The sequence below is a fragment of the Aotus nancymaae genome, unplaced genomic scaffold (assembly GCF_030222135.1).
Source record: "Aotus nancymaae isolate 86718 unplaced genomic scaffold, 86718_ANA_hifiasm-v0.15.2.pri h1tg000011l, whole genome shotgun sequence".
Taxonomy (NCBI): Eukaryota; Metazoa; Chordata; class Mammalia; order Primates; family Aotidae; genus Aotus; species Aotus nancymaae.
The window spans coordinates 19,757,966-20,010,165 of NW_026988422.1; the positions used below are offsets into that span (position 1 = coordinate 19,757,966).

The 252,200-nt window shown below is 37.8% G+C and overlaps 1 protein-coding gene across 3 annotated transcripts; it reads right to left on the reverse strand.

Moving 5' to 3' along the window:
• Positions 1–46,549: 46,549 nt before the first annotated feature.
• IGSF11 (immunoglobulin superfamily member 11) lies at positions 46,550–183,755 on the reverse strand. 3 transcript variants are annotated; one of them, XM_064374652.1, is made up of 7 exons: positions 183,431–183,755; positions 69,981–70,144; positions 68,360–68,567; positions 65,930–66,085; positions 51,622–51,672; positions 50,606–50,756; positions 46,550–48,892 (listed from the first exon to the last, which is right to left on the reverse strand). In XM_064374652.1, the coding sequence occupies exons 1-7, from the start codon at positions 183,480–183,482 to the stop codon at positions 48,451–48,453; spliced, it is 1,224 nt and encodes a 407-aa protein (XP_064230722.1). In that variant the 5' UTR covers positions 183,483–183,755; the 3' UTR covers positions 46,550–48,450. The 3 variants fall into 3 exon arrangements, with proteins under 3 accessions (XP_064230722.1, XP_012319382.2, XP_064230723.1); XM_012463959.2 differs by having other exon boundaries at positions 51,550–51,672; XM_064374653.1 differs by lacking the exon at positions 65,930–66,085 and having other exon boundaries at positions 51,550–51,672; positions 183,431–183,504.
• Positions 183,756–252,200: the final 68,445 nt, after the last annotated feature.

Here is a 252,200-nt window from a genome sequence, read left to right on the forward strand (position 1 = left end):
AAAACCGTTTCCTCATCTACAAAATGGGTTGTTGTAAGGATTAAACACACCTGTGAAGTATTTGAGAAATAGTAAGTATTCAATAAATTGAATATGCTATTAACTTCCATATTCCAACCATCATTAAAACCTTTGCCCAGATTGTTATTTGTAATCAAGCATTCTCTGGATTCCCATAAATCCTGATCGTCTGACCTAGAGCAGCTACTGAAGCACCAGTTACTGAGGCTCCGCTGGCCACCGACCCCAGAGAGGGCTTCAGTGTTAACACCTTCCATTCCAGACCCGATCCTTCTTAGCTGGTTTTGCAGACTCTCAGTAAGCTAAAGATCATTCCCCTGTATCACTGCTTTGTTTTCTGGGTTCCCAGGGTCTTGCCTAGGTTGTCTCAGCTCAGATATCCCTGCCCTAGAAGTAAGTGACTTCTGATGACCCAGGTTATCATCCTGAAGAAGGGGTAGCTCTTGATGGGAACCATTGTATAAGGCAGGATTCCTGTGATCCTTTTTCACAGAGGGTCCAGGAAACTGCAAAGGCTCATGTCTTTTTCTATATTCTGGTAAAGTCTATGCGTCTCAAGGGTTCCTATATTGACCTTGTCTTAGAATCCTCACTACAGTTCCAAGCACAAGCTCAGGTAAGATTTTATATCAGTTAAAGTACAATCAGGAGACAGAATGCAGAGAAGAAATGTGAATAGAGCAAATTTAATATAAAGAATGGTATAACGCTACTAACCAAGAAACATAAAGAATGAAAGAACATTAAGGTATTATGGAGGCAGCAACTGCAGGAAACAGCTATCATCTCTAGGGCTGGAAGAACAAAGGAGTTTGTAATTATTAAAACTTAATGAAGGAAAAAAAATTACAGGAGGGACACAGACCTTTGCAGGGGGCAGGGGTGCCAGCTGACCAGTGCTACTATCTCTGAGGGGATATAATAAAACTGATCTTACTGGAAAATCTGTAAACCAAATTCAGGTACTGCTACAAAAAGGAACTGCTGCTGCCAGCGTGAAGAAGCTTTACTGAGTGATGCCCAAAGGAATAAAAAGCAAACAGAAAGGAGTTAAGTCACTTCTTTCTTTAGCCTGTCAGTCTCCCTCTTAGGGCCTCCTACTGGCAACATGAATAAGGAACCAACCTGCAAAGCATAAATGTTATTGGCAGAGTATCACAAAGCCAAGTGTAGGAGGGTGGCTTTGGAGGTAAGACACAGTAGCCTAATGACTGACACAAAGCCCCATCCCTCCCCTTGACCTGAGGTTTTCCACACTGGAAAATTACGGAGGTTCAGAGACTTCCACTATGCTCTTTCCTATCTCAAAGGACCCCCAACATTCAGCCCCAGTAGCCCCTGAAGAAAACAGGGATTTCCCAAGAATATAAAAGGCATAAGGGGCCTCTTAAAACTGCCCAGACTAGATCTAGGCCCTAGGTTATAAATCCTATTAAAAATGAGAGCAACTAAGAGAAACAGCCAAGTCTCTAATATCCATAAATGCCTAAATACGGTCTTCTATGACCCTCACCCCACTGCTCCAGCAAGCTTCCTAAGATGATTGATAGATAGAACAAAGTCAAAAACGCAAGATTTTTATTACCATGAATTGTTTACCCCAATCCCAGTGTGGTCCTTGTTGACCAGACTCAACCATATGGAAGACCCCTTTTGCCTAAGAGGCATATAAACACAGCAAACTCAGAGACCTCCTAGGTCCCTTTCCCATAAGCTGACACTCACATCTTAATCCTCTGTATATTACCACTCTAATGGGAAGGAAAAGCAATTCCAAGGAAAAGCACACCAAGAAAAAGGAAGGAAATCATTTCTTCCTACCATCCAAGCTTATACACCAAGGCAGGTAAGCTCTTCCCAGGAGGGAAAAAGAAGCAAAGGAATAGGCTTACCCTTACTCCTCTCACCAAGGCCAACTTCAGGTAATATGGGCCAGTCAATGCCCTTAGACCTGACTGTTTACTCATGTTTGAACACAAAGCAAGGGAAGAAAAAATGGTTCCAAGATGAGTCATGAGCTCCCAATAGACTAAAATTACCCTGATTATTATTTTTATCTAGTATGTTTGTTCTTCCTCAAAAGAATATTCCAGTAGTATATCCCAAAAAACTCAGTCTTTTATAAAGCCACCTTTCCCATCCTTGTTCCAAATTTTATAAATAGAATTAAAATCTAAGAGATGACTAGTTTAGCTCCTCAAAACTATTGCCTACAAGAACATCTGAGATGGGTTAAAGCAAGACATTAAGTTGTCACCAAGGACATATATTACATAAGGCCATATTATTCCATGTTGCACTGTTATAGCAAAATACCACAGACTGGGTAATTTGTAATGAACAGAAATGTATTGGTTTATGGTTCTAGAGGCTGGGAAGTCCAAGATCAAGGGACCAGCATCTTATGAGGGCCTCCTTGCTGTGTCAACCCATAGGAACATAGCTAAGAGACAATAAGAGAGAGCAAGAGAGAACAAAACTCATTCTTTCATAAGGAACCCACTCCCTCAATAATGACATTAATCCATTCATAAAGGCAGAGCTCTTATGGCCTAATTACCTACCATTAGGGCCCTCCTCCCAACACTGTTTCACTGAGGATTAAGTTTCAAATACATGCTCTTTGGGGAACACATTCAAATCAGAGCAAAAGCTACTATCACTCTTTATTTTACTTACTACGTTTTCCATACCAAATCACTAGAAATTATTGATCAATGAGCACTAGGCAATGGCCCACTTAATACAACACTAGAAGTATAAAATGCCCCAAATGTGCCCCCATCCTCTAAGATAAAAGTCTTCCTTTGTTCCCAGGTTAACAACTGAAATATGTACATACATTTTATTGCCATTTATTTTCTTTAAAATTCTATTCTCATTGCCCTTGGTACTTTTGTGCAAAATCAACGTGGGCTTTTTCAAGCTTCCATAAGAAGAGGGAGTCTGAGATCACGGCAACCTGGTACATGTCTCCCTTCTCCTCCCAAATTTATGCGATCTGCTCTGTTCCTGCCCTAATCAGTTGCAGGGGCAGATAGTTGAGTGCCAGAAGGTATTGGTATACAATCCATGTCCAATGGGGAAAGCTCAGGGGACATCTAAAGACCAAGGTCAAAGAGCTGGGGCAATAATTGTGTCCTTGAAGTAGCTTGGTCCCCAGAGATTTTCACCCCCTGCTATGATTTGAATATTTGTCCCCTCCAAAACTCATATTGAAACTTAATTCCCAATGTGGCAGAATTGACAGGCAGGTCCTTTAAGAAGTGATGGGATCATGAGAGGTCTGCCTCTGCTTTTATAAATAGATTAATCCATTTATGGATTAATGGTTCATCATGGGAGATAAACTGGTTACTTCCTAAGAAGAGAGAATGAGATCTGAGCTGGCATGTTAGCACACCCTGTCCCTTGCCAGGCGTGATATTCTGTGCTGCCTCAGGACTTGTAAGAGCTTCCACCAGCAAGAAGGCTCTCACCAGATGTGACCCCTTGACCTTGGACTTACCAGGCTCCATAACTGTAGGAAATAAATTCATTTTCTTTACAAATAACCCAGTTTCAGGTATTCTGTAATAAACAATAGAAAACAGATTAACACACCTCCCTAAGCATAAGGTCAACACTGGCTTCTTGTGAGAGAACTCTCAAGTCCCCCAAGAAGCTGAGATGTGCTGAACTATGGGGCTGAGGTATCCCCACCACTCTTTAAGGAGCGTTTGAAAGTTTTGGGAAAGGGTAACTTTCTTCAGAGGTTCTAGACTCCTATTTCTATTCCATCATCTCACAACATAGAGGTGGCGCCAGCTCTCACTACCAGCAAGACTGTCACCATTTAGGATACTCCAGTAATTAGAGCTGAGTCCCAAAGACATGCACAGTAAAGCAACAACACACCTAATGGTTCCACAGGGGGCAAGACCAAACAAGCTATGCACCCGGCAAAATGGTACTTTCAGAGGAGACACGTGACAGCTGACCAAAGCCTACCACTAGCACTTCATAAATTTAAGCACAGTATACCCACATCCACAAAAGATCACTAGAGACTGGAAACATTGATTTTTGAACCAAATATCTCTGTAAATTAATTGATAGAGAAGCGGTTAGCAGCGAGACCCAAATTAATTCCCTGGGACGCCAATTATAAGAACGACCTCAAAGCACAGAAAAAGAAAAATGGTTAGAGGAAAGATGAAAGACTTAAAGGATAAATTCAAGAGAACCAAAATACCAATAATAGGAGCTCTAGAAATCACAGATGAAATACAGGGATGAGAAGAAATAATTAAAGTTAAAAAAAAAAAAATAAAAGACTTCCTGACATGAAGGAAAACTCAAAATTTCAGATTAAAAGTATACAATAAATTATAGACAAATTTGACTGAAAAAGATATATTGTTGAGCATATCCTGTTAAAACTGCTGAATTCCAAGGATAACAGAAAATAGTATCAGTTTCTAAAAAGAAGAATTTATTATCTACTGAACTAGTATAAAACTCCTTATCAACCACATTGGAAACTAGATGTTGGTGTATTATCTATAAAACTACTAAGAGGAAAGAATTGCAACCCAAGAATTCTGTATCCAACCCTGATATTATTTAACTGGCAGAAGGAAAAAATAACAATTTGCAAATATGCATGTCATTCATATTTCACCAGAATAAAATGCTCAAGAAAGCACTATAATAAAAAAATGAATCATAACAGAAAACTCAATACGTAACATAATGAAGAGGAGAGGAAACAATAATGAATATCAAGATTTGTGGCCTGTGTGTGTGTGAGAGAGAGAGAGAGTGAGACAGAGAGACAGACAGACAGACAGACAGATACAGAGAAAACAATAAATGGATACTGATAAACTATGGGAACAAGTGATGTAGGCACTAAATAAGGATTATTAAAATAGAAGAAACAAACATCGAAAATTTTAATAATGCCTAAGAATAAAAAGTACTAAACTATTTCACTAAAATGTTAAGGTCAGTAGTACAGACAGCAAAGAGAATGTTGATGTATTCCAAAGTGTCACTTGGGTTGGGGCTGGGAATTTATTACATGATGAAAGTTAACGTATTCTTAAAGTGTTATTTTATTGGCATAATGGTGAGAAAATAAAAGAGGGGATAAGGGGATACAGGGTCTCGATAAGGGAAATAGGCAAAATGTTTAAAATTAAATAGTAGAGAAATATGTGTATGAGTTTGAATAATACAAAAGAGAATGATAAAGAATAGTAGAACTTCCAAATTAAAAAGAGGAGACAAATAAAATAAATATCAACTTTAACAAACCAGCAAAAACTTTAAAAGAATACTCATTTGGATTTTTTAAATACTTTCAGTATTCTATTTTATCCATTGGTTAATAAATTAATGCTGATTCTACCCACCCTACAAATTTTATAAAAGTTGTTGCTAACAACCAAGCCAGTTGAGGTCATGGAGATTATAGCATTTTTCAAATTATGAAGTATCATGCAAGCATAGGATTTCTGTAAGAAAATGTATCCAAGTAGCAATCAACTGAACTCATAAAAAGACTTTAGAAAAAACAAAAAGGCTTTAGAAATACAATTCTTCCTTTTTGGGGGTCTGCCTGTACATGTATGCAAAGATCTTTTCAAAGAAATCCAGAAAAGCCATTCATACTTGGAACAGTAGAAGCTGTAGCAACTAACAATGATAACTTGTTACTCACTCACAACTAATGAGGAGTAAAAGTCCCTCAGATAGGCGCTACTTAAATATTTGATGACTAATAAATTAAATGTTAATTAAATAGTTCAGTGATTTTCTTCCCTGACCAGCATATAATTAACATTTAATTTGTTATAAAATATTTAAAGTTATGAAATAATCTATGGCATCAAAATGTCTCCATCGTCAAATCATCTTGGGACAATGTGTCAAGGGCACAAGAGGTTAGACTGGCTTTTAAACCTCAGGAGACGGAACATAAAAAGTGCCTTTTGTGATTTTCTCACATAACGAAACTGAGAATGAGATAAGGGAAATCTCATTTTCCAATTGAATTTAACCATAGAATGTATAACTAAGTGCTACTAAGGTGTAAAGGATGAAATAGAAATGAGATACCCTTCCAAAACTAAACCTACATTGCCTCATGAATGTAGCAACCGCCTTAGTGAAAACAGAATTAAAAGTTGCTTAGGAAAAAAGCATCATTCTCTTTGGCTTCTTTGAACTTGAAATACATGTAGAAGAACAAATGTTTGGAGGAGATAGACTGGATAGGATAGTTATCTAGTAGGACAAGAGGTGTCATGAGAGAGGTGTCCTACTCCTAACGTCCCCACGGGGCTGGCTGAAAGTCCCAGACAGAATTGCATCTTCCATATGGGTTTGAAGCTAATCTTAGAAAGTACATTATGAGCCTGGGCTTATAATAAGGAAAGAAGGGCTGATAGGGCAGACATTGCTGTGGAAAGACATCTAGATAATAAGGATAGAGGGATTTGAGGTCCGGGGGTATGAACATCTGCACTGTTAGTCTTTAAGACCATGCACAATAGTCACCTGACCAAGAGAAACAACATCTCTTGTGGATCATCAGTAGAGTTATGTGATGAACCAGGTTAAGAGCAATCCCCCCAAAGAAGGATCCCCTGACACATACCTACAACATCAAAGGGAACAGGTGGGTTTCTCCATAAAAGACCATGAGTTGGGGATGCAGTCTCTCCCCTCCCATCCTTTCATGACCCACTTGCGTGAATGGTCTTCAACACCAACCCCAGTTCAGTGATTCAGAATACACATGTGTTCTATCAGAAGTGAGATCAGTGTGACATTCACACCAGACCCTAAACCTTGGCCAGTTCCAAGAGCTTTCCAACTCCCCTAAATTCCTATTACCATAGGTATGATGATAAGACTACCTATTCAAACTCATTGATTCAACTCACTTCTACCTCATGTTTAAAGAAAGTATAACTTCATCTCCAGTCCCCCAGCCCCAACGAATATATACTGCTCAGCACAATACATGCCAGTAATAAAAATATCATTTCACTTCAGTGATTGATTTAGGAGAAAAAAGGGACCTAGTTCTTGCCAAAGAAATATGAGAAGAGGTGTACTGGGATCTCTCTATGAAGAAGCAGAACCTAGAAGAGCTACTTCTTACAATCTCCTTCTGGTGGTTATGTCTGTACACAACTATGGAACAGTGACAAACATCTTGTCATGATGGTAATGGTAACCCTGAAGATCAAGCATCCCACTAAAGAAGAAGATGAAAAGAATGAAAGAAGCTGGCCATTCTTGACATTAGTGAGCTACTGAATTAATCTCCTCTGGGGACGCTCCACCTCTGGATTTCTTAAACTGTTACTTTTCTTTCTTTTTTTAATATTCCTTCTTCTCTTCCATTATGCAGCCTTCCATTATTACTAACTTCTATTTTCTCAATATTCCTACCATTTTTAAAAACTAATATTAATTCCCCCCAACCAATTCACACAGAACTCCTACTTGGTCAAGTTACAGTCTTCTCATATATTGGTCTAGCTCAATTCAACAAACATAAATTTAGTGCCCACTGTGTGCTGGTTACTAGGATTTGAGTTAGTAGTAAAGTTCATACTGGCTCCATATGCGTCTAAAATCTAAACTGCAATATGATTGCAGCTGTCTCTTCCAGACAGCAGTGCTTCTGAGTTGTCCTGTAATTTTAGATACAGGAGATATCCAAAATTGCATAAATATTGTGTCTACACCAGAAATTGACCTTCTTTTGTTCCTTTAGCTTCCATCCCACCTTCTGCTCCACAAAGTTGTTTCAGTCACTGCAACCTGTAGGTCCAGAGGCAGCCATTCCAGGGAAGAGATTTGAGATTAACCAAAAAGCTCTATAAACTTCTGGGACTGAACATGGCTTCATTAGACACCACCATCCTGCAGCTGCCTTATAACCCTTGGTTTTCTTGTTTGCTTTCTCTACCTCTTCTTTTTCTGCAGAAGTTTAAGTCCCACCCTTTTCCTGGATGGTATACTACGTGCATTGCTTTGCTTTTCAGGAAAGTGTGGCCCAAATCAGACTTGCCTACGTGGTTTCTTACCCGCTCTGTGGCATGTTTCTCATCCTAGCTCTATGCTGCAAGCTTCAGATTAATCACTGACCTGTTGCATAAGAAAAGCTGCTGCCCATTACCCAGAATGACAGATGTAGTCACAGCTCTAAGAAATATCAGCAAGGGTGAGGAAAATATGTACAAAATATTGTGAAATACATTATCCTATGGATATAAGCCAGGCCAAGAGACAGGTAATTTTTCAGTGGGAAGGTGATAAAGCAATAAAGGAAAATTACAGAAGGATAATGTCATATGAACTAAATAAGAATACAGGCATACTTTGTTTTATTATGCTTCATGTTATTACGCTCTACAGATATTGCATTTTATACAACTGAAGGTTTGTGCCAAACCTGCATCTAGTAATTCTATTAGCTCTATTTTTCCATCAGCATCACTCGCTTCATGTTTTCATGCCACATTTTGGTAACTCTCACAATATTTTAAACTTTTTCATTATTATTATTATATCTGTTATGGTAATCTGCATTCTGTGATCTTTGTTGTGACAATTCTAATTGTTTTGGAGCACCACTGACTGTGCCCATATAAGATAGCCAACTTAATCAAAAACTGTTACGTGTGTTCTGACTATTCCATTGACTAGTCATTCCCCTGTCTCTACCCTTTTGCTTGGACATCCCTATTCCCTGAGGCAAAATAATATTGAAATTAGACCAATTAGTAACCCTACAATGACCTCTTAGTGTTCAAGTGAAAGGAAGAGTCACACATCTTCCATTTCAAATCAAAAGCTAGAAGTGATTAAGCTTAATGAGGAACACATGTCAAAGCCAAGATATGCCTAAAGCTAGGCCTCTTGTAACATCAGTTAGCCAAGTTGTGAATGAAAAGGAAAAGCTAGTGAAGGAAATTAAAAGTACTACTCCAGTGGAAACACAAATGATGAGAAAGGGAAACAGCCTTGTATCAGTCAATTTTCACACTGCCATAAAGAAATACCTGAGACTGGGTAATTTATAAAGGAAAGAGGTTCAATTGACTCACAGTTCCACATGGCTGGGAAGCAAGGCACATCTTACATGATGACAGGAGCGAGAAAGAGTGAAGGGCAAACCGATACTTTTAAACCATCAGATCTTGTGAGAACTCACTCACTATCACAAGAACAGCATGATCCAGTCAACTCCCAACAGGTCCCTCCCTTGACATCTGGGAATTAGAATTTGAGATGAGATTTGGGTGGGGACATATCTAACCTTATTGCTAACATGGAGAAAGTTTTAATGGTCTGGATAAAAGATCAAATCAGCAAATATTTCCTTAAGCCAAAGCCTAATCTAGAATAAGACCATAGCTCTCTTCAGTTTTATAAAGGCTGAGAGAGGTGAGAAGGCTAAAGAAGAAAAGTCTGAAGCTAGTAGAAGTTGCTTGATAAGTTTCATGAAAAAGTGATGTCCCATAACATAAAAGTGCAAAGTGAAACAGCAAGTACTGATGGAGAAGCTGTAGCAAGTTATATAGAAGATATAACTCAGATCATTAATAAAGGTGGCTACACTCAACAACGGATCTTCGATGTAGCTGAAACAGCCTTCCATTGAAATGAGATGCCATCAAGGATTTCCATAGCTAGAAAGGAGAAGGCAAAACCTGGCTTTAAAGCTTCAAAAAACAAGCTCTCCTGTTAGGAGCTAATGTAGCTAATGACTCTAAAGTTGAAGCCACTGTTCAGTTATCACTTCAAAAATTCTTTTTTTTTTTTAATAGTACTTTAGGTTCTGGGGTACATGTGCAGATCATGCAGGATTGTTACATAGGTACATACATGGCAATGTGGTTTGTTGCCTCCATCCCCCATCACCTATATTTGGCATTTTTCCCCATGTTATCCCTCCCCAACCTCCCTACCCCTTGCTGTCTTTCCCTTAGCACCCCCCTGCAGACGCCAGTGTGTGATGCTCCCCTCCCTGTGCTCATGTGTTCTCATTGTTCAACACCCATGAGCAAGAACATGTGGTATTTGGTTTTCTGTTCTTGTGTCAGTTTGCTGAGAATGGTTTCCAGATTCATCCACGTCCCTATAAAGGATACGAACTCATCATTTTTAATGGCTGCATAGTATTCCATGGTGTATATGTCCCACATTTTCCTTGCCCAGTCTATCATTGACAGGTATTTGGGTTGGTTCCAGGTCTTTGCTATTGTAAACAGTGCTGCAATGAACATACATGTGCATCTGTCTTATAATAAAATGATTTATAATACTTTGAGTATATACCAAGTAATGGGATTGCTAGGTCAAATGGAATTTCGATGTCTAGATCCTTGAGGAAGCGCCACACTGTCTTCCACAATGGTTGAACTAATTTACACTCCCACCAACAGTGTAAAAGTGTTCCTATTTCTCCACATCCTCTCCAGCATCTGTTGTCTCCAGATTTTTTAATGATCGCCATTCTAACTGGTGTGAGATGGTATCTCAATGTGGTTTTGATTTGCATTTCTCTAATAACCAGTGATGATGAGCATTTTTTCATATGTTTGTTGGCCTCATATATGTCTTCTTTTGAAAAGCGTCTGTTCATATCCTTTGCCCACTTTTGGATGGTTTTTTTTTTTTCTTGTAAATCTGTTTTAGTTCTTTGTAGATTCTGAATATTAGCCCTGTCAGATGGGTAGATTGCAAAAATTTTTTCCATTATGTTGGTTGCTGGTCTGAAGAATTCATGTGGGAAAATTCAAAATCAAATCTTCTAGCAATTTAAAAATAAACAACAAATTGTTAATTATAGTCACCCTATAGCGCTACAAAACACTAAAACTTACTCCTCTTATCTGGCTGTACATTTGTATTCATTAACCAACCTACGGCTACCCTTTCCTACCCCCACTCTTCCCTACCTCTGGAAACCACTATTCTACTCACTACTTCTATGAGATCAACTTTTTTAGCTTCCACATATGAAATATTTGTCTTTCTGTCCCTGGCTTATTTCACTTAATGTAATGTCCTCCAAGTCCATCTGTGTTGTCACAAATGCCAGAATTTTGTTCTTTTTACAGCTAAATAATATTTCCATTGTGTATATACACCACATTTTCTTTATTAGTTTATCTGTTGATGGACACTTAGGTTGATTCCATATCTTGGCTATTGCAAATAGTACTGAGATAAACATGGGAATGCAGATATCTTTTTGACATACTGACATTCTGTCCTTTGGATATATGCCCAGTAATGGGATTGCTGGATCATATGGTAGTTCTATTTTTAGTTTGTTGAGGATTCTCCATAATGTTTTTCATAATGACTGTAACAACTTACATTTTCACCAACAGTGTATGAGTTCTCCTTTCTCTACATTCTCACTAGCTTTTTTTTTTTTTTTTTTTTTGGTCCAAAAGACCAAAAAAAAAAAAAAAATGCTTTCTAACTAGGGTGAGATGATAGCTCATTATGTCTTTGATTTGAATTTCCCTCATAAACCTTTTCTCATATGCCTGTTAGTATACATCATTTGTATGTTTTCTTTTAAGAGATGTCTATTCAGCTCATTGGCCCATTTTTTAATCAAATTACTTCTTTTTTTTATATTGAATTGTTTGAGTTCTTTGCATATTCTAAATATTAATCCCTTGTTGGAAGAATAGTTTGCAAATATTTTCTTTAACTCTGCATGTTGTCTCTTCACTTAGTTGATTTTTTGCTTGTTTGTTTTGCTGTGCAAGAAGCATTTTACTTTGATAGACCCACATTTGTATTTGTATTTGTTTTTGTTGCCTACACTATTGAAGCCCTACCCATAAAAACTTTTGCCTAGACCAATGTCCTGAAGCATTTCTCCCGTATTTTCTTTAACATTTTTGTAAGTGCAAAGTAGGGGATATGTTTGGCTCTGTGTCTCCACACAAATCTCGTCCTGAATTGTACTTTCATAATTCCCACATGTTGTGGGAGGGACTCCATGGGAGATCATTTGAATCATGGGGACAGTTTCCCCTATACTGTTCTCATTGTAGTGAGTACGTCTTATAAAAGCTGTAGCTTTTATCAAGGGTTTCTGCTTTTGTATCTTCCTATTTTCTCTTGCCACTGCCATGTAAGAAGTGCCTTTTGCCTCCCGCCATGATTCTGAGAACTTCCCAGCCATTTAGAACTATAAGTCCAATCAAACCTCTTTTTTCTTCCCAGTCTTGTGTATGTCTTTATCAGCAGTGTGAAAGCAGACTAATATAGAAGGTGTATGTATTTATGGGGTACATGAGATGTTTTGATACAGGCATCCAATGTGAAATAATCACATCATGGAGAACAATGTATCTATCCCCCCAAGTGTTGCACTCCAGGACTGTTTTTTCTATCTCTTCAGTGCCTCTTTCAGTAATACAGAGTTAAAACCAAGTACCATGAGGGCTAACTGATTTTTTGTTATTATGAAGGTGTAGATAGTTGTTAAATTGGTGTCCTTGAAGGAAGGATGATTGGTGAATCCTTCTATTCTACCATTTTGCTCCTGACAAATCTCTCTCCTATGTTTTTTTCTAGTAGTTTCATCACTTCAGGTTTCACAATTAAATCTTTAACTCATTTTGGTTAATTTTTGTGTGTGTTGAGAGACATGAGTCTAGTTTCATTTTTATGCCTACGAATGTCCAATTTTGCCAGCACCATTTATTGGAGATATTGTTCCTTCTCCAATGTATGTTCTTGGCAACTTTATCAAAAATTGGTTATCTGAAAGCAAATGCATTTATTTCTGGCTTCTGTATTCTGTTCAACTGGTCTGTGGGCCTATTTTTATTCCAGTACTATGCTATTTAGTTGACTATAGCTTTGTAGTATATTTTAAAGTCTGATAGTATGAGGCCTCCTAGTTTATTCTCTTTATTAGAATTTCTTTGGCTATTCAAGGTCTTTTGTGGTTCCATATAAATTTTAAGATTGTTTTTTATATTTCTGTGAAGACTGTCAGTAGTATTTTTATAGAGAGTCCATTGAATCTATAGATCACTTTTGGTAGTATGGTCATTTTCACGATTTTCTTCCAATCTATAAATATGATATATCTTTCCATTTTTTGTTTTGTGTGCTCTTCAATTTCTTTCATCAGTGTTTTATAGTGTTCCTTGTAGAAACCATTCACCACCTTTGTTAAATTTATTTCTAGGTATTTAATTATTTTTTGTAATTATTACAAATGAGATTGCTTTCTTAAAATTTATATGGAACCACAAAAGACCCTGGATAGCTAAAGCTGCAAGAGACCCCAGTGGTGAGGTCTGTAGGTATCCAAGGTGTTGATGGGGGTTACTGGGATTATCTTGCTTACCTCATCACCATAGGGAGAAGTTCCTTCTCATTGCCAACTGATCCTGTTTGGGAAATAGGGTCATGGAGGCCCAGCATTTCCTTCTCTTTTCTGTGTGACCATCTCAAGTTTCTGTACTTATTAGGGATTTTTCTCTTCTGATATACTCCAGCACTCTCTCTGTCATTTTTATTAAAATAAAGTTGTTCTGGTGATCTTTGTGAAGGGGATGAATTCAAGGGTCTTCTAGTCAGTCATTGTGCTGATGTCACTGTGGTCTCTATTCTAAGGGCAATAATCCCAATCTTGAGGGTTCTGCCTTTAAAATCTAATCACCTCCCAAAGACTCCACCTTCTGTTACCATCACCTTGGGGATTTGAATTTTAAAATATGAATTCTGGAGGAAGACACAAACATTCAGACTACAACATCATGTGATTTACAATTTCAGAGGTCATATTAACTAAGTCAGAATGCAGAGCACCTAGATTAATATTGTTTTTAGAGGAGGAACTTTCATTTTTGTTATACTTATACCCATGGGTGATTCAACAGAGGAGCTGAACACAACAGATAGTGTTTATCAGATACTACTGAAGCAAATGGCAGATCTAGCAGTCTCATGCTGTCAGAAATTACATGAACCTCACATAAGGTTATACAGCAACATCAGCTTTGGTAATGGCTAAAACTTTGCTTACAGTGTCAGATGTTTTCATGGTGGAACAGCTTTCAGCCATGCCATTTAACTCTCCAATGAGTCTGCCACAGTGATAAAGCTCTTCAGATCCCTAGACTGGCAGGGAACATCAGCATCACACATAATTATCATCCTCAGAGAAAAGAGTCCATTAATGATCTGGGCTGAAACAGCATCTGAATACTAATGAAAGGGTGGCCTTCTAGGATATTAATTAGGGGTGACACTTTCAGGGCAAGTTTGACTTTTCTTTTTCAGATTCCAGTTGAAACTGTGCATTGGATATGAGCAAAATGCAGATCGGAATGAGAAAAGAAGAAACAGCAGAGAATTGGGGAAAAAAAAGGTAAAATTACCATGAAAAGCACATCAAGAAAATGTCAATCCTAAAACACAAAATGTAATTCAGGTGCTTATAACTCAGGTATTGGCTTCCCTCTCCCTGTAATTTGAGAGTTGGTAAAAGCGGCTCTACCCTTCTTTCATGAGCTCTGTGGGTAGTCTAATACTTTACTGCAAGATATCTGAGAATCTCTAAGATTTATGCTCTCAAAGTTTTTTGGATTCGAAGTTTCTCAATCTACTGAACATGATGTTTTTCCTGCATTTCTCGAGCCTGTGATTCTTGCCTCTCTCCTTAACAGTTGAAGTGTGGTCTTGAGAGTGGCATATTGGTAACACCTGGGTCTTGTTAATAATGCAGACTCCTCAACCCTAGACCTACTAGATCAAAATCTGCAAGTTTAAGAAGATCCCCAGTGATTTGCATGCATATTAAAGTTTAAGAAGCTCTACTATAATCAATGCAGACAATGTAGATAGGGAACTCAGTTTCTCCTTGGTTTTCCAGAAAAAGCATGGTAGGAATAATGGGTTCTATTACAGATTTGATAATGTGGAGGGGTTTATACAGAAGCAATGCCTATACTTTATAATTGCATATTAGCTGCCCCTAAACTTAAAAGTCTTTGGACCATTTTTTTGTTTGTTTGTTTTGTTTTGTTTTGTTTTGTTTTAAGACAGGGTCACTCGGTCACCTAGACTGGAGTGCAGTGGCAGAATCTTGGCTCACTGCAACCTCCACCTCCTGGGTTCAAGCAATTCCCCAACTCAGCCTCCCAAGTAGCTAGGACTACAAGTATGCACCAACCACCACACCCAGCTAATTTTTGTATTTTTTTGAAAGAGACAGGGTTTCACTATGTTGGCCAGGCTGGTCTCAATCTCCTGACCTCAAGTGATCTGCCAGCCTTGGCCTCCCAAAGTGCTGAGATTACAGGCATGAGCCACCATGCTCAGTCTCTTTGGACCATCTTGACTGTTGCTGACTACCTTTTATTCCCAAATCTCACATCTCAGTTCTTCTCATTTCAGTTTTCAGACTAATTTAGTTCTCCACCCACAACCAGGCTCTATGCTCACATTTGCATGTATAAAAATTAATCCATGTCCTCCAATAAAAGTTACTCTCGCTCTCAACCTTTGGTACCCCAGAAAAACTTGCAGCAACTTTGAAGTTTCATCCATTCCTGTCTTTCTTCCCTTCTGGCTTCTGTGAGTAGAAGGAAGTTGTACAGACATCTAATTTTTCTGATATGAAGTACGTCATCTCTACACCACTTGAAAGACAGAAACTGCTATAGTCGCTTTGAATTTTGAAACAATCTTTTTTATCCAACTACATGCCTAAATCTCAATTATTCATTGTAAAGCAAGATAAGAATAACTTGGGTCATTCAAATCCACAGAGTCTAAACACCATATATGAGAAACCGCTTTCAAATATTTTAACAGAATTACAGACAGAGAATGAGAATTATTCTAAGAAGAAGTTCTAATTGGTTTTTCTTTATTTGATCATTCTCTTTTGTCGAGACCAGTTATTATTTCAGACTCATGACTCTGGCCGGAGTAACCATTGACTGCTTGTGGGTTTTAGGGCAGTGTCTCTCTGGGATTGGTTACAGTCTGTAACTGGACATTACTAAACATTCCTCACCAAGATAGATGTTTAATATGGGTTGTCTCTGCGTTCCCACCCAAATCTCATGCTAAATTGGACTCTCCAATGTTGGAAGAGGGACTGGGTGGGAGGTGATTGGATCATAGGGATGGATTTCCCCCTTGGTGTTCTCATGATAGTGGGTGAGTCCTCAGGGATCTGGTTGTTTAAAAGTGTGTATCACCTCCCCTTTGCTCTCTCTCTCCTGCTCTGCCATGACAAAATGTACTTGTTTCCTCTTCACCTTTCACCGTGGTTTTAAGTTTCCTAAGCCTCCCAGCCATGCTTCCGATACAACCTGTGGAACTGTGGCTCAATTAAACCTCTTTTCTTCATAAATTATGGAGTCCCAGGTAGTTTTTTATAGCAGTGTTAGAACAGACTAATAGAGAAAATTGGTACCAGAGAAGTGGGCATTGCTATAAAGATACCTGAAAATATGGAAGTAACTTTGAAACCGGGTAACAGGCAGAGGTTGGAACTGTTCAGAGGGCTCAGAAGAAGACAGGAAGATGAGAAAAAGTTTGGAACTTCCTAGAGACTTGTTGAGTGGTTGTGACCAAACAATGATAGTGATATGGACAATGAAGTCCAGGCTGAGGTGATTTCAGGTGGAGATAAAGATCTCATTGGGAACTGGAGTAAAGGTCACTCTTGCTATGCTTTAGCAAAGAGACTGGTGACATTGTGCCCTGCTCTAGGGATCTGTGGAACTTTGGACTTGAGAGGGATGATTTAGGGTATCTGACAGAAGAAATTTCTAAGCAGCAAAGTGTTCTGGCCTGGCTGCTAACAACATACATTCGTATGCATTAACAAAGAAATGGTCTGAAATTGAAACTTACATTTAAAAGGAAAGCAGAGCATAAAAGTTAAAAAAATGTGCAGCCTGACCATGTGGTAGAAAAGAAAGATCCATTTTCTGGGGAAAAATTCAAGGCTGCAGAAGTTTGCATAATAAAGAGGAGCCAAAGTTTAATAGCCAAAGCAATGGGGAAAATGCCTCCAGGTCATTTCAGAGGCCTTTGTGATAGCTTCTCCCATCACAGACCTGGAGGCCTAGGAGGGAAAAACAGTTTTCTGGGCCAGGCCCAGGGCCCCACTGCTCTGTGAATTTTAGGACATGGTGCTCTACATCCCAGCTGCTCCAGCTCCAGCCATGGCTTAGAGGGGCCAAGGTACAGTTAGAGCCATTACTTCAGAGGGTGCAAGCCCCAAGCCTCAGTGGCCTACACGTGGTGTTGGGCCTGTGGGTGCACAAAAGACAAGAGTTGAGGCTTGGGAGCCACCACCTAGATTTCAGAGGATATATGGAAATGCCTGGATGTCTAGGGGCAGAGCACCTCATGGAGAACCTCTACTAGGGAAGTACAGAGAGGAAATGTGACGTTGGAGCCCCCACACAGAGTCCTCACTGGGGCCCAGCCTAGTGGAGCTGTGAGAAGAGGACCACCAGACCCCAGAATGGTAGATCCAGTGCTGAAGCCATAGGCTCACAATGCCAGCTCATGAAAGCAACCAAGGGGACTGCACCTTGCAGAGCCATGGGGGCAGAGCTGCCCAAGTCCTTGCAAGCCAACCCCTTGCATCAGTGTGCCCTGGATGTAAGACATGAGTCAAAGGAGATTATTTAGCAACTTTAAGATTTAATGACTGCCCTTCTGTGTTTTAGACTTGCATGGGGCCTATAGCCCCTTTGTTTTTGGCCAATTTCTCCCATTTGAGATGAGAGCATTTGCCCAATGCCTGTACCTCCACTGTATCTTGGAAGTAACTAAATTGTTTTTGATTTTACAGGCTCGTAGACATAAGGGACTTGCCTTATCTCAGATTAGACTTTGGACTTGAATTTTGGGTTAATGCTGGAATGAGTTAAGACTTTGTGGGACTGTTGGGAAGGCATAATTGGTTTTGAAATGTGAGAAGGACATGAGATTTGGTGTGTGTGGTGGGGCAGCGGGGGTGGGGAACCAAGAGCAGAAAGCTCTGTGTTTCCACCCAAATCTCATGACAAATTAGAATCCCAGTGTTGGGGAAGGGACCTGGTAGGAGCTGATTGGATCACAAGGGGCTGATTTCCCCCTTGTTGTTCTCATGACAGCGGGTGAGTTCTCATGAGATCTGATGGTTAAAAGTGTGACATTTTCCCCCTTCTCTCCTGCTCTGCCATGGGAAGATGTGCCTTGCTTCCCCTTCATCTTCTACCATGACTATAAGTTTTCTGAGGCCTCCCAGTCATACTTTCTATACAGCGTGTGGAACTGTGAGTCAACTAAATCTCTTTTCTTCATAAATTACTGTCTCAGGTAGTTCTTTAAAACAGTGTGAGGATTGACTAATAGAGTGTTTCCTGGGGATCAGATGACCAGGAACATGGCAAGTCATCAGACTTACTGAAAGAATGAAAAGAGAAAAAGTTTCACCTAGCTCCACATAAAGTGGAAGGAAGAGAATGTTTTACACCTGGTAGATTGGAAGGATAGACTGGGTAGGTGGCCTACATGACCAATAACACATCAGAGTAATTTGTTTTATCGTCAGCAACTTCTAGTATATACTATCAACTTTGATCAATAGAAGAGCTGATATCCAGAATTTACAACGAACTAAAACAGATTTACAAGAAAAAAACAAACAAGCCCATTCAAAAGTGGGTGAAGGATATGAACAGATCCTTTACAAAAGAAGACATACATGAGGCCAACAAGCATATGAAAAAATGCTCATCATCACTGGTCATTAGAGAAATGCAAATCAAAACTACATTGAGATACCATCTCACGCCAGTTAGAATGGCAATCATTAAAAAATCTGGAGACAACAGATGCTGGAGAGGATGTGGAGAAATAGGAACACTTTTACACAGTTGGTGGGAGTGTAAATTAGTTCAACCATTGTGGAAGACAGTGTGGCGATTCCTCAAGGACCTAGAAATAGAAATTCCATTTGACCCAGCAATCCCATTACTGGGTATATATCCAAAGGATTATAAATCGTTCTACTATAAGGACACATGCACACGAATGTTCATTGCAGCACAGTTTACAATAGCAAAGACCTGGAACCAACCCAAATGCCCATCGATGATAGACTGGACAGGAAAAATGTGGCACATATACACCATGGAATATTATGCAGCCATCAAAAACGATGAGTTCGCGTCCTTTGTAGGGACATGGATGAACCAGGAAACCATCATTCTCAGCAAACTGACACAAGAACACAAAATCAAACATCGCATGTTCTCACTCATAGACGGGTGTTGAACAATGGGAACGCATGGACACAGGGAGGGGAGCACTATACACGGGGGTCTGTTGTGGGGGAGTAGGGGGGACAGTGGGGGGTGGGGAGTTGGGGAGGGATAGCATGGGGAGAAATGCCAGATATAGGTGAAGGGGAGGAAGGCAGCAAATCACACTGCCACATATGCACCTATGCAACAATCTTGTATGTTTTTCACATGTACCCCAAAACCTAAAATGCAATAAAAAAAAAAAACAGTCCTGAGTTCAAGAGCGTTCCAATATTCAGATCCACAAACATTTTTTTAGCATCTACTATGTGCCATGTGTGAGGCCTGGAAAAGCATAAATAATTAAAAAATAGTTCCCACCTTCAAGAAGCATAGTCACAGGACAAAATTAACTTGAATATGATATGATATTCAAATAATAAGTATACAGTATCTTATATAATCACAGAAGATTTATTTTCCTGTCTCAGGCAATCAAGGAACGCTTCAGGAAAATATATCACCTAGGAAGAGATTTTTCTATTCTTCTGTAGTGGAGATTCCCTATCTTATTTTCATCATATCCTTTCACCGTGAAAGTTAGGGTTCTAAGGTAAGCAACATAACTCTCCTGAAATTTTGTCTCAGAGCTATTAAAATAGAGATGCTGAAAGAGTCAACAAAGCTATAATGTGGATGTGAAGATCTATGGAAAATTGATGCTAGATTGTGAACTTCTGGCATAAAATAATTTGGAAGGTGATTACTTGAGAACATTTCAAGCTATGGTGACCTTAGAAACTTATTGCCCAAATTAAGACACTCTGAGAGTAATCGATGGACACGATTAATAATTCCTAGGCTACATATACAAACTGAGACTAATCTGAGTGTGCTGGTATTAGGGTCACTCTAGTGTAAGGCCGTATTTCCAGTCATGTGGAAAATAGTAAAACTTCTAACAACATACTTTATAATGACCATTGGTCTTCCTGTATCATATTGAGGTTAAACTGCTTGTGAGGGATTTTTGAATAATATTCTGAAACTTAAGATTAATTTTTGGCCTTGAAATTAAGCAACTTTTAAATTGTAAGTGCTATTGCCTGCATGTTTTTCAGAATTCAGTGTTGAAACTTAATCCCCATGGTGGTGGTGTTATGAGGTGGGGACGTTAGGAAGATGATTAACCATGAGGGTTCTCCTCTCATAAATGGATTAGTGCCCTACAGAAGATCTGAAGGGAAATGGCTTAGGGTCCTTTTGCCTTTTTGGCCCTAAAACTGTGAGAATACAGCAAGGAGGTCCTCGCCAGACACTGAATGCCAGTGCCCTTATCTTGAACTGCCCAGCCTCCAGAACTGTAAGAAATAAATTTCTATTGTTTATAAATTATCCTGTCTGTTGTATTTTGTAATTAGCAGAACAAAGGGACTAAAACAATGAGACTAGGATCACATCTGAATGGACTATTACTTAAAACAGGATGTGACCAGAGAGGAGAGTCCAGGAGAGCACTCAGCACAGCTACAGGGGACAGGCACTTGGGGAAACTGAATCAACCACTAATGCCAACGAAACTTCCTAATCTATAGCACTCTTAAATCTCAGCCCATGTAAATACTCACCAGTGGCTGGGAGAGAAAGAGGAGGAGGAGCACAGGTAAAATCAGAGGCTATCTCAATTGGTAGGCAGAGACCATCAAAACAGAATACAGGGTAGGTAAGACTCAGCAAACCAGGTAAGGAATGCAATATCTAGATGGTATTAAATCCAGTCACAGACTTGGGTTCTGCCTGGAGAGACCTAAATCACAATTCAGTTAGTGGTACTGTGGCACTGGGGGAATGCAATGGTCTTAAATACAATGTCGACTTTGAACGCATTTAAAAATATGTATTTATAACAATGAGACCTTTCAAATAATAGTGATAATGGCCAGTGTGCATTGAATAATGTTTCAGTGACTGTTCTAAGAGCTTCACATCTTAAATGCTGTAAACTATTATCTTCATTTTGCTCTTGAGAAATGGAAGTACTAAGATATGAGCTGTGAAGTCTTGGAGGACACAGGAAGCAATTAATTTACCATTTTTGCAATTTTGTGACTTAAAAGGTAGGCTTGGGCAGATGAGGAATACAGATCTTTTAAGGCAATGTCATTTACTTAAGCAGCATATAATGAAATGAAAGATTTGAGAGTGTCTCAAGGGGTAAGAAGATTTTTTAAATTCTTCCAAAAATAGTGAGAATTTTCCTGTCCATTTACACAATGCTAAGCTTGGCACATTATTACAAATGCCCACTTTAATTAATACAATAGTACAATGTAGTTCACCTAGAATTAATGGATGAGGGAGGAAGCAAGCTTGCTCCTATTTCTCAAAGAGATGTGGACAGAAACAGAAGTTAGGGAAAACTTTCTAATAAAATAAAATCACCTGTTGCAATTAAAGAAGCTTTAGCAAGAACCAACCTGCTGAGAACCAATGGCAAATTAGGAGAGGGTAACTAGGCAGTGGGCTCCTAAAAAGAGATCTACCACCCAGAAACTCAGATTGGAATTTAATAACCTTCTTCTTCTGAGAAACATCAGATTATTGTTAAAGCACATCCCAATAAACTAGAGCTCCTGTTTGGCTTAGGATGAATGTTTTTAATTTTGAATACTACTCTGAATTGCTTATCATGAAAATGTTTAATAATGCAATGTGACTACAACATAGGAATGCACCGTAAAAAGGGGCAGAAGCTGAATAATTGGGTAAAACAATCTCGATTTAAAATGAGCAGGGCAGCTGGTTCGTAAAAGAAATACTGCATACACAAGTGGAAGAAAGTAGCTGGAGAAAAACAAAAGAATCAAAAATAGTGTAACACATAAAAAGGAACTGCAGTTCCTTTCTAAGTCCTAAATAGAAAGCCATGTGATGTAAGCAGTGGGTTTCTGTATTACCCAGGGGCCCAAACAACAACTGAAGATCTAAAGATGTGCTTTTGGCAGTAGAGCTGGAGTAAAAAATAGATTCCAGATGACTTAGATTATGCCCCTCACAGAGGCCCAGAAAATATACGCTAAGGCGTCAGCCACGTGGACAAGGTAAAGAACATCGCAGCTGGCCACACAAGACATTTGGGCCTCTATATGAAATTAATGTTTGCTGTGTGTTGTTTCCAAGTTAAATTTCAAATTAACTATTTCTTTGATAAGAAATCACCATAGTTCTTAGAGTGCTGAAAGGGAGAAAATGAACCAACTATATTCATGTGCAGTGAAATTAATTGCCTGAGAATTTTCTGTAAAAGGGCTCTGGATTAGGTCACAACACACTTATGTTAAATGCTGTGTGAGATATGCTCCAAAAACCGTCCTAAATGGAGCCTAGATCTCCTGGCACTATCATATAAGGAGTTCTTCTGATGGGACTAAATTGAATAAATAACAGTTATCTGCTAGAAAGGTGTAGCTTGGTCTTTTTGTACCCTTTCCCGAAGAAAGACTGTATATCTTCCATGAGAGAGAAAAGTATGTACCATCTGTAAATTCTTGCGAAGAGCCATAACACATAAAAATCACCCTTATTCTCTCCTTTGATATGTAGATTTCTATAAATAGAAAGAAGCTAAGCCTTTGGTAAGCCAAAAAAGACAAAATAAAATTGTGACTGGATGTCACTCTGAGCCCAGTTTCAGCCTAAATAAAATGAATCGGTATCTCTATGCCTCTTTGCTAGAACAGTTGCACATTTTCACCAGGCTGCCTGGTCGAGGAGAAAAGAAGGCTAGGGATGGAGATGCTGTCTTTGTAAAGGCTTTGGAAAGAGGATCGCAGCATGGCAGTGAGAAACCATGTTGGTTCTCTATGGGACTAAGCAGATGCACTGTAGAAATCTATAATTCCAGGGAAGTGACAGCATTATTGCTGCAAAGGGTAGAAGCCTCAGAGGGGCAGTCACTATTAATCCCTATGTGGTTTGCTGCAAAGGATGCGCTGTCAGAAACAACACCCCCGAGGGTTGCTGGCTTGAATTCTCAGGCCTTGTTCACGTGAACTTGAGTGTCTTTGAATCCTACAGTGACTCTAGAGACTGGTGGTGCTTATATCTCTCATTCTATTCTATGAAGAACTGAATCCTGCCTCAGCTGATACTATTCCCAAACACAAGGACGAGACAGGGTTCAGCTGTGGCAAAGGTTTTAGGTGTGGGTCCGAGATTACAGAGCGAAGTCAGGCCAGGATAGAATCCCTCCAGAGTTGAGGGTCAACATAACAAGCTCAGAAGCAAATGTAACAAGCTGCCAGATCTCCAAGGTAAAATGTGGTAACTGAGATAGTTTAGAGAGGTGAGATTCTGTAGTAATAAGAACATATTTGAAGCCAACTCCACAGATAAGGACTTCAGGATCTGGGATATTGAAAGCAGGATGGGTTTTTCTGTTTGGGTTCTTTTTTTTAAGCTACTATTGTATTAATGGTATGTCTGAGAATATTTTTTATTATTTAGTTATTTATTTTCAAATTTTGTAGCTATATATTCAGTGTATATATTTATAGAGTACATGAGAAATTTTGATACAGGTATACAATCCATAATAATTACATCAGGGTAGATGGGGTATCCATCACCTCAAGCATTTATCCTTTGTATTATAAACAATGCAATTATACTTTTAGTTACTTTAAATATAAATAAGTTACTATTTACTATAGTCAACTGTTATGCTATCAAATGCTAGATCTTATTCATTCTAACTACATTTTTGTGCCCATTAACTATATCCACTCCAACTCTTCCACCCACTACCTTTCCCAGCCTCTGGTAACCATTATTCTACTCTGTATTATTTGTAAGCCTCATGGTAACCATAAAATTTAAAACGACAGATATGCAAAAAATAAAAATAAATAAAAAGCAAGAAATTAAAGCATACTAATAGAGAAAAACACCTGCACTAAAAGGAAGACAGGAAGGAAGAAAAGAAAGAAGACCACAAACCAACCAGAAAAGAAATAAAATGGCATTAAGTCCTCACTTAATAGTAATAACATTGAATGCAAATAGACTAAACTCTCCAATCAAAAGACACAGAGTGGCTCAATGGATTAAAAAGCAAGGCCCATTGATCGGTTGCCTATAAGAAACACACTTCACCTATAAAGACACACACAGATTGAAAATACAGGGATGGAAAAAGATGTTCCATGCAAGTACAAACAAAAAAAAGAGCTGAAATAGCTATACTTATATGGTCTTGAAAGATATATTTCAAGACAAAACTTTAAAAAGAGACAAAGAAGGTCACTATATAATGATAAAGCAGTAAATTCAACAAAAGGATATAACAATTATAAATACATATCCAACACTGGAGCACCCAGATATATAAAGCAAATATTAGAGATAAAGATAGAGATAGACCCTAATTCAATAATAGCTGGAGACTTCACCCCACTTTCAGCATCGGACAGATATCTAGACTGAGAAATGACAAAGAAATAGTTCATGATATCCCTACTTCTATTTTTACCTGGGAAACTTTCTGAGACTCATTTTATAAGTAGGGTACAGTTGGAGTTAAATTGTTCCATCACGCCCATATTTGCAAGATAGAGGCATGTAATCTTAGTGTTTGATGTTTCTATTGATGAACAACAGGGAGCACACTTAAAGCACCCGTCAGTAACTCTTTCCAAAAGGGCTTTCAAATGCTGATTGATCAGGAATACATACCACTTCTTATCAAGGGTCAAAACCTAGTGAGCCACAAAATTAAAAAAAAAAAAAAAAAGAATTTGAGACAGGTTCTCACTCTGTGGCCCAGGCTGGAGGGCAGTGGTGCAATCATAGTTCACTGCAACCTCCACATCCTGGGTTCAAGCAATCCTCCCACCTCAGCTTTCTGAGTAGCTGAGGTGCACCACCATGCCTGGCTAATTTTTGTGTATTTTATAGAGATGAGGTTTCACCATGTTGCTCAGGCTGATCTTGAACTCCTGGGCTCAATTCATCTTCCCACTTCAGCCTCCTAAAGTTGGGAATACAGGTGTGAGCCACTGTGCCCAACCAAAATATATTTAACTTTAATTTTTAAGTTTCTCACATCTCTCTTGGTAATTATGGAATATAGGCTGTTCTGGTGACGGCATCAGGTAAAGAAGAGAGTAATTTTTTTAATGTTGTACATTAGGACTCAGCAAACTATAGCCTGTGTGCTGAATCCAGCCAGCTCCCTGTTTTTGTAAATAGAGTTTTATTGGGACATAACCATGTTCATGCATTTACATATTGTTTATGGCTACTTTGTTAGAAATGAGTTGTTGCAACAGAAACTGGTCCACAAAGCCTAAACTATTTTCACCTGGTCCTTTACAAAAAGGGTATGCCAACTACTACCCTAAAGTAAAAAAAAAAAAAATAGTGAACTTTGTAAAATTCCACGACAGTTTAGTTCTGTGAGCAGGTCCTGATGAATTGCTTCTCATGCAGTATAAGTAAGTAACAAAAGGTCAGTTGCGTCTCTGGGGTTGCTGCGATTGTAAGGCAAAGGCAGAACCATCTGCCTGCAGAATCTCAGGAGACAAGTGTCTTCAGAGGCACCAGCCACAATTTCAGAGACCCTGGACTGGCTGCTAGTTTCATAAGGAGTTGTGGCACATGGAGTGTGACTCAGAGGCACGTTAACCTTGAAACTCTGAACACTGCTATAGCCATCTTAACAACCACTACAACTAATTGTCATAAACCTTGCAAAAAAATAACCTTCTCCCCAAAGTATTAAGCTTTCAACTCTATCTCAGACAAAGCAACAGCAACAAATGGACTTTGGGAAGGTGAGAACCCTGGGAAGCAGACAGTCCGGGAAAGAAGAGCTCAGCTTCTCCTCTGAGCTCACTGACCACTAAGGCAGAAAGGCTGTTTCTGCTTTTCACATTTGAACAAGACAGCTTCTCTGAAATACCTGACACCGATTCCTTACTCTCTCGTGGAAATCTCTAAAATCCTGTTTCTTCCACCTGCTGGCTCAGCTCTGCAGTAGCTCTTAGCCACTTGGATGCAAACCCTCCACAGAGTACAGTGGATTACTCTGGCCATTCTGCTACTGAACAGGCTTTGCTTACCTTCTAGCTCATGGGTCTGCACATGAGGGAGGGAAGAGACAAGCCTTAGGGGTGTCCACGAGTTATCTTGTTGCAGATATGCTGCACTTCCGAAAATTTCCTGCTGCCTCTTCTCCTATCCATGCCTCGGTTAGTGGCTACTGCCAGGAGACGCTGAACTCTGAAACTGGCCTGGGTGTGCCTCCTTTCTAAATGGCTTAGGCAGGACCTTCAAAGTGTTTGAACTTAAATGGCAACTTGATTATTTTCACCAGTTCTCAGCCCCTTTGTGGTCTCTCCTCTTCCAATTGCAAAAAAGCCCAGCCTCTCTTGAGTGTGAGCTCCTGGTCACCATCTGCTTCTCCTCTTCTACCAACTGTATCTGATACGTAATCACACTAATTATAATTCTGCTCCATTACATTCCTCACAGGTTTAAACAGAGGCTGGTTCCTGGATACATTTGGAACTAACCACTTCTCACCGTGAGAGGGTCCTCCAGCTGGTTTTCTGCCAGCTTCACTGAATCACGAGTGAATGCAGAGGAACTCCCAGTCCTAAAAGTAGATCCCAGCCTTTGGTTCAATGCTATCTGTATCTCAGGGCCGAGGATCAAGAGCCACAGTTCCCCCCACACTGTGACTGGGAAAACACCACCTGGCGTTAGGGACTTTAACAGTGCTAAACCAGAAGGCCAGGTGATGAAGATTCTCCGCTATGGAAAGTACCTCAGGCTCATTAGCATAGCTCCGTGAGGCTCATCTGTGTGTGCTGAGGGGGCACAGCTGTGGTCAGGGGGGCATGGTTGGCTCTTTCTCTCTCTCCTACTCATCCTTGGCTAATCCTCGCCTGTCTATCAGCCCCCATCACTTGTAAAGTAAACAAACAGCAAGTGATGGGGGCCGATAGCGAGGACTGAAGCAGACTAGGAGACAAAAAGATAGTGGTGCGGAAGATGCTCTCTCACAAGCCTGAGAAAGGTTTGCACAATTTTTAACACAAAACTAAGCCTCTGCCAGAGAAAGAACTTAGTTGTGAAAACGCTAGTGCCACATTCTGTCAGAGCTCCTCCCTTTCCATGACAGAGCTCTTGAGTGGTCATTGTGCTTAAGAGTCACTATAAGTTCATTTTTTTTTTTTTTGAGACGGAGTTTCGCCGTTTCCCAGGCTGGAGTGCGATGGCGCGATCTCGGCTCACCGCAACCTCCGCCTTCTGGGTTCAGGCAATTCTCCTGCCTCAGCCTCCTGAGTAGCTGGGATTACAGGCACGCACCACCGTGCCCAGCTAATTTTTTTGTATTTTTAGTAGAGACGGGGTTTCACCATGTTGACCAGGATGGTCTCGATCTCTTGACCTCGTGATCCACCCGCCTCGGCCTCCCAAAGTGCTGGGATTACAGGCGTGAGCCACCGCGCCCGGCTATAAGTTCATTTTATGGTAGCGGAGAAAATTCCACCTCTGAACCCTCCCAGGCTGAAGTTACCCTGCTCTTCCTATCACTATTGCATGGCAGATAATGTGAGGAACTGACCATGTCCGAAGTAGCAGACCTCGTCCCCCCAGCCACCTCCTCCAGCCCCTTGCTACCTACTTGTCACATCCCTCCATCCCCTGGTGTTTTGCTGCTCTTTCCTGTGCCGGCCACACCGTGGAGGTGGGAGAGACTTTCTCACCACAAAGGTTCCGATGTTCTAACATGGTCCCTGGTGTGAACTAAATTGTACACCCCCTGCCTCAATTCATATGTAGAAGCCCTACCCCAAATGTGACTGTATTTGGAGATAGAACCTTTAAGGAGGTAATTAAGGTTAAATGAAGTCATAAGGGTGGGCCCCTACTCTGATAGGACTCGTGTCTCTACAAGAAGAGGAAGAGACCCTGGAGATCACTCTCCTTCCACGTGCATACAGAAGGAAGGCCATGAGAAGCACAGGAGAAGGCGGCCACATGCAAGTCGGGAAGAGAGGCCTCCCAGAAACCAACCCTGCTGGCACTTTGGTGTTGGACTTCCAGCCTCCAGAACTGTGAGAAAATTAATTTCTGTTGTTTAAGCCACCAAGTCCATGGCAGATAGTTATGGCAGCTGGAGCTGACAACTGTGTTCCGACACAGGAGGGACGTGCTTTGTCACCGGCTTCTAGCGCACCCTTCCATCGGTAACCTCCATCCTCCATCTCTCACAGCGCTCCCTACAGGAAGTTTAGAGACAGCCCTTTGGCACTAAGTCTCAGGAGCTATGAGAGGGAACATCAAGTTGTACTGGAAACCGTCTACCCTGCTCTGCCCGCCTAGCTTTGTCCAGAATCTGACTGTAATTTCCCTAAGTTGTCTTTACAATTTCCCTCAGCAGGACCATTTATTTAGTCACCACCCAAAAAGGACCCCCAGCCCTTATCTTGACCCTCTAGAAATCTTGGGAAGACAGCACTGGCCTCTGCAGTGACTACTTTTTTTCATCTAAAGGTTTCTTTTCCTGTGTGTCTCTGTGCATCTCACGGCATCTTTCCTTGTCTCTCTCTTTTGAAAATATCCTTTTGTTATTCTTTCTCTGTCTCACTCTTGAGGTCTGTCCTCATCTCTTACTCCTCATTTCTTTCTTCTCTTCACTCTTAACTTTGAAGTAGAAACTATCTTTAACTTATTGAATATGGCTTGTTCTCTAATACTAATTTAAGTAAATGAGTCCAATGTTACATACCTCTTCTTGCATAACAATAAATAAGCAAACAGAGATAAAATAAATATAGCTTCTCTAATCCTTGACTCCACTTTTCCTGGGTTTCTCTGCTCAGCACTACTAACCGACATTTGTGGGTGCCACAAGGGGGCAGTACGATCAAGCAGATTATTTAACCCAAGCGGCTATAAAAGAAGTCAGAGGGAGGTAGGGGAGAGGTAGAGGGAGAAATGAAGAAATTGCCTGCTTCTGTCACTGGGGAAGGGCCATGGCAGGCAAAGAGCGTGGAGAATGATTCCACTGGCTTTCTGACTCATCAGTTTTTATATCTATGAAATGAGATTATACCCAACTAGAGGAAATTAAAGTTCATCCTGGCACAAAAGTCTGTTTTGATTGAAAATCAAAAGGCAGGGGAGGGTGGTGAAGTCAAGGATGACTGAATCTTTGAGTACAGTTGACCAGAGGGACGTGGAGGCCTGCTTATGCACATATGGACTGTGTGGTGGTGGAATGGATAAAGGGAAAGATCTAGCCGGCATCTGGAAATTTTTGCCCAGAACTCAGAAGAAAAGTGAGGAAAAGCAATGTGATTTTGGAGGTCACAAAAGCCACGTACGTGGAGAGCCAAGTGTTCTGCGGCCTCCACCTGATGACTTAGGCAGGACTCTGCTTACCAGTCCTGTGTCTTCCTAACCTCCCAAGCTGGGACCCAATATGTGCCTGTCCTAACTCTGGCATTTGCAAGTGACAAAAACTCAAATCAAATTGGAATCAGTAAAAAAAGGCAACTGCCTCTTGTATCTGAAGTCTAGAGAAGCACTAACCAATATAGTGTGAGACACACATGTAATTTAAAAAGTGTTAGTACACACATTTTAAAAAGTTGAAACGTCAAGGTAAAATTAATTTTAGGAATATATTTTTAAATTGTTTATCCAAAATTATTCTACTTTCAACATGTAATCAGAATGTTAAAATTGAGATATTTGAAAATATGTGCATGAAATCTTCAAAATGTGGTACGTATTTTACATTTCCAGCCATCTCAACTTGGCCTAGCTATATTTTATGAGTTCAATAGCCACATGTGCTAATGGCAATCATATTAAGCATTGCAAATCTAAAGATAAACCCTCGACATAGGGCTGGATCCAGGAACACACATAGTGTGGTGTGTGTTATGTTTTGCATTTCCTTGTATGTTGGGCTCATCCTATCCACAAAGATACTTTAATTTGACTAGGGAAGATGGCTCACATGTAGTTGCAACTTATTTTGTGCTTACACCTCACAGTCACAGAAGAAAAGACAATGCAATTTCAATAGCTTTGAATGGCCCTGATGATGTCACATGATTATCCGTGAATCAATTACTGAGGTCAGGGGAATGGAATCAACTCTAATCAACATTGTTTTCAATAGCTCAGGCAAACAAAGCTCTGATTGCCCAGGCCTGGCCATATGCACCTCTCTGGACCTGAGGGTGGAATGAGGAGGCTGCTCAGCCCCACCTGAGCCACACAGCATCAAGGAAAACGGGTCTCCAAAAGAAGGGATGTGGTACACATCATGTACATCCATTTAACTGCCACTTTTAGATTTAAACAGCCCAGAGACCCTGGATTCCATGCAATTCCAAGGCAAGGGAGATTAGAAAGGTTGGTATTAATAGCTGTCAATCTAGTCACACCTTGACGACCAGTTCTTTTTCTACTTACACCATAATCATAGTGTCACAGGAGTGAAATTCCACTGGATTCCCACTTCTGAATCTGTAAGTCCATTTAACCAGCTTCTCAATGCCTGTGGCCAGATCCCTGCCAGTGTGAGATTCCTCTGAGGGTCTAACCCTGTTCCTCTCTCAAGCCCCTTGGAGCTTAGATTTAATTTTATCCATGTGCCCTTTCCGTTTTTTCCCTTGTGGAGCTCACATTTTCTCTGAAGCTCAGGATTAGTAATCTCAGGCTCCGCTCCTTCATTCAACTATAGTTGCCTTGGAGAGGCAACCTCAGTCCTCATGGCACTTTCCTGACACTGAACTCTGATAATAATAGCAATAAAAAATAACACAGAGAGATTGTATACTGTAAAGGAAAACAACATAGACTCTGGAGCCATATTGAAGCTGGGATTCAAATCCAGCTCAGCCACTTAGTGGCTCTGTGATGTTGGACCAATTACATAATCTTCCTATGCTTTCTTTTGTCTTTAACATATGGATAAAATATAACTTATTTACCAGGCTTGTTGTGTAAGATCTATAAATATATGCAAAACACTTAGAGGAGTCCCTATAAGTGTGTATCATAAAGGGTAGATCAGGGAGCAGAACCAGAATGCGGATCTATAGTAAGGGTTTTCATGGTGGGAAAGGTAAAAATCTGCAAGGGGAAAGCTGGAGGAGGATTAGAGAAAAGTCACTAATCAGGGGCCACAAAGGGGAGCTGGGTGAAGTCATAGGCCTAGTTACTGCTTGACTCCAACAAATTCGAATCGCATAAGCAACAACAGCATGAGCTGCAGTGAACCTGGAGTCCTACACCAACTTTCTGAGTGTAAGAAATTGCTGTTTCACTTCTGCCTTCCAAATATTGCATGAATTTCTCTTGTGGCCAACCCTAACACAGAACCACAAAAGAAGAAATCCTGAGAAATGGTCCCAGCTTAGCTACATTGTCACAGTGTAAAACCACCTCAAAGAATTAGCTGTTATTATTGTTACTGCTACCAATATTGTGCATAAGTTTTATGTGGTTATCATGTATTGCTTATATTACACTCCACTAGAGTGGAAGGTCCCTGAAGATATCTTAGTAAAACCACTTAATGCACAGAGTTCATAGAGTTTTTACCTACATGATAGTTAATCCACATAACAACCCAATTGTGTAGGCAAGGTCGGGTTTGTGACCCACAGGAAAGTTAGAGAGCTAGAGAGTGGCAGGGCTACAACTCCGTTTCTGGCAATCTGATCATTCCAATCCAGTGCACCACCCAGTCTTCCCATTGCCTCCTTCACCACCAGGGGGCAGCACACGGCACAGTGTGAGCCCTCAAAGATACTTCATAACTGGCTTTCCATTTACAGGTGTACATCAATTTAAGAAGAATGAGTATTCCGTGGCACAGTGAAACTGATTTTCATGACGGGCTTTTAGTATCTGTCATTACTAATTCAACACACTTCAAATATTCAACCCAAATGTTGAATTTTTAAGGGCTGCAGTTTCATAGAATTTGCAGTAAGTGTCACCCTACAGCTACTCAACAATCCATGCACCAGATCTAAAAGTATCAAGAAAGTGAAAAAGTGTAATGCATGTCATATAACATCGTCTACATTTTAACCTAAATAAAACAACACGAAACAAAGGGAAAAAAACATTGCACCATTTCATGCTACATTGCAGATGACTGTTTCTGTGGCGTATTTCTCCCCACTGCATCCTCTTGACTCCCTATTCATTAGGAAGTGTCTTTGTGACATGGTTATGTGCTAATTGCTGCAGAGTGGCAGACTGTTAAAGTAGAATTTTCAAAAGTGTTACTTGTTCTGTTGTTTTGACATCCCCCAAGTCCTTATGACTATCCCTCAGAGTATGATCTTCTTGATGCAAAGCTGTCCCTAACTGTCCTCTCCCTAGCTTCTTTGCTCCTTCCCGGGTCAACAACCATAATGAACATGCTTGATTTTATAGCTGGACAAGCGTTTTTTTAGGACTATTTAAAAACATGGGGGATAATAGTAACCTAGTATTTGTTGTACTCCTTGTACTTTTCAAAGAAATTTTTAAAAATATCTGTGATCTTATTTGAAATTTCTAACTACCTGGTATAATGAATAGGGCAGATATTGTCCTCATTTTAGAAAAGTGGAACTAGGCTAGAGAGGTTAAGTCAATTGACTAAGATTACACAGTTGGTCAGCTGAAGGAAGTACAGTATTTCCCAGATCCATTCCCAGAACACATTCTGCTATTGTTAAAGAGGAACCAGGGTCTAATATACATATTAGCATAACTTATATGTGTTCCATACTATGTAGATTTTGACTGAAAGAGGATAATCAGCCTCCATAGTCTCAATGGCCGCCAAATCATAATCTCCCATTAATCTACAGTCTAGAATGGGAAAGAACAGAACTTTCTGTTTGCGAGTGCCACACACATATCTATGATTTGAAACTGCTTGACTTATGTTAGGGTTTCTAGAAGGCAAGTTTGAGGAGACAGACTTTGGTCTGCTTCTGCATCTCCAGCATCTGGAACGGTCCCAGGCATATAGTAAGTACTTCATTTGTAATTAGTTTTAAATATTTAAAAATTTTAAATATTTGCTGAAAAAATAATAAAATCCTGAGAAAAGCAAAGTGGAAAGGAAGAATAGTGAAAATGTGTGCACTGTGGCGTTGCATTCCTGCATTTTCCCTGAGCCCTTGTTATTTCCCCAGTTTTCATAAATTTCATATTCAAATATTAAAGTCATTCATGGTCCTCCAAATCAGAATCTTCAATCCACACTCAAAAGGATTTCCTGCCCCCACTCTCATCCCGCAGGAGAGTTAAGTTTCCAAATTTTGTCCATCAGAAATGGCTCTCTGAGTTTAGAGAAGAATATGCTGTAGTTTTTAAAGTATGTTTTGCAATGGCCCTATACTTGGATTGTGTCCCATCCCATCCCATGATCAAATTGCTCCAGAAATTCCACCAGACCCAGGCTATCAGAGGATTTCAACCACTGCTTGGGGCTAGAGGCTAGGAGAGTACTCTGGAGTCTCATGGAGTGTACTGGGCAGTTTGTCCTCTGATTTCTCCATTGGAAAGCAAGACTGGGTTCCCGGGCACATGTAGTTATTGCCTGAATTATTGAAATAATCTTCCAGCTGGTTTATGAAACTTAGTTTCTCCTCCATTTTGTCGTTCTGTGATATGGGGCTTACCTGACCACTCCACTTTCTGCTTTTAAACCTTATGGTGCTTCAGTTCCCAAGAATAAAGGACAAAAACTTAGCAGTGCATGTAAAACCTCTGAACTCTAGCCCTCAAGTATGTGACTATATTACCGCTCTCTTTCACCAACTATCCATGAACAACACTACCTGCTATAATCAAAGTTAATAAACACTTTCATCAACTCCATCTCAATTCCTTGATTATTCTGGTTTCTCTGCCCCGGAATGTGCATTCCTCCCTCCTCTAATGCCTGAGAATGCTCACTAGTCAGGGCCCAATACTGAAAAATTCACCTGAGCACATATGATGTTGCTGGTAGTATAACTTGCTGTAATCTTTCTAGAAAATCATTTGGCAATAGATATCAGAAGACTAAAAGCTCATATTCTCTGGCCCAATTATTTGTTCTATCTATCCTTTCTAAGGAAACAAACAAGAAATTGTTCACTGGGAAATCCATTGCAGTGTTATTTATAATAGTAAAACATACAATGACCTAAATCTCCTCCTGTTGCAGCATGTTTTAAACAGCAACTTTCAAACTTTTTTGACTATGATCCTCAATAGGAAATAAAAGGTGTATTATAACCCAATTGCACCTTTTATTTATATTCACACAGCAAATATGTATTTATGTGTGTGTGTCTGTGTGGAGAGACCTGACATAAAACCTTCATGAGACAATACATAATTTTTTTAAGATGGAGATTCACTCTTGTTGCCCAGGCTGGAGTGCAGTGGGGTGATCTGGGCTTACCATAACCTCTGCCTCCCAGGTTCAAGCGATTCTCCTGCCTAAGCCTCCTGAGTACCTGGGATTGTAGGTGTGCACCACCATGCTCGACTAATTTTGGACAATACATATTTTTAACCACATATAATGCGTACAATTTCATTTTTTTAAATGTTGATCACAACTCACTAAACCTACCAATTAATGGATTGTGAGCCACTATTTGAAAAACACAAGATTAAAAATATGATAATATAATGGAATATTATTTAGCTACCTAAGTATTTCTTAATAATCACACAAGAATGTATTAATACAACGGTGATATAAAGCAAGGTACCGATTGTCTACAGAGTCTAATTTTAATATTTTCTAAGGTATATGTGCATTGGGATGGTTCTCTGGGGCCACCGCTAAGACAAAGGGTGCTCTACTGTGGTCAACAATTTGCCTAATATTGCTATGTCGCAGTTTCTTGCAGGGAGCATGGCAGAAGAGCATGCGATCCAGACAATCCTGGAGTCCTGTATACCCTTGGATTAATTGTGAAATGTATTTATTTTATTTGGCTGGGTGCAGTGGCTCATGCCTGTAAACCTAGCACTTTGGGAGGCCGAGACAGGCAGATCACTTGTGTCCAGGAATTCGAGACCGTCCTGGGCAACATGGTAAAACTCCATATCTACAAAAAATGCAAAAATTAGCTGGGCACTGTGGCACACGCCCGTAGTCCCAGCTACCTGGGGAGCTAAAGTGGAATGATCGCTTGAGCCTCAGAGGTCAAGCCAAGATCACACCACTGCATTCCAGCCTGGGTGACAAAGTGAGACCCTGTCTCATTTAAAAGAAAAATAAAAGTATTCATTTTATTCAATAAACACCATTGGCTATAAATACTGTGTGCTCAGAACTATAAAATATGAAGGTGCTCCAAACCTATCATGTGAAGGCAGATATTTGAACAAATAAATGCACTAGTGTTGCAGATGATGGACAGATGATGTACAATGGGGGCCAAAAAAGAGACAGTGCTCATTTCTATTGGGAGATAATGCCTGAGCTGAGGCTAAAGATGGGTTTCCACCAGGAAGTCACGGAAGAAAAGTAGAGCAGTTCAGATAGAAAGAAGGCACATAGAGAAGGGTGAACCTTCGTGGTAAATTCAGGACTTAGCAGGCATACTGCCATGATGCGAGCATAAGATAAGGTGAGGTGGGGCTGAAAAGTGAGTCTGGAGAACTGAGTGCAGGCGAAATCATGGAGGGCCTTGTGTGCAGTGCCAAGGAGGCTGGACACTCTGGGCCACACATAGCCTGTGCAGCTTTAAAGACAACAGATGGCTAGCTCACCCCCAGTAACACTAATTAGCTGGCCCTCGATGAGATTTGCCATGTTTTATTTTTTAACTCAACCTCTTTGTGTAGGCAGTGAGGAGCCACTTAAGGAATGCAGTAAGCAGAGGTGTAGTATCACATTTTCAATCAGCTACAGTGTGGAGAATGGATTGGAAGTGGGCAAGATTGAAAGCGAGAGATCCAGCTAAAGGAACCATCACGGTGGTCCAAGTGAATAAGGGCAAAACAGGCTAGAGGAAAAGCAGGTGGAATGCAGAGGCGAGGAAGGATATTGAAATGTCAAGTACACAGTCCGGACTTAATATGTAGGCAGGGATGGTGCAAAAGGGTGGTTTGGATCAGGGAGTTGAACCTCCCATGATCTCCTGCATCCTTCCTAAATGCATAGGTTAAATAAAAAGATACTGTCTGTGCTAAAAGAATCATAGGAAAAATCCTCCACCTTTCCTTCCTCCATCCTGAACTTTCCATTAGATTGTTGTCTCTAAGTAGTTCTTCTTTCTAAAGTCGTAATTAGTGTCTGGGGGCAAAGAAATGAGACATAGAGGTGGAAGGGAATTAAGAATGACTGCCTATTCCAACACTTCAGGAAAAATAATACCTCATGGAGTTGAAGTGAGAATAAATAAGATAATGTACGGATTCTGTCTGGCACATGGTAGGCTCTCAAAAATCATTTCCTTTCCCTGGAAGTGAGCGACTAAAGCCCAAGCCCTCCCCTTGTCTGAGCAAAATTTCTACCCAGCTCTGTTTTCCCCTCAAACATATTTGTAAGTTTTCTAGTACAAGACTAAAATGACAAGTTTTCACTTTCTTTTTCAGATAAGAGAGGAACTTTCTTTCATCCTATGAAATAAAGTCAGAACTGGGTGAAAGATTTTCCCCTTTCGGCTGTATTCCATCAATCGAGAAGAAACTCTCTTTCCTGATAATCCTCTCTGAAATGTAGTATTTTTTTCACTCTTATACTCAATGGGGAAAAAAAAGTGCTAGCAGCAACACTTCTGAAGATTCCTTGTACCCATCTAAAAGTTAACTCCTCCTCAGAGCTTTGCAAGTAACCAGAAACACTACACTTAAAAAAAAAAAAAAAAAGCTGCAGAGGATTCTAAGAATGCTGTTCTTTTTATAAAAGTGTGGTAACAAATCAATGCATTGTTATTGAAGAGTTTCCTCTATAGAACCCTAGAGTTATGTGGAGACTCAAGACTTGCTTATGACTTCTCGCTGCGGGGAGGGGTGGGCTGAGAGTTTACACAATGGGGGCTTTCAGCTCCATTGACTTCAGAAGAGCTTTGCCCAAGAAGGCTGATGAGAGAACTGGCCTTTTCCCTCTTTCCAAAATGTAAGTCCAGATTGTTTCGAGAACTAGGGAGAGTAGTGTACTTATCTAAATCATCGAAATACTCCTAAAAAATGTAAAATGACCAGAAATGCACCTTTTCTTTTTCTTCTGAAAGCACAAACATTAGAAAATACTATATAACAATTACGAGCCAGGTTGCCTACATTTGAATCCAGGTCCCAGGTCTGCCCATATTACCTTAGGCTAGTTACTTATCACTTGTACCTGTGTTATCATCTGCAAAATGGGACACTATTTGTACCTATCTCACAGAGCAGTTGTGAGGATTAAAATGATTTAATAGATGTAAAGTGCTTAGAACAGCACTTGGCATGTAGTTTGTTACCAGATACTACTCAGAAAAGGAGCGCTCCAAGCTGGATCCAACCCATGACGCAGCTGGAAACAAGTCTGCTCTGTAACAGAGATTCTAAGACTGGACCACAGGCCACGTAGATCCACCTGCATGTATAAGCAAGCAGAATTTAACTTTTAAAAAAATTCATTGCCAACATATACAATCCAAGAGTGACACAAATCAGCATTTCTGGCTTCTCTTGAAGATTCAAGAGACCTGGCCATCCTGACCCAACTCCTACCGACCACTCTTGGTGGGAGCTGAGTAGCTGCTAACCTCTTTGGGTGGGGCATAAAAGTCAAGTCACCATACTCCCCATCTGGCCCAGTTCTCTCATTTACTTTACCTTTACAGGCATTTCAGGATGTGATCTCTATGCGAAAAGGACTGGGGTGCAGAAATCACAGCCTCTACTCACATCATAACATAGGATCGGCACTGTGAAGTTGGAGGGGTAAACACACCTTGATTTCTGAATGACTGGGAGAAGGGAGGTGAAGAAAAGAATTACAAGCTGGTTGTATATGAGACTCAGGTCTTCTCTAATCTCTCTGGTGGAACATCCTTTTTTCTCCTTATAAAATTCAAATACATGACTTAAGCAAACCAGTAACAGCTACAATTTATCTATAATTATGCCATTTTATATACATTATCTAACTGAATCCTCAGACCTATGATGTAGGAATTATAATCCCCATTTCATATCCCCAGAGAGGCTAAACAGCTTGCCTAGAGTCAGTTAGAAGGGACGGAGTGGGGACTGAAGGGCAGGCCCAGGGTAGCACAAGGCATCCTTCCGGGTAGCAATTTCCTCTAAATTCACCATGTCTTCAGAGAAGACCTCTGTATCCACCTCAAAACTTCTTGCCTACGACAATTTCCTCAAACCCACCCTCCCCTGGCAATAGCTCTGACTATTGAGCTGAAGGTGGTAAGGGAACTAGTGTTTTATGCAAATTGTGAATGCCCTAGGAAAGGGATGAGAAAGAATTAAACAGCTGTGAGACTCCCCGGTGTGTAGAAATTAAGAGGAGGAAAGCTCAAAAAGCTTGACTGCATGGAAAAAAATTCTAATAGTCTTAGAAGTCAGAGATGGAAATTTTATTAAATAATTTCTTAATGGGCAAAGAATGACTAGAAAGAATAAAGAGCTCTGTCTATGCCAGGCCAAATTTGAGGCAGTACCAAGAACTTCACTATTTATTAGCTATCTTAATAGAAGGAGAGTATATGGCAACGGAGGAACAACATCCTTGGCTCTAGATCTTACAGGCTTTATGACCTTGAGCAAGTACTTAACCCATGAAAGCCTATTCCTTCATCTGTACAATTAGCATAATACAGCATTGAACTTGAAAGTGTTGATTATATGGGATATACACAAAGTGACCAGTATGCTGTCTAGCATAGAGTAGGTGCTCTATAAATTTTGATGTTTTCCCACCTTCTTAAATTATCCTCAGTGATTTGAAATTGATAGTAATCAGAACTTAAGTGTGTTATTTTGGAATAAAATGTGAGAAAAAGGGAAACACAAGAAAGGATTTGGATAGATAATAATTACCATGTCATCTCCTTTCTCTTAAATAAAAAATGTCCCAAAGTGCTATTTTACATGCAGTAGCACTCAAATAGTACTTCTGGCAAAAACAGCTGGAACACTGAGTAGGTGTAAATTACATAGCTATTGCCGAGAAAGTTAAAACTTCTGAACTACTACTAATGGCATTATCAAGTGTTTACTATTACCAGACACCATGCTATTCATTTTATGTACATTATTTCATTTAGTACTCACAACCTCAAATATAACTATTATTATTTCTATTTTGTAGATGAAACTGAGCCTTAGAGAATTTTGTAGTTTGTCCAATGTAATGGACAACTGAAACTCATTTATATATATATATATATATTTATATATAGGCATACAATCTTGTCCAAGCCCCAAATGCAAAACTGCTGCAAATCTGATAAACTGAGAGAGCAACTGATGGATGATACAGAAAAATAGCTTTAATGTAAGTTATAATAAGTCAAATTATCTATTCGAAACTGACCTACTAAAATTAATCAGGTATCAACTGACTTCATTGTGTTAAAATACATAGTAGGCACCTATACTTATTGCTTGACTAAATTTGTCTCTATCATTAATGTCTTATGATTAAGTCAGCATTTTGTGCCCTGCCTTTACCTAAAATAGGGAAATAATTCCTTCTTCACAAGGATGCTGTGAGGAAAAGCTATAAATATCTATATACACATAGAATTTACAAGTCAACTCTTCTTTGGATTGCATTTATCTTCTTAGCATTTTTTTCTGTAAAGTTGAGTATTACCTTACTTAACACAAGCGATTTGTCCAAAAGAGGGCTATTAGAAGGCAAAACAACTAGGATCCCAGATATTTATTTTTAGACACTGGTTTTGTCAGATAGAAATACCTATGGAGAAAAGCAACTGACAGATTACTGACTAGTCAGGGAAAATTGTTTAACCACTCTTAGCCTCAGTTTCTGGACTTATAAAATATGAGTGATATCTTCTAAGTAGGATTGTGATGAGATTAAATTAGTACTTGAAATGCATTTTTTCACATACTGCCATGTAGTAAGCACAACAAATATTATTTTTACACAAAACCCTTCATAATTACTTAAGATTCTTCCAAACCACTGCATTAAGTATGTTATCTCCACAGCTTTTCCAACGAATACTGCATCTCTAATACAACATGAAATGCCCCCAGGGAACTGGCATAATCATTTGCCACCTGGGTAAATGACTCTGATGTGGACTTGCTTTGGGAATATTCTAATATTTGATTGCTACTTTTAACACTGAAGTTAAGTGGCCAAATCATATGTTTTCGGTTTCCTTAATTTAGCATATCCTTCAAGCACTTTCTCTGAATAAAGCAATGTGCTAAGTGTTGTGACCACAACCAAGACAGATACAGAAGTAGCCCCACTTGCTTGAACTTGTAAACATCCACTCACATACGACTTGCAACTACGTGCTGCTCACAGATCTGGATCCCTCCTGCAATATGGACTTTCTGAGGATATGGCTGCAGCTACTTCTCTGTTTTTACTTTCAACACCCAGAACGATGTTTAGCACATTAAGGATCAAAAATGATTGTGGAATAATTCATTTACAGTCCAGCAGGAGGGATCAATCATGTGCACAAATACAGAAATATAATACAATACAAACTATGGCAATTCTCTTACAGGTAGTAAATGCTATAGCTCATTAGAGAGGGCAATCACTTCTTATTAGACTGAAAAAGAGAATTTATAGAGGACAATATATTTGAATTGTATTTGCAGTACCATTGGGGTGGAGATTATAGCTGGAAGGTGTAGGGGGAAAAATTAAAAAGAAGAAATTTACTTCAAGGGAAGGCGAACAGGTCTGGAGCAAAGTTTGCATGTAGAGTAGAATGAAAACGAGAACGGATGAGAATGAAAAAGGCAGTGAACTATTTGTGGAAGAAACTGAGTAAGTCAAGGCAAGGAGTAACAATTTTATTTAATACACAACTGAGAATCCTTAAAGTTTGCAAATAGTAGGATACTATGAGATTTGTTTAACTGATGATTATTTCAAAAAGTAATGATTCAGGATTTCTGGTTCCAGCCAAGATGGAATAGGCCCATTACAAACTCCATTTTAAGATGGTCTTGCCTCCTACAATTAATACAAAGTTGACATAACACAACAAGCAAGCATGGGAAGACCCTAAAGAGCAGAAAGAAGGTGGACTTCCTCAGAAGTTGGGATTCCCCCAGTGGGGAGCTGAGCCACTAACACTTAGCATTACAGTGGAAAGAGCTGGTGTAAGGCAGGGCAGGTGACACTGCTTCCTCCTTCCCCTGGTTCCTGCCAATGCAAAGATAAGCCTCCACCTCCACCTACCATCAATAAGCCCAAATGACGTGGCACTCCACCTCCCTCCCCTGCTCCACTGGTGTCAGCAGGGAAGCATGACATTGAGTTTCTACCCCCGCCCTATAGCAACAAGTGGTGTGGAGTCACCAGGGCCCAGTTTGTATTTCCTCTTAGAAGTAACAATGTGGTGCAACTTGGTGCCACACTTTCACCAAGAAGGTATAAACAGAGCCAGGGGAGAAGCTATCCTTCTACCCTGTTCATCTGCACTGAGGCAGTATAAACAGTCCACTTCTGAGGGGGTACTGTCAGTGAGACCCAATTGTAGACTCAACATATACAGATCCAGAGTCCAGTAATATCCAAAATGTCAAAGAGAAAATAGTCACCCCAAGAACTAGAAAAATTGCCTGAGAAAGAACAATCCATATCTGCCAACATCAAGATCAGATGTTTAAAGTATCTGACAAGATATTTAATGCAGCCATAAAATTGCTTCACCAATTATAAATTCTCTTAAACTGAAAAAATTATAAAATGGCAGTAAATAGAAATGAAATGATATATGGATAAATGTAAAAAAATTATGCTAAGTGAAATAAGCCACACACACATACACACATAAAAACAAAACTCACATATTATATAATACAATTTATAAGAAATGTCCAGAATAGGCAAATCTACAGAGACAGAACGTAGGTTAGTAGTTTCTGGGGCTAAAGGTGGCATGGAATAAGGACTGTCTGTTAGTGGGTACAGTTCTCTTTCTGGGGTATTAAAAATGTACAAATATTAGATAATGGTGATGTTTCTATAACTCTGCATACATACTAAAAACTACTGAAATGTATAGTTTATTTGAATGAACTTTATGGCATGTAAATTATATCTCAGTGTAATTTAAATTAGTAATTACATTTTGTCTACAAAAGGAATGTCATCAAACTAAAAAATTCAATAACTCAAATAAAACCTTGCTGCCTGGGCTCAACAGCATAATGGAAATGACAGAGGAGAGAATTAGTAAATCTGAAGTCAGCTCAATAGAATTTATACAGTCTGAACAACAGAGATAGAATAGACTGAAAAAAACAAACAGAGATAACAACAAAGATCCATCATTAGACTGAGGAAAGATACAAGAGAGTATTTTAAAAGATAATGGCTGAACAATCCCAAATTTTTCAACTGCTGAAAGAAAAGAATTGTCAACCATGATTGCAATATCCAGTGAGGGATGAAGGTGAAACAAAGACATTCTCCAACACAGAAAGACTAACAGAATTTGTTGCCAGTACATCTATTTTTAAAGATCGGCTGAAGGGTTTTTCTTCAAAGGAAATGGCAGAAAAAGGAATCTCAGACAATTAGGAAAGAAGGAAGAACAAAATATTAACAAATCAAATCCAGCCATGCTTAAAAAGAATGACCAAATGGGATTTATTCCATGGTATGCCAGGCTGCTTCATTCAAACATCAATCAGTATAACTCAGACTATCAACACACCAGAAAAAAAAAAATCATATAATTATGTAAATAAATGCAGAAAAAGCATTTAACAAAATTCAACACCCATTCATGACTAAAACTCTCAGAAACTAATAGAGTGAAACATCCTCAATTGATTAAAAAGCATCTACCAAAACCTACACCTAACATCATATTTAATGGTGAAAGAATGAATGCCTATCCCCTAAGACTGGAAAAAGGTTACGCCACTTTTATCTAGCATAGTACTGTTAATTTCTAGTCATTGCAAGATGGTAAGAAAAAGAAATAAAAGGCGCATAGTTTGAAGAGGAAGAAACAAGACTACACCTATTTTCAAATGACATGATATTGTAGGTAGAAAATCCCAAGTAATCTATAAAGAAGTTTAAAAAAAAAAAAAACCTCAGAAGAAATAAATCAGCAAGGTTGCAAAATACAAAATTAAATATTTGATTAGTAAAACAACAAATATATAGAAACCAATATTTAAAAAACAATAATTTACAATTGCTTCATAAAATGAAATATTCATGTATAAGTCCAATAAAACATGTATCATATCTGTATCATAAAAGTTATAAAATGCTAATCAAATAAAATTAAAGAAGACTTAATGAATGAAGAGACATTGTGTTCACGGATAAGAAACCCCAACATCGTAAAGATGTCAATTCTTCCCAAAATGGATTCTATGGGCTTCAATGTAATTCATATGAAAATGGCAAGGTGTTTTGTAGACACACACCACCTTATTTCTAAAATTTATAAAGGCACAGGACCTAGAATAGGTAATGTAACTTTGAAAAAATAGAAGCAAGTGGGAGAAACCGCTCTACCAGATGTTAAGGCTAACTAAATAGCTGCCATTATCAGCACAGTATTGGTGGAGGGACTGACACACACACAAAATTAATGGAAGAGCCAGAGGACTCTGAAAGAGATTCACACAATTATGTCTAAGTGGTTTTTTTACAAAGGTGCAAAAGCAATTCGCTGAAGGAAGGACAGGCTTCAACACATGCTGCTGGAGCAACTGGGCATCCGTAGATGAAAATATGAACCTCAACCTAAACCTTATGATTTAAAAAATTAACTAAAAACGGATCACAGAATTAAATGTAAAACTATAAAACTTTCAGGAAAAAAACAACAGGTGAAAATCTTCAGGACCCAGGCAGGTCCAGGTAAAAAGTTTAGACTTGACATCAAAGGCACAATCCACAAAAGGAAAAATTAAATCGTGTCTCATCAAAATTTAAAATTTTTGCTTTATGAAAAACTGAAGAGAATGAAAAGACAGGCTATACACTGGAAGAAAATATTTGCAAACAATATATTCAATAAAGGATCTGTATCTAGAATATGTAAAAACCTCTCCAAATTCAACTTTTGTCAACAGTAAAAAACAAACAAACGAAAAAAGCATTCTGGTGAGGTTTTTTTTTTTTTGGAAGATGGGCAGAAGACACAAGCAGGTATTTACTGAAGAGGGCATAGAGATGACAAGCACATGAAAAGATGTGCTTAGCCATCAGGGAAGTGTGAATTTAAACCATTATCCCAAAGTTCACATGTTCTCACTCATTGGAGTCAAAATGAGCTAAAAATTAAAACGATTGTTCTCAGAAAGACAGAAAGTAGAATGATGATGATCAGAGGCTAGGAAGGGTAGCAGGTAAGTGGGGGAAAGTGGAAATGGTTTAGGTGCAAAAATATAGTTACAATGAGTAAGATCTGGTATTTGATAGCACAGCAGGTTGTCTATAATCAACAATAATTTACGGTTATCTTTTAAAATAACTAAAAAAGAATAGAATTGGAATGTTCTTAACACAAAGAAATAATAAATCCTTGAGATGATGGATACCCCAATTACCCTGATTTGATTATCATACATTGTGTGCTTGTATCAAAACATCACATGTACCCTATAAATATGTATAACTATTATGTACCAATAATTAAAAATACACTTTTAAAACCACTATAAGATATGGTATCACTACATACCTATCAAAATGGCTACATTTAAAAATATTGATAATACCAAATGCTGTCAAGTATTCAGGAAAACTGGATCACTCAGACTACTGGAAGAAATGTAAAATTAAATGGCCACCCCAGAAAAGGGTATGTCATTTTCTTTCAAAATTAAACATGTACTTACCACATGCAACCCAGAAACTGCACTCCTGGACATTTATCCCAGAAATATGAAAACATGTTCACACACAAACTTATTCACAAATGTTTATAGCAAATTTATTCCTAACAGCCAAAAACTAGAAACAACCCAAATATCCTTAATATCCTCCAATGGGTAAAATAAACTGTGATACCTCTTCTGTACCAAGGGAAATCACTCATCAATAAAATGGAACAAATTATTGATACATACTACAACTTGGATGGATCTCAAAGAAATTATTCTGAGCAAAAAAAAATTTTTTAAAGCAAAAGCCAGTCCTCATACTGCATTCCATTTATACAGCATTCTCAAAAAGACAAGACTGGAGAGATGAAGAACAGACAGTGATTGGGAGGAATCAGGAACTTGGGAAGGAGGATGGTGGCTATGACTGTGAAAGGACAGCATAAGGGATCCTGTATCCTAACTCTGGTATTGGTCACATGAAATCTACACATGTGATAAAACTGTATATAACTAAATGTGCACACACATACACACGAGTGCATGTACAAGTGTTGAACTCTCAATATGGTTGATAGATTATATCCATCAACTTGTGATACTGTACAATAATTATGCAAGATGTTACCATTGGGAGAAATTAGGTAAGAGGTATATGAGATCCCTGTTATTTCTTACAACTGCATGTAAAAGTATAATTATCTCAAGACAAAAAGTTAAAACAAATGAATGATCTAGTACACATCAAGAGCTACAATCATGCTCATAACTTGACTTAGCAATTTCAATTCAGAAATCAGCATTTATCTACTCAACACCCACATAAGGCACTGTGGTAGATGACAGAGATTCAGTGGTGAAAAAGGCACGCATAGAGACTGTCTTCATGAACTTTCAGTCTAGGAAATGGGAAAACAGCTCAATCTATGAAGAGGGTCACTACATCTTTAGTCATATGGGTAAAAACTGGAATCAGACTAAATTTCTAATAGAAAAAGGTTAAGTAATTTTTGGAATACCATATGCCTATTAAAATGACTATAAATATTATTTAATAGGATGGAGAAAAGCTTGTAACATTAAGGAGAACATTAAGTTTTAAAATGACATACTCATTAGTATTGACAATTAATGACAACTTGTCTTATATGAATAAAATTTTATTGAATTTTAGATAATTAGAAAGAATAAAGAAATGCAAGATAAATGCTTTCTAAACAGCATCTGATAGCATCATCTTTTCAGTGTCATAGTATTTTCACTTTTCTTTATAAAAAGTATAGACATTCATTTATTTAAATTTTTACAAAGTAAGAACCATCAAATGGAAAAAAAATAAGTAATGCTAAAGTAAATTCAGCTTTTTATCAATATTGAAATGGCAATGGTTAGGTTCTGAGTGTAGCCTTCTTGGAAAAACAGTGTCTGCAGCAGCTGTTGGTTTCCATTCATTCAAATAACTGAAAAAAAAAATGTCAGGAGGCCAATCCCTGTGAAGACTACGCTTGCAGGAAAAGAGAACAAAAAGCATGGTAGTAAGAGGAAGTGAGAGAACATATACAGAAAGAAAAGACACTCTTACTGAGACATGGGATATCATAAATAACCTAGAAAACAAATCTGGAAAGACATTTGTGGGTTGCTTAAAGTGTGGTTAAGGCAAGACAGTCACCAATACAAGTACGGCCAGATCTACATAGCACAAAATAAAGTGGGGGAGTTTGTAAATTAATCTGGTGAACCACAAGTCCAGCCAAGCCAGGTAGTAACCACAAAAGGAGTCTCTTTACAGTGGTATAAAATGCATTTGGGCAACAGTGCGACCCTGAGCTGACAAAAATGGAGGGCAGACACTCCCAGGAGCACACCAGAAGATATATATTTTGTCTCAGTGTTACCTCTTTTGCAAAAAGAACTATTTTGAAAAAAAAAAAAAAAAAAAAAAAAACGAAAACAAAACAACTTCTGCCCTCCATGACAAGTTAACTTTTACTTGTCAAATAAGGAGAAGGTTATCTATCCCAATACAAAAGGCATCAGGTGCTGCCCTCATTAAGACTAACCTACTGTAATAGCAAGGGAGATCTGAACAACCTTGCTCTGTTAGGCTGCTCAGCAAGGCCACAACCCCTTAGCTCTACCTTCCTGCCCACACAACCTAGCTCGTTCATGATATGATGGACCTCTATGGGCTCACTAAATACAACCATTGAACAAGGTGTTATACAACAGCTTTTTCTTTCTTAACCCAATGCCTCTCATGTATTTTAAAAAAAAAAAATCTTTTATAAAAAAATATTTTTCCAGGAAAAAATAAACAGTAATTGCCATGGACCTGTAACAGATCCTAGAATAACATAGACAGGCAAGAATCTGTCAATATAGCAATATTCCAAATATGAAATTCATGGTTCAGGAAGGGATAGCTAAATAAATAAATATGAAGGGGCTTCTCAAAGAAGTTTCCTTTGTTTTCCCCATTTCTTACTGAATTTTGTTCGTGTAAAAAGTTTTGATTATATGATAGAAGAGTCAGCCCTGTTGGGACCAATATTAACCATTTATACCATTAAGCCCTCTACATAACGAGGGAATTGGGAGAGACTGAACATATCACAGGGTTGCTCATTATTTTCTTAAAGACACCTACCTTTTAAAATAATTTCAATAAACTCCATCTGGCACTTTAGTCCTCTTAAAAATTATTAAGTTAGGCATGAAGAACAAGTCCATCTGGGCAGCAGTTTGGATTTTAAGTGCTATTCTGCTCTTATATCTTTTTCCTTGGCTTGGCACATCTTTGAGATCCAGCTTTTTAAACAGAATCCTAGGACATCTTTGGTGGGGAAGCAAGTCTTCATGATGGATCATTCCAGTCCATTTTACACATCTTAGTGGCCAAGTAACAGCATTGCCTTCTTCTTTGTGCATTTTACTAATATAAGAAAGTATTTCTTTCCCAGCACTCGCCCACCCTACCCTCCCCATTGTATGAGGGCATTCCATTTATTCATTTCTGAACACAACAATTCCTTACGTCCTATACCAAGGACCCAGCCCGACTCTGGGCAGGTACCATGACAGGTACTGCACCAATTCGCTCCAGCGTTGCGTGGCTTATAGTGTAGGAATGAGTGTGTGGAGGCCGAGGCTTTCTACTGACTGAACCATTGCTCCTGGGCATCACCTGTGGTGATGAACCCCTGTTGGCTGTCACTACCAGAGTCTTATGTTGACCCAGGACCAGATGGCTCCCATTAGCATAAATGGACGGTATGTTGGCATTGCCTGAGTGGAGGGAGAAAGACTGGCCCAAGTCACTGAAGTGGTTGAATGACTCTGCATTTCTATGAACTTTTGGATTGTTGCTCCAGTATCGACTGTTGTAGGTATTGGAAGAGGTTAGCGTGTTGTTGTCCGAGGAGGATATCTCAGTGTGAAATGCTTTGGCAGAAGAACTCTTGGGTGGAAGATCATCCTCTCTGAAAGGAACAAAATAAAGTTGTCATTAGGATTTACTTCAGGTTACCTCCTACCCTGGAATCTTTCTTTTCATGTTAAGGCTTATACATCTGAAAAACAAATCCAGGAGAGACTACTCCATTGTGAAAGCGAACACGGGGCAACCCTGGATGGCCTCAGCTTGCCATCCATTCCCTTTGAACAACAGTCAAGAAAATCTCTCCTCAGCTTCTCAGTCTCCAACAGTAGAAAAGGAAATCTCAGATCTCTTGGAGAATATCTCTTCCAATACAACTTCTAAATATATGTATGTAAATAAAATTCACATAAATATCTATCATATGGTAAATATATATTTAACAAATCCTGCTTTTTATATATTTATAGTAAATATATAATATCTTGCTTTATGCATATTTAAAGCAAATATTTATATATAGTAAACATATCTTTATTCACACATATATATTTACTATAAGTAGGAAATTAGTCCAAGAAGAAATCTACTACACTAGGTGCCATAAAATAGCTGGGAAATCAAACTATAAGTAGCAGAACTTCAAGAAATAATTAGAGTTGGCCTGATTTTATTGCCCTTTGGAGTTTGAGAAATCACTGTGGTGTGTGGATGGAGGCTTTCCTCAGTAATTTTATCCTGGGGTAGACTCTATCCCTGCATATGGCCCAAATTCTTAAGAATTACAAGAGGCTAAAAGAAGTCATTTATTTAAGATGTTAATATTAATAATTTAGATATTAATATTTATTTAATATTTATTGAGCACACTTTACAACATATTTCATATAAAACAGACATAAGCCCTACACCTAAGAAATCTATAGTCAATGAGGGTAGTAATCAATGCAAGAATTTCACAAGTCTGAAAGGTTAGGCAAGGGCTAAAGACAACATATGTGAGGAGGTGCTGTCTGGCCTAATCTAGACTCAGATCAAGGAATTTAGTAAAGAGATGGATCAAATGAGAGGCATGGTCCAGAAAGAAAGCAGGGGCTTGTGCAAAAGCCCTGAGCAAAGGGAAAACGCGAGACAGGCTGAGAGTGGTAAGAGAGAAGATAAGCAGGCAAGGATCAGACCCTGAAAGGCTGTGGTATGTCTCACTATGGAGACTACAGTCATTATAGCCTTTTCATAAAGGATATGCCATGATAAAATCTGAGACTGGGCCTGAACCCTCAAATTTCCCCAATATGGCAGGAGTCACTTTTCTTTAAAGATCATTTTGGCATTTTCTTAAAATGTTCATATTCTTATCTGAACTAACCTTTCTGAGCCAAACTGCCTTTCTGAGCCATAGTGCTGTGGCCTGTCTGTATACAGGCACTGGTATGTCCTTGTGGTGTTCCTTCCTGCTCTATCTTCACGTCTATTACAAATGTCAATAGTAAACACATGTTTTAGACACGTTTTATCTTTCCCATTGTGGCAGCCACCTAACCCTGCCTACCCTGGAGATACAGAAGAGAAGGGGAATTCTTCATTTGTATCCTCCTAGTTGGGCACATGCTGGACATTCCGCTCCTTCACAATCCATTGAAGAAAGTTGAATAGTACCATGAAGAAAAGTGACATACAAGAAAGTATCATTTAGGCACTTTAATTATCGTGGCCATCAAAGTTTTATGATTAGCAGATATATCTTAACTGCCAAAAATGAATAGAAATACACATTGGCTATTCAGGACCAATAAAAAAAAAAATCTGACACACAAACCTTATTTCATTAGGAATTTCTTCTTCTTCCTCCTCTTTATTTTTGCTTCTCCAGTAAAAGAATGCCCCTAAAATTAGTGCAATGCAAAAAATGATAATAACTGCACCAGTGCCAATGGCTCCAGCTATTAGTCCAATGTTCCTGGGCTGGGCTGTAAAATATATTTAAGGGATATTTAAAGAAAAGAGAAATCAAGAAATAGCATATACCCATGCAATTGTAATAAGAACATAAGTTTCCTAAAGAATCTGCTTAAAATGTATCAAACTGTCTAAAATCTTTCATCTATATAAAGTTAAACCTCAATTAACTTTCTACATTGTTAGTGGCTAGGACTAACATATAGTAGGCTCTGAACATACTTTGAATGAATAAACAATTACATGGCTTACACATTTTAGTAGAACAATACCTATATTAGGAAATAGCATCAATCTAACTTGCCTGATCCACCCTAAATGAATGCTAAAAATTAGGGGATATCTTTCTATCTCAACCCAGTCAGATAACTTCCTTTTGCAACCAGAATTCAAATATCCCAGAATTCTCAACTAAAGAAAAGTTTTCTACACTGCCATTTATAACCTAGACACCCAAAAATTATGCAGATATAAGAAATTAGAAAGAAACACAAGAAGGTCTTGCTATAACCCATAAGATTATTATAGTTTTTACAATGTCTGTAACATTATACAATAAGAACCAGTTCAATTCTAACAATCCTCAGGAGAAAGATACTTTGCCTTAAAGATTACCATATTGCTGAGGCTAGAAAGCATCATATTGCTGACACATTTACAAACTATTTTCAATAAAACCAAAATAATTTCTATTTAATCTTCAGACAACCTTAAGACAATTCAGTAGAACGCTTCATTTTCTGGTTTAACAAAGATCTTAGAGTTTCAGACCCAGAGTTGATATCAGAATTTCCATAAGCTTACGTGAAATAACCTGGAGATCCAGAAGACAGGTGCTGGTTCCAATAGCATTAGAAGCCACGCACTGGTACAAACCTGAAGACAGGACACTGATGTTCCGGATGGTGACTGTTCCCTGCACCTGGTCTGTCACAAAAATAATAATTGAGTGAGGATTTGGCAGGAATAATAGCAAAACCAAAGAAATCAGCAGAAGACTATAAAAACAGATGAACACTTGAGGCCTATCAATAAATTTCTTTTGCGGGGGTAGGGTGAGATATTATTGGTTCATAAACATTAAAGACTAAAATTATTATCTCACTTTAAAGACCTGTAACTTTGGAGGACTGTCCTAAATAAGAACAATCTTAAAACTGAATCTGCAGGTTAGCATGTAAAGTCCTAAGTGTTAGCAGACTTCCTTGAGGAAATGGTGGCTAGTACTTAACCTAGAGAATTTAAGGTAACATCAAACTCTAGTTCTGAGGAACTGCAATAACATAAAGATCATGTTAAACTTATATAATAATTTTAACTTCATGGTTGATGAAGAAAATATCAAATCTGTGCTCTAAGGTATAGACGGTTACACCCTAACAACATCTATTTACAGCTGTTTGTGTTAGTTCAGAGCCTCCAAGAAGCAGGCCCCAAGACAAGCATGAGGTTTACTGGAGGAAATACCAGCAAATGAAATGTGAAAGGAAGATGCAGAAGGCAGGGAGAGCCTCAGACTTTGGTGTAGGTCTCACCATTCACTGTCAAAAGGAGAGGGAAGCAAGGAAGATTGGGTAAGAAGAGTCTTGAGCTGCAACACACTTTTATGGAAGTGTCCACCAGGCAGATGGGAAGTCCTTGAGCCAAAGTCACCTGTTAAGGGAGTCCCATGCTTTACAGAAATAGGCCTGCACTAGTAGCCCTACTGTGGCTCATCACTGGCTAGGAAGAGCCCAGGTGAAGCTTGGCCTTGGTGAGAAGCAGTGGTGGATCTAGAGGGGAAGCAGCAGGGCTTTTAGTCAATTATGTTCCCCACATCAGGAGTTTGAACAACACATTTTCAATGCCACTGCACTGGTATTGCCAAGAAATGATTCAATAGTTCACATTTTAGTAATTCATCAATATTAGCATAATTTGATTATTCATTCCTATAAAATATAAATGACTTACAGGAATAATTTTTAAAAGTTAATAGTTACTAATATGTATCAAGCATTTGGTAAGCTTGTATATGCATTATTTCAATCTTTACAAATAATCCTGAGGTATTTTTATTATTAATCTCATTGAACAGTCAAGGAGACCGAAGCTTTAGATGTGTAATAATATTATACAGCTAGTTGTTAGGAAATTCAGTTGGATGAAGGCGCTGTCTTACCTCTAAGCTCTAGGCTTCATTGCCTCCCTTATACAGGAAAGATAACACATTCAGTCATCTCAACCATTCAAAATAGCTGCAAATTTAGAAGTAAACAGAAAAGCCTTCTAATAGGACAAGTAAAAAACTATTCTGACACAAAGTCCAAGCATGCCTGGGGCAACACCTGGAGCTATCCCCACCCTGGGTTACTTATTTTTAGATGGAACTAAGATTTAGTTAACTGGTTTCTGCTGGCAACCATCATCTCTATCAAGATAAAAGGCAGAAGCAGAGAGGAGGGGTCAGCAATGTGTGCATGCATTTAATTCATTCATTTAATAAATAAATATGTATTGAGCATCTTCCTTTGTGCTTGGTTTTCTGAGGATGGTGATACAATAATGAACAAGACAGGCCCAGTCACTTGCCCTAATGAGACAAGTATGCACACAATTACAATAAATGGGGTAAGTGCCAGCCAGGGCTAGAGGACAGAGCGTGATAGGGGAACAGACAGGAGAGACATCTAATGAGGACTGAGAAATCAAAGAGGCTACAGGGGAGGAGAAAAAAATTGCTGTCTCAGAAATTACCAGGCACACAGAAAGGTGCTTAATAAATAAATGTCATCAACAAATAAAAGGGTTGTCTACTCTTTAGTGTCTGTTGTGTACCACATACACTGTACTAACAGCATTAAATGTGCTTCATTTAATCTTCATAACAAGCTAACATTCTATATTCCCTACTTTACAAAGGTGAGACAGCTCAGAGAAGCCATGCAATTTGTCCAAGATCACAAAATACACAAGTAGCAGCAACCTATAAAATGAGGTTTGTCCAAGTCCAAAGTTTATACTCACCATACATACGCTTGGCAATCTAGAAAGGCACTTAAAGCCATATTATTCTACAGGGTGCGGCTATAGAATATCTCCTGACTAATAAATGTTACAATGCTGTATTTATAAACTAAGCCATCTGCCTAGCTCCCTCTTCAACACATGTTCTAATATCATCAATGCAAGAAAATCATAATCTCCTGCAAATCAACCATACAATTTGTGTTCCTGGGGTTTTTGTTGGTAGTGGTGAGGTTTCTTTCCCCCTAAGTTCTGGAATTCTAAAAATTTGATGAGCTCACATCAAACCAGTAATTTTGTTGACATTTCCAGAGACAATCTGGGAAATCTTAAACAGCTCCTCTACACAGCATTCTGCCATGTAGAAAGAGGTAAACTCTAAAGATTCTTGCTTTAAAACGTTATTTTTAAAAGGTTGAAGTCATTGTTCTTCCTTTTGTCTCTATAGACGCCAACACCATGAGCATGTTTCTATAAGAGAGTATTATTAAATGAGGTTGATATACTATGGTAGAGTTAACTCGGAATATAATCAGGGAATGAAACAGGTACATTGATAAGAGAAGATTAACCAGAACAAAATAGCCCTGTTTATGTAGACAAGGCAAAATGAAGATGGGAGCAACTCCAGCAAACAGCAGACTGTTTGCAGCCACAAAGCACACAGCCCTTCCTGAAACTAACAGGCTAATTCCTCAATCTGTCATTTCACTTGGACTGTCCGGGCAGGAAAGTAGTTTTCTGAAATATAGTTAAGAGAATAAATATTCTTTTGAACTTCTTTTAAAGCGTAGGGAAAGTTCAATGGTATGAAACCACATAACTTGGGAAGCTCAAAGGACATCACACCCCACTGTTTCAGTTCACAGCAACTATGCACCTGGTTCAGCAGCTACGTAACTGGCATAGAAGGCCCTTCTGAATTACAGAAACCCAAATGTTAGTGTACACATTTCCAGTTCCATCCTTTCTCCTTAGGTCCAGAATGCCGCCTCTGGGTGCCTAGTAGATGATGCTAAGAGCATGTTTTCCAATTAGACAGCCTAAGTTTGAATCTATTCTATCTCCTACTAGTCATGGTCTTGAGTGTGTTACCTGTTTTCCTTCATACATTTTAGTTTCCTCATCTGTAATATGGAGCTACCAAAGTGCCTACATATGGTAGGTTACTGAGAGGACTAAATGAGAGGTTACTATAGTACCTGAGAATGTTTCCATGTGGGAATTCCTTCCTGGCACTTCTAGGGGAACTGATATATGTTTCTGAATCATAAAAAATATTCAGTCAAGATATATGAAAAATGTCTAGTGTCTCCCAATAGATATTAATTCCCAACAGATACCGATCTTCTGGATTTGAAGAGTGACAGATAAGAATTCTTAAATCATAAATTATATTTTTCATAGGATTTCTATATTTTAAATGAGTGACTATAATAAACTGAACATATATAAAAGTTTCAGAAGTATTCTGTAGACTATATAACAGTGGATGTATACTTTAATATTTGAATGAATATATTACATGAAAATTATATTTCAATAATATGTAAAAATTATCCTAACCTGAAAAAGATATTTGTTAATTTTTTTTAAATGGTAAATAAAGGGAAAATTAATACAAAATAAATTACAAATTAAAATCTGTGAAAAAAACTTAAAGATAACATCACAGCTACTTAATTTTAAACACTATTACTCTTAAATTTAAAATATGACATTGGACACAGAACATTTTATTTCATTTTGTGTTGATGCTGGCTGAATTAAGACAGACAAAAGGAGGTGGAACAGGGAAAGAACCTGTTCCCATTAATAGAATGTCCAAGGGCACCTGCTCGATGGATATCAGGATACATACTGCTTCACAGCAGCTCAGTTTTTTTGGTCAATGATAAAAATATTTTGTCTGTTTGCCCTGATTTTGGTTTTGCCATTGAAATAGATATTGCTTTTGCCAAATCAGATTTTAAATTCATTTCTGATCTCATGTTAGTACATTTCAGAGCAATATTCTCATCCTCTTCTATTTGCATTTCTGCCATTCAAGTATTCACAAAGAGCTGAAGGCTACAGTAAATATTCAAACTTGTGAAAATACCAATGAACATTACTCAGCAACATTTGAATAATGCAGTGTGTACAAATACATTAGTATTTCCTTGCAAGAATGATTCACCATTAGCAACATACAAGACATACAAGACTTGGTGGGGCTATATATACTCATCACATGGCAAAAGCTACAAGCAAGACCAATTAGATTTTGACTGCTTCTCTCCTACCCACTTCTGTTGATACTGCTTTTACTTTTAAATGGACATTAATAGATTCTTCTGAATCAGTATATCTCTATGTTGACTGCTGCTCCTTAATTCGCAACAAATGGCACAGGGTGCTCAAGAAATGTTACCATTATCAGTATTTCAAACCCCATCTAGAGGTCCCAGGAGACCACTAATTCACTACCCTTCCTCAAGCAAACCTCTACAAATTCCCCTTCTGAGTTAAGATGGTTACTGTTGCTTCAGTGGCCCACAACAGGAATCTGAGTTAACTCTGACTCTTCTGAGTTCAAACATCTAATCAAGCTCAACATACTGTAATTTTTTCCTCAATCTCTCTCAAGTCTTACCCTTCCCCACTGTACCTTCTCCATCCCTGTCACTAGAGACTTAGTTGAGGTCCTCTTCATTTCTTGGTGGGGCTATTATCAAAGCCTTCCATTCATGACTAGCTGACAATCTTTCAGCCTGATTACTGACAGTTTTTAAAATGCACATCTGGTGATCTTCTCTTCTTTATAAATGTCAGTACATCTCTATAGATAGAGATAACATCCAAACTCCTTGCATATTACATAAAACCTTTCACGATCTGGACTTCACCTTTTCAAGCTCCTCTCTGGAGAAACCTCCATGAACCTTTATGTCAGCTTCACAGATCTTCACACTTAAAAATATCAAACTTTCACACTTGCAAGATTTTGAGAGCATGGTTCCCTGTAAAACCCACTTTTACCTAGTAAAACTTCTAACCATTATTTAAGATCCCTTTCCTGCTTAGGAACCCTTTTCCCTATAAGTTCTTCCTGGACTCCTCAGGGACAAGTAATATTTCTATAATTTAAATTTTATGGCACTGCATACATTTTTGTAGCATTAAATATGTAGTACTATGACTGTCTCTTTAAAACTGTCTCCTCCATTAGGCAGTGAGCTCTAGGACAGAGATATGTCTCTTTGTATTTCTCCACCTTCCCCAACACTCTGCTCTGAAGCAGTTGCACAGAATAAGGTGTGTGTTTATGTGTGTGTGTGCATACACAAGCATTTAAAAATAAATGAATATATAAACAAATTAATATAGTTATAACTGTTGGCATTCAATCTTTTAAAACAGAGGAAATACAGAACATTATATAGGATTTGTTTCTTTACGTCAAAGGGCAAAAATAAGGGAAAAAACTCATCTTCAGTTAGTATAACATCTTGATGAAGCAGAAATTAGCACTCATTTATTCAGCACCTTTAGTGGGTGAAAATTTTTCTGCTCCCCATGAAAAAAATGTATGGAAGCACTCTTCCTGGAAAGGGAAACAGCACTGTCAGTTCAAGAAACAGAATCAGGCTGTGTGTGGTGGCTCACACCTATAATCCCAGCACTGTGGCAGGCCAAGGCATTTGAGACCAGCTTGGTCAACATAGCAAGGCCCCATTTCCACTGTACGTATATAAAATTTGTTAGGCATGCTGGCATCTGCCTGTAGTCCTAGCTACTCAGGACACCAAGGCAGGAAGATAACTTGAGCCCAGGAGTGTGAGGTTATGGCAAGCTGTCATCATGTCACTGCACTCCAGCCTGGATAACAGAGCAAGACCTTGTCTCTGAAAAATGAGAGAGGAGAGAGAAGAGGAAAGAGAGAATAGAGATGGGGGGCACGGTGGGGGAGAGAGAGAGAGAGAATATCAAGATTCCTGAGTGTTACAAGCACGCCAAAAGAGCTGTAGTCCTTCTTAGCAGTTCTGGGCAAACCTAGTCTTTTCTTGGAGCCTCAGTCTTCTACCTTTAACATGAGAGTGGAACTATGGTGATATTTAAGATACTCTCCTGCTACAGCTATGATCTCTAAAGATATACACAGAGTTCTCAGTCAAGCAGGAGAGTTAATGATCTCTCTTCACTGTATTAAATTATGAAAGGATGAGGAAAACAGAGGATTTCTTACAAACCATGAAAGAAAAATGTACAATCTGGATTCAGAAAATGTGAACCATTAATAATAAAAATAATCACATCATACTTTATATTTACCAAGATAAAGAATGGCTAGAAAATTGATTGCCATTATTTACACATAATTTTTAAAAACACATTTTAAAGTTCTCTGTGCATCTTTAAAGTGTGAAGGTTATTCTCCCCTTTAAGTCAGAAAGGAGGTGTTTTTTCCCTAATTATCCCTCAGCTTTCCTTGCTGAGTTCAAGTTTTACTGAACCATCGTGAGAAACAACTGTGCTAATCTCCATCCATGGTTGCCAAGAAACTGCAGGCTTGGAGAGTGGGTGTCACTCCAGAAAGGAATCCCAGTCTATGGCTTGATATGCAGTTCCTGTGAGCTAGCTCCAGCCCTGGATTTTCAATTGCTGCAGGACAAACCCCATGGTGCCTCACATCTCCAATCATCTCACTCAACATCACAGGGCCCAGCCGCCCGACCACCCTCACTGTATTGACAATCATCCCTTTCTTGTTTTGCTCATCCCTTCATCTTCCCAAAACCTCTAGAGATGTTGGCAGAAACAAATAGAAAATATAACTCACAGTTTTAGAGAAACTACAAAAGAACAATCCAGGTGAAAAGTTTACATGAGGACAACAGAAAAGGGATGTCACCATGAAGAAAAGTTAACTACACAACAAACAGGAGGATTAGCATACAAAGAGCATCAAGTTATGTGACAGTGACTATAAAATTACTATGCTTAAAATTATTAATACAGAACAGTCACCATAATAAAAGACCCAAAGTAACACAGAAATAGCCAGGTGCTGTGACTCACACCTATAATCCCAGCTACTCGGGAGGCTGGGGTAGGAGGATTGCTTAAGGCCAAGAGTTTGAAGCTGCAGTGAGCTGTGACGGTGCCACTGCACTGTAGCCTGGATCACAGAATAAGACTCCATCTCTTAAAAAAAAGAGAGGAAAGAAAATAAGAAAATAAATTTTAAAATTCAGGGATAGGCTGAACAGCCATCAGAGCAGAAGAAAGAACTGGTGATCTGGAAAAATAAAAAACAAAAACAAAAAATAACCAGAATGCCGCACAGAAAGGTAAAGAAATTTACTGATAAGCAAAGGGTTAAAAGACACGGTGTACAGAATTAAAAGAGTAAACCAAGAGCTAGTAGGAGAGAAAAGGCTAATATTCAAAAATACAAGGACAGAGAATTTTCCAGAAGTGACAAAAAACACAATCTCTCAATTTAAGAATAACCACAAGCCCATAGCAGAATTAATAAAAATTAACACATACCTAAACTATATTCTAGGATCTACAGAACACCAAGTCCAAAAAAAATGCAAAAAGCAAAGGAAGGAAAATGCAAATGCCTATAGATTACCAGCAGATTTCTCAATAGAAACAAGAAAGGCTGGAAGAAAATGGAACATTTTCAAATTCTTGAGGAATGATAACTAATAATCTAGCGTTCTATACTAACTAAACTGCATTCAAGAGTGTAGGGAAAAAATATATTTTCAGAAAAACGAACCTAAGAACAACTTAACACTCATAGATCAGTGCACTTCAATATAAGAAAATGGAACAGAGAAAAACTGACTGTGATGAAAGAAGCAATGCTGAGCCAAAAAAACTGGCAGACTTTGGGGTAAATCTAAATAAAACTGAAATGTCCGTAAATAACAACAAAAATAAGGATGATTAATAAGGAGAAAAGTTAAAAATAAGGTGGAATATACTAAAGCCAAGAAAATAACTAAAATGCAGACAATAAAAGTACAGAACTTAAACATATGAGAGAGAAGTTGAGAGTCATGATGGATAGAATAAAAATATCCAAAAAATGGCTAATAGGAGACAAGAGAGAGAACTAATGAGATGAAATATTCACACAGAGTAGGGGAAATGGAAGAAATAAAGCTTTCTATGGTCCTATTATTTGGATAGGCAGTAGAGTTTTTTTTTACTTCTAGACTACATTAAATCAAGTATATATTTAAGAACTTCAAGAATAGGCACTAAGAGAAATACACTTATAACTTCAAAAGTAGAGGAGAAAAAATATTATTATAAATAATATTTGAATAATCAGTAGAAGCTATGGGAAGAGGGGACATAAAGAAAAAACCTTAATAAATAGAAAATCTCAAATAAAATACTAGAAATTGAACTATACCCATAATCATTAATATAAATGAATTCAAAGGACAGAAGCTCTCAAGATTATGGATTGAAAACCAAACTAAATCCAGATATATGCTGTCTATAAGTAATACATCAAAACACAAAGCATGGAAAACTGAAAGCCAATGAACCATATAATAGAAATGTGCCAACAAGAATTAGCCAAAGAATGCCACTGTAGCTTTTTAAACATAGAGAAACAATGAGGTATAACAAATCTGTAAGCACCTAATGACACACTAAAAACAGATAAAGAAAAACTGGCATAACTGTAAGAACAAATTGACAAATCCACAGTCTTACAGTGTGATTTTTAAACACAAATTTCTCATAAAATCAGAGCCAATGCATGTAAAATATTGCTCAAGATATAGAATACTGAATAACACAATTACCACACTTCATATGCAATGCATGTACAAATACATACCCTAACACCTGCAACTGAACATAATGGCTCTTAAATTCTCCACCTTGCTGGCTCCACTATAAACACACTGGCCTCTTTGATATTCATCAAATGCATGAGCACATGTCCACCTCGAAGCCTTCATATGTCCATTCCCTCTGCCTAGAATGCTCTCCAGTCCCCATATCCACATGGCTCATTCTTTCATTATCTTTAAATATTTGCTAGAATATAATGAGGCTTACCTAAGCACCTTACTCAAAATTGTTGTTCCTCATCCCCTAATCTATTTTACCCTGATGTAATCTTTCCCCACAGAACGTTGCACCTTATCACAAATTCTGCAATTTACTGATTATATTTCATCTCCACCCATTAGAATGTAAGCTCTACAAAGAGAAGAATATCTATTCTGTTCACCAATGTATCTTCAGCACCTAGAACAGTTTCCAGCACCTGATAGGTGCTTAACAAACATTTGTTGAATGAATGAATGAATGAGTGAATGAAGTACAGAAATTTATGCAAGTTACAAGAGGTTAGATAAAATCAAAATCTGGGTTTAGCAAGATAGATTTTAAAAATAGAGGAAAGGCAAATATAAACAGTATTAGGAATGAAAAGGGGACTAAATACAGAGTTTAAAACTTCGTAAGAGAATAATAATGATGGTAATTTAAATATTAATATTTAAGTAAGGGCTTACACATGCCAGCTGCTGTTCTGTACATCTTCCATGCTTATTCATTTAATCTTTGTCCAACCATAAGTTAGTTACAATGATTGTCTCCATTTTACAAATAAGAAAACTAAGACACTAGGTCACGTACCCAGTGATTCCTGGATTCAAGACTCAAAACTATGTCCACTGATTCCAGAACTTACACTCTTAAATACGTTATTCTGTTTCTGTACAGAGAATTCTATGAACATCTTGATGGTGATATGTATAACTTGGACAAAAAAGACTTTTCCAGAAAAATATGGAAGATACAGAAAATCTGTACCATTAGAGAAACTAAATCAGTAGTCAAAAATCTACCAACAAAACATAAGAGCTAGGCAAACTTTCATAGGCAAATTCTATAGAATCATTGTGATGTTCAGCTTATTCATACTAGTCCAAAGAATAGAAAAAAAGAAAAGCTACAAAACTAATTTTATAAGATTATTTGGTATTATATGACACTAAAATTGAACTAGGATGATAGAAGACAGAAAAAAAACCTATAGGCCATTCTCATTGTGATCATTGATACAAATATTTTCTTAAAATATCAGCAAACCTCATGGAACAATTTATGTTTTTAAATCTCAATCAAGGAGACTTTATTCCATAAATGCAGGGATGTTTTAACAATAGAAAATGCTAAACGTAATTTATTTATTGAAATTTGGGCCCAGATAATTCTTTGTTGGGAGGGCTTTCCTTGTGCATTATACAATTGCTTTTTCTTTTTTCACCAGCTTTACTGAAGCACAAATGACTAATGAAAATTGTGTATATTTATGGCATATGATATGATATTTTGATATACATATATACTGTGAAAAGATTACCACAACCAAGCTAATATGTCAATCACACCACATAACTACCTGTATATGTGTATGTGGTTGGGAACAATTAAGATCTACTCTCTGCAAATTTCTAGTGTACTATACAGTAATGCTAAATATAGCCATCATACTGTACATTAGATCTCCATAATTTATTCATCCTGAATAACTGAAACTTTGTACCATTTAACCCACATCTCCCCATTTCCCCCACTTCCCAGCCCTTGGAAACCACCATTTTATTTTATGTTTCTACAAGTTCAACTACTTTAGACTCCTCATTGTCTTAGTTTGTTTAGGCTGCTATAACAAAATACCATAGACTGGGTACTTTATAAGCAACAGAAATTTATTTCTCATAGTTCTGGAGGCTAGGAAGTCCAAAATTAAGGCCCCTGTGGATTCAGTGTCTGGTAAGAGCCCATTTCCTGGTTTCTAGATGATGATGTCTTCTTGCTGTGCCCTTACAGGACAGTTCTTTGGGTGGTCTGGAATCAACTCAGTTCTTCCCATTTTCTTGCTCGCTGTTCTCAAGAATAACTATAGAACATGCTAGGAAAACAATATCCTGAGTTAAGGAGGAACTGACTGGAACACCTCAGGCTCTGTTCCAGATCCTTCTAAAAACAGGATGCCCTTCAACACTTTAGCGCAGTGACACTTGGGTACAAAACTCAGGTTGAGCTGCTTTCTGGGTTCTCTCAGCTGATATGCAAGAGGGAAGGTGCAGACTAGACTCTATCTGCTCCAGGCAGCTTTTCTGAGCCTTGTGGAACTGGCTTTCAATGAATGCTAGGCTTCTGTTGTCCTCTGCTGCCTGTTAAGTAATAAATCCACTTCATGAAACTCATTTTGTGTATGAATGTACTGTCTCACGAGTCTCGGGCAAGTAACCAGTGCAGAGTGAATTTGCTTCACAGTCCTTACTTGGTGAAAGGGACTAGCTAGTGCACTGGGTCTCTTTTATAAGGTTGAGGACATCATGCCTTTTTACCACTAAGTACTTTAGTGAATCCTTTCTAAAAACAAAGACAGGTTTTATATCATCACAGTACATGCATCAAAGTCGAGAAATTTAACTCTGATCTAACAGCATTCACTAATCTATAGTTTATATTCAGTTTCATCAGTTATCTGAACAATGTCTTTTATAGCTATTTATTTCCCTGTTCAGATGGTAAGCCAATATTCTTCATTACATCTAGTCATCTTAACCCATTTATGCCCAGTGTTCCATTACTGGAACGCTAAGCATGTGGGAGTAATTTATATCCTACTGCTCAAGGTCATTGCCAAGGTCTGATTGCAAAAAAAATCACAACCTCAGGCATAAATGAGTTAACTCCCTAGTCTTTTTCAATATGGAGAGTTTGGCCTTCACATTTGTTTGCGGTTTCCTCATGATAAGATTTAGGTTATGTGTTTTTGACAGTAATATCACAGAAATGATGTGTCCTTCTCAGTACATATATTAGGAGGTACGTGATATCAGTTTGTCACAATATTGGTGAAGTTTACTTTGATCACTTGGTTAAAGGGGTATCCAACAGGTCTCTCCCTTATAAAGTTACTTTTTTGTCATTAATAAGCAATTTGTGGGGACATACTTTGTAACTAAATAGCCTGTTTCCCATCAAACTTTTGCTCACTGTTTCCACCTCAATGACAATTTTCTAACTCCATTATTCCTTGTATACACATTAGTTGGCATCAGACTCTGGGGAAAAAAAATGCTTGCTCTTTGACTCCATTTATTTATGTTTATCTGTAGGGATTTGGTGATTCATATTTTATTCTATGGACTATATATTTATTTTAATGTTCAAATTGTCCCAGATTTGGCCAGAGGGCGTTCCCTCAAGCTAGTCCCTATATATAAAAGAAATTCTAATCTCAAAATATTGTTCCCTTGTCACCAACCAGACTTCTGGGATGCACTTTCCTGCTGTCAAAAATTCTTTTTTCAGAGAATGCATCATGAGTTTATATTAAGCAACTGTAAACATAATTAGTAAAGTAAATCCTCTGCAAAAAAATTTAAGTTATTTTGGGGTAATATTCTATTTTGAGATCTACTTTATTAATATGGATATCAAGAGATAAATTTGAATTAAAAATATTACAATTTAATGTACATGATTATGATAGATATGGTTATCCAAAGTAATTGTGATAATCAATCCAGAGTTTAAATTATAAAAGACAAAGTTTTCATCCTTGTCATTCAAGGTCACTTTTATACCTAAAGTTGCAGAGTATTCAAGTTGAAAAGAGGATATTGTATCAAGAAATCTGACTGATATATACTTATCCAGAAATAAAAAGGTTACGGAAGGCTCTTTGTACAGCTATTTCTCAACTTACATATAAATAACCATTGTCAACTCTTGATTTAAAATTCCAAATTCCATCCAATATTCCACAGAGATATTATAAATAAAAAAACAAAATGCTGCCACAGAGGACCTTGAAGTTATTGTTAACCCATTTAAAAAAAAAAAAAAAAAAAAAAAAAAAAAGCAACATGAGCCCAGAGAGGTGAACTGTACAGAAATACTAGAAAGTCGAAAATCTGAATACCATTTTCAACAGTCAAGACAAGAGCTATTTCAATCATGCCATTTACAATGGTGAGATTGACAAACCAGTCCACAAAAGCAGCGATTTAGCCAACAGTGTGTCTGAAACATCTAGCAATGAACAACAGTATTGCAGCAATCATTTTTAAAGTAATAAAAAGTTATTATGTTGAAAAGAAGTTTTTTTAAAAATGATGAATTTGAGGCTAGGTTAATTAAAAGATGATGGGAAAGTCCATCAATATTAGTTGGGATTATTAGTGGAAATTTATAGGCTCTTTAGAGGCTTGTGGCACTGGCTCGTTAATATGAATAATTTTACTACAACTTAGGACTTTCCTTTTCCATGACAGATGTGGACCAACAATATAATTCAGACTTATCAGGCATAATTAAGGTGGTTTGGGGCCTCTCCATTAACTGCTAACACTTTACGTTTAAATTTCAGATTTGTAAATCTACCCTGAGAATACTACAAGAAACATTTTCTGTATTAGAGATATAATAACCAAATACAATAACCAAAGCTGCTAAATTTTATTTTCTTGAACCAGAGTATTTTATAATATGATTCTGTATCTTCCCCTCATTTTATCTGACAGAATCTCTTCAATTTTTTAAGGATGTCCTCTTTTAAATTAAATTTAAAGAGCTGGGTTTACATGTAGAAATCATCCATGATACTCAGGCTTCCTCCATTATTACCTGTCTGGGCTGACCAATTCCTGGATCTGTTGTGACCTGAGGCCTTTTCCTTTACTCTTTCCTTTCCTCCTCCTCTAACCAGATTTGAGGCTGAAAACAGAAGGATCAACCCTCTTGACACTATGCTCATGTTTCCCCTAGTAAAACAGGCAGCTCTACCTCAAGCAGGAAGTGTATTCTTAGATATAAACTTAAAGAATTATCTTACAGTTAATGCAAAGAAGCTATCATTTAGATACTTTAAATCTTCACATGAATGGAACCAGAGTTTCCATATATAGTTACCACTGGATGAAATACATTTCATAAAGGCAACATAGAGAAGAGAGAGTAAATTTTTTATTCACTTTAAAGCTGAAAACACAAAACGATCCAGAAAGCTTTTTCAGCAGTTATAGGTGTTATTTTTCAAACCTATTAAAGTTAATTACTTTTTTAATCTTAGAATCAGAATTGTCCATGATAACTAATAAAATGGGTAAAGCAGCACTGTACATACCCTGAGTGGCTGTTGGAGGTAGTTTGAGGGTATTGTCTAACTTCTCCCAAAGGTAAGTTGGTCGAGGAATGCCTTCCTCTGAGCTACAGAGCAGGATGACATCGCTGCCAATATCCTGGGATCCTTGGATTTGGCAGTGTGGGGCAGAAGGGGGAACTATAATAGGAAGAGTAAGCAATAAAGTACACATTTTACTGTGAGCCAAGTGATGACGGAGGAGATATCAACATTCAGTACACTGGACCCTTAGATTACATTGTTTTGGGAACGTAGGAGACAGACAGCCTCACGTCTGAAACCAGAGGAGTCATGTACCCATTCACAAGTCTTAGGCACAGGTGCAGGCCTGCAACTTGGGTAAACAGGGGGAAAATATGTACTAAGGACCTTCACCCTTTGATTGTATTTTCAAGATATCTTAAGATCTTCCTTTCACTCTGCTTCATCTAAAGAAGAATTCTTAAGATCCATTGTGTCATCATGTTGCTTTTAAAAACATTGCTGAAAGAGGCCACATTTAGAGATTTGGCAGGGCAAGGGAAAAGCCACTTTTAGAGTTGGCAGGGTAAGGGAAAAGCAACCCTTACCCTGCCAACTATTCTCCAGCTAAGACCACCTTAACAAGGTCCTTCGTTCCTTTCCAAACAAAAACTGGACAGACCCACTTTATACCAAATTCTGCTTTATGGTGGGGAAAGTTAAACTAAGGTTCAAGTAAAAGCAAAGTTGATGATAATGCAGTGGACATTTCATGATCGTTAAGACAGGACATAAAAAATATGGAACAAAAATTACCAAAAAGAACACTAAAGGAAGAAGGTGGTGATATATAGTAACAAGAAAAAAATAATTATAAACTAAGCCCATAGCTTGAAGTTTCATACTGGGGAATGCAGACAGTAGTGTTTAAATCCAATTTATGATTTATTTGTAATGCTAATGACTTTTCAGTAAATATGTTCACCCTTTCTAAAATGAATAAATGAATGAAAAAAATGAATGCAGAGTATACAGAGGAATCAGAAATAAAGAGTAGGTAGGGGAAGAGAGAACAATAAAAGGGTATAGGTAGGAAGAGTAAAAATCCTAGAGAATCCTAACTACTGTGGTGGGGCAAATCAATCTTTGGCTGCCTTTGTCATTGCCACTGTGATGCCAGGAAGAGAAACCCGAAATAATTCTTTGGCGGTAGTGCTAATTATAAAATAAATTAAGGGCTTCTGTCTTCTTTAAAAAAAAAAATGATGCTGAGAAGTCTGGACAAACAAAAAAGAAGTAAGGTTGGATAATATGGAAAGCCAGTCACCTAACTTACAGGTATAAGTAACAGAATATTTAATTCCATTAGAACTCTGTACTCAGTACTCAGAGTATTTTAGGATCTATACAATCTTTAATATAATACAGTGAATATGATTCTGAGAACAGAAATCCCCAACTTGGTCATTACTTTTCTTATTCTGTTTGAAGGCTGGGAGAAAAAAGCACTAGGGGCTATAGCGTATTCTTAAAGAAGGAAAATGACAGGAATTCACAACACCTTTATTCTTAAATGACTCAACAATGAAGGAAAAAGAAAGGAGGGTGGAGTTTGACAAGGACTACAGCAGCAGGTTCTGAGACTTGAGCAGGATGGAGAATCAAGAACATCAATCTTCTCTAAGTACTTTTTCCATCTCCCCAGATGAACTGAGTTTAGCCACCTCTACCACAAATATTCATTTAGAAAGCAGTATTTCATATTATAGACAGAAGAATTGAAAAATAAAACATGTTTATGATGGATATAATTTAGTATGAGATAGTCTAACAACATGGTGCAATGGAAAGAGTGCTGGTTTGAGTAAGAAGAGCTAAATTTTAATATAAACTTTGCTGTTTATTTTCTACATATTCTGTGGGAAAAACCCTAAATCTATTGGTCTCAGTATTAAGGTGATAATGTGATTTATTCTTCAAATAAGGATACTTGTGGGAGGAAAAGGTATTACAATTACATCAGGACAACAGGTGCAAGCCAAGAACTGTGGTGAACCTACTCAGTGTTACATAGATAAGAAGTAATAGTATTATTCTCACACGTGCTAAAACTTCTGCTGTGCACTCAAGTAATTCTTGATTAAATTTGCTCTCAACAGTAAGTTCTGCCCTGTAGAAGCTTAAGAAAAGTGAGAGATCACTTCTGAGAGTATTTGATACCATCTTTCTTCACCTTCAGAAAATGTCATTAAAGAAAAGTTTTAGAGACCACCAGAAAGGAGTGGGGAGACTATCTGTAGGAAACACAGAGAAGCAGAGAAGAGGCAGAACTGAGAGAAGACAGAAAAAGGACATAAGAGGACTGAGGGGGTAGAAGGAAGGGCAGAGTAAGTATGCTTGACTAGATGCATAAGTAAAGCCCGAGCCGCCCAGGACTCTTTTGTCACTCACCTAACACCGTGAGACCGGTGACCCCAATGTTCCTGCCCCCTCTGTCTGGAAGGTTGTTGACCAGACACTGGTAGGTGCCTGTATCTGATAATTGAGTGTTATTAATGAAGATAGAGACATTGGTAGCTGGCATGGTGCCTGTAAATCCTACCCTACCATGGAACCGGGGGGCACCGTCAAACGTCTGTCCACCCTGATACAGGATGACCTGCAAAAGAAAGCAAAATAAATAAATTGGCCATTGTATCCTCTCTTAGACACCAAACAATAACTATATGGTGGACAGCACCAAACGTTAGAAAATTTTATTTCTAATATGAGAGTTATCACCAACTTTTTTTTAACTGTACTTGTTCATAGGTATCTTGGAGTTTTAAATTCTCACATACCAAATTAGAATAATATTTTTTCCTTACCTAACTCATCAGAACATAGAAAACGTCTTTGATGCTACCCACCCTACTATTAATTCATAAATATTTTTACCAGTTCAAAAAATTGATTCCAAAATAAAAATTTTAAAATATTAGCACTGCCATTCTCATGCTTACTAGTTCACACAATGATAGATTATAGGTGTAGACTGAATGTAAGTAAATGTCACAAAAGGGAAGAAGAGTTACAAGTCCATGATTGCTGTTCTTATGTCAGCCTCTTATTATCAAAGTTAGGTCTTCATGGAAGACTCAGAATGACTTAACAAACAGCCCTTTGGGCTGTGAATGAAGGACTCGGTTCTATTCAAGCTCTACCTGTAATGTGTTTAGTAACTCTAGACAAGTTCTTTCTTTGCTTCTTTAGCTCCATCCTTGCCTCCTAAAATAATAAGGTTGAATGATCTTGAAGACTGAGTCTAACTACAAAAATTCTATAAAGAAACAAAGGAAGCTTCTATTGAATTTCATATCAGAAAATTTAGCTTATAAAATATTCTGAAGTAATAATAAGCTTACTGAAGGAAGAAGGTAGTGATATATAGTAACAAGGAAAAAAAAATCCATTATCATTGTAAATAAACGTGTAACTGTTATCACAATTCATTAATTTCCTGAGCATTATATTCTGCAGTGAGTTCTACTAATTATGGGTCTTTTTCCTGTAATAGAAACAGCTTACTGGGGAGTAGCTTCCATTTTCATGTACATTCTTTCATGTACACATTCTATTAATAATTTATATGAGACTATTCACACTGGCTAACATGGCTAATCATGTTTTACTTTGAAATACTAGTGAAATTAACTTTTAAAAAATCAAGTAGTACAACCTAATATTACTTCCTCACTATTATCACTATCTTTTCAAAGTACACTCTCAACCATCTGTGTTGATGCCAGTCCCTTCTGGCTACAATTGCCTGTTAGCAATGTTTTTGATAAAATTCCAGGATCCTACATAAACTCTCAGAAGGATACTCTTAACATCTGTTACCTTTTTAAAAAGAGGATAGCCTCTTCTGATAGTTGACTGATAAGGCAGAGGAGTAGGCCTTAAAAGAGCAGAGGCATACTGGAAATGCCACTTTATTCTTGAAACCAAAGATGTACTCAGGATGTTTCCCTACCCAACTCCTCTGAAAATATTAACCTTTTAGAGGTAGCACAGGATGGAACAGAAGTACCTGTTCAGGTTGGTTGGCATTGGAGAGAGGAATGACCATCCAAATGACATTGAGGTTAATGAGGGCAGCGCTGGTAGTGAAAGTGCAGGGCAGAACTGCTGTCTGACCCCGGGCCACCTGGATACTCCCAGGGCTCTCTGACACTTCCAGGGATGCTGCAACACCTACAGAAGAAGGAACAGGAAGGTTATATGCTCACCTTTTCCCCACAGTCCAAACTCCTTCAGGAAGGTTTGTGTGTTTTATGTTATCACATTATTATTGATCATGGTTGAGTAGACTGACATGATAGTCATACTAAACAATGGCTGACCACTGAGTCAAAATAATAAAAACGGTTCACCCCTTTACCTGTTGGAAACTACAATAGAAAAATATTACAAGCCATTCATTTACTCTCTTTTGGAAGATGCTATCTGATATGTGGCCAGATTTAAATATGACACAGATGAAGTTAACTGATGGGGTTCAAGCAAAATTTGCAATGGTGATGGAAGATTAGAAATAAATGGAATTTTCAAAGTGTTGTTTCATTAGCACACTGCAAAATTAAATGCTTACTTATAAATCTAACAAAATACATACAGCACTCATACACGGAAATGTATACAATGCTCATATAAGAAATCAGTAAGACTAAACAAATTCAGAGATATATAACATTCATGAATCGGAAAAGTCAATCTTAAGATGCCAACTGTCCCTAAACTGATCTATAGATTCAGACGTAGCCCAATCAAAATCCCAGTAGTCTTTTCTGCAGATACTGACAAATTCTAAAACATACAGAAAGACAAAGGCATAGAATAGCCAAAAGAATACTGAAAAAGGAGAAAAAAGATGGAGAATTCACACTACCTAATTTTAAAACTTGCTATATAGCTGTAGTAGGACAGTATGGTACTAGCCTTTTAAGGACAGACATACAGATAAATGTCACAAGGTTGAGAGCACTGAAATAAATCTTTGTATTTATTGTCAAATGCTTCTCAATAAAGGTACAAGAAAATTATACGGGGCAAAAATAGTCTTTTCAACAAATGGTGCTGGGATAATTGGATAGTAATATGCCAAAAATTAAATATTCAGAATATAAAATCAACAGAAAATGATCATAGACCTAAATAAAAATCAACAGAAAATGTTCACAGGCCTAATCAACCAAAAATGTTCATAGATCTAAATAAAAGAGCCAGACTATGAAATGTCTGCAAGCAAACATAGAGAAAAATCTTAATGATCTTGGGTTAGTCAAAGAGATTTTAGATACGTAACCAAAACCATGAATCATAAAAGAAAACAATATATTGGACTTGGTTAAAATTTTTAAACTTTTATGCTTCAAAATACTTAAGAAAATAAAAAGTCAAGATTCAGACTGGGAGAAAATATTACAAATCATATATATGATAAAGGACTTATATCCAGAATATATAAAGAACTATTACAACTTGATAATTTAAAAGACAACCTAATTTTAAAATGAGCAAAAGATTTGCATTTAAGCATTTCAACAAAGGCTTAAAAGCACATGGAATGATACTCAATATCACTACTCAGTAGGAAAATATATATTAAAGCCACAATAAGACACCACTACACATCCACTGGAAAGGCTATAATCAAGACAAGTCCAAGTACTGACAAGGTTGTTGAGAAACTGCAATCTCATACGTTGCTACTGAGAATGTAAAATGGTGTAGCCACTTTGGAAAACTGTTTCTTAAAAAGTTAAACATAATCATAACATACAAATAGCAATTTCATTTACTAGCAATCTACTCAAGTAAAATGAAAATACACGTCCACACAAAGACTTGTCCATGAATGTTCATAGCGGCATTATTCATATCATGTCCTGAAAAGGAAATAATACAAATATCCATCAACTAGTGAATGGACAAACAAAATGTGATATATCCATACAACAGAATACTGTTCAGGAACAAAAAGCATCAAACTACTAATACATTTTACAACACGCACGAGCCTCCCAAAACACATTTCTCAAAGAAGCCAGATGCAAAACACTGCATAATATGATTCCACACATATGAAATGTCTAGAAAAGGCAAATCTATAGAGACAGAAAGTAAAACAGTACCACCCGGGGATACACAGGATGGCGTAGGGACTTGTGAATAGACTCAATGGGACTTTTTAGTGATGGAAAACTAAAACTAGATTCCTGTGATGGTTGTACAACTCTGCAAGTTTAGTAGAAGTCACTGAATTTTATACTTCAAAGGAATTAATTTTATGGAATATAAATTATATGTCAATAACATTTAAAATTCTAAAAGAGAAAAACTGATTCACCAGAGCCAACTCATGGGAAGTCAAAATAACTGTTATCTCTTCTGCAAAGAATGCCTCCTTCCTGGTACAATGGAACAGAATGGAAATAACAGGGGATCAAAATAGGCCATGGAGACCCTACAAAGAAGTTATTTTGATCATGAAAAATACATTAAGTCTTTGACAGTATCTCAAACTGTTTTACTTTGAAGTGATAGTATCTCTCCCATAAAAGTAACACAATAACATACTGTTACGATTACAATTAGTTTAAAAAATAAACACACCTAACACCTTCCTTCTATAGAACTTCATGTTCTTCACATACAGCCTGATGATATTCTCAGGAGTTAAATTGGCAGAATAAAATGTTTTACAAATTGTCTGTGATATAATATAAGGCACTTGATGACATCAGGAAAAGTTTCTAAAATAAATAACATTAGGGGAAGTCTCTAAATTTTTAAAAAGAAGTTGAAAGAACCTCAGGAATTAGCAGCAGAAAGGGAAGGTTATTTGATCATGGAGCAGGCAATGAATAGAATAAGCTATCTCATAAGGTAGAAGTGGGTTAGGGAATGTATTTGTTATAATGTTATGATAAATTTACAATAAGTGCTGATAGAAATGTTTTTAAGAATAAATGTAGAAGCCAGACTGGTGCCAGAACCTCCAGCACTGCATTCTTCAGGCAATACTCCAAGGAAGAGGTAAACGGAATATGATCCCACCTTAATCTGTCCAGGATTGTAAGTACCCTCCACTAGCAATTCACTAATTTCAAGCTTAACTCAAATAATGTTTGATATGAATTTTTTTAATGGCCAATATGAACTAAGAATGAAAGAGAAAGAGAAAGCAACTACAATAGGGTGAGCAGAGGACAACGAGCTGTGCAGGACAGGGCTGGGAGTCAGGGAAGCAGCAGGACTGCTGGCATAGAGCAAGCCTTCGGGGCAGCAGAAGCTGTGAAAGGCCAACTTCACTTACTTCACGTTTTCACATAAGGTCAACCCTAAAATCTCACATTCTGAAATAGCTGCAGAAGAAATATTGTAGATGAGCTGCTTCTAGACTTTGCAAAGGTGTAGGTTTGAAGCTGTACAGATCAGGTTTGACATGTGGTTCTTTCATCTACTTAGCTGCATGGCCCTAAACAAGGAACTTAATCTCTAAGTCAGTTGCTTCATCTGTAAAACAGAGCTAAATATTATCATCACATTATACAAGGTGTATGATGAGGACAGTACCAGATGCTGAGGATGACAACCACTACTACTGCTAGTTAACATTTAGCGCACACTGACAACACCAAGTCCACGTTAAGTTCTCTCTACATATAACATATTTTATATATATAATGTATATTATATACACACACACACATACACACACACAAACTCATTTAATCCTATAAGGTACTTACTGACATTATTTTCATTTTACAGAAGAATAGAAAAACAGAGAATTAAAAATACAGCTCAAGGTCACACAGTCATAAAGCTAGGAGGTGGTAAGGTCTAGATTCAAACCCAGGCAGTCTATAAGCTCACACATTTTACTACTACACACAACTCAACACACAGAAATCACTCCATATGTGTTTGTTATTACTATCACTACCATATTATATGATGACGAAAATTAAAACTAGAATGGACTTTTACCTAAAGCTATTAGAAACTCCTTCTACTTCCTGCTTCTAAATCTGCAAATGAGTTTCACTCTGCCTCACCCTCATCTCCCTCTCTCCTGACAGATTAGGAGTTTATCTAGGACCAACTCCATATGTGAGCTTTAAATACCATCTGCTTGGCCCCCTTAGTGACCTTATCATAGACTGCCTTCTTCTGTAACTTCAACCCCTTTCTCTGCACTGGAGACTTCCTGATAGCATTTAAACATCCTCAAGTATTTAAACTGAAAACAAAATTCTTAACTCCCTACACCCCACAGTCCTCACCAGGGAAGCCCTAGCTCTCTGATACTTCATGTTAACCTTTCTGGAAGCACTGTCTATACTCTCTCCACAGAATCTTTTCCTACTCCAAAGTTTTCAATCTACTTCTGCCCCAATCACTTCTTAAAAACAATTTTCCCTAGACTTCCCAGAGACTGCCTGTGGCTGTATAACACTTGTAATCATTCTTGGACTCTCGTAAACATCTGACAGAGATGACCCTTCCCTCCTCCTTGAAATACACCTTTCCCTTAGCTTCAGTGATGTTAATATAATTCACTTCTGGTTTTCTTCCTAACTCTCTGGACACTTGTCACTTTCTCTTGCTGTTTTACTCTTTTCCACATAGTTATTAAATGTTGGTATTTCTGAAAGTGTTTAATGTCTTATTCTAAACTATCTCCCCACAGAATTTCATTTACCATCACAAATTCAATTCTCATACAAATGCTAATGGCTTTCAAATTTATATCTCTAATCCAACCCTCTCCTCTTATATCTAATTGCCTCCTAGACTTCACCATGTGGCTACCTCAAAGACACCTCAAAAGTCAGCTTGTTCAAGATCAAACTATTCCTTTGCATGTCCACCTCCCAAATATATTCTGGCTCCTTCCTGACATTCCCTATAGTTGTGAATGGCTCAAACAGCACCAAGCTGGACAAGCCAGACATTTAGAAATCTTTAAGTCTACTCTTTTACCATCTCCCAAACCATGATGATCAAATCTGGTACATTTTACCGATTAAATTTCTCTTGACACCTGGAATCAGAGCCTTTGCTCTGTTCTCTGCCTTTCCTCTGTCAGGTTTGCTTTGTTCCAAACTTCAACTTCTTTACTTAGTGACCTACTTATAAACCCCAACATCTTTACTTAGTAACCTACTCATCCTTCACAATAGCTCAAGTGTTACCTTCTCACAAGAAAAGCCTTCCCTGACCTCTCAGTCTAGGTCAGGGTCTCACAAAGAAGTGTTAGAACACCATCAAGTTTTTAATGATAACCAAGCTGTGGTACACTGTAAGACTCACTCATTAGTGTGATTATTTAACAAATCCTCATCAGTATACTGTATGGTCTAAGAAAGCACACCATGAGAACTCAACAGATACATGTTGCTAAATTGATCTAATTCAATTCCTTCAATTTCCACGTGAAAAAAATCAGGGTCTAAAGAGACAGGTTTGCCTAAGGTCCTAACATTAGGATTCCATCTTCTGACTTCTTTTTTACTATACCAAACTCTTCCACAGATCATGTGTCAGAAAAAAAGTGATGAAGATATTGTGAAAGGACATTTCTTTACCAGTAGAACTGATACTGAGCAATAAAAAATTTATTTGTAAATACACTGCTCCGTTCTATCTAATGTAGACAGAAACATTTAACATTTATAAAAGCTATTATTCTCTTTTGTAACCAGAATTCTCTACAGGATTTTAAAAGAAAGCCATCCAAGACTCTTAAGACATGACATATCAGATACCAAAGAGAATTTTAAGACAAACTACCCTGAAGAATTTGCACAAGGAAGATGGCTGAAAAGTGGTTTATATAACTTTGAGGACTACAGAAAGGGAATAAATAAAGAGGCTTTGTGGAGAGAACTTTTAAGTTAGAGCTATGGTACACTATAAGACCCACTCACCCTATTTCTCTCCTGTAGGTCAAGGATGTCTGAGTATTCAACGGGTCAGAGGTGAACACACATGAAAGCTGGTGCCGAGTCATCTCAGACTCTAACAAGAGGGCTCGCTGATGGGACCTCAGTAGAGGACAGCTGAAGCCAGATATCTGGACTCCTAGAGGGTGTATCACTGGCAGTCAGGGAACCAAACATACAATTCTGTATATAAATGAAGATTTTCTTGTTTTGTTTCATTTTTTAAATTCAAAGTAATCAGAATAGTTGTGTGACCTGGTTTGTTCTCATCTAGGGAAAGAACTGACTCATGAATAAACTTAAAGGTCTGCAGAAGACAAAATTAAGTTGTTCTGTGATTGTGTCTCATGGTTCCTCTTTAACATATTGATAGAACTATGTGTAACAAAAAGGTTCTTAGTGTAAGAAGGACGGAAATGTGTGTTGTTGTTGTTGTTTTTGCATTTTTGATGCTTAATTTTTTTCTATCCTACTTAAAAAAAAAAAAACCCTATTTCCTTTTAAAGTATACTCCCATGTTTGAAATTCTAGGCAAGAATTTAAATTTGAATGCTAAATATTAGATTAAAAATTCACTTAGGCCAGGTGCAGTGGCTCACGCCTGTAATCCCAGAACTTTGGAAGGCCGAGGCAGGCAGATAACTTGAGGTCAGGAATTCAAGACCAGCCTGGCCAACACAGTGAAACCCTATCTCTACCAAAGATACAAAAATCAGCCGGGCGTGGTGGCGGCCACTTGTAGTCCCAGCTACTAGGGAGGCTGAGACAGGAGAATTGCTTTAACCTGGGAGGTGGAGGTTGCAGTGAGCGGAGATTGTGCCACTGCACTCCAACCTGGGCGACAGAGTGAGATTCCATCTCAAAAAAAAAGAAAAGAAAAAACTACTTAAAACATCTTACAGTTTGCAATGTTTACATGTAAAATGCATAATTTAAGAGTCAAATTGACAGCATTTTGCACTTGAATCTTCTTTGTACTTGCACCCCCAAAAAAATTAAGTCAACTCATGAATTCTGAATGACTCTCAGCAATTACATAAAAAAGACATAAAGTACATGGTCATATGTCCTCTGAGGAGTTAGCCATAAATACAGTTATCTATAATCTTTCTTTAGTCTCCTGTTTTCTAAGATTTAAAGCAGAAAGGCATTCACATTATCTCAAACCTCTTGGTACAAGTTAGAGGAAATGAAGCTGGCAACAAAGAATCCTTAAAAATCCTAGGAGGTACCATCCATACTACACAGCCAAGAGAACAGACAAAGGACATTTCACAGTAATCTGCCTACTGCTGGACTCAAATGGCATGAAATCTCCCCTGCAAACGCATCAGAGATAGAACATCGGAAGTTCACAACCAAGCAATCCAATGGAGATTTCACAATAGTGTTTTCTGATGTCTATGGAGCAATTACTCATGTTTCAGAATCAGCCCAACTGCCAGAACACCCTCTGGGAATATAATCAGCAAAGCATCAAAAAGACCTTACGGGCACTTATGTTACCCTTCTGCCTAAAATTTTAATATCAGCGGTCACAAAATGCTTATTGGTTTATATCATCCCATATGATCTCACAACTATTTCTTACATATAAGACATGTAATACAAATTTATTTAACCTATCAAATTAAGTTTTATGGTTTATCAGACTGAAATGAATTCAAAAAGTAAAATTCCTACATTATGCTACTTGTTTTCTAAAGGAAACTAAGGAATATCACAATTTGCTGGTATTGTAGTAATTTTTTTTCTTTTTAGACGAAGTCTTACTCTGTCACCCAGGCTGGAGTGCAGTGGTGCAATCTTGGCTCACTGCAACCTCCACCTCCTGAGTTCAAGAGATTCTCCTGCCTCAGCCTCCAGAGTAGCTGGAATTACAGGCACACACCACCACACCCTGCTAATTTTTGTATTTTTTTAGTACAGATGGGGTTTCACCATGTTGGCCAGTATCAAACTCCTGACCTCATGATCTGCCCATCTCAGCCTCCCAAAGTGCTGGGATTATAGGCATGAGCCACCATATCCAGCCTGTAGTAACTTGTTAAACAAATCACTCTCCCTTCATATTTTAACCAAATCTTAGATGAAATAACCTACCTTTACACTTAATCATATAATCTTTTTACAAACTGCCATCTCAACTGAAAAAAAAAGTTTGTGTTAGCTGAAATTCAATTATATTTTGGCCATTTACTCAGTGCTAAGTGAAATGAAGAGTAATATCTGACTAATTTATCAACATAGATGGCTCTATTACATATTGGTCATCTACATTAATCAATTTACAGGATTACTTCCAAATTTCTACATCATTTTATGCCATATCACACAATATATTTTATGGTTAGTATATGATGGCAAGCTACCATAAAATTATATGTCTTCATTTTCTGGCTGAAGCATTAAACATTCATTACATAGTCTATGTAATATGTAATAGTCTGGCTGGAATATGTAATTGTATTCTATTTCTATGGTACTGCAGTTTCCCTTTAGACATAATTTCAGTGCTTTCTCATTGACTTCTGCCTTTCAACCACAAACATTCCTCAGGGACCATCCCAAGGGCAAACAGCATGCCTTATACTGAACTAATGTACACTCTAAATTATCTCTTTTCAATAGATCTCTCTCTCTACATATATATACGTGTGTGTGTCTATATGTATATATGTGTGTACGTATGTACATATGTATATATGTGTATATACATATGTGTGTATACATGCTTGACTCCTACATGCCACGGCATATACATTACGGGGGTGGCATTAACTTAGCAATATCTCCTAAAACTTGGTGTAAACTTTATCAGAATTTTCTTCAGCAAGTTTCCTATTATCACTTCCTCCTGATTTCTGTCTGGCTATCAGCTTATGTATTCTATTCCATCTGAGAATCCCGTTGCGGAGCAGGGTAGGGGGCAGTTAGTAACACCAGGCTTGCATTTCTCATGGCAATTGATTAGTGCTGCCCCTTTAGACAAAGCACGAGGTTTCCACATTGGGAGCAGGGTAGGGGGCAGTTAGTAACACCAGGCTTGCATTTCTCATGGCAATTGATTAGTGCTGCCCCTTTAGACAAAGCACGAGGTTTCCACATTGTCAGAATCCCCACCCACTTCCTGTTATTCCACAATATAACCCACTTTACTCAGTCATGTTACCTCCATGACTCCTATGGGTATATTTATGTTTGTAACCCCTTATTTAAAACTAAGCAAGTAATGTGATTATAATTAGCTATAAAGAACCAAGGCACAAAAGCAGAACCAGGTTTTGCAGTGTGATGATGGATATGATACTATGGTTGCTACTACACTCAAAACTGACTTCAGAAAAAGGAGAAAGAAGCAATTCCTTAAACCTCAGTCACTATGGTTTATGACACAGGATCTTATTCACATCCTGGCTACAAGTAATACTACCAGGAATCAGCATTTGACTAAGGAGAGGCTGGACAGCTAATTATGAGGTAACTATTATTATATAATACAGCTTGGGAAAGCAAAAAGTTTGGAAAAGTAGTAGCATGTGAAGATAGAAGAGTCAGATAACTAAAACAGGCATAAAGAGGGATACTACATAATGATAAAAGGGCAGGCTGATTCATCAAGAACTTAAAAGTCCTGCGCATGCACCAAACAGCAGAACTTGAAAGTGCATGAAACAAACACTGACAGAACTAAAAGGAAAAAAAGTGGAAAAGATGCAATTATGGTTGGTGATTGCAACACGTCTTCATCCTCAATTCATAGAACAGATAAACAGTAAAAACACAGAAGACCAGAACAATGAACTTAATATAAATGAAAACTTTAGAACCTTCTACCTAACATCATAGAATATACATTATTTTAAAGTAGACATGGAACATGCACCAAGGCAGAACATATTCTGGACTATAAAATGAACTTTAAAACTTTTTAAATAATTAAAGTTATACAAAGAACATGAGTTAAACTAAACTCAATTAACAGGAAGAAATCTAGAAAATCATCACGTATTTTTTTAAAAATCACTTCTGGACGAGCACAGTGGCTCATGCCTATAATCCCAGAACTTTGGGAGGTCGAGGCGGGTGGATCATCTGAGGTCAGAAGTTCAAGACCAGCCTGGCCAACATAATGAAACCCCATCTCTACTAAAAATACAAAAATTAGCCAGGTGTGGTGGCATGGACCTGTAGTCTCAGCTACTCGGGAGGCTGAGGCAGGAGAATTGCTTGAACCCCGGAGGCGGAGGTTGCAGTGAGCAAAGATCGCACCACTGTACTCCAGCCTGGCTGACAGAGAGAGACTCTTGTCTCAAAAAAAAAAAAAAAAAAAAATCACTTCTAAATAATTTACAGGTCAAAGAAGAAATCACAAGGAAGATTAGAAAATATTTTTAATTATGTGAATATGAAAACACAACATATCAAAATTTATGGGGAAGCAACCAAAGCATTACTTAGAGAAAAGTAATAATAGAATCTGAATGTGCATATTAGAAAAGAAGAAAGGTTTATAATCAATGACCTAAGTTTCCACTTTAAGAAACTAAGAAAAGTAATATAAATTAAATCAAATGCAGGTATACAGAAGCAAAGTATCAATATAAAGTAGAATTCAATAACAACGAACACACACACAAAAAGGCTAATTCAATAAAATCAAAATTTAGTTCTCTGAAGTCAATAAAATGTATAAATCTCTAACCAGACTGACCAAGAATAAAGAGAAAACACACAAATTATCAATATCAGATATGAAAGAGGGGACATAATTACAGATCCTACAGATATTAAAAGAAGAACAAAGAGATATTATCAGTACCAATAACTCAGACAGCTAACATACTTAATGGTAAAATATTTTCCTCCTATGATAAGGAACAAGGTGAGGATGTCTGCTCTTGATACTTCAACACGGAAATCATAGCCACTGCAATAAGGCAAGAATAAGAATTAAAAGACATATAAATTGAAAATTTAACAGTAAAATTGTATTTATTTTGCAGGTAACACAAATATCTACATTAAAAATTCTTACAAGTCTACAAAACTACAACTAATTCTAATAAATGAGTTTAGCAAGGTTTCAGAAATCAAGGTCAATATACAAATATCAACTCTTTTTCTATATAGTAGCAATGAATATTTGGAAATTAAAATCTAAAATGATGCCACTTATAATAGCATCCAAAACATGAAATATTTAGGGATAACTCTAAGAAAGGATCTGTAAGATCTGTGCAATGAAAATTACAAAATTTTCCTGAGAGAAATTTAAAGACTTTACTGCATGGAGAGACAAACTGTGACCATTAGTCAAAAGACTCAATACTGTTAAGAGGTCAAGTCAACCAAAATTTATCTTTAGATTTAATAGAATCCAAATCAAATTTTCAGTAAGCTGTTTTGTATAAATAGCCAAATGACTTCTGAAATGTATGTACAAAAGTGAATATTAGAATAGGCAAATTTGCAAAAAGAAAGTAAGTTATAAAGAAATATAGATAAAGTAGCACTGCCATAAGGACATACAGAGAGTCCAGAAATAGATTCATACATAAATGGGCAATTTATTTCCAAAAAAAGGTGGCAAAGTCATTCGGTGGGAAAAGATTTCTCTTTGTGCAAAACAGTACTTTGGGGAAAAATAATCTCCATGTGAAAAAAAAAAAAAAAGGAAGGAACTCTAACTTTATCTAATACTTTATATAAAAATTAACTCAAAATAGATTTAAAATTTTAAAAGTATCAATAAAAACCATAAAATTTCTGGGAAAAAAACACAGAAGACATTCTTTATAACTTTAGGTTAGAAAAAGCCTTCTGGGCAACAGAGGCTGGAGAGGATGTGGAGAAACAGGAACACTCTTACACAGTTGGTGGGAGTGTATATTAGTTCAACCACTGTGGAAGACAGTGTGGCGATTTCTCAAGGATCTAGAAATAGAAATTCCATTTGACCCAGCAATCCCATTACTGGGTATATACCCAAAGAACTATAAATCATTCTACTATAAAGACACATGCACACGTATGTTTACTGCAGCCCTGTTTACAATAGCAAAGACCTGGAACCAACCCAAATGCCCATCAATGATAGACTGGACAAAGAAAATGTGGCACATATACACGATGGAATACTACACAGCCATAAAAAATGATGAGTTCATGTCCTTTGTAGGGACTTGGATGAATCTGGAAATCATCATTTTCAGTAAACTGACACAAGACCAGAAAAACAAACATCGCATGTTCTCACCCATAGGCGGGTGTTGAACAATGACAACACATGGACTCAGGGAGAGGAGCATCACACACTGGGGACAGTTGGCAGGGGGGCTAGGGAGGGACAGCGGAGGGTGGGAAGGGTGAGGAGGGATAACATGGGGAGAAATGCCAGATATAGTATGCATCTATGCAACAAATCTGCATGACCTGCACATGTACCCCAGAACCTAAAGTAAAATAAGAAATAAAAAAATAAAATAAAAATAAAAATAAAAGAAAGAAAAAGCCTTCTGGAATAGAATACAAAATGCACTAACCATTTAAAAATTGATAAATTAATACCTCATCAAAATTAACAGTTTCTTGTCTTCAAAAGCCACTATTAAAAAAATAAAAAATACAAGCCATAGTTTGGGAGAAAATATTTTCAAAACACATGTTCTTATATTTATAATACATAAAAACTCTTAAAAATCAAGAAAACAAGCAGCCTAGTTTTTTAAATGCACAGAAGATGTGAACAGACACTTCACTACAGAAAGCACACAAATGAGTAATAATATCCTGAGAAGACACTCCATTTCATTAGTCAACAGGGAACCTAAAATCATGCTGAGATAGTACAGAATATCAACTAGAATAAATTATATTAACATGACAATGCTAAGTGTTGATGAGAATCTAGAACAACTCTAACTCTCATACATTTCTGGAGGAAATGAAAGGTAGTATGGTCATTTGGAAACATTTTCAGTTTCTTACAAAATTAAATGTACACTTAACTATACAAGCTAGCAATTCCAATTCTAGATACTTATGCAAGACAAGATACAGATCCATAGTAAGATCTATATGCAAATGTTCACTGCATCTTTATTTATAATAGCCAAAATACCAGACACAACTCAAATGCCCATCAACTTGCAAATGGATAAAACAATTGTGACAGAGCCATTTAATGAAATATTACTTATGAACATAAAAACCCCACAAAATTCTGATATATGCAAAATGACTAAATATTAAAGGTATTGTGCTAAGTGAAATAATCCAGAAACAAATGGCTAAATACTGCATGCATCTATTTTAAAAAAAAATCTATGGTGGAGGCAAAACTGTACAGGCGGAAAACAAAGCAGCAGTTGCCAGATGCTGGGACTGGGACTGAGGGTTACAGTGGGGCAGAGAATACTACAAAGGGGTATAAGAGAACTCCTTGGAGCGATAGAAATATTGTACGTCATGGTTATGGTAGTGAACACAAGATGAAACATTTGTCAAAACACAGCAAATTATCTACCTAAAAAGAGGAATTTTATTGTATGTAAATTATATAAATCTGATTTTTTAATTTTTTTTTGTTTTGTTTTAGAAAAAGGTGCATTGGGAAGAATCATGGATGCTTTGAGAAATACAATAAGAGCTAATCTTCCAGGAAAACAGTCAAAACTATACTATAAAACTGGTTTGATAAGAAAATTGCTGCAAGTGTCCCTGTCACCAAACCCTAAATGCCAGAACTTTACTGCAACTATGAATGATGTCCCAGTGCTGTATCAGGCACTTAACACTACAACACTATCATCCTGCAAAGCGATTACTCTTATGCTGCTATCTATGCTGGCAATAGAAGTTCAACATAAAGCTTGTTCTGTCATGTTTCTTCTTTCAAGTTTCTTCTTTCTTTTTTTTTATTGTACATAGAAGGGGTACATGTGCAGATCATGCAGGTTTGTTGCACAGGTACTTACATGGCAAGGTGGTTGGCTGCCTCCATCCCCCATCACCTATATTCAGCATTTCTCCCCATGTTATCCCTCCCCAACCTCCCCACCCCCTGCTATCCCTCCCCTAGCTCCACCAAGAGACCCCAGTGTGTGATGCTCCCCTTCTTGTGACCATGTGTTCTCATTGTTCAATACCCACCTATGAGTGAGAACATGCAGTGTTTGATTTTCTGCTCTTGTATCAGTTTGCTGAGAATGATGATTTCCAGATTCATCCATGTCCCTACAAAGGACATGAACTCATCATTTTTGATGTCTGCATAGTATTCCATGGTATACTATGGAATAGTATGTGCCACATTTTCCTTGTCCAGTCTATCATCGATGAGCATTTGGGTTGGTTCCAGGTCTTTACTATTGTAAACAGTGCCACAAGGAACATACGCATGCATGTGTCTTTATAATAGAATGATTTAGAATCCTTTGGGTATACACCCAGTAATGAGATTGCTGGGTCAAATGGAATTTCTATTTCTAGATCCTTGAGAAATCGCCACACTGTCTTCCACAATGGTTGAACTAATTTACATTCCCACCAACGGTGTAAAAGTGTTCCTATTTCTCCACATCCTCTCCAGCATCTGTTGTCTCCAGATTTTTTAATGATCACCACTCTAACATTGAGATGGTATCTCAATGTGGTTTTGATGTGCATTTCTCTAATGACCAGTGATGATGAGCATTTCTTCATTGTTTGTTGGCCTCATATGTTTTCTTTTGAAAAGTGTCTGTTCATCTCCTTTGCCCACTTTTTGATGGGATTGTTTGTTTTTTTCTTGTAAATCTGTTTTAGTTCTTTGCAGATTCTGGATATTAGCCCTCTGTCACATGGGTAGATTGCAAATATTTTTTCCCATTCTGTTGGTTGCCAGTTCATTCTAATGATTGTTTATTTTGCTGTACAGAAGCTCTGGAGTTTAATTAGATCCCATTTGTCTATTTTGGCTTAGGTTGCCAAAGTGTTTGATGTTTTAGTCATGAAGTCCTTGCCTATGCCCATGTCCTGAATAGTTATGCCTAGGTTTTCTTCTAGGGTTTTTATGGTGTTAGGTCTTATGTTTAAGTCTTTAATCCATCTGGAGTTAATTTTAGTGTAAGGTATCAGGTAGGGGTCCAGTTTCTGCTTTCTGCACATGGATGGCCAGTTATCCCAACACCATTTATTAAACAGGGACTCCTTTCCCCACTGCTAGTTTTTGTCAGGTTTGTCAAAGATCAGATGGTTGAGATGTGTGGCGTTGCCTCTGAGGTCTCTGTTCTGTTCCATTGGTCTATATCTCTGTTTTGGTACCAGTACCATGCTGTTTTGATTATTGTAGCCTTGTAGTATAGTTTGAAGTCAGGTAGTGTGATGCCTCCAGCTTTGTTCTTTTTGCTTAGGATTGTCTTGGCTATGCAGGTTCTCTTTTGGTTCCAATAAGAAGTTTAAGGTGGTTTTTTTCCAGTTCTGTGAAGAGGGTCATAGGTAGCTTGATGGCAATAGCGCTGAATCTATAAATTACTTTAAATGTTTAAGGTGGTTTTTTTTCCAGTTCTGTGAAGAGGGTCATAGGTAGCTTGATGGGGATAGCGCTGAATCTATAAATTACAAGTTTAAGGTTGTTTTTTTCCAGTTCTGTAAAGAGGGTCATAGGTAGCTTGATGGGGATAGTGCTGAATCTATAAATTACTTTGGGCAGTATGGCTATTTTCACAATATTGATTCTTCCTAACCATAAGCATGGAATGTTTCTCCATCTGTTTGTGTCCTCTCTTATTTCCTTGAGCAGTGGTTTGTAGTTCTCCTTCAAGAGGTCCTTTATATCCTTTGTTGTATTCCTAGGTATTTTATTCTCTTTGTAGCAATTGTGAATGGGAGTTGGCTCTTGATTTGGCTGTTAGTCTGTTATTGGTGTATAGAAATGCTTGTGATTTCTACAAACAACTCTATGCACATAAACCAGTAAACCTGGAAGAAATGGATACATTCCTGGACATTTGCACCCTCCCAAGACTAAACCAGGAAGAAGTTGAAACCCTGAATAGACCAATAACAAGGGCTGAAGTCAAGGCAGCAACTAATAGCCTACCAACCAAAGAAGTCCAGCTCCAGATGGGTTCACAGCCAAATTCTACCAGACGTACAAAGAGGAGCTGGTACCACTCCTTCTGAAACTATTCCAAACAAATACAAAAAGAGGGAATCCTTCCCAAATCATTTTATAAGACCAACATCATCATGATACCAAAACCCAGCAGAGACTCAACAATAAAAGAAAACTTCAGGCCAATATCCATGATGAACATAGATGCAAAAATCTTCAATAAAATACTGGCAAACCAATTGCAACAGCACATCAAAAAGCTTATCCATCACGATCAAGTAGGAAGCATCTGGGGATGCAAGGCTGGTTCAACATATGCAAGTCTATAAATGTAATTCACCACATAAACAGAACCAAATCCAAAAACCACATGATTATCTCATAGATGCAGAGAAGGCCTTTGACAATATTCAACAGCCCTTCATGCTAAAAACTCTCAATAAAGTAGGTACTGACGGAACATACCTCAAAATAATAAAAGCTATTTATGACAAACCCAAAGCCAGTATCATACTGAATGGGCAAAAATTGGAAGCATTCTCTTTGATATCTGGCACTAGGCAAGGATGCCCTCTCTCACCACTCCTATTCAATATAGTATTGGAAGTTCTATCCAGTGCTATCATGCAAGAAAAAGAAATAAAGGGTATTCAATTAGGAAAGGAGGAAGTCAAACTGTCTCTATTTGCAGACAACATGGTTGTATATTTAGAAGACCCCATCGTCTCAGCCCAAAATCTCCTTAAACTGATAAGCAACTTCAGCAAGGTATCAGGATACAAAATCAATGTGCAAGTTTCTTCTTTCAAGTCAGGGCCAGCGACTCGCTACATGAATCTGACTAAAGGGCCGCAGTTCAAGATACACAAGAGGCCAGAAATTTAAGTTCTCATTTCTAACACTGGGGAGGCAGACTCATAATGTGGGAATTCCTCCAAATAGAAATACTATGCAAAATATGATAGCCTGCCATGAATACAACTATGCTGACTATAGCAAGCAATAAATGAAAACATTAAAAAGTATGTCTTTCTCCTTTCTGTCTCCTACCTTTTCTAAGCCTATCTTTGTCAAGCCCTCTGTGTATTCCTTTATCTTGTGGGCTTTGCAGAGTGGAAACTTGACACTACTGAGACCAACAGGCTTCCTGTCTTTTGTGAAGCCTGTGCTTACTGAGGACACTACACTGGGCCAGAGGAGGTGGGAGGGGCTGCCTTTGAGCCTGATAAAGGAGGAAAAAAAGACTACTGGGAGGGGAATGGAACTTGGCAAACTTCCTTGACAAGAGGAGCTCCATGCTCTACTTTGCTCAGAGGACAAAGGAAATAAAGTGCCTCAAAGAGGATGGCTGTCCTGGATACTGGGGCTCTGTCATCACAACATTCCATGTGTCCTACAAGGCACAGAAGCTGCAGAGCAACAAGACTTCAAAGGATCCTGTAGGCTTCAACAAGGGGCTTGAACAAAAAGCAGTTACTCCACAGAAGACCAGAGGGGTCCTCCCAGCATTCTGGCTCTATGAGAGAGACTGTAGCATATAGAAGGTAGTCTCAATAATTGATAATTATCACACTGATTTTCTTTTTTAAAACAGGGTCTTACTGGACAAGGAAAATGTGACACATATACACCATGGAATACTAGGCAGCCATAAAAAACAATGAGTTCCTGTCCTTTGTAGGGACATGGATGAATCTAGAAGCCATCATTCTCAGCAAACTGACACAAGAACAGAAAATCAAACATCGCATGTTCTCACTCATAGGCGGGTGTTGAACAATGAGAACACATGGACACAGGGAGGGAAGCATCACACACTGGGGTCTGTTGTGGGGGGCTAGGGGAGAGACGGTGGGTGGTAGGGAGTTAGGGAGGGATAACATGGGGAAAAATGCCAGATATAGGTGACAGGGGGATAGAGGCAGCAAACCACATTGCCATGTATGTACCTATGCAACAATCCTGCATGTTCTGCACATGTACCCCAGAACCTAAAGTGCAATAATATACATACATACACACACACACATACACACACACACACACACACACACACACACACACACACAGTGTCAGATTTGAATTCAACTTGATATTTTTAAAAAACAGGTGGACATTTCTTACAAAACTTTGTGGAGCCTAGAAATGATAAAGTTTAAAAATAAATCTTAATTCCCCAAGCATTAGATAAAGACTTAAAAAAATCTCTGTGCTTTCAAATTTCAAAAATCATAGTTTAAAGACAAGGCAGGGAATGGACAGAGAAAACTGACAGGATCTAGGGGCTAGTTTTTCACTATTTCAGGATTGTCTTTTATTACAATGATAACCCTCTAGCCAAATCTGAACTTACATGTGACCGGCCTTCTTCAGGGAAAATAAAATAAAAATTCCTTGCTGCTTAGCTTTCTAAAGGACTTGTAAAAATTTATGCTTTTAACTTGGATAATGCATAGGGTGAGAAAAATGTATTTTTCTTTCCTGTATACAGAGCACTTTATATTTTGGTAGGCCTTTCTGACATTGTGATGCTATAGCTGCATGTCCTTATCAGTCTGGTTACTACATTGAGATTTATATTGGGAAATGCTATCTAGAGTTTCCAGATGGCAAAAGGCCAGAAAAAGGGCCTTTGCTGTTGAATACAAGCATGTACTCTCAACTTCACCACTTGGTTGAATATAGCTCTACTTGGCTATAACGAGCAAGCTTCATTTGTTTAATGAAGCATTCATATGACAAAAGTGGCTAAATCAACAAGTAGAGTTATTTATGAACAAATAAAGCCATCTGAAACCATCAGGAAGGATGTTACATTCTGAAACCAATTAAATTCTTTTTAAAAATGGCTCAATCGAAATATTTTATTCTTGTTCACAGTAACACTGCTTCTTTCCAAATTAAACACTATTTTAAAAATTGTTCTTGATTTTTAGATATGTTTGTGTTAGTATTAACTTTTAATTAGTTTAAAGCATTCTTCAGTCTTTAACACGCAAATACTTTAAATGTGGAAGTAGAGTGTTTGGTCATCCTTTTAGAAGTTCTCTTGAAGTCTAGGAATATAGATAGAGGTAATATGGCATCATCATTAGGTTCTGACACAATGCATCTAAGATTACTTTCCATGACCTTCAAGGCTCTACTTAATCTGACCTTTGCCTATCTTTCCAGCGAGTCTCATAGTACTTTCTTCCACTGTGGACTTTTCTCAGGTCCAGCAACACACTGTGCTCTCCCATCTCAAGATTTGTATGGTCTATTGTCTTAGCTTGAAAAACACACACACACACACACACACACACACACACACAATTCCTCTAATGTCTACCCATCCTTCAGATTTCAAAATTCTGCTGACCTCCAGAACAGACTACCTTTCCCTATCCTTCCTTGATACAGTCCTGACACTTCAAATTATCTTAATAGAGGCCTTTCTCAATTTGATTCTAAGTAGAACCTATATGCTCAGGTCTCAGCACACAAAGACCATAATACAGTAAATGTTCAATATATTTGATGCTCAATGTTATTTGATGCTATTCATCAAGAATTATGTGCCGAGTATTGTTTTAAGCAATTTATATAAAGCTTAATAACAAGACTTGGTGGTGACATGATTATTAATCATATTTACAGATGAGGAAACTGAGACCCAGAGATGGAGCTGGGATTCAAAACAATGCCTAGTGTGACTCCAAAGGCTTTCCTAAATCCTGCCCCTTACAGCCTCCAAGTAATGCTGAAAAGGGCACAGGACTTAGAATCCAGGTACAGCTACTGACCAATTAATTGTGTAGCCTGGGTCATGTTACTTAAACTTGTTGAGCCTTAGTTTTTGTTTTTGTTTTGTTTGGTTTTGAGACAGAGTCTCCCTCTGTTGCCAGGCTGGAGTACAGTGGTGCAATCTCAACTCACTGCAACCTCCACCTCCTGCATTCAAGCGATTCTCCTGCCTCAGTCTCCCAAGTGGCTGGGACTACAGGTGTGCACCACCATGTCCAGCTATTTTTTTTTTGTATTTTTAGTAGAGATGGGGTTTCACCATGTTGACCAAGATGGTCTCGATCTCTTGACCTCGTGATCTGCCTGCCTTGGCCTCCCAAAGTGCTGGAATTACAGGCATGAGCCACTGCGCCTGGCTTGAGCCTTAGTTTTTTGGCATCTTTAAGAAAAGGCATAAAAATATCTGCCTCACAAGATCACTTTGAAGAAATACATATTAAAGTGCCTTGCACAAAGGAGGTTTCTAATAATTAGCAACTGAATTTGATCTCAAAATATAACGTAATGTACAGGGAAAAAAACAGAAAACAGAGGAAAGAAAATAGCACATATTCACAGACTCATATAATCATCCCAGTAGCATGAAACTTCTCAAGAAAATTGTGATCATACTCTTATTTTGACACAGACCCACAACTGTGATTATTAAAAGTACTACAAAGTTACTCTTCAGCATATATCGGAAGAAGCTTCTTTTGGCATATGAGTTATTACATATCTATGCTTTCCACCCTGCCACCTCAGAGGTAAAAAGTCAAAAAACTTCCCATGATGAAGCAGTGGTGAAATTCAAAAGTGAAATGTAAAGTAGGAAAGAAATATTAGAAAAACAAAAATTGGTAGGAAATGAAAAGATAAAACTAAATGAAACCACAGAGTGCAGGAAGAATAAGCAAGGCAAGAATAGAGGAAGATAATGGGGATAGAAGGCACTGTATTGTTGACAGCATCTGATCTAGAGATTAGTGTTATTTCTAAGCAGATTAACCACATCCCAACTGTTCCACATCAGGTCCCTTCTCTAAGCTTTTCTTACCTCATATCAGCAAATTAAAAATAAATAAAATTTTAAACACACAAGTGAAATTAAAGGAAAAAACTACCCACACAAACCAGAAATGTCCCAGGTTGACAATTCATCCTAATATGCTTATCGTCTCCTTCCGTTCCGTGCCTAGACTAAAATGATGAAAGTGATAAACCTTAAAAGAAGCAAACAAGAAGAGAATTAGCTCCTCTGTGTAATTTTTTAAATATAGCATCAAACCATCTACCCGTCAGCAACAGGCACTGCAGTATTTAAGATCATCACATGAGGGTAGAGGGCGTAAAAAAGGATGGTGTGGTGGGAGATTGTTATTTCTGTCCCAGATACAGAGAAGAACTTTTAACCTTATTGTGCTTTTCCTTATCATAACCTTCTCCATAGCAACCATAGAACTGCAGTAGCAAGAAATAGATGGGAAAACAAAAAATATACGGACATTATTAACCATTGGCTACACACACACACACACACACACACACACACACACACACACCTTGAAAAACTGCTGAATTCAGTAATGATTTTTTTTTAAATCACGTAACTTCCCCTGAAATTTCATATTGCTATGGAAGACCAATCACTAAAAAACTAGGCTAGCATAGTATTATTGTAATTTTTCTATAGCTTGTATATTTGCAACATATTTATAGCACTTTACAATAGATTTCATCTCTAAAATGAGCCTATTTTGCTAAAAAAGAATAAGAAGAAGGAGGAAGGAGGAGGAGGAAGGGAAGGAGGAGGACGGGAGAGAGGAAGGGAGGAAACAAAGGAACGAAGGAAATGGAAGGAAGGAAGGAAGGAATCTTTTGAGGTCCAACAGATTTTTCAATGTTTAGTCTAGAAGAAGGGGCTTTTACCTCACTTACTACTGAATAACTAAGACCGATACAGCAGTCATGTTATAGGATTATAACTTTTGTCCAAAGTATGTCCTATTGCTGGTGAAAAGCACTTGTTATCCTAATTAGTCATTCTCCTGAGTTTAAAACTAGAACACCTAGAAAGGGTCACCACCAACAAGCATTTTTATGACAGGTAAAAACAATAAAAGAGTACAGTCACTCTTTGGGCACAACTCTCCCTAGTCTGTTATCACTGGTCCTTTATTTTGGCTTAATGATTTTAACTACTTTACAAATGCACATAAAATATAAGATTCCTGCATCAAGAAGTTCTGCCACAAGATGAGTATAAGGGAGCATAATTTCCTCAGGAAAATCACAGCACCCTCGCAGCATCGCTTAACACTAAAGAAAACAATCTCCAAGGGTTGAGATGGCAATGACAACATTAGAAGAATGTGTTTCCTTGGATACCTAATATTTTGAGGGACAGACTATTATACATCTTCTCATTGTTTTCATTCCTAACCTCTGGGTGCCTAGGGACCATCTTAGAAGGTGCTAACCATCTGTTAGAAGCCTACACTAGGGCATCCCCATAGGGGATTTTGAGATGTTCACTGCTAACTTACTTATATATTTTGGCAACCCAGATTTCTCACTAAATGATGAAGTCTTATTACTGGTTCAGCTGAATATACTTAATTCTTTTCAGAAATGGTCAGGGAACTGAGGCCTGGTCACAGTTGTGTATGTGGTGGTTTGAGAGAGGGGGAAGGAGGAAGGAAGAGGCAGCAATGGCTAGAGGCCAAGGGTCTGGGATCACACACTCATTCTCCTGCTTCAGCCACCTGTTTATGTGGGCCCAGGTCAATCCAATTTTACACTTACGCAGGCCAGGCACTGGTAATGGAGTGGCAAATCTGAGATGCAGTTCTTGCCCTCATGGAACTTATAATCTAATGGAAATATAGATCTTAACTGAGTAAATACATGGTAAAAGATGTCATGCAGAAGATAAGCACTTTTACTTCTCTTTTCTTCAGATGAGGTACTTTTGAATGTGAAATTTGGTTATAATTTGAGGGGCATTCGCTAATCAGTATGGCTACTAGAACCATTGGCCTGTTAACAAACTACTGAGTCCTCAGGTCCCAGGAAAAATCACATGGAACCAAGGTCTGTAACCTAGTTAGTGGTCAGTGACCCAACACAAGGGCCCAGTGGGGGAGTTGCAGGAGGCACCTCTTCCCAGGAGTCCTAGGACTCTGAGCCTCGGCACAGAGGGTCCATGGACTCCCACACCACTTACACTGCCCTGCCAATGCCATCTGAGTTTTAGAGGGAATTTCACTTAAACCTTGAGCATACTGATCTTCAGAGACACTGGTGGAAGATGACTTTTATGGCATGAGAAAAAAATGACAATGAACTGGAGACACCAAGAAGGACAGATAAAACTGTCCATGCAGTTGCCATTTTTCTGCAAAAATTTGGCTGCTCTCTGCAACAGTCTGATTGATGGTTTGGGAGTGAAAATTATCCATCTCTACTTTAGTCACAGTGAAAAAAGCTGTGTACAATAAAATGTGTGCTTCCACCAACTTTTGAGTTAAAGGGCTAAGAAAATATATATAAAGAATTTAAGGTACTACAACCACTTAAACAATATTAGTAATTTCCTTCCAAATAATTTGTAAAGTTATTCTCTTCTTTTCTCTCCTCCTAAAACAACTACCAGAAGCAGCAGAAGTCCCAGACACCATCCACAACTTTTCCTTCGCACAGTGCACACCATATATACTAAACCCAAGGCCTATCTTCCAGTCCAATAAGAACTAGAGAGACAATCTCACAGCATTCCAATTTAATTCTTCAGAAAACTCACTACTCTTCAAAGTTGTCTGTGGTTTTGTGATAAAGATATTATTAGGTGCAAAATGGCTTGCAACTAATCAACAATCACAGAAGCATCCAACAAATGTATACATGTACAATCTGAGGATTTAAGAGATGAAATCAGTTATGCGGGTTAGATATCAACAAAAGAGCAGTAATTATAAAGTTTCATGAAGAAAGTGGCTGTTGAGGTTTGGGTTATGAGAATAAGACTGACAAATAACAAGAAATAATTCTGTTATAATCAAGAAGTGAAACTAAAAAATGTTCTTTAAACTGATGGATAAATAAGAAAGACTTTATTTACTACAGTAAACAAATCCAATACTTATTATAAATAAGATAAAGTTAGCTATAATTTCACATTTTTATGTGAACATTTTGAAGTATAAGTACATAAAGAAAAAAACACACAACTCAAGTATACTTCTCAATAATTTCTCATAAAGAACACACCTTTGTCATCAGCACATGGTATAATACCAGAAACAGAACATTACCAGATTCCTACATAAGCCTTCTTAGTGTCCCTTTTAGTCACTACCTTCTCCCACACTTTAGTTTTGCCTATTATTTACTTGATATAAATATAATCATACTGTATATATTTGTGTGTGTTTGGCTTCTTCTGCTCTAACTTTTGTTGGTAAGATTTATACAGATTTTTAAACATAACTGTAGTTCATTTATTTCTATTACTATGTAGTATACTTGGATTCAGGAATACACCATAACTTAATCATCCATTCTATTGTTGACTGGCATTTGGGTTATAAGCACATGCACAGTTGTAGATAACCACTTTTTAAAAGTGGTTTGGCAATTTTCTAAACATATGGAAATTCTATGAACCAGCAAATCTATCCCATGTATGTGTATACATACACATGTTAAATATATACATAGAAACATGCTGTGAAAGTGCTTTGCAAATGGTAAAATATAAAATGTAAGGAATGTTACCAAAAAGCTGAAAATAAGGTATTGTCACTGTTGACCTCAGAAATTACTGTAAGAATTCAAGGACTGTGGAAGGAAAAGGCAGAGAAGTACTCATCTGCAGGAAATCTGCTGGGACAGGGAAGGCCACAGGGGCTTGTGTCTATGTGAAAACTTGAGACTTGTGAAAGAAGTGGATATGAAAGCAGCATGTTGAGCCCCAAAACACAAGAAATGAAGTTCCCACAAAATGGGAGGTTACATAATCCTTAAGGCCTTTCAGCCAGTGCCTGAGGTGACCAGAAACTCAAGCTAAGCAGGGAACAGGTCTGCATGCTAAAGTTTTGGCCCGGGAAACAGGGTGGTGACCATTAACGAGAAGGATCATTGTTGGGTGTTATAGCACATACAGCCATTTGTTGTCCTGTTCTCTAGCTCAAACGCAGGGAATTCATTCCTAGTTCCTCACAAGAAACTGGAAGAACCTTAAAAAGCAAGCATTACGTTTAAAGGCAGAACTTTTTTTACAGAAAGATAAAGAAAGCAAAGACATCCTGATAAATCTCATAAAATACTCTCATAGGAAAAGGGATATTTTTGGGCCCTGGCTCAACCACGGTAGCATAGAGGACAAAGGGCACAAGAGGCACCAGAGAGTTCACAGAAAATGTCAACAGCCACCAAGACCATCTGTCCCAAGAAACCAAAAAAAAGAACAAAGATTTTTACCATTCCATTATTGGAGCAGAAAGTCACAACTGCTTAACTTCTCTGTTACTATTACACATGCACTGTCTCACTAGGATTGCTGTAGCCACCTGAGGAAAAAAAAAATTATACTCTGCCTCAGAGTTGCCCAGAAGCTTAAAAAAACCTACGGGTAGTATGACCATTCACATCGTTGAAAAGAAATACAACACATAAACATACACAGACGCAAAACCCACACAAACACCACTTCAAGAACGATAAGATTCTTCTGAAATCTAAACAGACTCCACAGTGGTTAACATCTGAGAGGCATTTACAATGAAGCGTACATAGCTGAAATGTGATGAAACCTGAACCTGAGATCTGTTATCTTTTCTCTGAGGGCTCTAAGCAGTTTCACTTTTGCATGCATTATTCTCAACATTCTTGTAAATTAGGTGGACATTGCTGCTGTTACCTTCATTTTACACACAAAATAAGGAACCTCTGGAGTGATAAAGTAGCTTGCATAAAGTAATCCAAAAAATTTATCAAAGCCAAGACTAAAATTCAAGTCTCATGATGTTTGATAGCATTTACCCATATCAGAAATTCTTTCAAAATTGCAGTCAGTTCTCTCAAATCATGCCATTTTATCAACTAAATTTATATAATATTCTAAATCCTTTGTTGTCACTTCAATGTTCTTCACAATATCTTCACCAGGAGTAGATTCCATCTCAAGAAACCATTTTCTTTGCTCATCCACAAGAAGCAACTCCTCATCTCTTAAAGTTTTATCATAAGATTGCAACAATTCAATCACATCTTCAGGCTCCATTTTTTTAAAGATAGAATAAGCTTTTAATAAAGATGATTGAGCATTTGTCAAACTAGCATATAAATATTACTGGAATTTCCCATGATTTGTTCAGAAAACTTGTGGATATGCAAAAATGAGAAGTAAAAATGAGATCTTAAAACTGAAATATGACCCATAAAACATAAGCAGTTAAAGGAATCATATTAATAATGTTTTGAATGCACTGATCAAATGGTAAAGTCACTTCATTTGGAAAAACTCCCATTTTTATGTTATTTTTCCTGAGATCTTATTTTTTAATTTTATTTATTTTTTATTTCCACAGGTTTTGGGGGAACAGGTGGTGTTTGGTCACATGGATAAGTTCTTCAGTGGTGATCTGTGAGATTTTGATACACCCATCACCCAAGCAGTATACACTGTACCCAATATGTAGTCTTTTATCCCGCACTCCCCTTCCAATGTTTCCCCCATCCCCAAAGTCCACTGTATCATTCTTATGCCTTTGCACCCTCACAGCTTACCTCCCATCTGTGAGTGAGAACACATGATGTTTGGTTTTCCATTTCTGAGTTACTTCACTTAGAATAATGGTCTCCAATTCCATCCGGGTTGCTGTGAATGTCATTATTTCATTCCTTTATATGACTGAGTAGTACTTCATGATATATATGAATAGATACCACAATTTCTTTATCCACTTGTAGATTGGTGGGCATCTGGGCTGGTTCCATATTTTTGCAGCTGCAAATTGTGCTGTTATAAACATGCATGTGAAAGTATCTTTTATGGAAAAGAGAACCATGTAGGAGAGATCCAAGATGGGCAGTTAGGAGGAGCTCAGGATTGCAGGTCAGAGTGAAAGTGCAGAGGGCGAGTGGATGCCGCATTTCCACATGGATTTTTACTGCCCACAGACCAGGAGGTTCACAGGCGGAGGAGCCCCATGGGTCGCCAGCGTGGCTGTTTTGGCTGGCACGGCTGTTTGGCCTGTGCCCTGGCGCAGGGGTTCCCAGTGCAGAGTAAACTAGACTGTGTCCCCTCTTAGCCAGCAAGGGGAGCTGAAACAGGGAGCCAGGCCAGGAGATTCCCGGGCAAAAAAGCGCCATGAATCTCAGCCGCGGTTTCAGCCAGCGCAGCGGCTCCCGGTGCAGAGTAAACGAAACTGTGTCCCCTCTTAGCCAGCAAGGGGAGCTGAAACAGGGAGCCAGGCCAGGAGATTCCCGAGCATAAAAGCGCCATGAATCTTACAGCCGCGGTTTCAGCCGGCGCAGCGGCTCCCGGTGCAGAGTAAACAAGACTGTGTTCCCTCTTAGCCAGCAAGGGGAGCTGAAGCAGGGAGCCAGGCCAAGAGATTCTCGGGCAAAAAAGTGCCACGAATCTCAGAGCCGCAGTTTCAGCTGGCGCAGTGGGTCGCTGCATGGGAAATCACACAGATCCTAGCACCTATTCAACAGGCGACCAGGTCACCTGGTAGAGAGCCGACCGTTCAACTAAAAAACAAAAGGCTCTGAGGCAGGGAGCCAGGTGACCAGGCCCAGCTGGTCCCACCCTCACAAAAACAAAAACAAAAAAACAGCAATTGGAAATGCTCTGGGTTGAGACTTTCACGGCAAGCACAACTGAACCCGGGACGGTCCAGCTCTGTGGAGGAGGGGTGTCCGCCATTATGGAGGCAGCCTGAAGTTCCCGAGGCAACCTGCCGTCGCCAAGGCAACCCACCATTACAGAGAGAGTCCGTCACTACACAGGTGGGCCAACATAGTGGAAGCAGTTCTAACTACACCCATATAAACAGGACGGCAGGAAAGTTCACACGGCAGCTGGGTGGAGCCCACAGCCGCTCAGCGAAGCCTCTGCATGCTGAGAGTGACTAGGCTGCCTCCTTGTGGACAGAGAAAATGGCAGCAGCACAGCGGAAACTCATAAAGTCCTAACTCCCTGGGATAGAACACCTGGGAAAAAAAAAAAAAGGGGTTCATGAGTTCTGCTGCTGCAGACATAAACTTACCAAAATCAGAAAGTCAACAACTGCAAAGTTGACAGGTGGATAAATCCACAAAGATGGGAAAAAAACAGTGCAAAAAGGATGAAAACACCCAAAACCAGAACACCTCTCCTCCTACAAGGGATTACAACTCCTCACCAGCAAGGGAACAAGACTGGATGGAGAATCAGTGTGATGAAATGACAGAATCAGCCTTCAGAAAGTGGATAATAAGAAACTTCCATGAGCTAAAAGAACATGTTCTAACCCAATGCAAAGAAACTAAGAACCTTGAAAAAACACTTGACGAAACGCTAACGAGAATGGACAACTTAGAGAGGAACATGAGTGAATTGATGGAGCTGAAAAACACAACACGAGAACTGCATGAAGCAAGCACAAGTTTCAACAGTCGAATTGACCAAGCAGAAGAAAGGATATCAGAGGTCAAAGATCAACTCAATGAAATAAAACGAGAAGGCACAATTAGAGAAAACAGGGTAAAAAGGAATGAAAAAAGTCAACAAGAAATATGGGACTATGTGAAAAGACCTAATCTACATTTGATATGTGTACCTGAATGTGATGAAGAGAATGCATCCAAGCTGGAAAATACTCTTCAGGATATTATCCAGGAAAACTTCCCCAACCTAGCAAGGCAGGCCAATATTCAAGTCCAGGAAATACAGAGAACACCACAAAGATATTCCTCTAGAAGAGCAACCCCAAGGCACATAATCGTCAGATTCACCAGGGTTGAAATGAAGGAGAAAATACTAAGGGCAGCCAGAGAGAAAGGTCGGGTTACCCACAAAGGGAAGCCCATCAGAATCACAGTAGATCTCTCAGCAGAAACCCTACAAGCCAGAAGAGAGTGGGGGCCGATATTCAACATCCTTAAAGAAAAGAACTTTCAACCCAGAATTTCATATCTAGCCAAACTAAGCTTCATAAGTGAAGGAAAAATAAAATCCTTTGTGAACAAGCAAGTATGCAGATTTCATCACCACCAGACTGGCTTTACAAGAGCTCCTGAAAGAGGCACTACACATAGAAAAGAACAACCAGTACCAGCCACTCCAAAAACACATGAAATGGTAAAGAGCATCAACACAATGAAGAATCTACATCAACCAATGGGCAAAACAGCCGGCTAGCATCAAAATGACAGTATCAAATTCACACTTAACAATATTAACCCTAAACGTAAATGGACTAAATGCCCCAATCAAAAGACATAGACTGGCAAATTGGATAAAAAGCCAAAACCCATCAGTGTGCTGTATCCAGGAAACCCACCTCACATGCAAGGATACACAAAGGCTCAAAATAAAGGGATGGAGGAAGATTTACCAAGCAAATGGAGAGCAAAAAAAAAGCAGGAGTTGCAATTCTCATCTCTGATAAAATAGACTTTAAAGCAACAAAGATCAAAAGAGACAAAGAAGGACATTACATAATGGTAAAAGGATCAATGCAACAAGAAGAGCTAACGATCCTAAATATATATGCACCTAATACAGGAGCACCCAGATACATAGGGCAAGTTCTTAATGACTTACAAAGAGACTTAGACTCCCACACAATAATAGTGGGAGACTTCAACACACCATTGTCAATATTAGACAGATCAACGAGACAGAAGATTAACAAGGATATCCAGGACTTGAACTCAGACCTGGAACAAGCAAACCTAACAGACATTTACAGAACTCTCCAGTCCAAATCCACAGAATATACATTCTTCTCAGCACCACATCACACCTACTCTAAAATTGACCACATAATTGGAAGTAAATCACTCCTCAGCAAATGCAAAAGAATGGAAACCATAACAAACAGTCTCTCCGATCACAGTGCAATCAAGTTAGAACTCAGAATTCAGAAACCAACCCAGAACTGCACAGCTTCATGGAAACTGAACAACTTTCTCCTGAATGTTGACTGGATAAACAATGAAATGAAGGCAGAAATAAAGATGTTCTTCAAAACCAAGGAGAACGAAGACACCACATACCAGAAACTCTGGGACACATTTAAAGCAGTCTCTAGAGGAAAATATATAGCAGTAAGTGCCCACATGAGAAGAAAGGAGAGATCTAAAATTGACACCCTATCATCAAAATTGAAAGAGCTAGAGGAGCAAGATCAAAAAAACTCAAAACCTAGCAGAAGACAAGAAATAACTAAGATCAAAGCAGAATTGAAGGAGACAGAGACACGAAAAACCCTTCAAAAAATCAATAAATCCAGGAGCTGGTTTTTTGAAAAGATCAACAAAATAGACAGACCACTAGCCAGATTAATAAAAAAGAAAAGAGAGAATAACCATATAGATGCAATAAAAAATGATAAAGTGGATATCACCACCGATTCCACAGAAATTCAAACCATCATCAGAGATTATTACAAACAACTCTATGCACATAAACTAGAAAACCTGGAAGAAATGGATAAATTCCTGGACAGGTGCCTCCTTCCAAGTCTAAACCAGGAAGAAGTCGAAACCCTGAATAGAACAATAACAAGGTCTGAAGTCGAGGCAGCAATTAAGAGCCTACCACCCAAGAAAAGCCCAGGTCCAGATGGGTTCACAGCCGAATTCTACCAGACATACAAAGAGGAACTGGTACCATTCCTTCTGAAACTATTCCAAATAATCCAAAAAGAGGGAATCCTTCCCAAATCATTTTATGAGATGAACATCATCCTGATACCAAAACCCGGCAGAGACTCAACAAGAAAAGAAAACTACAGGCCAATATCCATGATGAACATTGATGCAAAAATCTTCAATAAAATACTGGCAAGCTGATTACAACAGCACATCAAAAAGCTTATCTACCATGATCAAGTAGGATTTATCCCGGGGATGCAAGGCTGGTTCAATATACACAAGTCTATAAATGTAATTCACTACATAAACAGAACCAAAGACAAAAACCACATGATTATCTCAATTGATGCAGAGAAGGCCTTCAACAAAATTCAACAGCGCTTTATGCAAAAAACCCTCAATGAACTAGGTATCGACGGAATGTACCTCAAAATAATAAAAGCTATTTATGACAAATGAGCAAAAACTGGAAGCATTCCCTTTGAAATCGGGCACTAGACAAGGATGCCCTCTCTCACCACTCCTATTCAATATAGTACTGGAAGTTCTAGCCAGAGCAATCAGGCAAGAAAAAGAAATAAAGGGTATTCAATTAGGAAAGGGGGAAGTCAAATTGTCTCTATTTGCAGACGACATGATTGTATATCTAGAAGACCCCAACGTCTCAGCCCAAATTCTCCTGAAACTGATAAACAACTTCAGCAAAGTCTCAGGATACAAAATCAATGTGCAAAAATCACAAGCGTTCCTATACACCAATAACAGATTTAAAGAGAGCCAAATCAAGAACGAACTGCCATTCACAATTGCTACAAAGAGAATAAAATACCTAGGAATACAACTAACAAGGAATGTAAAGGACCTCTCAAGGAGAACTACAAACCACTGCTCAACGAAATAAGAGAGGACACAAACAGATGGAGACACATTCCATGTTCATGGTTAGGAAGAATCAATATCATGAAAATGGCCATACTGCCCAAAGTAATTTACAGATTCAATGCTATCCCCAACAAGCTACCAATGACCTTCTTCACAGAACTGGAAAAAACCACCTTAAACTTCATATGGAACCAAAAGAGAGCCCGCATAGCCAAGTCAATTCTAAGCAAAAAGAACAAAGTGGGAGGCATCACACTACCGGACATCAAACTCTACTACAAGGCTACAGTAATCAAAACAGCATGGTACTGGTACCAAAACAGAGATATAGACCAATGGAACAGAACAGAGGCGTCGGAGGCCACACAATTTATCTGCAACCATCCGATCTTTGACAAACCTGATAAAAACAAGCAATGGGGAAAGGATTCCCTGTTCAATAAGTGGTGTTGGGAAAACTGGCTAGCCATATGCAGAAAGAAGAAAATGGACCCCTTCCTGACACCTTACACTAAAATTGACTCCAGATGGATTAAAGACTTAAACATAAGATGTAACACCATAAAAACCCTAGAAGATAACCTAGGCAAAACCATTCAGGACATAGGTGTAGGCAAGGACTTCATGATCAAAACACCAAAAGCATTGGCAACAAAAGCCAAAATAGACAAATGGGACCTAATCAAACTCCACAGCTTCTGCACGGCGAAAGAAACAGTCAATAGAGTGAATCAGCAACCAACAGAATGGGAAAAAGTTTTTGCAGCCTACCCATCTGACAATGGGCTGATATCCAGAATTTACAAAGAACTAAAACAGATTTACAAGAAAAAAACAAACAAGCCCATTCAAAAATGGGTGAAGGATATGAACAGACACTTTACAAAAGAAGACATACATGAGGCCAACAAGCATATGAAAAAATGCTCATCATCACTGATCATTAGAGAAATGCAAATCAAAACTACATTGAGATACCATCTCACGCCAGTTAGAACAGCAATCATTAAAAAATCTGGAGACAACAGATGCTGGAGAGGATGTGGAGAAATAGGAACACATTTACACTGTTGGTGGGAGTGTAAATTACTTCAACCATTGTGGAATACAGTGTGGCGATTCCTCAAGGACCTAGAAATAGAAATTTCATTTGACCCAGCAATCCCATTACTGGGTATATATCCAAAGGATTATAAATCGTTCTACTATAAGGACACATGCACACGAATGTTCATTGCAGCACAGTTTACAACAGCAAAGACCTGGAACCAACCCAAATGTCCATCGATGATAGACTGGACAGGAAAAATGTGGCACATATACACCATGGAATATTATGCAGCCATCAAAAACGATGAGTTTGCGTCCTTTGTAGGGACATGGATGAACCTGGAAACCATCATTCTCAGCAAACTGACACAAGCACACAAAATCAAACATTTCATGTTCTCACTCATAGACGGGTGTTGAACAATGGGAACACATGGACACAGGGAGGGGAGCACTATACACTGGGGTCTGTTGGGGGGGAGTGGAGGGGGACAGCGGGGGGTGGGGAGTTGGGGAGAGATAGCATGGGGAGAAATGCCACATATAGGTGAAGGGGAGGAAGGCAGCAAATCACACTGCCACATATGCACCTATGCAACAATCTTGCATGTTTTTCACATGTACCCCAAAACCTAAAATACAATTAAAAAAAAAAAAGAAAGTATCTTTTTTGCACAATAACTTCTTTTCTTCTGGGTAGACACCCTGTAGTGGGACTGCTAAATCAAATCGTAGTTCTACTTTTATTAATAGTTCTTTAAGGAGTCTCCACACTGTTTTCCATAATGGTTGTACTAGTTTACACTTTCACCACATCCATGCCAACATCTATTATTTTTTTAATTTTTGATTATGGCTATGATTGAAGAAGTGAGGTGATAGCACATTGTGGTGTTGATTTGTATTTCCCTGATCATTAGTGATGTTGAGCATTTTTTCATATGTGTGTTGGCCATTTGTATGTCTTCTTTTGAGAATTGTCTATTCATGTCCTTAGCCCACTTTTTGGCTGGATAGTTTGTCTTTTCCTTGCTAATTTGAGTTCCTTGTAGATTCCACATATTAGTCCTTTGTCAGATGTACAGATTGTGAATATTTTTTTCTCCCCTTCTGTAGGTTATCAGTTTACTCTGCTGGTTGTTTCTTTTGCTGTGCAGAAGCTTTTTAGTTTAATTAGGTCCCATCTATTTATCTTTGTTTTTGTGATTGTGGATTGCTTTTGTTTTTGTTTTTGCTTTTTGTTTTTGTGTTTGTGGATTGCTTTTGTTTTTGCTTTGTTTTTGTTTTTGCTTTTGGATTCTTGATTATGAAGTCCTTCCCTAAGCCAATGTCTAGAAAGGTTATTCCAGTGTTATCTTCTAGAATTTTTATGGTTTCAGGTCTTAGATTTAAGTCATTGATCAATCTTAAGTTGATTTTTGTATAAGGTGAAAGATGATTCCGTTTCATTCTTCCACATATGGCTTGCCAATTATCCCAGCACCTTTGTTGAACAGGGTATTCTTTCCTCACTTTACCTTTTTGTTGCTTTGTCAAAGATCAGTTGGCTGTAAGTATTTGGCTCTATTTTTGGGTTCTCTATTCTGTTCCATTGGTCCATGTGCCTATCTTTATACCACCACCATGCTGTTTTGGTGACTATGGCCTTCTATGTGATGTCTCCAGATTTGTTCTTTTTGCTTAGTCTTGCTTGGTTATGAAGGCTTTTTTGGGGTTCCACATGAATTTCTAATTCTAATTATTTTGCTATTTCCAGCACATCTGCAGTGACTTCCTCTTCTGAAGTCTTGAACACCTTCAAGTCATGCATGGGAGTTGGAAAAACTTCTTACAAATTCCTGTTAATGTTAATATTTTGATCTCCCCCGATGACACAAATGTTCTTAATGGCATGTGGAATTGTGAGTCCTTTCCAAAAGGTTTTCAATGAACTTTGCCCAGATCCATCAGAGGAATCACTATCTATGGCAGTGATAAAATACATCAAAGAGCCAAATTGTGAATGAAAAGGGTAAGTTGTGTGTTCACTGGAATACCATTTTAATTTCCTTCAATACTTATGAAATGTATTTCTTAAATAAGACTTGATAGTTGAAGTTATTCCTTGATTGATAGACCACAGAATGAATAAATGTAGGTAAATGCTATCAAATGGTAAAATCACTTCAAAACCACAATGTGATATCACCTTACTCCTGCAAGAATGGTCATAATACAAAAATAATAGATGTTGGAATGGATGAGGTAGAAAGAGAACAATTTTACACTGCTGGTGGGAATGTAAACTAGTACAACCACTATGGAAAACAGTGTGGAGATTCCTTAAGTAACTATTAATAAAAGTAGAACTACCATTTGATCCAGCAATCCCATTACTGGGTGTCTACCCAGAAGAAAAGAAGTCATTATATGAAAAAGATACTTGCACATGCATATTTATAGCAACACAATTCACAATTGCAAAAATATGGAACCAGCCCAAATGCCCATCAATCAATGAGTGGAAAAAGAAACTGTGGTATATATATACCATGTAATACTACTCAGTCATATAAAGGAATGAAATAATGGCATTCACAGCAACCCGGATGAACCTGGAGACCATTATTCTAGGTGAAGTAACTTTGGAATGGAAAATCAAATATGTGTTCTCACTCATAAGTGGGAGCTAAGCCATAAGGGTTATCGTCTATAATTTTTATGGTTTCAGGTCTTAGATTTAATCTTGATCCATCTTGAGTTGATTGATGGTTTCAGGTCTTTGATCCATCTTCAGTTGATTTTTCTATAAGGTGAGAGATGAGGATCCAGTTTCATTAGCTGTCATGAAAACAACATTAATCTCCTCGTACATCTCCATCAGTGCTCTTGGGTGGCTAAATGCATTGTCAATGAGCACTAATATTTTGAAAACAATCTTTTTTTTTTAAGCAGTAGGTCTCAACAGGGGGCTTAAAATTTTCAGTAAACCCCTATAAAGAGATGTGCTATCACCCAGGCTTTGTTATTCCATTTACAGAGCACAGGTAGAGCAGATTTAGCATAATTCTTAAGGGCTCAAGAATTTTCAGGAGGGTAAATGGGTACTAGCTTCTACTTAAAGTCATCAGTTGCATTAGCTCCTAACAGGAGATTTAGCCTGTTCTTTGAACCTTTGGATCCACTGACTTCTCTCTAGCTATGAAAGCCCTAGATGGCATTTTCATCCAATAGAAGGCTCTTTGTCATCTCCACTGAAAATCTGTTGTTTAGTGTAGGCACCTTCATCAATGATCTTAGATCTTCTGCATAACCTGCCGCAGCTTCTAAATCAGCACTTGCTGCTTCACCTTGTACTTAAATGTTATGAAGACTACTTCTTTCCTGAAACCTCATGAACCAACCTCAGCTAGCTTAAAACTTTTTTCCTGTGCCTTCCTCACCTCTCTCAGTCTTCATAGAATTGAAAGGATTGGGGATTACTCTAGGCTAGGTTTTGGCTTAGAGAAATGCTGTGGCTAGTTTTACATTTTATGCAGACCAGTAAAACTTTCTCCATATCAGTCATAAGACTGTTTCACTTTCTTACAAGTTGTGTGTTCACTGAAGTAGCACTTTTAATTTCCTTCAAAAACTTTTCCTTTTCATTCACAGTTTTGCTGTTTAATACCAAAGGCTTAGTTTTTGGCCTTTCTAGGCTTTCAACATGCCTTCCTCACTAAGTTTAATCATGTCTAGCTTTTGATTTAAAGTGAGAGATGTGTAGCTCTTCCCTTTCACTTCAATACTTTGAGGCTATTATAGGGTTATCAACTGGCCTAATTTCAATATCGTTTTGTCTCAGGGAACAGGGAGGATAAACAAGAGAAACACTGATGGGCAAACAGCTAATCAGTGGAGCAATCGGAACACACACAGCATTTACTAAGTTTGCCATCTTATATGGGCAGTTTGTGGCACCCCAAAACAATTACAACAGTAATATCAAAGATCACTGATCACTGCAAAGCTGCAGAGTTCAGAAAAAAAAGAGATCACTGATCATAGATCATAATAACAGATAGAATGAAAAAGTTTGAGATACTGTGAAAATTACCAAAATGTGACAAAGAAATACAAAATCAGCAAATGTCACTGGGAAAATGGTGCTGACAGACTTGCTAGATGCAGGTGCCTTAAAACTGTAATGCATGAAAAATGTAGTATCTGTGAAGCATAATACACTGGAGCACAATAAAACAAGGTGAGCATGTTTTATTGTGGGGGGGAGGTGGTTTATTATGAGAAACTGGCTCACTACATTACAGAGGCTGAGAAGTCCCATGATTTGCCATCTACAAGTAGGAGTCCCAGGGAATCTTGCATATAATTCAGTCCAAGTCTGAGGGCCTAAGAACCAGTGGACCTGATATAAATCCCTGTCCAAGGGCAGAAGATGAGATAAGAACTGTCAACTTAGGCAGTAAGGCAGGAAAAAAAGGTGAATTTCTCCTTCTTTCATTTTTTGTTCTATTTAGGCTCTCAGCTGACTAGATGATGCATGCTCACACTGGGGAGCACAACTACTTTTCTCAATCCAACTATACAAATGCTAATCTCAGCTAGAAAGACCCATAGACACACTCAGAAAAAAAATGTTTAAGCTAGGTAACCACAGCCCACTCAAGTTTATGCATAAAATTAACCACAGTTAATTATCAATTCAATTTCTTTAACAGACACAGGCTTGTTTAAATTATTTCTTCTTGTGTGAGTTCTGGAAATTTGCTTTTTTTTTGAGACGGAGTTTCGTTCTTGTTACCTGGGCTGGAGTGCAATGGCGCGATCTCGGCTCACCGTGCTTTTTTTTTTAATTGCATTTTAGGTTTTGGGGTACATGTGAAGAACATGCAAGATTGTTGCATGGGTACACACATGGCAGTGTGATTTGCTGCCTTCCTCCCCTTCACCTATATCTGGCATTTCTCCCCATGCTCTCTCTCCCCAACTCCCCACCCTGCACTGTCCCTCCCCTATTTCCCCCCAACAGACCCCAGTGTGTGATGCTCCCCTCCCTGTGTCCATGTGTTCTCATTGTTCAACACCCACCTATGAGTGAGAACATGCAGTGTTTGATTTTCTGTTCTTGTGTCAGTTTGCTGAGAATGATGGTTTCCAGGTTCATCCATGTCCATACAAAGGACGCGAACTCATCGTTTTTGATGGCTGCATAATATTCCATGGTGTATATGTGCCACATTTTTCCTGTCCAGTCTATCATCGATGGGCATTTGGGTTGGTTCCAGGTCTTTGCTATTGTAAACTGTGCTGCAATGAACATTTGTGTGCATGTGTCCTTATAGTAGAACGATTTATAATCCTTTGGATATATACCCAGTAATGGGATTGCTGGGTCAAATGGAATTTCTATTTCTAGGTCCTTGAGGAATCGCCACACTGTCTTCCACATGGTTGAACTAATTTACACTCCCACCAACGGTGTAAAAGTGTTCCTATTTCTCCGCATCCTCTCCAGTGTCTTTTAAATAATTGGTCCATTTTGCCTAAGTTATCAAATTTGTTGACATAGAGTTGTTAATAGTATTCCCTTATCAGAACCAAATTTTGAATATAAGAAGTCTGCTCCCAGAGCCCATGCATGCTCTTAACCACCACACTCTCCACTCCTTGTAGGCTAGCTTATTTTCTCCAATCATCATTTAATTCACAAGCAACATATTTTAAACATAATTTTTTCAATGTAATTACTAGTCCCCATTTACCTCTGTTTTGAGGTAAAGTAATTCCTACTTTGAAAGAGCAGTCAACTGCCAGCAGAGCCTTCAGCAGAAAGTGCTCTGTCTATAGGCTAAATGTTGGAACACCTGGTTTTGTTATCAACTTGACCAAGGGTAAAGTAACTAGCATTCCTTTCTTTGCCTCCCAAAAGGACATCAACCCCTAAACTTCTATCTTTCCTACTTTCTCTGGGCCACCAAACTTGTTACATATTTCCAATTTGATTAGGAAGACATTAGCAAAATAAGCTAGGTTTACAGCAGCTGAAAAGCCCTCCTAAAATCAAAGGTGCTAAAATACAAAAGTGGAAGTTCAGAAGAAAAAGAAATCTTAAACTGCTTATTCTAGAATCACTTGAAAATTACATTTTCTCTTGTATTTCTCAGAATTACCGAAACTGCCCAAACTTCTGTATAGTATTTCAGAGGAGACAGGAAAAAATTCAAAGTCTACTGAAAGAAAAGTTAAATAAATTTCACAATTAGCCTTGCCAATGATGAACATCATTACTGTCCTTCCATAAAAGAAGCAAGAAATACATGAAAGTTGACAAATAGGGCAATAAACTAGAATCCAGAAACCACTGTTATTACCATTACTCTGATCACCATTTATTTATGCTTTAAAGTGAAAAGGAAGGGGAACATAGGCATATTTTGACACTAAATTTGTTAATTTTTCCCTTTCCTTGTCACATTGTATTCAGAGATGCTTATATGAAGACTATAACCAGGAATCTTGTAGCCATGCATTTCATTAGTCTCCAAATTTCCCTAGTCAGTGGAAGAAAATGGGAAATGTTATAAGCAGCAAATAAAAAAATATTATAAAGGGATGCATGCATATTCACTATAAAACTTCAAGAAATATAAACATTTGATAGTTGTGATTGTTTCCACCACTAGAATGAATTCTAAAATGAAGAATGCTAGATTTACTTGCAATGAGTAAAAAGCTGATATAATGACAAGGTCAGTCTGTGACATGAAGGATTAATAAGTGTGTTTTATAATAGATGTTCTTCAATACTTAATTATCACCAAAGGCATTATTATAATAATATGATGAAACAGAAGTACAGACAAACAGAGAACAACTATTTATTAAGGGCAAGTTTTGCTCTTAGCATTGAGTGAAACATTGTGGGGAACACAAAAGCAGCAAATGAGATTCTCAACACTAATAGAAGTCATCATTTCATTTAACAAATTCCAAGTACAGACTCCCCCTCTTTCCTTCTGGCAGAAATTCTACTTCTGCTGAATTCTATGGACTGGAGAAGGCTGTTTCGCTCATATATAAAGTTGGCATCAAATTTTATTAGATGCTAAAGCTGCACTTTAGAGGTGCTGTACGGATTAGGTAAGGAGTACAAATAGAAAGCCCACTCTGCAATGCGTGTAGAAGAGTTTTCTTTAGACAGAGGTCCATTATGATGCTCCCTACCATGAATTGTGGACCAAAATCTGCTTAGAGAAAATACAAGCCTCTAATAAGATTCCTGATTGAGACTGCATGTGCTACTGGATGTCAGAAGAGACAGACATGGCTTGGCTCAAAAGGGAAAGACTATGGACAGTTTGAGTAGTGAGATATGGAAAAACAGGAAGAAGAATAATTAAACAGCAAGTAAGTAGTACCACACTCTAGACAAAGGAAACTGCAATAAATTCCTTACAGAGAGATATGCCAAGGGTCATTCATGACAGAATAATAGGTAAGTAATAACACTCATAGATAACGTGACTCCACCAAACACAGGACTACCAAAGCCATTCTTACAACCAGTTGTCACTGTTGAATTCACAGAAGGAAAGCAACTACTATGCTATGAATAATAAGTGATTTTCCTCAAAGAAAACAGACAATAGGTATCCTAAATTTTTAGGGGAGCGTGGCCTGAGGAAGTCTTCATTAGATAGAACAGCTCCGTATGTGTACGCATGTGTGTTTAATTACTGCTGCTGCTATAAGAAATAACAAATGTATTGAACAAAAAGGTTATACACCCAGGTAATAATGTAGCTCAGTCCTTAAAGTTAAGGCTCTCAAAGGATCACTGAACATTAAAACTGTCTAATATCTAAAACTTGGAAAATGTTCCTATTATCTATCCCAGTAATTCTATTTCAAGGAATATATACCAACGAAACAATCAAATATGCCAAGATTTCCAAAGAAATGTGTGTAGTACAGCATTACTTCAGATGGTGAAATTTTAAAAAGAACCCAGATGTCCAGCAACAGAGAAATAATTCATCAAAAAACTATTATATGGCTATTTTTAACTGCTTTTGAAAAACTGGGAAAAGGGAAACTGATCATGTTATAATATTAGGTGATGAAAAAACAGGATATAAAATTCTATAAGATGTATTTTATCATATAGGTATGTATAAAATGTATACTATACAGGTGTGCAATGATGCAAATATATCCAATAAAAATTACTTTTTGCCAGTTGATTATTATTCTTTAATAGTAATTGTTTCTCCTAGCTACAACATATATAATTTACTTCAGACAATTTAAGGTGAAAAAAAAAACAGAAAAATAAAGTAAAAATCACCTATAATATCACCTCTAAGAGATGGAGACTGTTGGTATATTTAATATATTACTTTTATAATCACATAGTAAGGCTACAAATCTTTTTGGCAGGGGTTAATTTTTGTGGTAAAATATTACAAATTTACTTTTGAAACATTCATCTGTGTAAGGAAAATGCAGCTTCTTTCATTTATACAGTTGATTTAATCATCCTTAGGAACCTCATCCTAGTGGATAGAGGGAAAACAGAGTTGCTAATCAGCAATATTTCAAGGTTTTCCGGCTTAGACAATCATTTGGTTTAAACATTCACTTATTTGTAATCTGACCTGCCAAAACAGCTGGTTTAAATGATCCCCTTTGGATGACTCAGGGACTTCAAGACAGTCCTTAGAACTCCACTCCCACCCAGGAAGACTAAAAGACACAATCCATAAGGAGGCTCACAAGAGCCTTCTGGTGATGGGGAGGGCTTTGGTCCAGCTGCTGTCCCTAGGCAACACTGCTATTGTCAGCTACAAAGTGGCCCTCTTCCTGGGGCCGCTTTCCGCTGAAATGTGGCTGGTCCCAGGCTTTTTTGGAGAAACTTGCTGGCACCTGCACTGGAGCCTGTGGTCATAGACAATTGACTGTGCTCACAAAATCCCTTCATAGAGCTTGCTCTACTCCAAAGCCAGGCTTCTGCAAGTTCACAGGCTCTTTCACACATCCACACTATACTCATTCCTTAAAACCCAGGGCACCATGTAATACACAAAGGGGCAATTTTCCTATATAAAAATTATACCTCAGAAAAGCTATTTTTTACAGTAGTAAAGGGAAATTTGTTTAAAATGCTCACATTAACAAAAAGAAAAGTCTCAAGATAAATGACTTAACCACACAATGAAGAAGTTACAAATTGCATAGTAAAATAAAGTCCAAAAACATAGAAGAAAAGGAATTTTTTAAATGATTCTATGGAGTTCTTGGCCTAAGGTGAGTGTGTAAATGGTGGGATCCAGTGGCGAGATCCAGTGGATACTAAGGGCATAGGAGTGAGTTCATACAATAATGGGGTGCACTGTTTGCAATCAATTTAAAAATAATAGTATAGCTCACCAAAAGTCAGTTTGCTTCTTGTTGTCACTATGAAATAGCAACAATGTCATTAATAAATTACTCCCTGTTAAAATGTATTGGTCTATGTGCTCAATAATTGCCATGGTTACTGTTAAGTTTTAGTTATAACTACGTAATCTATGCGTAAATTTTGAACTGACACATTCTCATTTCTTATACTTTAATAAATGTGGTATGCCACATGAAAGTTATTTCAGAAAGAACACTAACTATTAATGGGATTTACAGAGAGGTAATTATATGGCCTGGCCTCTGATACATGTTTGTTGGAAAGAACTGGAGCTCATTTCAGGTGTAGTTTCTGTCTCCGACCCAGATATGTCTCCAGCTACATATTCCTGTGCTTAAAGATTAGATTCTAAATAAACAGTGAAAGAAAGAAACACAATTTGAGATATTTCCATTTTGTTGTTCTACCTGCAAATCACTTTCTGAAATGTGCAGAGTTCACTCTTTTGGAAGTTTCTTCACAAGTTCTCCCCTACCTTTTGTCAATTATTACATTATTATAATTACATGACTATAATTTATAAGTTGCCTTTTTTGTACTATAATATTTACATTGTTGCTGATATGATTTTACACATACAGATTTCCATAATAAAAAGTACTTTCTGGCCATTATTACTATTTGTTTCATTTCATTATTATTACTGAAAATAATTTTGTTGTATAGGAAATGTAAGTGTTAAAAAGCAATCTACTCTGGTTGTCAAGCACTCTGGAGAGGTCACTGGCGGGATCATTTACTAAAATGGGAAATACAGGTGGAGGCAGTATTTGGGGGAAGATGACTTTGGGTTCAATTTTAGACACTGAGTTTGAAGGTTCTAATGGACAGACAGGTGAAAATGCCCAGTATGTAGCCATAAATAAAGGTAAAGAGCAAGATCTGGAAATTTAAGGAAAAAAAAAAAAACAAGTGGGCTGTTAAGGTCATGAAACTGAACAAGAGATCATCCCAGTAAAAGACAAAAATAAAAGCTAGAATTCTGTGGGCATACTTGTGAATGAGGGGTAGGCAGAGGAAGGGGAACTGGTGAAAGAGAATAAGAAGGAATGACTGGAATTCTGGGCAAAACAAGCACCTAGATAAGGGAGAAACAGGGAAGAAAAAAGTAATCACAGGTATAAAAAGCTATAAAAATCAATTTGTATGTGTAAGTCAGTTTATCATGAAGCTTGCAAGCCAGTTGTACCGGATTTGGCTACCAGGAGGTCTCTGATAGTTTTTGCAAAAGCAGTTGTCAAAGAGTAGTACACCTGGTCACTCTGCTGACACACAGGATTGCACAATTAGAAGCCCACATTGCTCACCCTAGGTGGGCCTTAGTGGGATTCTCTGGGCTCTGGTGAACTATAGAATGAGGTCCCCGAACCACATGCATCAGGATTATCTGTCGTACCTGCTTAAAATGCTGACTCAAGGACCCTACTTCAGATACTGAAATCAGAATCTCAGAGGTAAAACTCAACGCTATGTATCCTAAGTACCCCAGGTAATTCTTATGCATGCTAAAATTTGAGGGCTGCAGTATATTTTCTTCAAGGTCCATTCTATCTTTGACATTCTGAACTTCAATGGATTGTCTCTTTCTGAAAATAGGATGTGAAATCATGATTATTAAAATCAATGTAGAAGTCAGCAATTACAGGATAAACATGCAATAATCAGAGGTACTAAGGGCAAAAATAATACTTTTTATTTACATCAATTCATTTTGATCATGTGATACCTTCATTCTAATGAGGGTTGAGATGCTATAGTCCTGAGGGATAATTATGTTCATAAATAGCTAAGAGACTCATGGAGATAGGATTATGGGCCAGGAAAACTGTGAAACAAGAATTTAAAAAAAGAAAAAGTTCTGTTTAGTACTACTGAGGTGCTGAAAAGAAGTCAGAGAACCTAAAAGCACTAGATTACTACTGTTAAATGTATTCAGAAATATTTATTTTCTTCCTTTTGGTTGGGAAAAGAACCATATTTCTATTTATCTCTATATTGAAATAAAGAGTCAATGTTTCAAATCTATATATAGAGACAGAGAATCAATGTTTTTTCCTTAGGGAGGCTACAATTTTAATTAATATTCTCTAATTGACATTGACTTTAATCGACTGGTGACAGTCTTATGATGGGCCTCACTGCCAAGCTTCCTGAGTGAGAACCACAACGAGCTCCATTATGAAGAGAAGCCTTTTGTTCTCGGGGATCTCTGCCTAAGCAATGTTTTTTAGGTCTCAAAATATCAGAGCCAGAAAGATCCTTGAGAGACCATTTAGTTCAACCGTCTATATCTTATTTTCTCAAATCATTACACCTACCCACCCCCACCCCCAACGTCTAAAGGATCTGCTCACTTCAGTTCTTCCACAGATATGTCCTTTTGACTCATCTACAGCATCCTATACATTGGATTACCTTAGAAAAAATGGTACTCAGGTATACATTACATTGTGGGTTTGCATATTTTGTTCTAAAGAGTTTTTTAAAATAAAAGAATAAGCGAAAAAAATATCAAGAAAGTTGGGTGGGTTAAATCCGTACATGTGTACTAATCATAGTGTTCCACAGACAGTTAACCAACATGCAGACAATGAATGCAAGTCAGAGGATGGGATGAAGAATGTGCAGAGCTAAAAAGGAAAGATAGGGGTCAGGACAGAAGCCTTCCCACCAGTGTGTCACAAGCTAAGAAGGGGGTCTGAAGATACTAGCTTTAGGTAAGTACACACTTCCCAGCAAATACACAAATTATTTGCAGGAAGAAAAGCAGGGAGAGGGAAGGAGATACAGATAGAAAGAAGGGAAGACATTTTACACTTTTAACTACATATTAGGATTTCTTAGACTCTGAGTATATGGAATAGTTCACAGGTAATGAAAATTGTTTTAAATTCAAATAATCACTTCTAAAGTACTTAATTCAAATAAAAATCTTATCAAATTTATGATAAGACTATCACACAAACTCATTCTAATGTTTGAAATTCCTATTAGGAAATGTCTACCAAATCTATCATATAGTCTACTAAATCTAGATTGGTATAATTAAACTTTAATTTTCATTCAAGAGTTTAAAGCAGTATTTACTTTAAATACTTTAAATGCACAAATAACTCCTGTTTCCAGAGAGGTTATGTACCTTGCCCAGAGTTGACAAGAATTCAAGGGCTTGGCCACAAGCAGATCTTAGATTCAGATCCTGAATCTTTTTTCTGGTCACAGAATAATTTAAAAATCTGATAAAACTCACAGGCTGATTCTCTTCCCAGAAAAATAAACATATAAAATATGCTTTACAATATAATTTTAGAAAATGTAAATAATCCCATATCAGGAGACTTCAATTTAGATAAAGCATGTCTTCTAAGGGACCATACTCAAACTCTAACACGAGCTACATAAGGCACCCCAAGGAGACCCGGTGAGACTCTACTCCTTAGCTAAATGTACGAGCTGTAAGGAGTATAAAAAAATAAAAAGAGGGAAAAGTAAGAAGAAATGAAGATAAAATTAACTATTAGATGAGCATCTAAAATGTGTCAGGAATTACTAAATAAAAGAGCTCTTCTCTTTCCTAATGCATGCTTTGTTGCTTCTTTTTTGGCTCAAAAACAAATCAATGTTAATCAACATTAGTAAATATAATCATCTTATGCCAGATAGAGGTAAAAAAAAATTACAATTCTTGAGGAAAATTAATTCAAAATTATCATAGATTATAAATAAATATGGTGCTGATCTCCTAAATCTAACAAACACATGTGAGTTGCACTGAAAATCCAAACATTTGCAAAATAATTTTTTAGGAGCTAGAACAGATAAATTAAAAATCTAGCAGAAGTAAGCTCCAGGTGCTAAGCATCAGGGTAATTTAAATTTTCTTCTTTGTACTTGTCCTCCACTTCTAAAACCTCTGCAAAATATATATTCTGTTTGGAATTAGTGAAGCATCTATTAAAACATGTTTACTACATAGCAATATAAGTGTCATTTTAGAGAGATGAAAGAAAGATGAGGAAGAGCCAACTTATTTTATATTCAGTAGCTGCATGGATGAGTTTTGGGTGTGGAGCAGTTCATAAGGTTCAGAAAAGACCAGACAAGATTAAGCAAAGGTAAGAAAAAGTATCAGAAAGGAGAAAAAAAATAGAAGAGTAAAAAGAATTGTGTGAACAAAACCACAACAGTAGTTAATCAAAGAACCTAGTGTGATGCAAATGTAATCAAAACGCATGTCAGTGCACAAAAATACTATCTCCTTTTTTATACAAAATGTGTAATGAGTAATACAAAACCAATACCAAGTACATACTCACTTGGTAAATTTCACTTTACTACATACCACCAGCCTTTATGCTCAGGGTTCATTTCAGTTTCATCAAGCAATCTATGCATGCCAACTCTGCTGCGTTTTCAGCATCATTCATGTGATCACAGAGGCTCTCTTCCACATATCCTGCTCTGGTGGACTGACCCCAACTTCATCAACTTGCGTCGCAGCCAAACCAGATGATTCTCATGTTGCCTGATCACACATCATCCAGCAAGGTGGCAGTACAGTCTGGTTCCTGTCCTGTGGTCCAGTCAGAGGCAGGCCCCTGTGAGTGACCTCTGACCACTGAATTAAAGCATGATGCAGAAATGGCACTGCTAATGCTACTCAAACAACACATGAGGCAGCTATAAAGGATTCAGGTCGCACAGCTGCTGAACTGTGAACTGCTCAAAGGCAGGGGCTGGGACTGTCTTGCTCAGCATAACCCTGCACATAATAGATGTATGATCAACAATTATTTAATTAAATTCATCTGAAGATTAGGGACCACATGTGTGTGGAGCACTTTCACATGTATGGTCTTCTTCACAAATGCCCCTAATAAGGTAGGCATTATCTCCATTTCATAGATGAGCAAACAGCTCAGAAAGCTTATATGTTTTCAGTCTAAAGTCACATGGCTCTTTTGTGGCAGAACTGAGGTGTTAAAAGGCCCCTGGCTCCATGTTGCTTTTTTTCTACACAACAGCAACTTTACAAGCTTGATTATTTGTTTATTTTAATTATATTCTACATTAGCTAAATATCAGAAGAGTACGGTAAGTTTACCAAAAGACATCTAGCTTTCTGATTTGCATTTCCCTATCAAGCATTTAACAATATGCTTACTAGGGACTGAAATTTTAAAAAGTAACTTTCATCTCCATATTATGTATCTTCAGTGACGATTATAAGGATCTCCAGGTTCAGGCTAGCACAAAGGCAGCATTAAGACAGTATATCAAACATTATATATTTACCCAAATAAAAAGCAGTCAGATCACTTTAATAAGGGTCAGGTTTGGATTTAAGTTTAGGAGAGGCAAGGGAAAAACCATTTGTCACTTCTTATTCTTTATATCTAGCTTATCCTTTCACAAACTGAATTAGCTTAGCCAAGCCAATCTTCCTCTCCCTTTGTCTAGTTTCTATTCCCAGGACATGTTTGGAAGGTACAGGGCTCTGCCCGCACAGGAGGTGGTAACACAGCACCACATTTAGAAGAGACAACTGCTCCTACCACTTTCTGTAATTCTACCTAAAAGATAAGCTAAGAAAGGAAAAGGAGAAGAAAAAAAAAAGATATACTTTCCAAAGTAAACTCCGGATTTTGACGGAGGGCTCTAATTTAAATATACTGTTATATTTTCAAGGGAGAAAAGCTATAAAAGGTACCTTAACATACGGGGATGCTAAATAAACTGAGCTTCAAGAACTGATGCCAAAAAACACCCAAAAGGCTAGCTACACACACACATGCACACATATATATACACACGGGGGGTTGGTGGCGGGGAGGGGCGGGGGGAGAGAAAGAGAGAGAGAGAGAGAGAGAGAGAGAGAGAGAGAGAGAGAGAGAGAGAATCTTTTAAGTAAATGCCCAGATATAACATTCATAACTTGAGTAAAAAAGTTTATAAACGTCACTGACCACATGGCATGATCTGCATTAAATTTTAAATCTCAATCTTTCTTTACATTCTCTGTTAATATTTAGATATAACTTCACAGGATTATGCTGTTTCAACTACATTAACTCTTCAAAACAAACTATTTCACTTTCCACAGCTATTTGCCAATCAAGAGCCCAAGAAGCATCTTTCAAAAATTAAACATAGGCATTTCCAAATGAAGCTACTTCCATCTCCTGCCATTCTCCCCCTATTGCTGTGCCATGTTGTCTAGCCTTCAGGTCCTCCAACCTACCTGGCTATTTTCAACCTCATGGTAACAATCTCTTCAATTCTTTTGCTCTTTAATTCCTACTGACTTCTCAGTAGGAACTTCTACTAGTCAGTAGGAATTCAGCTTAGAAATGCAGTAGGTCTCAGCTTAGAAATTACTTTAAGAACCCTTCTCATAAAGGACCGCCCCCCCACCTGTCCATTTATTTGCATGGTACCCTGGGCCTTTTCTTCTCTGCACTTGTCAAATAAATAAGCAAATGAGACAGCAAGTGAATACATACAGTTGTATTGTTTTCCTTTTTGTAGGAGCTTTTCTATCTTAATTTATTTTTTATTATGCATTGGCAAGCAGTGCCACTGAATAGGGTGGGAATTCCTCCCAAAGTCGATGCATATTCTTCCTTATTCTCACAACAAGGACACATTCACCAACAACTTTAATGTGACACAGGGTAGTTTCAGGCTCACTCCAGTAGGAAACGGGGGGAGAGAGAGAGAGAGAGTGAGTGTGAGTGTGAGTGTGTGTGTGTGTGTGTATTTTTGAGATCTTAACCAAAATGTACCTCAGATAAAGGTGACGTATAAGCAGGGTATCGCAAAGCTCAAATGATTTATAAGGTGCCATCTGAGATTTTTTTAAATATCAGATGCATTATAAATTTTTATGTGTGAAAAATAATACATATTTTACAGGTCATCCCTAAGGAGAAGCGTATGGCCTACTTCTGCAAAATGGGTTTTCTGTTCTTCTCTGGATCTGGGGAATCCAATGCACAACTAGGGGAAGGGGCTGAAGGGGAACAGAACGGCGTTCCTGTGTGCCTGAGGCCTCTCAGGTTTCTGTTCCTTCCTTCTCAGGTCTCTTGCCTGCTTTGGGTCCCCAGGGAATTATACATAATAGTCAGAGAAATAACATGAGAAAAGAAGATCTAGCCTCTCTAAAACCTAATGGGGAAGAATTCTTTTGGGAAAAGGTCCTTAATATTTAATTAAAAAATAAAGTACAGGACAGAGAAAGTAAAGTCCAGAACAGGAAAGGAAATTTATCCAAGCACATAAATGAAACACTGAACTAGAATTTAGGACAAAGCATTCTTCTGAAGCTACATCAAAAAGGGGATCCTAATTAACAACAGAAAACTCAGCAATTAAAAAATATTACACAAGACAGAGCAATAACTCTCTTTATCCCCTTGATACTTTGAGCAAGCGTGAACTAAAGATGTTAAACCTGTGATGCCCATATTCCAGAGGCCCCTTTAGAAAATTATACCATTGCATTAAAAACACTCAGAGGACTTATTTAGCTACCTATTTTTAAGTGACATTTGAAAAATTAACACCATCAAGCTTTCTAAAAATAGAGCAAGTCAGCTTTGTTGTACTTGTCAGAGATGGGAACAGTGCATCCACCCACTGCTTGCTTCTTTAACTGCTAGTGTGGTAGAGATATAGAAATACATAAAGAATAAAACAGATAAAGATAAAATTCATCTCTTACACATAATGTAAATAGCAATGGCTTCCACCCCATTAATTAACAAGTAATTTTTCAGTATCTGCTCTATGCCCACCATATGGTAGCATTCAAGAGAACACAAGAAAAACACAGGGTATGGCCCATGTTCCTAAGAAGCTTATCATCGAGTTGGAGAAAAAAAACTAACAGCCATAGGACAAAAATCAAGAAACAAAAAGCACTATGTAAGTGCTAAGTGGTAAATATTAAAATAATAATGGTAATAATTCAACACTGTTGTGACTATAAAAATAAAGAACGTTCTTAAAATGGCAGCTCAGTCAGGGCTAAACCATGAAAACTGGTAAGATGTAGACTGGCAACAAAAGAGGAAGAGGACAGCTCAAGTCTGAATGTAAGTGGGAAAAATATACACAAAGAAAAAGCAGTTGGGCAGGAAGCTGAGAATTCTCCTGGTAGAAACAAGGCTATGAGGGTGTCTGAGCCGCCTAAAGGAGAGGTTCAGGTTGGAAAACAGTGGGAACAACCAGGTGGACCCAGATTATGAAGAATCAATATGTCCAGGCCGTGTACTGCCAACAGCCATGGTAGCTTCCCCCATGAAAGCAGCAAGATTAGAGAGGCTTCACTGCAAAGGAACTCGTGCAGCAGGTACTAGGGCAAAGCACAAACTCAGATGTGCAAGCAATTGGGAGTTTATTTCTGTATAACTGAACTGAATTTCTGTTTTGAAACTACTATTCTGCCAAATGCTAAAAATTAAATTTGTTAAGTCGGGGTAATCTCAACTTCTGGTTTCCCCTTCCTCATGGGCTGCATCTAAATTCCAAAGGATTATAAAATGCTAGATTTTCGTGGTAGAGGAAAGGAAGCAAGGGTGGAGGTCATTACAGTTTATCCGCAAACATCTGTAGCTCTCCTATCAGCAGGTCTACCTAGATCCTTAGGTCCTTCCCTCATCTTCCTCATCTCTGCCACAAGCCTTCTGCAAGTCTGGCTTTCTGTTGGCTACATCCATGCCATTCTGGGCATACAGGTATCTCCTCATCACCTCCTAATTAATCCTTGCCATGGGAAATTTGCAAAATTCCACAGGTCCATCTAACTAGACAGCTATCTCTACTATTCTCCAGCCATGCTGGGCACAGGAGAGCTGCATGCCACCACCTGTAGCTCCACTTTTTTGAGGACAGAAAGAACTAATTTTAATTCTTCCACAACAGTTCCCTTCATGCCTGGAACCTGACTTATAAAATTCGTAAGTCAAGAATTCAAATCTTTTGTAGTATGAGACATGCTACATTTATCTTTTCCTGAAAAAGTAATTCGGATCTCCAAACAACAGGGAAGGGTAAGTATAATAGGAAATAATAATAGGGAGGGACACTGATTAAAACTCCAATTGTTACCACATCAAAATAAACTAGACATAAAGAGGTCCTGAACTAAGGAAGATTTGGAAATGAAATAAATATGTATGTCTAGAGATATTAAATGGAAAAACTGGCAAGAATGTTCCATGGAAGTAGGGGATACAACATAAGCAAGCAAATAAAATAAATTCATGGTTTCCTGCTTTTAAGAATATCAGAATTCTGGCATGATCAAAACAGAAGCCAGTTTGAAGTGGAAAGGTTTTGAATCTGGTTTTGAATTACATTCACATATTTTCTTCATTTCAGGTGATGATTTAAAATAGCAGCAAAAAGAATACATTCTAGGAGTTGGTACTATTGCATTCTCAGTAATACATTCATTACTGTGGTTTTCAAATACTATTAGCTTTCAAACAGCTACACAGTTTTACAAAAAAAGAAAACACAACTAATTTTAAAAGTTTTTAAAATCTTAAAACATTAAAATCTGCTTTTCTCTTCCAGCTTCTCTATTAAACGGGCTTTTCCACTGTAGAAATAGGTACATAAGTTACTGATTCTTTAGTTTAAAAAAAAAAATGTTTAGCTAAAAGAAGACCGAAAATAGTTTTGTGGTGTCACAGCAGTATTGGCAGCTGATGCAAAACAGGCAACAATAAAACTGGCAATAATGAGGTGCCAGCCCCAGCTTCACATGCCCTGCCAAAGCCCAGAGGTGAATCCTGCTGAGCTTTGGAACTCACAGATGCGCCTCAGGCTCTCTTATGAACTAACACTCTGCCCAGATGATAACCTGAAGAAAAATAAGAGGCAATTACAGTATCAAAGAGCAAAAAGCACTAGAATAACTGAAGCACACAATGGGCATTTACGGCACGCTATGTTTACAGGGGCAGAAAGCAGAGAGACATTTTTACATTCTATACATTATTAGGTCAGCTTCCATCAGATTAGCAAACTTCAGGGAGTGACAATCTAGTAACAGAAAATAAATACCAAAGGGAAAACATTTTAGGTTTCTGTGTAAACATGAAAAACAGAACATCAAAATTCAGGATTAAGCCAAAATAAGGAAACACACCTTAAAATTAAAATCAATGTGGTTTGATTTTAATTTTAAGGTGTGTTTCCTTATTTCAGTAACATTAATTATCCTGAAGTTACTGGAAGAAAAAGGGAAAATAAATGACATGAAAGTATAGTTGGGCCAGACATGGTGGCTCTCGTCTGTAAGTCCAGCACTTTAGGAGGCCCAGGCAGGTAGATCACGAGGTCAGGAGTTCAAGATCTCCTTGGCCAAGCTGGTGAAACCCCGTCTCTACTAAAAACACAACAACAAAAAAAAGCCAGGCATGGTGGCAAGCGCCTGTAATCCCAGCTACTTGGGAGGCTGAGGCAGAGAACTGCTTGAACCTGGGAGGTGGAGGCTGCAGTGAGCCAAGACTGCACCAATGCACTGCAGCCTGGGCAACAGAGTGAGACTCTATCTCAAAAAAAAAAAAAAAAAGAAAAGAAAAGAAAGGAAAAGAAAAGTATAAGTTGGTGGATAGAAGAAACTTCTGCTCCAGTACCTTCCGAAGCCTTGACTCATACCTGAAGATTTTAGTTTATGATTAAGAAGAATGGAATGTTTAAGATAACATATTCCCAACATCATATTTAAATCTATTTAATACAAAGATATTCAACCAAAACCATCTAAAATTTAAATTATTATTGCTTTACATTGAAGACAAATATTATAACAAAAAGCAGTTCTATCTTAAAGAAGAAACTCCCAAGTTCATAAGAACAGAAGGGAAGAACTCAAGGATCTGCTCTGTTTTGGGGGTTGCTCTCACTACATTTTGATCTGGACTTGAAATCTGGAGGTTTATTCCTGTCCTTCTCTCCAATTCCCAAATGGTGAGAACTAAATGGCCAATTATTCCTGTAGGATCCAGACAGATACAAGGATTTGAATGCCTGTTTCCTTTAAGTTCCATGATCTAAAATACAAATGGAAAATACTACCCTATATTTAATCTCGTTCATGTATTTTCAACTCATGCTCGTACCACTTTTTCTGTTTTCCAATGTACTTATTACTTCCTAACCCACTTATTAGGAGCATTATTCTTATTATGCTTCATGTCTGTTGTCTTCTCTCCTGGCTAAGCTGTAGGTTCCGTAGGGGCAAGGATCTATTTTTTCAGTTTTTCAGAGAATATCACTCGATAGTTGCTGAATGGATGATTTTGCATAGTCTATGCAAACTCTGACACCCTATTAATTTGCCATTTTGAAACAGTAAAATCCCTATGCCTCAAACATAACACATGCGTACAGGGCTGGACAGACAGATCCTTGTTATTCTGGGCAGACACCATTATTAAATTTGTAGAAGCTATAGCTTAATGCTTGGGAGGTATAATTCAAGAATAAATGAAACATTTTCAGATATGTAGCCCAGGGTTTCACTGTATAAATGAAAAACAAATTAAAGAGTTAAGTAGCCCCTGAAGAACTAAAGTACAGACATTTTCAATAAAGAATTAACATCTCCAAGTAGCACTGGGATAAAGCATAGGCCATACCATAAATGAATAGAGTTGGAGTCAGTGACCTTCAGGTAATGCTAGGACCTGGGTAAATTCTAGACAAAGATGCACACACTGAGAAAGATATTATGACCCTGCTCTTCGTGACTGTTTCCATGGGCAATATAGATACCAATTCCCTCTACTATTAATATCTCCTTTTATATCTGTTCTAACTGCTTACTTGCAGTCTCTCATTCCCAGTGTTTTGTTCTCTCTGCTGCTCTCTCACCCAGGATCTCTCACCCAGGGATATGCTCCACCCAAGAGGGAGCAAAGCTTGTCATATGCAGACAGAAGCCAGCCCTCTCTTGCCCACAAACACATGCCAAGCTCAGCAGTGGTCTGGCACACATAAATGAGTCCTGATCAGAACAGAATGGAGGATGGACATCCCCTAGAATTAACTGTTCTATGTATAAGGCACTGGGCATGCACCCAGAAGCTGAATCCATTCAATGCATCCAGGGTAAGACTCCTCAAAACTAGGGAAAATCATTTTCTCTGTCAAGTGCCTGAGCTGGGTAGAATTTGGTGACACCAGGGCTTTGACATAAAATTAAACAAAGGAGTAAAATAAAAACCCATTCGTTTCTCTAACCTGACTTGTCTCAGTTCCCAAAGGCCTGGTGCCACAGCAACTTCAAATACAAAGTGAGGTAAGCCATGTTGGTCTCTTCTGAAGACCTATGCTTCAAGCACTACCATCAACCTTTCAGCATTGCTATACTATAAACAACTAAGCTAAGCACTGTATGATCTAGTAAATAAAAATGTAAGAGAAAATAAGTGGTAGAATACAATTAAGATAGTGAGGTACTGAGTTGCACCTTAAAGGATTTAAGACTTAGAGAACCAAGGAGGTTTCCAAACAAGAGCAATCATATGTGCAAAGAGGCAATGGCAGAGACAAATATGACATATGTTAAAGACAGGCAGGACATAGACTCGTTGAAAATAGGGTTTATCAGAAAAACAAACACTGCATGTTCTCACTTATAAGTGGGAGCTGAACAATGAGAACACATGGACACAGGAAGAGGAACAACACACACTGGGGCTTGTCAGAGGGGCCAAGCGAGGAAGAGCATCAGGATAAATAGCCAATGCACGCAGAGCTTAATACCTAGGTGGTGAGTTGATAGGTGCAGCAAATCACCATGGCACATGTTTACCTATGTAACAAACCTGCACGTCCTGCACATGTATCCCAGAACTTTAAATTAAATTTAATTTTTTAAAAAAGAAAATAGGTTCATACAGAAGAGCTATAGGAGATAAAGTGGGTTGGTTTCTCTTCAGGTGACCTTGAATGTCAAGACAAGAGGCATGGTATTGAGGGCAATGTGAGCCTTTACTACTAGTATCTGAATAAAAAAAGAGACAGAAATATAGTATTTCATTTATTTGGTGGCCACAAGTAGGTTGAATTGACATAGATAATTACCCTGAGAAAGATCCATTGGAAGAATAATAGTTCAGTATTAGCGATGAGAATCACCACTAATGTGTTGGCAATTCCAATTAAGAAAACAGGGCAGAGAGGGAGATTAGGAAGAACAGTAAGACATAAGAATAAGCCTCTTCCAAGATTTGGAATGGCACACTAATCTTACGTGGGTGTCGGGTGGCACTGCAGTCTATCCTAAGAATCCCACAGTGGTTTACCACATTTGTGGTTGCAGTACCTCATCTCCTGGCCATTGTTCAGTACAAACCACATTCTGTGACTGGCTTCCCAAAAGAGAGTTTCGTCTATCTCTAATCTTGCCTTCTCCTTTAAATTCTACTTCCTCCTTTCCTCCAAACTGTTTAGTGTTGAAAATCTGGAATGAGGTTTCCACCATATCACCATATCACGGAGCCCATATTTTCATTCTACAATCTTTCTTCTTATCACTTTCTTTATCACTATTACTTTCTTCATCACGAGTTAATCTCATTAAAAATATATTTGCCAAAACACCCAGTTACCATGGTGATAAGAAAGCAACATAACAGATAACAAAAAAATTGCCCTTTTCCATTTCCTAGCTTAAACATATCTCACTTCCTATCAACTTACCTACAAGATTAGGCCATTAATCTCCAGTCTCTCAAAACAAGCCTAGAAATAGCTCAACCCTCCTTCCATGACCAATATATGGTGCAAGCTTCATTCTAATTGCTCTAATTACATGACGAACATAATGAGATACAGCAGCAGATGGTTACAGATTACATTCTGGAGAAGAAATTCTCCTCTATCTCCTCTTATTGAAGAGATTTTGCCTTGAACAAAAAATTAAAATTAAATCATTTTGTTCACAAAGCCAAATATATGTTTTTTTAACATATTACTCCACCACTTTTTTATTTCCTTCAATTGTATCTTTCCTTAAAAAAATTTACTCACTGCATATAGGTTTATGTTACCATATATGACAAATAAATTTGAAGTCCTGCTGGATTAAAAAAAATGTGCTCATAGAAAGTTGTTTGTTAGGAGTTTATATATGGAGTCATATACTTCCACAAACCTGAAATACAATCTCAAAGATATGTTCTATCAAATAAAGAATTTGTGGGGAGAGGTCTTTAATTTCAGCCTAACAAAAAGTCTCTATCCAAAACATTGTTAGCCCCAGCTTTTCACAAAAGATGAAGCATCTACTCGTATGTTCACAATAGCAAAGATATTGAATCAACCTAGGTGGCCATCAACAGTGGATTAGATAAAGAAAATGTGGCACATATACACCATGGAATACTATGCAGCCACAAAAAAGAATGAAATCATGTCCTTTGCAGCAACATGGATGCAGCTGGAGGCCATCATCCTAAGTGAATTAATGCCAGAACATAAAACCAAATAATACTGCATGTTCTTATTTGTAAGTGAGAGCTAAACATTGAGTACATACGGACAAAAAGATGGGAACAACAGACACTGGGACTACCAGAGGGCAGGGGGATGAAGTCAAGGACTGGAAAACTACCTACTGAGTACTATGCACACTACTACCTGGGTGACAGGATCATTCACACCCCAAACCTCAGTGTCATATGATAGACTTTAGCAAAGCTGCACATGTACCCTCTGAATCTAAAAAGCTGAAATTATTAAAAAATAAACATAAATAAAACAGAACATGAAACTGATGCATGAAATAGAGAGAAGAGCCAACCTTAACTAAATTCAAGTTATCTATTCCCAACCAACCCTAAAGGCAGCTTAAACAGTATGCATTTCATGGTTTGGTTATATGCCCCAGTAAATTTCTCTTTTTAACATTAAAAAAGGAAAAGAAAATGGAGTGTCAGACTTCCAGCCACCATTTTAATAATCATCACTTCAAAGTCAATGTCTTTTCCTCAGAAATTAGTTTGTTTTCCCAACTTGTTCTTTTTGGCTAATGGTAACAGGCTCAAACCTTAAAGTTATCTTTTCTACTTCTTCTCATGCCATTGTCTGTACTTTCAAATAGCACCTTATATATAGGGAATCTCTAAGGCATGACCACAAAACCATCATCATCACTGAAGGAAGTGCCCATAGCTCTCTTCACCTGCTTCCCAATATCTCAAAGTAGGAATCTACCACTGCTGCCACGATCTGGGGTTCCAAAAAAGTTCCCATGCTGCTACAGTGAGTATAGGAAAGAAGGACGAAATTCCTGCTTCCAGGGACACTAGAGATAGAATCAAACTTTTATTCCAGTCTGAAGAGAGAGGACATTCTGAAAACTGGAACAGGCAACCCTCCTTCCCCCAAAGTTATAAGCCTCTTGCTTCATTCCTCATATTATTTCTACGTGGACTATTTCTTGTGTGTGTATTTGTATATACAATTTAATTTTATTTACAACTGAAAATATATTACCCATTTTTTTGTATTTTTTCTTTTTTTATTTTTTATTACACTTTAAGTTGTGGTACATGTGCAAAACGTGCAGGTTTGTTACATAGGCATACATGTGCCATAGTGGTTTGCTGCATCCATCACCCTGTCATCTACATTTCATATTTCTCCTAATGCTATCCCTCCCCCAGCCCCCCACTCCCCAGCAAGCCCCAGTGTGTGATGTTCCCCTCCCTGTGTCCACGTGTTCTCATTGTTCAACACCCACTTATGAGTGAGAACATGCAGTGTTTTGTTTTCTGTTCTTGTGTCAGTTTGCTGAGAATGATGGTTTTCAGCTTTATCCAAGTCCCTGCAAAGGACATGAACTCATCCTTTTTCACGGCTGCATAGTATTCCATGGTGTATATATGCCACATTTTCTTTATCCAGTCTATCACTGATGGGCATTTGGGTTGGTTCCAAGTCTTTGCTATTGTGAACAGTGCCACAATAAACATACATGTGCATGTGTCTTTATAACAGAATGATTTATAATCCTTTGGGTATACACCCAGTAATGGGATTGCTGGTCAAATGGAATTTCTACTTCTAGATCCTTGAGGAATTGCCACACTGTCTTCCACAATGGTTGAACTAATTTAAACTCCTACCAATAGTGTAAAACTGTTCCTATTTCTCCACATCCTCTCCAGCATCTGTTGTCTCCGGATTTTTTAATGATCACCATTCTAACTGGCATGAGATAGTATCTCAATGTGGTTTTGATTTGCATTTCTCTAATGACCAGTGATGATGAGCATTTTTTTCATATGTTTGTTGGCCTCATATATGTTTTCTTTTGAAAAGTGTCTGTTCACATCCTTCGCCCACTTTTTGATGGGATTGTTTTTTCTTGTAAATCTGTTTTAGTTCTTTGTAGATTCTGGATATTAGCCCTTTGTCAGACAGGTAGATTGCAAAAGTTTTTCCCATTCTGTTGGTTGCTGGTTCACTTTAATGAGTTTCTTTTGCTGTACAGAAGCTCTTTAGTTTAATTAGACCCATTTGTCTATTTTGGCTTTTGCTGCCATTGCTTTTAGTGTTTTAGTCATGAAGTCTTTGCCCATGCCTATGTCCTGAATGGTATTGCCTAGGTTTTCTTCTAGAGTTTTTATGGTGTTAGGTCTTATGTTAAAATCTTTAATTCATCTGGAGTTAATTTTTGTATAATGTGTAAGAAAGGGATCTTAATGTATATCAACGCCTACTGTCATGGCAATCTACAGTGGACCAGGAGAGATATGAAAATCACAGCAGAGTCCATCCTTCCTTTTACCAACCCCCATAATGCAACATTCTAACCTCAATATCATAAATTACTTTTTGCAATCATATTTTCAAAAACAGTGATTAAATTCTCTAAGAAGGGAACTTCCCATCACCCAGTTCTGTAGGAAAAAACAGATACTGAATTTTATCAGCTGCTCTTAGGGATCTAAGCCAAGGCAACTTCATGTATTAATGGAAATTGATATGTGAAAAAATATTTGATCCACAGCATTATTGGGAATTTCACTTTATGTTATCATAATGTCTGCTTTTGAGAAAATGGCATCAAGAAAACACATATTTCCCAGATTTTCTTTTAATGTTGCCCTGGCTTGAATTTCCAAGTAAGCCACCTAAATACTTGATTTGGACACTCCTGAAAGGGTGAGCTCAGAGGTCTCAGCACCTTGGTTTGCATGAGTTTATCTATTGAGCTCTGTTTCTGCTACCCTCAGACAGGCAGCAACAGCTTTCAGCGTCCTTGTGGCTGAGGGGCAGGAACACATTCCTCAGTGCCCCACACTATATCTGGAACCTCTGTGGCATGTTCTAGTTTGGTCTTGGGTAAGAATACTTGAAAAAGACAACATCCCAGCTTCAAGATGGCTGATTAGAGGCATCTGCTGATGTCTACTCACCTCTAACACTAAGAAGAAACAAAATAGTGAGGAGAAAAATCATACTTCAAATAGATCACCCAAGAGAGAACACTGAAATTCACCAAAGAAGTGACAGGAAACACCTAAAGCAAGAACGCAGAGGGAAGTGAGGCAGCCTGATCAGCAAGAATCACCTTGGAACTGTGAGAGACCCCAGTGGCCCACATTCCCATCATGAACTACAACAATCCCAGCCAGGGGAAAGCCCCTCAACCCTCAGAGGCCTTGAGATTAACATAGGGTATGCCCTAGAAACCACACACAGGCACTGTTCCCGAGGGAGACCTTACACTGAGTCCCACAAACCCCTGAGTCCTAAGCAGCTGCAGCACAGTGCCATTTTAAGAGCTCAGCCCACACTGGACTGCATCCTGCCCTGCAACCAGGCCCAGGTCAGAAGTCTCGAGCAACAATCCCACCCCCAGCCCAGCAGAGGGGCGGCCATACATTCTTGCACATCCTGAGGACCAATTCTACTGCCCACACCACTGCAGCTATAGACTGCTGTGGGGTGAAGTGCAAGAAAAGCTCACACCCTCTGGCTGCCTGCCTATTGCTGGCCCCAGGAAAAGCAACCAGACTGTCCCTGATAGCAGGGCCACAGCACAGATGCTGCTGCTTCCACCTGAGCATTCCACCAGTGGCCTGGGGTTCACCCTACTCTACCCCGCCCCCCACATACAACAGCTAGTCTATTCACATCACTGTGTATAACTGTCTGTAGTCTATACACACCACTGGAGGGCCTGAGGGCAGAGCCCAGCCTGGCTCCACCCCTTCCACAGTGCTTGAGCACACCATTCAGGGGCTTGGAGATTGCCTGGTCCAGTCTACCACCTGTGGCACCTGAGCACTCCTCCCAGTGTCTAACGTCAGGTCCACTCAGCCTGGCACTATCACCACAGCCAGCACCCAACCCCCCCACATGCCACCTGCAGGTCATCAGCCCACCCAACTGGTCACAGCCACTGCCAACACTAGCACAGACCACTTGGGTTTCAGAGGGTTGTATCACTGCTGCCACTGCCAGTGCTCATGCCACACCCACTGCCAGGGACTCAAGAACATTTCCACCCACCCAGCCCACCATTGCCAGGCCTGATATGTGAACAAGCCACCTGGAATTACAAGACTCAGCCTGCCTGGACCCGCTAACACTGGTGCCAGTGTATGCCACCTTGGGCCCAAGGGCAAGCACAGTCAGCTCCCTGCTGCCACCACTGAGGCCTGAAGACTGCCATCCTGGACCCAAGCACGACTTCACCACAGCCTTCTCTGACAACCATATCACAAGCCTCCAAGGAAATCAGACACCACTGATGCAGGTTTATAGTCAAAGAAATCATACAGAGACCGTACTATTGCATGTACCCAGAATCAAAGCCAAAGTGCCCTACCCAACTAACACCATATATTCATTTTCAGGAAAAAGTCCTCCCCTATGAAAGCAAAATCACAAAACTGGAAGAAGCAGCTGTTACACCAGATGCATAGATATCAATGTAAAGACACAGAAAACATGAAAACAGAAGGAAATATGAAACCTGCAAGGAAACACATTATCCAGCAATAAATTCCCATCAAAAAGAAATTCATGAAATCTCAGAAAAATAATTCAAAACGTTGAAAATGTTAAAAAAGAAAACTTCAATGAGCCACATGAAAACTCTGAAAAACAATATAAAGAAATCAGAAAAACAATTCAGGATGTGACCGAGAAATTTACCAAAGAGACAGATATAATAAAAAAAGAACTAAGCAGAAACTATCAAAGAATTCATTGAACTAAATACAATATACATTCAGAAGTTTTAATGATAGACTAAACTAAGCAAAAGAAAGAACCTTAGAATGTGAAGACAGGTCTTTTGAAATAATACAATCAAATGAAAGTAAGTAAATAAGAATTAGCAAAGCCCTCATAACATATGGGACACAATAAAGCAACCAAATATTCAAATTATTGGTGACCTAGAAGTCAAAAAAAGAATGAAAGAGTTAGAAAAACTATTGTGTAAAATAATAGATGAAAACTTATGAAGTCTAGAAGGATATTAAGACATCCAGATATAGGAAGTGCAGAGATCCTCAAATAGGTACAATATAAAAAGAATATACCTCTTTAATATATGGTGCTGGGAAAAGTAGATATCCATGCAAAAGAATGAAACTAGAACACCGTATACAAAAATCAACTCAAGATGGATTAAAGATTTAAAAGTAAAATCCAAAACTATAAAACTACAAGAAGAAAATTTATGGAAAACTCTTTAGGGTATTGGTGTAGGCAAAGATTTTATGGATGAGGCCTAAAAACTACAGGCAACAAAAACAAAAATAGAGAAATTGGGACTACATTAAATTTAAAAGCATAACAAAAGAAACAATCAAAGGAGTGAAGAGGCAACTTCTCGACTGGAATAAAATATTTACAAAATACTCATCCAACAGAGGACTAATATCCAGAATATGCAAGGACTCAACTCAACAGTAAAATAATAATAATAATATGTAAAAAGAGTCAAAGGACATGTATAGAAATTTTCAAAAGAAGACATATAAATGGTCAATAGGTATATGGAAAAAAAATACTCATCACTAATAGGGAAATGCAAATCAAAACTACAATGAGATATCATCTGACTCCAGTTAGAATGGCTATTTAGAGAAAAAAAAAAAAAACAAGAAATAACAGATGTTGGTGAGGACATGGAGAAAAGGGAACTCATACACCATTGGTTGTAATGTAAATTAGTACAGCCAATATGGAAAAAATATGGAGATTCAAAACAACAACAACCACCACAAACAGAACTACCATACAATCCAGCAATCCCACTACCAGATATTTATCCAAAGGAAAAAGAAATCAGTATATCAAAGGGTCACCTCTGCCCTCACATTCACTGCAGTACTATTCACAATAGCAAAGACAGGAAATCAACCTAGGTGTACATCGACAAATAAATGGATAAAGAAAATGTGTGTGTGTATACACACACATACACACACACACACACACACACAATGGAAATCTATCGACCACAAAAACAAAGGAAATCATGTCATTTGTCACAACACAGATGAAGCTGCAAGTCAGTATGTTAAGGGAAATAAGCCAGGCACAAAAAATATTGTGTGTTCTTACTCATACATGGGAGCAAATAAAGTTGATCATACGGAGGTAAAGAGTCACATTTTCTTGTTAAGCGGTTAAAGATACTTGAAAACCCATTTCCCAAAAATCAAACCCATTTACCATTTTATGTGGTATGTGAGCGAAGCAGAATAATACCTAGGACTGTGGTTGACAACACCTTGCCGCTCACCAAGTTTCACCTCAAGGATCACTTGTGTTTATGAATGAACCGAGTCCTCACTACATTTTCCACTGTAGGAAATTCTTATAATTTTATGTTGCTTTGGCATACATTTTATTTATTTATTTATTGTTTATTTATTTAGTTTTTGAAACAGGGTCTTACTCTGCCACCCAGGCTGTAGTGCAACAGCGCAATCTCAGCTCACTGCAACCTCCACCTCCTGGGTTCAAGTAATTCCCCTGCTTCAGCCTCCCAAGTAGCTGGGACTACGGGCACGCACCACCATACCTAGATAATTTTTTTTTTTTAGTGGAGATGGCGTTTCACCATGTTGGCCAGATTGGTCTCAAACTCCTGACCTCAAGTGATCTGCCCACCTCAGCCTCCCAAAGTGCTAGAATTACAGACATCAGCCACTGTGCCCAGCCTTTGGCATCCATTTTAAACATAAGTTGGACTTTTTCATACCAGAGGGAAGGCTAAGTCATCCTTGACAGTTTCCAGTTCTTCATCTCTTCCCTGTTCCTCAATGTGACTGATCCAGATACCTCCCTTACACAACTGCCTCCTGGAGACCACCTCTCTGTGGGACAGCTAAACACAGTCTATTTGACTTGCCCCACTGACCTCCACACCCTGCATGGATTGTGCAGATATGCCACAGTGATGTCCTCTCAGACACAGCATGCCTACACAGAACTTGTGCCTGCTTCCTCTAAACCCACCAATTAGAACTCCCTATGGGAAACCTACTTGGGTAACACCATGGACCCCAATAAAGACTCTGACCCACATGTCTCTTTCTCTCTTCTTCCCACCCACTGGTTGAGAGTACATGTCCTGGATGACTCCCCTTCCTCCTACTGGCTCTGAGGTGTTCTTTCTGGGTCTGTAAATAACATACACTGCTTCTGTTATTTCATGCCTCCTCTGTCTCATCTGACCAGCTTAACTCTCTACCCAGTCATGGCTCTCCTAGAGAATGGCTATCTCAGTAAGCATAAACTGGACACAAGTTAGGCATGAACCACAAAGGTGTCTGCCAGTATTATCAAGTTCCCTGTAAGAGGAACACCTGGTGAGTTAGACACTTAGGTTAGACTGTCCACCAGGATAAAGAAGTATCACATAAAGCCACTTTGTAAGCATCTAAGACCACCTCCCTTGGATCCCCATCAGGGCAGAGCTGGAATTTCTAGCCACTCTCCAGAGAGAGAACTCAATACCAAATTAGAGGAAAATGCAACATTCATTGTGCTTCATCCTTAGCCTGCATGTAAAGGCCCTACTTTCCTCAAAAACTTAATTAGAACTCTTATGTTTTCTCCACCGTACCCTTTAATAAAACCTCCCCAAAAAAGAAGCTGATAAACTTATTTACTAATAAAATTATTAATGACCATTCCAGATTACAACTGTTTGACATTTAGAGAGATATAAGAAGCTTTAAACAAAGAAAATTCTATTACAGGATATGGGAAAATAAAATGAAGGACAAAAGGTTTTATCACCAAAACATGAATTTACATAAAACCCATTTCAAATAGAAAAATTAATGTTCCTTTCTTAACTCTGTGTCTGTTTCTTCGATTAAAGTCCTCCCTCCTCCTTAATAACATTAAGGAGGATATCTTAATGAATATCTAAATTCACTAAAAAGGCCTACTCCTAAAAATGATCCCTCAACAGTTTCTTTCATTCAGTATTCACCTACCAAAATTAGTAATAGTCATGTTAGGCTAGATTATGCCTTGACAGCACAATAACGAACCCTCAGCAGCTTTAACAAAGTTTATTTCTTGCCCACACAGTTTCCTATATGCATTCAGAAGCTATATTCCAAATGGTGATTTGGAAATTCAGTCTAGTATCACCTTGTGAATCCATCATCTCAACATGTAGCCTCCACAATTCACATGGCAAAGGGCTTTGGCTCATAAATGACACATATCAACTCTACTTTTAGTCTACCAGTTAGAATAAGCACACAGTCCCAACGTAATTGCAAAGAAGATAGAAAAAATAAAACAGCTTAAGTCTGGCTCTAAAGATGAAAACAAGACAGGACTAAGTGAACATGCAGCACTGCCTCTGTCACAATGAGATATTTACTCTATATATAACTAACTAACATGGGCCTGGAGGTCTTTATCTGTATTAATACCTTTGATATCCACAGCTACCCCCAGGAGATAGGTATTACTATGATCATCTCCAGTTTACAAATAAGGAAATTGAGGTTCAAAGAAGTTAAGTAACTTACCTAAGTGTGTAAGTGGGCTAGCTAAGATTCAAATCTAAGAAATGTACTCCAGAATACACTATGGCATACTGCTTCTCAAATATACAAGACACAGTTAAGGACGCTGGCCCTCAAATATCTGTAGAGCTGTCATATGAAAGAACACAAAATAAAGACATAATACTGAGATTGAAATGTAAGCAAAGTATTTCTGAGTACATAGTATGCGCCAGGCAGCATTCTAGACATTCTAGATATCGCACATGTATCTGATCCAAGCATCAAAACACTTCAAACAAGGTGGGTATTATTATTCCAGTTACACAAATGAGAAAACAGACTCAGAGAGATTAAGTAATTAGACTAGGGTATTACACAGAGCCAGTATTTAAACCCAAATCAATCTGGCTTCAGAGCCTAAGCAATTTTCCACTATATCTCACTGTTAGTTATGCAATATAGATATAGTAAATGCAAATCTCAGTCCATAAATCACAGGGGCAAAAAAGGTAACATAATTCTTTTTATTTTTTCTATGACTAAACAATTTCAGTTGTGAGTCTCTATTTCGTTGAGAGGCAGATACTTAATCTTGGCACTTTTCCTCTGAGATCTTTCCGCTTTCTTAGCTTCCATCAGTAAGTGGGGTGAGTCATGGTAAGGAGAAGTCCACTCTCCTCTAGAATTTATCAAACCTTCCTAGGGAGTTCAAATACAATGCAATATCTAGGTTCATTCAACTCCCTATCCAGCTCTGCATCCTCTTCTAGTCTACAAAATCTTTTTTCTTGACTTTTATTTTTTCAAATTCAGTTTTATAGCCAGACCCAGGCTTTGTAATTTCTGAAGTTAAAAAAAAAAAAAACAGACATTTGCCTCTTTTTTACATCCTGCTGAAGTGTCTCTTCCCTTCTCTTATCACCAGAAAAAGTAAAGTCATCAGAAAGTTACAGAAAATAATAGGAACAGAAAGCACATTGGTTAATGTATCATGATATCACCATGTTACATAGAGAAGACCCTTCAACAATTAAAGTTGCTGAAAATGAAATGAACTATATGAGATCATGAACCTCCCAATCAATACAAAACACATTTAAGAAAAGAACGGTTGATCATGTGGCTAGGACATTACAGAGGTTTAAAAGATTCAGATGAATTGGAGGTAAGGTATAGTGATCGGACCTGGAATATTTTACCTTTATGGATAGAAAAAAATAGAAGGAAGGGAAGAAGAGAGGAAAGGAGGAAGGAAGAAAGACAAACCCATAATTTCAAGGGAGCCAGAATAAAATGGCTGATTTTCTATGTACATTCAAATGAAAGAGGGTAGGAAGAGACAGGTTGCCATAAATCTCAATATTGACAAGAGGATAACTAAGGAAAAATGTGTATAGAAAGTAAAGGAATACATCAAGAACATTCAATAATATGATTCCTAAGATCTCATGAAATAAAATAAAGTCTGCCCTCCATGCTGAGAAAAGAAGAGGGAATGGTAAGGGAACAAGGTGAAGATGTAGAAAATTATCCCAAAAATGCAGAGCTCCAAAAACTCACTGAAAGCTGCCACTCAGTGACACCTTGATTCTGATCTAAAGCCACAGAGCTCTTCCAGGAAAGAGAAAGCAGGATGAGTCACATGAGAAGATAAAAAGCCATTGCCACCAAGGCATTTACATTTTTATCCCTTCCACAGCCTAAGGAATACATCCTGATTTTTTCTAATAATTTTCTCTAAACTTCTGCCTGAGATCTAATAATAATAATAATAATAAATTACTTTAAAGCACTCCCAAAGGCATCAGAAAATATGCTGAGCCACATTAAAATGCAGCTTGGAGTGATGTAAAGTATCACGTTAAAATTTAAAACACTTCAAAATTCAATCTTGTTTAATTTCAAAGCTATATCTCACATCAAAAGGCACTATGGGAATTGAAAGAGAACAGGGAGATAACAATATTCTATCTGCATTAATGAGAGAATTAAGGTAAGAGGGAAGGGGGGAATCTGCTGGACATTTTTAACTGCAGCCTCGTTTGAGACATAGTCTAAATTTCTGCCTCTGTCACAATGCAAGGACAAAGGAATCATTGTACTTGTTACTAACGTCATTGTCATCAATTAAGATTAAGGTTAAAAAGCTGTATTTCTGGCCTTGACCACTGTAAAGCCCCAGACCTACCTATCAAACTGCCTGCTGGTCTTTCCTCCCCTTGCATAACATCCCACAAGCAGAACAAATTCAATTTGTCTGATACTGAATTTATTAACATCATCTTTCCCCCGCAAAGCTGATCTTTATTTGCTACTCCAATTACATATACCCAACAAAAGAACCTAAGAGATTCACCCTTGACACTTTTTCATCCTTTACAATGAAACTATCACTCATTTTCCCTCCTAAATTACTCTCGCTTGGTCTCCTCCTCTTTATCCCTCTGCCATTGGCTCTTTCAGTTCAGGCCCTTATCATCTCTCCTCTGAACCCCTAGCACCAGCTTCTTGACATGTCTAGTCCCCCTTCTCCCTTGTCTTCCTGCAATACATTCTGAGCACTAGCACCAGAGTGATTCTTAAAAAATGCAAATTTGATATTGTCACAACTTCAGTATAGAGCCTTGGAATGAATGGCCCCCATTCTTTATAGGATATAAATCAAGTTTCTCAGAATGACAAAAAGGCCTTCCATGGGCTGGCCATTAATAGCTTCCCTTCCTGCCACTTGCCATGTCACAATCTGCAATTAAGCAAGCCCGAATAATTTGCAGTTACACTTGTTATGCAGCTTCATACTTTATCTTCCCTCATGTACTTCCCTCTGCCTGGAATGTGCTCCCTCTCTTCAAGGAGCTACAGTTCCAAAATCCATTCTTTTACCTCCCTGACTTTATGCCACCCCTCACCCGTCTCCCGCCTGATGAGAGCAAGTATCCTCTACCTTATGTGCACAGCAACCAGTCATGCCTCTAAAGCAGCTATCACATCCCATTTAAATGTCTGTTCACTCATCTGTTTTCCTCATTAGACTGTAAATTTCTAAAAGAAGCTGTCTTCTCCACTCACAGTGCCTGGTATGCAATAAATATTCATTGAACTGAACTGAATTTTATTCATTAAGTGCCTCAATTTCTATTTTATACTATCTGTAACATTTTCTGTTAGTTTCTAATATAGGCACGAGTGGGGAATTTATAGTAAATAATAATTTCTATGCTCAATTTAACAGGAAAATGGAAAGGAGCTTTTACTAAAGTGTTCTCCAGGTCAGCAGTGCATGGTGCCAAGTACATACTCTCACCATGTTATTTTAACATTTAATATAGCCATGCATGTTACGTAGTGGCTATAGCCTGTTTTCAGAGAAGGAAACTACAGGTCAGAGGGGGATAGTAAACTTTTTCAAAGTTAACTAGCAGGAAAGGATGGGTTAATGTTGAAACATAGGTTTTACATGTATGCACTAGTGTTTCTCATATAAGAAAAAGAACACAGAAATTGAGCCCAAAGAAAAGGCAATACAAAGTAAATAAAATAAAATGTTCTAAGTACTCCTCCAGTCTCACAATTTCCTCTTTTCTCCACATCCCTCAGCAGAATATGTGACTCTACATAATGAGGTCACTCTAAGACCACAACTGTTTCTTAGAACGCAGTGTGAAAGGAGAGTTACAGTTAGAAGTTCCATAAAGTTAAGCATTCATTAGTTTCATTCCACTAGACATCTGTCCACTAAACCCTGGCAACCCATCTACAAACACATGGACTAGGAAAATGTGTAGAAGTTCGGGTTAAATCCATCACCATCATTACAAATACAACTGGAAGTACTAACCTTCCTAAAGGTGCTTTCCCATTTTGGTATTTGAAAGACACTATAAAGAGATACAAGGTTCAGCTCTGTGACTGGAATGCAAAACAGAATGCCTAACTAGAAAGCAAGGTCAGATAAGTATAAGTGTGAGGGTTATTTCTTGTGTCCATCCCAGAAGGTGAAAACACCTCTCCTCCAGGAAATGGGTGAGGACAAGCTGCCTCTCACATGACACCCACACAGGTTCTAGGTTTGGAGACACTGGGAACAGGTGGCAGACATTGAGAACTATGAGGTGGTATGAATCAGTGCTTCAAGCTCAGGAGCAAGGACTAAACCAAGTCCAAAGCCTGCCACTTCTAGAAGTCCTGCCTGGTAGTGTGGACATTAGGCCTCCACTGGCCTAATCAGTGGAGGTAATCTAGTCCCAACAAAAATTGCTTCTGCTGCTAAGCAATGTTTAGAGTTCATCATTCAGAAAGCTAAAAGGGCTATAATTCAGGGACACCAGGCAAAAAGCCCAACATCAGTAGCCTTGAAAAAGACAAGGAAGAAAAAATGTAGCAGGATTTCACTAGGCATGTGACTTGAGACTTGGCAGGCTGCCTTGGCAGGGCTGGACAGTCTGTGGGCAGAAAATTCACATATTTTCTTCCTGTAGCCAGAAACCAAGAAAGCACAGACAGAGGAATACCAATTCAGATCCTTCATCAAGCTAATAGTAAGACCTTCCTAAGGAGAACAATGAATGAATAACCACAACTTTCATCTGTTTCACACATTCATATGACTGTTCAGCATTACTCTAACTGGGCTTTATTACTTTTACAACCTTAAAAAGTTCTGTAATATATTAATTGGGTATCAAATGCACAACCAATCCAAGTTTTCTCACCTGATAGGCAGACTGCTAAACAAAGGTCTGAAGCAACAGCAAGGGACAGAGTTCAGCTCAAGTCGACCAACATTAATAGGGCATGAATTAAGACACTGGGCTAAGAGCAGCTAATACAAAGATGAATAAGGTATCTTTGAGGAAGGTACAGCAGACTGTAGAAGGGGAAAAAAGCAAACAGAATGTCAATATAATACTCTAATTGCTGGCATAGTATGTTCATAATACTGTATGAAGATCACTAGCCAGAGTTAAAAGACCAAAAGCAAGGAAAGCAAATGTCAATCAACCCCTGCGAGGACTAAAAGGAAGAGTTAAAAAGCTACTCTAGAAATAATTTAGTGCGGATTTCAAATAAGGACACATGTTACAAAGGGGGTATGACCTGCCCAGACTAGTGTTAGTTGGTTGCAAAACCTAGGCTGGAACTCAGGTTTCCAGTGTTTTCCACCATAGCAGAACACTTCTCCAAAATCACAGGATACTGGGCAAGTTCCAGGCTTCTGAATCTGGGAATATGACTTTCAAAAATGCAGATTCTAAAGACATATTGATTAATGATCTGTGAATGAGAAAGGGAAGTGCATGGCAGCTGGCTATCCTCAGGGTGGAAACTTGGAGGACAGAGTAGCATCTGCATGTGGTTAGTCAGTAAAAGCAAAAAATCTTTTAAAAAGCATTGCACTTGTTACTCAGCAACTATTTAATTTAAAAATTGCTTCAATGGAGCTACTAGTTCTATTCTCCTCCCCTACAGCAAAGAACTGTTTCACCACTTGTGCTAAGAATGTGGAAATGTCTCCTTCCTGAACTCAGTATTTCTCAAAGATCAGCAAAACTAAAGCATATTACAACATTAATACCTCTACTTCAGATTAAGTTAGAAAGCTTTCTCCAGTAGACTTTTACTATGACATCATGAAGTTCTAAGTCCCATATAAACCAAAAGAATACCCTACCCAACGAAATGCAAGCCAGTTATGATTACAGAGTAATGAGACCAACGTTACCCCTAATCATTCAACAAACATTTACTGACTAACCCTGTGTCATGAACTATAAGACCTAAGATTTTTGAGAGGAGGGAACAAGAGATGGGAAGTCAAAACACAAGATCTAAGATTTTGAGAGAAGAGAACAAAAGATGGGAAGACAAAACATAAGATCAATCAGACACAATCCCTGTCCAGTGAGGAAAGCAAATACACAAGCAAAGAATTGTAAAACTGTTTGATAAATGTTATAAAGCAATGCAACTCAAAATGTGGCCCTGGACCAGTAGAGACCTACAAATTGTTGGTTGTTGATCCACACGAAGATGGCTAAGTACACACATTGAGAGTAAATATACAGAAACCTAGATAGCATTTTAATAGTAATTTTAGGTCTGCTGAAGCTAATAATTTTTAAATGAGGCTATTTTGTTTTTTATATTTCATTTTTCTACTATTTTATTTTTATTACATTTTACAAAATCATCAGTCCACAAATAGTTTAAGGAGCAATGAGTAGAGTGATATAAGAGAAGTACTATTTGCTATATTATACTATACAAACACAGATGAAAAGAAATGGTATTTGAGATTTAAGAAGGCTTCAAAGGGGAGATAACTTTTGAGCAGCAAAGAATAAGTAGGGGTTTTCCTGAGATATTCAGGCAAGGCATCAGGCAGAGGAAGAGCATCTGCAAAGGCTCAGAGTCATTCTAGTAGATGGTATGCTTAGAAAAATAAACTTTGAGGCAAAGTAATAAACAGTAAAAGTGCAGAAAGTTAGGTTACAAGGAGATTCACAGAGACTGGCATGATTTTACAGTTCAGGCTCTGGGCTTTCCCCAAAATGCAATAGGGAACCACTGAAGAGTTGTATAAGCAAAAGAAGGATAGATTTATGTTTTCATCAAAGTTATTCTGACAGCAGTGTGGTAGAGAGATTTGAAAGGGACAGAGAATAAAGGGAGGAACACAGACCAGTTGTGAACATATTGAAATAACCTAGGTATGACATGAACAGAACCTGCATTATATCAAGGAAAACAGGCCATAAAGAATAGTTTAGACAAATGTTTCGAAGGTATGGATGTATAATGTGCCTTACTTAAGATGGGTCAGAATCTGTAATTAGACAGTTGTTCACTCAACTTAATTAAGTGTCCTGATCATATGAAAGAAAGATCAGTAAGCATGCAGATGCTAAGTGAGTTACTGAGGCATAGGAGATAGACCTGGGAGTGAAATATAAAGTTCTAGAATAATCTTGGGTTTTAATAATCTTACACAGATTCACACACACACACACACACATATATATATATATATATATATATATATATATATATATATATATATAAATGGAGAAGAAAAATGGGTAAAGAGTTACAGCCACTACATTTATTTTTCACATTTTATGTACAGAGCAGTATCATAGACACTATGGAAAACAGAAAAGGAAATCATAATAGTCCTTTTCACTGTTTCTAACCCCTGGGCAACTTGAGGGTCTCCACCTAGAAGTTAGTTCCGGACCACAGAAGCCCGATGTACTTATTTCAGTAGATATCAAACCAAGACTCATTTTCAACCGAGAGAAATTATGTGGGTTCAGGGAATCTATAAAGGGAAAGGGTATGTACATATGTGTAGGTAGGAAGACAGAGTTTCTTGTTCAGAAGAAATATTTCCTGAAACCTTCCCAAGGAAAATATGAGTTCCCTGGATGAAATCTCTTGAATCACACAGCTCCTCTGGAATCACTGAGTCTGCAGAGAATGTATAGCCCTCTCAAATCCAATGTAAACTCCACAGAGATCCAGAGAATCGCATCTCCTAAGAATACAGGTCACAGGCTTAGCAAGCCCCTGAAACTCACTTAGAAAGGACCAGAAGTGGGAGCACTCGGCAAACATATACCATTCTTCTTGGAAGATTTTTAAAAATGTAACAGACAATTAGATGGAGACAGAAACAATTCAATTATTGTTCTATCATGGATATTCTGTACCCCCACTAACCATAATACATACAGGGAACACCACTTATCATAACGCTATTGTTGCAGACAGGCCCAATATCTATGGTATGGTGGTCTGACTGTATGTTACAAGGCTCTCATAAGTGCCTACTATATTTCAGGGCACATGATTTTACAAAAGTATTTAATAGGCTTAGTTTTATAACAACGCCCACTGTATTCTAGTCATGAACTGGGACAAATAAGCCTTTTTGTACTCCACAGCTGCATCTATTCAAGTGAAATACCACAATTAACCTGCGAATTTAATCTAAATATTCAACAAGTACACAAAATATTAAAAAGTTTAATTTACCTAAAGAATAATAAGCTTTTAACAAAATCGTCAACTGCCACTTCATTTTCTTTTGTAAAAACATTATTAGCCTACACCTTTGTAAAATGACAATGGATATAAGATAATCACATATAAGAGAACAGAACATAAAATAATCTCCTAAGAGCATTAACTACCATTTTTTAAATTTAGAAAATGAACAAATTCTCAATCAGTGCCTACCATCTGCAAGACACTATGGGGAATCAATGCAAGATAAAATGATCTAATTATCCACGAGGTCTGGAAAAGATAGAGAACAGAATCACTTAATACCACCAGTGTATGGAGGTAAGCAAGGAGAAGCTCTCCATACAGTTTCCAAAATCCTCTGCAAGTCCCGTACAATGCACTAGCATGGAAAGTGATGAATAAGCTTCATTGATAATAGTGACTACGTCACAGCTGGCTGAACATTCAGTGCACAAACAGAAGGCTTCTGTATTTGCTCGAAATCAACCATAGGAAAGTTTTAGCAAAAAAGACTGTTATATTCAAATGGAAATCAGTGCTTTCCAGCAAGAATGGACAATTAGCAATTCCTTAAACTGGCACTAAAAGGAAGAACAGAGAAATGTACCAAAAATGATCACAACCTATATTCCAAAATGTGAAAGAAATAAGAAAGATTACTATTGTTAGCATTTTGAAAAACTCATGTACCAGACATAAGGTAATTCTAGATGTTATGAGTCTCCCAGCTATCAACTTATACTGATAAATTTTACCCAACTACTCTCTAAATTTCTTATCACATACAAGTTTAAGCTGTAGTCCAGGATTTTAGCACATGGTTAATTTAGATGGCGTTCTTTAAACATTTAGCAGAAAGTGCAAAGTCTGTTTATACAACATTTGAATCTACATTTTAAAAATGTTTATTCACCAGATTAACAGATTCTTGCAAATATCTCTTCAAGACTAGCAGGGCAAATAATCACCAACCTCACTCCAATCTTTAAGCACACACACAATTATGGTTTATCTGATGTATGGATCTGGTTTTGTGAATCTGATCCTGCAATTATAGAAGTTTGCAGGCCCTTAAATAAGTTACAATGATTCCATGGCTACCTTGGTGTTGAAAAACACAAAGGTCAAGGAAATAGGCACAAGAAATTTCACCGGAGTTAAAGCAATTATTTCCTAGATATAATGCCAAAAGCACAAGTGATAAAAGAAAAAATTGAGGTTCAACTTTATGAAAATTAGGAGTTTTTGTTTTTCAAACGTGGCACTACCGAAAAAGTGAAGAGTGCCAACAGAACGGAAGTCACACACAAGTGACCTGTATCCAGCATATATAAAGAAATTTAAAATTCACTAACAAAAAGATAAATAAATGTCAGGTGCATCACATCTGGAATACCAGCACTTTGGGAGGCCAAGGCAGGAGTACTGCTTGAAGTCAAGAGTTCAAGACCAGCCTAGGAAAAACAGTAAGACTCTGGCTCTACAAAAAATTTAAAAATTAGCTGGGCATGGTGGCACACACCTGTAGTCCTAGCTACTCACAAAAGGCTCATGTGGGAGGATTATTTGAGCCCAAGAGTTCAAGGATGCAGTGAGCCTTGATGGTGCCACTGCACTCCAGACTGGGCAACAGAGCGAGGACCCAATAAATTAAGTAAGTAAATAAATAGGTAAGTACATGAAAGATGTCCAGTATCATTAATCACTATAAAAATGCAAAACCACAAGATACCATTTCAAATCCATTAGAATGGCTACAACAAAAAGACAATCACAAGTATTAACAAGGATATGGAGAAACTGGAACTCTCACACAATTCTGTGGAAAATGTAAACAAGTGCAGTCACTTTGGAAAACAGTTTGGTGTTTAAACAGAGTTGCCAATTCTGTAATTACTAAGCAATTTCATCTTTAGTTATATATGCAAGAGAAATAAAAGCATATCACACAAAAACTTTATATTTATAGTATATGTATGTGTTCACATCATGATAGTCAAAAAGTAGAAACAACCCAAATATCCATCAACTGATGAATGGAAAAATAAAGAATTATATATACATACATGTAATATTATTCAGCAACAAAAAGGAATAAGGTAGTGATAAATGCTAAAACACAAATGAACCTCAAAAACATTATATAAAGTGAAAGAAGCCAGTCACAAGAGATCACATATGGCATGATTACATTGATACAAAATGTTCAGAAAATGCAAGTCTATATAGACAGAAAGTAGATTAGAGGTTTCCAAGCACTGAGAGAGGGTGCAAGGGTGTGGGAAGTGAAGACTAATGGATACAAGTTTTCTTCTGGAGAGTGATGGAAATGTTCTCAAATTAGATAATGGTACCGGCTGCATAAATCTTTGAACATACTGCAAACAATCAAATTGTATACTTTACATTGGTAAATGTTGTGGTATATAAATTATATGTCAATAAAACAATTTTGCATTATGCCAAACTGAAAACCTTTACACACTGCTGAAAGCAGTTCCTCAAGCTACCTGATACCTGATGGGGCAAGGTACATATGAAGTAGAGCAATTATTCTATTATCAACCTGTGTCTATATCTCAAGCATTAACCTAGAGTTGGACTGGCTCTGGGGGCACCAGAGAACCCAAAATATACATTCTAACATTATGAATTCCTAAAAATACCAAAGCCTAACAGCACTTACTGCCAGTTTTGGTTCCATTTACTTCAGCAAACATTGATTGAGGCCCATCACTGGCTAAGGACTATCTCTAGAATACAAAGACATAAGACATAGTGGGGCTGGGCTTGGTAGCTCATGCCTGTAATCCCAGCACTTTGGGTGGTTGAGGCAGGAGAATCCCTTGAGCCCAGGAGTTTGAGATCAGCTGGGGCAACATAGCGAGTCCTCATCACTACCAAAAATAAACAAAATTAGCCAGGTGTGGTGGCACACAACTATAGTCCCAGCTACTCAGGAGGCTGAGATGGGAGGATCATTTGAACCTGGGAGGTTGAGCATGCAGTGAGTCAAGATGGCACTACTGCACTCCAGCTAGGCTATGGAGCAAGACCTTGTCTCAAAAAAAGAAAAAGAAAAGAAATAGTGGGCCTAATACCCAAGGAGTTCACAGCTTGTTAAGTCTAAGACAAATACACATGCACATGGTTCCAGTTCAGTACACCATGTGCAAACTACAGGAATAAGCACAGGGGCAGAGAAATAGTACAGAGAATGGAGTAGCTAATTTTATCTTGATATGACCCACAAAGGTTTCACAGGAATAAGGATACCTGAGCAGGGCTTTAAAGGATGGGTAGACAGGAGAGGAATGGTATAGGGAAGAAGATGGAGAAAGGAAAGCAGGCCACAGTCAAGGCAATGAAAAGGGGTATGTAACAGCAAAGCGACTTGGAGGGCTGAAAGAAATTTGGGAACAAAAAGGGTCATGCAAAAAAATGCCAGAAGGTAAGTTTGGGGATTTAAGCTAGATTATGGGTGTGCTACAAATTTCAAACCTTATTCTAAGGCAACAGGGAGGCCTTGAAGGGTTTTAAGTAGGTGAATGAAATTATCAGATTTATTCTAGAAGTATCATCCTAGCCAATCATTTGCAGAATGAAGATCCACTAGAACAAGGGTTCTCCAGGTTTTATTTACCTAAGTAATCACTTCTAATGTGCTTACAAATGCAGTGTTACATAGTAACCCCAGACGAAAGAAAGCAAAAGGCAGATCACCTTGAAACACTGGAAGGCCTGGAGCCTTATACAGGCGATGACCATCGATTGGCCTCCACCACTGAAGAACACCTAGGGCTCTGCAGAAGATGGTGTGGAAAAATTTGAACTAAAGAGAGATATTAATAATAATGGAAGACTGGAGATTAATTAGGAAGCTAGTTTAATAGTTCAGGGGTAAAATAATCAGTACCTAACATGACAGACAACAAAGAAAAGATTGAGTCCAGAAAGCTCTTTTAGAAAAACAATTGACAGAATTTCAAGACTGACTAGATGTAGCATGAGAAAAGAAAGAATCAAGGATGACTTCCAGGCTTCTGGTGTATTTATTTATTATTTTATTTCATTTTATTTTTTAGAGACGGAGTCTCACTTTGTCACCCAGGCTGGAATGCAGTGGCACAATCTTGGCTCACTGCAACCTCCGCCTCTCAGGTTCAAGCGACTCTCCTCCCTCAGCCTCCCAAATGGCTAGGACTAGAGGCACATGCCACCACACTCAGCTAATTTTTTGTATTTTTAGTAGAGACGGGGTTTCGTCGTGTTAGCCAGGATGGTCTCGATCTCCTGACCTTGTGATCCGCCTGCCTCGGCCTCCAAAAGTGCTGGGATTACAAGCGTGCGCCCAACTAATTTTTTGTATTTTTAGTAGAGACAGAGTTTCACCATGTTGGCCAGGCTGGTCTCGAACTCATCTCAGGTGATCCACCTGCCTCGGCCTCCCAAAGTGCTGGGATTACAGGTGTGAGGCACCGCACCCAGCCAGTAGATTTATAGTTTAGGTGAAGGGAAAGGACTCTGTTGATAAAATGGACAGGTATATCTGGCTTACCTAAAGATACTGCAAACTTAGTAATTCCCAAAACTGAACTGTCTTGCCCTCGTCAGACCTGTTCCCAGTGTTAGCAGTTTCACATCTCAGTACATTGCACCTGATTATGCTGGTGTTTGAGCCAGAAGCCTCAGAATCACCTTTGACAGCTGCTCCCCAACATTCCCTACATTCAGTCCATCACCAAGTGTCACTGATTCCTATCTCAAAATTTGTTTCATTTATTCACCACTTCCATCACCACCGCTACCATGCTACTTGGATGCCACCATCATCTTACACCTTGATTTCTACAACAGCCTCTTAATCTAGTTTCCTTGCTACTATCCTTGCCTCACTCCAAATCATTCTACACACACGAATTGGCTTTCTAAACTGTAAAACCCTTCAGTGGATTTTCACTGCCCTTTAAAGACAAAGAACATGTCTTGTTTTATTCATCTTGGGACACTCAGTGCCTAGCACACTGTAGATAATAAATATTTTTAAAAAGAATAAGAGAAAGGATCAGGCCTGGAGTAAGATGATGAGTTTTGTTTCAGGATCCTTGGGTTTGATGTGTCTATGGGATGTGCACAGGGTTACCCTACGGCCAAAGGTAGTAGGAGCCTGAATCCAAACTCACATTTGGCCTATTTCAAGACTAAATAAGTAGAGTTATCTATGGTAAACAGGACTAAGACTATTTTAGGTAATCATGAACTAAGTTAACAAAGCTTGAAGCAAGCTCAGCTTCTTAGAAAGATTAAAGTATCTCTCTAATCTGGAATTCTGCAGCTCTGGGTCAGGTCTAGGTCAGCATTTCAAGGACAACAGAAACCACTGACCTAGCACTAGATTTGTGGTGGAATCTTTGCAAGAAGCTATTTGGCAGCAAAGCCTGTGATTTGCCCACTTCCTTCAAAATATTTTGACAACACCTCTGCCCTCCCTACTCCCTGATGTCCTCACCAATTTCCAAATGACTTCTCTATTAGTTAATCATGAACCTTACCTGACTCTCAGACAGCACATCTGGGGTGGTGCCTGGAAGCCTGTATTCTGACAACTATACCAGGCAATTTCTCAGTCTAGGGAAAAGTTAACAGTTTAGAGAACATATGCAAAAGTTACCTTCATTCCTCTCTTCAACTGACCCTAGATAGCTGCCTTAGGATGTTACTGATATAAGGACTTTCAAATAACAACAAAATTATAATTTACTGCAGGTTTCCTCTAATACTACACAAAAATATTTAATTTAGTGTACTGTTCATGGCAAATGCTAAGAGCTTTCAGGTTTCTAATTAGTAACCATTACTTTTCCAAAGACACATGCAGGAGACACTGACTATAATATCTAATATCCCTTTTCCTCCTTAACTTTCCCCAACATGAGTGTTTAACTACTGTATACAAACCTGTCAAGTTCAGTAATCTGGTAATGGCACCTCTATTTTGATTTTTAAGTAAATATATAAAATAATTATATATTTTATTTTAAAACAGAGCTTATGAAAACCTCTGCCTACATATCCAGGGAATGTGTACAATGGTAAGTGTCAGATGAGTTGGCTTATGATCTAATAATTTGGTTTATTATTCAGGTAATCACAGGTGATAGCCTGGTAACTTTGTCAATCCTAAGGTTTTACACTGATTTTATGTTTGGTTGTACATCAATTGTTTTGTATCTATAAAGGACTACTGGTTAAATTTAAAAACATTATAATTATTGAAGTCAATAAAGAACATAAATGTTAAATCCTGAAACTTCAACTCAAGATGACTTTTACCAGCTTTGTATATTGTATTATCTGATCAAATTTCTTAAAGCATAAAATATTTCCAATATTTCAAAATCCACTGTGAAAAAAATGAAAATGCAGCAAACATAACATCAAACTGACTTTTTTTTCATTTTTGGTGAATAAGTATTATCTGCATCCACAATGTATTATTTGCAAAAAAAAGAGAGAGAGAGAGACAGAGAGAAGTTTGCAAATAGCAGTTTGAAATATGTTATATTTTACTGTATTTTAAAAGAAAGTCCCAAAACTATTTTTCAAAAATAAGCAGAAAATAAAAGACTTTCAACTGCTGTGTGACAGACCAAGGTTTTTATTTATTTTTGATGCCTCAACATAACCTTAAATTTCAAACTGCCCTTTAATCTACACTCATTTCCAAAAGCATGTGATTTTAAAATTTGACAAATGGTATCTATTTTATGTGGTTGAAGTAAATTAAGCAATCTTTACATTAAGCTATAGTATGTACAAAGTTATTCATTTTGTCATTGTTTATAATAGTAAAACAATGGAAACCATCTAAGTATCCATCAATAGAGGGTGCAAGTTACGTTACATCAATACAATGAAATGTTATGAAGACATTTTTTAATAATAAGGAAATGAGTATAGTGTGCTACTCTTGTGTAGGAAATGAGGGTGCATTGGGGAATATGTAAATATATTTGATTGGATATGGGTAACATAACTCTAGAATGATCCTTTAAAAAAAACATCTGGGCCAGGCGCGGTGGCTCACACCTGTAATCCCAGCACTTTGGGAGGCCGAGGCGAGTGGATCACCTGAGGTAAGGAGTTCGAGACCAGCCTGGCCAACATGGTGAAACTCTGTCTCTACTAAAAATACAAAAATTAGCTGGGCATGGTGGCAGGCACCTGTAATCCCAGCTACTCGGGAGGCTGAGGCAGAAGAATTGCTTGAACCCAGGAGGCGGAGGCTGCAGTAAGCCGAGATCGTGCCATTGCACTTCAGCCTGGGCAACAAGAGTAAAACTCTGTCTCAAAAAAAAAAAAAAAAAAAAAAAAAAAAATCCAGCAATACTAATTCCCTGTGGGGAAACAAATTGAGTGAATGGGGCCAGGATACAAGAAAAACTTACTAATAAATATCTTTTTACAGTTTTTGAAATTTGAGCCATGTGAATGTATTAGCTATTCTAAGAAAGAAATGGTTAAAATAAATAACATTTTTAAAAACTGAACCATGGATAAGAGTATTTTAAAAGAAATGAATACTTTCAAAAACATATTGCTCAATGAGTAGGTTATATATAATTACATAGATAAAACCAATGTGTAAAGAAACTGTTATAATTATGTCTTCTCTGAAAACTTCTCACTATGTGTCCATTGAGTTGTATGACATATAAAAATTCTAGAGTTAATTTAATTTCATCCCAAACCCTTTAGATGTTCCATCAATAGTTGAAAGAGCAACAATAATGGGTTCCTTCATTCCTCAGGGCTACAGAAAAAAACGAACCAAACATGAGGTTCTTGACACAGCCCCATAAGAAGTGACTGAGCAAAAAATTTTGAAAATATTCAATTTTTCTCATCACACTGTACATCAATTGTTAAATGAAGTCAAAATGTCTCTTCATTCATGCTATATTAAATCATATATTAAAAATAAACTTTATAATACTGTGCTTAATAATAGAATATTCATTTAAAATCTGTATCTTGGGGCCAGGCACGGTGGCTCACGCCTGTAATCCCAGCACTTTGGGAGGCCGAGGCGGGTGGATCACGAGGTCAAGAGATCGAGACCATCCTGGTCAACATGGTGAAACCCTGTCTCTACTAAAAATACAAAAAATTAGCTGGGCATGGTGGCGCGTGCCTGTAATCCCAGCTACTCAGGAGGCTGAGGCAGGAGAATTGCCTGAATCCAGGAGGCGGAGGTTGCGGTGAGCCGAGATAGCGCCATTGCACTCCAGCCTGGGTAACGAGCAAAACTCCGTCTCCAAAAATAAAAATAAAATATAAAAAATAAAATAAAATAAAATCTGTATCTTATTAACATTATCTTTTACTGAACCAAAATGACAGAATGCTTCTTAAAAATTAATTTGTAATGCAGTTATTAAAAAATAAGCTCTTGGGCCAAAAAAGTTGAGAACAAAGCAAGATGACTACAGTACCAGCAACTGACAAAACTCAAAAACGTAAAACAAGATGAACAAAAAGGTTTGGCTTCTTGATTAACCATCTAAATTCAAATGGATACTCCCATTATTCATCCCTCACTGAGTTCCTAACACATTGGCTTTAAAAGATCTTCGAAAGATTCATTATTCTTAAACTTCTACTCCTACACCCCACCCTTCCAACCTTTGGCAAACACCTCACTTTTTATCTTTATTAGAATAAATTGAAGGAATTCTCCTCCCACCACGTCAGACTGTCCACTTTTTCACCTGTACTTTCCCCTTCTCTCCCATCCCACAGGAAGCAGGGTAAGTCCCATCCTTGCTTTAACCCATCTCCCAACCTCTACCCAGATCTTGTTTGTTCAATCATCCTACAAATCAACATTTCAAGTTTTCCCTTTCTTTGGCCCCTTGCTTTGTGCCTTCAAAAAGCAAAGATCTTCTGATATTTTGAAGAATGTATCTTGATCACGCTTCCTCCTTTAACTATTATATTTCTTTACTTTTTCTAATCAAGCTGCTTAAATATATAATTCATACCCATAGCCTCCTCCTTCTTCCCTCAGAAAATACATACTTCAGCTTCAAATCCTCTACTAAAATAGCCCTAAGAAAGTTCTCTAATATCCTTCTAATGATCAACACAAAAGTGAAAGTGACCTCCATGTTAATCTACTCCATTCACTCCCCTCTACAGACAAGGAAGCTGAGACCTATAAGAGATTAATTTTACCAATATAATAGTTAATCTTGTAGGCTGAAATCTCAACAGCCTTCCATCCAGAAGAACAGACTTTTCTTGGTTAAGAAACAAATATAAAAAAAAAAAAGTAAATAAAAGTTCGAGATCATTTCAGAAATCTCCACAAAATAAAAAGTCACACTTGTCTAAAATGGAAGTCAATAGGAATATATCAAGAAATCATCCAAAACCCATTTCAATTGTCTTTGGAATATGGCCTTCCTTGCACTTTTTGAATTCCAAAACCTCCAAATCAAATAATAAAGTTCCACTGTGAAAGCTTTTCAGGAAAGTCCATTTTTTCCTCTTCTCCTCCATCTGCCATGCACTATAGTACACAATCTAAAACTGAATATTAAAAGATCCTGCACAGAAACCTAGGGAGTCTTCAGAGAGGTAGAAAGAGAATCAGGGAAATGAGGAGGAGAAAGTTTTTAGGCGGAGGAAGCAATCAACAGTGCTAAAAGCTAACTGTTCACATCTTCTCCCCTACAGATGTGAACTGTTTATAATTCACATTTTTAGTCATTCTGAATAAGTCTCTAGAGTATTCCTGAATTAGGGTATAATCTCTTCTACAAAGAAACATGCCCACCACCTGTGAGGGTTAATTTAATGTGCCAACTTGACTGGGCCATGAGGTGCCCAGATATTTGGTCAAACATTCTGGGTATTTTTATGAGGGTGTTTTTGGATGAGATTAACATTTAAGTCATCAGACTAAGTAAAGCAGATTGTCTTCCATATGTGGGTGGGCCTCATCCAATCAGCTGAAGACCTGAATAGAATGAAAGACTGACCTCCCAAGAGCAAGAGAGAATTCTCCTGCCAACTGGTACATCACTTATTCCTGGTTCTATAAGCAGCTTCCAGCCTTCAGAGTCAAACTAGGACACTGCCCCTACAGATTTTGAACTTGCTAGCCTCCATATTCACAGAAGCCCAATTACTTACAATAAATTTCTTTATACATACATACACACACACACACACACACACACACACATTTCTCTGGTGAATCCTAATAACACCATCTGAGCATGAAGTATATATATTCTTTATTTGCTCCAATGTTCACCCTTTCAGACTCAATTTTAGAGGTCAACCATTAATCTTACAGTAAAACCTTGGAAATTCTGTTACCCAAGCTTTCTCCTCATCTTCCAGAAAGCCCTTTGCAACATCCATGTTACCAAAAAAAAAAAAAAAAAAGGAAGAAAAAGCAAAATGACCATAAACAAAGCACCTATAAACAGTTCATACAGTTTGGCTCTGCGTCCCCACCCAAATCTTATCTCAAATTGCAATCCCTAAATGTCAAGGGAGGGACCTGGTGGGAGGTGACTGGATCATGGGGGAAGTTCTCCCGTGCTGTTCTCATAGGGAGGGAGTTCTCATGAGATCTGATAGTTTCAAAAGTGGCAGTTTTCCCTGCATTCTCTCTCTCTCCTGCTGCTTTGTGAAGAAGGTACTTGTTTTTCCTTCACCTTCCACCATAATTGTAAGTTTCCTGAGGCCTCCCCAGCCATGTGGAACTGCAAGTAAATTAAACCTTTCTTTATAAATTACCCAGCCTCATGTAGTATCTTAATAGCAGTGTGACAACTAACTAATACAATGAGCAACAGGAATTAACAGATAAAAAGATTATTTTCCTTAAAATTTAGCCTCTCTAGTTATTTTGATTGTCAAATAGTTGGGAAGTTACATAGACTTTTTGCTTTCTTATTTCTGTTTTGCCATGCTATTTGAACTATCAAACAAAGTGGGAAAAGGCAAGGTACTACAAGGAACCTAACATCTGCCTTGAATTATACAACACCTAGACTACAAATTAAACAATTCAAAACATAAAATCATGTTTTATTTGCTAAAAGAATATTATTTTGATATTTTGAATATGAATTTAATAAAATTAATAATCAGAATAAGGAGAAGCAGCATAATAAAAAAGGAAAAGAAATGGAGAGACAGATGGAAAAAAGCAGAGAAAGTCATACAGAGAAGAGTCAACCTATTGGCTTTATTCTGGGATGCTGTAAAGTGTCAATTTGTTTTCCTTTCCTTCAGACTCCTGTTTCAAAACCAGGAGGATTCCCTGCAGGAACCACAGAGTATACCATGAACAGGACTCCTTCGGGCAAAGCAGTATACATGAGGTTACTGCAATTCAGCTGGGATTCCCCAGCAACCTTCTCATTCCACTGTCTTGTTTAAAAGGAATAAAAACTAGAAATAAAACAAGGAGAAAATCAGGAAAAGATGAGAGCCCTTCTGTGATGGTTAATTGTATATGTCAACTTGACTAGGGTAAGGGATATTCAGAGAGTGGGTAAGTATTATTTCTGGGTGTGTCTTTGAGAGTGTTTCTGGAAGAGATTAGCATTTGAATTAGTAAGCTGAGTAAAGAGGATGGCTTTTCCATAAGTGAGTGGGCATCATCCAATCCATTTAGGGCTGAAATAAAACAAAAGGCAGAGGAAGGGTGAACTAAACTATTTTCTGGAGCTGGGACTTCCCTCTTTCTAGCCCTTGGACATAAACTCCCCTGATTCTCAAGCCTCCAGGCTTAGACTGGAGCTACACCACTGGCTTTCTCGGGCCTTCAGCTGACCGACAGCAGATCATGGGACTCTCAACCTCCACAGCTGTGTGAGCCAATCCCTCATAATAAGTCTCTTTCTACATATCTCTATATCTATCTGTCTGTCTATAGAATTAGATATAGATATAGATAGACATAGATAGATACCTTAGAGAGAGAGAGAGAGAGAGAGAGAAATAATGGTTTCCTTTCTCTGGAGAACCATGAACAGTATACCTTCCCCAGTTAGCAAGCACCAAGGGTGCTTCTCTTAACACCTGTGTACTCAAGAATGGCAGCCAAAACAGGACATCTGGCTCTCTTAAATAAATATAATTTTAGACTCAAGGAATCATACTAGTTAAAATGAACTAAGAAGTCATTCAAATCATTGATCTTACTTAGAAGTTACTGAGATCAAAACCGCTTGGAGAAAAAAATCATTGCAAGGTTTCATATGGAAGAATAAGTTTCCAAAAAATTAATCCTTCCACAAATAACAATTTTGGACAACATATTAAAAACAATTACCTGAGGGCTCTGGCAAGTGAACAAAAGCAGCCAGGTTTGGGAGCGAAGTCTAAACTGTGGAAGTGACTGGCATAGGGCCAGTTTCAGGTTTTTGCAGCTTTTCCCTGAGGACAGTGATGATGGTGGTGCTGGGCAGCTAAGCTCCTATTTAAAAAAAATAAAACATCTAAATGGCCTGTAGAACCAAGGGAAAGAACTCAGAGAAACCACTGCCCCCAAATAGTGAGGGAAAACCATGGAAAAGAGAGAGCCAGAGAAGGAGAATATCAAATTCTATATAAAAAGTCTGCCCAAGTTTCTGGCAGACCCCTGGAGCATATATGCATGGAACAAACCAAAATTAGTGTAATCTGTGAGAAGAGCCACCACTTACTGTGGCCACAGCACATGAAGGCAAAACTTTAGTAGAATAATCTGCCATCCTTCTGTCAGAAGAAACCAGGATCCAAGGCAACACAGGCTACCACAGAGAGAAAGAGGAACCCTGGAAAAAAGAGGGCCAGAGAAGTGGAATCCAAAATTTTATAGAAATACTATGTAAATCTCTGACTGAGCAATGAGCCATATATGTACAGGCCAGACTCAAGGCAGCCTGAAATTAGATCTGAGTCATCACCCACTGCAGGCATGACAGAGGTTGCAGCTTAAGTCTCACCAACTTAAATGCCTGCTTACAATGGAAAATATTCAACATACTTTGGATCAAGAAAACAGAAACCAGAATCTTAAAATACAGCATTCAAAATGTTGAATGTATGATCTAAAATTATTCCTCTAAAAAAAGTTAAGAAAATCTGATTCATTCTCAAAGAAAAAGACAATCAACAGATGCTTTATGAGTCAGTGTTCTGTCTGTCTGTCTGTCTGTCTGTGTGTGTGTGTGTATTTGTGTGTGTGTGTGTGTAGACACACATATATATAAGTATATACTCTTTTCTCTGGCAATATAGTGTGTATGCATGTGTGTGGGGCGGGGGGCAGAGAGAGAGAGAGCACACTAGAAAGAATTACTAGAGGAAAGTTGAGGAATGGCATTGAAAGGGTCCATTCCCAGGAAGCATAAGATAGAAAAGTGATAGACAGGCAACTCAAGATCCCCAAAAAGGCCCTTAATGATAAGAGATTGTCACGGATTCTTGGGGACCTCTGAGAAATATGGAGAAACTGGCAAACTATCAGTAATTAGTCTCTCAAGGGAAATTCAGAAGAAAAAACTACAAAGGTCCGCCATTCTCAGAATTATTTATTATGGTATCTCCAAACCTTTCATGAGCTTCTCGAATAAGTTCTAAACTATGATTTTACAGATTTTATTCCACATATCTGTAATTTATATACCAACCCTCCAAAAAAAGATGGCTTAGTTTGTGCTCAGAGGTGTACAGTTTAGTAAACTGAAACTGAATTTCCAGTTTTACCATGCAATCTAGATTTCTAAGGTCTGGCTGGGACTTCAACACTAGAACTAGAAAATGTATAAAAATAGCTACAATTCAGTCTCAATACAACATGAATAACCTCTCGATTTTTCACGTTTCTCATCTCTTAAATACAATTCCCATCAACATTTTCCCCTTCAAAAATTTCCCCCATTTTAAAAGGAAATCTTTTTAAGGAGGTTTCCACTCCCCCAGTTTTTTGCTTTGAAACACAAATTATAATAAGTGTTTTAAAACTATATTGAAAATCCATCTCTCTTCTTAAACTTAATTTACCAGCATTTATGAGGAATCTCACATGATGTTTAACAACCGTGACAGCCTCAACTGATCTCCCCATCTCCCTCCTGGTCTACTTCCAATCCATCCTCCACACTGCTGCTAAAGTCAAATTGCTAAAAAAGCTAATTTAAGCAAGTTATTACTCTGTTTAAAACCCTTGGAAGCCTTCCCACTGCTCACCGGATAAAGTCCAAATATCTGGTGCTTGCCTATCCTTCTGGCCCAATCTCCAGCCTCTGCTCCCCTTAAACCCTACCCTACTCTCCAGTCATGTAGAACTACTTGTGACTCCCAGGCTATTTTACACCTCTGTAACTCTGCTTACCCATTCTCTGCCCAGAAAGGCTAGCTCTCCCATGCCCTCTCCTTTCTCCATTCCCTCCTTGCTCCCTCAACTTCTATGGAGTTCTATGAAGACTAATCGCATCTTGGAGGATAAACAGAAGTCAGCAAGTCCATCCTTCTAGGCTCACTTTTTCTATCCCTCATCTTGCAAACTTGACTTCCTTTGATGATGGACTCACAGGTTGTTTTCTGCAATTTCCTCTTGGAACTTTGGAATAAAAGTGGTTCTGTCACCATATTCATTTGTATAAAAAGTGATTCCTCACAAAACTCACACTCCAATGAAAGGCGAACTGCATATACAAACCTCCTCACTTGTTTGGTTATTGCTTTTTATCTCCATGGATCCCTTTTTTGGTCTCCTCAACTTAACTGTAACAGAGAGAGAAGTAGTGTATTCTAGTGGTGGCAGAGGGGCCATAAAACACTTAGTTCCTAAATAAGTTTTCCAATGAATTTTGCTAATTGAAAATATAAGGCAAACAGTATCAATTCTTCTGTCAATGGTTATCAGACATCTACTAATAAATGTGTGCCAGGCACTGTCGTAGATTCTGGGGACACAAAAGTATACAAAAGAATTTACAGACACAGATTCATTTATAAAAACAAAGAAATTTATAACTTATAACAAAAGGTACATTAGAGACCACGGAGTCCAATCCACCCATTTTACAGTGGACAAAGTGTTTTGCCCAAATTCACCCCGCTGGTTAAAAGCAAAGATAAGACACAGGAGTTTTCTCATCCAATGTCTCTCTCTTTCCAACCTAATTTACCAGTTTGAAGGAATTTTGAGCAATAAGATTCAACACCATTTTTGGTTTTAGACACTATATACATGTAAACGGTTTAAAATAATATTAGTCTATATATGAAAAGAGGCTTGACACTACTTTTACAGAAAGAAAAGCGGCAACATAAAACAAATCTAAAGGGGATGAAATAACAGAAACCCAGCAGTGGAAGCTGAGCTTCATCTAAGTCAGCAGATGACATCTATTTGCACTCGTTAGCACTGCCTGGCATGTGCTACACCACCCCCTCGAGTAATTTACATTTTTTTAAAGCATGTATTTCTAAATTTAGGAAGTTAGGATAATCAGGGTGGAAAAGCCCATCTGTTTGACGTTCACTCCAGCTGCTGCAAATTCTGAAATGAAATTTGAGTATTTTCTTCTGTTTCATCTTACACAGTCTCGAATACAATGGCATGACAGAAGCATAAAAAGGTAGCTACAGGCAATGTATCCTAATATATATTTTACTCCATCACACAACATCTCCCTTGTGCCTAAATAACCCTGCCACAATTACACAAGCACATACACTATTTATACACAGTACATAAATACATCTGTATATATTCATGGCACATCCACATTTTTCTTGTGTAATATTTTGTTGAGATGGAAAGTTAGAGACAGAAAGGCCCTAAGAAGAGATGATTTTTGACCCTGAAGAAGTTAAAATTAGTTTGACTAAGAAAAAATAACTGAAATATTGCTTCATTTTAGTATTTCACTCATGTTATTGGAAAGAGCATCAATGTGGATTCTGATCTAAACTTTGCCACTTACATGCTGTGTGGATTTGAAAAGATCACTCTACCTCCCTAGGTTTTTATTAAATGACATGCAAGAACAGAAGCAGGAGGAGGAAGGAGGAAAGAGTGGAGTATAGAGGAGAACCCAGAAGACTGAAGGTATCTTCCAGATCTACAATTCCAAGGCTGTATTACAGCTATATAAATTTTCACAAGGAAGCCATTGTAAGTGGAAGAAATCTTCACTTTCTGGCTTGGAATTATCAACACTAAACCCTCAGAAGCAAATCAATAAATACCTATTTATATATTTTTTTATACACCTAGAAAGTGTAGGAGTCATTTATAGTAAGCTAAATAAATGCCTTTTTAGTACTAAAACAACTTAGAAGTATCTTTAAAATAAACACAATTCAAACAGAAAAATTTTACTTTTCTAAAGTACAAAAATAAAAAGCAAGACAGACATTATCTAGAATAACATTTATTACTGCAAATAAACATCACATGTAATTGCTGATAAAGCCCCCAAAATGGAATTATAAAAGTACCTCCAGAAATAAACATTTGCTGGGTCCACACGTCTTTCCTAAATACCTTCTCTGTGTAAGGCACTGCAGTATAAGCAACATTGGGCAATGATTGTCTCAGACAAAATTATTAAAGTTTCATTACTGCTATTAGCAATAAATAGTCATTTATTTAGAAATGAAAACAATGCTGGTGTAAGATCTACCTTGTTTAATGCAATGAACTGCAGGGGTGTCAAGAGACAGAGACCCTCTACCCACTACAACCCTGTCACTTCACTAAGGAATCCGTTATAAACCTGGAGGACATGAACAAAAGTGAAAGGTTGTAAAAGCTTTAAAAAGTATATTTACCATGACTTAAGGACACCTAAGTACCTAACATAATATTTTTTCCTGTATTATGGTATTCTTCGCATGCCTCTGTTTTAGAGGTAAGTAAACATTTTAAGATGACGCAGGGATTTGTGAAAAAACAATTTAGTGCTATCTCATTTTTTACTGCCTTAGATGTTGTTATAAACGTCTTTAGTCTATTTTTGCCTCTGCTATAGCCTCAGTACCTAGAACACAGCCTAACACAAAGCAGGCACTAAATAAATATTTACCAAATAAATGAATAATGTTAAAAAAAAAACTGTTTTATAATGTTAAAAGCTGGGGGAAAGGAAAGTTAGAAACTCCTATTCACTAAGTCTAAGGTGCCTTAAGTCCATCACTTCATCTAAGCTAGCCACTTGGTGGGGTAGGCATTACCTGTCCCATTTTCAAGGTTAAACAATACTCTGACCAAAGAGAAGAAAATATGGGACCATCTAGTCTAACCACTGAAGTGGGGCGCAGGTGCAAAGCCCATATGAAAGAGAGAGACAGGACATAAAAGAAAACCAGTCTGAGCAGACCAGGCAGAAAGGCTGAGCTAGGAAGGTTAGGGATCACGTAAGGGGCAGCCAAGTAAAGAAGAGCTGCAAACACAGAGGTGTAACTGGCTGGGCCAGAGCCAGACAGGAGGCATGAGTGGTGTCACACTGGGCTGTGCGGCACAGAAGAGAAGGAAGAGAGGTGTGGCAGTCCTCAGGAGCGAGGCTTTAAGAGCCCTGGGAGCTGGAAAGCTGGGGAAGCCAGGTGGCATGTGTCACGTGTTCAAAAATTCTCAAAGTAAAAACTGCCTAGAAACATGTCAATTCCAGCAAATAACAGCAAAAACATGAGTGACAAAGATGATGGTCATTAATGGTAATTTATTATTCAAGCCATGATTCTTAATTCTTTTTAAAATAATCTTTAGAAATCTAAGAGGAAAAACCAATTTTCACCAGAAGGAAGAGAACATTGTAAATACAGGATTATTGACTATGCAAGAAAATATTTAGAATGCTGAAGCAAATAGTTCAATGTGTACAGATTACATGCATAACAGAGCTTCAAATGAGTTACCATAGCTACCAGAGAATAATTAATTTTGAGGAAACAAAAGAAAAGACATATCATTAGGGGCAGTTTTCAGAGCTGAAATGATAAATGCGGAATCCAAATTTAACTCAAGTTACTTCCTAACAGGAACTAGCAACGCTCCTTTCCACTTGACTATTTCTGACAGTATCCCTACCTCCTCCCTCCCCAGTCTTGTATGCCAGGCCACCTCTGTGCTAGTCTAAATCCCACTCAGATCCTGCAAGACTCAATTAGTTCCTGAATGTTCCAAAGTCTCTGACTCTGGTTGTATTTCTAACCTGACAATGCAATTATCATGTATTGTTTATGAAATAAATGTGTATTAAGCACTGGCTAGGAAAGGAAGAAGAGGGTTAAACAGATAGTTAAGTGCATAAATTACAGTAAACAGACATGGACTAAAGTATGAGCCAAGTTATATGGATGCAAGGGGGAAAAAAGGTAACTCTGGGGAAGACATCACTTGGGATATGATATCCAAGCTGGGTACTAAAGCATAAGCATTATTTTCCAGGCCCAGAAAAAAAAAGTAAGGGAAATTTGAAAGTGAAATAGTCATGTTTCACTTAATGACAGGGATATGTTCCGAGAAATGCATCGTTAGGCAATCTCATCATTGTGCAAACATCACTGAGTGGTACTTACACAAACGTAGATGGCATAGCCTACTACACTTCTGAGCTATATAGTAGAGCTTCTACACTACAAACCTGTACAGCATGTTACTGTACTGAATACAGTAGGCAATTATAACACAATGGTAAGTATGTGTATCTAAACATATTTAACATATAAAAGGTACAGTAATTATTTGTACAGTGTTATAATCTCATAGGACCACCGTCAATGTACGTGTGGTCCACTGTTAATCAAAACGTCATCATGCAGCTCACAACTGTAACTGTACTTTCCTCTTCTCTGTTTCTTGAGGCAGAAAGATGGGTTTCAGAAAACAAAGAAAGTGAGCCATGTGATCTTATTTAACCTTTCTGATCATCGTTTTTCTTGTTTATAAAATGAAAACAATGCCAGGTTGTGGTGAAAATTAATTATATAATGCATACTGAAAGACTAGTCAGGCATTCAAAAAAATTTTTTCCCTTCTCTCCTCTAAAAGTATAAACTTAGTGAAGGCAAGAACTGAGTTTTATACCTCTTCCCTATCACCTACAATGTCTAACAAACAGTTGAGCACAATTTCCTATTGACTGGTAATCTCAAAAATATGATTTTTAATAATTCCTCTTTGAATTTGATAATACATTTATTTGATACAAATTAAAATAAAATTTTAAACTCTCATAGCTAGTGCTTTATTACTCAATAGGCGCACCAAAAAGAAATAAGGCATCAGCAAGGCAGAGAGATAGATGCAGATGAGTGTGAGAGAGAGGTCCTCTTGAGGATAAAAAACCAGGACTGTGTTACCTGCTCACTTATACTTTACAGTTTACTGTTTGCAGCTTCACAGTGCTTAAGATTCTAATGCTTTTCGATGTTCAGGGTTTTAAAGGTCTGTTACAAGATCTGCTAATAACTCCTGTAAATGTTTCCCAAATTCTCCAGTTAGGCCCCAGAATGCAGACAAAATCACCACAAAGGTAAGTAGAGCTTATGAAAGAAAATGTAATCCGCTTATTGATCACCTGAGGCTGACACAGTATTAGGCACTTTATTATTTTCACATATTACATATTATCTTTACCTTCTATCTTACTTAATCTTCCAGGCTCTTAACTACAGGTATTGGAATTCATTCTGCTCTACAACTAAATCATCCATTTCTTCACTTGGAAATAGGACCAATACTCATCTATCTCACAGGCTTAGTTTAAGGATTAATGATTAAACATATATAAAATGTCTAGGCAATGCATGGCACATGGTAGGTACCCAATAATGACAGCTATGCCCTTAATGAAAATTTGACATCCAGACTGGACACTTGTGACACTAAAAGAAGAAATGTGTGACACTCAGAGAGGCATGCAGAAGCGGTAGCAGCAGCAGAATTAAAGCTCATCAGAGCTGGCATTGGGGGGCTGGAAGACTTGGCTTGCCATCCTCTGGCACATGTGCCCAGAAACTATTCAACTCCAGTGTTCCAAGCTGTTTAACCACATTCAGTTTACTGTGAGCACCTCAGTATCAGAAAAAGCCTGCCAAATCCAAGTATTTTTAAAAAGCACTCCAAGCGATCAAGCGAATAAAGAGGCTTTTCTTAAAAGAAAATATCACTTATTGAGATTCAATAAACCATTGTAGTGCAGTTCTTGCAAATGCTTCTATATTTGCTGCCCCGTTGGTATATCAGCTTAAGTTTAAAACTAGGACAGAGGTCAAAATTGGTGCATCTGGCCAGATAAGGATCCTTGATTCTGTGGGATTAGCTATACATCTATAGCAAATTTTATCAAGAGGAGAGCAGTAAGTACATTTACATTTTTTGTTAATAAATAGGCAAATGGAAAGAAACAGTCTATTTTCTTTCTAACTGATCTGATCTTACCACTTCTCACTCACATACCCCCCCCCAACTCACCCCCATACTAGATGGGTGACAGGGGTCAGGAGGATGATTAGATCAGAATGAATTTAGTTATCTCAGGCAGATCCAAGAATTTGCACAGCCTAAGAAACCTCTAGATTTCTCTTTTCAATAGCTCAGAAAAATTCTGTCTTTCAGATTTCTTTCCCTTTGCCCTGCTTTACTTCAAGACAGTATCTTCCTGCATGAAGGAGAGTGCTCACATTACCCCCAGTCAGAAAAGAAAAGAGTTGGCCCTATAGCCACACCAAGTTCTCTGGTTTCTCTACCTGCCTCTGCTGCAGAATATCTTGACAGACTAGGCCAGACTGGTAACCAGTAAAATATAAATGCTCCTCTGTGAGGGTATTCTTTCCATTGTTGCTGTTATTGAACAGGAACAGTGGTGGGTGTGTACAGGTTCCCACCCCTATACTGTGACCCTGGCCATTTGTCTCTGATTGCTATAGACCGAGTGTTTTTATCCCCCACAAAATTCCTATGTTGAAACCTAAAACCCCAAGTGGTGACATCTGAAGGAGGAGCCTTTGGGAGATGATTAGGTCATGATGGTGGAGCTCTCATAAATGAGATTCATGCCATTGTAAAAGAAGCCCCAGAGAGCTCTTTGCCCCTTCCACCATCTGAGGACACAGCAAGAAGACAGCTGTTCATAAGCCAGAAAGCAGGATCTCACTAGACACTAAATCTGCAGGCACCTTAATCTTAGACTCCCCAGCCTCTAAAACTGTGAGAAACAAATTTCTGTTGTTCATAAGCCACCTAGTCTATGGTATTCTGTTACTGCAGCCCTAACAGAGGAAGACACTGATCTTGAAATCCCTGCAGAGACCTCTACATTGTAACACAGGCCTCTATCAATCCCCCTGCAAGGACACACAGACACTACTAGGTCTCTCATACACTTCATATAGTCCTGAGTAACCAGGAGCACTGCCTCAGACTCTACCTGTTCTCTGCCACTGCCTCTATGTCATCACTCTTACATATTCACATATGAACGATACTACCTGGGAAAATCAAATGGCTTGGTGAGAACAAGAATGAGAACTGAGCAGGAAATAATACTTCACTCACTCCACAAATGTAACACATTATACCATAAGTTTGTCTTTCAGAGTAAATCATGGAAGTTTACTATAAACTTAAAGACTGGATCATACACATTTGTCATCCTTCTATCCCCAGATGCCTGGAGCATAATAAACCTTCAGTTGTTTTTCTCTTTACAAACCACTGAATACATAAGAATCAAATGTGCTGTGCCTCACTGTCTGGGATAAAGACCAGGCAGGCAATACATAAGTATTTAACTGTCTGGCTATATCTTCTTCCACATGACATTTTAACTATGATATATCTACACTTCTGTTTCCCTGTACAATCCTGACAATAAGTATTCTGCAATTACTTCTTTTCTGATTTGCATAAATCTCCAAATAATTCTAACTATAGTTATACAAGTATAAAGTTACTTAAGACCAGATACCATATTGAACATCTCTTCATAAGTCACAGTGGTGTATACAGAATAGGTTCTCAATAGTTTGTTGGAAAATAAAATATTTTTTTAAACTGATGAGACACTCTCCTGAGGGAAAAGAAAAATGTCAAATGCATATAATGCTAAATTTGGAATCAAGTTTCTGTGACCTCCCTGAAAACCATCTTTTGGCCACACGTTAAAATCCCTTGTACAGTACAAATGTAGGCAGTGGTTATATGATGCAAAGGATTCAAAAATATAAAAGGTCATTTAAAACTAAAATGACTATTTAAAACTAATTACTATATAATGGAAAAATATCATGAGATTAAAACCTTAACCTCAACTCCAGATGATGAAGATTATGTTACTGAAGTAAAAGGCTATGACAATGATAAAGATGATGGTGGTAACATAGGAAGAGGAAGAAGACAACAAAAGGAGGAAAAAATAATGCTTATATAGCATTCATGCACAGAATTCTCTTTGGGCCCCTATATGTCTTCTGGAAGATGAATCTTCATGACTTGTTTATTTATTAATAAGAGTTTACTGATCACTCACCATATGCAAGGCACTGTACTAGACTCTACAGGTCAAAGTGTAAGACCGTAACAAAGTATCAGACCACATCTTACTTACCTATAAACGCTAAACATAAACAAGGTAGCCATCGCAAAAAATGAATTTTTGTCCTTAGCCCCCAATTCTCATTGCACACAAGACAATAAATTCCAGATGGACTGTAGGTTGGAATATGAAAGGTAAAACAGTATAGCTTACAGAAGATAACAGGAAATATCTTTATGACATTGGGAAAGGCAAAAAAAATTCGTGCCCAAGACAAAAAAATACTAGTAAAAAAGAAAAAAGTTGCTTAAATGAATCAATTAAAATTAAAAACTTACGTTCTTTAAAAGATATCAAAATAATAAAGTAAAAAAGCAAGTCTCAGAGTAAGAGATTTTACAACATATATAAACAATAATGTGCCAGTATTCCAAAAAACATGTTTTTTAAACCTACTGAAACCAAGGGAGTGGGAGGGGACACCAACTCCTTAATTTTAACAACCGGAAAGAAGGCCCAAGTATCCGTCAACAGATGAGCATATAAAATGTGGTATATTCATACAATGAAGTATTGTTCAGCAATAAAAAGAAATGAAGTCCTGGTATATGCTACAACATGTGTGAACCTCAAAAACACTATGGTAAGTGGAATAAGCCAGACAAAAAAGGATAAATGTTGTATAATTCTACTTATATGAGGTAATTGGATAGGCAAATTTATAGAGATAAAAAGTAGATTAGAGGTTACCAGTGGTTAGTGGAAATGGGGAGGTATTGCTTAATAGTTACAGCTTCAGTTTAGGGCAATGTAAAAGTGTTGGAAATAGTAGTGATAGCTGCACAACACTGCGAATGTACTTAATGCCACTGAATCATATGTTTAAAATGGTTAAAATGGTAAATTTTATGTCATACATATTTTACCAAAATTTTTTAAATAATGTAAAATACTAAAAATCATTGGATTGTATACTTTAAATGCGTGAACCATATGATTTGTGAATTAAATCTCAATAAAGTTGTTTTAAGAACTGGCAAAAGACTAGAACAGAAAACTTGTAAAAGACAACACCTAAATGCTAGTTAAAAAGGGGAAAAAGTGTGTAACTTCATTAGTAATCAGGGAAACATAAAACACCTACATACATACACACACAGACACAATGAGATACCATTATGCACCTGTCAGAATGGCTGAAGCAATAAAATAGATTGACAATACCTAGTGTTCACTGACAAGGATGTAAAGGAAATGAAACTCTCATACACTGCTAGTGGGAGAAAGATCAGCACAGCCACTTCAGAAAATGGGCCATACCTACTAAAGTTAAATATATGCAATTTGTTTCTTAGGGATATACCCAACTGAAACACATTCTGATATACTTCAAAAGACACATACAAGAACATCTGCACCAGCATTAATCATCATAGGCCAAAACTAGAAAAAAAAATGTCTTTGGCCGAGTGTGGTGGCTCATGCCTGTAATCTCAGCACTTTAGAAGACAGAGGTGGGTGGGTAACTTGAGGTCAGGAGTTTAAGACTAGCCTGGCCAACATGGCAAAACCTGTTCTCTACTAAAAATACAAAATTGACAAATGGAACCTAATTAAACTAAAGAGCTTCTGCACAGCAAAAGAAACTACCATGAGAGTGAACAGGCAACCTACAGAAGGGGAGAAAATTTTTGCAATCTATCCATCTGACAAAGGGCTAATATCCAGAATCTGCAAAGAACTTAAACAAATTTACAAGAAAAAAGCAAACAACCCCATCAAAAAGTGGGTGAAGGATATGAACAGACACTTCTCAAAAGAAGACGTTTATGCGGCCGACAAACATATGAAAAAAAGCTCATCATTACTGGTTATTAGAGAAATGCAAATCAAAACCACAACGAGATACCATATCATGGCAGTTAGAATGGCAATAATTAAAAAGTCAGAAAACAGATGCTGGAGACGATAAGGAGAAATACGAACCCTTTTACACTGTTGGTGTGAGTGTAAATTAGTTCAACCATTGTGGAAGACAGTGTGGCGATTCCTCAAGGATCTAGAACTAGAAATACCATTTTACCCAGCAATCCCATTACTGGGTATATGCCCAAAGAATTAAAAATCATTTTACTATAAATACACATGCACACGTATGTTTATTGAAGCACTATTCACAATGGAGAAGACTTGGAACCAACCCAAATGCCCATCAATGACAGACTAGATAAAGAAAATGTGGCACATATATACCATGGAATACTATGCAGCCATCAAAAAGGATGGATTCATGTCCTTCGCAGGGTCATGGATGAAGCTGGAAACCATCATTCTCAGCAAACTAACACCAGAACAGAAAACCAAAAACCAAATGTTCTCACTCATAAGTGAGTGTTGAACAATGAGAACACATGGACACAGGGAAGGGAACATCATACACCGGGGCCTGTGGGAGGGGGTATGGGGGGTAGGTAGGAGAGGGATATCATTATGAAAAATACCTAATGTAGATGATCGGCTGATGGGTACCGTAAACCACCATGGCACGTGTATACCTATGCAACAAACCTGCACATTCTGCACATGTATCCCAGAACTTAAAGTATAATTTTTAAAAAATTAGCTGGGCGTGGTGACATGCACCTGTAATCCCAGCTACTCTGTAGGCTGAGGCAGGAGAATTGCTTCAGCCCAGAAGGCCGAGGGTGCAGTGAGCCGAGATTGCACCACTGCACTCCAGCCTGGGTGAGAGAACGAGACTTCGTCTCAAAAAGGAAAAAAAAAAAAAAAAAAAAAACATGTCTTTCAGCAGTAGGATCAATAAATCAACATCATGGTGCATTCATACAATGAAATGTTATAGTGCAATAAAGATGGAACTACAGCTACACGCAACATCATGTACAAATCACATAAACGATGTTGAATTTTAAAAGCTAGACACAAAAGGATGCTTAATAAATATGAATTATTCTGTTTATATAAATTTCCAAAACATATAAGCTGATTTCTGGCATTAGAAGTCATCAAGTGGCTACCTTGGGGGAGTGAGGAATAGTACAGGGATTGAGAGGGTCATGGTGGGGGCGTCCTGGAGGCTGGTAATACTGTCTTTACTCAAGTATATTCACTTATGATAATTGATTAAGTAGTGGTCTAAAGATTTCTACACTATTTCTGTATATATTACACTTAAAAAAATTTTACTCTGCCACTATTGCCTTTTTCAGTAACTATAGCAAGTTTGAAATATATCATAACCAAAGAAAAAATTGACTATACATAAGTCACTGTTCTTTACTAGAGTGAACTAAGTACAAATTCTAGAAAGGCAGCAGGAACATGTTAGAAGATAGCGGGAGGCTAAAGTAAACCTAATTCATATAAAGGACAGTGCTGAAAACCACAGTAACCTTTCCAAAATTGGAGCACAGATGAAATGTAAATTTAATCCACAACATAAAACAACCTAGTGTTTTATTTTTGTGAATAAGAAATGTCTGTTTTAGTAAAAATTATAAAATTCATATGAATATCTCGGTTTCATGTACAAAATTTCAACTTTTTACCTATAAAATGAGAGAATTTTATAGTGGATGGTCTATTACCTAATGTAAGACAAAAGGCTGCTAAAAAGCAAAGACCTAAAATTCATTCATTGAGTCAATAATTAAGCACCTTTCATGGGCACTGCATAAAATGCACATCCTAAGGTGCTTGTAAGAAAATATAAGACAAGGCACAGCAGTTTGGGGATGGGTACCAAGGGGGCAGCCCAAACTGTAATTGCTTAGGAAACTATAAAAGAAAAATATCTTCTACAGTGAAGTCAGACTAGAACTGTAAGGCAGCCTCAGAGGAACAGACTTGAGCTAGGTCTTGGAAAGGCAGGTGGCACAGATATCATGGGTAGAGGTTGAGGTATTTCAGACCAACCAGAAAAGGAAGGGAAATGACAGCAGCAAAGCTCAAGAGGTAGATATGACCAGAGTGTTAAAAGGGCTATGGGAACAGGTAGAGAAGAGTAGAAAGCTATAAAGGACACTGAATGATAACCTAAAAACTCTGGAATTTATCCTCTAAGATTTTGGGAGTCTGCTGTTGCTATTATTGTGGAAGGAAGAGGGGAATCTAACAAGGGCAGTCTCTGACAGAAAACCAATCTGACAGAAAGTAAATAATGGATCAAAGAAAAGAACAAAAGCCAGACCAAAAAAAAACTGTTGGAATCATGTAAACTTAAAATGATAAAGCTATAAAATAAGAATGTGGTGAAGGCCGGGCGCAGTGGCCCACACCTGTAATGCTGGCACTTTGGGAGGCTGAGGTGAGAATGAGGCAAGAGAATCACCTGATGTCAGGAGTTCAAGACCAGCCTGGCCAACATGGTGAAATCCTGTCTCCACTGAAAATACAAAAATTAGCCAGGGATCATGGCAGACCCCTGTAATCTCAGCTACTCTATGACTGAAACAGGGAGAACTGCTTGAACCTGGGAGGCAGAGGCTGCAGTGAGGCAAGATGGCCCCACTGCACTCCAGCCTAGGCGACACAGTGAGACTCTATCTCAAAAAAAAAGAAATGTGGTGAGAAAAGAAAGCAGAGTAAGATCACAAAGAAGAAATAGTTCAAAAATTCAATCCTCTTCAAGATATTTAAAAAAAATAACTATTTTTGCCTATAAATGGGCTATGGGATCATGCACTTTTACAGCATAGTGCTATTACAATTGACATAGCTCCCAAACTCTGGACCGTATCCGAAGCCTGAACCAGATACAAAATCAGTGGCCAGAGATTTAAAAACACATATGCACATGCATGCACCCCTCCACACCCCATATATGTAAACTGCCACATATAAAATTAGATAAATCTATGTGCGTTTACCTAATTAACTAACATACATGAAGTAGAAAAAAAAGTAAAGGTTTTGCGAAGTTTAACCTAAACATGAAAAAGCTGAATTAGTTCACTTGCCACAGTTGGGATAAATATAATGAAAAGGACTAGGGGAATGGATTTCACTACTCTCCACTCAAGTGGAGGAAAAAGCTGACATACCAACCCCCACTATGTCAAGAGAATCTGAGCTGAGAACTCAAAAGGAAGTGCTGAAGATTGCAAATTATTTTTGTGTTCATGGTCTTCATCATCATCAGTTTATAGAATATTTGTTAGACACTGAAGGAGTAAGCAGATTTGATTTATTTTAATGCAGGCAGATGGCTTGGTCATGGAAATTGTGAAGAGATTTACTGAGCGGCTTCCTCAGATCAAGGACATTATGGAATTAAAGGGCTCTAAGAGACCTTACTGGTCCAGCTTCCTGTGGCTCACATCATTATACTTTCTTATTAATGAGAAAGGCAACTCAACCCCCTAAACTCAAAAATAACTGCGGTGGGAGTAAGGGGTTGGGAGGACAAGAGCACAATTAATTTTTTCGAAGTAATGCAAATGTTAAGACTGAAACTGAAAATACCTATCAATCAACAGGCAACTAAAACATGTCCTGTTCTGAAGACAATGAAATCACAAATTAGAATCAAAAGTCACCAATTTTAGAAAATATTCTCATGAAAATTAATCATGTTTAAATTTCTTTAACTATATTTTAAAGTACAAAATTCAAGAATCACCTCTTATCAGTATGGTTGTATCAGGAAAAATTTAATGACCTGAAAACAGATTCTATTTACCAAGATAAAATACTAGGCAGTGAGTTTATGAATCTCAGAATTAGTTTAGTTTTGCCAGTGTAACTAACTCTGTCCATTTTAGAGACCACCTGGCTTTGTACAAAAACAACCTCTCTCATGAAAATGCAAAAAAAATAACAGCTAGGAAACACTATCGATATAATCAACAATATAAAATCAAAATTAAGATGTGCCCTAACCACACTCCTCCAAAGCTTTCATTTTAAGTATCACCATATCCCTGCCTAAAACTTGTTTTTTTTTTAAAGCTCACAGGCTTTTCCCTTTTAATCAATAATAACACTAGTAAAATGTCTGTATTTATCATGTAATGTAGTATAGATAAAATTTAGACATCTATGCTTGGCTTAAACAAAGAAAGCTCATTATCAGAGAAAAACAGACAAAGATCATAGAAATCAAGTTAAAGGATTAGAATATAGTGATTGAGGTGAACAGAAGATACTGTCATAGCCTGCTTTGAACTGACCCTTTCCTGACACATACAAGATCTCTCCATGAAATAAAGGATTGAAGAGAAAAAAATAGTGTACACAGCCTAAGTCAAAGTGAGCAGCAATCAATTTTAAAATAAATTTTAAAAATAAGGTTATATTTGAATGACTTTTTAAAATCTTTCTACCACAGATGGAGATAGTTTTAATTCTGAGGATAGAAATTACTATAACATTTTACTATATTGGTAGGGGTAAGGAGAGAGGAAATTCAAGTAACTATTTTAGAAAAAGTTTTACAAACATGTTAAAACCAGCCATATAATATCTCCAGCTTATCTTATTACAAATATTTTCAATACTGGAAACCATGTCAAAGAATCACAAGATTACAGAACTGGAAAAGAACAAGAGATTACCTAGTCTAATTCCCTCATTCTGCAAATGAAAGCAGGCCTGGAGAATTACATGATACACCCTAGGCGACAGCTCCAGTGGCACACCCTGAATAGACTCCTCTTCCGACTTAAAAATTAGGACTGATCAATCCTTGTAACAATAACTGCCACTAACTTAGCACTTGCTGTATGTCAGGCACTCTGCTAGACACTTTAGAGATTATAGTTTTCATTTAATTTAGTACTTCTCAACACAGTAAGAAGGCCATCTCCATTTCACAAGAAAAACTCAAGCTCAGGACATTAAATAACATTCTCAAAGTCATAGGGCAAGGAAATGACAAGTCATAATTCAAACCCAGTATGTCTGACTCTGCAAAGCCCATGAACTTTTACCTGCCTATATTAGCATATAACTATGCCCACATTCTCACATACCCCTACCAATGCCCAGCTTCTATGATGATTTCTGTGTCTGTCTGGTTGGCTCCAGGGTTATTAATTACATGGAATTGTATACTCAGACATACTGGATTTGAATTGTGACAATGCTATTGTCTCCCCCCAAATGTTAAATGTGTACATCTAAACAACTGCACTTTGGGCCAGCTAAATTATGAAAATATCTATACAAATGTATAAGATATATGTACGAAGATGATCACTAAAACATTATGAATATCAAAAAATCAGAGACAACATAAATGTGCATAATGTAGAAACTGCTAAAAATTATGGCATACTTGCCATGAAATACTAAACTTCCATTAAAAAGAATGAGATAGATCCACGTAACAGATGTGGTAAGATGCCTGTATTAGGCCAGGCACAGTGGCTCACGCCTGTAATCCCAGCACATAGGAGGCCAAGGTGGGCAGATCACGAGGTCAGGAGTTCGAGAGCAGCCTAACCAACTTGGTGAAACCCCATCTCTACTAAAAATACAAAAATTAGTTGGGTGTGGTGGCATGTGCCTATAATCCCAGCTACTCAGGAGGCTGAGGCAGGAGAATCACTTGAACCCAGGAGGCAGAGGTTGCAGTGAGCTGAGATCACACCACTGCACTCTCATAGGTAACAGAGCAAGGCTTTGTCTCAAAAAAACAAAAAGCCTCTATTAAATTATGTTTTAAAAACATTTTTATGGCATGCTGTGGTTTAAAAAATACATGCATGTGCAGACTTTGTGATTAGAAAAAGTCTGGAACAATGAACAGTAAAATTAGAGTACTTGGTGGGAGGAGGTAGGGCCATGAGTCACTTCTTTTTTTATATATATACTTTAAGTTCTGGGGTACATGTGCAGATCTTGTAGGACTGTTGCATAGATACACACATGCCATGGTGGTTTGCTGCCTCCATCCCCTCATCACCTACATCAGGCATTTCTCCCAATGTTATCCCTCCCCAACCTCTCCACCCCTGCCCCTGGGCTGTCCCTTCCCTAGCCCCTCACCCCCGAACAGACCCCAGTGTGTGACATTCCCCTACCTCTGGTCACGTGTTCTCATTGTTCAACACCCGCCTATGAATGAGAACATGCGGTGTTTGATTTTCTGTTCTTGTGTCAGTTTGCTGAGAATGATGGTTCCCAGATTCATCCATGTCCCTACAAAAGACATGAACTCATCCTTTTTGATGGCTGCATAGTATCCCATAGTGTATATGTGCCACATTTTCTTTGTCCAGTCTACCACTGATGGGCACTTGGGTTGGTTCCAAGTCTTTGCTATTGTAAACAGTGCCACAATGAACATATGTGTGCATGTGTCTTTATAATAGAACGATTTATAATCCTTTGGGTATATACCCAGTAACAGGATTGCCAGGTCAAATGGAATTTCTATTTCTAGATCCTTGAGGAATTGCCACACTGTCTTCCACAATGGTTGAACTAATTTACACTCCCACCAAGAATGTAAAAGTAACCCTATTTCTCCACAACCTCTCCAGCATCTGTTGTCTCCAGATTTTTTAATGATCACCATTCTAACTGGCGTGAGATGGTATCTCAATGCGGTTCTGATATGCATTTCTCTAATAACCAGTGATGATGAACATTTTTTTCATATGCTTGTTGACCTCATTAACGTCTTCTTTTGAAAAGGGTCTGCTCATATCTTTTGCCCACTTTTGAATGGGTTTATTTTTTTCTTGTAAATCTGTTTTAGTTCTTTGTAGATTCTGGATATTAGCCCTTTATCAGATGGATAGACTGCAAAAAATTTTTCCCATTCTGTTGGTTGCCGGTTCACCCTGATGATTGTTTCTTTTGCTATGCATAAACTCTGAAGTTTAATTACATCCCATTTGTCTATTTGGCTTTTAGTCATGAAGTCCTTGCCTATGCCTATGTCCTGAATGGTTTTTGCCTAGGTTATCTTCTAGGGTTTTTATGGTGTTAGGTCTTATGTTTAAATCTTTAATCCATCTCAAGTTAATCTTAGTGTAAGGTGTAAGGAAGGGGTCCAGTTTCAGCTTTCTGCACATGGATGGCCAGTTTTTCCAATGCCATTTATTAAACAGGGAATCCTTTCCCCATTGCTTTTGTCAGGTTTGTCAAAGATCAGATGGTTGTAGATGTGTGGCGTTATTTCCAAGGCCTCTGTTCTGTTCCATTGGTCTTTATCTCTGTTTTGGTACCAGTATCATGTTGTTTTGATTACTGTAGTCTTGTAGTATAGTTTGAAGTTCAGGTAGCATGATGCCACCAGCTTTGTTCTTTTTGCTTAGAATTGTCTTGGCTATGTGGGCTCTCTTTTGGTTCCATATGAAGTTTAAAGTGTTTTCCTCCAGTGCTCTGAAGAAGGTCAATGGTAGCTTGATGGGGATAGCACTGAATCTATAAATCACTTTGGGCAGTATGGCCATTTTCACAAACCTTCATCATTGAGATTTTACCACAGAATATGTTACTTTTAGATGTTTTTAAATTATAATACAAAATAAAGAATTTCAAATGAGTTCATTATTTATTTTAAAATAACACATGTATATTCCATTTAATGCCACCCCATACAGCACAGATTTATTGTATGGCTAGTTGTCTCTACAGCAATTTCCAAAAAAAAAAAAAAAAAAATCTAACGTTCTATTATGGATATCAGCATTTCAAGTATAGTCCATGGACTGATGCAAATTCCCAAGACCCTTTCAGAAAGTCTGTGTAGTAAAAACTAATTTTATTACTAATAGTAGAGTTTTATGCCTTTTTCCCTGGGTTGACTAATTTACACTCCCTGGGTTGACATTTGCATTGATGGTACAAAAGCAGCAGTGGGTAAAACTGCTGGCACCTTAACACACGTCAAGGCCTTGGCATTAGAGTGTACTCATCGTAGCCTTCACCATCATGTATTCACAGTTAAAAAAGAAAATCCAGTTTCACTGAAGAATGTCTTTGATGAAGCATTAACAATAATCTCATTAAATCTTGACCTTTTATAACATTCTGTGTGACAAAATGGTTAGTATAAAACCACTTATGCTGCATACTGAAGCAAAATGGTCATCCCAAGATAAGGCACTGGTGCAACTGTTTGACTCAAAGCTGAAAGAACTAATCACTTTCTATCTGCTTGAATAAACAACTCAAAGACTATGGTTATTCAAAATTATATACTTAGCAGACATTTCTCAAAACTGTACAAGATGAGAGACTACCACTTCAAGTGAAACAACTGACAGTCATTTGCTGCCAATGATAATATTCAAGCAAATATTAAAATTTTGGAAAACTTGTATCTGACATTGTGAGCTTAAGAACTTCATAATACTTAAAAGACTGTTCTGATAATCCCAGTGGTGATATTGACAAATGTAATTTTTAAATGTTATATAACATATTAACATTTATAAGATCTGTGTGACAAAGTGAACCAATATTTTCCAATGTTCAACGCACAGATTTATGAAAAATCATGCATGAGTAAAAGATCCATTCAAAGTACAAGATAAACCAATGGATTTTAATATAACAAGCAGGAAATCTTCACTGATATATGGTTTCTAGTTCCACATTTCAACCAGTCTTTAAGAAACTACTGCATATCATGTTCTGGTAGAATACCAAAGATGAATATCCAAAGTTAGTTGAAAATGCTATCACAATACTACGTATCAGTGTGAGACCAGATATTCTTCACATTTTCCACCAAACCAAGATTATATATCACAATAAATGAGATGCAGAAGCAAATAGAGGAATCTGTTGTCTTCTAATAAGCCAGACATTAAACAGAGTCCCAAAAACGTAAAACAGTGCCACTTTTCTCACTAATATTATTCAGTTTGGGGAAAAAAAAACGTTACTTGTCATAAAAGTATTTATATTAACATGTAATGGATGCTTTGTTTCTAAACAGATTAATAGACGCTTTTAAATTTTCTCACTTTTCATTTCTAATATTGTAAGTATCAATAGACATAATCCACATAAACTAAAGTTCTTTGCAGTTCTCAATAATCTTTAAAGCTCCAATAATCTTTAAGGCCAGAAGTTTGAGAATCTTTGCAGTACACTGTTAACCAATTTTTCACATGCCCTGTTATACTATCTTAAGTCTTGATCAACAAGGCTATCTGTATTTACACATGGGCAATATACATAAGTGAACTGTACTATAAGCTTTCTTAACCAATAACAGCCTAAAATGTTAGCTTGATTTGAATATGTTCTGCAAGAAGAATCACAGCAGCCTCTGTTTTTGCCATGTACTCTGGGTTCTGGCAAATGATCTTGACTCATGGGGGCTAACAGAAGCTGTATACCTCATAGCGACGGACCTGATCCAAAGAAAAAAAGATTAAGTATTAGGCCTTGATGTTTGATGTTTGCTGTTATTTAAGCCATCTTTAAGCACATAGTTGAGGATTTATAACTAGTAAATAACTTTTGACATTTTGAGAGATGCATAAACAATACTGCAAACTGAGAGTATGGTCCATAAGGGTATAAATCATGGCTGGGATAAACTATGAATGGAAATATATACAGACTTCAGGAGAAGGGAAGGGAATAGAAGAGACAGACTACTGCCAATCTTTCCAAACTCCCCCAACATAAGGCTGATTTATAGTTAATGCTCCTATTTCTAAAAAAAAAAAAAAAAAAAACTGTTTCCAGTACTTTGTACACAGTAATGTAGGGAGAAAAAGGGAGGCCTCAGACTACAAAAGATGTTATTTTAACTAATTATCTCTGTTCTTGGGAGACTAGTTCTAATATACAGGTCCTCAGGACTAAGAATACCAGACATAAAAATGGTAAACTTCAAGGTTCTAAAGAAATTGCCAAAAGTCCAAGATCATTCCTTACTACATGAAGCAAAAGCTTCAGAATTCCTTAAGAAAAAATATTTCAAAACTTTAGGATTGCAGAAAAGTTAAAAATCAATTTCAAAAGATCTATAAGTATTGCGATTTTGAATAAATTTCCACAGAAGTCATAAAACTTGAAAACAAACTATGAAAATTGTTCTCTATCACCTGTTCCACAAAATATTTACCAAGGCGTAAACATTAGTTGAGGCTGACATAGTCACACCAAATCCCTAAAGAAAATTTTAACAAAAAATTTATTTTTCTATAAAAAAGAAAATGGACTTAAAGCTACAGAAATCTAAATAAACTCTGTGGACTGTACCAATACCAATTTCCTGGTTTTGATTTTGTACTCTGGTTTTGGGGAATGGTAACGTCAGGGGAGGCTGGGTGAAGGATGCATGGGAACTCCTTGTACATTTCTTTGCAACTTCCTATGAATCTATGTTTAAAAATAAAAAGTTTAAAATATGAAAAAAAGAAAACAACAATCTTCTCAGGTACTCTAAACACACAGGAGTACCACCTATATTAGTAAACCTTCATTCACAAGTATCTAATGAGCATTACCATAGTGCCTGGCATGGCAGACATGGTACTGCCTTTTGGGGAAAATATATTTACACACACAAACACGCACAGAGAGAGAAAGACAGAGAGATAGAAAAAGAGAGAAACAGATTGAGAGAGAGAGAGAGAGAGAGAGAGAGAGTGCGTGTGTGTGTGCGGGGCAGAAAGGGAATTCTATTATAAAGTTAACTTCATTAACCAAAGGTAAAATATTATCATATAACTATGCCCACACTCCCACATTCTCACATACTCCCACCAATGCCCAGCTTCTGTGGTGATTTCTGTGTCTGTCTGGTTGGCTCCAGGGTTACTTTTTTTTTTTTTAGTATCAATCCTTGAAATGGGTAGAGCTCAATAATTGGAAAGAAGCAGGACTAGATTACCTTAGAAGAACCTTATGTTACTATTGCTGGCAGAAGAACATAACATCTTCCAAAATGGAAAGAGAGAATGACAAGTAAAAAGGGAAAAGAATCATTAATGGGAATACAGGAGAGAAAGGTTTTATGTGTGTGACTGCTGTGAACAGTGAAACTGTGGGCAAAAGTGAGTAGTGGGGTTCCCTAAATTAGGACACTGTTATGTTTCCACTGTCAGGATCTTCAACAGACTTTAGTAAATATTTGAATTTAAATTTCTAAAAATATTGAACTGATGATTAAGACCAACCTACAAATGCCATTAGAGTTACATTCACAACGTAATATTTTATTATTACACATTTGTTAGCCTCGGTGAAAAAATGGCATTGACTTTCCAATCCCACAAACCTATTATACTTTAACCACCTATTCCAACCCTCAACTTTGGTCCACTATCATTAATGGCTGCTAACATTAACCTAATTCTCTGAAGATCTTCACAAGGAACTCTATGTGGTACAAGAATTTTCTGAACTTGGTGCTTCCAGCATCTCAACTTCTTTCCAGGAATCCTTTTCTAAATAAAAGTGTCCTCTAATACTATCAGCTTATATCTCTTTCAAGATCAAGAGAGTTAACTGCTAGATGAAAACAAATCAGTAGGTAGATTTTTTTCAAATAACTCTTTATTGAATAAATGCTGTTCACCCTGGTAAATTTGTATGGGTTTAATTCTATTCTATAAATAAAAATTTTAGTGAAACTTATCAAAATATTATTTTTTCTATAATATATGAGTGAGGCAGAGCCATACTGTACCTATATAACATCTGATAATGGCAACGATGACCTGGTAAATCATTGGCTGATTCTTATTATTTGCAAACTGGAAACAATTAAATTTTCTCTCTGTGGTGGACTTCATACTTCTACAATTTAAAGCCATTACAAATGCAACTGCTACTCTGGTCTTTTCCTTGGATGGTAGGAAACCAGGTACACAGAAAATTAATTACCCAAATGTTAACAGAAAAAAAAAAAATCCTTCATGGTTTAGTAAGATAGGCTTAACTAATAAGCAAACTAATTAACTTTCCACTTTTAAGACCAAACTCAGCTCAAATCAGATGGCTTTTTGAAAACCACCCAAGAACCAACAACCTCTCTTAAGACAGTTGCTCACAAAGTATGATCAAGAGAGGATTTCAGATCCTCCAGATGGTGTGGGGGCAGTTCTCAAAATGCAAAGATGAGATGTGTTAGTGCCAGCTAGCCCTCACCAAACAAAGAAAAAGAAAGTTGAGGCAACTGTGTTCACTTGAAGTGAATTAGAAAATGGAAATTCAGCAAACCCTCCTCAAACTGCCTAAAATAATTAAGTGTTGACAGAGTATAAAAAATTATCATTAGTCTAGATAATAATAGATTTGGAATCCCAATTCTAAATAAACTAGTTATGGGGCCGGGCACAGTGACTTAGGCTTGCAATCCCAGTACTTTTGGAGGCGAAGGCGAGCAAATCACCTGCGGTCAGGAGTTTGAGACCAGCCTGGCCAACATGGAAAAACTCCCGTCTCTACTAAAAATACAAAAATTAGCCAGGTGTGGTGGTACATGTCTGTAATCCCAGCTACTCAGGAGGCTGAGGCAGGAGAATTGCTGGAACCCAGGAGTCAGAGGTTGCAGTGACCCAAGATCGCACCATTGCACTCCAGCCTGGGTGACAAGAGCCAGCCTCTGCCTCAAATAAATAAACAAACTATAGACAAAAAGTTTTAGTGGGAAGGCCACAATTTTCTTAACTTTCTCCCATATCAGCAAGTACTGCCTGTCTCTTGTTTTACATTATTCACTGCAACTAAAGAATCTTTTGCACCAGCACATCACCTTGTTTGACACTAAATCACATGGCGTAAGTATGAAGATTCCAATGAGAATTTTCATTATAAATGTTTCCACTATGAAAGTGTGAAAACACATTTCAAAATGTGCCACATACTGTTACCGGGGGAGGGGAAGCCAAAACAAGGACTTTTACCTCTTGCATCATTACCTTGTGTCTGACAACAGTTCTAAGCATAATGCTTTTTAAGTGCTTGATAATGTAATATTTAAATTGCTTTCTGAATAGTCCATGTTGAATATATATGTGTAATAAGCTTAAGGCCTCTGAAATTTTCATCCCGTAGTTGTCACCTTTCATGTAGGTCAAACTACAGACTTTTACCAACAGGTGAATCCTTCTAAAACAATTACAGTATTAAATTTAGAGCTGAGAAACTGGATTTTTACAATAAATTTTTAATAGTGGTTAACACTTAAAAGGGTCACAACTTTTTTCATTTTCATTTCATTTTATATGGTTGTTTCTTTTCATATATTTTCTCAAATTCTGGAAAGTTATCTGCTATTTCAAGAAATCACAAGTACGAGAAACACTTTAGTTCTATCTAACCCATTGATAGAACTATACAGAAGTCAACTTTTTAATTCAAATTCCCTTTGAAGTTACTCCACAAACATAAACAAAATAACAAAATTAAAACAGAAATAGAAAAAGAAACTTATTAACACCGATTTTCTTTCATTTATTTAAAAGACCCTCTATTTCTACCTTTGGAGTATTACTTTATTGCAGTGGCCACTGCTATTGGTTATTTATCTAGCATCCATTTCCCTTTACCCCTTTGTAATGGAACCAACTTTGTTCAATCTCTCCTGCTTAGTCCACATTGAAAGTTGTAGGGATGAACCATAATTCATTCAAACCAAGTTTGCCCTTGACTAGTTCAAGAAGTAAATTCGGTTAGGGCATGGTAATCTCCTGGAGATAGTTATGGTAGCACAAACAGGCACGCTAACTGTTCATCCTCTTCTCCTCCCCATAGTAAGGAAACTGAACATCAGTACTTTTTCCATGGACAGCTGAATAAAGCCCAAACTCAGCATTCAAGGTTCTCTATAATCTTTCCCCTAACTACTTTTTGGCCCTGTCTCCCTTGCACACATCTCCTGCTCTAGCAGCTTGGCCTTTCAAGAGTATACTCCTGCCTGTTCCACTTCATATCCTTCCTTCAGGCTGTTCCTTTGGCTAAGAAAGCCCATCCACTCCCATCTGAGCCAATTCATATCCTACTCATTCAATGTTCAGATAAAAAGGTAAACTTTTCCAAGAAGTCTTACTTGATATCACCATTAACAAATGGAACTCATCATATACTCCCTGTATCATAAATTATTTCTGCATGCTTAAAACCTGTTTTAAAAATGCAAACTCCTCACGGGCTGCAGACACTCACATGTGTCTTTGTATTCCACCACCACCTTTCCCCACCAGATACTCAAATGCACAGTGATGGCTCTGTAAATATCTGTTGAACAAATGAACACTGTTTTTGAAAGTGGAAAATGCCTCTACATAACAGTTTATTGCAAAGACTGAAATGTCCTTGGAAGTCTTTAAAAACATTCTTGTATGGCTTGGGAATAGTTTTGCGGAAGAAAAGGGAACAAATCAGATGACCTTGCAAGGCTGATTCTGCAAATTATATCAACTCTTTTAAAGTACTGCCTAATAAATCAAGAACAAACTACACAAATGCTATTTACAAAAAGAGTAGCATTTATTATAATATAAGAGTTTAACAATAGATTGTTCTACCGAAAATTTGGGCTGTTCTTGTAATACTGGTAATATTTTCAGTTGTGTCCAAGGATTGTATAAAAAGCCTATTTACTCTCTTATTTCACACTTAAAAATAGTACAACAGAGAGAAACACTGGCCATCTCAACCTAGTAACAGTATAAAATATATTTGGAAGCACAAGTTCATAACATGTACATACTGATATCGTCTGCACATCATCACTAAAAATATATCTATTGAACTCTAGAAAAGTTATCTGTAATTTTTATGATTATATCTTCACTAGTTTCTGTGGAGAAGACATACAAAAAGTTTTCGTATTCTCTTCTCCCCTATTTAATAAATTGCAGAATTTCAGTTGGCTAGAATTAGGTCACTTCAATATCAGTTCGAATAAGGCCATAAAATGACTGGAAACATACTGGTGTCTCCAGAAAAAAACAGGGTTAACACAACGTTCCACAAATCACTGAAGCTGCTTTTTAAATAACATTCTTCAGAAAAATTCTCAGTAAACCTCAGCAATAAATTAAATGGGACAGAAAACTTGATTCCACAAGACAATGCACATACAAAAAAAATAAACATTTTATAGGATGAAAATCAGGACCTAAATTAATATGATGGCTATTCACTGAAAATAAAATGTAAGAAAGATTAAACAGAGAGTAGAAAATTAAATTTATAAACAAATGTTTTTAAAACCGTTAAGAAATTTAAAGATTTATTTCTTTTGTTCTAATATTGTTATATTCTATGCATTTTTGTGAGCCAACTTAAGTCCTTTGGCAATGACGCTAGAATATAAATAAATTCTTGTTTTCGAATGTAGTATAGCACAGTATACAACTATTTTTAAAATAAAGATTATTTTCGACCCAAGCGTGTATAGGCTTCTAAAAGGTTGCGTTAAAGCTATCATTTAAAGTTTTCCAAATGATCTTAAAAGTACCTCTAGTTTTCCTAGGGCCCCCAGTAACGGCAACTAATTCTAAATACAGTTTCTAACTGGACCAATGAGTAAGGGACTTCGTTATTTACAAGGGATCCTGCATTCCCCAGAGCGCAGCGAGGTTAGAGTCCGGGCGCTGCCTAGGACGGGAGGTAGCCGGCGAGTTCAGTTACCTCTCCGACGAGGAACACCTGAGGCGCTCGGCGGCGGAAGCAGCCGCTGCAGGGGCGCGCCAGCCTCGGCCGCAGCAGCGAACACGGCCCCTGAGAAAGTTGGGCTCCCGACCCTCGGCAAAGCAAGGAGGCTCTTTGCCTTCCCCAAACAGCTTTGCCCCGGGCCCGCCGACCCAGCCTGCCCCACCGGGAGGAAAGGGTTGGGGCTACTCACCGTGCAGAGAGAGGAGCAGCAAAGACGCCAGAGGGGAGCGCCGAGAAGTCATCCCGGGGCCGCAAGGAGCGCGCCCGCCGCCTACCCGGCTCCTGGTCGCGGCAGGAGAGGCGCGGGCGTGACTGACTCTCTGGGTTCTTGGGGCAGCCTGGTCCTCCCAGACACAGCGCCGGGCCGCTGTCCTTCAGGCGGAGCTGGGACCGTCGGGCGCACAGACGAGCCAAGCTCAGCTGCAGCGCCGCCCGGCTCCGCGGACGCTGAGCTGTGACCAGAGGCGTCCCGGGCTCGCCAGCAGCGCCACGGCCACCTCGCCCTGCCCCAGGACCTGCCGACCCCTTGCGCCGCTCGGGGAGCCACTCCCCCCAACTCACGCCCCGCTACTCCAGCCGCAGCTCGGCTCCTCGCCGCGCCGCCCACTCGTCCCGCTCGGTCTCCAGGGCAACCGCGGCTCCAGCGCGACGCCTGGCGGCCCACCCGCGGAGAAGAGCGCGGCGCGCAGCTGGCGCGGTCCCCGCCACCTGTGCACCGCGCCGCCGGCACCCCCGCACGTCTCCGCCAGCGCCGGGAACCGCGGGGAGGGCGCCCTCCTCGCCGGAGTTAGGGCCCGTCCGTTGCTCTGAACCCCTAGGCAAACAGGTAGTGGTGGCCTGATGCATCCCGGGGAGCTCTAGGAATGACTTTTCCACAGCCTTCCTCTGAGCCTCCGAGAGTCTTTCCTGTTGCAGTTTTCAGATAATTTGTTTGGCCATTTGTCTTTCAGTACTCTCTTCTAAAACTGACATAATCTGAAAGAACCTGACTCTGGCAAAATTAGGAATTCCTAATTTTACAAGTTTGTTTTGTTTTGTTTTGTTTTTTGGTTTTGTGCTGTTTCCTGAATACCTTTTCACCTTTCTTCCTTGAAAAGTGGATAGGAGCTGTAATGCCCCTCACTCCTCATTCCTATCAGAGACTGCCATCTTCTCTTGCTCTTTTTCTAAACCTCATGACAACTTCTAATATTTTAAATTTTCCATCTTAAACGTTAGTGCTTTTTTAAACTGATTTTAAGTATATGTTAACTAGTGAGGAGGTGCGTTTATTGTGATGGTGGTTAGTTGGATTTTTTTTGTTGTTGTTTCTTGTTTGGGTTGGGTAGGGAGAATATCTACCTACATCTTTTCTTATAAAACCTGCCTTTACTCCCTTTTCATACTAGGCTCTGTTCTTTATTGTATAGTTCCTAGTCACTTCCTGCTTCAGTCTCCAAACTGAGCCTTCTAAATTTGAGGACACACCTGCTGATGGAATGCCAAGCCATTTCAGTCAGTTTCTATGGCAGCATAAATTAGAATTCTTGGAGCCATTCAGAAATTGAGCCCTTGTCTGGCAAATACAGTCCTCCCAGGGAAACTCAGAAACGCAAATAATATGCACAGGAGAAAAATATGTAAAACATTTTTTAAACATACATTCGGACAAGGATTGGAAGATATATGTAAAATTAAAATATCAAGATGGTGGAATTATGGATGTACTTTTTTTGAAAATGTGGATATTATATTTTTAAGGTTAAAAAAGGAAACATTAAGAAGTGTTAATGACTTTTAACAAGAATATCCTGAAAGGATAAATTTTGATTATGAATTAAAGATGCCTCAACTATTGCTCACTACTTCCAACTTGCTAGAATTCCCTACCACATCTCTAATGGCAAGAAATGAATGATATAGCAGTAAAGTTTTTCATATTAAGTTTAAATTTCAAACTATTATATCATCATGAGGCTCACTTTCATTCTTTTAAACTCCAGAGTAAGGACTAGAGTTTCTTTTGTCCATCCAATTCAGTTCCTCACCCTCTCTTATACATATTCCTGCAGTCTAATCCAGTCATAAGCAGAGTATAGAGTAAGCAATATAAGAAGAAAAACAAGGAAGCTGTCAAGTTATAGGAACTACTCAAAGCAATTCTTCACCATAATCCCAGATATAAATACAGAGACAGAATATTTATGCTTTAAATAAATAGCCTAATAATCTGAGCTCAAAAGCCCTGATAAAGCAAGATATCTGATATATTTATCACATCAATTTAACAACAATTTACCAAATATCTACACTTTATCAGGCACCAGGTTGAAGGTTAAACCAAAAAAAAATATGATCCCTGACCCCAGATACGTTCCAGTTGCATATGGGCTGTATTTGTACTATCATGAATCAGCAGATAGAGTCCTGCCTCTTTGTTACTTAAGGATACTTCTGCCTTGCCAGAGAAGAGCTACTGAGTCAATAAGAGGACAGTGCTCACAGTTGGTTGGAGGAACCCTTTTAATAGAAAAAGAAGCGTGGCTTCTGAATGGAGAGTGAAGATGATCAGATTTCAGGAGGCAATCCAGCTGCCCAGAAGCATCAGGGCAGATGGTAGATGGTGGACCAGAAGAAAGCAGATCGGGGTACTGGAAGTTCCAAGTGCTGTACACAGAGGCTGCCAAGGACTCTCTCCCAGGAAACAAAAAAAAAAAAAAGTGTGTTTTTAAAAAAATTCAAGAGATAATACTATTGGCATATACTTTGGATAATTTTTTTTTGGTAATGATGAGTTTCACCAGCTCTTTTATCCTAACCTGCTTTATGACTACAGAAGGATTTCGTTAAATCCCTTAAGTATTCTGAGTACTAAAGACACAGACAACATGTTATATTTGTATAACACTTAACAAATTTCAAAGTGCTTTCACACCTATTATCTGATTTCATCTTCACAGCAACCCCGGGGTGGGGGGGTAAGGCACGTATGATGGCCCTCTCTTCACACAGGAGGATACTGAGTCTCAAAAAGATCAAGAGACACCTTGGAGATTGCAGACATCAGTGGGGAGACCTGGAACCAGGGTCTTCTGACATTTACCATATAATTTTTCCTACCACACCATGAAGCCTTTTTCTTTTATCTCTTTATAGACCAACTTTTAAAAAATTATAAATTATAGTGCCTTAAAGTTATCTGAGGGTAACACTGTGCTTACCTTGTAAACATGTATCCCACCTCTGCTCCACCACCATCCCTACCACACCCACACACCACCTCAGAAGCTATAAAATTTGTATGAGATTGGCCCCACCTCATCTCTAGGGAAGCTAAAGTTGGTCAACCTTACCAAGAAAGAAATGGAGAGGGGAATGATCAGGACAAGGAACCCTGGTAGAAGACTGTGCTATAGCACCTTTGACTCAAAAACATCGATGATGTGAAAATAAGTCAACTTCTAAAGTTCACATTTTAATCCTAGGCAAGATTCTCTCCTCAACCCATCAAAATGCTGGACCACCTCTTTGCACAATCAGTTAATCTTCATTCAAGAATGGAAAATTAACTTTATTATTAGCTTAGGAGGAACGTAATTAAGAAAGAAAAACGATGTAGGGAATTATAAGGATTTCCAACGCTAAGTATAAATTATTTTTGAATTAGCTATTTTAAATTTTTAATACCTCAGATCCCTCTTCATTCATGTATATAAATTAAAGGTTAATTGCATTTAAGTTTTGGTCGGTGTTTGTCTATGGAGTGTTTTATAAGAACATCATTCTTAAAAGTTAGGAAAAACCTGTTTGATCCTTGTTTGAGCCAGTAACTCATTCTGTGTATATTTTAACCCAGCTGCTTAGAGCCAGCATATAGTCTAGAGCACAGCGTGGTACTTTTAGAAGTAAAATTTGAGAGGAATTCTTCTCCCTCCCCCTCACTCTTTGCAAAAAGTCAGGAAAAACTCTAAAATAACAAAAAAGGAGTGGAGAAGAAAATAGTAGCATCATTACAGTAAGACAGCAGGCAAACCAACAAGTGTTTATTGTATGTTGACATAAATAGACCACTTAATATTTAAAAACAACATTCTCAAATTTTGGATTAACTCATAACCTAGATATATTGACTGCCAAACTTTTTTTTTCTGCTAAGCATCAAGACCTTATTTCAATGTTCAGACAGTTTTCCAGAGTTTGATTTTTGGTGTAGAGTCCACCTTCCCCTACACAGGCCAGAAATATCCCCTACACAGGCCAGAAATATCCCCTAGCAACCAGGGTGCAATCACATAACATAAGGTTTCAGCCAACTAGAGAGGCTCATCTCTGGAATTGTAAGTCTTGAGCATGTGTAACAAAAATTTAGGGATAAAGAAAGAAGAAGGAAAAGGAAATGAATGATAAGACATAAAAGAAGGAAGAGATGAAGAAAAGTTCATTCCATTGTCCACTGACCAGGAGCAGTTGCAGTTGTGGTGCTAGCAGCAGTGGTGGCACCAGGAGCTGTCCAGTGAGTCCCCACCAGAGTGTTTCTATGGTGTCATTTGGCTATTCATCCTCTTTTGGTTGCTGCTGTGTATCTTCTGATCCTTTAGACTTCCCATCTTTTGTATGAGCTAGCTAACAGCCTGGACCTTTTCTTCTTTAATGAACCACCATCAGTTTCTGTTACTTGCAACCAAGAACATTGTCTTTAGGATTAAAGTGTTCTGAAATTCTTGTCTTTCCAGAAAGTTGGAGATATTGATTAACTTATACTTCAAAAGAGGTGAGGAGGGTCCTACCTGATGAGAGCCATCAGAGATCTTTCTAAACCAGCAACATCCAAGAAAACATTCAAAAGATAAGAAGAAACAACCCTGAAAAGAACTGGAAGAGGTTGAAAAAACGGCCTCCAGTCTGAGCATATATGACCAGTATGTGGATCAGAGCTGGTGAGGGGTATACATTTCACACTTAAATTTAATCCATATTTATGGCATATTTACTATGTTCCAGGCACTGTAACTATACTGTACACTTTAACACACATAGTTTTATTTAAATCCTCACAATAATCCTGTGATATAAGTAGTTTTCTTCATTTTTCCAGGTAAAGAAAACTGAGATTCAAAGAAGCTTTAAACTGCAAAGTCAAGATGATACAGCTCATAAATAGTAAAGTTTAGAAAGTAAAACTCAAGTTTTCTGTCTCTATGGCTAGTGTTCTTTCTACTATATGCTGATACCTCCATTTGAATTAGCACCCTGATTGACAATTTGAAACTGATAACCTTTCTGCTACTTTTTAATACTAAAATATCTTTTGTTCAAATTTTAGCCTATCTTTTGTATCTGTTAATGAACACTCTTCCTTAAGAGATATAGACATATACAATTAAATAGATACCACCTTTAAAAATTAATCAGAAATATTATATTTTGTAAACATGAAAGACTAAGTAAATAATATCTGGATTTTAAATGTTTTTAATAATAAAATCAGGAATAACCCATAAAAATTGGAACTCAAAAACAATGAGCTATGCTGTTTCTATGGTAACACAATAAGGAAAAAAATTAGATGGCCTAGAAGATATTTTAATTCAAATAAATAAGTTCACAGTTTTAATATCATTTTTTAAAAAATCAATATATATCTAATCATTATTACAAAAATTCACATATTAATACCATGTATTCTTAAAGGTGCTGTAGTATTAGAATCTTCTTATGTACTGTTTCATACCTTCTCAGTCCTACCTCTTATTCTAGTTTCTGCTGCAGGCTTAGATCAGCTTCTCACGGGTATAAACTAATAGTGTCTTGCTTTGCCTTGGCCTATCTCAAATACCTCTCTCTTCCTGCTCCAGAGATTGTCTGACACCAGCAGGAATCTGGTGCCATAGACATGTGCAACCTGGAAGCACAGGGGACACTCTTGACCAATGTAGGATGGGTGTCAATAGATAATCCTTCTCCCTTGCATCCTCCAAATGGCAATTCTTAGCCACATTTCATCAGGCTCCCCAGAAGTTCCTGGCATGATCAATAGCAACCAACCAACAACAAATGCATCTTTGGCTTTTCTTTTTGCCTTTTTCACTTCCCCATCAATTACTCTTTCTCCCTGAAATTACTTCTTAAATAAACTAACTATATATCAGCCTTTAACTCAGAATATACTTTCAGGGGAACCTACGCTGAGACACCTAACTTTAAATAGACTTGATGTATCTATGTACCTGGTTCCTACTAAGATTTACCTATAGTTTTTTTTCCCAGTGACCAGATCTTTTAAAATATACATCAAAATTATGATAATAGTATGCTTCTTGTCCTAGAGATTTGGGTATGTCTCTATAGTGTGTATTTCTTGATGTCTAGAACCAATAAGATGAATAAACAAAATAGCGCCTTTGCATTTGACCTTCTAAATGATAAAAGGTTTGCTTAATTTCAGCTCTGCTATGTATTATTAATAAATTTGGAAAGTCACCTAACCTGTATATGTCTCAACTACCACCTTATAAAAATGGAATATAATTCCCACTTCACAAGTTATTAGAATTAAATCAGGTAATGTGTATGAAAATGCCCATTACAGAGCCTAGCTGATAAGCAGCCTGGCAAGTCTGATTAGCTGCTGTTATTATTACCATTATTAGTAAAATTGCTTTTATTTGAAAGTTTGCCATCATGGGAATACAAGATCCACTGACTTGATATTTCCACCCAAACATTTCACTGTGTTGTATTTTGCAGCCATAAGCAAATATTTGAATTACTTTAATGCTTAGAATCAAGATATCTCCACAGAATAAACTGAGAATACCTCTGTATAGATCTTTGAAATGAGAGACTGCAAAACATTATCACTTCAGCAAATGCCTTTGTCTCATAACCAACCCCACTCTGTTCTGCCATCATTGAATTTGCACTGCTCTTGTGCAGGCTTTCATTAATTCAATGACTATATAAAAAATCCTGCTATGATGTGTTGAGTGTAAACTAAACAATCAGATCATGCAAAATATATAGTCATATTATCGTGAGGTTCTAAAATGACTGGGGTAGTAAGTTGTCTAGCAAGATGGCCAAGAATTCCAGAATTCGTGTTGCTGAATCTGTATCTATTTATGTCCTAGCTATGGTTTAGCACCACCTGGTGGCACTTCAAACTAAAGCTTAGCTATTGATGGAAATGTTTCTGGGTCCCTATATTGATTGGTACTTCCAGGGTTGCATCAGTGATACCAGGAACAGTGAATTGGCACTTGTTTCATCCGCTTGATGCAAGAATACTGGGCCATGATATACAGGGACCCACCTTCTGCTTCTCAAGGCAGGATTGGGAAGGATTAACCTTCTAACTTCATTCACTCTACCACATCCTCCACTTTAGCCTCCATTCCCTTTAACTCCCCTCCCACACTATGAGAAAAGGACTGAACATAGGACAAGGATTAATTGTCAATGGAATTATATATTCATTCTCATTATTAATGAGATACGCTGTAATAGGGTTTTACAGTATTTTTTGGGAATATACCATCTCCCAGGCTCTGTCCAGGGTACTGATGATAATACATTAAGTAGTAAAAATCAATAGGTGTTTGCTCTTATGAAACCTTCAGTCTAGTGGAAAAGGCAGAAATTTATCATGTAATCCTACAAACAAATGTGAAAAGTGGTATCAAGGAGAGAGGCTGAGTTCTGAATGGGCCTATAACAGAACAATTTGACATAATCAAAGAAAGCTGGAAAGAATTCCCTGAAGACATGATTCCTCTACAAAGACTGAGGGTTGGAAAGTGAATAATTTTTGGAACAGGTGAAAAAATGGAGATATTTTGAAACAAAACTCTGCATTTTAATTCCCCTTTGCAAATCATGTTTTCTTGCAAATTTTTCCTTCTGAGGACAAGCCATGAGGGTTTTGTTCTGTTTTGTATTTGTGCACAGACGCGAAAAGTGAAGGTATCTAGAAAAAAGAAGTCATTCTTCTGCTTTGAGTACAATGGTTACATTTTTTTAGACCATGCAAAAATACTTTAGGCAGGCTTCAAGAGAGGGGACATCTTACTTCTGTTGTGTTCTTGTTATTACAGTGTATAGTTTTGTTTGTTTTTAATTTCAATAGTTTCTCTTTATCTAGAGACAAGTCAGATGTATTAGCACAAAGGTGTTATATCGTAAGTCTTCCTGAATACAAACCAGAAGATATTATATAGATGATGTTCTAACTCTAGCAAGAAGGCAAGGAAAATTTTTCAAAGAGGAACCGAAGGAGAGAAAGAAAGAGAAGGCCAGGAGGTCAAATGTGATTATCCTCATTTTCTCTGTAATGTGTAGTAGTGCAAGGAGGCACTGCTGCATTTAAGCAAATGAGCTGTGGAAGAGTGATGGTTGGGAAAACGTCTTGATGGGTGGACAAAAAGATGGTCTCATAGAGCTGGACATGTTCCATTATAGTGGTCAAGAAAGTGCAGAGTAGTGTTAAGTCCTTGGTTGAAAGGAGGAAGGAGACTCTGAGATGCCAAGAGGAACCCTGAGTTGGATTAAAATGACCACAGATGATGTACTACAACAAAGTCAGAAAGAAGTTCCCCTACATTTTACTCTAAAAGCTTTTTTATTTTACTTTTCACATTTATATCTGCAGTCCATATAGATTTAATTTTTATAAATGGTATAAGATAGGAATAGCCAAAATATTGAATGTAACTAAGCATCATTTGTTAAAAAGGCTTTTCTTACTGAATTGCAGCACAGCCTTTGTCATAAATGAGATGACTGAATATGTATAGGGGTTTTTCATTCTATTCTGTTCTCACTGGTCAATTATTCCATTCTACTCCCAATACCACCCTGTCTTAAGTACTGTAGGTTTATAAGTCTTGATGTCTGGTAGTATAAGTCCTCCAGCTTTGTTCTTCTAAAAATTGCTTCGGCTAGTCATTTTTCTTTTATTTACATATGTATTTTGGAATCAGCACTTCAATATCCACAATAAAAACCTCTGGGATTTTGATTGGGGTTGTACTGAAACTATAGATTAATTTGGGACAAAATATCTTTATAATAGGGCTCCTAATCCAATCAATACATTTAGGATTCTTTCATTTCTTACAATAATATTTTGTAGTTTCTTATTCCTTTGTAGTTAAATTTATTGCCAGTATATAATGTTCTTTGATGCAATTATAAATAGTACTGTTTTTTAAATTTAGTTTTCTATTTGATTATTGCTGGCATACAAAAAAAATAACTCATGTATCTAACTTGTTTCTAAAAATCTTACAACATTCACTTATTGATTCTAATAGTTTGTCTATAGATTCTTTTGAATGGTCTACATACACAATCATGTCATGTGTTTATATCCTCCCTTTCAATCTTTATTCACTTATATTTCTTGCCTTATTGTATTTCCTGAGACCGCCAGAAAATATTGAATGTAAGTGTTGGTACCTGGTCTCTTTGACTTACACCCAATTTCAGAAAAAAAGTTTTGAATATTTTATCTTTTCAAGTAATATATTATATAGGTTTTAAATAGATATCTTTATCAAATTAAGAACATTCCATTTTATTGTAAGTTTGCCAATATGTTAAAAAATCATTAATGTGCACTAAATTTTCTCAAATGCCTTCTCTGTCTCTGATAATGTCATCTCTCACTTTTTCTTGGTAATATATAGATTGTCTTCATTGATTCTTTTGAATGCTAAACCATCAGTGTGTCTGTGAAATCTTCCTGGTCATCATAATGGGATATGCTTTTTAAATACAACTGAATTTCTTTAATGAATCTACTTTCATGAAACAGTGGTCTGTAATCTTTTTTCCTTGTAATTTCCTTGTCAGGTTTTAGAATCAAAATTATGCTGGCCTCACAAAAAGCAAGGAAGCCAGCTGGGTGCAGTGTCTTAACGCCCATAATCCCAGCACTTTGGAAGGCTGAGGCAGGTGGATCACCTAAGGTCAGGAGGTCAAGACCAGCCTGACCAATATGGTGAAACCCTGCCCTACTAAAATTACAAAAATTAGATGGGCATGGTGGTGTGCAACTGTAATCCCAGCTACTCGGGAGGCTGAGACAGGAGATTTAATTTTTATAAATGGTATAAGATAGGAATAGCCAAAATATTGAATGTAACTAAGCATCATTTGTTAAAAAGGCTTTTCTTACTGAACTGCAGCACAGCCTTTGTCATAAATGAGATGACTGAATATGTATAGGGGTTTTTCCAGGAGGTGGACACTGCAGTGAGCCAACATCGCATCACTGTACTCCAGCCTAGGCAACAGAGTAAGAAGCTGTCTCAAAAAAAAAAAAAAAAAGAATTTTGAAATACTTGTTTTAGTTTTGCATAAATTCTTAGAAGAATTTACTTGTATATTCATTGAATGTGTACTTTTCATCATGGGAGGGCTGTTTTTTAATGGACAACCTTTTAAAAAAATGTAACACTTCAGGTTTTTTATTTCTTCTGTCAGCTTCAATTAGCTGTATTTTTAAAAGATGCATCCATTTCATCATAATTTATCAAAACTTTGATATCTGTAAAATCCATAGTAATGTCCCCTTTTCCATAACTAATACACGTATTTGTATTTTATTTTTTATCGTGGTAAAACAAGCAGACAACAGTTAGGGCCCACCTGGATCAACTGATCCAGGATGATCTCCCCTCATCTCAACATTTTAATTACATCTGTAAAGATCCTTTTTCCAAACAAGGTAACATTTGTTAGGACATAGACATATCTTTTGGGGTGTCACCATCCAGCCCATTAAACCTTGGTTTGCAACACTTTTATGATGATATGCTTACATATAGTCTTTTTTGCATTTATCATATTTATAGTTTGCTGTGGTCCTTAATTGGTGGCTTGATTTATTTTCAAAGTTTTGAAATATTCTCAGCTGTAATCTCTTCAAATATTCCTTCTTTCCCATCTCTATCTTCTCTTTCTGGATCTCTAATTAAACATATTTTAGACTCTAAGTATGATTCATTCAAAGTGGTGTGCTGGAGCAGCTCCTACCAGCTTGTCAGAGCCAAGTGTTAAATATTCAGGAATTCTGCGAGATTGTTGTTAAATCATTGATAGCTTGAAATCATCCATGGTGACAGTATTTACACCATGACAGCCAGCAAACACTGCAAGTTGATACTTTATTTTTCCCAGAGCACTGGATTGTCATCATACCAATATACCTGTTTGCTATACTCTAGTTTGTTCTTTCCACCCTTTTGTCTTGCTGTGCTTCAACTTGGATATTTTCTCTTGAATTGTCTTCCATTCACTTAATCTGTATTCTGCTGTGTCCATAAAACCTATCTATTGAGTTCTTGATTTTAGATATTATACTTTTTAGTTTTATACATCTACTTCATTTCTTATAGATTCCAATTCTCTGGCAAAATTTTCCATCATTTTACCTATTAGTCCACATTTTCCTTTATTTTCTAAATCATAGTTACTTAAATTTATTGTCTGTAAATTCCAGTATCTGGACCACGTGTGGCCCTAGCATAACTGTCTACTTTTTTCTTCATTATAGATCCTATTTTTCTTGCCTCAATGTAAGTCTAGTAGCTTTTTATTGTATACCAAGCTCCATGTATTTAAAAAAATGATACAAAGCTCCAAGTAATGTTATCTTTCACCAAAGTGTTTCTCCTGTCCTGTACTAGCATATAGGATGAGTGGTTGGCTGATTATTGCAATCCAATTACTGAGCTGGGTTGGAGCTCAGTTTCAATGTTAATGAAAGTCAAGTATACCTCTGGCTCACCTCTTTTCCTCAGACTCTCGTGAGATTTCTTATTGAGATCCTGGCGAGGTTTCCATTTCTTCAGCTCTGACAAACTGTCGAAGATCTACCTCTGCCCTTCTAAGGTCCTCAGCCCACCTTCAGCCTCTTGCCTCCTACATTTTAAGATCTAGCAAATGTCTTCAGGAGGAGATCAACTGTATCTTTAAGGAAGTTCCCTTCCCTTGGTGGGTCTTTGTTTCACAAGTAACATGAGACTATGCAGGGAATTTCATTCTGCCTTTTAGAAGCTTTCAACTTAGCTCTTCAGCTCCCTGTGCAACACCAAAACTTGGCTAATGTACTGTGGAGAAAAATCAGACTTGCATTTAAGTGTTTCAAGTTTCCTTAACCCTGCATGACCACTAAAAACTTTATTTCATGTATTTTGGTCTCTGTAAAGTCCCTCAAGCAAGATCCTCAACCCATGCCCATATCCAGAACAGGCAAAGGCCCCAGAGGGAGACATTTGTTCATCCACCTACCCTCTCTAGGTTCTTCCCGCTCTAGGATTTTAGTATTATAAATTTGGTCTTACAGCTATCTGATACCTTTAAAAATATTTTTTAATTTATCTGGCCATTGCAATGGAAATGTTGGTCTGCTGCAATCTATATACATCTTACCTATTAGTAGAAATCAATATCCCTAGTAGATTCTGATGAGTAGCCAATCTTAAGCAATACTGACTGCATCTAAGAAACTATTACAAGGTTGAGGTCCAGGCTGAAGTACTTAGTTTCTCTCAGCTTTCCTTCACTGCTACGAGATAAATGGGTCTTCACCTACTATGCCTATCATGTTCCATGCAGGAGAAAAGAAACCATCCACAGATCAGAAAAGGCATACCACCAGTGGATCACCAACTTTTAAGAAGTATTTGCAGAGGTCCTAACCATAAACTTCCATTTGTTTACAGTGTTGACCCAAAATATATTATTTGTCAACTTATATCTATAAGAGAGGCTTGGAAATGTAATATTTTAAACTTGAATACATTATTGCCCCCATGAAAACTTCATAGCAAAGAAAAAGAGAAAATGAATATTAGGTGAGCAGCTAGCAATCTCTGCCACAGTTCCATTCTTAGCACTTCTTTTAACTTCTGTCTTATCTAACTAATAAATTCCTCTCTATAATTGCACCAGAGAAAAATTATTTTCTGCTCCAAGTACCTTATCAAAAGCCCAAAGAACGTTCTGCCATTTCAAATTTGCATGCAAGCAGCACAAGTTCCATATCTGTAGTGGTCCTTTATCAATGAGAAGGAAATAATTTTACTGGCAACATGTTTCTCTGTCATTCAGTTCTTCTCTCTAATAAGAATTTTTTTGTAAATCATTTATTTACTGATCTCTGCCAAACTGCTTTTGAGGACTCTGGCTTTCAAAGTAACTTTTTAAAAATAAGTTTTAAACAGAACAGTAGTTGAAAATAGTTTTGTATTGACTCACATGATAACAGGACAATGATTTATTTCTTCTAAAAAAGAGATCACAACTTAAAGTCTTTCTTAAGTAAAGCTTGTAATTAGAGAATATAAAGGTATGCTTTACTAGTGACAATGGTTATTTTCTATATCTTTGGTAGAGGGACGACAGACGACATGCTTACATTTTAATAGGCTGGGTTGGTAATCAAGACCACAAAAACAATGAGTGAGTAAAATATATTGCCATGGAAATTAATTTAGTCAACATTAGAAATTTTAAAACACTGAGTAGAAAAATCCTTTTGGAAATGATCCTATTGAGAGGGTGAAGGAAAGACTACATGACCATTGTAATCTTTGAGATTTTATGAATAAAATACAATTATGGCTTAAAGACATCTGACAAATGCATACATTGATTATGAAAAGGCCTATTTTCAGATAATAATAAAACCCCAGGTACCCTCCACAATATCCTGCAAGCAGCAGGGTAGATGATGTAAAAGTGCTAGATATTATTGTTAACATTTCACAGTAAATAGAAATTCAAGAACCAACTTCTCTTTTTGGTCCTTTCAGAATAAACAAATAAAATTAGGAAAACTACTTGAAGCAAAAAGTGGGGGGGAAATCACATATTTGCCACCAATTAAAAAGGTGCTACTTTGTTAACAGTCAGTCACTGTTCCAGGAGAAAATTTTTTACTTCTCGAATTCTGTTGTCATGGCAATAAAAATTGAGACCTATTTCTTCCCAGTTCTAAAATTCCTGTAGAGCAATGATTCACTCGAATATGAGACAACTCTGTAAGAAAAAGCAATGGGTAGGAGGAAGTAACATCTGTTGAGCCCCTACTAGGTGCTAGGCACGTTGCAGCATATCATTAACATTGGGAAATATATTCCATTTGCAAAGGAGAAAACTGAGGCTCACAATGCACCTTGATCAAGAATACATAAGAAGTAAAGTTGGAATTCAGATGTTGTGTACTTTAGAGCTCATGCTCTACTCCCTTTATGACAGTTCTTCTAGATCAAAAAAGTAGATCATATAATTTTTAACCCCAGGCCCTCTGCAAGAATTTCAGATGTGTTTTTTCCTTACTCTTATGAAAACTGAAAACAAAACTAAATGAATCTTCAACCAAAAATAAATGACTCTTCAACCAACCACTTTTCCTGGGTGCCTGCATATAGGAATTGCTGGTAATTACACCTATGCCTGAAATAATGTATTATAATATTGTTCTAATTATAATATTGATATATATTTGAAATACATAAGGAAAGAAAATATAAAGTGATAGGAGTTGAACTAAGAAAGCATACCAAAATAACTACTGATAAAGGATATTTTATGCAGTCTCAAAATTTAACTACTTTAAGATGATTTATTAAATTGTGTCCTATCTGGACAGCTAAGGATCACATCTTCTGGTGTGCAGGCAACTTTCAAGTATCTATCTTTAGAGTTTATGTGCATGTTTTGTATTAATTCCTTCTTTGTTTTTTGTTGTTGTTGATGTTTGCTTTGTTTTGGTTTGAGGTTTGGGGTTTTGAATTTTTTTCCTAAGTGAATATAGAGTGGTATAGAGGCACCTGTGGAATAAAGACAAGAGGAAATTGAGGACAATGATCAGGATGCCGCGCCATTTCTCTCCATGTCTATACTGGTGGATGGGTTCAAATTCCTCCAAGAGCAGTATTAGGGCAAAAGGCTAACGGAAGTACATTCATGACAGGAGACTCTGAACACAACATAGCTACTTTTTGTCCAAGTGATCATGTGCAATACAGAATCACACAGATTAGTTTTCCCTTCCTCCAACTCTACCATGAACATATTTTTGGCCTCCAGTAGGTAGAGAACAGCAATACCCATCCAAGCAGCATCCCCAAAAAATAACTGTTGGGAGGAATGTGTCTCTCAGGTGGCTTGCAGTTAGGAGGCTTCCACAAGAGTGGAATAGCACAGACAGAAGTATTCATGAGCACATGTGAAACACCAGAATCATGGAGCTTCTATGAAACAACTGAAAGAAATTTTTGAGAGGAGGATGAAGTCCTGTAAGAGCAGGGAAAGCTAAGAGGCAAAATGGGCATAAACGACCATGCCACAGTCCTACTCACATAACTTGCAATTATTTTTTCCCATTCTTTTCATGTATTGTCTTTTTACTTGATACTGTCCTTTAATGCATAAATATTTTTAGTTTTGATGTAGTCCAATTATTATTTATGTTGTTGCCTGTGCTTTTGGTGTCATATTTAAGAAAGCATTTCTTAATCCAAGGTCATGAAGATTTAGACCTATTATCCCTTCTAAGAGTTTTATGGTTTTAGCTTTTATATTTAGTTTTCGATCATTTTGAGTTGATTTTTATATACGGTGTGAGGTAGGGGTCCAACTTCATTATTTTACATTTGGATATATAGTTGTCCCAGCACCATTTGTTGAAAAGACTATTCTTTTCCTATTGGATAATAGGGCATCCTTGTCAAAAATAAATTGACCCTATATATGAGCATATATATTAATTTCTGAACTCTCAACTATATTCCATTAATCTATATGCCCATCCTCATGCCAGAGACACATTGTCTTGATTCCAGTAGCTTTCTAGTAGGTTTTGGAATCAGTAAGTTGAGTCTTCCCACTTCATTTTTTTCCCCAAGATTGTTTTGGCTACTCTGGGCCTCCATTATATCCATATGAATTTTAGAATCCACTTGTCAATTTCTACCCAATGAAAACCAAACAGCTGGAACTTTGAGAGGGATTGTGTTGAATCTCTAGGTTAATTTAGAGAGTATTGCCATCTTAAAAATATTAAGTCTTTTGATCCACAAACATGGAATGTCTTCTACTTATTTAGGTATTCTTTAATTTCTTCAGGATATACAAGTGTTGCATAGGAATCAGAAATAAGAGACTCTAGGAGAGTACTCTAAGAAAAGAAAAACTGCCTGAAAACTTTGCAATTTCCATAAAGTCTGCCTATATTTAGCACATGTGTTTCATGAGATTTCTTTGTTTCCATACAGTAAGTTCACTATATTAATCTAGCTTGAGTAGGTTTCCATTCCTTGCAAGCAAAGGATCCTGAGCTAAGGTATTATCTATAACAAGCCTTTTTAAAGATCAGAAAGTGTCACAAAATAGAGCAGTACTAAAGAGCAAAGTTGAGATTTGAACTCAGATCCAGCTAACTACAATATCTATATTTTTCCCACTACCGTCTTTTATGACTCCTTTAATTGCTTGCCAATGTATCTTCAAGAGTTAGGTTACCTAAATATATATGGACCAACACTGGAGCACCCAGATTCATAAAACAAGCTCTTAGAGAGTTACAAATAGACTCAAATAACCACACAATAATAGTAGGAGACTTCAACACATTGGCAATATTAGACAGATTATCAAGGTAAAAAGCTAACAAAGATATTTGGAACCTAACCTTGTCATTTGACCAAATGGACCTAACAGACATCTACAGAACACTCCACCCAACAACAACAGAATATACATTCTTTTCATCTGCACGTGGCACATACTCTAACACTGAAGACATGTTTGACCATAAAGCAATTCTCAACAAATGAAAAAAAAATAGAAATCACACCAACCATATTCATGGACCACAGTGCAATAAAAACAGAAATCAATACCGAAAAGGTCTCTCAAAAGCATACAATTACATGGAAATTAAACAATCTGCTCCTAATGACTTGAGGGTAATCAATAAAATTAACACAGAAATCAACAAATGCTTTGAAAATAATGACAATACAGATACAACATAGCAGAATCTCTGGGACACAGTTAAAGCAGTGTTAAGAGGAAAGTTTATAGTGTTAAACACCTACATCAAAAAGTTAGAAAGATCTCAAATTGACCTAATGTCAGACCTAGAGAAACCAGAAAAATAAGAGCAAACCAATACCAATGCTAGCAAAAGAAAAGAAATAACCAAAATCAAAGCTGAACTGAATGAAATGGAGATGCAAAAAAAAAAACATATAAAGGATCAACAAAACCAAAAGATGGTTCTTTGAAAGAATAAGTAAGATAGATATACCACTAGCTAGACAAGTGAAGAAAAAAGAGAAGATCCAAATAAACACAATCAGAAATGTCAAAGGGGACATTGCCACAGACCCCACATAAATACAAAAATTCCTCAAGGACTACTTTGAACACTTCTGCATACAAACTAGGAAACCTAGAAGAAACAGATATATTCCTGGCAATATACAACTTCCCAAGATTGAACCAGAAAGAAATTGAGACCTTGAAGATACCAATAATGAGTTCTAAAATTAGATCAGTAATTTTAAAAAAGAAAAGTACCAACCAGAAAAAATGCTGGACCAGATGTATTCACAGCTAAATTCTACCAAACATAAAGAAGATCTGGTACCAATCCTACTGAAACTATTCCAAAAAAACAAAGAGGAAGGACTCCTCCCTACCTCATTCTGTGAAGCCAGCATCATTCTGATTCCAAACCCAACAGAGATACAACAGAAACCATTCAGGTCATTATCCCTCATGAACATAGATGCAAAAATCCTCAGCAAAATACTAGCAAACCAAACCCAGCATCACATCAAAAAGCTAATCCACCACGATCAAGTAGGCTTTATTCCTGGGATGCACGATTGGCTCAACATATACAAATCAATAAATGTGATTCATCACATAAACAGAACTAAAAACAAAACCCACACGATTATCTCAATAGATGCACAAAAAGCTTTTTATAAAATTCAACATCAACAAACCAAGTATCAAAGGAATATAACTCAAAATAAGAGCCATCTATGATAAACCCACAACCAACATCATACTGAAGGGACAAAAGCTCCTATTCAACATAACACTAGAAGTCCTAGCCAGAGCAATCAGGTAAGAGAAAGAAATAAAAGGCAGCCATATAGAAAGAAGAGGAAGTCAAGCTATCTCTTTTCACAAATGATATGATTCTATACCTAGAAAACTCCATAGTCTCTATCCAAAAGCTCCTAGATTTCAAAAATAACTTTTAACAAAAAGTTTCAGGATACAAATCAATGTAGAAAAATCGGTAGAATTTTCATATACCAATAACGTCCAAGCAGAGAGCCAAATCAAGAATGCAATCTCATTCACAATAGAATAAAATACCTAGGAAGGAAACTAACCAGTGACATGAAAGAACCCTACAACAAGAATTACAAAACACTGCTGAAAGAAATCAGAGATGGCACAAACCAATGAAGAAACATCCCTTGCTCATGACTAGAACAAAATCAATATTGTTAATATGGCCATACAGTCCAGAGCAATTTACAGGTGTAATGCTATTCCTATCAAACTAAGGCATTTTTCATAAAATTAGAAAAAACTATTCTAAAATTCATATGAAACCAAAAAAGAACCTGAGTAGCCTAAACAATCTCAAGGAAAAAGAAAAAAGCCAGAGGCATCATACTACCTGACATCAAGTACTATACTACAAGGATACATTAACCAAAACAGCATGGTACTGACACAAAAACAGAGACCATGACCAATGGAACAGGTTAGAGAATGCGTAAATAAAGCCACATAGCTACAACTATCTAATCTTTGACAAAATTGCCAGCAACAAGCAATGGGGAAACGACTGTCTATTCAATAAATGGTGCTGGGATAACTGACTAGCCATACGCAAAAGATTGAAGCTAGATGTGTTCCTTTCACGATTTACAAAAATCAACCCAAGATGGATTAAACATCTAAATGTAAAGCCTAAAACTATAAAAACCCAAGAAGAAAACCTAGGAAATACCATCCTGGACATGGGCCTTGGAAAAGATTTCATGATGAAGACTCCAAAAGCAATTGCAACAAAAAGAAAAATAGACAAATGGGACCTAACAAAACTAAAGAGCTTCTGCAAAGCCAATGGAACTATCAGCAGAGTAAACCAACAACCTATAGAATGGGAGAGAATATTCACAAACTATTTATCTAACAATGGTCTAATATCCAGAATCTGTAGGGAATTTAAACAAATCAACAAGCAAAAAACAAATAACGCCATTTAAAAATGAGCAAAGGACAGAAGAGAAGTAAAAAGACATTTTTCAAAAGACGACATACAAGTGGCCAACAAGCACATGAAAAAATGCTCCACATCACTAATCATTAGAGAAATGCAAATCAAAACTACAATGAGACACCATCTCACACCAGTCTGAATGACTATTATTAAAAAGTTAAAAAAATAGGTTGGGCCCGGTGGCTCACACGTGTAATCCCAGCACTTTGGGAGGCCAAGGCAGGCAGATCATCTGTGGTCAGGAGTTTGATATCAGCCTGGCCAACATGATGAAACCCCGTCTCTACTAAAAATACAAAAATATTAGCTGAATATGGTGGTGGGCACCTGTAATCTCAGCTACTTGGGAGGCTGAGACAGGAGAATTGCTTGAACTGGGGAGACAGAAATTGCAGTGAGCCGAGATTGTGCCATTGCACTCCATCCTGGGTGACAAGAGCAAAACTCCATCTCAAAAAAAAAAGTTAGAAAATAACAGATGTTGGCAAAGTTGCAGAGAAAAAGGAATGCTCACACTCTGTTGATGGGAATGTAAGTTAGTTCAGCCATTGTGGAAAGCAGTTTAGAGATTTCTCAAAGAAGTTAAAAGAGAACTACCATTCAACCCAGCAATCCCATTACTGGGTATATACCCAGAGGAATATAAATCATGCTTCCAGAGAGATACATACACATGTGCATTTATTGCAGCACTATTCACAATAGAAAAGACAGGAATCAACCTAGATTCCCATCAACGGTGGACTGGATAACCAAAATGTGATGCATATATACCATGGAATACTATGCGGCCATAAAAAGAATGAAATCATGTAAGGAGCAAAAGACTACCTATCAGGTACTATGCTCACTACCTGGGTAATGCAATAATTTGTACACCAAACCCCAACAACATGCAATTTACCCACGTAACAAACCTGCACATGTACTGCCCTGAACCTAAAATAAAAGTCGGAAGGAAATAAAAAAGGGTTAGGTCAAATTGCAGCCCTACTAAGTAAGATAATTATTTATCTATCAAATTGCACATCTGCCTCCATAGGTAATTTTTCTTAAATCACATTTCTAATTTTACATATGACTCTCTACACTGCTTAGCTGAAACCCTGGAAGTTTCCCTGTTATAATTTTTCTATGCTTAGTAAAGGAAGCTTTGATTCTTTACACTCTGAGGATTATGGGAAAAAAATTCTTTATTCTTGAATATGCTTCTATTAATATATTCTAGCATCATGTTGGCTTTTAATAATACCACAATTCTATAGTCCCTCTCATGTTACTCCAAAAAAATTATGGACATTTGCAAACCACAGCTTTGTACTGATTAATATGACAGTGTGCAAAAAGTAAACACTATCTACACAATTTCAGCCGACAGATTTTCTTCTCTTCTTTCTTAATAACAGTGGGAAGTCTTCTGCAATAACAAGTAACATTGAAGAGACAAAGCCCAGAGAGGAGGGGAAGAAGCCTAAGATGGTGTATTTTTAGTCATTTTGATTAAATTATGGAGATGTGAAGTTCATAATTTATTGAAGAGGAACAGGGAAGTCTATGTAAATGTTTGCAGATGAATAATTAATGTGACTTTCCTACATAACTAGACCTTTAATTAAAGCCACTGTGAAACAAAGAAAGAACCAAAGAGCACAATTATTATAGCAGCTAATTGTAACTTTCCTATCCTAAGTACTATTTGAAAGTCCATGCTTAATTTGCATCTTTAAAGGAAGATAGCCCAGACCTAGGGTGAGGGTTGCTTTTTATCCCAGTTTAACTACTTCTCTGCAAATCAAAAATCTATGAATATTTTAATGAACTTCCTCCTACTAAAATTTTACCCAAAAAGTTTCAGGATTTATTTGTTGGGTTTTTTTTCAATATATTAATTTTCACTTTAGGGCAATATATTGATGCCTCTCAATAACTTGGAAAGGAAAATGAATACTCAATGTTTTTAAATACTATTTGTGTCATGTGTTGTTTCAACTGTTATCTACAAGAGCTGATTGAGCATTTGACTGTCTAGGGGGTATTTTTCATCTCTTTAATATTATATTCCTTATTATCTCTTACTTTTCATCCTCATAGTCCCATATTTCATGTTTCTCTTTTGCTCATTTTTATTCTCCTGTTTCTTTCACTTCTAGTTTTTGTCTCCATCTTTCCATCTTCCTTGTCTCTCCTCATAATCTTTTCCTTTACTTCTTTTCCCTCTACTTTTTATTACTCCTTGTTCCAGATATTCTTTTTCCCGTTCTATTTCTTTGTGCTCTACTCGATCTTTATTCTCATTATAATGACAGTAATACCTATGTGAATACTGAATCCACAAGGGCAGCGTGGGTCCCTACCAGCTCCAAAGGTGACACTCCTTTGGTAGAGTATTTTATATATATTAAGTATGGACTAAATATATATAAAGAACTGTCCCATGTCTTATGGTTCTTTTAAAAGGTTTTTCCTAACATACACTGGATTTGTATTTAGGAATTCTAGTCCTGTTTTTAACACAAACTGTATGCCCTTTGGCAAATTACTTTACCACAGGGAGCCTCAATTCCTTACTTATAAAATGAGAGTTGTTTTGGCTTTCTAAAGACCCTTCCAATTTTATGATGCTGTTACTTACTCATACCTACGTCTGAATGATAGGTAGGAAGATGTAATTCTTATTCCCTCCATGCGTATTTGCTTGCCCAAATAAATCTGTGTCTGGTGGAAATTTAGGAAATTTATTTTGGGACAAGAAACACTTTTTGCCTATGAGGCCAAGGCAAGCACTGAGAATGAAGAATAAGGAAAAAGGGGAGTTTGAGGTCACAGTACCCAGACTACCTAAAATGTAGGAACCTCTAATGTGAAAAATTATAAAGCCTGATCTTTTAATTCCTTCTACATTCAGGGTCCTGAGATCCTCAGATAGAAAAACTTCTTGCTTCATTCAGTTTGCCCATAGTTAGCTCCAATCCTGAAATTTGAGTATGTAAACACCTCCCACTTGTAATTATTTATATTCACTTTATTTATCGAGACCTCTTGTTAATTGAAATTAATGGCTTACCAAAAATAAAATCAATATAATAAGTTATAAAATGTAATAGATAAGAAAAAAATGGCAACATAAAAGTAAGATGAAGTGTGAGGTTAGGACATATACTTCATGCCATAGTATCCTCCACGCTTAACTACAGATTGGCCAGAAATTTGGCTCTGAGCTTCCTGGCAGGCAATGCAAAGAGGAATATGATCAGTTATAAAATACAAGGCCTCTAAAAGGTAAACAAAACAATAGTTTATAAGCAGTAGAACTAGGCTCTAAGAACTGAGAAAATTCTTCTATGAGTATTCATACAGAAAATAATATATAATGAATTAAATCCTATCCTCAATAACATCCTTACAGTCAATACAATAACATGTTTTATGGGTTACATCTATACTATTCTTCCGCATATAAATTATAACAAAGTTCAATACTTATCTTTAAATTTCATGAAGTTCAATAGCAATCATGCTCATCATTAAATATTTCAGATTAATGTCACAGTAAGTTTCATTGGTTGCAATATAAAATGCAGTTTATGTTTAATCTTTTCTTTTTGAGACTTGCTTTTTTTTTAAGTCTTACTTTGTCACCCAGGCTGGAGTGCAGTGGCACAATCTCAGTTCACTGCAACCTCCGCCTCTTGGGTTCAAGCAATTCTCCTGCCTCAGCCTCCTGAGTAGCTGGGATTACAGGCGCCCACCACCATGCCTGGCTTATTTTTGTGTTTTTAGTAGGGACAGGTTTACCATGTTTTCCAGGCTGACCTCAAACTGCTGACCTCAGGCAATCTGCTCGCCTTGGCCTCCCAAGGTGCTGGGATTACAGACGTGAGCCACTATGCTCAGCCATGTTTAGTCTTAAGTGTTTGCATGCTCAAAGATTTATAACAACAAAAAATTAAACTTTACTGAAACCTTCAGGGAAGAATCTGGGAGGTATGATTAACTTTCTCTGAAAACATCAACTTAGCATGCTTTTATGGCCAAATCTACATAAACAGTAGGGTTTCCAAATATAAAACAAACAAAAATAGTTCTTTTGTCTCAAGGGAGTATAAAAATAAAAGTATCAGTAAAGATTATACATATTTATAATCAATTGTTAGGGTTATGTTTTAGGACATAACTATAATCAAGCAGACTAAATTGACCATTTAAATTCAAGTATAGAACCATAAGCTGTGGATTATTTCATTGATTGCCCCAGATAATTACCTTCATAGACTAATTTTTTTTTTTTTAGACAGCATCTCAATCTGTTGCCCAGGGTAGAGTGAAGTGACATGATCTTGCTGCAGCCTTGACTTCCTGGGCTCAGCCCACCTCAGCCTCCTGAGGAGCTGCGACTACAGAAACATGCCACCATGCCCAGCTATTTTTATGCATTTTTAGTAGCAATGGGGTTTTGCCATGTTACCCAGGCTGATCTCAAACTTCTGGGCTCAAGCAATCCTTCTGCCTCAGTCTCCCAGAGTGCTAGGAGTGGCCAGACTATTTCTATGTAGTAGTTTATTCCCAACTCCTTTCCTATCCCTCCTGGGAATAACTGACCTAATTGATCTATAGGACAAACACTCTTACCACAAAGATCACACACACACACACACACACACACACACACACACACACACACAGTCACGTACCACATAATGATGTTTCAGATAACAGGCCTCATGTATGATAATGGTCCCATAAGATATCATAGAATTGAAAATTTTCTGTTGCCTAGACACATTGTAGCCCTGTGACATCTTAGTGGAACATATTATTCACCAGTTTGTATAAACAAACCTACTGCACTGCTAGTCATATAATAGCACATACAATTATGTGCAGTACACAATATTTGCTAATGACAAACTACTAAGTTAATTGTTTACATATTTATCATACTATGTTTTTCATCATTATTTTAGAGTATACTCCTTCTATTTATTTATTTTAATTTAATGTAAACAGCCTCAGACAGGACTTTCAGGAGTTATTTCACAAGAAGGCATTGTTATCACAAGAGATGACAGCTCTCTGTGTGTTATTGCCCCTGAGGACCTTCCAGTGGGACAAAATATGGAGGTGGAAGACAGTAATATTGATGATCCCAACCCTGTGTAGGCCTAAGCTAACACATGTGTTTGTGTCTTCATTTTTAACAAAATTTTTAAAAGTAGAAAAATGGAGGAGGGGGCAAGATGGACAACTAGATACAGCCAGGAAGTGCTGCTCCTACAGAGAAAGACAAGGACTTTGTCTAAACCAACAAAATTTGAACAGGTCTTTGGAGAGAAACACCAAATGTGAATGGTGAAAAGTCACAGACACTGAGGCTGAAGGCAAGGAAGCTGGGAAGCTGGGAATCTCACGTGGGGTGCCTGAAGGCTAGGGCTGGTTCCCCGCCTTGAACTGCGCTTAGGGAAAGGTTGAGTGAAGAAGATGGGGTATTTCCCACTTGCACCATGGACCTCTGGGATCCTACCTGCAGGACCCCCTACAGCCCCCATGGATGTTTGTGCTGGCAGGGGCATTTCCCCAGAGATTAGATGGAGATGGACCTGCAGCAAGCATGTGCGGAGCAGTTCCACTGGAGCCCAGCCATAAACTCCCACCCCCACCTGAGGCTGCCCATCTCCCTCTCGAGGGTCTAGCCCCAGCTAACCACTGGGAAGAAAGCACGGCTTGCTTCCATGTGGGACTGGGGCACGTCTATCCTGCAGTCCTGCCTGCCTACCAGCGCCGTCCAGGGCTCCTGCCTAGCTGCCCTAAAGAAGCGTGCACACAGTGCAGGCTCTACTGCCCAGCCTGTGCTGTGCTGGCAGTCTGTAAGCCCCTCATATCCCTCGGTGCACTAAGAACCCAGCCCTGAGAGTCGGGAGGAGGGAGCCGCAAGCAGGTCCTGGTGTTCCAGGGTTGTGGCCAGTGGCTCCGGACTGCCAAGACAGGATCTGTGCCAGGCACTTGAACTGGGGAGGAGCCCATATTCTCAGAAAGCTGAGAGGGTTGAGTCGCACAGATTGGCAGGCTGGTGTGGAACCTAGGCATGCCTCCTTCCACAGGGCTTGCCTGATAAAGGTGTGGCCTATCTCCCTACTAGACCTCTTCTCGAGGGAGCCTCATGGCCCAGAAGACCTAATAACAACAACAAATTATGGGGACAGTGCCAATGATGGATGGGAAGTGGCTCCCCCAAGGCTCAAGAGTGGAGCTGGTGAGGAGGTCACCTCTGTCCCCCTCGTACCACAGAACACAGGTGCAAACGTGAGGATACACAAAGGAGACGCAAGGCTGAGTAACAACCTATCTGCCGCCCATTGTTTCAAGTGTCACCTATTGGATTGTAGCCCAATCTACAATGTCAAAAAAATAATTCTCCCACCTGTGAAACTAAGGGCAGGAATTCAACAAAGACCCTGTACAAAGCTTTAGCCCTCTGAAAACTTCCATAAATGAAGCCAACTGACTCGACTCAATTTACACCACAGTTAAAAAATAAAAATCATCACAGTGAGATGGAATCTGTGCAAGAACTCTGGCAATTCAAAAAGCCAGAGTGTCCCTTTACCTCCAAATGAGCCCTCTAGCTCCCCAGCAATGGTTCTTACCCAATCTGAAAGGTCTGAAATAACAGACATGGAATTCAGAATCTGCATGGCTAGGAAACTCGTCAACATCCAGGAGAAAGTTGAAACTCAATCCAAGGAAGACAAGCAATCCAGTAAAATGATTCAAGGGCTGAAAGATGAAACAGCCTTTTTAAGAAAGACCCAAACTGAATTTCTTTAGCTGAAAACTTCATTTTAAAAATTTCGTAATACTATTAGAAGTGTTAACTGCAGAAGAGAACAAGCTGAGGAGAGGATCTCCGAGCTTAAAGACCAGTTCTGTTGGCGGTGGAGGGTGTCCAGGTTCTTGGAGTCTTGAACAAAGATCTGGACAGAAGGTACAAACAAAGCAAGGAAGGAATTAAGAGGTGGTTGTTGTTGTTGTTGTTGTTGTTTGAGACGGAGTTTCACTCTTGTTACCCAGGCTGGAGTGCAATGGCGCGATCTCGGCTCACCGCAACCTCCGCCTCCTGGGTTCAAGCAATTCTTCTGCCTCAGCCTCCTGACTAGCTGGGATTACAGGCACGTGCCACCATGCCCAGCTAATTTTTGTATTTTTAGTAGAGACAGGATTTCGCCATGTTGACCAGGATGGTCTCGATCTCTTGACCTCATGATCCACCCGCCTTGACCTCCCAAAGTGCTGTGATTATAGGCGTGAGCCACTGCGCCCGGCCAGGAATGAAGGGTTTTATTGAAAATGAAAGTACACCCCACAGTGTGGAAGCGGGCCTAAGCATAGGGGCTCAAACGCCCTGTTACAGAGTTTTTGTGAGTTTAAATACCCTCTACTTGGGGTACGCCCTATGTAAATGAAGAGGATGAAGTAATGTTACAGTTACAGAGTCATTTATGGCCTATGCCCTGTAGAGACGCTATTTCCTATTATAGCTGAAGTGTGAATTAGCCTTATGTTCCTTGCCTCCAGACCCTATTTTCCTGCCTCAGTTCTTCAAATCGGTTCAGTCAGACAAAAATAAAGAACTTTAAAAAATGAAAAAAATCTCTGAGAAACAAGGGATTATGTAAAGAGTCTAAATCTATAACCCACTGACATTCCTAAGAGAGAAGGAGAGAGAATAAGTAACTTGGAAAACATATTTGAGGATTCAATCCACAGGAATTTCTCTAATCTTGCTAGACAGGTTGACATGCAAATATATGAAATACAGAAAACCCTGGCCAGATACTATACAAGTCATCATCCCAAGAAACAGTGTCATCAGATTCAGCAAGGTCAACACAAAAGAAAAAGTCCAAGTTGGAGGGGGAGAAAAAAAAAGAAAAAATCTTAAAGGCAGCTTAAGAGAAAGGTCAGAACACCTACGAGGGGAACCCCATCAGACTAGCAGCAGACCTCTCAGCCAGAACTTACAAGCCAGAAGAGATGGAGGGCCTATTTTCAGCACTCTTAAAGGAAAGAAATTCCAACTAAGAATTTCATATCCCACCAAACTAAGCTTAATAAGTGAAGAAGAAATAAAATTCTGCTAGGATAAGCAAATGTTGAGGGAATATGTTTCAACAAGACAAGCCTTACAAGAAGTCTTTAAGGGAGTGCTAAACATGGAATCCAACACCTGCTACCAGAAAAGCAAACTTAAGGACATAGCCCACAGGTACTATAAATCAACTATTCAGTCAAGTCTACGTAACAACCTGCTAACAATATGACAACAGGATCAAAATCACACATATCAACACTAACCTTAAATGTAAAGGGACCAAATGCCCCACTTAAAGGGCAAAAGAGGCAGGCTGAATAAAAAGACACCACTCAACTATCTGTTGTTTTCAAGAGACATATCTCACATGTAATGATACCCTCAGGCTCAAAGTAAAATCATGGAGTAAATCTACCATGCAAATGGAAAGCAAAAAAAAGAGCAAGAGTTGCTATTCTTATATCAGATAAAACAGACTTTAAAGCAATAAAAATTAAGGACAACGTGGAAATTCCTTACAGAACTAAAAGTAGATCTACTGTTTGATCCAGCAATCACACTAGTAGGTATCTACCCAGAGGAAAAGAAGTCGTTGTATGAAAAAGATACTTGCACATGCATGTTTACAGCAGCACAATCTGCAATTGCAAAAACATGGAACTAGTCCAAATGCCCATCAATCAATCAATCAATCAACAAGTGGATAAAGAAAATGTTTTGTATACATATATGTATACACATACCATAGAATACTACTCACCCATAAAAAAGGAGTGAAATAATGATATACACAGCAACCTGCATAAAATTGAAGATTAAGTGATGTAACTCAGAAATGGAAAACCAAACATCATATGTTCTCATTCATACATGGGAACTAAACTATGAGGACTCAAGGGCATTAGAATGATGCACTGAACTTTGGGGACTCAGGAGAAAGGGTAGGGGATGGCAAGGGATAAAAGACTATACATTGGGTACAATGTACACTGCTTGGATGATGGGTGTACCAAAAATCTCAGTAGTCACCACTCAAGAACTTACTTATGTAACCAAATGCCACCTGTTCCCCAAAAACCTATTGAAATAAAATAAATTTTAATAATAAATTAGGAAATAATTAAGAAGGACAATGAAGGGCATTACATAATGATAAAGGGCACAATCTAACAAGATGCCTTAACTATCCTAAATATATACACACCCAACATTGGATCACCAAGATTCGTAAAACAAGTTCTTCTTGGCATACGAAAAGACTTAGACAACTATACAGTAATTGTGGGAGACTGCCACACCCCACTGACAATGTTAGATGAATCATTGAGGCAGAAAACTAACAAACTTTGGACTTAAACTTGACACTTGACCAACTGGACCAAATAGACATCTACAGAATACTCCACCCAAGAACCACAGAATATTCATCCTTCTCATCTTCACATGGAACATGTTCTTTTTTTTTTTTTTTTTTGAGACGGAGTTTCGCTCTTGTTACCCAGGCTGGAGTGCAATGGCGCGATCTCGGCTCACCGCAACCTCCGCCTTCTGGGTTCAGGCAATTCTCCTGCCTCAGCCTCCTGAGTAGCTGGGATTACAGGCACGCGCCACCATGCCCAGCTAATTTTTTTGTATTTTTAGTAGAGACGGGGTTTCACCATGTTGACCAGGATGGTCTCGATCTCTTGACCTCGTGATCCACCCGCCTCGGCCTCCCAAAGTGCTGGGATTACAGGCGTGAGCCACCGCGCCCGGCCGGAACATGTTCTAAGATTGACACATGCTCAGTCATAAAGCAAGTCTCAATAAATTCAAAAAAATTAATATCATACAAGGAATACTCTTGGACCAAGGTGAAAAAGTAAACCCATAAGTCAATAGCAAGATCCCTCAAAACTATACAAATACATGGAAATTAAACAGCTTACTCCTAAATAACTCCTGGGTGAACATTGAAATTAAGGCAGGCATTTTTAAATTCCTTGAAATTAATGATAATAGACACACAACTTATCAAAATCTCTAGTATGCAACCAAAGCAATAAGAGGAAAGTTTTATAGCCCTAAACACCTTCATCAAGAAGTCAGAAAGGTCTTGTATTAACAATCTAACTTTGCACCTAAAGGCACTACAAAAAAAGAGTACAAACCAACACAAAAGCTAGCAGAAGAAAAGAAGAAAAAACTAAAATTTGAGAAGAACTTAATGAAATTGACATGCAGAAATCCATATAAAAGATCAATGGAACAAAAAGTTCTTCAAAAAATAAGTAAGATTGATAGACTGCTAGCTAGATTAACAAAAAAAAAAAAAAAAAAAAAAAGAGAGAAGATCCAAATAAGCACAATCAGAAATGGCAAAGGCAGTATTACAACAGATCCCACAGAAATACAAAAGATCCTCAGAGATTCCTATGAATAACTCTATGCACACAAATTAGAAAATTTAGAGGAAATGGATAAATTCCTGGAAGCACACAAACTCCTAAGATTGAATCAGGAAGAGACTGAAACTGTGAATAGACTAATAACAAGTTATAAAATTGCACCAATAATAAGGAACCAACCTACCAACCATAAAAAGGCCTAAACCGTATGGATTCTACTGACATACAAAGAATAACTGATACCAATTCTGCTGAAACTATTCAAAAAATCAAGTAGTAGGCACTCCTCCCTGACTAATTCTCTGAAGCCGGCATCAGCTTGATACAAAAATCTGGCAGAAACTCAATGAAAAGAGAAAACTTCATACCAATACCCCTAATTAACATGAATGCAAAAATCCTCAACAAAATATTAGCATACCAAATCCAACAGCACATCAAAAAGTCAATATACTACAATCAAATAGGCTTTATTCCTGGGATAGAAGGCTGGTTCAACATACACAAACCAATAAACAGAATCAGAATCCACATAAACAGAATCAAAAGCAAAAAACCATATGATCATCACAATAGACATGGAAAAACTTTTCAATAAAATACAATATTCCTTCATGATAAAAACCCTCAACAGACGAGGCATCAAAGAAAACATACCTCAAAAAAGTAAAAGCTTTCTATGACAAACCCACTGCCAACATCATACTGAACGGGCAAAAGCTAGAAGCATTCTCATTTAGAACTGGAACAAGACAAGGATGCCCACTCTCACCACTCCTGTACAACATAGTACTAGAAGTCCTAGCCAGAGCAATCAGACAGGAGAAAGAAATAAGAGGCATCAAAATAGGAGACAATGGCAAACCCTGTCTTTGCTAATTCTATCATTCTATACCTGGAAAACACTGAAGACTACCAAAAGACTCCCAGACTGATAAGCGAAATCAGTAAAGTCTTAAGATACAAAATCAGGCTGGGCACAATGGCTCACATCTATAATCCCAGCACTTTAGAGGGTCAAGGCATGTGGATCACCTGAGGTCGGGAGTTCAGGATCAGCCTGGCCTACATAGCAAAACCCTGTCTCTACTAAAAATACAAAAATTACCCAGGCCCAGCGATGCTTGCCTTTAGTCCCAGCTACTTAGGAGGCTGAGGCAGGATAATCACTTGAACCCAGGAGGCAGAGGTTACAGTGAACTGAGATCATGCCACTGCACTCCAGTCTGGGCAACAGAGCCAGAGTCTATCTCAAAAACATACAAACAAAAAAGGATACAAAATCAATATTAAAATCAATAGTATTTCTATATACTGACAATCTCCAGGATGAGAGTGAAATAAAAACACATTTACAATAGCCATAAAGAAAATGAAATACCTAGGAATACAGCTAACCAAGGAGGTGAAAAGAAACTACAAAGGAAAACTACAAATCACTGCGGAAAGAAAACAGAGATGACACGAATAAATGGAAAAACATTTCATGCTCATGGATTGGAAAAATCAACATTGTAAAAATGGCAATACTGCCCAAAGCAATTTACAGATTCCAAGCTATTCCTATCAAACTACCAACATCACTCTTCGCATAATTAGAAAAAACTATTCTAAAATTCATATGGAACAACAAAAACAAAAAACCTATATAGCCGAAGCAATTCAAAAAAAAAAAAGAACAAAGCTAAGGCATCACACTACCTGACTTCAAAACTACACTATAAAGCCACAATAACCAAAACAATTTGGTACTGGTACAGAAACAGACATACAGACTAATGGAACAGAACAGAAAACTCAGAAATAAAGCCACACACCTACAACCATCTAATCTTTGACAAGGTTGACAAAAACATGCAATGGGAAAAGAATTCTCTATTTAATAAATTGTGCTCAAATAACTGGCTAGCCATATTCAAAAGATAAAAGCTTGATGCCTACCTTTACCACATACAAAAATTAATTCAAAATGATCAAATATTTAAATGTAAGTCCTCAAACTATAAAAATCCTGGAAGACAACCTAGGAAATACTCTTCTTAACATCGGCCTTGGCAAAGAATGTTTCGCTAAGTTCCCAAAAGCAACTATAAAAACAAAAACAAAAATTGACAAGCAGGACTTAATTAATGAGCTTCTGCACCAACAAAGTAAACAGATGGCCTGCAGAATGGAAGAAGATAGTTGTAAATTCTGGATCTGACAAAGGTCTAATACCCAGAATCTACAAGGAACTTAACAAAAAAAAAAACTGTTTAAAAATGGGCAAAGGACATGAATAGACACTTCTCGAAAGAAGACATACAAGTGGCCAATAAACATGAAAAAATGCTCAGCATCACTAGTCATCAGAGAAATGTCAATCGAAACAACGAGATGCCATCTCACACTAGTCAGAAGGGTTATTATTAAAAAGTCAAAAACCAGCAGATTCTGGCAAGGCTGAAGAGAGAAGGGAATGCTTCTACCCGGTTGATGGGAATGTAAATTAGTTCAACTAATGTGGAAAGCAGTCTGAAGACTTCTCAAAGAACTTAAAAGAGAACTACTATTTGACCCAGCAATCCCATTACTGTGTATGTAGCCAAAAGAAAACAGATCCTTCTGCCAAAAAGACATACTCACTCGTATTGTTTATTGCTGTGCTATTCACAATAGCAAAGACATGAAATCAACCTAGGTGCCCATCAATGGTAGATTGGATTAAACAAATGTGGTACATATACACCATGGAATACTAAAAAGAATGAAATCATATCCTTTGTAGCAACATAGATGGAGCTGGAGGCCATAATACTAAGCAAGTTAATGGAGGAAAAGAAAAATCAAATACTGCATGTTCTCAACTTATAACTGGGAGCTAAACATTGAGCACACATGGACATAAATATGGGAACAGACATTGAAGACTACTAGAGGAAGAAGTGAGTGGGAGCTTGGGTTGCAAAACATCCTATCAGATACTGTGCTGATTACCTGGGTGATGGGATCCATATTCCAAACCTCAGCATCACACAACATTTCCATGTAACAAACCTGCGAATGTGCTCTCTGTATGTAAAATAAATATTGAATGTTTTTTTAAAAATAGAAAAATAAAAATAAAAAATTTAAAAATAGAAAAAAACATGCTCGCTTCGGCAACACATATACTAAAAATAGAAAAAAGCTTACAGAGTGATAACATAAAGAAAATGTTTTCATACGACTATACAATGTGCTTGTGTTTTTTTCTCTTTTTTTTTGGTTTTGGTTTTGGTTTTAGGTTTTGGGTAAGTTTTTGTTTGTTTGTTTCTGTTTTTATATGAGACACAGTCTCACTCTGTCACCAGGCTGCAGTACAGTGTCGCAATCTTGGCTCACCACAACCTCAACCTCCCGGGTTCAAGCACTTCACAAGCCTCAGCCTTCTGAGTATGTGGGATTACAGGTCTGTGCCACCATGCCCTGTGTTTGCACTAAGTGTAAGCTAAGTGATATAAAGCAGTAAAAAAATAAAATGTTTCTGAAGTAAAAAGATTACAGTAAGCTAAGATTAAACAAAGTTAAAGAAAAAAAATTTAATAAATTTAGTGTAGCCCAAGTGGTGAACTTTCTTCCTTCCTTCGTTTCTTTTCTTTCTTTTCCTTCCCTACATCCTTCCTGCCTCCTTTCCTTTCTCTTCCCTTCCCCTCCCTCCCTCCCTCCCTCCCTCCTTCCTCCCTCCCTTCTTCTTTCTCTTTGTTTCTTTCTTTTTTCTTTCCTTCTTTCCTTCTTTCTTTCTTGTCTCACTGTCACCCAGGCTGGAATGTAGTGGTGCAGTCTCGGCTCACTGCAACCTCAGCCTCCTGGGTTCAAGCAATGCTCCTTTCTCAGCCTCCCAATTAGCTGGGGTTACAGGCCTGTGTCACCATGCCTGGCTAATTTTTGTATTTTTAGTAGAGATGGACTTTCTCCATGTTGGTCAGGCTGGTCTTGAACTCCTGACCTCAGATGATCCACTCATCTCGGCCTCCCAAAGTGCTGGGATTACAGGTGTGAGCCACCATACCCAGCCATGGACAGTGTTTCTAAAGTCTACGACAGTGTTTCTAAATTCTACAGCAGTGTATGGTAATGTTCTAGGTCTTCACTCACTACTGACACACTAACTTACCCAGAGCAACTTCTAGTCCTGCAAGCTCCATACAGGTATACCATTTTCTAATCTTTATACCATGTTTTTGTTGTACTTTTTCTATGTTTAGATACACGAATACTTACCATTTTGATACAATTGCCTACAGTACTCAGTACCTGCTATACAATTTTGTAGCACAGGAGCAACAGGCTAGGTGTTTAGTAGAGCTATACCATCTAGGTTTGTGTGAGCATATAGCCTAGGTGTATTGTAGACTATTACATCTAGGTTTCTGTAAGTACACTCTATGATGTTTAAACAGTGACAAAATTGTCTAACAATGCATTTTTCAGAGAGTACCACTGTCATCAAGTAACAGATGACTGTACATTAAAATGTCAACACAAAAAAGTAAAAATAAATCAACACAAAGGTATATTTAAAATGTGAATAACAGAAAATACCCTATCGAACAATGTACACACTGTGATAACCTCACAGAAGACACTAAAGATTGCTGAGCTACCTCTGCCTGCAATGCCTATCTATGTCACCTTCAGTCATTAGCACTGTATTTCTTTTGTACACTTCCCAGGGATTACACTGCATCAGCTTCGTGTCAATGGAATGAGCTCAGACTGACCCAAACACACTACCATGGAGAACTCCCTGAAGAAGCTGCTGGCCATTCAATATGTGGGCTTCTGAGACCCCCACTTTTTGTTTTTTTTACCAGACCATTAAACTTACTCTGGTTGAAAACACTTCTTAGGAAACATTTGTGACTGCAAATGACTATACCCAACCACATTTTAGGATGACAAATCTTTAATAACTACCAGGTATCTTCAGTATCAATACTGAAAGCAAAGTATTGTCCTCCACATTAATTTGAGGCTCAGCAGCAGTTTATTTCCCTCTACCTTTCAGAAAGTTCACTAGATATTTTCATAAAACTTTGACAGTCAAAAAGCCCAAGTTCCTTTTCCTCATGAGAGGTTGCTTCAGGGGTCTGACATCATCAGAGGTAAAGACAGATTCCTAATGCCAGCAAACAAATCATCTGCCTTTGAGCTTTTTCAGTGTAGGGTCCATGGTGTATTCAACTCTCTGACTCTTGTTTCCAGCTCATACTGCGTGGCACAAATAGTAGGCCCAAAAGAAGGCTGAATTGAATATATGAATAATTTAGCATGAGAAATAGAATATCCAAGAGCATTTATATATCTCAGCTAATCAATATGAGCACTTATAAGGGAGAAATCCAATTAAGATCAGAAGATAGCCTAGATACAATCAGAAAATATGATCTTAAGAGATTTTAAGAGACATTTTCATAAAGGTGGAGTATCTTGGTAAATCACCTCATGAGGTATAATATATAGCAGAAATATACTGGCCAAGCTAATGATACTAATAGTACCACAAGGTATTCCTATAAATCACAACATACAAATGGGTAGTCCGGAACCACTAACAGCCAGAAAACCTGTATAGTATTAGCATTTGTTTGTTAGGAAAGATAAAGAAGCAATTAGGCACCTTCTGACAGTTATAACAACAGAATCCTTTTATGAGTTCATGTCTTTCAGGAAGGAGATGATGAAAAAGAGGAGTGCTAGAGAAGGGTGGAACAAAGAGAGAAACTGCTGTGAGTGCAATCAAAATTGAACAGAATAGGAGAAAAGGAACAAGAATATCTACTCCAAAGTAGCATAGGTGGACAAAGCCAGAAAAATCTCAGAGAGCAAGTCTCTATATTTTTAACACCACATAAAGGAAAGCGTTCTGTAACATTATGAAAAACTTTCCTGAAACTCACCGTATTCCAAACGTTTAGAAAAAGTAATTTCACATTGATAAATGAGCTAAAGAAAAATATCAAAGTAAAAACTCCAACAAAATTGGTATTTGAAAATGACAATAAGAAGCTGAATCTGATACATACACGCTTTGGATGGCTCATGCTCATATCTGAGAATGTATAATCTTTGTTTTTGTTCTTCACACTAAGTACCATAGACTATAAAAAAATCTGGCACAAAGGGAATATACACCATATTTCCAAGAATCGAACAATGAACCAAGTAGATATACAAGGAGTTAACAAGAGAGCTAAAACATTCATAGGGTAGCTTTGCCTGACTCTGTTATTTGACATGGTACAGGTGACCTTAGTGTCAGCCTAAAAATCCACATTCATTCTTCAAGTCTCAGCTAAAATATCAGTTTACTTTCTCAAGGCAGAGTATAGTCAGGGATTGTGAAGTGTCCAGGATTTTATCCTACTTACAAGCTAACAAATTCACCTGTTACTGTTCATGGATCCCGGCAGAAGACATGAGATTCCTAGACAGAGACCAAGGACTTCATTACTTACAGCAAAAGTAGTAGCCAAAGCTTCATGTTCATGCCAGTTCCTCACATCCTCCAAGTATCGCAGAAAAACACAATGTGAGTTAGGGACAGTGGCCTACACATGCAGTAGGTTGCCTTAGAGGAGAGAAACACTAAACTTGGAGATTCAGCACTTTTACAGTGAGCAGTAAGCAAGTCTGTTCTTTGGAGGAAGAGATTACCTTATCCCTCAAGGTTGTATGCTGCAAACCCAACCCTGAGAATGGCTTAGGCAGAGATAAATCAGAAGCTTTCATTCTTAGTATTCCCAGAAGGAGTATATGGGGATACTCAGGGCCCATAGAAAATTGCACCTTATAAACTTCTTTATTTTTTACGTATCTTATATTGTGTTCTAACTATCCACTTACATGTCTTTCTTTTCAAGTATACTTAGAACTCCTTAAGGATGAAAACTGTTTTACTTATTTATTTATATTTAACTCCAGCAACTACCTAGCACATGTTTATTACTTAGTAGAAACTCTAAGAAAACAATGGATGTATTGAATTAACTCTATCATGGTTACAGTGACTTGGCTTTCAAGCATCTTCTTGATGGGAGGGTACCTACTGGTGGGCATACTCATCCTCAAGCCTTTATTATCTGGTCTACCCCTTATGGCTCATGCTTTTGGGCATACCCGTGGAAGTGGGAAACATGGCTCTGACTTCAAGTAGAATATATATATTATACATATATACATACACACACATATATATACATATACATAAATACATTCATGCACATATATCCATATAAACATTATATATATATACACACACACACACACATATATACAGCCATATACATATATATGGCTGTAAATCCTTAAAATGGAATGCAATCTACATTAACAATAATACAGTCCAGAAATGACAAGGAATCTTCAAATGGAGAAAAGCAACTGAACTACACTACTTCATCCTGAGACTCTTTCCATGCCTTTGAATCTTCTTGCAGATTACTAATGCCATCATCATATTTGCCTCCGGGTTGTGAAGTTGTGCTACTTTGTATTTAACTCTCTACCTCATGCTGTGAAAGTATATCTTTTCTTTGTGCCCAGTAGCACACTGGGAAAAGACTAGAAATTCAAACATGCCTTAACTAAATGGCAAGGCATATCAAAAGGGAAACAAACAGAGTAACACAGACCTTGATTGGTTTACGCAAATTATAACTACCTCTCTCTTGCAGGCCCAATTTCACCTTTTGAAGACTTAGGCAAAGAGGGTGGCCAAGAGTTTCTAACTTTCAAGACACTGAGCTCTACTCCTTCAAATGCATACAATCCCTTCTTCTGGACCAGAAGTTCCCATTTTGTTATAACAGCTCTTTTCTCATATTTTCAGCACCAAGTTTTTCTCATGCTGCCATCTCTATTATTCTCCATATCTCTCTTCTACGTTTAATATTTATTACACCAGTCCACCTAAACAATCCAGGGTAATCTCTCATTTTAAAGTCAGATGGTCAGTGAACTTAGTTTCATATACAACCTTAATTTCCTTTTGCCATGTAACAGGACATTTACAAGCTCCAGGACTGGAATGCAGGTATCTTTGGGAGCCCCTATTTTGTCTACTATAATAGCTTTCTCAAAAAAAAGTAAACAGGCAGTAGCTGTCAGAAGTTAGGAAATATTAGGGAGGAATGCATCATCTCCACTACTTCTGATATTTCCTTCCCTGGAGGAGCTCAGTAACTATAATTATGGCTTCTCTCTGCTCACAGGAGATGAAGTGGTTTATCTTACTGGTAAACTTAGGAAGAGTAAATTGGGCATGCTTGGCTTAGAACCTCCCATTTTTCCTCTGGGGAGCAAACCACTTATGGAGAGGACACATTTCACTACTCCTCCAGGGACTCTACCCCAGCAAGCACAGGTTGGGGGTGAGGCTCACCCCAAACCTGGCCTTCCTGGGGTGGGGATTAGAGAGAGAGCCTGCTAACTTGGGGACTTGGTATCATTTGGCTAACAAATCTAAAACCAAATCCTCCAATATGGCCTCTATCAGTAAAAAGGGTGATATTTTGACCCCATCGCCCAACTCTTTTGTTTTATTCCTTACACTGTTTAAGAATCCAGGTACCTTCATTAAGACTCCATTACAAACCTCAAGAGAAAGCACTTACTTCATATGATGCTGTTTATTTTTCCAGGATGTCTCATTTCTCCATAGGTGATTGGCTTTTTGGGGGATAAGGTCTTGCTGTGTCACCTAGGCGGGAGTGCAGTGGTGCGAACACAGCTTACTGCAGCCTCAATCTCCCAAGTTCCAGTGATCCTCCCACCTCAGCCTCCCAAGTAGTAGCTAGGACCACAGATGTGCCACCACATTCGGCTAATTTTTTTTTTTTTTTTTTTTTTTTTTAAGAGATACAGGGTTTTGCCATGTTGCCCAAGCTGGCCTCCAGCTCCTGGGCTCACACCTCAGCCTTCCAAAGTGCTGGGATTAAAGGTATGAGTCACCACACCTAGTGAGCTTGGTTTTCTTTTTGAGAACAAAGTTATGTGGGAAACAGTACAGCACAGTGATGAAGCACGTAGGTGTATTAAAATTGCCTTAGTTCAAATGCTGACTCCATCATTTATATGTCGTGTGATGTGTGGCAGGGTACTAAATCTTTTTTGTGCCTCTGCTTCTCACTTATAAAGTGGGAATACTAATTCTTATTTCTTAGAGTGTGACTACTACTCCATTGTATTTAGTACAGAAATACTAAAACAATTTTTTTCATCAAACAGGGTTCTCTGCAGCAGGGATTATGTCTTACTCAGTTTTGTGCCCTCAAGAATAGCACAGGGCCTAGCACAATAGAGATTAACACATGTTTGCTGTATGCATAAATGAAATGAAAAATGAAGCCAAAAACTAAGGTAAGAAAAATGTTCTGCTGTATAGCACAATTTGCTTTACCAAACTTAAAAGCCTTTATAGGGCTTAATTTCCAGTTAGCCAGAAAGTCAATAAAATACATTTTTTAAATTAATGGAAAAGGCATTTTGTGCAATTTAGCATTGGAAACTGTATTTCAAAAGTAATCCCAAAGCGTTTTCAGCTATTGCCTGATTTGATTATGAATCTTTGCTGCTCTCTAGTGGAAGAAAATGTGAAGCACACAAAGGTGATGTTCCCAATTGGCTGGCATATCTTTTTAAAAAATCAAAATTTTTCTACTCTATATGTTTTCAAAAAAAAAGTTTCAAAACTTGCATTATTATCTCAGGTAATAAATTCTTTGCATTCATAATCTAGTCCCTTTGGGAAATCAAATTAAGTATGCTTCGCTTTTTAAAATTTGCCCCAGTTGTAACAAATTGCAAAATAAATAGGATATGAAAATTGGGGGGAAAAAGTCACAGGTGCAGAATGACATTTACAAATACAACAAATCTCAAGGGTACTTTTGTTCCACTGTTACTTAAATGTTTCTGGATAATCCCTCTGGTGTCTAACCTCAGATTTTAATCCAATTTCAGATCACGGAAGTTCTGCAGAGGAGTCACAAAGAGTTCTCAATTCAATCCAGAAAATTTTTGAGCCCCGAGAAGGTGCAAAAATTGAGAAAGGGAAGGTTAGTGTAGTGTACCAAAATGAAAAATACATCATCTCTGCATGACAGAAGGGACATGGACACAATACCACTAAGTAAAATGGAAAGCAAACTGTGAGAACATGATTCTATTGGTGATACAAATTCAGAGACATGGGAACACAGGGAAAGAAAGCTTGCTCTAAAAACGCTTCCTAAAGTAGATGGTGGATGAACAAACTCTTTAAGGATACTTAAATTGTCAACAAAAATAAGTTACCTCAAATAGATGGGAAAAGATGAACTACTACACATGAGTGGAAAAGTACAGCTTGGATTTTGGAAAAGATAACTAGTCAGATACGGCTGCAGTGGCAAGTGTATTCAGAAATCAAATCAGAGACAAGGGCTAGTTCAAACTCATGGAAGGCCTCGAATGCCATCAGGAAATCTGGACTTTCATCTATCTGCTTTGAAAAGTCATTGAAAATTTTACAAGAGGTCACAAAAAGATCCATGGTTTTAGAAAGAAATGTTTTGCTATATATTAGTCCCTTCTCATCCACTGGTGATAAGACCCACAGTAGATGCGTGAAATTCTGGGTAGTACTGAACCCAATGTACACCACATTTTCTCAGTCTGATAACTGAGGCATCTACTAAGAAACTAATGGGTAGGCAGAGTGTACAGTGAGGATACACTGGACAAAGGAATGATTCACATCCCGGGTAAGACAGAGTGGGATGACATGAGATTTCATTATGCTACTCAGAGCTCCGTGCAACTTAAACCATAAATTGTTTATTTCTGGAATTTTCCATTTAACATTTTTAGACTGCAATTGTGGGTAACTGAAACCTCAGAAAGGAAAAGTATGGATAAAGAGAAACTACAGTTGTTTAGAAGATAAATGGAAAAAGATAAAGCCTAAATTCAAGGAGATCAATTTGAAGGCCACTGACATCATCCAGAGAGGAAAATGTAAACCACAGCTGTAATAATGGCAATAGAGAAAAAGACACAGATACAAGATGTTTGAGAAAGAGAACCAAAGTCACTCAACAGTGGATTGATGTGGAGTGTGGGATAAGAGAAGATCCTTAGAATAAGAGAATAAGGAAGTCTCTGAGGCTTTAAGTCTAGGCAGCTAGAAAGATTTTGAAGCCAGTGTGGCAGAGATCACAGAGATGAAGACAATTTCTCATTAATTCCCATACATTGCCTACTTGCCACACATGGTTAAAGGACAAAATTGTTCTAGTATTCACTGCTTAGAAATGTTTTAGTTTATTATTTAAATAAAGAGTAGGGAGATCGGAAATATGTGATTTCATACTCCAACTTATTTAAATTTACAACAAAAATCCAAAAGTCACATAATGCCTCTGTGTCTTAGGGTTTTCACTGGTAAAATAAAAGGGCTGGACCATGAGGAGTTTCTAAGGTCCATTTTAGAGCTAAAGTTTATTATCTTGGGTCTTGTCATTAGTTAAGGGTAAGTGCTATAAGTTATATCCAGGGGGCATCTGATAACCAGGTAGTCTAGAGTTTATGAAAGATATGGAAACTGTTCACAAATATGTAGTATCTAAAGTAATGGAATGCGATGAGATAGAATTCTATAGAGAGAGATGAGAGATGAATCCTCAGGACAGATCCATGGAGAATCAGTATATCCTATCTTGTGGAATGCCACCTCTATCTGTCCCATTACCCAAACTAGAAGAAACATAGATGCTGCCTTTGACTCCTTTCCCTTCCTTACTCTCATCATTCTAACACCAAATCCAACTGATAATACTTCCAATCCATCTACTTCTTTCCATGCCACTGCCATTTGTCTAACACGGGCTATCATCATGTCTAATACAAATGATTTAAATAGCCTCTTTTAAAAAATTAAATTTTTTAAAAATAAAAGTTATTTTTAAAAGTAAAGCATATACATACATGGCACAAAAAAATGTTAAATTACCAAAAAGTATACAATAAAATGTATCCCTCCCACCCCTGAGCTGTGTTGAATGGATATGCCACAATTTATTTCACTGGTTCCAATTAATGGGCACTTCCCTGATTCACAATCCTTGACTTTTACAAATGATGTTGCAATAAACAACCTTTCATATACCTTATTTCTCACATTTGCAAATATATCTGTGGGCTAACCCTAAGTGTAAAACATATTTAATTCTCTATTTCATTGGATGGTATCTATTGACTCCATAGTATCAACAACAATTAAATAAATTGGTCTATTTCCATTTCATTTTCACTTCCTTCTTACTCCAGTACGTAATGTTAGTGAATTGTAAGATTTATCTTAGTACTTGTCTTTAAAGTTTTAAATATATTTACCTTCAATTACTTCATTTATATTTTAAATAATTTTAGCTTCTAATTATAAAAAGTGTTTACGCTACCTCCCATGTTTTCTCCCCCTTCACATCTTTTGTTTGTTGTATTATTTCCACTTTGTCAGAGTTTATAAAATAAATTCCTTTCTAACTGTAACCCCCATGTTTATTTTCACCTTAATCCCACATTTAATCATACTGGTACATCGCTGACACTCTTTTTGCCATAATTTCTCCGTTTACCTGTGGTTGTTGAGGTTTTCCATCTGCTATAAAAATTCATGAAAGTTCTATTCTCTAGGTTTTTGCATAGTCAAAGATGTCTGTTACCTTTTTACTAGAAGGATAACTTATCTGGAAATGCATTTCTGGAGTCCACACTTTCTCTCCTTGAGGAATTTTAAGCATTATTTCATTGTTTTCTAGCATTGATTGTTGCTGTGGAGAAGTCTGAGCCAGTCTGAATTTGTTTTCTTACATGCAATTCGGATTTTTTGCCTCGTTGCATAAAAGAGTCTTAATCTTTGAGGAATACTAATTTTGCTTGAATATAACATAAATGTTAACATAACAGTCAAGTTTTCCTAGGATACCATTTCCATACATATATCCAAGATTTTTTGTTTCTAGAAAATATTTTTGAATTATATATTTAAGTATTGCATTTAGTTCATGGAATCTATACTCATTGTTTTATATTGGTCCTCCTATCTTTCCTATCAATTATTTTTGTCCCTAATACTTTTAAACTTTTTCCAGATTGGTTTTTTTTTTTTTTTTTTTTTTTTTTTTTGCATTTCTTCATTCCATCTTCTGCATCTCCAAAGTGTTTTAAGTTATATCTCATTTCCTTTGGGCTTCTTCCAATGAGATCTTCATTCCTATAACAGTTTTCTTAATTCTCCATTTCTTCCCTGAGCTCATTTGTCAAGTCCCTCCGTGGTCTTAGTATGTCTTCTCTGAGCCCTTGGAGTTCTTTGTTTTGAGTTCATATTTACAGAGGAGTACATAATTAAGGTTTGTTGTTTTGTTTTATATTTTAATTCATGCTTGGCCAAAATTTTTATGTGATCTATGACAACTTTCTTTTCTGATAAGAGTTTTTCTTTCTCTGCTTGTTTTGGTGTCTACTGTTTCTTTCGTTCTTTATTTTTTTTATACTTATATAGATCCTGTGTTAATTCCTCTTTGATTATGGCTCATGTTTGAATGTGATGAGTTTTTCTCATGATCGCTATTGGCAGGAGGTTTATAAGAGGAAGGAGGTAAGACCTTCCTTTCTGCTAAGCCAAGAATTTCTGGATTAGCAGAAATTCTTCCCAGTTAACAGTGACTTCCTAGTTAATATAACCATGTGTCAACATTTTTGGGTTTTTTTTAACTTCTCTAAGGTCATCAAAGACCAGTTTCTATAGTGCTGTACCCAACGCATAGTGTCCTTCCTCCACCCTGTACCACAAATAAAATAAAATGTAAAAGTCAGATATGGTCTATTAGTGTGATTTTTCCCTCATTCCTACCAGTCCTGCTTCTTACTGGTATTGACTTGAGTGGGCTAGAGAGGCTTCCACTACCACCGTCCCATTATTCCAAATAAGGAATTGTTGGGTACTTTCCCAGTTTTGCTTGAGGTATACAGATGCAAGCAGTACCTCTCTGTATCTGCCTATACTCCTCCTCACCCATAACTGCTCTTGGTAAGCCCCCTCATATATTGTGATTAAGGTTTATAGGTTTCATCTAGTTTTTTTAAAACGATAAAGTTTACATTTCTGTTTTTTGTTCTTCTTACCTTGGGTTGATTTCTGAAAGAACAGGAGGACAGTACCATCTTTACTTAGCCATTTCAAAAATAGAAATTTCTGGCCGGGTGCAGCGGCTCATGCCTGTAATCCCAGCACACTGGGAGGCTGAGGTGGGCAGATCCTGAGGTCAAGAGATCAAGACCATCCTGGCCAACATGTGAAACCCCATCTCTACTAAAAATACAAAAATTAGCTGGGCATTGTGAAGCGTGCCAATAGCCCCAACTACTCGAGAGACCAAGGCAGGAGAATCGCTTGAACCAAAGAGGCAGAGGTTGCAGTGAGCCGAGATTGTGCCACTGCACTCCAGCCTGGTGGCAGAGCGAGATTCCATCTCAAAAAAAAAAAAGAAGAAGAAGAAAAGAAAGAGAACAATAGAAATTTCTATAATAAGGTCATCTTAAAAGCCCCATTTCCAAACTCTTCCTTCAATCCGTTTTTCTGAATTACAACCAGCGTGATCTAAAATGCAAGTCTAATTGTGTCAGTACCCTGCAAGAAATAATTTGATGACTCTGCATACTCTTGGAATAAAAGCCAAACATCTCTATACAACCCCCATCTACCTCTCCTGCCTCATCTATTTTTACTCAGCTCCTTCACACTCAATATTACAGCATGTTGAATTTCTTCTAGTTATTCGAACTCCCCATAATCTGTTCTGCCTCCAAGCATGTAATTTGCTCTTCTCTTTGCATGGAATATACTTCTCCTGACACTGATCACTCCCATTCACTCTTAAATCTTAATAACCCTTCAGCTCTCAGCATAGTAATAATGAGCTTCCATTTTTTATTATTTACAAAAGCACTGTGGTAAGCAATTTCTATGTATTAACTCATCTATTTTCATAGCTAGCCAATGAGGTGAGTGGTATTATTGTCCCTATTTTAAATATTAGAAAACTGAAGCTTTAACATGTTATGAAACTTGTATAAGGAAACAGAACTAGTAAATGTTGTAGCTGCAACTGAACTCCAGCACTCCAAAGGCCCTATAACAACAAACTGACTATACATTTTACATTATTTATGTCACTTCTTACCCTTCAGCTTTGGGTTATGTGCTTCTTCTACAGGCATCAATAGCTGTTTATACTTCTCCCGTAATAGCTCCTAACACAATGTGTTATAATTGCATTGCTTATTTTCTTATCAGACACACCCTCCAGCATATGAATTCTCAAGGTTAAGAATTCTCTTATTTCCTATTGAATCTACACTGTCTGACACATAGCAAGTGCTCAATAAGTATTTTTTGAAAGAAAAATTATTTTTCCCAGGATTCAGAAATGGAAGTTTTTTTTGGTTGTAGGAGAATGTGAAGAGAGGTTAGTATCACAAAAAAACCTTTCACTCAGCCAGGTCATAAGAGATAACAACTACTAATAGTAATAAAACTTTTCCAGTGTCAAGTCACTCGCCAGTTCTAGAAAAGCAGTTCCACCAGAGCAAAAGTTCCACCAGAGGCATTTATTATTCTTGCTTGAGAAAGGTGAGAACAGGGGAAGAGAGACTTTATGTCATAACATTATATAAATTTCATATAAAAAATTTTTTTTTAATAGCTTCTTTTAGGAAAACTTTCTTGGGTACAGGATTTGGAGCCATAACAAAATATTAGAATAGAAACCATTTCATCAGACCAACTAATCGCACAGAAACTTTAATAGAAGAATGGATTAACTAAAGCTACCCCAATCTAAATCTGTATGGGATTACCCACAGTTGTATCAAGATGGATCAGGGTAATAGGATGGATACTACTTTTCCATCATGGCTACCATCATCCAGAGCCCTTGACTTTATCTCCTATATTACTCCTTGCAGTAGGTCACCTGCATCAATTACAGCAAGTTATCAGAACAGTAACACACTCATCCAATTTTTGTTAGTAATTTCAAAACGTCCACTGACATCAATGGTGAGAAGTTTAACAAGTTACAAGCTCTTTCAGATTAGGAAACCACAAATACTTGAAGTCCTTCAGCTTACAAGATGACATTTGCTGGTTTCTTTCCTCAGTCTGGATGAGCACTCCCAATGCCCATATCCAGGTCTTTCTCAGTCTAGATTCCTTTGGCCTACCACCACAAAAATATCTAAATTCTCTCTCACTTTTGCTGAGGTCCCTTTTTGCCCTTTCCTACTCCAAAACTTAAATTATACTTCTTTTCTTTTTTATTCTTCCCTTGAACCCCAACCAACAAGCTTTCTGGATCTCTTTCTACAGGGAGGCAAAAAATTGGCTCACATTTATTTGTCATATTACAAACATATCTAATGCAAAATATATAGAGAGCCAAGGGATCATACATTTAAGTTTCCAGGTTAAGAGAGATGTCTGCCATAATTCCCTGCATCCTCTGGATTTATTTATGAGATATATGAGATATTTTGATACAGGCATACAATGTATAATAATCACATCGGGGTAAATGGAATATCCATCACCTCAAGCATTTGTTGTTTGTATTTCAAACAATCCATTTATACTTTTTAAGTTACTTTTAAAGATACAATTAAATTATTATTGACTATAGTCACCCAATTGTGGTATCAAATAGTAGATCTTATTCATTCTTTCTATTTTTTGTACCCATTAACCATCCCCATTTCCCCCCAAACTTCCCACTACCCTTTCCAGCCTCTGGTAACCATTTTTCTACCCTCTGTCTCCATAAGTTCAATTGTTTTCATTTCTAGCTCCCACAAATAATTTAGAAATTTGCTTTTCTGTGCCTGGTTTACTTCACTTGACATAATGACCTATAGTTCTATCCATGTTGTCAAAAATAACAGGACCTCATTCTTTATATGGCTGAATAGTACTCCATTGTATATATGTCTCACATTTTCTTTATCCATTTGTCTGTTAATGGACACTCAGTGTATTAGTCCATTCTTACATTGCTATAAAGAATGACTGAGACTGGGTAAATTATAAAGAAAAGAGGTTTAATTGGCTCACAGTTGTGCAGGCTATACAGAAAGCATGACTGAGGAAGCCTCAGGAAACTTAAAATGATGACAGAAAGTGAAAGGGAAGCAGACATGTCCTTTATGGCTAGAGAAGAAGGAAGAGACAAAGGGGGAGGTGCTACACACCTTTAAACAAACAGATCTCATAAGAACTCACTCACTACCACGAGAACAGCAAGAGGGAAGCCTACCCTCATGATCTAGTTACACCCCACCAGGCACCTCCTCCAACACTGGGGATTACAATTTGACATGAGATTTGGGTGGGGACAGAAAGACCCCTTTGGCAAAGGATCAAAGACTACTGTCAAATATTTAAGAAAATCTAAACAACTATCAGTTAGCCACTAAATTATAATTAATATAAATTAATTATACTAATCCAAAAATGATCCCTAGAAAGTCAGGGCTTAAAAACAAAAATGATAACTTAAAAAAAAAAAAAAAAGCAGCAAAGAATTGTGGCCATACTCTACAATATTACAAGGAATCAGTGAAATGGCTTCTTTGTCTGGGGTATATACCCTGGGTCTTTGTCTTGATGGAGAAAGAATTCACGACACAGACACACATGAGTAGTAGTTCTAAAAGTGGAAAGTTTAACAGACAAAAAAGAGAGAGAGAGAGAAAAGGCTTCCTCATGCTAAGAAAGCAGATCTCCCAAGAGAGGATCTGTGGTTTGCTGTGGAGTGCAATCAGTTTTGTACAGAGGCTTAAGGAGGGGTGATTGATTTACATAGGGATCAGGGGATCAGTTTTACCAGGTTTGCCATTTATATAGCCTGTTAAAAGACTGGCCCTCCCACTCTAAACTTTTATTATGCAAATGTGGCTTCTAACTGGCAGGTCTCTATGTTACCTGTACATGTGGTTTTACCTGGAGGTTACCATGACATTGGCACACATGGTGACAAGGAAAAGAGGGCAAGAGATGCCATATTGAATACACGTGGCTTCCAGGTAAAGCTGCCAGAATTTACATATAAAATCTCCTAGTTTACATATCTATGCCTTACTCTTCAGGCTGCTTTCTGTTACAGAAGAAATGGTTTGGGGTTGCTTTTTATTAAAGGAAAATTCTACTGAGAATTATTTTACCCTTTCCAGCTGCCTAAAAATAATATCTTAGTAACTCCTATATTATCAGGACCTATAGAATACAGAAAAATCACACAGAAATAAGCAACAACAAGAAAAATCACAGCCAAAATGGCAATAATGAGAAACCTTACAAGGTGGAAGAATCTGATACTAGAGTTGTTAAAATATATTTTCTAAAATGTCCAGCTTTCAACAAAAAATTACGACACTTATAAAAAAAAAAACAGGAAACTGCCACATGTACATTGAAAAAAGCAACTAAATGAAAATATCCATGAGGGGACCATTTTGGATTTAGTAGAAAAAGACATTAAATTAGCTACTATTAATGTGTCCAAAGAGGTAAAGGAACCATGCGTAAAAAGCTAATGGGAGTCAGGAGAATGTGTCAACGAATAAACGATAGGAATAACAAAATAAAAAGTATTAACGGGAACCAAATAAAAATTCTGCAACTGAGAAGTACAATAACCGAAATGAAAAATTTATTATAATATTTAAACAGCTGATTTGAGCAGGCAGAAGAAATAATTATCAAATTTAAAGATAGGTCAACTGAAATCATTCAATCTGAGGAGAAGAAAGAAAAGAGAATGAAAAGAAGAGCAGCAGAGCCTCAGAGATCTTCAAAAAAACCATCAAGTATACTGCATATGCATAACAGAAACCCAAGAAAAAGAGGAAAAAGAGAATGGGACAGAATGAAAATTTGTGACTAAAAACTCTAAATTGATAAAGATACATGTGTCTATAAATCCAAGAAGCTCAATGAACTCCAAGTAGAATAAACTCAAAGAGATTCCCACCTAGACATAGTCTAGTCAAATGGAACAAAGTCAAACACAAGGAGAGAATCCTGAAGGCAGCAAGAGAAAAACAACTTACTATGTGCAGGGATCCTCAACAATAGCTGACTTCTTTTTTTTTGAGACGGAGTTTCTCTCTTGTTACCCAGGCTGGAGTGCAATGGTGTGATCTCGGCTCACCACAACCTCTGCCTCCTAGGTTCAAGCAATTCTCCTGCCTCAGCCTCCCGAGTAGCTGGGGCTACAGGCGCTTGCCACCATGCCCAGCTAATTGTTGTATTTTCAGTAGAGACGAGGTTTCACCTTGTTGACTTCTTATAAGAAACAGTGGGGGCCAGAAGACAGTGGGATAAGATCTTCAATGTGTTAAAAGAAAATGACACTCAACTAGGAATTCTATGTCCAGAGACTCCCTCATTTAAAAATGAAGAAGAAGTGAAGCAAGATGGTGGAATAGAAGGTTGCACTAATTGTTCTTCATGTAGGAACATCAAATTTAACAAGTATTTACACAAAAAAAACATAGCTTCATGAAAACCAAAAGTCAAGTAATCCATCACATAGTACCTGATTTTAATTTCATATTGCTGAAAGAGGCACTGAAAAGGGCAGGAAAGGCCATCTTGAATTGCTGATGTTACCCCTTCCCAAACCCCTGGCAGCAGCTGCATGACATGGAAAATCTGTGCACTTGGGTAGAGAGAATGCAGCAATTGTAGGACTTTGCATTGAACTCAGTGCTGCCTTCTCACAGAAGAAAGCAGAACCCAACTGTATATAGCTGATGCCTGTCCACAAAGAAAGCATTTGGACTGGCCCTAGCCAGAGGGAAATGGCCCATCCCAACAGTTAGAACTTAAGTTCTAAAAACTCTTGCCACTGTGAGCTGAAATGCACTGGGGCCCTAAATAAACTTGAAAGAAAGTCTAGGCCACAAGGACTGCAACTTTCAGGTAAGTCCTAGTGCTAAGCTGGGCTCAGAGCCAGTGGACTGGGGGAGCACATGACCTACTGAACATCAGCCAGGGCAGCTAAGGGAATGCTTACACCACTCCTCTCCCAACTGCAGGCTGCAAAGCTCATAGCTTCAAAAGAAACTCCGTCCTTCCTCTTGAAAAGAAGAGAGGACTTCATCTTGCATTTTGTGTACCAGCTCAGCCTCTAGGATGGGGCACTGGTCAGAGTCATGAGGTCCTAGCTCCCAGATGTTTCCAGACATACCCTAGGCCAGAAGTGAACCCACTGCCTTGAAGGTCCCATCACTTGTTGACTAAAGAGCTCTTGGAAACTGAATAACCAGCAGTGATACCCAGGTAGTACTCTGTGAGTCTTGGGTAAGACTCTAAACCATGCTGGCTTCACATGAGACACAGCATATTCCCAGCTGTGGTGGCTATGGTGAGAGGCTCCATCTCCTTGAGAAAAGCAGAGCAAAAAGTAAAGGGACTTTGGCTTGCACCTTAGGTACCAGCTCAGCCACAATGGGGTAGAGTACCAGGTGGGCTCTTAAGAATACTGATTCCAGGCCTTGGTTCTTCAATGGCATTTCTGGACCCATGCTGGGCCAGAGGGGAGCCCACCATTCTGAAGAGGGAGTCCCAGCCTGGTACCATTCACCACAAATTTCCCGAAGAGCCCTTGCACCTTAAGTGAATACTGATAGAGGCTGGCAGTACTCCCTGTGGGCCTGTGGTGGTAGTGGCCACAGGTTCAGGTCCCTTTGCCTCTGTAAAGAATGGGGAAGAATGAAAATAATGGGAAGGACTGTGTCTTGCTGTTTGAGTGCCAGCTCAACAGCAGTACAAGAGAACACCAAGTAGATTTCTAAGGTTTTCAACTCCAGTTCCTGGCTCCTGGATGGCATCTTTGGATCCACCTGGCACCTAGGGTGACTCACTGACCTGAAGACAAGAACTCAACCCTGACTAGCTTTGCCATCTGCTGATTGTACAGCCCTAGGGCCTTGAGCACACATAAGCAGTAGCCAGGGAGTGGTTACATCCTTAGGTATAACCCAGTGCTGTGTTAGCTTTAAGTCTGACCCACTAAGCAGTCCCAGTGGTAGTGGCCACAGGGGTGCTTGTGTCATCCCACTCCCAGCTCCAGGCAGCTCAGCACAGAGAGAAAGAGAGACTGTTTGTTTGAGAGAAAGTAAGAGAAGAAAACAAGAGTCTCTACCTGGTAATCCAGAGAATCCTTCTGGATGTTATCCAAGACTGCCGAGGTAAAATCTCTATGAATCTACAAGAACCACAATGTTACTGGGCTCGAGGTGCCCCTAATGCAGATGTTGGATCTTGGATCACAATACCCAAGTCCTTTTGATTACAGGGAAAACCTTTCTAAAAAGGATGGGTTTGATAAGCCCAGACCACGAAGACTACAATAAATACCTAAGTCTTCTGACTTGATGCCAATGAATATCTACAAGCATCAACGCCATCCAGGAAAACATGACCTCAACAAACAAACTAAACAAGGCACCAGGAACAAACCTTGGAGAAACAGAGATATGTGACTATTCGGACAGAGAATTAAAAATAACGGTGTTGAGAAAACTCAAAGAAATTCAATATTTCTTTGAAGGAATTCAGAATTCTATCACAGAGATAGAGAAGGAATTCAGAATTTTATCAGATAAGTGGAGTGGCACCCCACCTGAGAGCCACGTGGGGAAGGAGAACCCCCCTCCCCAGCCAAGGGAAGTAGTGAGTGAGAACGCTACTCAACTGGGGAAACTGTGCTTTTTCCATGGAACTGTGCAACCCATGGATTGGAAGACCTCACTCGCAAACCCATGACACCAGGGCCTAGTGTCCCAACCCTGGAATGGAATGTGTGGATTCTTACAGTTTTTCAGCTGGAATCCACTGAAGCCTACCAAATTCCCTGGGGGGAGGGGTGACTAGCACTGGTTGCTGCTACATGCTGTGTAATCAATTTGAGCTCCTTGGGGGAGGGGCAGCAGCCAGCACTGGGACTCACAACTGCCTCGGATGCTAAGCTCCCTGGGTGGGAGAAGGGTGGCACCCATTTCTATAGCTCCAGGCTATGCTTTCTGCCTGCTGTAGCCAAGGAGGCTGGACGGCTTGGTCCCAAGACTTGTCCCCACTGCCCAACACACTGGCTATGGCAGTTAGCAGCCAGAGTGCCTCTTCAGGTCTAACCCTAACCCATCCTGCCTCAGTAGGTGGGGCTTTCCTGCAAGATCTCCAATAACTCCAGCCAGAGGCTCAGGGACAGAATTTGGATCTCCCTGGGCCTGAGGCCCTGGGGGAGGGGTGGCTGCAATCCCTGTGCACCAGCAAACTTAGCTGGTCCTCCTGGTAGTTCTGAAGAATCCAGGCAGCCCAGACAAGTGGATTTTCCCCCAGCAAAACACAGTCTCTCCACCAAGGGACAAAAGGCTTCATTAAACGAGTCCTGTTCCCTGTGCCACCCAACTGGGTGAGACACTCCAATAGGGGTTGTCAGACACCCTATGTAGGAGCAATCCTACTGGCATCAGGTTGGTGCCCCTCAAGGTCAGAGATCCCAGAAGAAGGAGGAGGCACCCATCTTTACTGCTCTCCAGCCTCCTAGAATGACATCTTCAGGCACAGGAGAAAATCAGGTAAGGCCTGAAGCAAATCCCCAGCAAACTGCAGCAGCACTACAGAAGAGGGACCTGACTATTGACAGAAAAACAAGTAGAAAGTGACAAAAACAGCATAAACAACAACAACAAAACAAAACAAAAAGGCCTCCATAAAACCCCCTTCCAAGAGTCAGCAGCCTCAAAGACTGAAACTAGACAAACTCATGGAGACAAGAATCAATCAAAAAATGCTGAAAACCCAAAAGGCCAGAGTGCCTCTTCTCCTCCAAATTATTGCAGTGTCTCTCCATCAAGGGCACAGAACTAGATGGAGGATCACATGGAAGAATTGACAGAAATAGACTTCAAAAGATGGGCAATAAAAAAAATACGATGAACTAAAGAAGCATGTTCTAACCCAACGCAAAGAAGCTAAGAACCTTGATAAAAGGTTAGAGGAATTGCTAACTAGAATAACCAGTTTAGAAAAGAACATAAATGACCTGATGGAGCTGAAAAACAAACACAAGAATTTCGTGAAGCACACACAAATATTATCAGTCAAATTGACCAAGCAGAAGAAAGGATATCAGAGTTTGAAGACCACCTTATTGAAATAAGACATGCAGGCAAGAATAGGAAAAAAAAAGAATGAAAAGGAATGAACAAAGCCTCCAAGAAATATGGGACTTCATAAAATGACCAAACCTACAACTGATTGGAGTACCAGAAGGAGACAAGGAAAATGGAAACAAGCTGGAAAACACCCTTCAGGACATGAGCCAGGAAGACCTCCCAGGATATCATCTCTGGAAAAATCCAGAACAACTTCCCCAACTTTGCGAACATGCAAATTCAGGAAATATAGAGAATACCATTAAGATACTCCACGAGAAGATCAACGCCATGACACATAATCATCAGATTCTCCACGGTCGAAATGAAGGAAAAACTGTTAAGGGCAGCCAGAGAGAAGGTCTCCTACAAGGCGAAGCCCATCAGACTAACAGCAGACCTCTCAGCAGAAACTCTACAAACCAAAAGAGATTGGGGACCAGTATTCAACATTCTTAAAGAAAAGCGTTTTCAGCCCAGAATTTTATTTCCAGCCAAACGAAGCTTCATAAGCAAAGGATAAATAAAATCCTTTCCAGACAAGCAAATGAGGAGGGATTTCGTTACCAGCATGTCTTCCCTTCAAGAGCTCCTGAAAGAAGCACTAAATATGGAAAGGAAAAACCAGAAAGGAAAAGCCAGTACCAGCCACTGCAAAAACACACCAAAATATAAAGACCGGTGATACTTGAAGAAACTGCATCAACTAGTGTGCAAAATAACCAAATAGCATCATGAAAACAGGATCAAACTCCACACATAACAATACTAACCTTAAATGTAAATGGGGCTGGGCACAGTGGCTCACACCCGTAATCTCAGCACAGCACTTTGCGAGGCCAAGGCAGGTGAATCACCTGCAATCAGGAGTTTGAGACCACCCTGGCCAACATGGTGAAACTCTGTTTCAACTAAAAACACAAAAATCAGCTGGGTACAATAGCAGGTGCCTATAGTCCAGCTACTAGGGAGGTTGAGGCAGGAGAATCACTTGAACCCAGGAGGTGGAGGTTGCAGTGAGTTGAGATCATGACACTCACTCCAGCCTGGGTGACAGAGTGAGACCCTGTCTCAAATAAAAAAAAAAAAAAAAGAAAAGAAAAGGTAACTGGGCTAAATGCCCCAATTAAATGACACAGGTTGGCAAATAAGGAATCAAGACTCATTGGTATGCTATATTCAGGAGGCCCATCCTATGTGCAAAGACACATACAGGCTCAAAATAAAGAGATAAAGGGAAATTTACCAAACAAATAGAAAAAAAAAAAAAGCAGGGGTTGCAATCCTAGTCTCTGACAGAACTGACTTTAAACCAAAAAAGATCAAAAAAGACAAAGAAGAGTATTACACAATGATAAAGGGAACAATTCAACAAGAAGAGCTAACTAGTCTGAATACATATGCACCCAATACAGGAGCACACAGACTCAGAAAACAAGTTCTTAGAGACCTACAAAGAGACTTAGACTCCCAGACAATAATAGTGGGAGACGTTAACACCCCACTTTAGTATTAGATCAACAAGACAGAAAATTAACAAAGATATTCAGGACTTGAACTCAGCTCTGGCTTAAGAGGACTGAGTAAACATCTACAGAACTCTCCACCCCAAATAAACAGAATAGACCTTCTTCTCAGCACCACATAGCACTTATTCTAAAATCGACCACATAATTAGAAATAAAACACTCCTAAGCAAATGCAAAAGAACAGAAATCATAAAAAACAGTCTCTAAGACCACGGTGCAATCAAATTAGAATTCAGGATTAAGAAACTCACTCAAAACCACATAATTTCATGGAAATTGAACAACCTGCTCTGGAATGACTCCTGTATAAATGATGAAATTAAGGTAGAAATCAAGAAGTTCTTTGAAACCAATGAGAACGAAGACACAATGTGTCACAATGTCTGGGACACAACTAAATTAGCGTTAAGAGGGAAATTTATAGTATGAAATGCCCACATTAGAAAGCTAGAAAGATCTCAAATTGACACCCTAACATCACAATTAAAAGAGCTAGAGAGACAAGAGTAAACTAATTCAAAAGCTAGCAGAAGACAAGAAATAACTAAGATCAGAGAATAATTGAAGGAGCTAGAGAAATAAAAAAACTTCCAAAAAATCAACTAATCCAAGAGCTGGTTTTTCTGAACACATTAACAAAATATATAGACCACCAGCTAGACTAATAAAAAAGAGAACAAAGAATCAAATAGACACAATAAAAAATGATAAAGGGGATATCACGACTGACTCCACAGAAATACAAACTACCAACAGAGAATACTATAAACACCTCTATACAAATAAAGTAGAAAATCTAGAATGGATACATTCCTGGATGCATACACCCTACCAAGACTAAACCAGAAAGAAGCTGAATCCCTGAATAGACCAATAACAAGCTCTGAAATTGAGGCAGTAATGAACAGTTTACCAAGTGAAAAAAGCCCAGACAAATTCAAAGCTGAAGTCTACCAGAAATGCAAAGAGGTGCTGGTATTATTCCTTCTGAAACTATTCCAAACAATTGAAAAGGAGGGACTCCTCCCTAACTCAGGTTATGAAGCCAGCATCATACTGATACCAAGACCAGGAAGAGACACAACAAAAAAAGAAAACTTCAGGCTGATATCCCTGATAAACATCGATGCAAAAATTCTCAATAAAATACTGGCAAACTGAATCTGATAATGCATCAAGAAACATATCCACCACAATCAAGTTGGCTTTATCCCTGGAATGCAAGGCTGGTTCAACATATACAAATCAATAAACACAATCCATCACATAAACAGAACCAAAGACAAAAACCACATGATTATCTCAATAGTTGCAGAAAAGGCATTTGATAAAATTCAAAATCCCTTGATGTTAAAAACTCTCAATGAACTAGGTATTGATGGAACATATCTCAAAATAACAAGAGCTATCTATGACAAACCCATAGTCAATGTCATATTGAATAGGCAAAAGCCAGAAGCATTCCCTTTGAAAACTGGTACAAGACAAGGATGCCATCTTTTACCACTCCTATTCAACATAGTATTGGAATTTTTGGCCAGGGCAACCAGGCAAGAGAAAGAAATAAATTCAAATAGGAAGACAGGAAGTCAAGTGTTTCTGTTTGCAAATGCCATGATTTTGTGTTTAGAAAACCTCATCATCTCAGGCCAAAAACTTCCGTGAACTGATAAGTAACTTCAGCAGTCTCAGGATACAAAATCAATGTACAAAAATTACAAGCATTCCTTTACAACAACAATAGGCAAGCAGAGAGCCAAATCATGAATGAACTCCCATTCACAATTTCTACTAAGAGAATAAAATACCTAGGAATACAGCTGACAAGGGCTGTGAAGGATCTTCTCAAGGAGAACTACAAACCACTGGTCAAGGAAAGAAGAGAGGATACAAGTGGAAAAACATTCCATTTTCATGAATAGGATATCATGAAAATGGTTACACTGCCCAAAGTAATTCATAGATTCAATGCTATTCCCATCAAACTACCATTGACATTCTTCATAGAATTGGAAAAAACTACTTTAAATTTCATAAAGAATCAAAGAAAATTCTGTATAGCCAAGACAATCCTAAGCAAAAAGAACAAAGCTGGAGGCATCACACTACCTAACTTTAAACTATACTACAAGGCTATCCGGCATGGTACTGATACCAAAACAGACGTAGAGACCAATGGAGCAGAACAGAGACCTCAGAAATAACACCACACATCTACAACCATCTTATCTTTGACAAATCCAACAAAAACAAGCAATAGGGAAAGGGTCTCCTATTCAGTAAATGATGCTGGGAAAACTGGCTAGTCATATGCAGAAAACTGAAATTGAATCCCTTCCATATACCTTATACAAAAATTAACTCAAGATGGATTAAAGACCTTAATATAAAACCCAAAACCATAAAAACCCTACAAGAAAACCTAGTAAATACCATTCAGGACTTAGGCATGGGCAAAGACTTCATGACGAAGACACCTAAAGCAATTGCAACACAAGTCAAAATTGTCAGATGGGATCTAATTAAACTAAAGAGCTTCTCCACAGCAAAAGAAACTATCATCAGAGTGAACAGGCAACCTACAGAATGGGAGAAAATTTTTGCAATCTACCCATCTGACAAAGGTCTAATATCCAGAATTTACAAGAAACTTAAACATATTTACAAGAAAAAACAACCCCATCAAAAAATGGGGAAAGAAAAAGAACAGACACTTCTCTAAAGAAGACATTTACATGACCAACAAACATGAAAAAAAAGCTCATTCTACTATAAAGACACCGGCACATGTATTTTTATTGCAGCCCTATTTGCAATAGCAAGGACATGGAACCAACCCAAATTACCATCAATGATAGACTGGATGAAGAAAATGTGGTATATATACACCATGGAACCATGGAATACTATGCAGCCATAAAAATGAATGAGATTGTGTCCTTTGCAGGGACATGGATGAAACTGGAAGCCACCACCCTCAGCAAACTAACACAGGAACAGAAAACCAAACACCACATATTCTCACTCATAAGTAAAAGTTGAACATTGAGAACACATGGACACAGAGTTGGGAACAACAACACCAGAGCCTGTTCTGGGGTTGGTAGTGAGGGGAGAGAACTTAAGAGGATGAGTTGATAGGGGCAGCAAACGACCATGGCACAAATATACCTATGTAACAAGCCAGCACGTTTTGCACATGTATCCCAGGATTTTTTTTAAAGTAATAAAGAAAAATAAATCATCTGAAGGTACAAAATTCACTGGTGATAATAAGTACACAGAAAAATACACAGAATATTATAACACTGTAACTGGGGTATGTAAACTACCCTTAAGTAGAAAGACTAAAAGAGGAACCAATCAAAAATAATAACTAAAAATTAAACCATTCAGAAATAATATCTTTTCAAAGATAGTACCATAAGATATAAAAAGAAACAACAAAAAGTTAAAAAGCTGGGGGATGAAGTTAAGGTGTAGAGTTTTTATTACCTATTTGTTTTCTTATTCCAACATTGTTAACTTGTTATAAACTTAATATAACCAGTTATAAGATAGTATTTGCAAGCCTCATGGTAACTTCAAATAAAAAGCATACAATGGACACACAAAAAATAAAAAGCAACCATGTACAGTGACTCACACCTGTAATCTCAATGATTTGGGAAGCCAAGGCAGGTGGATCATTTCAGCCCACGAGTTCCAGACCAGCTTGGGAAATATAGTGAGATTGTGTCTCTGGAAAAAAAATTTTTAATTAGCCAGGTATAGTGGCACATGCCTATAGGCCCAGCTACTCAGGGAGCTGAGGTGAGAGGACTGCTTGAGTCCAGGAGGTTAAGGCTGCAGTAAGCCATGATCACACCACTGCACTCTAGTCGGCAACAGACCAAGATCTTGTCTTAAAAAAAAATAAAATTTAAATTTAAAAAATTTAAAGCAAGAAATTAAATTGTACCACCAGAGAAAATCACCTTCACTAAAAAGAAAACAGAAAGGAAAGAAAGAAGGAAGAGAACAACTAGAAGATAAGTAACAAAACAGCAGAAGTCCTTACTTATCAGTAATAATGTTGAATGTAAATGGACTTAACTCCTCAATAAAAAGACATACAGTGACTGAATGAATAAAAAGGAAAACATGACCCAATGATCTGTTGTCAACAGGAAACACACTTCACCTATGAAGGCACACACGAACTGAAAATAAAGGGCTGGAAAAAGATATTCCATGTCCATGGACACCAAACAAAGAGCAGGAGTAGCTATATTTATATCAGACAAAATAGATTTCAAGACAAAAACTATTTTAAAAAGACAAAGAAGGTCACTATAGAAAGATAAAGGGGTCAATTCAGCAAGAGGAAATAACAATTATAAATATATGTGCATCTAACATGGGAGCACTTAGATATATAAAGCAAATATTATTAGAGGTAAAGAGGGAAATAAACCCCAGTACAAAAATAGCTGAAGATTTCAACACCCCACTTTCAGCACTGGACAGATCTTCCAAACAGAAAATCAACAAATAAGCTTCAGATCTTTGTCTGCAGATCCAGACATAATCTTACACTTGTAAAAACCTTAGGACTCCACAAAAAACCTATTAGAACTGATAAACAAATTTAGTAAAGATGCAGAACACAAAATCAACATACAAAAGTCAGGAGCATTTCTATAGGCCAACAGCAAGCAATCTGAAAAAGAAATCACAAAAGTAATCCCATTTACAATAACTAAAAATAAAATTAAATATCTAGGAATTAACTAAAGTGAAAGATTTCTACAATAAAAGCTATGAAACCTGATGAAATTGAGGAGGACACCAAAAAATGGAATGATATTTCATGTTCATGGATTGAAAGAATCCTTAGTTTTTAAATGTCCATACTACCCAAAGTAATCTATAGATATAATGCAATCCCTATCAAAATACCAATAATATTCTTCACATAAATTTTAAAAATCCTAAAATTTATATGGAACAACAAAAGACCCAGAATAGCGAAAGCTATCCTAAACAAAAAGAAAAGTGGAGGAATCGCATTACGTGTCTTCAAATTATACTACAGATCTATAGTAATCAAGATGGCATGGTACTGCCATATAAACAGACACATAGACCAGAGGAACAGAATAGAAAACCCAGAAGCAAATCTATACAGCTAGAGTGAACTCATTTTTGACAGTTTCCAAGAACATACACTGGGGAAAGGACTGTCTCTTCAATAAATAGTGCTGAGAAAATTGGATATCCATATGCAGGAGAATGAAACTTGACTCCTATCTCTCATCATATATAAAAATCAAATCAAAACTGATTAAAGACAAATCTAAGACCTCAAACTATGAAATTACTAAAAGAAAACTTTGGGGAAACTCTTCAGTACAGTGGACTGAGCAGAGTTCTTGAGTAATACCCCACAAGCAGAGGAAACCAAAGCAAAAATAGACAAATGGATAACATCAAGTTAAAAAGCTTTTGCACAGCAAAAAAATAAAAAAATAAAAAATAAATTAAGAGACAACCCATAAAATGAGAGAAAATATTTTCAAACTGCCCATCTGACAAGGGATTAATAACCAGAATATATAAGGCAAGGCACTCAAACAACTCTTAGGAAAAAATCTGATAATCCAATTAAAAATAGGCAAAAGATCTGAATAGACATTTCGCAAAAGAAGACATACAAATAGCAAACAGGAATATAAAAAGGTGCTCAACATCATTGATCATCAGAGAAATGCAAATGAAAACAACGAGATGTCATCTCACCCCAGGTAAAATGGCTTTTTTTTTTTTTTGAGACGGAGACTCACTCTATTGCCCAGGCTGGAATGTAGTGGCATGATCTCAGCTCATTGCAACATCCACCTCCTAAGTTCAAGCAATTCTCCTGCCTCAGTCTCCTGAATAGCTGGGATTACAGGTGCATGCCACCACACCTGGCTACTTTTTGGATTTTTAGTAGAGATGGGGTTTCACCATGTTGGTCAGGCTAATCTGGAACTTCTGACCTCAGGTGATCCATTCACCTCAGCCTCCCAAAGTGCTGGAATTACAAAAATGGCTCTTATCCAAAAGACAGGCAATTGTGAATGCTGGTGAGGATGTGAAGAATACAGAACCCTTGTACACTGTAGGTGAGAATGTAAATTAGTACAACTACTATGGAGAAAAGTTTGGAGGTTCCTCAAAAAAAACTAAAAATTGAGCCACCATATGATCCAGCAATCCCACTGTTGGGTATATATCCCAAAGAAAGGAAATCAGTATATCAAAAAGGTATCTTCATTCCCATGTTTATTGCTGCACTATTCACAATAGCCAGTATCTGGAAGCAACCTCAGTGTCCATCAACAGATTAATGGATTTTTTTTAATGTGGCATAGATATATATACAATGGAGTACTACTTGTCTCTAAAAAAAGAATGGGGCCAGGTTCAGTGGCTTATGCCTGTAATCCTAAGGAACTTAAGAACTCTAGAACTCAAGTGATCTGCCTGCAGATAGATCTGCACTCCAGCCTGGGCAACATAGCAAGACTCTGTCTCAAGAAAAAAAAAAAAAAAGAATAGGATCCTGTCATTTGCAATAACCTGGATGGAACTGGAGGTCATAATGTTAAGTGAAATGGACCAGGAACAGAAAGACAAATTCACATGTTCTCATTTATTTGTGGGAGCTAGAAACAAAAGCAATTGAACTCATGGAGATAGAAACTAGAAGGATGGTTAACAGAGGCTGGGAAGTATAGTGGGGAACTGGGGGAAAATGGGAATGATTAAGGAGTAAAAAAAAATACAAGGAATGAATAAGACCTAGTATTTGCTAGCACAACAGGGATACTATAGTAAAAAAATTAATTCTACATTTTAAAATAACTAAAAGAGTATATTTGGATTGTTTAAGACACAGGGATCAATGCTTGAGGTGATAGATACCCCATTTACCCTGATCTGATTATTACACATTGCATACATGTATCAAAATATCTCATTTAACCCATAGATATATACACCTACTATGTAACCAAAATAAATAAATAAATAAACATAAATGAAGGAATAGGCTATATATTTCCAGGTAAATAAAAACTGATATAATCACTATCAAAGAAACTTGCCATGTAAAATACTAAAATAAGTCCTTCAGGCCAAAATGAAAGCATATTTGATGGTAATTCAAATGCATGTAAAGAAATAAAGAGAATCAGTAAAGGTAAGCACATAGGTATTTGATATGAATCGGCCCTGTGTCCCCACCCAAATCTCATCTCGTAGCTCCCATAATTCCCATGTGTTGTGGGAGGGACCTGGAGGGAGATAACTAAATCATGGGGCTGAGTCTTTTCCATGCTGTTCTCATAAATAAATCTCATGAGATCTAATGGTTTTAAAAACAGGAGTTTCCCTGCACAAGCTCTCTTTTTGCCTGCTGCCATCCATGTAAGATGTGACTTGCCTCTCCTTGCCTTTTGCCATGATTGTGAAGCCTCCCCAGCCACTTTAAGTTCATTAAACCTCTTTCTTTTATAAATAGCCCAGTCTCAGGTATGTCTTTATCAGCTGTGTGAAAATGGACTAATGTTGTATTATAAAAGACATTATAAACACATTTTTCTATGTAACTCTTTCCTTCTCCTACCTGTTTTAAAAGATAACAGCATAAATCAATTATAATAGCTGTTTCAATGGGTTTATAATCTGTAAAGATGTAATTTGTATGAAAATAATAATACAAAGAATGCTGAAGGGAACATAGATATACTGGAGCAAAGTTTTTGTATAATACTGAAGTTATGTTAGCATAAATCCAAACAAGATTATTTTAAGCTAAGATTAAACTAACTATAATACCCAGATAAATCAGTATGAAAATAACTCCGAAAATAGTAAAATAAACAGCAATTAACTTTAAAAGGTACCCTAGGAAATACCTATTTAACACAGTGAAAGAAAAAAAGACTTGAGGAACAAAAAATATATGACATATATAAAATAATAAGCAAAATAAAAGATGTATATTCTACTTATAAATCAAAAGGCAGAGATAGAATGGAACCCGCACTCAAAAAAATCCAACTATACCACCACATATGTACTACCTACAAGAGACAAACTTTAGATCAAAAGACACAAATAGGTTGAAAGTAAAAAGCTTTTTAAAAATAAGCCATTCATGAAGTAATCAAAGAGAGCTGGAGTGGCTACACTACTGTCAGACAAAATAGATTTTAGGACAAAAATTGTTACTAGAAAAAAGTACATTTTATAATGATAAGAAGGTCAATCTATCAGGTATACATAATGATTGTGAACACATATGGCCCTAACAACAGAACCTCAAAAGTATGTGAAGCAAAAACTTACAGAATTGAAATGAGATGTGGATAATTTAAGAATATAGTTGGAGACTTCAATACTCCACTTTCAATAATAGAATGAACAACTAAGCAGATCAACAAAGAAAGAGAAGATTTAACTAACACTATAAACCAACTAGACCTAACAGACTTCCATAGAACATTCCACCCAACAGCAGCAGAATATACTTTATTTATTTATTTATTTATTTATTTATTTATTTATTTATTTATTTTGAGACAGAGTCTTGCTCTGTCCCCCAGGCTGGAGTACAATGGTGTGATCTTGGCTTATTGCAACCTTAGCCTACTGGGTTCAAGCAATTCTCTTGCCTCAGTCTCCCAAGTAGCTGGAATTACAGGTGCCCACTACAACACCTGGCTAATTTTTGTACTTTTAGTAGAGATGGGGTTTTGCCATGTTGGTCAGGCTGGTCTTGAACCTGACCTCAGGCAATCCGCCCACCTCAGCCTCCCAAAGTGCTGGGATTACAGGCGTGAGCCACCACACCCAGCCGATATACATTCTTTTAAGTGCACATGAACATTCTCCAAGATAACTCATATGTTTTACCATAAAACAAGCTTTAGTAAATTTTAAAAGATTAAAATCATACAAAATATATTCTCTAATCACAACGAAATTAAAAGAGAAATCAACAGAAAAAATTTTTTAAATTCTTAAATATGTGGAAACTAAACAACACATTCCTAATTAACCATGGGTTAAAGAAGAAATCACAAAAGAAATTAGAAAATACTTCGAGATGAATCTAAATGAAAACAGAACATACTAAAACTTATGGAAGGCTGGGTGCCATTGCTCACTCCTCTAATCCTAGCACTTTGGGAGGCTGAGACGGTGGATTGCCTGAGCTCAGGAGTTCGAGACCAGCCTAGGCAACACAGTGAAACCCTGTCTCTACTAAAATACACAAAAAAGTAGCCAGGCATGGTGGTGTGCACCTGTAATCCCAGGTACTTGGGAGGCTGAGACAGGAGACTCGCTTGAACCTGGGAGGCAGAGGTTGCAGTGAGCTGAAATCACACCATTGTACTACAGCCTGGGAGACAAAGAGAGACTCTATCTCAAAACAAGCAAACAAATAAACAACAATGACAACAAAAATAAAAACTAATGGGATACAGGAAAGCAATGCTTAGAGGAAAATTTATTGCTATAAAGGCCTATATTTTAAAAACAACAAAGGGTCCAAATCAATAACCTAATTTTTCACCTTAAAAAACTATAAAGAAGGAGCAAACTATACCCACACCAAGCAGAAGGAATGAAATAATAAAGATTAGAGAGACATTAATATAATGGAAAATATTAAAATGACAGAAAAAAGTTTAAAGCTGTCTTTTTCAAAATATCAACAAATTGACAAGCTTTAACTGACTGACCACATGAAAAAAAGACTCAAATGACTACATTCGGTAATGAAAAAAGAGACATTACAATATAGGTTATCTATATTATCTAATACATTACATATATTAGATAAAATATCTAATATATATTTCTAATATCTACATATCTAATATAGATATATATTGTCTAATACAAATGGACAAATTCTCAGAAAGACTTAAATATCAAAACTGCTGTGTTTATTTCAGTATTATTGTGAATAAATAGCCAAGGTATGGAAACAACCTAACTATTCATCAACAGAACTCTCTCAGGATGGAAAAGTGGCTATAAAGAGGGCATTCCTCAACAACATTGAAAGGCAACCTGATGACATCTGGGTAAAAAGACTAAAATCATGGTAAATAATGGACACACTAAAAGCTTGGGAAGAAAACCTGAGGACAGAGATTATTTGAATAATAAGTGTATCAAACAGTTTCTGCATGTATTAGACATCCGGAAAAGTACATGCATGCCCAGGGAAGGATATATGTAATATACAAAATGTCCAGATTTTACCTTTTACTTTATTATTATGAAGTATGTAAAGAATCAAGAAAGTATCACCAGGAGAAATTAAAATAAACTGCTACTAAAAAAGTACAGATATTGGACCAAAACTTTAAATCAACCGTCTTAAAAATGTTCAAAGAGCCAAGGAAAGATAGGTCAATTGAAATTACTCAGCCTGAAAAGAAGGCAAAAGAATGAAGAAAAATGTATAGAGCCTCAGAAACCTTAAGATACCCTTAAGTGTACCACTTATGCATGGTGGAAGCACCATTAAAAGAAGAGAGAAAGAGAAAGCAAAAAATATATATCAAGTAATAGCTTGAACCTGGGAGGCAGAGGTTGCAGTGAGCTGAGATCACGCCATTGTACTCCAGCCTGGGAGACAAAGAGAGACTCTATCTCAAAACAAACAAATAAATGACAACAACAACAAAAAAAGAACTAATGAGTTACAGGAAAGCGATGCTTTTAAATTATCAAATGTTACAAATTTGATAAATGAAATGAATGTACACATCATTCTTGTGTACACAATGTACGTAACATCTTTTTGTGTTATTCTTTTGGCATTTGTTGAGGAAGCTCAACAAATGCCAAAAGAATAACACAAAAGATCCACACTGATATATGACAATAAAACTTCCAAAAAAGAAAAACTTTTTGAAAGAGAAAATCTTGAAAGCAGCAAAAGAGAAGTGACTCCTCACATATAAAGATCCTGAAGATTAACAGCCAATTTCTCAGCAGAATTCATGGAAGTGAGGAAGCAGTGAGACAACATATTTACAGTTGAAAATATACACCATAAACCAGAAATTCTACATTCAGCAAGACTACTTTTCAGAAATAAAGAAGAAATTAAAACATTCCCAGATAAACAAATCCTAAGCAGTTCATCGATAGTAGGTCTGCCATACAAGAAATTCTAAAGGGATATCATCAAGTAGAGACAAAAGATATAGTAACTTGAAGCCACATGAAGAAATAAAGAATACTGGTTTGGGCACCTATATAGGTAATTTAATAGCCTGCATTGTATTTTTGGCTTGTACTTCTTTTTATATATGATTTAAATGACAGATGTATAAAATAATTATAATAAATGTATCTTAATAGGCACACAATGTACAAAGATGCTATTTGTGACATAATAACACAAAAAAGGAGAGACAGACAAGTATTACATAAGAGCAGAGTTTTGTATACTACTGAAGCTAGCATGGTTTTAATTCAAAATAGGTTGTTATAAGTTTAGGAGGTTAATTGTAATCCCCAAATAACCACCAAGACAATAACTAAATATATATATATAGAAAAGGAATGAGAAAGGAATCAGCTTGGTACACTATAAAAAAATCAATTAAACACAAAGAAAGGCAGTAATGGAATAATTGAGGAACAAAAAAGATATAACATATAAAAATAAACAGCAAAATGATAGAAGTAAGTCCTTTCATATCAGCAATTACTTTAAATATAGATGGATTAAGCTTTCCAATGAAAAGACACAGATTGGCAGAATAGATTTTTTTAAAATGTGATCCAACTATATAGTGAGAGATTCTTTTTAGTTTCAAAGACATGAATAAGTTGAAAATAAAACTATAGAAAAGATATTCCATGCAAATAATAACCAAAAGAGCTGGAGCTGTTATACTAATATCAGACAAAATAGACTTTAAGTCAAAAACTGTTGTGAGAGACAAAGAAGTACATTATTTATTGATAAAAGAGTCAATTAAACAGGAAGACTTCATTTTTTCTTGTTTATAATATTTTATAGAAAATAAATAATTATTTATAGAAAACAACAAGCTCTAATTATATGAAGCAAACATTGACAGATTTGAAGGGAAAAGCAGACAGTTCTACAACAATAGTTGAAGATTTTAATATCCCACTTTTTTTTGAGATAAGGTGTCACTCTGTCACCCAGGCTGGAGAGCAGTGGCACAGTCACAGCTCAGATAGCCTAAACATCCTGAGCTCAAGCAATCCTCCCATCTCAGCCCACCGAATAGCTGGAACCACAGGTCCATGCCACCACACCCAGCTAATTTTTTATGTTTCCCACTTTCAATAATGAATAGAACATCTAGACAGAAGACCAGAAAGAAAATACAGGACTTGAACACTCTCAACTGATTAAACTTAACACATATGAAGAACATTCCACCCAACAAGAGCAAATACACATTATTTCCATGGAATATTCTCCAGGATAAACCATAGGTAGGCCACTAAACAAGGCTTAATATATTTTAAAAGACTGAAATCATACAAAGTATATTCTCTGAACACAGCAGAATAAACTTAGAAATCAATATGAGAAGGAAAACTGGAAAATTCATACATATTTGGAAATTAAACAAAATACTTTTAAACAACCAATGTATCAAAGCAAAAAAGTCACTGAGAAAGTATCTTGAGATTAATAAAAAAATAACACCGGCCGGGCGCGGTGGCTCAAGCCTGTAATCCCAGCACTTTGGGAGGCCGAGGCGGGTGGATCACGAGGTCGAGAGATCGAGACCATCCTGGTCAACATTGTGAAACCCCGTCTCTATTAATACAAAAAAATTAGCTGGGCACGGTGGCGCGTGCCTGTAATCCCAGCTACTCAGGAGGCTGAGGCAGGAGAATTGCCTGAACCCAGGAGGCGGAAGTTGCGGTGAGCCGAGATCGCGCCATTGCACTCCAGCCTGGGTAACAAGAGCGAGACTCCGTCTCAAAAAAAATAAAATAAAATAAAAAATAACACCAAAAACTTGTCAGGTGCCACAAAAGCATCAGCTCAGAGGGAAATTTGTAACTATAAAACAGCTACATTAAAAAGAATAAAGATCTCTAATTAATAAATCATCATTTTGTAAAATCTATATACATACCTATAGATACAGACACAAATTTGCACGGGGGTAATTCCAGAAGGATACACATCAAAATGTCAATAAAGATTATCTCTTGAGTGTTTGGATAATTTTTTCTTTATGCTTTCTTTTTTATACTTCTACAATGATTACCTTTAAGTTATAAAATGCAACAATAAATTCACAAAACCAATAACCTTTGAAGCTACAAGTCACAGCCCAACACCTATTTTACTCTAAACACAGTATCCAAGGGCGTCATGCATTTTTAAATAACTAAGGTAGATAATTCATAAAATTACATTCAACGAACACTTATTGAACACCTACTATGTTCTAGGCACTGTTACATAGATGATTTTACTTCAGCGTGCTTAGATTCCCCTTTCCATTCCTAAGTATAGCATCCATTGGATTCACTCTCCCTGTCACACTTCGATCACAAGTGTTTGCATTTGGATTTTAAGTCTCATTTCTAATTGTTTAATGCAATTAAATCCCTACTAAAGGAATATCTGGCATCACACTACCAACCTTTGGCCTGCCTCAGTAATTTTAGGCTTTGCAAGGTCAAAGTAATACGTCTCATCAACCACCACCTCTGTACTGGCCTACTCCTGAAAGTAGATAGCCTACTGACTCTGAGGTGGATTCTTAAGGTTTATTGCAAAGGGGGAGGGCCAAATCTCAAAACCTGGGCCACAATGGCCAACCCCATAAAATACAAATTCTCCACGTGTTAAATATTCCTTCTGGTATCTTTCTCCCACCTTCTTTACTCCCTTCGGTCTGGTTTGGCCTCCTTCTAACTCTCCTCTCTGCTGTAGGACCACTAGATGGTGCGATTTTAGAACCCATTCTCACTGGATCTTCTCTCCTCTCTCTAGCTCTCCAGCCATGGATCACATGTCTAATTCAGAAAGAAAACACCTCGGAGCTTGAGTTTCCACTGCCAAGACAGCTATACCCAGAGGAGATGGAAAATAGCTGCTGACCTGTCCTTCGAGATGGGGGAGGAGGCTCCTGCAGGAATAAACTGCCAAGGGGTATGGTGGGGGGGCGGTGAAGAGCAAAACTCTTCTTTACACTCTTTTCTTGTGAGGCCAGATCCCTAAGATTTTAATAGCGTGAGTGTTAGTAAGACTAAACTCTTCCTGGTGCTACTGAAAACAGCACTAGCACTGTAAAGACTAC

Bases quoted from the DNA above. Each gene is read 5' to 3' on its own strand.
- IGSF11 (XM_012463959.2), bottom strand. From the start codon at position 183,482: ATGACTTCTCGGCGCTCCCCTCTGGCGTCTTTGCTGCTCCTCTCTCTG. The intron at 68,568-69,980 runs GTACTTCTGTTC...TTTCTTTTGCAG, and splicing joins ATGCCAACCAACCTGAACAG to GTCATCCTGTATCAGGGTGG. The intron at 66,086-68,359 runs GTGAGTGACAAA...TTCCTATTATAG, and splicing joins CACCGGTCTCACGGTGTTAG to TTCCCCCTTCTGCCCCACAC.